The sequence below is a fragment of the Anomaloglossus baeobatrachus genome, chromosome 5 (assembly GCF_048569485.1).
Source record: "Anomaloglossus baeobatrachus isolate aAnoBae1 chromosome 5, aAnoBae1.hap1, whole genome shotgun sequence".
Lineage (NCBI taxonomy): Eukaryota > Metazoa > Chordata > Amphibia > Anura > Aromobatidae > Anomaloglossus > Anomaloglossus baeobatrachus.
In genome coordinates this window covers 571,752,033-572,021,230 of record NC_134357.1, presented here as the reverse complement: position 1 = coordinate 572,021,230, position 269,198 = coordinate 571,752,033, and the positions used below count along the sequence as shown (strand labels likewise).

The 269,198-nt window shown below is 46.0% G+C and overlaps 2 protein-coding genes across 3 annotated transcripts; both read right to left on the bottom strand.

Moving 5' to 3' along the window:
• Positions 1–88,307: 88,307 nt before the first annotated feature.
• Positions 88,308–250,288, bottom strand: LOC142312397 (uncharacterized). Its single transcript, XM_075351340.1, is given in 10 exon segments — positions 88,308–89,739; positions 141,996–142,001; positions 183,999–184,789; positions 236,906–237,754; positions 243,513–243,603; positions 243,999–244,162; positions 244,246–244,369; positions 244,452–244,631; positions 244,761–244,911; positions 250,152–250,288. Coding segments are annotated over 9 exon segments (3,225 nt in total). The 5' UTR covers positions 244,839–244,911; positions 250,152–250,288; the 3' UTR covers positions 88,308–88,797.
• On the bottom strand, positions 90,135–143,110 carry LOC142312385 (oocyte zinc finger protein XlCOF8.4-like). 2 transcript variants are annotated; one of them, XM_075351327.1, is made up of 7 exons: positions 143,063–143,110; positions 122,034–122,152; positions 92,827–92,971; positions 92,518–92,697; positions 92,312–92,435; positions 92,010–92,228; positions 90,135–91,896 (listed from the first exon to the last, which is right to left on the bottom strand). In XM_075351327.1, the coding sequence occupies exons 3-7, from the start codon at positions 92,902–92,904 to the stop codon at positions 91,877–91,879; spliced, it is 621 nt and encodes a 206-aa protein (XP_075207442.1). In that variant the 5' UTR covers positions 92,905–92,971; positions 122,034–122,152; positions 143,063–143,110; the 3' UTR covers positions 90,135–91,876. The 2 variants fall into 2 exon arrangements, with proteins under 2 accessions (XP_075207442.1, XP_075207441.1); XM_075351326.1 differs by having other exon boundaries at positions 90,135–92,228.
• Positions 250,289–269,198: the final 18,910 nt, after the last annotated feature.

Below are 269,198 nucleotides of genomic sequence, written 5' to 3'. Positions count from 1 at the left end.
ACTGAGAGCAATCACACAGAGACAGCAGCAGCTCTACACAGCCAGGGGAAGAAAGTGTGTGTGCGCGTATATACAGTGTATGTGTATGTGTGCGCGTATATACAGTGTATGTGTATATACAGTGTGTGTGCGTATATACAGTGTGTGTGTATATATACAGTGTGTGTGTGAGTGTGTATGTGTGTGTGTATGTCATACTCACCTGTCTGCAGGGTCCCGGTGCCATGCCTGCTTCCAGCCCCTGTCTCGGTACCGCCGCTCTGGCTGTGTGCAGTCTCCCCGGGGCACGTACGAAGCTTGCAGGACCTGGCGGTGGATCACCTGATGCAGTCACCTGACGCATCAGCTGATCGATTCTCGTGGTGTCGCCGGCTTTTTCGCGCCCGGCCGGCTATCAGCTGATCCTGCCGTCAGGGGACTTCATCAGCTGATTACCGGCAGCTCCTGCAGTGATGGGCCAGGATCAGACTCCCCTGCAGGAGCTGCCGGTAATCGGCACAGACGTGAGTATTTATTTTTTTTTTTTTTTTTTCTACTGATGCATCAGCTGATTGTATAATCGGCTTTTATACAATCAGCTGATGTATGATGTGATTCACATCCTTTAACCTGACACATCATCTGATCGCTTTGCCTTCCAGCAAACCGATCAGATGATATTGGATCCGGATTGGACGGCGCGGGACCCTAACCCAGGATTACTGCGGAGGGGGGTTTATTTCAATAAAGATGGAGTCACTAATTGTGTTGTGTTTTATTTCTAATAAAAATATTTTTCTGGGTGTTGTGTTTTTTTTTTTATCATTACTAGAAATTCATGGTGGCCATGTCTAATATTGGCGTGACACCATGAATTTCGGGCTTAGGGCTAGCTGATAATATACAGATAGCCCTAACTCCATTATTACCCAGCTAGCCACCCGGCATCAGGGCAGCAGGAAGAGTTGGATACAGCGCCAGAAGATGGCGCTTCTATGAAAGCGCCATTTTCTGGGGTGGCTGCGGACTGCAATTCGCAGTGGGGGTGCCCAGAAAGCTTGGGCACCCTTCACTGTGGATTCCAATCCCCAGCTGCCTAGTTGTACCTGGCTGGACACCAAAATTAGGCGAAGCTTACGTCATTTTCTTTTTAAATTATTTCATGAAATTCATGAAATAATTAAAAAAAAGGGCTTCTCTATATTTTTGGTTCCCAGCCGGGTACAAATAGGCAGCTGGGGGTTGGGGGCAGCCCGTACCTGCCTGCTGTACCCGGCTAGCATACAAAAATATGGCGAAGCCCATGTCATTTTTTTTTCTTTTTGGGTAAAAAACTGCATACAGTCCTGGATGGAGGATGCTGAGCCTTGTAGTTCTGCAGCTGCTGTCTGCTCTCCTGCATACACTAGTTAATGGAGGATGCTGAGCCTTGTAGTTCTGCAGCTGCTGTCTGCTCTCCTGCATACACTAGTGAATGGAGGATGCTGAGCCTTGTAGTTCTGCAGCTGCTGTCTGCTCTCCTGCATATAATGAACATTTTGAATAAGGAAATGACATCAGACCTTTTTTTTTTTTTTCATCAACAATCTTTAATGGCATTGTGCACTGATTAAAAACGCAGTGAGCAAAAACGCAGCAAAAAATGCACCAAATCGCGGCAAAAACGTGACATGCAGCACCGCAGGTGACAGAGCAGAGCAAGTTGGTGACATGCTCTGCTCTGACACATAGTGTGCTGCATGTCACTGTCTCCACTCTGGGACTTGTTGTGCAGGTGACCGGATGATACATGTCACTAACTTGCTCCACTCTGTGACTTCTGCTGCATTGTTCCAACTGTATACACTCTCACCTGAACAAGTCTCAGAGTGGGGCAGTTAGTGACATGTATCATCCGGTCACCTGCACAACAGGTCCCAGAGTGGTGAAAGATAGTGACATGCAGCACACTATGTGTCAGAGCAGAGCATGTCACTGTCTCCACTCTGGGACTTGTTGTGCAGGTGACCGGATGATACATGTCACTAACTGCCCCACTCTGTGATTTCTGCTGCATAGTACCAACTGTATACACTCTCACAAGCACAACAAGTCCCATAGTGGAGACAGTTAGTGACATGTAGCATCCGGTCACCTGCACAACAAGTACCAGAGTGGAGAAAGATAGTGACATGCAGCACACTATGTGTCAGAGCAGAGCATGTCACTGACTCCACTCCGCTGACCTCACAGCCCGTACATGCTGCGATGGATGCAGGGGGACACAGAACAAGTAATCGGCCGACACTGGAGTCATCTGATTACTTGGCATGAATGAGAAGTAAAATGCTCTGGTGCTCGATGGGTGAAGCCCATGCCGATTTTTTTTTTTTAAAAAATTCATTAAAAATAAAAAAACAAAAAAATCACATTGTTTGTGGGCTCCCGCTGCATTTTCTATTGCTAAGGGTAACCAAAGCAGCTACTGGCTGCTAGCCCCCGCTGCTTGGTGTTACTTTCACTGGCAATAGAAATGCAGGGAAGCATTTACGTTTTTAAGAAAATGACGTGGGCTTCGCCATATTTTTGTATGCTAGCCAGGTACAGCAGGCAGCTACGGGCTACCCCCAACCCCCAGCTGCCTAGTTGTACCCGGCTGGGAACCAAAAATATAGAGAAGCCCTTTTTTTCATGAATTTCATGAAATAATTAAAAAAAAAAATGATGTGGGCTTCGCCAAATTTTTGAGTCCAGCCAGGTACAACTAGGCAGCTGGGGATTGGAATCCACAGTGCAGGGTGCCCAAACTTTCTGGGCCCCTCACTGCGAATTGCAGTCCACAGCTGCCCCAGAAAATGGCGCTTTCATAGAAGCGCCATCTTCAGGCGCTGTATCCAACTCTTCCAGTGGCCCTGGTGGCAGGTGGCACGCTGGCTAATAAGGGGTTAATACCAGCTATGTTTTACCAGCTGGTATAAAGCCCGAGATTCTTAATGTCAGGCCAAGTTTAACCTGGCCATTAAGAATCTCCAACAAAGGGTTTAAAAAAAAAAAAAAAGACATCACACAGAGAAAAATACTTTATTAGAAATAAATACACAGACACAGTAGGGACTCCATGTTTATTACTCCCTCTCACCCCTCCACGATGGAGAGATTTCTGTACTGACCATGCCAGGAGAGAGCGAGGAAAAAGAGCGAGCGGGGGGGAGGAAAAGAGAGCGAGCGGGGGGGAGGAAAAGAGAGCGAGCGGTGGGGCAAAGAGAGCGAGCGGTGGGGGAAAGAGAGCGAGCGGGGGGGAAAGAGAGCGAGCGGGGGGAAAGAGAGCGAGCGGGGGGGGGGAATTGAGCGAGCGGGGGGGAGAAGAGAGCGAGCGGGGGAGGAGAGAGCGAGCGGGGGAGAAGAGAGCGAGGGGGGGGAGAAGAGAGAGGGGGGGAGAAGAGAGAGGGGGGGTAGAAACAGAGAGAGGGGGGGAGAGGAGAGAGAGGGGGGAGAAGAGATAGAGGGGGGGAGAAGAGAGAGAGGGTGGAGAGAGAGGGGGAGAGAGAGGGGCGAGAAGAGAGGGGGGGAAGAGAGAGGGGGGAGAAGAGAGAGAGGGGGGAGAAGAGAGAGAGGGGGGGAGAAGAGAGGGGGGGAGAAGAGAGGGGGGGAGAAGAGAGAGAGGGGGGGAGAAGAGAGAGGGGGGAAGAGAGAGAGGGGGGAGAAGAGAGGTGAGGAGAAGAGAGAGAGGGGGGGAGAGAGAGGGGGGAGAAGAGAGGGGGGGGAGAAGAGTGGGGGGAGAGAAGAGAGTGGGGAAAGAAGAGGGGGGGGGCAGAGGTGCTCTGTCACCAACTGTCTCCACTCTGTGATCTGTGGTGCAGGTGACAGAATGCAGACAGTTGGTCCCATGCAGCAGGACAGATGGCAGAGCACAGCGGTGACATGCCTGTCAGTGTCTTGCTGCTGGGAGGAGCAGATGATCACACTGCCCGACACCGGCCGCTCTCCTGACATCGCAGCAGAGCGGGCAGGTGGAGAGTGTGAGCACATACGTACGTGCAGGGGGGATTCAGCTGAAGAACCCCCCCTGTACTGCACACTGGCGCCCCGTGCCTCACCATCTGCAGGACGCTTAGCCGGCTCCACACTGACGTCCTCCGGATCCTCCCCTCGATGCTGAGCTGTGACGTGCGGTAGTCACCGCCCACAGCCCTGTCACTCAATCTGAGTGGTGCCAGCCTCCTGTGATGTACCCGACCAGTTTGAGAGCCCGGAAATGCCGGGACGTCAGAGGATGCTGGCGGCCACAGCTCCAGGGGGTCATGTGACAGGCACTGAGCGTGCAGCATAGCGCCGCTCAGTGCCAGAAATGGAAATACAAGCCAATGGAGAAAATACCTAGAATTGTAAGTAGAACTTCTACAGAAAATAAAAAAAATGGGTGAACCACCCCTTTAAGTCCTTGTCCTGTTCTGTAGTCCCTGGTTTAGTTCCATTTAATGTATATGCAGCAATAGGATTGTCAAGGTCAGAATGACGATGATGATGAGACTCAAAGGATCTCTCGATATCCGGCTGCTGTTTCTAATTAAAAATGTCATGTGTGCACACGAGAATAAATTACTGCACAGCAAGTCAGTTATATCTATCTCCATGACTGGCTCTTGACCAAGTGTGTTTTTTATTGTTTGAAAGAAACTCTAGACCGAGCAGTAAGGGGGTGTAAACAAAAGTTTTAGCCCAATCAAATATCGCAGGGCAGGGCTTCATGACGTAGAGAGATCTACACATCCTTCTTGGATTGGTCAGTCCAGGCTCCAGGAATTTCTTTTGTCCATCTGTCTTGGGTGTAGAACAGGAAATAGCAGCCATCTTTACAATTACATGTGCTAGTATATACTGTGTCTAAGGAAAATACACTGAATATGCAATATACATATATACATGTTAGTAAGAAACAAAAGCATTCACAAATATGTGTGTTAGTTCACATCTACTGAACTATATAACTGAGTCTATGAAATGGCTGAATTAAGTATTTTTGGATACTCAATTCTTTATCCTCAACAGGATTACTCCGTCCTAGGTAAATTACTTTTACAAAAACTGACACGTTAATAATGACCTTTTGGTTGGGATTGATAGTAAAGAGATTAAAAAGAATCGGTGCTAGCACAGATCCCTGAGGTACCCCACCGCTGACTATTGACCAATTAGAGAATATACCATTTATGACTACTCTTTCCTTCCTATCTTTTAACCAATTCCTTACCCATCTGATTATAGTTTCCCCTAGTCCTTGCTTCTGGAGCTTCAGTATAAGGATATTATGTGGTACAGTATCAAATGCCTTTGAAAAGTCCAAATAACTCACATCAGCTGCATTACCAATATCCAGATTTGCACTTACCTCCTCATAGAACCCGAACTGTCTGTCAGTTATATTATTTTCTGCAATATATTTTTGCATGTCATCCCTTAAAATGTCCTCAAAAATTTTGAACACTTCTAATGTTAGACTTACTGGCCGGTAGTTGCCTGGATCCACCTTCTTACCTTTCTTAAATATCGATACCATATCAGCAATCCTTCAATCCTGAGGCACTAGCCCTGCTACAAGAGAGTCTAAGAAGATTAAATACAGTGGTCTGTCAATTACTGATCTCAATTCCCTCAATATCCATGTATAAATGACATCTGGCCCAGGGGATTTGTCAGTGTTTAATTTACTCAGACGCAGGTATACTTCTTGTGTAAATTAATGATGTCAGTTGGTGAACTTTGAGTTTTGACTTGTTGAATGATCCCTGGAACAGTTAGTTCATTGGTGAACACGAATGAAAAGTGCCTGTTTAATATCTCAGCCTTTACTTTGTCCTCTATAATTAACTTATTATATTTTTCTCTTTACCAACTCTGAGTTAAGCCAAATTTGTGAGACTTTTCGAAGCTTATGTGACAATATTTTGGCATAAAAGCTTTGATGAATTGGGACCAGAGTGTCTTAACTTCCACATATCTAGGTGCCACAGCTGACAATCATGTGGTTTCTTGACATCGATGGTCACAGCGTCAGGCTGTGCAGAATGCTCCCTCACTTTCCATTGTTCCTGCTGTCAGTATTCATTGGTATAGGTAACTTTCCTGCTGGATTCATCTCTCTCCCTTTTGGACCCAGCAGTAGCTCGACTTTCACCCAGCTGTTGATTATCAGTATTCCCTTGGTGATTAAATACCCCTTCCTTCCTTTGGATTGTGCTGGTGATATTTCCCGTTCCTTCAAGCCGAGGTTGCAAGCAGGTGGTTTGTTCTCCTCTGTGGTATTGTTGCTTAAAACTCTGCTGCACGCCTTCCTGAATCATCTAATGATAGGTAGTTTATGCTTTTTCCCATGTCCCCCTTGTGTCTTTTATAGTTGTTTAGTAGGGTTGACAAAGAGCTCATCCCATCTGTTTCCTCTTTAGGGCAGTGCATTAGGGATATCTAGGGTCAGGTATCTGGCTCGGCGCATAGGTGTATAACCTATCTAGGGTTTTGAGGAATCCTAGCAGTATGTTCGGTCAGAGGTCACCATCTTCCTAGACACATGGTTCCCCTTCCATTCCCTTTCGCCATGCGCTTGGTACTTCCACATACCTAGCGTGACATTAGGATGCAGTGTGATTCAATTCTCCCCTCACTATTTTTGTGCGACATGCCTACACTTCTGCCTCAACTCGAGGTTCTGACTGAGGCAAAAACATCACATCTAGACAATAGCAAAATATAGGCATGAAGAATATCTATTTTACAAGCATTTATTAACAAAACAATAAGTTTTGAAATGCAATTATATACAGTACAATGTGATATATTTAAGGGTTCCTATCTCCAATCTGGGGCTGCACTTTTTATTAAATAAAGCAGTGGGCACCCTAAGATTAGTGAATTCTCTAAGTATAATCCAGTATAAAAACCTTTCACAAATGTTCATAAAACCTCTAGAAATGCCCAATTTACTAGCAGAGTTGAGCCCGAATTTCCATTTTGTGGGATCTCAGTGTACAGAGCGGGATCCCACAGATCTCTGCGGCTCCTCAAAGCACAAGATACTGCTCTCTCAACTAATCCAGCGCGGTCACATACTTTTTTTTTTATAATATATTTTTATTAGTCTTCAATACTGTAATAAAACATTACATAGAAAAACATATAAATATAAAGACAGCAGTAGGTTGGATAAATCTCTATCCATTACTAACTTTAGACAGAAGTGTCTGTGACTTGACATCATCAATACAGTTTATAGTTTGCAGTCAGTTCCCCGAACGGCACATGCTTCATCTAAAGATATACATATGGACTAGCCCATAGTCCTCATGCTGAGTCAAGCTATTGCCCCCCTCTGTTCTCTCACCTACAAGCCTCCCAAGGTGCCACATAATTTTTCCCATTATGGTATCAAACTGTGTCCATAAATGGTCTCATTATTCTTGCTATTTCATCTGGACTATAATAGGCTACATTCCTATTTGGGTTTAGCCCCTACAGAACTAGTAGATGCTTGACCTGGGCCATAATATCATATAACGTGGGGATGGTGGGAATGAGCCAATTTCTAAGCAACGCCTTTTTAGTTGCCAGCAGAATAACGTGTAGTAATGTAGGTGGACATTTCCTCTTGCCCTCCTCGTCATTCCTCTGTTCCCAAGTATGAAACAAGACCAGGGTGGGTCTCAGGCGAATTTTCAGCTTCCAGATCTCAAACACATATTTTGTGATTTGAGTCCAAAGGGGATGGAGGCACGGGAAGGTCCATAAGCCATGGAACAGGTCATTTGCTTTGCCTTTGCACCTAGGGCAGTAAGTTATTCTGTCTAGTTTCAATATTGTTCGGCGCAGGTTAAACGCATATATTGCCCTATGTATAATTTCAAATGAGTTACCCTCCATTGTTTATTCAAAATTCCTTTGTGGAGCTGGGCCCACCCCACCCTGATCTTCCTACCCAAACCCATGTTGTTCATTTGCTTTTCCCACGACTTAACGAAGACCTCCGGATGCTGTCCCAATAACCGATCGCACACCTCCCCATACAACCACGATATAGAGGACGATGTGGCCGAGTTTTTCACCAGGCAGTCAAATGTGTAGCAGATCACCTCCTAGGACACATCTTCTAGATTATTTAGGACGTTATGCTTCAACTGATCAAATTTAATTATTTGGTTAGGTTAGAGTTGATATCTGTATCTTAATTCGTCCTTATTTAGCCATCTCAGCTCCCTAGGGTGCAGAAGATGGAAAATATTCCGGATAACTTTTAATTCTCCACTCCTCAAACAGTTTGTTTTTAACTCCTTGTGGAAATTCTGGATTGTTCAATACATAGAATTTTAAAATTTTTACCTATGAGCGTTTGTAATATTTCCTTACTATCTTCCACATCACTGTCGTGTCTCTAAACAAGGACGTGTGTCTGGGGTTGAGGGATAATTTAGCCTGCAGTGAATGCAACAGTGCCGTAAGGTCCCATGGTAGAGCATAGTCCTTTTCTAGGCCTATTGCCGCATATGGACCATAGCTATGAATTTAGACCATTAAGTATGTAGTCAAGCAAGCTATATTATATCCCCTAACATTCGGGAGGTTTAGGCCTCCATTATTTTTAGTTGCCATCACTTTCTTTAAGCCAATACGCGGCCGTTTCCCTCTCCAGATAAAATGTGAGAATTTTTTGTTTAGAAATGCGACGTCCTTGTGTTTTAAGAGGAGGGGTAGAGTTTGGATGTGGTACATTAATTTGGAAACGGACATCATCTTGATTAGATGCACTCTGCCCGTCCGATTTTAACTCCTAGGTAGGTTATGAATGATTTGGCTATTAAGATGCCCTCAAAAGCATGGGTTTGATGCTGGTGTGGGTGTAATTTCCCCAGATAAAGCAGCTCACACTTAGTTGTGTTAATTTTATAACCCGAATACTCCCCAAATGCACGTAGGCTATTTAAGATCAACGAGATTTGATTTATTAGGTCAGAGAGGGAAAGCAAGATATCAACCGCGAAGAAGGTTTTTTGGAGTCGTTTTAGAACTTACTTTTTAAATATTTTACTGAACTGCTTAAGAAGGATGCTGCAGAGCTGGGTTCGTAGAGCTCACTCTTTCACTGTGAGAGTGATCACCGAGGGTTGTGGGATCTCACAACCTGGAAGTTTCATTGGGAGGACATTAGGGACATTTCCAAAAGTTTTGGCACTGGATTATATTTAGAAAATTCACTAATATGCGGCTCTCCGCTGCTTTAGTAAATAAAAAAGGCAGCCACAGATTTGTGATAAGCACTATTTAAAGGGAAAGTCATCAAACACGTTGCGCAAGAAAGTATTGTGTAAAAGTCACAAATTTTAGTTGTTCAAACATTTTGTGACTTTTCAAAATTTTTTGTTCTGAAAAGTAAGAGAGCTAGGGATGGGCGAACCCTAACTGTAAAGGTTGGGGTCCGTACCCAACACATGGTGTTCGTGCACACGACCCCAAACACGAGCTTTCTGGGATGTTCGTGTTACAATTCAGGTCCAGGGGCTGTTAAAAAAAAATAAATAAAAAAAAAAAAGCACATATAAACATTTTGATCATACTTACAGGTCCCGCGACGCGTCCTGCAGATTCTGTCTCCCAGCGCTTCTGCTTCCGCGTCCGTCTGATCATTGCTGTTCCCCCCTGTAAGCACCTCTGGCTAACAGGACCTGTCGTGACTGTGACGTCATACCCATGTGACCAGTCACGTGTGAATGTTGTAATACCTCATTGGCTACAGACTGGTCACGTGAGTATGACATCATCAAGGTCCTGGTGCGCCGGGATATGAGTGTCATCGCATCATGGCGCACAATCTCCCGACGGCTACGGGTCAGCTGCATGTATTTCCATGCAGCTGAGGCGCTCCTGTCCTGAGAGTGGTGTGATGCAATACGAGACTCAAGTGCAATCATCCCCTCACTGTCAGCTCTGCTACATCACTCTGTCCAGAGCGATGTAGCAGATCTGACATGGCTCTCTGTGCTTCTCACTGTGTATAGACACTGTCTGTGCACAGTGATTAAGCAGTGTTGACTTTGTTTCTCACTGTGTGTAGACTGTATCTATTCACAGTGATGAAGCAGAGTTGACATTGCGCTTTGCTTCTCACTTTGTAGACTGTCTGTGCACAGTGATGAAGCAGAGCTGACATTGCTGTCCCAGTGAATTACGTCGTACTAAGGATTTTTTTATAATAAAGATGGAGTCTCTAAATGTTTTTTTTGTTTCTAATAAAAAAATTTTCTCTGTGTTGTGTTTTAAAAATTCATGGTGGCCATGTCTAATTTGGTGTGACACCATGAATTTTGGGGCTGTAAAATGATTGAAATTAATACATCAAGTTATCAAATATTTCATAGTAAGACATATACGTTCATAGTTCTGTTCATGTTGGAGGGCATAGGTTATTAATAAAGTTTATAAGGGATAAATATGCCCATATGGAATATACTTGAGTGATGAGCATGGAGGGATATATTTGAATCCTTCCCGAAGCTTTCCGAAGTTTCCAGAAGGTTACGTAATATGGAACTATATTCAACTGTGTTACACTAGAATGCCCTATATGGTCTGAACAGCTGGTATATAATGCACGATGGAGGGGGCTACTGGTCGCTCCCCACATTGCCTGCTGTGAGAAGACTCGAGGCTGCAAAGATGAAGACACACTAAGAGATGACATCCCCAGCATTGCCGTTCAGGAACCAAAGAAAGATGGGTAAAGACTTCCCATTGATCAGTATGGACTAAATGAACTCTTATTTTTGCGTAAGCTATCAAAGTATATTATTTTTCCTTTCTGTAACTGAATCTTGGCAACCATTTTTAAATAGATAAAATACATTTATTTTTTACATCTTTGGAAGTTCTTTCTTTCATGCGGCTTTACGTATTTGAAGAAAAATATATTTAAGAGTAAGCTGCTATTAATCCCTTTATTACCCAGTGAGCCACCGCCATCACGGCCGCTGGATGAGCCGGGTATAGCGCCTGGACATGGTGCTAAGAAACAATGTGCCATTTCCAGGGGCAGCTGTGTGCTGCCAAGAATCCCAGCCCCCAGCTGTCTGGCTTTACCTGACTGGTGATCAAAATATGGCGGGAGCCCACGCAATTTTTTTTTAAACAAAAAAAAAAATTAATGAGCTTTCCTGTATTTTGATTGCCAGCCAAGGTGCATCAGGCAGATGGGGGTGGCAGCCCCTAGCTGTCTGCTTTATCTGTGCTGTGAATCAAAAATACCGTGAAGTGTAACGTCATATTTTTTAATGATTTATTTTTACAGTACTGTGATGTCAGGCAATCAAAAAACAGGGAAGCCCATTTATTTTTTTTTAGTTATTTAAATAAATAATTAAAAAATATGTGTGGGCTCCCACTGCATTTTCTATTGCTAGCTTAGGGTAATCCAAGCAGCTACTGGCTGCTAACCCCCACTGCTTGGTGTTACCTTTACTGGCAATGGAAAATCCAGGGAAGCCTTTTTTTTTTTTTTTTTTTTAAAGTTTTTTGACAAAACTAAAAGAAAAATGACGTGGGCTTCGCCATATTTTTGTATGCTAGCCAGGTACAGTAGGCAGGTACAGGCTGCTGCCAACCCGCAGCTGCCTATTTGTACCCAGCTGGGAACCAAAAATATAGGGAAGCCCTTTTTTTAGTTATTTCATGAAATAAGTTAAAAAAAAACGACATGGGCTTCTCCCAATTTTTGTGTCCAGCCAGGTGCAACTGGGCAGCTGGGGATTGGAATCTGCAGCGCAGGTTGGCCCAAGCTTTCTGGGCCCCCCCCGCAGCGAATTGCAGTCCGCAGCCGCCCCAGAAAATGGCGCTTTCATAGAAGCGCCATCTTCTGGCGCTGTATCCAACTCTTCCAGTGACCCTGGGTAATAAGGGGTTAATACCAGCTTTGTTTTACTAGCTAGTATTAACACTAGAAGTCCCAGAGAGGGGTCATTTAACATATCTACTTTGGAACCCAGAGACGGGTCGAATGACCTGAAGGATTTTAGCTAACATCCTATAATCACTGTCTTTTGTTCTGTAATTAAGGCCATTACTGTCGCACCACAGGAGGTTGTTGTTTTCCATTGAGTTTAGCCATCTAGTTTCTAGTTAGTTCTATTCAATTTGGACTAAGGGTCATTTGACCCTCTTTCGGGACTTCAGGGGGGAGCTCAAAATTTAGGGGACTTCTAGTGTTAAGCCAGAGATTCCTAATGTCAGGCCAAGTTTTACCCGGCCATTAAAAATCTCAATTAAAGGGTTACAAAAAAAAAAAAAAAAAAAAAAGACACCACACAGGGAAAAAATACTTTATTAGAAATAAAATACACAGACTTAGGTGCTCCATGTTTATTACTCCCTCTCACCCCCTCCACGATTCTGGTCTTCTGTCTTCTTTCTCCTTCAACCCATGCAGCTCTGCTATATCAGACAGCACAGGTGAGGAAGAACGCTGCTGCTCCCCCATGCTGTGTAATCAATGAGTGAGCAGAATCTGCGGGTTGGTAAGCAGTGACGTCACCGCTGCCACTGTTGCCATACTAACCTGACGGGTGGGTTACTATAGCATGATGATCTTCGATCGCCTGATTCCCAGCGCCGCTATTCATCACCGGCTGTGGCAGCCAATCCCTGAATGTGGGCTGACTCTGTAAAAAGCGCCGACATGCAGGGACGAGGAGCCGACCATGTGCCCGAGCATCTCACCAGTACACAGCACTCGCCGAGTATACCGAGTACTGAGATGCTTGGGCGAGCATCGCGTAACGGCGAGATGAACAGACAGGACCTAGCATGACGTCATAGCCATGTGACCAGTCTGTAGCCAATGAGATAATACAACATTCACATGTGAATGGTCACATGCTATGACGTCACGGAAGGTCCTTTGTTTACTGGGCAGCACAGCGATGATTGGACTCTCATGTGGAGAAGCGGCGTGAGACAAAGTCTGCAGGACGCGTCGCGGGACCTGTAAGTATAATGACAATGTTTATTATTCACTGTATTCTTTACTTTACAGGCCCCGCACCCCCATCACATAACTGTAAAGTCCAAATTCGGTGTTTGGACGCAAGTTCGTGTTATGTCAGAACGCAAACTTTACAAAACAATCGGGCGAGTCTCCCGAACACCGAACATCGGGGGGTTCGCCCATCACTAGAGAGAAGTTTAGTGAAAGAGGGTGGTGCCTAAAACGTTCAGACAGATTCATAATAATTTGTGCCCTTTTATGATTTGTGATTTTGACTATTGTACTTTTTTTACTTTTACTATTTGTTAACCAATTACCGGATTTTTCGGACTTTCAGACACATTATCCCCACCCCCCCCAAAAAAAAAATGTGTAGGAAGGGGGGGGGGTGTTCTCTCAGTCAGAATGCTCCTGACTGACTGGAGGGGCAGCAGTGCAGGAGTTGGTCACAGGAGGCAGGAACCAGCGCCGGGGCTAAAAATGTGCCTGCTAATAACAAAACTGAATATTCACTACTGCTCACTCCCATAATTCCGTCTACCGCTAGGCACTGAAGCCGGCATTGAGGGGTGGGTGGATTTATAGGCATGGTGAGTAGTAACTATTCATTCTCTTTAATAGCGGGCACACATTATCATCTAGTCGCCAACTTAACGCTGCGGCTGAGTTATCACGTGTGCCTGATATTAGAGAATGATTATTCACTGCTCACCAATCCCATAATCCTGGGTGTGGGGAGCAGTGAATATTCCGGCAGCTGATGTATGTGTGTAACTGCAGGTGCATGGCAGTGACGTCATACGATGCGCCGCCTACACACTGAATTCACTTGCTGGCATCAAAGACAACACTGCACACTGGGGGAGCAGAGGGATGGTCAGTATAATCATTTTTTTTATGTCTGCAGTGTGATGAGAGACATATATACTAGGATGATGGCAGGGGTAGACATATCATTGGTGCAACCTGCAGCCCATGAGGTAAGGGGGCCCATTTTCACCTGTAAATACCAAGATGGGAATTATATATCCCAGGATAAGGTAAATATATTCCAGAATGGGCCCAGGATTGGGCTCATATATACCAGGATGAGTCCAGGATGAGGGCCATATATACCAGGATGAGTTCCATATATACCAGGATGAGCGCCTTATATACCTGGATGAGAGCCATGTATACCAGGATGAGGATCATATATACCAGGATGGGGATCATATATACCAGGATGGGACAAAGATGTGGAACATATATACCAGGATGAGAGACACATGTAACTGGAAGGGGCCCAGGTTGGGGGACATTAGAACAGAATTGGGGGATATTACCCCAATAACAGTGTCAGCAGCAGATTTCTCCCATAACAGTGCATCATGACTACCTTTCTTGCTTCAATTTTTTTTCCTATTTTCCTCCTCTAAAACCTAGGTGCGTCTTATGGTCATAATAATACAGTAAGTTTATTAAGAAAGAAAATTGTGCTTTCCCTGACCAATTCTTACTTGAGCAATTGATTTTAGGGTAAAACCATTTGACTCACGGTACATCATGATGGCTTCTCCTGTGTGACTCATCTGACAACAGGACCTGATTAATGATAAAAACAGTTGCCAAATTTCAAATGCAAGAATGGCTCTTCTACTGTGTGGGTTTTCTCATGGTTGACAAGAATTGATTTACCATTTAAACATTTCATATATTCACATGAAAAAGGTTCCTTCCCTGTGCGGCTTCTTCAGATGTTTAACAGGATCTGATTTCTGAGAATAACAATTTCCACATTCAGATCATAAAAATGGTTTATCCCGAGTGTGAAGTTTTCCATGGTCAACAAGAGTTGATTTCCTAGTGAAACATTTACCACATTCCAGGCATGAAAATGGCTTCTCACCTGTATGAGATCTTTGATGCAAAACAAGAAGTGATTTCTGAATAAAACATTGCCCACATTCTGAACATGAAAATGGCTTCTCCCCGATGTGAGATATTTGATGCACAACAAGAACTGATTTCTCAATAAAACATTTCCCACATTCTGACCAGTCCCCAGAGACTTGGAGGGTGCAGCAGCACTGCGATTTACTGACAGAAGAAGCATTGCTCCAAGCTCCCTCCTGCCCCACTGCCTGCAGGGACTGAGGGAGAAGGCCAGAAGAGAGAGGGCTTGCTAGATGTATGGGAGCAGCTGCCATTAGAATCCAGCAGAGAGGCACAGCACCTGCACCACTCCGACCTCCCTCGATTCTTCATTTCTCTTGGCTGGAGCTAGAGAGAGGGGCTCTGGAGGAGAGGAGGCCTGCGCCCAAGGATAAATATCACCTAATTGCTCCTGGATTGGGTTGCCACCTGAGAGAGTGGGGGCCCAAGTTCCTCCTGCACCACCATTTGTAACGCTGTGAGGAGAGGGAAAGAGACTGCTGATAGCAGAGCACAGCAGATAGCTACACCATCAATCAGCAGAGGTACCTGGAAAACAGGAACAGAGACACTGGCCTGGGATCCACTCCTGTACTGGGGTTTACAGAGAGGAGGGGAAGGCTCAGGGAGAGGAGACAGAACTGTAAGGGGTTAAGTTCCTAGGACAGCTCCAAGACCAGAGCAGCCTGGTTCCCTCCCCCCGTCCTCATCTGGACAATAAAAGACCAACACAGGGGAAATTTAACTCATCCCAAGCTGCCTGTTGCTGGATCGCAGATGCTGCTCACCCCATGTTAATGCAGCAAAACTTAAGTGGCTGGACATAAAACCCCTCTAGGTTATACATTGATATATAAAAAGTACAGCTAGAGCTGACAATTCTAAGCATACAACAAACAGAAGCTCCAGTATAAGGTGCAAGAACAATGTGCAACAGTGGTGAACAGTGACATCTAGTGGTCAAGATAAGAAAAGGGCTGCAGCAGCTGAGATATAGAAAGTTAAATAGGGAAAGGAAAAAAAAAGAGGACAAGCTTACTCCAAATGTGTTAACCCAACCTACTTTCTCCCAGCAAAGTTGTATTAAGACCAGGTCTAGGAAATGGGGAAAAACTACAAATTACAATTTGACGAGCCAAACAAAACCCTGAAAACTCCAAAGAAGAACCATGAAGGGGATAAATCTAAAAAACAACACACCCAAGAGATGTCAGCACAAAAATCCAGACAAGCACCAACCACCAACTTCACACTGTCAGACAGTGATGAGGATGAAGAGACACTAAGCGGAAATGCCAATATCATGGAACACATCAAAGCCCTTCCTACAGCAAACTGCATCAGAAACCTATTTAAGGAATTCATGTAGACCATAAAAGAAGAGATGGCTGAACTTAAAAGCAACATAAAACAGATCTATACAAGAGTTCATACCCTTGAAAACGACTTTGACCAAATTACAACGCACTCAGAGAGAGTGACAGAAATCCTGATCGACAAACAAAAAGAGATCTTCTTGCAAAAACTTCACATAGATGATCTCGAGAACAGGTCCAGAAGGAATAACCTTCGAATTCGAGGATTACCAGAATCAGTAGAAGACAAAGACATTCACACAGCCCTTACACAGATATTTAATACTCTACTTGGCAAAGAAGAAACCATTGACATAGGGTTGGAAAGAGCCCACACAGTTTACAAACCCAAAACAGCAAACAGAGATAAACCAAGGGATGTTCTATGTTGTTTACAAAGCTTTAAAATAAAGGAACAAATCTACCAAAAAGCGAGATACACCCGCAAGATTGAATATGAAGAGACAGAAATACAAATCTATCAGGACCTTTCAAAGCTCACTTTAGATCTAAGAAGACAATTACAGCCCTTAACAAAAACACTGAGAGAAAAAAATATAATCTACAGATGGATGTTTCCTTTTGGTTTAGCCATCTCCTTTGACAACAAAAATCTAATAATCAGAACTCCAGACGATCTTCCTTTTGTCCTCAATAAGTTGGACTTGCATATAAAGATACCAGATTGGACCTCCGCTGAAGATTTCCTTCACTTGCCTGCACTACCTAAACGTGACAAATGGACCACAACATCAAAACCCAGAGCAAGTAAAGTGAGAAAACTGAATCAGGGGCCAAAGAAGACTCCAAGAAAAAGACAAGGGGAACAAGATGAAAATGGATGATTACTCTCCAATACCTTTTATATACCTGACCTCATCATTCAAGTTTAAGAAATACCCTGATGAGAAACGGAAAAGAAAAGATATTCATATAAAAAAAAAAATCCTTTTTTTTTCCTCTCTCTCTCTCCCTCCTCTTCCTCTGTTAACCTTCTACCCAACGTTTCTGTTCGGGGGAGGAGGAGAGAATTGGAGAGAAGTCGTAGTTAGACATCGGGACTTAATCCTCTTTCTATCTGCCTGTGATTTGTGCATATCGTTCAATCAAATCACAATTCTACAAAGAACTCTCTTGGACGCTCATGACCTCTATCCTCATCGTTCAAGCAACAGAACCGAAGACCATTGGTTGTAATTATACAAATATGGAATGTTTGCTTTAATTGGTTATTATTTATCATTTATAACTGACTTGTTATCTCACCCTCTTACATTACATTTACTGTTAAGACTTAGCTGGGAGATAGTGCCCCCTAGTTCACTTCACTGAAAGTGTCAAGTACATATACTGTCTAAAAGTACTACATCCTAGGTCCACACCCCCACGGACCGGAAAATCCACTATTGCAGATTACACTGGAAGGGATTGGCCTGGCTTACCCTATCCCTTCCAGCTGCAAATTTTCTTTGTTTTTTCATTTCTCAATTTGAGAAATCCACAACGTCTCAAGGCTATAGCTAAGAGACTCAAATATCTCACACTCTATCCTATACTAAATCTTTTTCACCCTACCCAGATACCTACCCAAATGTCAAAGATAAATTATCAATTATTTCATGGTAACTATGGCTAATCTTAACTTTATAACGTTCAATGTTAAAGGCATGAACATCCCCCAAAAAAGATCACAAATACTGAGCTATCTTAACAAACACCAAATAGATATCGCTCTTCTCCAGGATGCTCACTTCAAGAAGACGTACACACCAGTAACAAAAATAAGGTCTACACCAGATGGTTTAATGCCAATTCCCCAATCAAGAAAAATAAAGGGGTCTCGATTATTATCCATAAAAAGATACCCTTTAACCTCAAAGACGTCATTTATGATCCAGACGGCAGGTTCATCTTTTTGAAATGCCAACTATACAACTCCTTATACACAATCATAAACATCTACGCCCCAAATACTAACCAGCTGCCCTTCTTTAAGAAAATATTCAACACTCTGCATCTTTTTTCAGAAGGGAATATAATATTAGGAGGTGACTTCAATATCCCCCTACACCCTCCATCAGACACCTCAGATGGACATTCAACAATCCCAATTAAAACAGTAAATTTCATTAAAAAATCCCTCACAGAATTACTTCTGGTCGACAGCTGGAGGATCTCACACCCCTCAACCAAAGATTACTCTTATTACTCACAAGTCCATAAGAAATACTCCAGAATAGATTATCTATTCATACCCCATCAACTTCTAAGCAATGTTGAAAAAATACATTATGATATAATATTACTTTCTGATCATGCCCCCCTACTTTTAAACATAAAGCTTTCACAAGGCAGAAGACGCCCACTCAATTGGAAACTCAACAATAGTTTAATAAAAAACAAAACTTCTCAAGACTACATAAGAACGTCCATCCAAAACTACTTTAGAGAAAATTACTTCAATAACATATGTGACCCTAACGTTTGGGAAGCCCACAAAGCAGTTCTACGAGGTACTTTAATAGAACTCGGCACTAGAACCAAAAGAGAAAAAACAACAATTTCCCTTCTAGACCAAATAAAAAACTTAGAAGGACAACATAAAACAAATCAAAACCCTTCATTACAGAAGGACTTATTCAAGCTAAGATCTGAGCTCAGAGCTCTTTTAAATCAAAAAAGCGAAAAATACCTTAACTATGCAAGGTTTCGATCCTACCTTTACTCCAACAAAAGTGGACGTAATTTAGCAAACATGATTAAAAAACAAATAAATACAACATATATCACAAAAATTAAAAATACGAATGACAAAGTACCGTACATCACAAAACTGAAGACATTGCTAATATTTTCTCTTCATACTACTCCAACTTATACAACCTCACAACAGCACAAGAGTCTCAAGAGGGGAAAACAAAACTCATAAAAACTTTCCTAAAAGACCTGAAATTACCTAAACTCACAACCCAACAAGCACAAAATCTAACGATCCCAATATCCTCCCAAGAAGTAGAATCATCCATAAACTCAACTCCGGGAGGGAAAAGTCCAGGCCCGGATGGTTTTTCAATTGAGTACTACAAAATTTTTAAAACAGAACTAGTTCCACATATGACAAACTATTTTAACTATATAAACAAGAATAACCCATTCAATAAAGAAGCCCTAACAGCTCACATAACTCTAATCCCAAAAGAAGGAAAAGATCCATCCCTTTGCGGAAGCTATAGACCAATTTTGCTGATTAACAATGACGTAAAACTGTATGCCAAAATCATAGCAAAAAGAATGCAAAACATAATACCTGATCTTTTAAACCTAGAACAAGTGGGATTTACAAAAGAGAGAGAAGCAAAAGATAATGTAATTAAAACACTAAATGCCATTCAATATGCAAAACATAATATTGAAACTGCAATCATCACATCAGATGCAGAAAAAGCTTTCGACCGCGTCAACTGGCTATTTATCGAACAAACTTTAAAAAAATTTGGCTTCCCACCCTTATTCATTGACAAAATCCTGGCACTTTATACCACCCCAACCGCAAAGCTAAAAATAAATAATGAACTCTCCTCTAGTTTTAACATAAAAAATGGAACCAGACAGGGCTGTCCCCTTTCACCACTTCTATTTATTCTAACAATAGAAACCTTTCTCCAGAAAATAAGACAAAATCCCAAGATCTCAGGCCTGAAATGCAACCAAATAGAATACAAATCTGCGGCATTTGCAGATGACATACTTTTCATTTTAACGAACCCTTCAAATTCAATTAAGGCCCTTACCGCAGATTTAAAGTTATATAGTGAAGTCTCCAACTTCAAAATAAATTTTTCAAAATCCCATTTATTAAACATTAACATTCCCCCCAAAATATGGAAAGATGTATCAGAATCATGCCCTTTCAGTATTAGCAATTCCATCACCCACCTAGGCGTAAGAATTAGCAACTCCCTGTCTCAACTATACGATCTGAATCTCAAGCCACTTTTTCACAAAATAGAAGCCGACATTTCCGCTTGGAGCAGTTTACCAATCTCGTGGTTTGGGAGAACCAATTTAATCAAGATGATCATTCTGCCAAAAATCTTATATCTTCTACAAGTAATCCCTACAGATATCCCACAACATTTCTTCAGCAAATTGAAAAACATGATCTCAAATTTTATATGGCTTAAAAAGAGCCATAGACTAAAGTACACTATACTAACTGCTCCTAAATCTAAAGGAGGTACAGGACTCCCAGATTTTGAACGCTATTGGCTAGCCACACACATAGCCAGACTCATGGAGATGAGGACAAACCCCCCTAGAAAACTGTGGACTACCTTGGAAATCAGCAACTTAAAAGGAGACCTATCACATTTTCTATGGCCAACTCCTCACAACAGATTCAAATATAAAGACATACTGAACCCTTTTACCAAAGTAACACTTAAGCTTTGGCACAAATTTAATAAAAAACTAGATCTAATTCCGAACATTTGCAGAGCCACCCCCATTTTACATGTAATCCCGCAAAAATTTAGACTCCTAAAAAACAAAATTAGGACATCAAAAAATCTCTGCAACATAACACTATCAGAGATAATCCATAACCATGAACCATTAACTATACAAGAGCTAAAATCCATCTTTAATCCAATAGATTTAAAAGATAAAGACCTAGCCATCATTAGAGACCTAGCTTCATATCACATCCCAGATATTTCCCCTTCAAACCCGTCCCCCCAACAAGAATTTCTACTACATGCTCAAGGGAAGAATAGGCTAATCTCAAAAATATACAAGCTACTATTTAACACTTCGGAAAAACCTTCTTACATTAACAGATGGGAAATGAAACTAAACACCACCTTCAACCCTAGTGAAATTCAAATGTTCTTCATCAACGCCCACAACCTATCAACCTCATCTAGATATCAAGAACTCAACTATAAAATTATCTCACGGTGGTATAAAACCCCAGACATTCTCTACGAAATTGACAACTCCTTGTCGCCACACTGCTGGAGATGTAATCAAATGACTGGCACTCCTTCACACATTTGGTATCATTGCCCAAAAATAGCAAAATATTGGGATTCCATTAAAATTCACATAGAAAATGCTCTCAAGACCAAACTCCCTTTCAACCCAAACTTTATTATCCTCAATCTAGATCCACAAAAGGAACACCTAAACAAACTCTCAATAATACCTCATCTCATGAATGCAGCAAAACTTCTAATAGCCAGACACTGGAAAGAAGGTGATGCACCGAGTCTAACCGAGTGGTTCAATGAATCAAATCTTATAAGCATACATGAAAAAGCCCGATTGCATTACACTAGGAAAAATGCGAAGCTTTTAGAATCTTGGGACAAATGGGACAGATACCAAAAGCTAACTAAAATCTCTTGACAAATTTGCTCATCCAAAGATAACACATTAGCTCAGAAACCGAATAGACAGTTAAGCAAAACAAACACGTTGCTCATACACACCTCTGAAAACAAAGCCTTTTCATACTTTCATATATATATATATATATATCCTAGTAACCAGACACCTTCTTAGAAATAGGTGGGAATCTCACCTTTTTCCCCTTCCCCTACCCCCTCTACATTCCCAACCCCTTGTCCTCTCTTTACTTTATACCAACCTCACGTCCCCATCTCTCCCTCTTTCCTTTCCTTTTCTCTTTCCTTTCATCTGAAAAATACATGTTTATGCTTATTTGTTGTTGCTATTTCATTTCTGTAATATTAAGAAACATCTTAAATAAAGAATTTACAAAAAAAAAACATTTCCCACATTCTGAACATGAAAATGGCTTCTCCCTTGTGTGAATTTTATGATGTCTAACAAGATTTGATTTACTAGTAAAACATTGCCCACATTTTGAACATGAAAATGGCTTTTCCCCTGTGTGAGATCTTTGATGCACAACAAGTTTTGATTTCCGAATAAAACATTTCCCACATTCTGAACATGAAAATGGTTTCTCCCCTGTGTGAAGTTTCTGATGTCTAACAAAGTCTGATTTCCGAATAAAATATTTAGTTGTGATTTCCAATTAAAACATTTCTCACACTCTGAACATGAAAATGGCTTCTTCCCTGTGTGATTTTGGTGATGCGAAACAAAATGTGATTTCTGAATAAAACATTTCCCACATTCTGAACATGAAAATGGCTTCTCCCCTGTGTGAATTCTTTGTTGCTCAACAACATCTGACTTTTGAATAAAACATTTCACACATTCCAAGCATGAAAATGGCTTCTCCCCTGTGTGAGATCTTTGATGCACAACAAATTCTGATTTCCGAGTAAAACATTTCTCACATTGGGGGCATGAAAATGGCTTTTCCCCTGTGTGAACTTTTTGATGGTCAACAAGACTTGATTTCCTGGTAAAACATTTCCCACAATTTGAACATGAAAATGGTTTCTCCCTTGTAGGAGCAGTTTCATGTTCCACATCCTTTCTGTAAATTTTATTTTGCTTACTATTCTGTGATAAATCGTAATTTTGGACTTGTTTGAAAAGATGAGATGATAAAGCTTTCCGAGGAAGGACTGGAGGTATATCTGGGACTAGGACAAGAGCATGCTCTTCATATATTAGATTTCCAGCTGAACTCCCAATACAGTCATCTGCTAAAAATAAACACAATTTTATTATTTTTTAATGATGTTATCTTGAAAGTACAGTTAGGTCCAGAAATATTTGGACAGTGACACAATTTTCGCGAGTTGGGCTCTGCATGCCACCACATTGGATTTGAAATGAAACCTCTACAACAGAATTCAAGTGCAGATTGTAACGTTTAATTTGAAGGTTTGAACAAAAATATCTGATAGAAATTGTAGGAATTGTACACATTTCTTTACAAACATTCCACATTTTAGGAGGTCAAAAGTAATTGGACAAATAAACCAAACCCAAACAAAATATTTTTATTTTCAATATTTTGTTCCGAATCCTTTGGAGGCAATCACTGCCTTAAGTCTAGAACCCATGGACATCACCAAACGCTGGGTTTCCTCCTTCTTAATGCTTTGCCAGGCCTTTACAGCCGCAGCCTTCAGGTCTTGCTTGTTTGTGGGTCTTTCCGTCTTAAGTCTGGATTTGAGCAAGTGAAATGCATGCTCAATTGGGTTAAGATCTGGTGATTGACTTGGCCATTGCAGAATGTTCCACTTTTTTGCACTCATGAACTCCTGGGTAGCTTTGGCTGTATGCTTGGGGTCATTGTCCATCTGTACTATGAAGCGCCGTCCGATCAACTTTGCGGCATTTGGCTGAATCTGGGCTGAAAGTATATCCCGGTACACTTCAGAATTCATCCGGCTACTCTTGTCTGCTGTTATGTCATCAATAAACACAAGTGACCCAGTGCCATTGAAAGCCATGCATGCCCATGCCATCACGTTGCCTCCACCATGTTTTACAGAGGATGTGGTGTGCCTTGGATCATGTGCCGTTCCCTTTCTTCTCCAAACTTTTTTCTTCCCATCATTCTGGTACAGGTTGATCTTTGTCTCATCTGTCCATAGAATACTTTTCCAGAACTGAGCTGGCTTCATGAGGTGTTTTTCAGCAAATTTAACTCTGGCCTGTCTATTTTTGGAATTGATGAATTATTTGCATCTAGATGTGAACCCTTTGTATTTACTTTCATGGAGTCTTCTCTTTACTGTTGACTTAGAGACAGATACACCTACTTCACTGAGAGTGTTCTGGACTTCAGTTGATGTTGTGAATGGGTTCTTCTTCACCAAAGAAAGTATGCGGCGATCATCCACCACTGTTGTCATCCGTGGACGCCCAGGCCTTTTTGAGTTCCCAAGCTCACCAGTCAATTCCTTTTTTCTCAGAATGTACCCGACTGTTGATTTTGCTACTCCAAGCATGTCTGCTATCTCTCTGATGGATTTTTTCTTTTTTTTCAGCCTCAGGATGTTCTGCTTCACCTCAATTGAGTGTTCCTTAGACCGCATGTTGTCTGGTCACAGCAACAGCTTCCAAATGCAAAACCACACACCTGTAATCAACCCCAGACCTTTTAACTACTTCATTGATTACAGGTTAACGAGGGAGACGCCTTCAGAGTTAATTGCAGCCCTTAGAGTCCCTTGTCCAATTACTTTTGGTCCCTTGAAAAAGAGGAGGCTATGCATTACAGAGCTATGATTCCTAAACCCTTTCTCCGATTTGGATGTGAAAACTCTCATATTGCAGCTGGGAGTGTGCACTTTCAGCCCATATTATATATATAATTGTATTTCTGAACATGTTTTTGTAAACAGCTAAAATAACAAAACTTGTGTCACTGTCCAAATATTTCTGGCCCCGACTGTACATTTATTTATGTTTAAACCATAACATCAGAAATGAAATTAGGAAAAAAATGTATTCTCAATCTGTTGTCCAATTTCGACATCTAAAGCCTGCTTTACATGTTACGATTCTGCATACGATATCGTATGCGTTTGTAATCGCCCCCATCGTATGTGCGGCACGTTCAATTTGTTGAATGTGCCGCACAAACGATTAACCCCCGTCACACGTACTTACCTTCCATACGACCTCAATGTGGGCGGCGAACGTCCACTTCCTGGAGTGGGAGGGTCGTGCGGCGTCACATTGACGTCACGCGGCAGCCGGCCAATAGAAGCGGAGGGGCGGAGATGAGCAGGACGTAAACATCCCGCCCACCTCCTTCCTTCCGCATTGCTGGCTGGGAGCCGCAGGACGCAGGTAAGATCTGTTCATCGTTCCCGGGGTGTCACACACTGCGATGTGTGCTACCCCGGATACGATGAACAATCTGACGTTCAATTCATGAGAAATGAGCGACGTGTGTGCGATGAACGTTTTAACGTTCAATCACAATCGCACGTACCTGTCACACACCACAATGTACCTTACGATGCCGGATGTGCGTCACTTACGACGTGACCCCGCCGACACATTGTAAGATATATTGTAGTGTGTAAAGCGGGCTTTAAGGCCCCATTGCACGCAACGACGTATCTAACGATTTATCGCCGGGATCACGGATTTCGTGACGCACATCCGGCATTGTTAGTGACGTTGCTGCGTGTGACACCAATGAGCGGCCGTTAACGATGAAAAATACTCACCAAATCGTCCATCGTTGACACGTCGTTCATTTTCAAAAAAATCATTTTTTATTGAGGACGCAGGTTGTTCGTCGTTCCCGAGGCAGCACACATCGCTATGTGTGACACTTCGGGAACGACGAACTACAGCGTACCTGTGTCCTCAATGAGCACCGAGGTGGGAGTGACGGAGATGCGCCTGCTCTCCGCCCCTCCACTTTTATTGGCGGCCCGCTCTGTGACGTCGATGTGACGCCGAACGAACCTCCCCCTTTCAGGGGAGGTTGTTCACCGCCCACAGTGACGTCGTTAGGGAGAGCTGTACGTGTGACACGGACAAGCAAGATTGTGCGCCACGGGCGGCGATTTATCCGTGACGCACAAACGACAGGGGCGAGTGCCATCGCTAGCGATGCCGCTCCGTGTAAAGCCCCCTTAAGAGTTACATCTTCAATAATTCGGATATCCCATTCCAAGCACCAGTTCTCTAGAATGTGCTACAGTAAATAATCTGATTGATTGTCACAATGTAACTGCAGGATAATGAGGGACAGGGACTCCTATACTGTCCCTCACGCTAGGGGACTTTAAGCTATTCCAAACCTCTGGATTAGCCCTGAAGATGGAGATGACGGAGTCCCGTGCCTTACTATTCTCCTGACCAGATCTAATCTGTAATCTCTTATTATACTTAATTTCCAGTACATTTTATGGTAAAATTAAAAAATATGAGTCATTTAAAAAAAAAACAAAAAAAAACAAAAATCCAAAACCGATCCTTCATACAGCAAAAATAAAAGAGACGCGCAGTTACACACAATCATGTAGCATCAGGAGTGGAAATCCGTCCGTCTCTATGTAAAGCCTGCTTTACACGTTGCAATTTCGCATACGATATCGTATGCGATTTGCAACGCCCCCATCGTATGTGCGGCACCTTCAATTTGTTGAACGTGCCGCACAAACGATTAACCCCCGTCACACGTACTTACCTTCCATACGACCTCGATGTGGGCGGCAAACGTCCACTTCCTGGAGTGGGAGGGACGTTCGGCGTCACATCGACGTCACGCGGCAGCCGGCCAATAGAAGCGGAGGGGCGGAGCTGAGCGGGACGTAAACATCCCGCCCACCTCCTTCCTTCCGCATTGTGGGCCGGGAGCCGCAGGACGCAGATAAGATCTGTTCATCGTTCCCGGGGTGTCACACACTGCGATGTGCGCTACCCCGGGAACGTTGAACAATCTGACGTTCAATTCTAGAGAAATGAACGATGTGCATGCGAGGAACGTTTTAACGTTCAATTGCAATCGCACGTACCTGTCACACACTGCAATGTAACTTACAATGCCGGATGTGCATCACTTACGACTAGAGTTGAGCGCGGTTCTAGGTTCGTGGTTCTCCAGTTCGAGGCTCGAGTGATTTTGGGGGCTGTTCTAGATCGAACTAGAACTTGAGCTTTTTTGCAAAAGCTCGATAGTTCTAGATACGTTCGAGAACGGTTCTAGCAGCAAAAAAAACAGCTAATTCCTAGCTGGCTTTCCGCTGTAATAGTGTAAGTCACTCTGTGACTCACACTATTATGAAATTTCAGTGTATAGTGTGCGGGAACAGCGCCTTCAGATCACTGCTGTATGGATAATGGCGATCGCCATTTTTTTTTTTTTTCCTTGTCTTCCTTCCCTAAGCGCGCGCGTGTAGTGGGGAGGGCCAGCATGTCAGCCAATCCCAGACACACACACAGCTAAGTGGACTTTTAGCCAGAGAAGCAACGGCATGTGTGATAGGATGTCCATGTCACATGTCCCTGCATTATAAAACCGGACATTTTCCTCCAGCACGCCATTATCTGCCTTCTGCGTCCTTGGTGTCAGACATCACTGGCGCAGCTCCGTCCTGAGTCCTATTGCCGATACTGCTGTATGCGCTCCATACACAGCGCTGGACAGCTTAGGGAGAGCACTTTCTATCAGTCCTTTTAAGGGCTCGTACCGGCAGGGTCAGAGCCATAGGTGACAGGTCCTGAAAACAGAGTTTGACAGCTACACAAGATGACAGCGTCTGTGTAGCTAAGGTCAGGGATTTCCTCGCTGCATTTCCCCATTAGGATGGAATAGAAAGGCAGGCTTCCATTCCTCTACCCAGAGCCCCACAACCCTGGCACTGTACCCTCCTGTCCTCTGCACACTCCAACTCATTATAACTAAGCCATTATACTAGCAAACACTGAGTGAACTTAGTGGCATCCTAAACGTGGCTGTTGGACTTCTGTATAGTTCCACTAGTGCACAGATATTTGCAGCACATCTGCCTGCATTGCACACTGAAACTCATTATAACTAAGCCATTATACTAGCAAACACTGAGTGAACTTAGTGTCATCCTAAACGTGGCTATTGGACTTCTGTATAGTCCCACTAGTGCAAAGATATTTGCAGCACGTCTGCCTGCATTGCACACTCAAACTCATTGTTACTAAGCCATTATACTAGCAAACACTCAGTGAACCTAGTGGCATCCTAAACGTGGCTGTTGGACTTCTGTATAGTCCCAGTAGTGCACAGATATTTGCAGCACGTCTGCCTGCATTGCACACTCAAACTCATTGTTACTAAGCCATTATACTAGCAAACACTCAGTGAACCTAGTGGCATCCTAAACGTGGCTGTTGGACTTCTGTATCATCCCACAAGTGCAAAGATATTTGCAGCACGTCTGCCTGCATTGCACACTCAAACTCATTCTTACTAAGCCATTATACTAGCAAACACTGAGTGAACTTAGTGGCATCCTAAACGTGGCTGTTGGACTTCTGTATAGTCCCACTAGTGCACAGATATTTGCAGCACGTCTGCCTGCATTGCACACTCAAACTCATTGTTACTAAGCCATTATACTAGCAAACACTCAGTGGACCTAGTGGCATCCTAAATGTGGCTGTTGGACTTCTGTATAGTCCCAGTAGTGCACAGATATTTGCAGCACGTCTGCCTGCATTGCACACTCAAACTCATTGTTACTAAGCCATTATACTAGCAAACACTGAGTGAACTTAGTGTCATCCTAAACGTGGCTATTGGACTTCTGTATAGTCCCAGTAGTGCACAGATATTTGCAGCACGTCTGCCTGCATTGCACACTCAAACTCATTGTTACTTACTAAGACATTATAATACCAAAAATTGAGTAAACTTAGTGGCATACAAGAAGTGGCTGTTGTACTCCATTAGTGCCCCACTGGTGCAAATCTATGTGCAGCACCTCTGCATGACACCCTCCTGCTCTGTTTTTAATAAGCTATAATGATAGCAAAAAAATACTGCCATTTAGTGGCATCATAGAACTGGCTGTTGTATTCCTTTATTGTGCCACTTATGCCAAGCAATCTCAAGCACCTCTGCATTCTACCCTCATGCACATTTAGCTATGCTAATTTTATAGCAAACTCAGGGAATTCCTTGCTGCATTTGATCATTAGGTGGGATAGAAAGTGAGGCTTCTTTTACTGTCCTGGTACCCACAGAACATGGCCCCTGTACCCATCTGTCCACTTTTGCCACGCTATTTAATTTGCCCAAAGAGCTGACTCTTTTTCTGCCATCCTAAAATTGTCTGGAATACTAAGTTAGTGTTCCTTTGCTGCCAAGCAAGGTACAACACATGTGCATTCTACACTCCTTTCCATTTCTGGAATGCAATTATTAACTGCAGGTAGTCCAGCCAATCTGTGACGAAGGTGCAGGCGTGGATATAATGTAGCCTGCATCCAATGATGGTTCTCTCGATGTCTGACAGCTCAACAATACCTTCTGTTTCCACTTCCAAAACAAGTGATGACCTGCCAGTCACACTCCCTGTTGCGGGTAAAGGAGTGGAAGTTCAGTGTGAAAAACCATGTGTGACTGCTGTCCCCACAGTCACAGAGGATGAAGAGCACGCAGATGCACTTGATGGGGCAGGCGGTGGTTGCACAGGCACGCTAGGCCGCATTCTAGCACAGTGAAATTCACATTGCGACTTATGCTTCATTTTAAGTCGTGTACAGGGTGGGCTCCCCAGTATGCAGCAAAACCAGGCAACAGGAAAAGGACTCTAGGCAGTTGGGTTGATAAATGATTGTTTAACTTTACCAAAACAAACAATAAGAACCATGCATACAATTTAAATAATTGAACAATCTATTCTGTTGCCTACTACCTGCTAATCCCTCTGTGTAGCAGTAATTGTGTGTTTGTGCGTGTGTGTGTGTGTGTGTGTGTGCGAACACGACTTACCAGTGGCGCATCACAAGAGCTTCCAAGTTACCTACCTAAACATAGACAAAACACATTACCCCCCCTGAATACCCTTGTTAGCTGAAGCCTCACAGATAATGCAGATGATAACAGTGTGAATGCAAACCACACAGCTCTGCAACACAGTCATGGAAATCTTGAAAAGCAACAGTCAATGCAAACATGTGTTGCTGTCCCTCTATGATTTAAACTGTACGTGACAATTTGACAGTGCAGAGGCAGCAAGTCTTATTGTCTATAAATAGTTGGCCTACCCAGAACAGATATGTGTTTTGCTAATAAAACAAAGTGTTGCGTGCCCGCATTATTGTCTGGGCACAGCCTACCGTACCCGGGTACTCTGATGTCCAGTTGCCAGAAATACAGACTTTACGCTCCTCTCACGGTAAACAGTATAGACAGCACTGTAAGAATGTTGGTCTGTGGCACAGGATGCTGCTCACTGGCATTACGGGGCTCATCATCAAAGTACAACATGACTCCCCTCACAATTGAACAAAGTGTTTCCGCGGTGGCTCCTTGTTGTAACACACACCTTTAGCTTTTCCTTCTGTTCATAGACAGCATCTCCAAGTCCACACCCGAAGAGCAATTTGATATTGCTATAGTGACCAAACAAAGGCAGATCCAAAATAACAGCAGCCCCTTGTGTGTAGTCTGCAACAATGCATGCAATAGCAAATTAGCATGTTGCATTGACAGTGGCTAAAGCTGAGCAATACACCTTCACGCTATCAATTCATATCCATGTGACACTTCATGGAGGAACTACTCAAAGGTGTGAGTTTTTGCCTTCTACTTACAGATTGTTGACAAATCTTACAGATTCCATGACTTGGGTGATCCTTTGCGATGTCCAAAAATTCACAGGCTAGGCAAGGCTTACAGCCCATGCGACCTGCATAGCCAACACGACTTCTGCTCAGAGTCAAAGTTGTGGTCCAGGATTCAGTTGTTGACGTGCTTCCAGTACTTTTTCTCTGGCCAGGAAGATGCAACGTAACCTCGTCGTCAGTAGCATCCTCCTCCACCTCCTCTGCTGACCTCATCGACTGGCTGACTTTGGTTTGACAGTAAGTGTGGTCTCCAACCTCATCAATAACCCTGTGTGTTTTCATTCCCCTCGTCCTGAGTCCTCCGAGACAACCTCTTCCTGCCCTGACCGAATAGTAAAGTTGTCATTCCAATCAGGTATCTGTGCTCCTCATCATGTTCCCCATTGTCTCCACCAGGAGGATTTACTTTTTGGAAATGAGGGTGTAGATTAGGCTCAGCACCTTCTTCATCGGGGCCTGGATCCCACTCACAAAGCTTCTGGCCATCTGCGCAGATCATTTCCCCTGTCTCATGGAACTCGCTACCTCAACACGTCAGATTATCTGCTACACCCGCAAGCTTCAAACTGAATCTGAAAACTCATCTGTTCAGAAATGACTATAACCTTCAATGACACCACCACCATACGTACTTGACACTCAACCTAAACCACTCCTACTGTCTCCTCCCAAAAATCCTTTAGAATGTAATCCCGCAAGGGCAGGGCCCTCTTCCCTCTGTACCAGTCTGTCTATAGTTACTTGTATATGTATTCTGTATGTAACCCCCTTCTCATGTACAGCACCATGGAATCAATGGTGCTCTATAAATCAATAATAATAAAAATAATAATAACTTCCTTGTCTGTACTCATTGCAGCTTTGGAGCAGACCTCTGATTCCCAGGCTATAGTGCGACTGAACAGCTATGCAAACTCAACCATCTCTGTTACCCCATACTCAGCAGGGCTGGTGGAAACTTGAGAGCTGTTAGGAAGCAAGTGCGATTGGATTGACACCACAGAGGAATGGAGTATTTGGGATCTTGAAATTGGGGTAGAGGAGAGGCCACTTTATGGAGCACTTGAGATCCATTGAAGCAGCTGCTGTTTTGGCCTCATCTACATTTGTTAGCGATGGTTGTGTCCGTGAAAAAAAGGATCATATCAGATTATCCATGGGAAGAAGTACACCTGTTCTTTTGGATGGTATTTGTTGTTACAAAACCTGTAACCTGAAGCCTGCTGCGGTTTCATTTGCGCCCAGGCGTCAGCTGCCATTTAGGGCTTTGACTTGGGTTGTCCAGCTGGTTACTTTCTCCTCCACGTCTAAGTGTGGAGAGGCAGCTAGTGCACATGCGTGTGCCGATTTACCCCAGCCGCAGCCAAACTACAGTGTTTCGCCTAGTGAGTATGCTCAGCCTGACTGTGCCATTGCTGAGGCCAAGTCTTCATTTCGGGATACAGCGCATGCTCCCACACTTAGTGCGAAAAGCCTCTTTGCACAGGTACTTGCACTCCGTGCCGGGTCTAGGTCCTGTGTTGTGCCTAGACACCATAAAGCTGATAGTCTTTTTTCAGACACTGTATTTCATGCTACTGAGCATGCTCAGGCACTTACTGCATCAGAGACTATGTCCGGTAATGAACCCTTTGGCCCTGCCCCTGATGTGGGGGTCCCATATAGACCACAGGGCATCAGGTGTCCTGATGATGTGGCCAGGCCACTCCCAAATGGCTTGCAGAGGCCCGCCCCTATGACTTGTCACCACATTATTGATGGTCAGACGATGACTGGTGAGGTGTTTGGGTCATGGCAGCCATGAGGTCATCATTGAAGTTGTGGTTCCAAATAGGACGCTAGTTATGCCACTCATGACGTGTCACTCTGCTTTTGTCTCCAGGAGGTGCATTGTGGTTCACCCTGGTTTGGGGCGGACCCAGGTTATAAAAGGCGCTAGAGCCAACAAGGAGGTGCGCAGTCTTCTATTATGCTCCGAAACAGCACACCTCCATGTGTTGAACCCATTGCGGCTTTAGGCCAGAGGTAGGCAGGGATAGGGTGTCGATGCAGGCCACCACCACAGTTGGTAACGCAGAACGGTTAAGACCAGCTCCTGTCCAACCAGTCCTGCTTTGTGCAGCCCAGTGGCATTAACAGGCCTGCTGCTGCTGATGCGCCTGCTTTCCACAGGTGTGGCCCCTACGCACACGGTCAGCGTACTCAATGGCCCCTGTGTTGTTAACAGGGAGTTCCTGGGCTGGGTGGGCATGTGGACCCTGTGACGCTAACAGGGCTCCCAGTCTCCAGATCCGAATGGCGTCTAACTCGGTTCAGGCTACTATTAGTTTCATAGCCACACAGCTCTGTATCCTCCACCAAACCTTCCAGTTGCCAACCTCTCCTTTTCCATCTGGGAGCACGGTGGACACTGACTGCTGATGGGGATATATACCTTTCTCTTTCTTTTCTTATTAATTTTCGTTATATAGCGGTAACATAGTATATACCACCTTATCCAAATCTGCCAGTCCCACTGTAACAGATGGTGTTTCTTCAGCAAATGTTACTGTTGCTTAACCACCAAATCCACGGACCAAAACTTTTTTCCCCTTTCCAACACACCTGTTCCCCTTTCCACCAGCATCTGTCCTTTTTCAACTCATTTTGGTATATGACCAAAAGTGCAACTCTGCAGGGATACCGTACTCAACGCCATCTCAGCACAGCAGCCAGCCCTCGGTCCCTCAGATGTGGACAAGTAAAAGACCATTTCCTCCTATCCATGACAAAGCGTTGAGATTCACTCTGTGCAGCACTGGTGTTTAGTGGAAAAGCAGATCTAAGATTGCGTACCACCTTCTGCAGATACTCCTGTATACATGCGTCCATTTCTATGGCAGGAATTATTTCGCCAAATTTTGTCTTGTACCGGGGATCTAACAGTGTGGCAACCCAGTAGTCAGGATTACTTCGAATTCGTACAATCCGAGGGTCATGTTGTAGGTAGTGCAGCAAGAAGGCGCTCATGTGTCTTGTGCTTCCAGGAGGACCAAGTCCTTGGTGTGTTGGTGGCAGAGAGGTGAGAATCGTGCCACCTTCCTCTGCCCTCTCCCCACAACCTCGCACAACCGAAATGTGAGCAAGCTCTCACTCATCTGCTGAGTCTTCCATGCCCATCGCCAGTTCGTCCTCCATTTCTTCATGGGCTCCTGCACCTTCCTCAACAATTTTTGCTGATACTATGCGCCCTTGTTAATCCCTCTCCCCCACCGTCCCTTGACTTCCGCCTAGGTGCCGCTCACCGTCTGGACCTTGTAGATCTTATTATCCCTTCTGCATATGACTCCTCCTGTACTTCCTCCCCTTCCTCTTGGACCAACACCTGACTCCGAATAATGCATACAATGTGTTCCATTTTGTAGATGACCAGAATTGTCACGCTGAGAATGGCATCGCCAGTGCTAAAGGTCTTCGTCGACATTTGTAAACTGTGTAGAAGGGTGCATAGGTCCTTGATCTGACACCACTCCAGCAGCGTGATTTGCATCACCTCTGGATCAAGTTATCCCAGGCTATATGTCATAACGTATTGCAGCAGGGTTCGGCGGTGCTGCCACAAACGCTGCAACATGTGCAGATTCAAATTCCTGCGTGTCGGCACATCGCATTTCAGGCGTTTAACCACCAGACCTAAAGACTTCTGTAGCGACGAAAGTTGTTGAGCTGCTGTGTGCGCACGATGGAAGTGAGCACATAGCGAGCGTGCCCGCTGCACAAGGCCATGTAGGCCGGGATGGTGTTTTAAAAATTGCTGGAGAATTATGTTCAACACGTGAGCCATACAAGGCACGTCTGTCACATTGCCCTGACGATGGCCCGCAGCCAGGTTTGCATCATTGCCGCACACGGCTGTTAAGTCACCAACGGAGTCCGCTCCGTCAATTTGTACTCCGGTCGCCAGGTGACAACGTGTTCCTTTCATGCATAGTGCTGATGATGGGAGAGGAGTCGATGCCAGCGGCGCAGGTGGACGCAGGTTATGCTCACCCACTGGGCTGCATTACCTTGACAGATGCAGAATCTCTGGCTGAATGTAGCTGGTGGGTATCTCACAGATGAAGTACCATCATTCAGCTACAACCAATGGGAAGACACCACACCCTTTTTTATGCCCATCCTGTCTGCAGACCACTGCCAGACATAGCTATGAACCTCTGGTTACTTTTACCCCCAGTTCAGTTTTATGATTTTGTGTGCTTGTTACCTGACTACTTTTCCTGCTTGCTGTTTATGTACCTTGTTGGCCGATCCGCATTTCACCTCTGCTTGTTTTCTGATTAAGTCCTGGCCGTCCCATTCTGTTCCTGTTCCTCAATTAATGTTTTGACCCTGCCTAACTACTATTCTCTGGAACTGCAGCCTTCCACAGGTATTGATCACCTTGGGCCCTGTGTAATTCCTAATCCCTGTATAGGGGTTAAAGGGTTTCAGGTTTCTAGGGGTCCTGCTTGGTGAGTGGCTTCCCTCTAGCCTATCATTTACAGCCCATCTGAGTGTGTGGATCAAGGAAGGCGTTACACCGTGCTCTTTGCAGAAGGCCATGTGGGCCAGGATAGTGCTTTAAAAATTGCTGGACAACCAGGTTCAACACGTGAGCCACACAAGGCACGTGTGTCACATTGTCACAGCGAAGGGCCGCACCCATGTTTGCATCATTGTCGCACCCGGCCTTCCCTGGCTGCTGGTTGAGTGTAGACAACCATTGATGAAACTCGGTCTCACTCTCCAGAGCTAACCATCCACAATTCCTTAGCGGTGTCTCACATTTCCCCTACACTTCAAAGTAAACATTTGACCGCCTGATGGCCTTGAGCTCTGCTGCCAGCAGAGTAAGGAGGTGTGTGGTATTCCTTGTGCGCAGTTACAAGGAAGGGTGGCCTGACCACACAGGGTTTGGGCCAAGGTGGAGGACCCACACGAGGTTGAAGAGGCAGAAGCAGTGTATTAACTTCTACATACAGAAGAAGGATTGACACAACTCGTGGGGACGGCAAGACTTGTACAGCAGACCCTTCTCCATCTCTCCCCACAGTAACCCATTGCCCAGTCAGCGACATGTAACGCCCCTCTCCATGCTTACTGGGCCAATTATCTGTGGTGAAATGCACCCTGTCACACAGAGTTTCTCAAGGAATCAGTGATGTTTAGTGCGACATGCTGGTGTAGCGTGTGCACGCCTTTGTTGGAGAAGGAGTGGCGCCTGGGCATCGGCTCTTGGGGCACTGCGATGGGCATAAGGTCTCGAAAATCCTCGGTTAAAAAGGTTGGAAAGGCAGCATTTTGGTAGCCAACAGTTTGCAGATGCTGAAAGTCAACCTCCAAGCCATGTCATGCCCTTCTAAAAGCATGTAAAACACAGCGAGGGGACTCCAACCACAGTCTCCCTCGTTTCCACTAACTGGGCCACACACACCCCACTTGACTGGCATCAGTTGACCCCCCTTCTGAAAAAGAAAAAGATGCTTTGCATGAAGCACTCTCAAAAATACGCGTGCCTTTCCCGTCCCCTGGCTGACCCAGGGGAAGAAAAGTCCTCTGAGAGCCATGACTTGTTCATCTTGGTTCTTTTAGAAACACAGCGAGGGGACTCCAACCACAGTCTTCCTCGTTTCCACTAACTGGGCCACACACACCCCACTTGACTGGCATCAGTTGACCCCCCTTTTGAAAAAGAAAAAGATGCTTTGCATGAAGCACTCTCAAAAATACGTGTGCCTTTCCCGTTCCCTGGCTGACCCAGGGGAAGGAAAGTCCTCTGAGAGCCATGACTTGTTCATCTTGGTTCTTTTTTCAAAAGCGAGGGGACTCCAACCACAGTCTCCCTCGTTTCCACTAATTGGGCCATACACACCCCACTTGACTGGCATCACTTGATCCCCCTTTTCAAAATGACACAGATGCTTTGCATGAAGCACTCTCAAAAATACGCTTGCCTTTCCCGTCCCCTGGCTGACCCAGGGGAAGAAAAGTCCTCTGAGAGCCATGACTTGTTCATCTTGGTTCTTTTTTCAAAAGCGAGGGGACTCCAACCACAGTCTCCCTTGTTTCCACTAATTGGGCCATACACACCCCACTTGACTGGCATCACTTGATCCCCCTTTTCAAAATGAAACAGATGCTTTGCATGAAGCACTCTCAAAAATACGCGTGCCTTTCCCGTCCCCTGGCTGACCCAGGGGAAGAAAAGTCCTCTGAGAGCCATGTCCACATTGTCAGTGGACAGACACGTGTGCTTATCTGCCAGCAGACCCCCAGCAGCACTGAAGACAGGTTCCGAGAGAACGCTGGCTGCAGGACACGACAAGATCCCCAAGACATACGTGGCAAGCTCAGGCAATTTATCCAGATTGGAAGCCTAAAATGAGCAGGGCTCAAGTTGCACAGTAATGGCATCGATGTTTCCTTGCAAATACTCATATATCTGTGTGTCCTCCTCTTTTTCCTTGTCCAGCTCTTTTGTTTTCGCATGAGTATATGTCCTTGTCACTTTCCCATGTGTTTGTGTTGTGTTGTGAGTTGTTTATCACCTTTTGGACACCTTTGAGGGTGTTTTCTAGGTGTTTTTATGTGTTTGTGATTACCTGCCATTGTTTCCTATGCAGTTCGAGTTCGGTTCGTCGAACGTTCGACGAACCGAACTCGAACGGGAGCTCCGATTGGCGAACCGACCTCGAGCCGAACTGCGACCGGTTCGCTCATCTCTACTTACGACGTGACCCCGCCGACACATTGTAAGATACATTGCAGCGTGCAAAGCAGGCTTTAGGCACAGACATTGTATTGCTGCTTCTGCCTTCTCTTTCACTGTATACACAGCTCTGCAATGCAGGTGGAATGGTGAGGGACCTGACAGTGACACAGAGCTCTGTGTGAGAGCCCATTCACCATCGGTAGTTGCCAACTGTAATTTTCTTGGGCTCTGGTGAGTGCAATTTTTTTTTCGGGGGGGTATTTGCTTTCTTTTGAGGGTCTCCACTTTCTTTTGGGGGTGTCTGCTTTCTTTGATAAAAGTCCTGCTGTATTCTTTAACTTTTTTAGATACTTGGACATTTCCTTATCGAACCGCAACTAGGGTTTGTTTTTGGAGTAGGGCTTAAATTTTAACTGTACTCAATAAAAAAAAACCAAAATCCTACTAGGGATTATTTTCTGGGTAGGACTTAATTTTGAGGAAACAAAGAGTAGAAAGAGCTGACTGTGCTTCCTCCCCCATACACAGAGGTCATGTGGTCACTGTTGAGTCATTAGGTCAGCCACACTTACAAGGGAAGTAAGTAGAGATGAGCGAGTACCGTAATATTCGTAATCGCTATACTCGTAATGAGTACTTTGGAATACTTGTGCATTCATTCCAAATAACGAGTATAATGCAAGTCAATGAGAAATGCGAGTCATTGTCTGCTGGACTCAACAAAGAGGTCTGGGGGCCTGAGGAAAAGGATGAAATGGACGGGAAAGTGATGAAACTCAATGGGGAGAGCTTGGAGAATATGCCTGCATGCATTTCTGACTCACATATGGTTTCTGGCAATGAGTATGTCACAGTTTTATGCCACTTTAACGGGTGCACAAGAACACCTACCAACCTAACCTAAATTGCACTTTACAGGCAAAAAGGTTAAGAAACAGTTTTTCCTGCATAATCACTTGTATATGAGGCTAAATAAACCGGAGGGGAAAAAAATAAATACATATTCCTTTTAGCGTTTGTTCACACGTAGTGTTTTGGCTTTTTTTTTTACTTTTACAATTTAGAGAGTTCTGACTTATTCACATTGCAGGTCCCACTGTCATACATAATTTCTAGTTAGCTTTCCCAGCACTTTACAAGGCCAGCTAGAACATGCCCGTTGGTATGTTGATCTTTGACCTGAGGGGCATCAAATGGTCCTGTAACATATACATTTTGGAGAGACTGCTGTTACTTATGAATTTGGGTGGTCCCTCCCTCATTGAGACTCAGGTAGGAGAATACATATTCCATAGCAGTTTACAATGTGACCATTGTGGCGGTGGGTTTTACCCTCCTCCTCCACCTCAATGTCATTCTGAGACTCTAAATTCAAGTTTTCACAGGGCCTGAAGGTGTCAGGAAACCTGACTTTGGTGAGGGCTCAGAGGTGGCGCAGTAAGATATGTTTGGGAGGGCCCTCATCTACACATTTGAGTCGTCCTAACGTTATGAGACTCAGATAGTGGAATATATATTCCACAGCAGTTTACTATGCACCCATTGTAGCGTTGGGCTTTACCTTCCACCTCCTCCATGTCATTCTGCGGTCCTAAATTCAATTTTTTAGAGGGTCTGCAATAGTCAGGAAACCGGAGTTTGGGGAAAGCCCTGAGGTAGCCCAGTAACAAACAATTGGGAGGGACTGCTCTTACTTATACATTTGGGCGTTCTCTCCCTCATTGAGACTCAGATAGTGGAATACATATTCCATAGCAGTTTACAATGCGCCCATTGTAGCATTGGGCTCTACACTCCTCCTCCTCAAATTTCCCAGTCTGGAACGTAAACTTGTGTATAAGCCAGAAGAGCGAGCGAAGATTCTGTCTTGGATGGCAGACAACAAAGCCTCTTTGCATTTCTCAAGCAGCAAAAATTTTCAACAACCACACAGTCTACTGTGAATACACAGAAGACTGGCCCATCTAATTCTCAACCTGGTCCTCCTTCCTCCCCCCATCATCAGTCACAGGAGACATATGACCCCAAGCTGGGCCACTCTGAGGATCTGTTTTGTACGTATCCTTTGGTTGGCTCTCTCCTCTCACCGTGCAGCATTGAAGAGGGACATGAGGAGATGGCGTGAGTTGATGCGCAAATATTTGAGGACCTACGGCCAGAAGAAAGCCAGTTTGAGGAACCTGATTTTATGTCTCCAGAGGTGGAGGCTGATGATGTGACACAGCTGCCATCAGGTCAGCCTACAATCTCAACTGGAAAGGAGGATGAGATGGAAGACAAGGTGGTCGATGAGTCAACTGATCCAACCTGGACCGTTGACATGCATAGCCAGCACAGCAACACAGAGGAAGATGGATATGTATCATCAACACAAGCACCAAGGGGTAGTGGTTTGCCCAGAGTGAGAACTGGGTCAACTGTTCCGAAGACCACCCCCCCTGTGGCCCACGTCAGGGTAAGGGGGCGTTCAGCCGCTGTCTGGAAGTTTTTTTTCTGAAAGTCCGTCAGAGAAAAACATTGTAGTCTCTAGCATCTACTATACCAAGTTGAGCAGAGGCCCGGGCAAAGTTAACCTAACCACCACCGGTATTAGGAACCACATGGCAGCCAAGCACCCCAGTAATTATTATTATCTTTATGCCTATAGCACAAACCTATTCCGCAGTGCTTTACAATTCAGAGGTTCATATACAAGCAAGTAACAGTTATAGACAATACAATAATTATGGCAAAAAAGACAACCCTGATCATGAGAGCTTACATCTACAATGAGGTGGTGGAGAGACAAGGTACAGATGCACTGCTCATTTCCAATGACAATCGAGCTATCTCAAAGAAATGGGGGATAGATAAATGCTGCCTGAACCAGTCAGCCAATCTTTGAGATGCTTTTGGGTGTGGTAGAGTTTGATGGAGAGTTATGTTGTGAGAAGTCGTGGATGGACTATGTGAATTTAATTTGATTAGGGAGTATGATAGGCCACCCTAAAAAGATGTGTTTATAAGAGAACGTCTGAAGCTTAGTAAGGTGTGGTTCATCCTGGTTTCTTGAGTCAAAACATTCCAGAGGATTGGTGCAGCTCAGAGAAGTCTTGGATCCTCGAGTGGGAGGTTTGGATTATTGTCGATGTTAGTCGAAAGTCATTTGCAGAGCGTAAATAACGGGTTGGGTTATAGACAGAGATGAGGGAGGATGTGGGGGGGGGGTGCTGCACTGAGGAGAACTTTGTGGGTGAGAAAAAGCAATTTGAATTGGATACTGTGATATATGGGCAGCCAGTGCAATGACTGGCACAGAGCAGAAGCTTCCCAGTAACGATTAGCCAGATAGGTGACCCTGGCTGCAGCATTAAGGATGGACTGTAAAGGAGAGAGTCTAGTTAGGGGGAGACCAATTAATAGAGAATTGCAGTAGTCAAGGCTGGAGTGGATCAGGGCCACAGTGAAGGCTTTTGTAGTTTCCATGGAAAGAAAGGAGCGGAATCTAGAGATGTTCTTGAGGTGCAAGTGATAGAAGCGGGCAAGAGATTGTATATAGGAAGTGAAGGAGAGATCGATGTCGAGCATAACCCCCAAACAGTGAACCTGAGTTACACACAGAGACAGAGATGTCAGGTTTAGGGAGGTTAGTAGATGGAGGGAATAGAGGTAGTTCAGTTTTGGAAAGGTTAAGTTTCAAATAGAGTGCAGACATGATGTTGGAAACTGCAGGCAGACAGTAGCTGAGTAGGGCTCAGCGGATCCAGACTGTAAAAGTCCGCATCCACGCGTTTTAAACAATATTTGGGTGCCGGACCCAGGCCCGATATTCCGGGTGCACGATCCGGATTCGGCAATTAAAGTAAACATAAACAAAAGAAGAAATAAGTGAGAGTTTCATATTTACCAAGACTCTGTGTCATGGCGGCACACTGCTTCCGGGTTGTGCATTCACTCCCTGTACTGTGCATGCTTACACACAGCTTTCCGTGTTTTCCCCGCCCACCAGCCATCCTCTCGTCTGTGATTGGTTGCAGGCAGACGCGCCCCCAAGCATGTGACAGTCTCTGCTGTAGTCCTCGCTTATCATGGCTCAGAAATAGGCTACACTCAGAGCTGGCAGTCTTCTCTATGGCTGCTAGCTGTGACATGTAGCAGAGCTGGATGTATAATCGTGAGACCTCGTGTGGATTACGCCGGAGCTGCAGGGTGTTGGGGTCAATAAATTGGTGAAGGAGGGTGTGTTTTATAGTTTATTCCAAATAAAGGATTTTTCTCTGTGTGTGTTTATTTACAGTCGTCTACAGGTTTTGATGCAGGTATCTGATAGACAACTGTGCCATCACAAACTTAGGGTTTAGTAGCAAATGTGCGCTGCTATTAACCCCTTATTACCCCGATTGGCACCGCATCAGGCCACCGGGAAGAGCCGGTATCACACCGGGATTGTCACATCTAATAGATGAGGCAATAACGGGCGGCTGCAGGCTGAGAATACCAGCCCACAGCCGGCGTTATCATGGTTGGGGATTAAAAATTGGGGGGGCGCACATCGGGGTTTTTTTTAAATTATTTAATAAAATTAAAAAAAAAGCCGCATGCGTTTTTCCTTAGGCTGCAATCACACCTGTTAGGGACTCCCGTGAGTCTGACATCGTAGCACAGCGCACACTTCTGACAGGATCGTGCATGTGTTTCTAGGTACATGCACGCTCATGTTCAGACAGCGGCAGACTGTGTCGGTTGATGTCATGTCAGACTTGTAATAGTCTGACAGCGCATCACTGGCATGGCCACACACTTCTGACAGGAGCGTGCATGTGTTTCTAGGTACATGCACGCTCATGCTCAGACAGCGAGAGGACGTGCCGGGTGATGTCATGTCAGGCCCGCACGAGTCTGACATTGCATCACCCGCACAGCCGCGCACACTTCTGACAGGAGAGTGCATGTGTTTCTGTGTACAAGCACGCTCACCATACTGACCCACACACACTTGCACTGCTTTCCCCGCCCACCGGCTGTCCTCTCGTCTGAGATTGGTTACAGGCTAACGTGCCGCCCAGCCTGTGACAGTGTCTGCTGCAGTCATCGCTCATCGCGGCTCAGTAATAGGCTACACGCATAGCTGGCAGTCTTATGGCAGCTAGCTGTGACATGTAGCAGAGCTGGATGTGTCGTCGTGGTACCTTGTGTGGATTAGGCCAGACCTGCGTTAGGGGTTAATAAAGTAGTGAAGGAAGGTGCATTTTGTACTTTATTCCAAATAAAGGATTTTTGTGTGTGTGTGTCTTTACAGTCACTTACAGGTTTGTGATGCAGGTATCTCATAGACGCCTGTGCCATCACAAACCTAGGGCTTAGTAGCAGCTGTGCGCTGCTATTAACCCCTTATTACCCTGATTTGCACAGCATCAGGCCACCGGCAAGGGCCGGTAATGCACCGGGATTGTCACATCTAATAGATTCGGCAATACAGGGCGGCTGCGGGCTGAAACTACCAGCCCCCAGCCGGTGTTATGGCAGGGGATGAAAATTAGGAGGGACCACATGTCGTTTTTTTTTTTTAAATAATTTATTTAAATAGTAAAAGAAAAAAAAAAGCTGGAGTCACACCCGCCCACTGGCCATCCTGCCACCTGTCATTGGTTGCAGTCAGCTGACACGCTGCCACTCAGGTTAGGGGCGCATTTAACTGCAACCAATTACACGCTCTGGTAGGCAGGCAAAGTAGTGAGTATTGAATTGTCGGCTCCGGAAGGTAAAAGCGTGACCCGGAAGGAGTGTGCCACCATGACACAGCCTCTGTGAGTATGCCGCACTCACTCCTACCCCACTATACCCTCCACAAACGTTTTTAATCTCCGGATTCCGGTCCCCATTGACTTATATGGGCACCCGATACCGAAGTGGATAGGGCTCTTTTTAAAATCTGGCTGTGATCCGTAAAGGAATCGTAAATACCCAGCTACGCACCCACAGGCACAGAATCTAAACTTGCACATTGCCAAATTGCTAGCCGTGGAGATGTTGCCGTTTAGGCTTGTGGGAACACAGTGATTCCATGATCTCTTGGCTGTGGCTGCCCCATGATACAGTGTTCCCAAGCGCCACTATTTTTCCCAGTGTGCCATCCTCGCATTACAAAAGCATGTGTTAAACAATCTCAACCGTGCTCTGACCAAGCCGTAACCGGGAAGGATCACCTAACAACAGACACGTGGACAAGTTGTTGTGGACAGAGACGATACATATCTGTCACAGCACAGTGGGTGAACCTGGTGGAGGCTTTCTGCCTCATCATATGCCAATTCCTGTCTCCCCTCCTCCTGATCATCTGCTGAATTACTCTCCCCATCACTGCCAAGCAGGGAGCTGTGCAGGAGTGCATCGGCAAAGCGGCAACACGCTCTGCTGAAGCTGATTTGTTTAGGTCAGAAACTACACACTGCAGCAGAATTGTGGCAAGGTATAAAAGAACAGACCGATCAGTGGCTCTCCCTGTTGTACCTCCAACCCGGTCTGGTCATCTGTAATAATGGACGTAAGCTATTGGTGGTTTTAAAGGTCGGTAAGCTGATACACGTGCCATGCATGGCTCACGAGCTGAACCTAGTTGTTCATAAATTTCTCAAAACATATGTGAAGCCCCACAGGTGTTGTATCGGTGCATACCTTCAGGGACTCCACGTAGCTGGTGCTGGTCACAGGTAGGGAATCTTCGGTTTTGATCGTGACGCCACTCTCAGTATTGCGGCCAGTAGGGACCGCCACTGCAGGTTGAGGGTCGCCTGGGGCTGATGGTGTGTGCAGTTAGTTGGAATAGCCTCCTGAGAGTGAGGCAAGCCCCAGGGCCCGGTGTAGGTTTGTAGTACCACAAGTCGCAGAATGACCACACAGGCAGGATGTCTTTCAGGGTTTTTACTCACTTCAGATGGCAGGGTGAGTAACCCGGGCGTAGCTGAGATGAACCAGGTGGGAACCAGGTATCCTTCAGGCTGACTTTATGAGGGTGACTACTGACTCGCCTTCCTTAGCCCTTGGTGGTTTGGGGTGACCCCGACTTTGAGTCCCTATGGGGGTCACCCAGGGAAGATGCTGCAGCCTCTCTCCCCTTGTTGTTTGCCGTGTGCTTGTTCCCCGGACCAGGCCACTCCAGCCTCTTGCCTTCTATGACCTATGGGCCCTAACTGCGGTTACGTGGCTGCGGCTTTTGTGGTGATGTGGTGTGGGCTTTGAGAGCCCCACACCGGCAGGTTTAGCAGAAGAAAGCTGGATCTATCTTCGCTTCGGGATCTGCCGCCCGGTTGGGCCTGGTGCTCTCTAGCAGTCTCCTTACTTCCCACTCCGTGCTTTCTCTCTAGCTGAAGCTGGCTTTCAGGTAGCACTCCTAGTTGACCGTTCTCCCCCGTCAGTAGCCACTGCGCGGGCGCTGTTAGACAGCAACAACCCCACAGGTCTGCTCCTCACTGAGCCCTCTGGAGTTCTCTGCTCTAACTGACTCACTGCTCCTCCTCTCCTGTTCTTGCCTACGCCACCTAGCAACCTGGTGGTTTCAGGGTATACCTGGCCTGGTGGATCCGCGCCGTCAGCCTCTTCTGGCAGGATGTAGAGGCGGCCTCCACAGTTGGTGCTGACCAGGTACCCTCTTTGTGGTGGTGAGCCAAGGCCCCATAAACAGGCGTGCTCTCTGGTCGCAGGTGAGCCAAGGCCCTTTTCTACGGACGGGCCCCCCTGGTTGCAGACGAGCCAAGCCCCTAAACAGGCTGGCCCTGGTGGTGGTGCCACTGGTGTAACTATTTACACTGCGAGAGTTTGTGGCTATAGCAAGTTCATAGCCTTAAGGTTTATGGTTTTCTCACAATAGTTTTTGTGGGCGCATTTCTTAAACGTTGCAAACAAAACTTGTCAAAACTTCAACTGGTAACTTGCTGTATTTCTTTACTTCTCTCTACTCTACTCCTCCGTTTCACCAGGGCGTGGGCATGTAGGGCACCGGCACCTGTGACTTTCTTGCTCTCCGTCGTCGTCCGTGGTTGTTTCATCTGTAGGATCTTTGTCTTTCCTTTCTTGATCTTCGTCTGTTTCTACATCTGGTTCTTTATCTCTGTCTTTTCTTTCCTGTCTGGGACATGGTGCTACGTCTAAGGCATAGTAGCCCCTTTCTCCTTGATGCAAGGTGAACTGTACTAAGTCCCCAATTTTCAAATTTCTGCCTGAATGTCCTCTGGGCAGGTGGGCTTGAACATCTCTCCGATTTACAAATATGCCCTCTTTTATTCCTTTTACTACAATAAAGCCGTATCCGCTTTTCAAGTTGAAGTCCTCTACTATCCCTCTGTAAAGGGGTCCTCTAGCCTGGGCTTTGGACCTTCTTAGGCACCTTTTCTCCTCCAGGTCTCTGGCTGTGACCTCTCTCTGCTCTGGAGACTGTGGTGTTGGAGGATACTTTGTTCTGCTGCGCCGTGTCTTGCGGGCTGGGTTCATGCTTGCAGGCTCCCAGGTGAGGTCTTTGGGCTGATCTTCGTCTGCAGACGGTGTCAAATCTTCCTCATCCCAGCGTGAATAAGGCAGCATCTCTGGCTCTGGGTATGGGTCCACTGCTGGTGGCACTGGAGTCGGAGTCAGCCCTTCTGCTTCCTGGTCCCCTCTCCCCCTTAGTTCTTCCTGGCACTCCTTGGGTAGCAGTGCTGGGGATGGACTTCTTTCTGCCGGCCCAGGTGGGGAACTCTTTGCCGTGGTTGCTGCGGGAGCTGTCGGGATACTCTTTGGGGTGTGCGGAGGGAGCATGTACCGCTCCACCATCTCCCGTGGGAACTTAGCTTCCAGGTCGGCTTTTAGCTGCCAGTATGCGGAGTCCTCACCTACCAGGGATTGTCTAGCAGGGACTTCCTGAACCTGGGGAGCCTTGTCTGCTCTGGCCTTGCAGGCCGGGGAAAATAGTGATGCAATCTCTTGGCGGGCCGCGCCCTGTATGGCGGCGGCCTGGTCTTGGCGGGCCGCGCCTGGCATGGCGGCGGCCTGGTCTTGGCGGGCCGCGCCTGGCATGGCGGCGGCCTGGTCTTGGCGGGCCGCGCCCGGCATGGCGGCGGCCTGGTCTTGGCGGGCCGCGCCCTGTATGGCGGCGGCCTGAATTGGCGTTTCTGTCGCGGCCGGTTCCTGGCGGGCCGGACTGGACACTGCAGCCGCGGTCTCACTTGGCGTCGCAGCCTCGATGGGGTCCGTGCAGGCTGAGTCGGGCGTCGCGGCAGTGATCGGAGCTTGGCGGGCCGCACCCGGCGGGGCTGCGGCCTGGTTCAGCATATCACTTGCGGCGCGGACGAGCGTCGCTGCTGCGTTGGGGTCTTGGCGGACCGGGTTCAGCAGGGTGGCAGCCTGGGTCAGCGTCACACCTGCAGCACGGATGAGCACTGCCGTGGTGGTCGGAGCCCTGCGGGACAGGCGGGGCATCGCTGCAGCGGCCTGGGCTTGGCGGGCCGCATCTAGCGTGGCTGCGGCCTGGTTCGGTGGCGCCGCGCCGGGCGCCTCTTCCGGGACCGCGGGCGTGGCAGCAGGGGTCGGGGCACTTGTGCTGGCCGGGGCATCACTCGACTCACCCATCTGTGGCTGCATCGGGGTCTGCGTCGTCGCCGCTCGGTCTGACATGCGTCGCGCGGCTCCCTCCTCGTAGGTCCGCACCGCCGCAGCCATCTCCAGGAGCTCCGTGCGTTCTTCCCTAAGCTGTCGCACAATCCCGGCCTCCAGCCGGTCGCAGAAGATGGCAAGCTCCCGGCACCACCAGGCAGCAGAGCCTGGCTCTGGGTATCCGCGTCTGGACTCCATTTCCTCTAGCACGCTACTGGCTTCTCTTCTGCTCCGCCGTCTCTGGACGCTTCCGCTTTCTTCATCAGCGAGGTCAGGACTCTGCAGGGGATCTCTGGGTAGCCACACCTCTTCGTGGGCGGTAACTTCTTCCAGCGCGGGCTGCTGTTGTTTTTCAGCGCGCTTTTCATGGTGGCAATATGGCGGCGCTTCCAATTTTTCAAGCGGACCGCCCAGGCACATGGTCACCTGTCTGAACAGGTCTAGTCCTTATCCTGTTCGTGACGCCAGATGTGAAGCCCCACAGGTGTTGTATCGGTGCATACCTTCAGGGACTCCACGTAGCTGGTGCTGGTCACAGGTAGGGAATCTTCGGTTTTGATCGTGACGCCACTCTCAGTATTGCGGCCAGTAGGGACCGCCACTGCAGGTTGAGGGTCGCCTGGGGCTGATGGTGTGTGCAGTTAGTTGGAATAGCCTCCTGAGAGTGAGGCAAGCCCCAGGGCCCGGTGTAGGTTTGTAGTACCACAAGTCGCAGAATGACCACACAGGCAGGATGTCTTTCAGGGTTTTTACTCACTTCAGATGGCAGGGTGAGTAACCCGGGCGTAGCTGAGATGAACCAGGTGGGAACCAGGTATCCTTCAGGCTGACTTTATGAGGGTGACTACTGACTCGCCTTCCTTAGCCCTTGGTGGTTTGGGGTGACCCCGACTTTTAGTCCCTATGGGGGTCACCCAGGGAAGATGCTGCAGCCTCTCTCCCCTTGTTGTTTGCCGTGTGCTTGTTCCCCGGACCAGGCCACTCCAGCCTCTTGCCTTCTATGACCTATGGGCCCTAACTGCGGTTACGTGGCTGCGGCTTTTGTGGTGATGTGGTGTGGGCTTTGAGAGCCCCACACCGGCAGGTTTAGCAGAAGAAAGCTGGATCTATCTTCGCTTCGGGATCTGCCGCCCGGTTGGGCCTGGTGCTCTCTAGCAGTCTCCTTACTTCCCACTCCGTGCTTTCTCTCTAGCTGAAGCTGGCTTTCAGGTAGCACTCCTAGTTGACCGTTCTCCCCCGTCAGTAGCCACTGCGCGGGCGCTGTTAGACAGCAACAACCCCACAGGTCTGCTCCTCACTGAGCCCTCTGGAGTTCTCTGCTCTAACTGACTCACTGCTCCTCCTCTCCTGTTCTTGCCTACGCCACCTAGCAACCAGACTCTCCACCACACCCCTTGAGAGGAGATGGAGGCTCTACCCCCTCCACTATTCCAGTGAAGGTGAAGGCTTGCCCCCTCCTGGGATCCCCAGGGGTCCTCTCATGGGTACATGTGTGAGACCTGATCACTATGCGCCTGTGTTCCACACCCCGGTCAGCCTTCTGGATTACCTGTGTTGTACTGTCCCCAGTATGGGTGCAGTACTCAGTGGTGCCTGACCAGGTCAGGGGCGCCACACATACCCTGACTTGCCATACCTACTTCAGAAGGTAAAAAAAAAATCAAACAAAAAAGTGAGCCGGAGCATGAGTACATGCAACTAGTAAACTTATTTTCACTTGAGAAGGTGCGCGGTATTAGCACCGATTTCCGCCATTCCTCTACCACTTTTGCTGGTCCAACAGTGCTGCAGAAGCGCTTGAATTTTCCAAGTCATCAAATAATGTACGACATGCCCATGTGGTGGAATTTCTACATGTCATATGTAGGCGAGGATTAGTGAGCAGCAGAGGGCAGTAGCTTAATACCAGCTTCAACATTCCCGTCAGACCAAGAGTCAGCCACCACACAACAACTGTTGAGTGTAGTGGATCACTGACATTTGTGAGGTTCTTGAGATCTTTGAGTACTGCACTAAGCTCGTGAGAGGTGATCAGGCTATTATCAGCTTATCCATCCCGCTGCTGTGTCTGTTGAAACAATCACTGCATAATCTTAAAGAGGAAGCTTTTAGTGCCCAGCATGTGGCTACGGAGCCAGATTTCCCAATGGCTGATACTACCCAGCCCTGCCAATATTCTGAGGCAACATTGGGTGATGAGGAGGAGGATGAGGAGGGAGAGGACTTGTTTTTCTGTACTACCGAGGCGATTCCCAATACTACTCAGGGAACTCTCAACCCCTGCTTAATATCTGTCCAGCATCCAGCATGGATGGGCTGGAGAGGAAGAGGTGGAGGAGGCCAGTCAATGTGAGGAGAGGATGGGTATTGTTGCTCCTGGTTAGGACACAGAACCTTTGCCTGTTTGCAGCTTCGCCCACATGGCACAGTTCATGTATAAGTGTCTGTGGCAAGACCCACACGTGATACACATTTTATCCTACAACCTATACTGGTTGGCCAACATTCTGGACCAAAGGTACAAGCAGAAATTTCCTTCTCCCTTTTGGGGTCACCAAAGGGATGCACAATGGAAGCCTTCAAGGAGGTCATTGTAGATCAGTTGCTGAAAACATCACCCTCAGACAAAGCTGGCGCAGAGTTACCGAGTTCTTCAACAACAAGGATTAATGGGGAGAGACACAAGCACCAGTTCCATCAGAGGTGGGGGGAATAATGTGCGCAAACTGGGCCATTTTCAATAAACCAGCACATCAGCAAGAGCTATCTGTGCCTGTAATAATGCCAAGGAGGGAGAAGCACGACATGGTCAAGGGGTACTTAACCTCTTCACGACACATGACGTACTGGGTACGTCATAGATCGTGTGAGTTTAATCCAGCTGCCTGCCGTGAGTCGTCTGCGGCGATCCGCGCACATATCAGCTGATTTCAACAGCTGATATGTGCCTGTCAGGAGCAAGTGGAATCACATTCCACCTGCGCCTATTAACCCCTTACATCTAGCTGTCAAATTCTAACAGCGAGATGTAACAGCGTGCCGACATAAGCATAACTTACCCAGCACCATCGGAAGTCATGCGACGTGATCACATGACTACTGCTTTTAACGTCTGCCCCTTCCCATATAAAGCAGTTTCCTTCCTGCGTCAACTATGACTAATTTTTGTAAACACTATGCACATTGTGCAGTGGTGGACAAACCAGGACATTACTCCAACTCTAGCCTAACTACTATTTGCATAGGAGGCCCTTGTGATGGGGACTCCCTGCGTTAACCATGACTCAGACCATAAGGCTAATTTTTTTTAAACAATGCTCATTGTGCACTGGACAAACCAGGACAGTTGTCCTACCAAACTAATTGTCATTGGAGACCCTTGTCACAGCTTAAGATAAGATAAGGGGTGTGGAGACATGGGGCTCAGTGGGTGCTCTCGTCCACTAAAACCCGCCGCCTTTAGAAAGACAGCGTGGCTCAGGGCTCATCCCAACTGAACGCTGGCCTCCTTAACCGTGGGCGTAACACTACTCAGACAACACAGGGTGAGGGAACCACAATAATTAGACTTTATTGGATCCCCAAACAATCAACGGCACATATCACATAACCAGCAAAACACACAAATGTAACAGGCAACAGAGTCTCACCCTTCCGCTGGCTCACCAGGGATTTAGAATGTCCATGCCTCACAGGTTCCAAGCTGTCTGAGGTCTGCAAAGTCTGTAACAGGTGACTGAACTGTCCCAACCTGAGTGTCCTCCTTAGGTAGTCCTGGTTTGATGTTAAAATCCTGGCAGCCGGAGTCGAAATCCCTAGGCTGTGGATATGGTCTCCAACCGGGTCCGGAGTCCCCAGATTAAAGCCATAAGATATCCTGATCCTCTAGTCAGCTCCAAAGAGCTTAGACTGGATCCATCAACCTTCATCAACCCTGGTGGCTTAAAGAAGTCCCTTTTATAGCCATAACCTTCCCTTAGGATACACTGCGTCCTCATCGATTGGTTGGATAAGATTGCTTCTCCCATTGGATGAATTTCAAGCTGCATGGATAATGTTCATTTAAATGATGTGCATAGAAAGACTCAGTATATCTACATGGAGTCGGCAAGTCACAGACTCAACAATGGCTACTAAGGTAATCACATTAGCAATACACAACTACAATACAATGGTTACTGGAAAAGTCTGGAAAACAATACGTCTAGCTTTCAGTGGCCAACACAATTACATTGAGTCAACAAGAGTCTTGTAAAAACAATGAGGGACTTCTCCCCCATCTATAGACAATCTATCATGCTGTCTGGCTGGATTTTAAGAAACTTTAACCCATGAGAGTCCATGTCGTCACATTCCTCCCCCTTCTTAATATTAGCCAGACATGATAGGCTTCCGATCATCCTTCTCCTCTTGACGGCATTGTCCTTTTTAATGGTGAGGTCAGCAACAGAGGCTTGCATCTATACACCTCCCCCTGATTACCTCCCCCAAGTTGAGCAGCCATATTGTGGACAAGCACTAAGTGGGGTCCATGAGTTGGGCCTGCACAAATCTACCACTATCAATCCTCCCCCAGTCAATAGCCACAGTGTGGTTAGGCTTACTCACGGTTCTTGGCTCAGAAGTGGATGATGGAGACCGGGAATGCAAACCATCCCTGGAAAAGATGTTAGAAAGATCCACATCAGGGTCCTGCTTGGCTTGGAGGTGGGTGATGGCTGCTTCAAACTGACTGGATAGTCCTTGTCCTAGGTCATTCTCCAAAATGACTGGTGTGAGCAGGTAATTCACAAGCCCCACTTTCACTTCCCTTTGAGTGGTATCCGAAACAACAGGCTTGGTAGGGCCATCTATGAACCCCACTTCAACTTCCTCCTGGCTCATCCCTGAAACAACAGGTGTGGGGAGGCTGTCCATAAACTCCATATGGACCTCTTCCTGGTCAGACCCCAAAGTAACTGGTGTGGGGACGGTGTCCATAAGCTCCACATCAGCCTTGCTCTGATTAGTCTCCACAATGACAGGTGTGGGTAGGCTGTTCACAAGTCCCACATCAACCTCTCCCTGGTCCTTTCCCGAAATAACTGGTATGGGGACGGTGTCCATAAGCTCCACATCAGCCTTGCTCTGGTCAGTCTCCACAATGACAGGTGTGGGGAGGCTGTTCACAGGTCTCACATCAACCTCTCCCTGGTCCTTTCCCGAAATAACTGGTGTGGGGACAGTGTCCATAAGCTCCACATCAGCCTTGCTCTGGTCAGTCTCCACAATGACAGGTATGGGGAGGCTGTTCACAAGCTCCACATCAGCCTTGCTCTGGTCAGTCTCCACAATGACAGGTATGGGGAGGCTGTTCTTCACAATCCCCACATCGATCACTTCCTGGTTGGTCCCCAAAATACCAGGTGTGGGGAGGCTGTCCACAAGCTCCACCTCGACCTCTCCCTGGTCGGTCCTTAGGTCCAACTGCACACATGCCAGAGGGACGTCTGAGCGCTGGCCCTCAGCCAGGGAGATGGATAATTGGGAATCTGGTACAGGGTCTTCTGGGGAAACAATAACTGGGCTTACCAGAGTGATGGAAGATCCAATGTCTCGAAGTCCCTGAGCCTGTATATCACCGACCTTGACCGTCTGGATGTGGGGATGGAGGTTGGCTGGTGTACGGTGTCCGGCCTGCCGTAGGGTGTGGACTGGATAAACCACTTCCTCAGCTATTGGTGTTTCTTGGGAGTAGCATTCCTCAGGTCTCGTTGGTTCATCTCGGCATATGTTGACTGGTTGGAGTGGCAGACGGGCTCGAAGCATGCGGCCTCGGTTTTGGAGACAATCTTTATCTATATGTCCATGGCGCCCACATGTATAACAGCGCCATAGATTGGACGAGTCACAGGCCCTGTTTGTAGTCCTTTGTTTTGGCGCAGATTCTGCTGGGTAGCGGGACCATCCTTCTCGACCGGCTGGTGTTAGCAGTACTGCAGCTGGAATCCCATAAACATATTCCAGAACATAAGCCCTCTCGTCTCTTGAGGATCTAGGCCCCAATGCATCCAACAACGCTGTGGCTTGGGCCATTTTGGACAAAGTTGATTCCCGATTGTCACTAGATCCATGATGTGGCACATAGTTTAAATCCTCTGGGTCAATATCGGCGGGATCCTCATCGTCCTCTGCATCATTCTGGGCATCCCAACGGACTAATTTCTGGATCAAGACTGACCGAGTCTCAGCGTTCCAGTACATAATCTTTCGCCTCTGGCACAGGTCCTGTAGCATCCATTTACTGCAGCGGTCGTAACTCCTCTCTTGTCCTTGTCCCATGGCTGAGCTGATGGGGTTGGACATGGCAGCGTCCGAAACCTGAATGCCTCCCCTATGGCCTGCTGGGTATGCTTATGTGCCTCCCTGGTTGTTGAGCCCTGGACGGTGTCCGAAAACACCAGTCCACTGCAGCTCCCCTGGGTAAACCAGGCTGAGTAGTATCCCACTGCTGCCACCAATTGTGGAGACACGGGGCTCAGTGGGTGCTCTCGTCCACTAAAACCCGCCGCCTTTAGAAAGACAGCGTGGCTCAGGGCTCATCCCAACTGAACGCCGGCCTCCTTAACCGTGGGCGTAACACTACTCAGACAACACAGGGTGAGGGAACCACAATAATTAGACTTTATTGGATCCCCAAACAATCAACGGCACATATCACATAACCAGCAAAACACACAAATGTAACAGGCAACAGAGTCTCACCCTTCCGCTGGCTCACCAGGGATTTAGAATGTCCATGCCTCACAGGTTCCAAGCTGTCTGAGGTCTGCAAAGTCTGTAACAGGTGACTGAACTGTCCCAACCTGAGTGTCCTCCTTAGGTAGTCCTGGTTTGATGTTAAAATCCTGGCAGCCGGAGTCGAAATCCCTAGGCTGTGGATATGGTCTCCAATCGGGTCCGGAGTCCCTAGATTGAAGCCATAAGATATCCTGATCCTCTAGTCATAGTATCATAGTATCATAGTTTTTAAGGTTGAAGGGAGACTCTAAGTCCATCTAGTTCAACCTGTAGCCTAACATGTTGATCCAGAGGAAGGCAAAAAAACCCCAATGTGGCAAACAAGTTCCAATGGGGAAAAAATTTCCTTCCTGACTCCACATCCGGCAATCAGACTAGTTCCCTGGATCAATACCCTGTCATAAAATCTAATATACATAACTGGTAATATTAAATTTTTCAAGAAAGGCGTCCAGGCTCTGCTTAAATGTTAGTAGTGAATCACTCATTACAACATCATGCGACAGAGAGTTCCACAGTCTCACTGCTCGCACAGTAAAGAATCCTCGTCTGTGATTATGATTAAACCTTCTTTCCTCAAGACGTAGCGGATGCCCCCGTGTTCCAGTCGCAGGCCTAGGTGTAAAAAGATCTTTGGAAAGGTCTCTGTACTGTCCCCTCATATATTTATACATTGTGATTAGATCCCCCCTAAGCCTTCGTTTTTGCAGACTAAATAACCCCAAGTTTAATAACCTGTCTTGGTATTGCAGCCCACCCATTCCTCTAATAATCTTGGTCGCTCTTCTCTGCACCCTCTCCAGTTCAGCTATGTCCTTCTTATATATCGGTGACCAGAATTGTACACAGTATTCTAAGTGCGGTCGCACTAGTGACTTGTACAGAGGTAGAACTATATTTTTTTCATGAACACTTATACCTCTTTTAATACATCCCATTATTTTATTAGCCCTGGCAGCAGTTGCCTGACACTGTCCACTAAAGTGAAGTTTACCATCCACCCATACACCCAAGTCTTTTTCTGTGTCTGTTTTACCCAGTGTTCTACAATTAAGTACATAATCATAAATGTTATTTCCTCTACCCAAGTGCATGACCTTACATTTATCTACATTAAACTTCAATTGCCACTTCTGAGCCCAATCCTCCAAATTACATAAATCTCCCTGTAATATAAAATTATCCTCCTCTGTATTGATTACCCTGCAGAGTTTAGTATCATCTGCAAATATTGAAATTCTACTCCGCATGCCCCCAACAAGGTCATTTATAAATATGTTGAAAAGAAGCGGGCCCAATACTGACCCCTGTGGTACCCCACTATGAACTGAGACCCAGTCCGAGTACGTACCATTAATAACCACCCTTTGTTTCCTATCACTGAGCCAGTTTTTAACCCAGTTACACATATTTTCCCCTATCCCCATTATTCTCATTTTATGTACCAACCTTTTGTTGTCAGCTCCAAAGAGCTTAGACTGGATCCATCAACCTTCATCAACCCTGGTGGCTTAAAGAAGTCCCTTTTATAGCCATAACCTTCCCTTAGGATACACTGCGTCCTCATCGATTGGTTGGACAAGATTGCTTCTCCCATTGGATGAATTTCAAGCTGCATGGATAATGTTCATTTAAATGATGTGCATAGAAAGACTCAGTATATCTACATGGAGTCGGCAAGTCACAGACTCAACAATGGCTACTAAGGTAATCACATTAGCAATACACAACTACAATACAATGGTTACTGGAAAAGTCTGGAAAACAATACGTCTAGCTTTCAGTGGCCAACACAATTACATTGAGTCAACAAGAGTCTTGTAAAAACAATGAGGGACTTCTCCCCCATCTATAGACAATCTATCATGCTGTCTGGCTGGATTTTAAGAAACTTTAACCCATGAGAGTCCATGTCGTCACATTCCTCCCCCTTCTTAATATTAGCCAGACATGATAGGCTTCCGATCATCTTTCTCCTCTTGACGGCATTGTCCTTTTTAATGGTGAGGTCAGCAACAGAGGCTTGCATCTATACACCTCCCCCTGATTACCTCCCCCAAGTTGAGCAGCCATATTGTGGACAAGCACTAAGTGGGGTCCATGAGTTGGGCCTGCACAAATCTACCACTATCAATCCTCCCCCAGTCAATAGCCACAGTGTGGTTAGGCTTACTCACGGTTCTTGGCTCAGAAGTGGATGATGGAGACCGGGAATGCAAACCATCCCTGGAAAAGATGTTAGAAAGATCCACATCAGGGTCCTGCTTGGCTTGGAGGTGGGTGATGGCTGCTTGAAACTGACTGGATAGTCCTTGTCCTAGGTCATTCTCCAAAATGACTGGTGTGAGCAGGTAATTCACAAGCCCCACTTTCACTTCCCTTTGAGTGGTATCCGAAACAACAGGCTTGGTGGGGCCATCTATGAACCCCACTTCAACTTCCTCCTGGCTCATCCCTGAAACAACAAGTGTGGGGAGGCTGTCCATAAACTCCATATGGACCTCTTCCTGGTCAGACCCCAAAGTAACTGGTGTGGGGACGGTGTCCATAAGCTCCACATCAGCCTTGCTCTGATTAGTCTCCACAATGACAGGTGTGGGTAGGCTGTTCACAAGTCCCACATCAACCTCTCCCTGGTCCTTTCCCGAAATAACTGGTATGGGGACGGTGTCCATAAGCTCCACATCAGCCTTGCTCTGGTCAGTCTCCACAATGACAGGTGTGGGGAGGCTGTTCACAGGTCTCACATCAACCTCTCCCTGGTCCTTTCCCGAAATAACTGGTGTGGGGACAGTGTCCATAAGCTCCACATCAGCCTTGCTCTGGTCAGTCTCCACAATGACAGGTATGGGGAGGCTGTTCACAAGCTCCACATCAGCCTTGCTCTGGTCAGTCTCCACAATGACAGGTATGGGGAGGCTGTTCTTCACAATCCCCACATCGATCACTTCCTGGTTGGTCCCCAAAATACCAGGTGTGGGGAGGCTGTCCACAAGCTCCACCTCGACCTCTCCCTGGTCGGTCCTTAGGTCCAACTGCACACATGCCAGAGGGACGTCTGAGCGCTGGCCCTCAGCCAGGGAGATGGATAATTGGGAATCTGGTACAGGGTCTTCTGGGGAAACAATAACTGGGCTTACCAGAGTGATGGAAGATCCAATGTCTCGAAGTCCCTGAGCCTGTATATCACCGACCTTGACCGTCTGGATGTGGGGATGGAGGTTGGCTGGTGTACGGTGTCCGGCCTGCCGTAGGGTGTAAACTGGATAAACCACTTCCTCAGCTATTGGTGTTTCTTGGGAGTAGCATTCCTCAGGTCTCGTTGGTTCATCTCGGCATATGTTGACTGGTTGGAGTGGCAGACGGGCTCGAAGCATGCGGCCTCGGTTTTGGAGACAATCTTTATCTATATGTCCATGGCGCCCACATGTATAACAGCGCCATAGATTGGACGAGTCACAGGCCCTGTTTGTAGTCCTTTGTTTTGGCGCAGATTCTGCTGGGTAGCGGGACCATCCTTCTCGACCGGCTGGTGTTAGCAGTACTGCAGCTGGAATCCCATAAACATATTCCAGAACATAAGCCCTCTCGTCTCTTGAGGATCTAGGCCCCAATGCATCCAACAACGCTGTGGCTTGGGCCATTTTGGACAAAGTTGATTCCCGATTGTCACTAGATCCATGATGTGGCACATAGTTTAAATCCTCTGGGTCAATATCGGCGGGATCCTCATCGTCCTCTGCATCATTCTGGGCATCCCAACGGACTAATTTCTGGATCAAGACTGACCGAGTCTCAGCGTTCCAGTACATAATCTTTCGCCTCTGGCACAGGTCCTGTAGCATCCATTTACTGCAGCGGTCGTAACTCCTCTCTTGTCCTTGTCCCATGGCTGAGCTGGTGGGGTTGGACATGGCAGCATCCGAAACCTGAATGCCTCCCCTATGGCCTGCTGGGTATGCTTATGTGCCTCCCTGGTTGTTGAGCCCTGGACGGTGTCCGAAAACACCAGTCCACTGCAGCTCCCCTGGGTAAACCAGGCTGAGTAGTATCCCACTGCTGCCACCAATTGTGGAGACACGGGGCTCAGTGGGTGCTCTCGTCCACTAAAACCCGCCGCCTTTAGAAAGACAGCGCGGCTCAGGGCTCATCCCAACTGAACGCCGGCCTCCTTAAACGTGGGCGTAACACTACTCAGACAACACAGGGTGAGGGAACCACAATAATTAGACTTTATTGGATCCCCAAACAATCAACGGCACATATCACATAACCAGCAAAACACACAAATGTAACAGGCAACAGAGTCTCACCCTTCCGCTGGCTCACCAGGGATTTAGAATGTCCATGCCTCACAGGTTCCAAGCTGTCTGAGGTCTGCAAAGTCTGTAACAGGTGACTGAACTGTCCCAACCTGAGTGTCCTCCTTAGGTAGTCCTGGTTTGATGTTAAAATCCTGGCAGCCGGAGTCGAAATCCCTAGGCTGTGGATATGGTCTCCAACCGGGTCCGGAGTCCCCAGATTGAAGCCATAAGATATCCTGATCCTCTAGTCAGCTCCAAAGAGCTTAGACTGGATCCATCAACCTTCATCAACCCTGGTGGCTTAAAGAAGTCCCTTTTATAGCCATAACCTTCCCTTAGGATACACTGCGTCCTCATCGATTGGTTGGATAAGATTGCTTCTCCCATTGGATGAATTTCAAGCTGCATGGATAATGTTCATTTAAATGATGTGCATAGAAAGACTCAGTATATCTACATGGAGTCGGCAAGTCACAGACTCAACAATGGCTACTAAGGTAATCACATTAGCAATACACAACTACAATACAATGGTTACTGGAAAAGTCTGGAAAACAATACGTCTAGCTTTCAGTGGCCAACACAATTACATTGAGTCAACAAGAGTCTTGTAAAAACAATGAGGGACTTCTCCCCCATCTATAGACAATCTATCATGCTGTCTGGCTGGATTTTAAGAAACTTTAACCCATGAGAGTCCATGTCGTCACAAGTCACAACTGATGGCCCTCTGAAAACTTAAATTGAGGGCTGCAGAATAACATGGAGGAGGAGAGTAAAGCCCAACACTACAATGGGCACATTGTAAACTGATATGGAATATGTATTCCATCATCTGAGTCTCAATGCGGGAGGGACCGCTCAAATGTATAAATAACAGGAGTCCCTACAAAACATATGTTACAGGACCACTTGAGGCCTCTCAAGTGAATAATCAAGATACCAATGGGCGTGCTCTAGCTAGCCTTGTAAAGTACTGGGGAATATCTAACTGGAAATTATGTATGACAGAGGGACTTACAAAATAAATAACTCAGACCCCTCTCAATTTTAAAAGTAAAAAAAAAAAGTCAAAAACACTACATGTAAACAAAAGCTAAAAGGGATATTTTTTCTCTGGTTTATTTAGCCTATATACAAGTGATTATGCAGGAAAAACTTTCTGGCCTGTAAAATGCAAGTTAGGTTAGGTGTGGTAGATGTTCTTGTGCATCTGTAAAGGTTGCGTAATACTGTGACATCCTTGTTCCCAGAAACCATATGTGAGTCAGAAATGCATGTAGGCATATCCTCCAGGCTCTCCCCAAAGGTTTCATCACTTTCCCGTCCATTTCAGCATTTTCCCCAGGCCCACAGACCTCTTTGTTGGGTCCAGCAGAAAATTACTCGCATTTCCCATTTACTTACATTGTACTCGCTATTCGGAACGAATACACGAATATTACAAAGTACTTGTTACGAGTATAGAGATTACGAATATTACGGTGGTACTCGCTCATTTCTAGTTGTAATTAATTTTATATTTTCAGCAATTTACAATTACTATTGATGAACAACTGATGGTCCTCTGAAAACTTAAATTGAGGGCTGCAGAATAACATGGAAGAGGAGGGTAAAGCCCAACGCTACAATGGCCACATTGTAAACTGCTATGGAATATGTATTCCACTATCTGAATCTCAATGACAGAGGGATCACCCAAATGTACAAGTAAGAGCAGCCCCTCACAAATGTATGTTACTGGGCCACATCTGGCCCAGCTGGAAACACACTCTGAAATCACACTAGCAGATGGGCAGGCCAGCACCTCCAAGGTATGTAAGGAAAAGTGTGTTTAGTATATCAGGCAGCACAAAATGCTAGTATTTGTATTTATAACTGCTTTGTATTTGGCAAGACGTCTAGCAGCGTAGTAATGTGGCTAATATGGATTGCACAAGCCAGGCTGTACCCCCTAAATATTGTGGAAACAGGACTGGTGCGTTTAGTGTGTCAGGCAGAACGAAATGGTAGAGTCCTGCTATGTATTTGCAATTGCCACTAGCAACGTATTAATGTGGCTGATGTGGACGGATGGCACAAGTCAAGCTGTGAACCCCTAAATATTGTGGAAACACGACTGGTGCGTTTAGTGTGTCAGGCAGCACTAAATGCTAGACTACTGCTTTGTATTTGCAAAGGCCATTAGCAACATATTAATGTGGCTAATGTGGACTAGCAACGTATTAATGTGGCTGATGTGGACATCACGGGCCAGGCTATAAACCTCAAAATATTGTGGAAATAGGTCCTGATTCCCTACCTAATCCACAATCTCTCTCTTCCTGTTGTGACCTTATTCAGTGGTTACAGCTTTTAAAAGAGCTATTGTATTCTGGACGGAATTATGGAGGTAGTGACACATTCCTTTAAACTCCGTCCCTGCTCGAAAATCTGTCCCTCCATACACAACACTGACCTATACACTGCAGGTAGCCCTGAAAGGGGCTTTTTGTGTTATTATTAGGCCTACAGTCTCCCTAGCAGCTGCTTGCTCTATCCCTATACTCATACAACACTGGCTTCGGAAGCAATGTGCGCAAAATGGGGCCAGAAGGGCTTTTATAGACCCTATGATGCTGCGCGGTCAGCCAATCACAGTTATGACACAACCAAGATGGCTGCGGCATTACTGTGATTGGTTAAGAAGCCCAGCATGTTTAGTAACTGCACATTAGGCGCTAAAATCGCTTGGCGGGACATACGAATATAGTGAGGCGAATACACTAAAACGCGCAATATGATGAGTATCTCTGTTCGTGGAAGTAGCGAATAGTAAGAATTACTTCTAGCGATTGTGCGAGTGTAAGATGAAAATAAAAAAAAGAAAAAAATCTTAAATACTGAACTGACACCCCCTCTTTCCGAATGTGTGAAATATAGGAAAATACCACTGTCAATCCAAATCGCTGTTATTAGATGAAAAAAAAAACCAGCCATATATACAAAATAACAATTGTTAGAAAATAGCTAAGAAATACAGTATTAACAGGTGGTCATAAACAAATACAGGTGCATCTCAATAAATTAGAATATCATCAAAAAGTTAATTTATTTCAGTAATTCAATACGAAAAGTGAAACGAATAAATTATTTAGAGTCATTACACAAAGAGCAAGCAAGCCCTTTTGACAAACACTGAATTGTTATCTTGCATAGCGTTGGTTCAAAATTCCTTGCACCGTTCCGAGTCGGTGAAAGTCGTCTTCTGTCACAGCCATAACAACTGCTAGCAGATTACTGAGCCAATTTCACACATCTGCTGCTGCCTGTCCACCTACTTTGGACGGACCACCCCTGTAGTATTCTACACTCCGCCTGTTTGACATTTAGTTATTCTATAGAATGACTAGGAAATGTATGAAAATCTGATGTATTTCATACTTTGACGACCCATTTCCGGCACTGTATACATTGCCTAAGTATTCTATAGAATGCCTGTCTTTACACATTGCCGGTAACACCTACAGTGCCCACAAGTAGTATTCAACCCCCTGCAGATTTAGCAGGTTTACACATTCGGAATGAACTTGGCATTGTGACATTTGGACTGTAGATCAGCCTGGAAGTGTGAAATGCACTGCAGCAAAAAAGAATGTTATTTCTTATTTTTTTTTTTTTTTTAAATTGTGAAAAGTTTATTCAGAGGGTCATTTATTATTCAACCCCTCAAACCACCAGAATTCTGTTTGGTTCCCCTAAAGCAGGGGTGGGGAACCTCCGGCCCGCGGGCCGCATGCGGTCCGCCATGACCTTTTATGTGGCCCCCGGGCAGATTCCCGGGGGAGGCAGTGCTCGTGCTGTCACCGCGGTCTTGCTGCCGCCGGCCCTTTAAATCCACACATTGCTGTTTGTGCTGCAATGTGTTCTCCCGTCGGCCAGTGCCAATTGTGGGCGGGTCCACAGCAGCCTCACAGCTTCCAGCCTTGTGTGTCCGCCCCCTGCCCTCCGGAGATCAGTGCCTGCCTTCTCCTTCTGATGCAGTGTGTCCGGCTCTTGCACTCCGGTGATGTGAGTGCAATGCTGCTGTGAGTCCAGCGCTGACCCTCTGCTGCTATGTGCCCTGCCCAATGCTTTGTGCCTCCCCACACCAGTTCTGTAAACCTTCTCCCCCAGAGTTGCATGAAACTCAGCGCAGTGTGCCCCCCAATGTCCTGTGTGCAACCCTCCCCCAGTCCTGTGTGCAGCCCCCCAATGTCCTGTGTGCACCCCTCCCCCAGTCCTGTGTGCAGCCCCCCAATGTCCTGTGTGCACCCCTCCCCCAGTCCTGTGTGCAGCCCCCCAATGTCCTGTGTGCACCCCTCCCCCAGTCCTGTGTGCAGCCCATCACCCAGTAGTCCTGTTTGCACCCCCCCAATCCTGTGTGCACCCCTCCCCCAGTCCTGTGTGCAGCCCCCCAATGTCCTGTGTGCACCCCCACACAATCCTATGTGCAGCCCATCACCCAGTCCTGTGTGCACCCCCCAGTCCTGTGTGCACCCCCCCAGTCCTGTGTGCACCCCCCAGTCCTGTGTGCACCCCCCCAGTCCTGTGTGTACCCCCCCAGTCCTGTGTGCACCCCCCCAGTCCTGTGTGCACCCCCCAGTCCTGTGTGCACCCCCCCAGTCCTGTGTGCACCCCCAAAGTCCTGTGTGCACCCCCCCAGTCCTGTGTGCACCCCCCCAGTCCTGTGTGCACTCCCCCAGTCCTGTGTGCACCCCCCAGTCCTGTGTGCACCCCCCCAAGTCTTGTGTGCAGCCCCCCAGTGTTGTGTGCAGCCCCCCCTAGTCTTGTGTGCAGCCCCCCCTAGTCTTGTGTGCAGCCCCCCCCAGTCCTGTGTGCAGCCCCCCCAGTGATGTCTGTGCCTCCCCCCAGTGATGTCTGTGCCTCCCCCCAGTGATGTCTGTGCCTCCCCCCAGTGATGTCTGTGGCTCCCCCCAGTGATGTCTGTGCCTCCCCCCAGTGGTGTCTGTGCCTCCCCCCAGTGGTGTCTGTGTCTCCCCCCAGTGGTGTCTGTGCTCCCAGCCCCTCCAGTGGTGTCTGTGCCCCCAGCCCCTCCAGTGGTGTCTGTGCCCCCAGCCCCTCCAGTGGTGTCTGTGCCCCCAGCCCCTCCAGTGGTGTCTGTGCCCCCAGCCCCTCCAGTGGTGTCTGTGCCCCCAGCCCCGCGTGTGGTGTCTGTTCCCCCAGCCCCGCGTGTGGTGTCTGTGCCCCCAGCCCCATGTGTGGTGTCTGTGATCCCAGCCCCGCGTGTGGTGTCTGTGCCCCCAGCCCCGCGTGTGGTGTCTGTGCCCCCAGCCCCGCATGTGGTGTCTGTGCCCCCAGCCCCATGCCCCCAGTTAATTAATTGCTTCACCCAATATAGCAGGGTCATTTAAACATTGATAATTTAGTGCGGCCCCCGAAGGTTGGTAGAAATTTCCAAATGGCCCCCGACAGAAAAAAGGTTCCCCACCCCTGCCCTAAAGTATTAAGAAGTATTTCAGGCACAAAGAACAATGAGCTTCACATGTTTGGATTAATTATCTCTTTTTCCAGCCTTTTCTGACTAATTAAGACCCTCCCCAAACTTGTGAACAGCACTCATACTTGGTCAAAATGGGAAAGACAAAGGAGCATTCCAAGGCCATCAGAGACAAGATCGTGGAGGGTCACAAGGCTGGCAAGGGGCACAAAACCCTTTCCAAGGAGTTGGGCCTACCTGTCTCCACTGTTGGGAGCATCATCCGGAAGTGGAAGGCTTATGGAACTACTGTTAGCCTTCCACGGCCTGGACAGCCTTTGAAAGTTTCCACCCGTGCCGAGGCCAGGTTTGTCCGAAGAGTCAAGGCTAACCCAAAGACAACAAGGAAGGAGCTCCGGGAAGATCTCATGGCAGTGGGGAAATTGGTTTCAGTCAATACCATAAGTAACGTACTCCACCGCAATGGTCTCCGTTCCAGACGAGCCCGTAAGGTACCTTTACTTTCAAAGCGTCATGTCAAGGCTCGTCTACAGTTTGCTCATGATCACTTGGAGGACTCTGAGACAGACTGGTTCAAGGTTCTCTGGTCTGATGAGACCAAGATCGAGATCTTTGGTGCCAACCACACACGTGACGTTTGGAGACTGGATGGCACTGCATACGACCCCAAGAATACCATCCCTACAGTCAAGCATGGTGGTGGCAACATCATGCTGTGGGGCTGTTTCTCAGCCAAGGGGCCTGGGCATCTGCTCCGCATCCATGGGAAGATGGATAGCACGGCCTACCTGGAGATTTTGGCCAAGAACCTCCGCTCCTCCATCAAGGATCTTAAGATGGGTCGTCATTTCATCTTCCAACAAGACAACGACCCAAAGCACACAGCCAAGAAAACCAAGGCCTGGTTCAAGAGGGAAAAAATCAAGGTGTTGCAGTGGCCTAGTCAGTCTCCTGACCTTAACCCAATTGAAAACTTGTGGAAGGAGCTCAAGATTAAAGTGCACATGAGACACCCAAAGAACCTAGATAACTTGGAGAAGATCTGCATGGAGGAGTGAGCCAAGATAACTCCAGAGACCTGTGCCGGCCTGATCAGGTCTTATAAAAGACTATTATTAGCTGTAATTGCAAACAAGGGTTATTCCACAAAATATTAAACCTAGGGGTTGAATAATAATTGACCCACACTTTTATGTTGAAAATTTATTAAAATTTAACTGAGCAACATAACTTGTTGGTTTGTAAGATTTATGCATCTGTTAATAAATCCTGCTCTTGTTTGAAGTTTGCAGGCTCTAACTTATTTGCATCTTATCAAACCTGCTAAATCTGCAGGGGGTTGAATACTACTTGTAGGCACTGTAAATATTATATAGAGTCATTACACACAGAGGGATCTATTCCTATATACAGTGGAACCTTGCTTAATGAAAACAATCCGTTCTGGGACTGTGCTTGTTAATCAAGGTACTCGTTCAGCAGAGCAAGGTTTCCTATAGGAAATCATTGCAATGCTGACGATCCATTCCACAACTTCTAAAATGTCCCATCCTGGTCCCCTATTCTGTCATTCCACACATGCACAAACATGCACAACCACACACACAAACACACACAAACACACACAAACACACATGCACACACTCATATTATATGCTCACCTCACCTTCCGTTCCATCGCCGGTCTGCTGGGACTTGCTGTTCTCTGGTACGGGGCCGGGCTGTGTATCGCGTTACCATAACGACGAAGCAGGAACTTCCCAGCCAGAGCGCTGACGTCAAAGGTAGAGCCGCTTGCCTCTGATTGGCCAGTGCTCTGCCTTTCATTAGCGGTGACAGGAAGTTCCTCCCTCGTCGCTATGGATGCAGATACACAGCGTGGACTGGAGCGCAGCGGTGAACTACAGCACCCAGGAGGCCGGCGATGAAATGAAAGGTAAACATATTATGTTATATTATATGCTCACCTTACCTTCCGTTCCATCGCAAGCCTCCTGGGTCTTGTAGTTCGCTGCGAGGACGTCGCAATGTACCCGGGAACTACAAAAACCATGAGACCGGCGGTGGAATGGAAGGTAAGGTGAGCATAATACTGTATGTGCGTTCGTGCGTGTGTGTTTGTGCGTACATGTGTGTGTTTGTGTGGACTACAAGTGCGGGTCAGAGTGTGGTGGATGGACGAAACCGGAATTGTGTGCGGTGAGGATTTCGCTCGTACAGCAAAGCTTTCTCATAAAGCGGGTTACAAATTTACAGAAAGCTTTGCTTGTTAAGCGAAATTCTCGTTAAGTGGGTTACTCGTTAAGCGAGGTACCACTGTATTATATAAACTGGGTGCAGACTTATTAGGCAAGTTGTATTTTAGCAGATTTTTTTTATTATTGATCAACAACTATGTTCTCAATCAACCTAAAAGACTCATAAATATCAAAGTTTAATATTTTTGGAAGTTCAAGTGTTTTTTTTTTTTTAGATTTGGCTATCTTAGGAGGATATCTGTTTGTGCAGGTAACTATTACTAAGCAGAATTATTAGGTAACTTAATAAAAACCAAATATATTCCCATCTCACTTGTTTATTTTCACCAGGTAAACCAATATAACTGCACAAAATTTCTGACATGCAAAAACAAAACCCCAAAAAATTAGTGACCAATATAGCCACCTTTCTTTATGATGACACTCAACAGCCTACCATCCATAGATTCTGTCAGTTGCTTGATATGTTTACGATCATTGCGTGCAGCAGCCACCACAGCCTCCAGACACTGTTACGAGAGGTGTACCGTTTTCCCTCCCTGTAGACCTTACATTTTATGAGGGACCACAGGTTCTCTATGGTGTTCAGATCAGGTCTACAAGGGGCCATGTCATTATTTTTTCATCTTTTAGACCTTTACTGGCCAGCCACGCAGTGGAGTAGTTGGATGCATGTGATGGAGCATTGTCCTGCATGAAAATCATGTTTTGTTTGAACGATACTGACTTCTTCCTGTACCATTGCTTGAAGAAGTTGTCTTCCAGAAGCTAGCAGTAGGTCTGGGAGTTGAGCTTCACTCCATCCTCAACCCATAAAGGTCCCACAAGTTCATCTTTGATGATACCAGCCCATACCAGTACCCCACCTCCACCTTGCTGGCATCTGAGTCGGAGTGGAGCTCTCTGCCCTTTACTGATCCAGCATCTGGCCCATCCATCTGGCCCATCAAGAGTCACTCATTTCATCAGTTCATAAAACCTTTGAAAAATCATTCTTAAGATATTTCTTGGCCCAGTCTTGACATTTTTTCTTATGGTTCTTGTTCAAAGGTGGTCGTTTTTCAGCCTTCCTTACCTTGGCCATGTCACCGAGTATGGCATCCCTTGTGCTTTTTGATACTCCAGTAACGTTGCAGCTCTGAAATATGGCCAGACTGGTGGCAAATGGCATCTTGGCAGCTTCATGCTTAATTTTCCTCAATTCATGGGCAGTTATTTTGCGCCTTTTTTGCCCAACACGCTTCTTGCGACCCTGTTGACTATTTTCCATGAAACGCTTGATTGTTCGGTGATCACGCTTCAAAGTTTGGCAATTTCAAGACTGCTGCATCCCTCTGCAAGACATCCCACAATTTTGGACTTTTCAGAGCCCGTCAAATCTCTCTTCTGACCCATTTTGCCAAAGGAAAGGAAGTTGCCAAATAAGTATGTACCCCTTATATAGGGTGTTGATGTCATTACACCACACCCCTCCCCATTACAGTGATGCACATCACCTGATTTACTTAATTGGTAGTTGGCTCTCAAGCCTATACAGCTTGGAGTAGGACAGCATTTATAAAAATTATCATGTGATCAAAATACTATATATTATATAGTCATTACACACAGAGGCATCTATTTCATGTGTTTATTATATAGAGTCAATACACATAGAGTAATCTATTCCTATATATTATATAGAGTCATTACAGAAGTGTACTGTGGATAAAGAAGCTCAGATAAGACCCTATCTGATGGGATTTGACAAGACAAAACCACGTAAGGTACTCACCTGTAGAAGTCGTGCCAGTCACAACTCCTACAAAGGCATAAAATGGCGTCTGCTGCAGCCCTGGAGTGACGTGTTACAGATGTAAAGAAAGGAAACCGGGATATGCAGAAGAATTGCGGCATATCCCGGTTTCCTTTTTTCACATATGTAATAGAGTCATTACATACAGAGGGATCTATTCCTATATATTAGATAGGGTCATTACATTTGTAGCCTGTGAGCCCTCACGGGCAGGGACCTCTATCCTCCTGTACCTATCTGTGTCTTGTTTTGTTTATGATTATTGTACTTGTCCCTATTATGTACACCCCTTTCACATGTAAAGTGCCATGGAATTGATGGCGTTATAATAATAAATAATAATAATAATAATAATGGAGAGGGATCTATTTCACGTTTTTATTATAGAGTCATTACACACAGAGGGATCTATTTCAAATGTTTATTTCTCTTAATGTTGATGATTATGGCTTACAGCCAATGAAAACCCAAAAGTCATTATCTCAGAAAATTAGAATTACCACAAAATATTCACAAAGGCTTCCTAAGCGTTTAAAATGGTCCTTTATTAGTCTGCTTCAGTAGGCTACACATTCATGGGGAAGACTGCTTTTTTGACAGATATTCAGAAGGCAGTCATTGACACACTCCACAAGGAGGATAAGCAACAAAAAGTTATTGCTGAAGAAGTTGGTTGTTCACAGAGTGCTGTATCCAAGCATATTAATGAAAAGTTGAGGGGAAGGAAAAAGAGTGGAAGGAAAAGGTGCACAAGCAACCGGGATAACCACAGCCTTGATAGGGTTGTTAAGAAAAGGCCATTAAAAAATTTGGCTGAGATTCACAATGAGTGGACTACTGCTGGAGTCAGTGCTTCAAGAGTCACCACACACAGACGTATCCAGGACATGGGCTACAAGTGTCGCCTTCCTTGTGTCAGGCCAGTCATGACCAATAGACAATGCTACCTGTGTTATACCAACGCCCAGTTTTCAGTCATAGGGGTGGAACCGATGCGGTTTTAGTCATTGCACTCTCGGCACTGACTTCTAATGCTCAGCTGCAGTCAGTCAGTGGCGGGATATATATGTGGTAAAAACAGACATTTATTTCCCTTTTTTCCCCACCAGTATCGCTCTACATCAGCAATAAAAACACGATACTGAAGTTGGTTTCTTTTCAATCAGAATAATAAAGTACAATAGAGTGCGGAGCCCGGATGTGAATACACTTGAAAGCAGCAAAAAAAGAAAAAAAAAAGAAAGTATAAAACCAGCACAAAATGACCATGAAAATGGCACCAAAAGGCGTTTTTGAAAGGGTTAAATGGCTTTGGCAACTGATCTCACACCACCATTATATAGTGATGTCTCGCATCTAACTCAGGTCACTCCAGCCCGGCCCAAATGGGTTCTGGGCATCGGAACTGGCAGCAAGGTGAACAAATATGTAAATCTGGGAAATTTGGCTAATTAACTGTTTTTTTTTAAGGGGTTAAATGACTTTCGGCCATTAATTTCACACCAATAATACACACATAGTGATGCCCCACATCAAACTCAGGTCACTCCAGCCCGGCCAAAATGGGTTTGGAGCATGAAAACTGGCATCAAAGTGAGCAAATAGCCAATTCACCCAGATTTACATAAGTAACTGGTGTTTTATAAAGTTCACTTCCGGCTGATGTAAATGGGTTTCTGGCATTAATTTGTTATCATAAAGGGAAAGCCGCCATTGTTCTCTCATTTCAGTCTATTCTCACATTATTATGGCTTTACCTATATAGATCAGTGGCCCAAGGCCATTTAACCCTTTCCATAACGCCCTTCGGTGCCACTTTGATGCCCATTTTTGTGTCAGTTTTATCACTTTTGTTTGTGCTTTTAAGTGTATTCACAATCGGGCTCCGCACTGCAGGGGATTATATTGTTGTAATATTTTTGTTGCTGAAAACCGTTAAAAACAAATAAAAAAAAATTGCCGAATAAGAAACCGACTGCAACATCATCATGAAAGCAAAGAAACAATAAAGATGATGACAATAACATGAAAATGAAGCTGAGCAAATCACGATAAAAAGACAAAAATTACTTGAATATCCAAACAAGGAAAAATATTTTCACAGATCTTTAACCCCTTTTTGACAACTTTACGGATTAAAACAGTGGCAGAAAAGGGTACTTATTCTGATCTGCTGTTTTAAAACGACGGCAAGAAAAAAAGTGTATAGCGTCGGAAAATCTCCGGGGTTTCAGCTATCGGGGGTAGATGACACCCTGGAGATCACGCTTTGGGCCGTGACAGACAGGGTCTTTGATTCCAATGATGTGTCATTTACTGGGCTGCTTGCTGTGGTTTTGATAAAATCACAGTATTTTTCCTATCGCCACGACAGCACCCACTGAGAGAGGGATCCGCCCCTTCAGGACAGGAAACCTACAAATAAAAAGGGCAGTCCCTCTCCCTCAACAGTTGGTTTCCTCTCCTGATGGATCTGAACCTGTTGCAATACCTGGGCTTCAGTAGCGCCCATGTGGTGTCTGAGGTAACGGCCGAGCTCTGGGCCTAGAAGCACGGTTGGTGGAGTTCCCTTGTAGGCTCCATCCTCCAGATTCCTGCGTGGTTTGCTCTGGGTTAAGTAAGGCCGCCAGGGAAACCACGCCTGCGGGAGGGTAACCACTGCTTCCCTCATGGCTGCCTGACGTGCATGCTGTGCCCCGGGGTTGGTTCGCGGTCAGGTAGGTGCTCTCCCTGCTGCACTGCATGATGGGTGTGGCACTAACGGGTCATGTGTGCCGCGCGAGAAGGGTGTCGGGATATGTCTGACCATGCATGTGCAGTGACTGGCCACCGAAGCAATGCCCCAGAAATTCACAGGAGCACTTCCGGGGTGACGGATCCGGAGGAGGCAACGCTGGAGGGGGCTGTGGCAGTCCTCCACCCTTAAAAAGTGGAGTCGACCCCGAGAGAGTGGTGCTTGCTCTGGCCCTCTCCAGCGATGAACAGCCCACAGTCACCCTGATCAGGGGAGCCTTCTGAGAAGCCATCCCAGGATCATAATTCCAGGAATAGCAGCAGTGCAGATAGTCGCTCCAGGAGTAACACTGCAATTCAGAATAGGAAGGAGGATCATGCCAGATCCAAACCCTCTAAAGTCCGCCAGACGACCACTTCGCCTCCGCCTCTAGATCCGGTATCCGTCTTTCTCTGGCTATGGGTGAGTGATCTTCATGAATGTACTCCAATAGCTAATGCTCCCCTTCTTGTCTATAATTGTGTTTAAGTCCATAGGAAATGTCCGGCGAAACAGAAAAATAAGGAATGCCCTTTGTGCGCCCAAGCATTACCGCGCTCATACCAAAAACGACTGTGTAAATCCTGTATTCAACAGACTGTACGGGAAAAAGCCCCTACGTTCTATATTCCAGAGACAGACCTTAGGGAACTAATCCATACTAAGGTTCAATCTTCCTTAAAATCCTTAAGGACGTCAAAAAAGCGTAGAAAAGAAGTTGCGCGTCCTGATTCCTCTTCACCCTTTAGTTCGAAAGTCGGGTCGGACGTCTCTTCTTCTGACAGCTCTTCCTCATCAAATGAGGCAGGGAGATTATGCTTTCCTCTGGAGGGGATGGATGGTCTTGTCAGGGCTGTCCGCTCCACCATGGGGATTCAAGATACATAACCTACTAAATCGGCTGAAAATGCGATGTTCGCAGGCTTATCCCGAAAAAAACATAAATTCTCTCCGTTTATTGATACCATTAAGACCCTGATCAGGAAGGAATGGCAGAGAGAGGATAATTGAGGGTTTCTTCCATCCTTCTCTAAGTAGAGATATCCCTTGGATGATGATGACCTTTCTCAGTGGTGTAGAGTGCCTAAGGTAGATGTAGCAGTGGCAAAGTCTTTAAAAAAATCTGCACTCCCATTTGAAGATATGGCATTCTTGAAGAATCCCCCGGAAAGAAAGACAGATACCTACTTGAAAAGAACTTGGGCGCTTCGGTGGGTGCGCTGAAACTTGCTATATCGGCAACCTGTACTGCAAGGTCACTATCAGTGTGGGTGGACCAGTTAGAGAAACAGATTAAATCTGGTTCTTCAAGAGACAAATTGCTTACGTCTCTCCCACTACTTAAAGACGCAGCTGCCTACCTGGCTGACACCTCTGCGGACTCTGTACGTTTGGCAGCTCAATCGGCGGGCTTATCTAATGCTGCTCGACGGGCACTGTGGCTGAAGTCATGGAAGGGGGACACATTAAAAAAGCCAAATTGTGCACAGTCCCTTGCCAGGGTGAGTTTCTCTTTGGGCCTGAGTTAGACGATATTCTAACTAAGGCTGGGGATAATAAGAAGGGTTTCCCTAACACCTACATTCCTGCCTTTAGGAAACCCTACAAAAAGCAACATTTCCAGGCTAAGGCCGGTTTCACACATCCGGCTTTTCGCCGGATTCGGCGCATGCCAGTACAGTGTATACAGTACAATGGCAGCGCCGCAACTTCCAGGTCACATGCTCCGGTCACATGACAGCATGTGACCGGCGCTTGTCGCGCTGCCACTGTACTGTATACAGTGTGCTGGCGTGCGCCGAATCTGGCAATTTGGCGAAAAGCCGGATGTGTGAAACTGGCCTAACAGGTCAGAACGCCGGGAAAAATATGACCATCGCGCCTCAGGTTCCAAAGTCTCCCTGTTTGGTGGTACATCATTCAGGGGAAGACCACAGAACCATCTGGAGTACTATTACCTCGAGTTCTTTATTTTACAAATCATCTGACAGTCTTCAGTTAGAGTTTACCTCTCTGCCTCCGCAATCCTTTGTTTTAACCCCTACTAGGAAAGCGTCGGATCAACACAATGCTTTAGTGACTGAAGCCCTCACTCTAGTACAGAAGCGGGTCCTAGTAGAGGTCCCTGCCAACCAAAGGGGCTAAGGGTTCTACTCTCCTCTCTTTCTGGTTACTAAACCAGATGGCTCCTACAAAATGATAATTGAACTGAAAAAGCTAAACCCCTTTCTCAAATATCGCTCATTCAAAATAGAGTCAATCCAGTCAGCCATAACACTTCTCTTCCCCAAGTGTTACATGACAGTCTTGGACTTAAAAGATGCATACTACCACATTTCTATCCACTCGCATCATCAAAAGTATTTAAGAGTAACTGTCATGATAAATGACACAATCCAGCACTTTCGGAGTTTCACTTGCCCCTCGTACAAAGGTCATGGCGGAGGTCACAGCACACTTACGGGAACATCAGACCTTAATAGTTCCTTACTTGGCCGATCTCCTGATTGTGGTGAAAACAGCAGATGAATGTGCAGCTCGCCTCAATCATACTATGTCTACCCTTCAGTGACTGGGATGGATTTTGAATTTACAAAAATCTAGGCTAACCCCGATCACTTTTCAGTTTTTGCTAGGGATTCTCCTGAACTCTCCTCAACAGCGATGTTTTCTTCCAGACGGAAAGATCACAAAAATTCAAGAAAAGATACAACGCGTGCAGGTCCACCCGTCACTAGCCTTAAGAGACACTATGTCCCTGTTAGGCTCCCTAACCACCTGTATTCCGGCAGTTCCGGGGGCACAACTCCACGCCAGGACTCTACAATGGGAGGTCTTGTCAGCAGAAAAAGCGCTCCATGGCTGTCTCGAAGCCAAGGTGACACTTTCCAGAGCAGCTCAGGATTCCCTGACCTGGTGGATGATGGAGGCCAACCTAAATACAGACAAATGGTGGCATATTCATCCTACCAATATGGTGACAACAGACACCAGCCCTTGGGGGTGGGGAGCTCATTTGGGGGACACTATAGCACAGGGTCTCTGGTCCAGCCAGGAAATAGACACTTCCTCCAACCTCAAGGAGCTTCTGGCGGTCGAACAGGCACTAGTGGCCTTCCTTCCTTTCCTTCAGCAGACCCATGTTCAAATCCTTTCCGACAATCAGACAGTGGTTTCCTATATAAACCACCAAGGGGGAATGAGGTCTTGTTCTCTCATGGCGATGAGTGCCTGGATGTTGGATCTCGCCGAGCAACATCTTCTTTCCCTCTCAGACCTTCATATTTGAGGGGTGGACAACGACAGGGCAGATTTCCTCAGCCACCACACTCTACATCAAGGGGAATAGAAACTGAACCCAGAAGTGTTTCTTCAGATTGTTCGCTGGTGGGGCTGGCCAGTGATCGATTTGTTTGCCACCAAGGAGAACAAACAAGTGGAACAATTCAGTTCTCTGAACAGAGCAGACATCCCGACAGTTCTGGATGCCCTTCGAATTCCCTAGTCCTTCAGCCTGGCTTACGCCTTTCCCCCGATGATTCTGCTTCCGACAGTTCTCAGAAAAATTAGACAAGAAAGGGTGAGGGTCATTTTGATATCACCCTTTTCGGCCCAGACGCCCCTGGTTCTCCCTTCTCATGGGCATGTCAATTACAGACTCTTGGGTTCTTCCGTCCAGACCCGATCTGCTGTCCCAAGGGCCTTTCCATCATCCACACATCAAGGGCTTCAACTTGACGGCATGGAATTTGAAAGAGAGCTGTTAGCTGCTCATAGGATTTCACAACAGTTGATTGATACCCTTCTTCATAGTAGGAAGCCAGTGATGACCAAGCAGTATGCTCGAATCTGGAAAAAGTTCCTAGAATTTTCCCCTAACTCTTCTCCAGTGATAGTTCCCATATCATCTATTCTGGAGTTCCTCCCAACTGGTCTCGACATGGGTCTTTCTCTAAACATGCTCAAGGTCCATATCAGCCTTAGGGGCTCTTTATAATTCTAATATAGCTAGTAATCGCTGGATCATGTGCTTTAAGTCGAGTGAATGCAGCCAACTGGGTCATATTCCTAATCTTCCCCCCTTGGGATCTCAATTTAGTGCTAGACGCCCTGACTGACGCTCCCTTCTAACCATTACAGTCAGCCTCTGATAAATTGGTTTAATTAAAAACCTGTCTGCTTGTAGTCTTAACCTCTGCTCGTCGCATTAGCGACATCCATGCTCTATCTATAGACCCGCAGTATACGCAGGTCTTCCCGGACAAGATTATTCTTAAAACGGACCCTGCTTACTTGCCTAAAGTAGCCTCCCATTTTCACAGGAGCCAGGGGATTATTTTGCCTTCCTTTTTTTCCCAATCCAGTCACACCTGAGTAAGGTAGATACCATACTTTAGATGTACCGGATGTTTTGCTTCAATACATTACTAGAACAGCCTCCTGGAGACACTATATGTCTTTATTTGTATCCTTTCAAGGGGCTAGAAAGGGACGCCAGGTGTCAAAAAGCACACTAGCTAGATGGGTGAGGAAGGCAATTTCTATGGCATATACAGCTAAAGAAGAGCCACTACCACAGAACATATGGTTCTATTCCACTCAAGCAATGGCATCATCCTGGGCAAAGAAGGCGGATGTCTCCATCGCTCACATATGTAAGGCTGCTACTTGGTCCTCGTCTTCCACATTCTATAATCACTATAGATTTGATGTCTCTTCTGCTTCAGACCTTACTTTCGGGAGAATGGTGTTGCAGGCGGTGGTCGCTCTCTAGTAGTAGTTCTCTGAAAGTCTCTCAGTGGGTGCTGTCATGGTGATAGGAAAAGACTAAATTACTTACTAGTAATGGGATTTTCCAGAGTCCATGACAGCACCCGTATACCCCACCCTTATGAAATTTTTCAATTCTTTGGTTGATGTGGCATCTCTTTCTGGAACTCTTGCTTATCTGGTGTCATGCTAATCCATTGCGGTTCCTCTCCAATACTCTGAAATACAACTGATGAGGGAGAGGGACCACCCTTTTTATCTGTAGGTTTCCTGTCCTGAAGGGGCGGATCCCTCTCTCAGTGGGTGCTGTCATGGACTCCGGTAAATCCCATTACCGGTAAGTAGTCTATTGTTAGGGGATTATCACTAGAAAACTAGTAAACCTGTAGCCATGTATCCTCCATCTATAAGCTCTGTATAACCCCGCCCCCACCCCTGATTGGCAACTTAGTGTTTATGCTCATTGTACAGAACTGCCAATCAGTGGTGTGGGTGGGGTTATACACAGAGTAGCATTTAGAGAACTGGTAGATCTTAAGCAGATAAAACTTTATCAAAACCTCAGCAAGCAGCCAAGTAAGTGACACTTCACTGGAATCAGGGTCTCTGCTTATACAGGTCGATTGGACACACGTTACAGGTAGCTTTGTTCCTCCTAATCTATAAACCACATTCCAAAGTCATACGCTATTACTGTAAATGTTATATATTTAATGTGAAAAGTAGGCAGTGTTTATAAAAATATACAACAGATATTACAAAGGGGAACAAAACCATACAGTATATACAATTGCATTAAATAAAAAGGAATAACAAAAGGGAAATTACTGAACCTGGGTCACAGAAATTACTTCTGATTTCTGGAGGGAATAACACCAATGGAAAGTAGAGCAATATTGGCAATGGCAATATTCCTTTCATTGAACGAGGATTATAATTGCCATTAGTTTTTACTTACCACAAGTTACACACACATAGTTCCCCTCTAGTGACTCATAACAGGGCTGGACTTCAGATAACTATAGGATGTGTCTAAAGGCACCTTTACACACTGCAATATCGGTACCGATATCGCCATCGTGCGTACCCACCCCCATCAGTTGTGCGACACGGGCAAATCTCTGCCCGTGTCGCACAACATCGCCCGGACCCGTCACACTACTTACCTTCCCTGCGACGTCGCTGTGACCGGCGAACCGCCTCCTTTCTAAGGGGGGCGGTTCGTTCAGCGTCACAGCGACGTCACAGCAGCGTCACTGAACCGCCGCCCAATAGAAGTGGAGGGGTGGAGATGAGCGGGACGAACATCCCGCCCACCCTCTTCCTTCCGCATTGTGGCCGGGAGGCAGGTAAGGAGAGCTTCCTCGTTCCTGCGGTATCACACGGAGCGATGTGTGCTGCCGCAGGAACGAGGAACAACTTTGTTACTGCTGCAGTAACGATATTTGAGAATGGACCCCCATGTCACCGATGAGCGATTTTGCACGTTTTTGCGACGATGCAAAATCGCTCATAGGTGTCACACGCAACGGCATCGCTAAAGCGACCGGATGTGCGTCACAAATTCCGTGACCCCAACGAGATCACTTGAGCGATGTCGTAGCGTATAAAGCCCGCTTAAGTCTTAGAAAATGATAAGATTTCCAACTTTTATGATATCTTCACCCCTGGAGGTCCCAGGCAGGAGATATCCATTTTGTGGGACCCCGGCCATCAGCCAATGATGTAGAACAATGCTTTGCATTCTCCGCTTTATCACAAATTCGGCAATGACTTTCCTATCTATTATATTAATGCAGTTCATAAAACCTCAATTCATATTTTCTATAATGGAAAGAAAAAGATTTGAATTAACCTGCAATTTTTCTGTTCAACTGTTGCTCTTATCTCTACCGGTCATAAATCTGTCCTTTTCTGCATTCTTGTGCATTCAAGTTGAGATTGGCCTCATATCTGCTAGAGGATTCTCTTTACTTACCTTTTTCCAAAGAAGGGGGGGTCAGCTGTTGAGTCATTATGGATTTTATCATTTCTATATGACACAGAACTACATACTGATGTTTTTCCAAAATCGAGCTTTTATCCCCTTCAAAGCCATGGTCATATTTTTGGACATTTCCTCGACTTGGTGCTTGAAGAGTTCAATAAAAACAGAAATCTTACACTCCCATCTACACAAAATAACGTAAATAAAAGAGAAAAGGTTTCCCTAAAATCATTATGCAATGATTCAAATATAGTAGCTATTAACCAACAGGGGGGATGGACTAGTCATCAAAAACAGAGGTAACTGTATAAGGCAATGCGCACACGTTGCATCGTTGCGGTGACCACAAAGATGCACATTTTTTGCCCCAAAAAATGCACCATCTGAAGCTCACAGCGAGTGCCATGGAACATGACTGCCCGCTGTGTGCTCCATGCATGAGTGAAGTGAGCCGCGCGGTCAGTAGTGACGTCACTCAGGTTACCCGCAGCCACACCAATTTTTTCATGTATTTTACTGTACGATATAGATCCGCCCACCGGCTTCTGTGATTGGAATTTTCAGACACGCTGTCACTCAGCGTTGGGGTTCGACTGACTGCAACCAATAACAGACGCCGGTCGCTGGGGAAGCGGTGAATATGTATGAGATTATTTAGTGGCCCGGGAAGAAGAATGAGAAGCCATGGGAGCAGTGTGACAGCCGCGCCAGTGATCAGTGAATATGAAGCGCTTGCTCCTACCCCCTTTGCGGTTGCTCCTACCCCCCTGGCCAGATACCAGGGATCAATCCCCCGCCAACTCAGAGTCAGCGGGAAATTGATCCGCCAGTCCTCCGAAACACAGGGACAAAACGCAAAAAGAAATTGACATGCTGCCTCTTTGTGGTCACCCCAAACATGCAGCCAGAAAAAAACCTGCAACGTGTAAAGAGGGAAATGCGTAAAAAAAACGCAGAATGCGCACAAGACCTAAGGAAGCTCAGAATATTCCCCCAACCTCATACACTAAAGGGTACGTTACACACAACGATATCGTTAACGATATATCGTCGGGGTCACGGTGTTCGTGACGCACATCCGGCGCCGTTAGTGATATCGTTGTGTGTGACTAAAAGGAGCGACGATCAACGATCGCAAAAATGTCAAAAATCGTTGATCGCTGACACGTCGCTCCTTTTCATAATATCGTTGGTGATGCATGCCGCTGGTTGTTCGTCGTTCCTGCGGCATCACGCATCGCTATGACACAGCAGGAACGACGAACATCTCTTTACCTGCGTCCACCGGCAATGAGGAAGGAAGGAGGTGGGCGGCATGTTCCGGCCGCTCATCTCCGCCCCTCCTCTGCTATTGGGCAGCCGCTTAGTGACGCCGAATGAACCACACATAAACTTCCCCTCATCCAGCATCATGACAACCAGCACAGCAGAGTCCAGCATACACTGAGGAGCTGATCATGTGGCCCCTGACTCCTCCCCTCCATGTGCAGTATAGTGCCACAGTGATTAACCCTTACACCCCCAGCTGTATACAGATCAAGGGGCTGTATACCCTTGGGGGGGAAACTACAAAAAGGGGGGGAACCAGCACTGCTTGAGAATAGCATGCAAACAATTAAAAGTGAAATTTTTAATTAAAATCACTTTTAATTATTTGCATGCTATTCTCAAGCAGTGCTGGCTACTCCCTTTTCTGTTCCTTGGGGGAACTGTATACCCTTTGGGGGGGGGAAGGACAGCTGTATACCATTGGGGGAGGAGAGCTGTATACCCTTGGGGGGAGAGCTGTATACCCTTGAGGGGGAGAGCTGTATACCCTTGAGGAGGACAGTTGTATACCTTTGGGGGAGGGGAGCTTTATACCCTTGGGGGGTAGAGAGCTGTATACCCTTGGGGGGAAAGCTGTATGCCCTTGGAGGGAGGAGACCTGTATACCCTCGGGGGAGGGGAGCTGTATACCCTTGGGGGAATAGCTGTATACCCTTGGAGGGAGGGGAGCTGTATACCCTTGAAGGGACAGCTGTATACCCTTTGGGAGAGGACAGCTGTATACTTTTGGGGGGAGCTATATATATAAGGGAGGTGAGCTGTATACCCTTGAGGAGAAAGTTGTATACCCTTGGGGGGTTGGGAGCTGTATACCCTTGGGGGAAATCTGTATACCCTTCGGGAGAGGGGAGCTATATACTCTTGGGGGGAGAGCTGTATACCCTTGTGGGGAGAGTTGTATACCTTTTTAGGGAAGGACAGCTGTATACTCTTGGGGGGGAGCTATATAACAGGCAGGTGATCTGTAAACTCTTTGGGGGAGGATAGCTGTATACCCTTGAGGGGGACAGCTGTATACCTTTGGGGGAGAGCTATATACTAGGGAGGTGAGCTGTAAACCTTTGAGGGGGAGAAGAGCTGTATACCCTTGGGGGAAAGTTTTATACCCTTGGGGGGGAGACCTGTATACCCACAGCAAAGTCCTGCATACACTGAGGCGCTGATCATAATGGGCGTGCTGAGCGTTAACTGGCTGGGAACAGCTAGTTTTTTATATAAAGAGTCATCCAATAGCACTATACATCCCACTTTGTCTGACTTACGTATAACCAAATAGTGGATATTTTATAGTTCACAATCGGCATTAGATTGATTCTACAGTCTCTTGTCTGCGTACAGCATCCATTACCTCACACGGCTCTGCTCCGTACACATCACACACACAGCTCCGCTCCGTACACCTCGTACACACTCGGCTCCGCACACCTCGTACACACACTGCTCTGCTCCGTACATCTCGTACACACACGGCTCCGCTCCGTACACCTCGTACACACACGGCTCCGCTCCGTACACCTCGTACACACACGGCTCCGCTCCGTACACCTCGTTCACACACGGCTCTGCTCCTTACACCTCGTACACACACGGCTTCGCTCCTTATACCTCGTACACACACGGCTCCGCTCTGTACACCTCGTACACACACGGCCTCGCTCTGTACACCTTGTACACACACGGCTCCGCTCCGTACACCTCGTACATACACGGCTCCGCTCCGTACACCTCGTACACACACGGCTCCGCTCCGTACACCTCATACACACATGGCTCTGCTACATCCACACTGTAAACCCCTCTTGACCCCACACATAAACCCCCCTCATCCATTAATCATCTGTAATTCCCCTTGGGTTTAAATAGTCTCATTTTACCTGGACTTTTGCTGGTGATGTTCAGTTCCTTCACAAGCTCTGGATGGAAGCATGTGGCTTGCACGCATCAGTAGGATCGTTGCTGCTCTTTACTCAACTTCTTACCGAGTCATCTAGAGATAAGTTGTATGTTTTTGTGACGCCCCTGACCTATTCAGGGTGTCACAGGGAACTGCACCCCTTTCCTTATGGTGCAGAACTCGCCCTCCATGGTTCTGGGATCCTAACTTTTGGTATTGCTTCCATCAGCACCCAAATTGTAGCCACCTCACACCACACCCTGTCAGGCACACCAGTGGGTGGTCTAGCTGGAAAAGGGCCACCCGCCTAGGGGCCAGGCAGACTGGTGGGTGGGAGGAAGTGGAGAGCAGAGCTTAGAGTCAGTTGAGAGGTAGCCCTCAGAGTGAGGAGCTGAGGGAGTTATAGCTTCCTGGGAGACGTTGGCTAGGTCGCAGACGGTGGTCTGGGACCGGAGGAGTCGGAGACCCAGTCGCAGGGTATTGGAGAAGGGTGCCCAGACTTAGTTTTGCAGAACGGTTGGCACCGGAGTATCCAGTAACCGAACCGGTACCGATCACGGCGGGGTACTGGACCCTAGATCAGGGAGTAGCTTCACGCAACCTGATAAAGAGACTATCCTCCACAGGTGAATTATGAACTTTCCCCAAGAGCTCAGAGATTGAAGGCACCAACACAACGAGGGGGATAGGGCTTTCCAGCTTATGCGACCCACTGAAATCCCAAGTGTCAGCCATCGAGAGCACAGCTCCCCTATTTAATTATATGGAGCGGAACCCCGACAGCTTCAGGCCAAGGGGTCACTCAGAACATCTAAATACTAGTGCATGGAGGCAGGTTTCAGATCATCAGCAATACTAACGGAAGCGGACTCCCGGACGAGATCCCCTGAAGTGGCAGCGGCACCCAGAGACTTGATTTACTCCTGTGTCAGTCTGCTTAATGGTCGCATCAACACCAACATGGCCTGAGTGAGTACGCTGCCCTCCCCTGTGTCCGGCCTGCCTGCATAGCCTGTACCACGCTCCCCTACACCTCTACCATCCAGAGTCCTGGGGCCTCCCCTACCCATGGAGGGAACGTCATCTGGCTGCCCCACTCCATCTCCCCTTGGTACTCCCATCGGCAGCGGCGGTACTCCCCTTACCGCGAACCACAGTTGGCATCACGAACTCTTATCCCCTGTAAATAGTCCCTCCTTTATTTTCGAGTGGCCGCAAGCCCCCGAGTCCGGAAACCCTCGAGCCACAGGAACCCCGGAGCCGAGCAGTCCCACTGCTGCAGGAGTGGTACATTTCCACTTGTTTGTTATCCCTGTGTGTCCTTTAGTGCCTAGTGGGGTTGACAACGACCTCATCCCATCCGCTCTCTACCTAGGGCCCAGATCAAGGTCAGCCTAGGGTCAGATATCCGGCTCAGCGCATAGACGTGGAACCTATCTAAGGCGGTGAGGGAACACAGGGCCCAGCGATAGGCTTGGTTACAGGTCACCATCTCCCCCTTTGCTACACACAGGGTTTCCCTTTCTCCGGTCACTTGGTACTTCCCCGTACCTAATGTGACACTGTCTTTATATTATTCTGCTTTTTAATTAAGGTATAAACACTTAGTGACAGAATCCCATTAAATTCACAAAACCCCAGCATAGGTATCAGAAATATTACTTACTTTTCACAAAGAGATAGACCCAATTTAGTTCTGGTATCTTCTACACCCATAATCTAAACTGTAATAAAGGTTTGTGGGCAGAGATGAGCGAACATGAATAGTAAAGTTGGGTGTTTGTTCCAAATACAGACTTTATAATAATAAAAAAAAAAATCAGTGTTTGAATTTGGAGATTGGGTTCATTACGTATCCTAACTACTCGATTTAGTATCGCTGTGCTCGGATACACTCAGTGCTTAGCACAGTGCGAGCTGCTTGCAGTGTTTGAATGGATTTCATGGGGGTAAAACCATCATTATAGGATGTATTGTGTACAAAAAAACTCCGCCTTCCCTCCCCTGGAAATGCTCTGTTTATGGCCGGTTGCATGTGGGCGGAGATCTGAGCTGCCCAATCAGTGACTTCCAATGGGATTCTGGTCAAGTCTGGTTCCCGAACTGAGCTTTATCTAAAGTCCAGCTGAAAAAAGCCGAACCCAAACGTCAATGGGTCCGCTCATCTCTACTTGTGGTTAGCCCTATTAAAAAATAACCACTTGGATATCGGACATATCCTTTCCTTTTTTTTATTACAACAATTATGTAACGGGGTGCCAGGGGCGCCTCGGGGCTTGTAGTCGTGGCCCTTGCTATCAGGCTTACCCCTGGCTCCGCCGTCACTTTGGGGACAGGAGATGTCATGGTGGGGCAGAGTGTGGTGGTACAACGGTTGTCCGACGTAGAAAAACACTCTTCAGACGTGTTCCAGTGAAAACAGAAAGCAGCTTTATTGTTCACAGCTTCTTCACACAACCGGCAGACATGCAGATATAGATGGCTGTACACTGCTTTAGCTGGGGGAAACCTGCCCTTGACGTCCTCTCCAGTGGGGATGTGCCCGGCTACTCTACTTCACCCGGCTCCCACTATGGCTACCCACAAACCGGACCCACACCGGTCTGCTTCGCGCTTGAGATTCTGCCCGCTCCTTTACTCTCCGGCTTCTCCTTTATCCAGCTCCCACACTCTGCCCCTGCTCTCCTTCTTCTCTCCCGTCCCACAACCAACTGCTCACTTCTCTCACCCTTTCCTCAACAACAACTTCTTGTCCCTCCCCTTGCTTCTGCCGGCTCCTCCTCTCCACTGTGGTGACAGCCGTCCCACCCGGCCACTAGGGGGAACCCTAACCCAATATACATACAATAAAACATTTTTTTATTCAACAGTATCAACATTCCGGGCTCCTTTGTAAGGGGTCTGCCCACCCCCTACATACCTCCCCTCTTAAAGCCTGAGCCTCCCGGCAAGGCATGCATCCAAAACCACACATAAAAACAACATCTTTTCCATAAAAACACAACCAAGTTCACCTTTGGGCAACCGCAAGGGGCGCACCAGTCCGGCGCCCGGAGTTCCTCCTGGAAGCTCCCGGTCTTAGTCGTGCCCGGAGGCCGTCGGCTGGCACTCCCGGTCTTAGTGGAGTTTCTGCCCGGAGGCTTTTGCAGCACTCCCGGTCTTCGATGATAAACGGCAGGAATACAACTCAGCACAAACTTCCTCTTAACGACGCGGAGGTGCCCCTGGCTCAGTCCAGCAGCAGGCTCTCTCCGGGCTCAGCAGCTTAAACGGTAATAAACAATAAAAACTTCTTCCGGTCTTCAAACAACGCCGGTCTTCAAACAAGCCGAACAGGCCACTTCACTCCGGGTGTAAAGCCCGTTTCAATTCCGCTCATTGGGCCCTCACATAGTCCGACAAGGACTGGCCGGGCAGCCGGCGCAGTCTCTGGAAGGGCTCATACCCGACGGTGGGCTCCGGTGCCTTGGCCTCCTCAACCCCCGATGGGGGTGCCGGGGTCGCTGCACGAGGGGGCGGAGGTATGTCCATGACAATAACCGGATGTGTGTTGATGTTCTGGTTAATGGCTAGCACAGCCGGGGTTCCTTTCTCCGGGTCAGCGGCTGGTCCGGGCTTCACTTCAGGAGTTGCGGCCAAGGTGCGTCTCGGGTGAGAGGTTTCAGCTAGCACCGGTCTTGGCTGCGACCGCCGCCGGTACTGGCATTCCTCCCACTCCAGCTCTTGCTGCCATTGAGCAGCCACTTGTGGAGTAGGCATCTGGGTTACGCCGACTGCGAAGAGGCCTCGGCAGCCCACGTCTCGCATAAACCGGACCTTTTCCCCCGGATACAACGTGTGCAGGCGCTGGGGTAAGCCTTCAACGTCCAGATGCACCCGGTTATAAAAATAGCCATCGCCGGTCTCTTCGTCTTTAATGAAGCCGTATCCCTCCTTTTGATTGAACTTCACCACAACTCCTGTGGAGCACTGCTGCTCAAACTCTTCACTCCGGGAACCGGCCATCATTTCCCGGGCCACGGTCTCGGCAAGAAGTCGCTCCTGCACCGGGTCCGGTTCTGGGGACGGGGACTTCCGTTGAGGTAGGGGTGACGGCTGTATTGGGTCCCAAAAGAAGCCCCAGTTGTCTCTTTCCAGCTTCCGGGCGTGTTCTTCTTCCGGAGCCGGGACTGGACCGGGTGTCGAGGGTCTCTCCGCGACGGGCGGGGGTGTCTCCAGGTATGGGGTTCCCAAGAGCCGGTTTCCTGACGGCAGCTGAGCGGTGTATGTCGCTCTGACCTCAGTCGTGGTCTCTCCGGTCACCGCGTCCCACGTTGTAACCCAGGTCACTTTTGTGGCCCGTCCCGGTCCTCCGGGTACAGCCGACAAGTGAGCGGGAAATCCCTCCGCAGACGCAGCCGCAATCTGCTTCTGGTAGTTTCTCTCCAGGCCAGGTGCAACCAATGCATCGTGTTGTCCCTCAGGATTCTCCATTTTGCCTGTAGCACAAGTCACAAGTAAGGGCGTCAGGGTCGGTGGAGATGCTGGAGGAAGTGGAGGCGGGCCTGTTTTTCCAGCTCTTGGGTATACTCCACCCCCAGTCTCACACATTCGGTCGACCCCTCCGCGGCGGTTCTTCTTTTTCTCTGAAACACCGCCCACTTCACATGTCTTCATCCGTGCCCTGGGACCGGCACCTCCCCTCTTTGGGCTGAGTACTCCGAACTTCTTTTTCGGCACCGGCCAGCCCCAGGCTCTTCTTTTGGCGCCAACTTTTCACGCGCTTTCCATGTCCTTGAAGACGGCGGCCATCTTGCCGCCATCTTGTGCCCGGTCCAACGCTGCAGGCACCGCTTCTTCTTCCCATCATGGGATCGGGAATCTTCTCCAAAAATCCGGATCCTGTGCCTTAGGCACCACTTGGTCTCCATCTTCTTGGGTTGGGGCCCCTTGCATACAATCCGGATCCTGCCGACTACGCCACATGTAATGGGGTGCCAGGGGCGCCTCGGGGCTTGTAGTCGTGGCCCTTGCTATCAGGCTTACCCCTGGCTCCGCCGTCACTTTGGGGACAGGAGATGTCATGGTGGGGCAGAGTGTGGTGGTGCAACGGTTGTCCGACGTAGAAAAACACTCTTCAGACGTGTTCCAGTGAAAACAGAAAGCAGCTTTATTGTTCACAGCTTCTTCACACAACCGGCAGACATGCAGATATAGATGGCTGTACACTGCTTTAGCTGGGGGAAACCTGCCCTTGACGTCCTCTCCAGTGGGGATGTGCCCGGCTACTCTACTTCACCCGGCTCCCACTATGGCTACCCACAAACCGGACCCACACCGGTCTGCTTCGCGCTTGAGATTCTGCCCGCTCCTTTACTCTCCGGCTTCTCCTTTATCCAGCTCCCACACTCTGCCCCTGCTCTCCTTCTTCTCTCCCGTCCCACAACCAACTGCTTACTTCTCTCACCCTTTCCTCAACAACAACTTCTTGTCCCTCCCCTTGCTTCTGCCGGCTCCTCCTCTCCACTGTGGTGACAGCCATCCCACCCGGCCACTAGGGGGAACCCTAACCCAATATACATACAATAAAACATTTTTTTATTCAACAGTATCAACATTCCGGGCTCCTTTGTAAGGGGTCTGCCCACCCCCTACAATTAGCTTTTGTAAAATGACCGGAGTGAGATTTCTGGTATAGGGAATATCATAGCGCATCATGAATTAAAGAACTTGAGGTGTTACGCCCTTTTCCCACTCAAACTCTGCCAATTTTGGAGTCAAAATGACAAAAGCCGACAAATGTTGGCACCACATTCCAAATTTTTGAGACTTTTTAGAGTTTGTGTGACAATTTTTTTTGCCACAAAAGCTTTGATGATTTGGGACCAGAGCGTCTTAACAAGTTCCACATATCTAGGATGTATAATCTGATTAAATTTTCCCCTCACTATATTTGTGAGATATGTCTAATGGTCTGCGCCAACTCCAGAGGTTCTGAGGCAAAATCATCACATCTAAACAACAGAGAAAGCTAGGCATGAGGAATATATATTTACAAGCATTTATTAACAAAACAAGTTTTGAAATGCAATTATATACAATGTTATATACTTCAGAGTTCCTATCTCTAATATAGGGCTGCACTTTTTAGTAAATAAAGCAGTGGGAAACCCGAGATTAGTGAATTATCTAAATATAATCCAGTATCAAAACATTTCACAAATAATCCTAAAGGCTGTCAAAAGGGCTAACAGTGTGCCAGCTAAAAAAGAAAATGAATATTCACTGCTCCCCACGCCATAATCCCGACCACCTCTAGGCAATGAGGTGAGTGCCAACAAAGAGGTGGGCGGTATTATTAGCATTGGGAGCAGTGAATATTCAATCTCTTTAATATTGGGAACACATGATCACCCAGCTGTCGGCTTACTGCTGTGGCTGGGCGATCACTTGTGTCTAATATTAGAGAATGAATATTCACTGCTCCCCAAGCCCATAATCCCGGGTGTGGGGAGCATTGAATATTCCGGTAGCTAACGTCCGCATGTAACTGGGGGCACATGGCAGTAATGTCATGCGCTGCGCCGCTTACATGCTGAAGTCACTTGCCAAAGTCAGAAAAGAACACCGTGCTTCGGGAGACATTAGTACAGAATTCGGTCCTTTTATCCCCGTAACAGTGTCAGCAGCAGCTCCCCCCCATAACAGTGCTTCATGACCACATTTTTGCATCAATCTTTTTCCCTATATTCCTACTTCAAAATCTAGGTGTGTATTATGGTCCAAAAGAGACAATACGTTTAAAAAGAAAGAAAATGGTTATTTCCCTCACCAATTCTTACTTGAGCAATTGTAATCGATTTTCTGATAAAACTCTTTGAATTATGATACATCATGATGCCTTCTTTGATGTGACTCATCTGACAACAGGACCTAATTAGTCTTAAAAACATTTGGCAAATTCTGGAAGCGAGAATAGCTGCTCCGCTCTGATAGGTTTCTGATGTCGGCAAGACTTTATTTACCATTTAAACATTTCAAATATTCACAACATGAAAAAGGTTCCTTCAATGTGCAGCTTCTTCACATGTTTAACAAGATCTGATTTCTCAGAATAACATTTTCCACATTCAGAACATAAAAATAGCTTATTTTGTGTGATATTTTTGATGGTCAACAAGACTTAATTTCATAGTGAAACATTTACCGCATTCTGTGAATGAAAATGGCTTCTCCTGTTATCATCTGGTCACCGTGGATGATCACAAAAATCCCATCAGCAGAAAAAACACAAGAGTAGTTGGAACCTGAGCTGACCGCAATCCCCTATCTTTCAGACTACAGTAGAAGTAGCCGTGGAGCATTCCTAAACACACCTAGACGCCTCGTCACAGCCGGAGAAACTTACTACACCTCACAGATAGAAATGAGGAAACCTATCTTGCCTTAAGCTGGTGTCACACATAACGACGACGACAACGACGTCGCTGCTACGTCACCATTTTCTGTGACGTTGCAGCGACGTCCCGTCGCTGTCGCTGTGTGTGACATCCAGCAACGACCTGGCCCCTGCTGTGAGGTCGCCGGTCGTTGCTGAATGTCCAGCTTCATTTTTTGGTCGTCACTCTCCCGCTGTGACACACACATCGCTGTGTGTGACAGCGAGAGAGCGACGAAATGAAGCGATCAGGAGCCGGCACTGGCAGCTGCGGTAAGCTGTAACCAGCGTAAACATCGGGTAACCAAGGGAAGTCCTTTCCCTGGTTACCCGATGTTTACGCTGGTTACCAGCCTCCGCTCTTGCTGCCAGTGCCGGCTCCTGCACTGTGACATGTGGCTGCAGTATGCATCGGGTAATTAACCCGATGTATACTGTAGCAAGGAGAGCAAGGAGCCAGCGCTAAGCAGTGCGCGCGGCTCCCTGCTCTCTGCACTGTGACATGTAGCTGCAGCACACATCGGGTTAATTAACCCGATGTGTACTGTACCTAGGAGAGCAAGGAGCCAGCGCTAAGCGCGGCTCCCTGCTCTCTGCACATGTAGCACAGCGACGTTATGATCGCTGCTTCTGCTGTGTTTGACAGCTAAGCAGCGATCATAACAGCGACTTACAAGGTCGCTGTTACGTCACCGAAAATGGTGACGTAACAGCGACGTCGTTGTCGCTGTCGCTTAGTGTGACACCAGCTTTAGAGTAATCCCCAAAGGAATAGCAAGCGTCCAACATATAAAGCCAACGGTGATGTAAGAAAACACAATACAAAGATAGGAGATATAGTGCAAATAATCAAATACAACAGGAGAATCTCCCTTTTCTTGCAGTGGGGCCTTCAGAGGGGGAATCCCCATGCTCATCAAAACAGAACACAGACTTTAAGCAAAATCAAAAGAAACACAACCACACTTAGGTCTAGATCAGGCAATAAAGAAAAGAACTTGCAACTTATCTGGAATAGTACAGGCACAGGATAAATGGAGGAAAAAATCCAAGCCAATTCAGAGACAGAGGATAAACATCTACCACCGGCCCCAGCCAGCAAACACTACTCTACTATATAGCCCTGGCTGATCTGCAATTGGGCTTCCCAAACTCCCAATTAACTCCCACACCTGTTGAGTCAGTCAGCTTCACCCCCAGTCCTGACCACCAGAGGGAGCTCCAAACCATCACCCTCTCGGATGACATTCACAACATTCTCCCCTGTATGAGATCTTCGATGCCTAACAAGATCTGATTTCTGAATAAAACATTTCCCACATTCTGAACATGAAAATGGCTTCTCCCCTGTGTGACATCTTTGATGTCCAACAAGATCTGATTTCCGAATAAAACATTTCCCACACTCTGAACATGAAAATGGCTTCTCCCCTGTGTGAGATCTCTGATGCACAACAAGTTCCGATTTCCAATTAAAAAATTTCCCACACTCTGAACATGAAACTGGCTTCTCCCCTGTGTGATTTGTCTGATGTCTAACAAGATGTGATCTCTGAATAAAACATTTCCCACACTCTGAACAAGAAAACGGCTTCTCCCCTGTGTGAATTCTTTGATGCTCAACAAGATCCGATTTCCGAATAAAACATTTCCCACACTCTGAACATGAAAATGGCTTTTCCCCTGTGTGATTTGTCTGATGTCTAACAAGATGTGATCTCTGAATAAAACATTTCCCACACTCTGAACATGAAAACGGCTTCTCCCCTGTGTGAATTCTTTGATGCTCAACAAGATCCGATTTCCGAATAAAACATTTCCCACATTCTGAACATGAAAAAGGCTTCTCCCCTGTGTGAATTCTTTGATGCTCAACAAAATCCGATTTCCAATTAAAACATTTCCCACACTCTGAACATGAAAATGGCTTCTCCCCTCTGTGAATTGTCTGATGTGTAACAAGATGTGATTTCTGAATAAAACATTTCCCACATTCTGAACATGAAAATGGCTTGTCCCCTGTGTGTTTTTTCTGATGTGTAACAAGATGTGATTTCTGAATAAAACATTTCCCACAATCTGGACATGAAAATGGCCTTTCCCCTGTGTGAATTCTTTGATGCTCAACAAGATCTGATTTCCTAATAAAACATTTCCCACACTCTGAACATGAAAATGGCTTAACCCTTGTGTGACATCTTTGATGCTCAACAAGTTCTGATTTCCGAATAAAACATTTCCCACACTCTGAACATGAAAATGGTTTCTCCCCTGTGTGAATTTTCTGATGTCTATTAAGGTTTGATTTCTGAATAAAACATTTCCCACATTCTGCACATGAAAATGCCTTCTCCCTTGTAGGAGCAGTTTCATAACCCAAATCCCTTCTGTAACTTTTATTTTGCTTAAAAATCTGTGATAAATCTGAATTTTGGACTAGTTTGAAAAGATCAGATGATAGAGCTTTCCGAGGAGGGACTGGAGGTATATCTGGGATAACAGCATGCTCTTCATATGTATCATGTGTGATACTTTGATCGTCTATTTTAAATTCTGAAGATATTAGATTTTCATCTGAATTCCCAATACAGTCATCTGCTAAAAATAAAACACAATGTTATTAGTTGTTAATGTTAGTGATATTATCTTGAAAGTACATTTATTTTTTTAAACCATAACATCAGAAATTAAATGAAGAAAAAATGTATTCTGAATATGTTTTCCAGTTTTGACTTCTAACAGTTACATCTTCGTTAATTCGGATTTCCCATTCCTAGCACCAGTTTTCTGGAATGTGCTAGAGTAAATAATCTGATTGATTGTCACAATGTGACTGCAGGATAATGAGAGTCAGGGGGCTCCTATACTGTCCCTCACACTAGGGGACCCCAAGCTATTCCTAACCTATGGATTACCCTTGAACATGGAGATGCCGATTCGCGTGCCTTACTAGTCTCCTGACTAGATTTCATCTGTGATCCCCAAGGGAAGGAAGGGGCAAGTGTATGATGGAAATACAGATTAAGGCAGACGGGACATATTGCAAATTCACAGAAATAAACAGTGAGAGACTAAGAAGAAAAGCAAGAGCATAAAGGCAGCAACAAAAACACAAAAAGGGTTAACACCACAACAGCTCACTGTAATAATGCACAACAACCACCGGTAAGTCTGGATCACAACACCTCACCAGACCAGTATAGGCAAACTATAGCTGGCATTAATGAAATAGTCTAACCAGCATATACAGAATGGGAGCGAACGATACTTTCTCTCTACAGCATGTGATCAAAGACATTAACAAGCTGCCCAGCAGAGAATAACTCTTGCTAGCCTGACCAAGCCTGTGGTTCGACGCCTGTGTCTCCCTGCGCTGTTCAAAGACATCAGAGAAGTTAACATGCAAAGTACCAGAATCTATAATTTCCACAGATCCTGATGCCACCATGACAGTTGGCAAAACCTGCAAATCTTGTAACATTGATCCACAACATAGACAATTTCACACAGGGTTTTTTTTAAGACTAAAATAAAGACATATACTGGAAATTTAACGGGGTTGTCTGGGACTGTAATGCTGAAGACCCATCCTTAGGCTTTATAACCAAAGCAGGTAGCAGGGTCTTGTGATCTGTGCAGATAAACATTAGGGCTCAAATTCATCAAGACCGGCAATGTACACTGAAAAATGAAGTCAAGGACTGGAGTGAGATTTCTGGCATAGGGAACGTTGCAGTTTGTTATGAATTAGAGAAACGGTGGCATCACACCCTTCTTCTGGCCAAGCTCTAGCCATTTTGGCAAAGCTGGTTAAAATTGGCGTGAACACACACACACTTCAGCTTTAGACTCCTGCACTTGAAACCTTTGGTCATATGCCGTGATGTCAAAATGGTTCTTAAGCAGACCTAGAATTTGCATATAAACACTGGGGCCCCTAGGAGTAAGGAGGCCTGTGCAATTGCCCAGTTTGCTCTTAAGAGACCTTTCGTTACATCATGTCACATGACTTTGAAGTCATCAAAGCTCCTTAAACAATCAACTTCAGAATACAACTGATGTGGTCCCAAAGAGAGTGGGGTCTTGAGAATTTGCACAGTTTGGCTCCTCCCAACACTGGCACTGACTGTAACTAGGGCTTATATTTCAAGCATTCTTCAAAAATCCCATAAAATCATGCTAGGTCTTATTTTTTAACTAGGTTTAATTTTCAGGGAAACAGGGTATTCATGAACCCTCTGCAGGTCTTTTAGTTGCTTTCATAATGACAGAGAAGGCACTAGAAACAAACAGAAGGAAAGACAATACAGTTGGGGAAAAAAAAAAGGTCAGAAAGCCTAAAAATGTAAATACAAAATTAGTGCAGAAAGTACATAAGTAGATATCTCTTACTGGATAGAACTAGAGTTAACACATCCTGAGGAACATCAGGATCTTCTTGTTTACAGTCCTGTGGGAGAAGAGGACGGGGACATCTCTCTGGTGTTGTCCTCTTACTGGATAGAAATGGAGGAAACACATCCTGAAGAACATCGGGATCTTCTTGTTTACAGTCCTGTGGGAGAAGAGGACGGGGACATCTCTCTGGTGTTGTCCTCTTACTGGATAGAACTGGAGGAGACACATACAGGGACTGAATTCATTCCTCACATACAGATAATTATAGGCCGTGTGTATTTAGTCCTGTCTATTACCTGGTGATGTGAGGGGCTGGGGAACCTCCATCATGACGTCCTTGTAAAGATCTTTGTGTCCTTCTAAATACTCCCACTCCTCCATGGAGAAATAGACGGTGACGTCCTGACACCTTATAGGAACCTGACACATACAACGATACCGTCAACCCCCGATCCCTGCATACGGTTACTGTATAATGTCCCAGCATTCCCAGCAGTGTCACCTCTCCAGTGAGCAGCTCAATCATCTTGTAGGTGAGTTCTAGGATCTTTTGGTCATTGATGTCCTCATGTATCGGGGGGTGAGGTGGAGGCCCCGTGATTGGGCTCAGGGGTCTTCCCCATCCCTCAGACACAGTGGCCTGACAGCGATCACTAGAGGTCTTCTTCACTACTGTGTAATCCTGGTTATGGAGAGACACAGTAATAAATCTCACTACAGACATTTCCATAGTCGTCACCTCTCCAGTTCTGTCCATCTGTTATTCCCATAGATAAGAATGATGTAATGTGACATTATCAGAATCTCTCACCTCTCCAGTAAGCCGGAAGAGGATCTCTAGGGTGAGGTGTAATATCCTCTCCGCCATCTTGTCCCTGTCCATATCCATCCTTCACGGGGCAATCAGGAGTATTATCCTATATAGAAAATGTCCACTCAGAATCCAATATAAGGACCTGAATGGGAAAAAGATGAGCCAATATGTAAAATACTGCAGATAATAAGGGAGGTAAGATATCACTTGTGTAGGAAAAAAAATTTCAACATGAAATGTGCTATGTAAAGGCCCCTTTACACACTGAGACTTTGTAGCGATCCCGGCCAGGTTGGGATCGCTGGTGGGATCGCTAGAAAGTCTCTGGTGAGTCGCTGTGAGCTTTCAAACAGGCAGACCTGGCCAACGACGCAACAGCGATCCGGACCTGCAGAACGACCTAGCTAGTCATTGGGGACGTTGTAAAGCAGCTTTTTGAAAGGGAAGTCGCTGTAAAGTCCCCTTTACACACTGAGACTTTCTAGCGATCATGCTGCACAGCGGGAAACAAAGGACCAAAGAATGGTCCTGAACGATTTGTAGCGATCAGCAACTTCACAGCAGGGGCCAGGTCGCTGATGTGTTTCACACACTGCAATGTCGCTGGGGAGGTCGCTATAACGTCACAAAACCGATAACGTTACAGCGATGTTGTTTGCGATGTTGCAGTGTGTAAAGCCACCTTAGGTAGTAAAACCGACTGATAAAAGTAGGACATTATTTTTATAGCAATAAAAATACAATGAAAAGTGATGAATTATCCATATTGCACCTAGAATGGTATCAATGAAAATGTCGGTTCATCAAGCAAAAAACAAGTCCTCACTCAACTCAAAAAGAATAATGTTACCGGTGTCAGAAAATGGCGACACAAACTGATATTTTTTTTTACAAAAGTGATTTTTATTCACCACTAGAGATGAGTGAATCTGAAGTTCAGTGTTCGGTACAAACTCAGACTTTTCCAAGAAGGTGCGGAGGTCAGATGCTTTACGTATGTAAACCACTCTCATGAGCATCGCTGTGCTCGGGTACGCTCGGTGCTCAGCCCGGTGCGAGCCGCCTGCAGTGTTTGATCGTCTCACACTGGGGGTAACAACAGCATGATCGGATGTAGTGTGCACCAAGAATTATTATACACATGCTGATTGTACATATCTCATTGTTCCTAGTTTCACCAAACACATTTAGCAACGTTTAATAAAACAGGCAACAGCCTCCTTATTAACCTATGGTGGATAAAGGTTTAGCTGCCTGTCAAGCTTCACATGCCTCAGGGCTCGTGTAGGGAGGACAGAACAAGGGCTTATATTTTAATTATAAATTCCCCAAAAATCCTACTAGGACTTATTTTTCAGGTAGGTCTTATTTTCGAGGAAACAGGGTAGAAAGAACTGACAGTGCCTTCTCCCCCATACACACAGGTTATGTGATCACTGCTAAGTCTTTATATCAGCACCAGTTACAAGGGAAGTAAGATGAAAGTAACAAATACTTAAATACGGAACTAACCCCCTCCCCCCGAACGTGTGAAATATAGGAAAATACCACTGTCAATTCAAATCTTATTAGCTCCAATCAGGTAAAAAACAGCCATATATACAAATAATATGTAAATTATTAAAAATTATTTTTATTTCAAATATCATTATGTATGTTAATATGTGTATTTTTTCATTCACTAAGCACATTGTATTAATCACTGTCTAATACACCATATCCTTCACTATTATAATCATTGTTCAATACACCATAACTATTCACGATTATATTCTTGAATACCTTATTAACATAATAGAATTATTTATATGTTACACTTGGATCATCCTTTCTATACTTTCATCACTTTTATCATGCATAGATACAATGCACACTCTATATATACACTAGAGCAGTCATGGCGAACCTTTTACAGGCAGAGTGCCCAATCTGTAGCCCTAAACCCAATTTTTTTTCCGAAGTGCCAACCAATCCTATTATGTAAATAATTAATTGTAACCTTACCTTTGCCGTCTTCTCTTCTCTTCAGCAGGGGGCATCACGCTCATGCTTACCACACATTGAAGCTGAGCCCCTGCCCTTTCCAGACACAGCAGTTGGATTGATCTTTCTGGAAAAAATTGCAGCATATTAGATAGAGATTTTAGCATGGAATGCAGTCAGATGTCACCCTGTAATCAACATCTACATTTCAAAGTCTGAACATCTTGAAATCCCATAAAGACGTACGAGTGGCTCCCCTCCCCATCATTGTGTAGTTCTGTCCCCTTCCTCGGCCACTTCCTGGTAAACATGTCCCCCATCCTGATATATATTTCCTACATTCTGGTATATTTGTCCCTATCACGGCCCCATCCTGGTAAATGTCCTCCATCCTGGTAAATGTTACCCATTCTGGCATGTTCCCCCATGCTGGTAAATGTACCCCATCCTGACATATTGCCCATCCTTGTAAATGTTCCCCCATCATGGCATATACCCCATTCCTGGTAAATGTCCTCCATCCTGGTAAATGTTCCCAATCCTGGTTAATTTACCCCCATCCAGGTAAATGTACCCCTTCCTGGTAAATGTAACCTATCGTGGCATGTTTCCTCCATCCTGGCATGCATGTTTCCTCCATCCTGGCATGCATGTTTCCAACATCCTGACATGCATGTTTCCTCCATCCTGGCATGCATGTTTCCTCCATCCTGATATGCATGTTTGCCCAATCCTGGCATGCATGTTTCCTCCATCCTGACAGGCATGTTTCCTCCATCCTGGCATGCATGTTTCCTCCATCCTGACATGCATGTTTCCTCCATCCTGGCATGCATGTTTCCCTTATCCTGGCATGCATGTTTCCTCAATCCTGGCATGCATGTTTCCTCCATCCTGCCATGCATGTTTCCTCCATCCTGCCATGTATGTTTTCTCCATCCTGGCATGCATGTTTCCTCCATCCTGGCATGTATGTTTCCTCCATCCTGGCATGCATGTTTCCTCCATCCTGGCATGCATGTTTCCTCCATCCTGGCATGTATGTTTCCTCCATCCTGGCATGCATGTTTCCTCCATCCTGGCATGCATGTTTCCTCCATCCTGGCATGCATGTTTCCCAACCTGGCATGTATGTTTCCTCCATCCTCACATGCATGTTTCCTCCATCCTGGCATGCATGTTTCCTCCATCCTGGCATGCATGTTTCCTCCATCCTGGCATGTATGTTTCCTCCATCCTGGCATGCATGTTTCCTCCATCCTGGCATGCATGTTTCCCCATCCTGGCATGTATGTTTCCTCCATCCTCACATGCATGTTTCCTCCATCCTGGCGTGCATGTTTCCTCCATCCTGGCATGTATGTTTCCTCCATCCTGGCATGCATGTTTTCCCCATCCTGGCGTGCATGTTTCCTCCATCCTGGCATGTATGTTTCCTCCATCCTGGCATGCATGTTTTCCCCATCCTGGCATGCATGTTTTCCCCATCCTGGCATGCATGTTTCCTCCATCCTGGCATGCATGTTTCCTCCATCCTGGCATGCATTGTTCCCCATCCTGGCATGTGACATCTGTTATCATTATAATGGACATGCTGTCCCGTTCCAGTCTGCCATCCATCTGCTTTTCAGAGTGTATATTTTCTGGATCTACTCAAGTATAAAATTCATATGTGGTGCGTATTGATTAGACAGTGGTCATCGGATGATATTAAGAGTCCAATTTTGGATGTTAATGTTGTGATAGAGATTGAAAATATTGAATGCATCTGATCTGGACCCTGGTCTTTGATACCAGTTATTGAGAGATTGCACCCCATGTGAAGTTGCTCCTCCCATGTCGTCATTTTTCTGTGCATGTTTTTATCTTGCATTTTATATATATTCTTCAATAAAGATATCTTAATATTAAATGTTGTAGTTCTTTATAGGATTTGTTCTGTTCACTGTGAACTACATTAGTGTTTTGATCACATAGGCTTTTTTTGAGTGGTGATCAAGCTTTTGAGGTTTATCCTACAGAAACTCATAGCTTCTATTGTATGTAATGAAGATGGGATGCATATGTCTAGGTCCGATTCTCTGACACCAAAAGATGCCTGCCTTCTCAAAGCCGCCCCACTCCTCTTCAAGTCACCCTGTCACTATCCTTGTCTCACATGATCTCAAGGCTATTCTCGAACAAAGGCATCAGAAGAATATCTCCTCACAAAGGCATACAAGACTCCAGTGCGCCTTGCTCCTGCCCGCCAGCATTACGCCCCAGTGCTGTACTACTCTCAATCCATTGACTCTGCTTCCTCTTTCAAGGGGGGAATACTTCTCTACATGGGTACCCTCTCCTGGCCTATGGACATTGACTATGAAGACCAAAACACCCAGGAACATAATTACTTTGAACTTATGCGATCTGAGTGCTCCCACCTGCCCACAGCTACAGAATTGCCAGATGCTGATCTGACTTTCTTCGTCTCATGTTATGCAGATGAGACAGGACGGTTTCACACAAGTTAGGCTGGGTTCACGACGACGTCGCTGTTACGTCACCATTTTCTGTGACGCAACAGCGACCTTGTATGTCACTGTTATGATCGCTGCTTAGCTGTCAAACACAGCGACGCAACAGCGATCATAACGTCGCTACATGTGCAGAGAGCAGGGAGCCACGCACACTGCTTAGCGCTGGCTCCCTGCTCTCCTAGCTACAGTACACATCAGGTTAATTACCCGATGTGTACTGCAGCTACATGTGCAGGGAGCAGCGCACACTGCTTAGCACTGGCTCCCTGCTCTCCTAGCTACAGTACATATCCGGGTTAATTAACCCGATGTGTACTGCAGCTACATGTGCAGAGAGCAGGAGCTGGCACTGGCAGCGTGAGAGCGGCGTAGGCTGGTAACGAAGGTAAATATCGGGTAACCACCTTGGTTACCCGATGTTTACCCTGGTTACAGCTTACCGTAGCTGCCAGATGCCGGCTCCTGCTCTCTGCTCGCTTCATTTCGTTGCTCTCTCGCTGTCACACACAGCGATGTGTGCTTCACAGCGGGAGAGCAACAATAAAAAAACGAACCAGGGCTGTGTGTAACGAGCAGCGATCTCACAGCAGGGGCCAGATCGCTGCCCAGTGTCACACACAGCGAGATCGCTAATGAGGTCACTGCTGCGTCGCAAAAACCGTGACTCAGCAGCGATCTCAGCAGTGATCTCGCTGTGTGTGAAGCACCCCTTACTCTGTTGTGGCACCTCCGGATATCATTATTGTGAAACAATTGCCTCCACACAAGTCAGCACAAAAACCCAAACTGGTGGCCCTCAGTAAGGCCTGCAAACTGGCCAAAGAAAAACGCCCAATATCTACAGGTGTTGAGAAGAGCCATTAGATCAAATACTTAATAAACCTCTGGACATAGAGCACTGTGAGAAGTGTGTTCAATGAAATCGATTCTCTATACATAAGCCAGTCTTCAGAGGAACACTAGATAGCCCCCGATGACATCACAGACCGGCCCATCAGCATCCCAAGATGGCCCCAGATGACATAGACCCGCCTATGATGACGCTCATCAATCAGCTCATGGACTAACACATTGTTCAACCCACTGACCAATGAACACATCCAGACATAACATTGGAAAGGGGCATGTTTCAGTTGAAATAAAGCAGTTCCGACCTTGGTCGAGGAACATCAGACTGTGTGTCTGATCTCATTTTTCAAGCATGCACTTGATCCACACCAATTAGAATCAGGCAGTAGGCAACACGAGTGAACCCCGGTTAAGTGTTCACCCTAACAAATTGGTGCCCAATGTGGGGCCATCAGACGTAGACGCCCGAAAACCCTTGGAATCGGCAATTGGAACGGCAGGATGAGCTGCACACCTTGAGACAGGAGTTTGATCACCTCCTAACCCGGAACACGGTAAGTCTGCTGATTTTCATAATCTGTAGTCTTCCCTATGTGATCTCGGGGTGTGTCGCACTGATTGCCTGACCGTGTCCGGTTTTCAGGTATCTGTGACGGCATTCGGGTCTCACGGCTGGTGGCCATTTTAATCTCGGAAGAACCGTCACATGTTTAGTTGCCTGCTGCATATTGTGTGTTGTCTAGAGGGGAGATTGACTGGTAGTTAAGAGAGCAAGTGGGTTTGTGAGTAGTGTCTGGAAAACGTGTAAAGTATATGGTTTGTGGTCGCCTGTGATACGGTTTGTGGTTCTGGTGTAAGCTAGGCTGAGTACAGAGCCATATGCAGTGCCCAGCTCAGCTAGATTGAGTGCAGAGCCTTGCTTTATACATAAATTTAACCTTTTTAAAGTGTTTTCTTGGACGTGAATCAACTGGTATATACACGTGTTTTTGTAAATTACGGAATGCAGAAATCAGACAGGGACCATGTTGCAGAATAAGAAAGGATTTAAAAGTGTGTGCTACAAACTAGAAGTTTTCTTTAGTGTTTCTGTTGAGAGTCATCTCCCCTATCTTTTTCGTTTAATATTTCTTTATTGTTTCAAAAATTTACACAAAAAGGAATGTAGATACATTATATTGCCCAACTTTCAGAATATGGAGAGGTTATATTTCCGATCTGGGCATTCAAATCTTATGCAACATATATCAAAATGGAATCAATCATAAGTCTTATAAAAATCTGTGTAACATCTTAACTCAAATATGAAATCTTTTATCTTTTTGTTTTGCCTAATACATAAACGGTAACATCTTTCTGTATAAGTTGGCTATATAGACAGATAACACTACGAAAACTAGTTAGGATAAGAGAGAATGGAAGAAGAGAAAAGAGAAGAAGGAGAGGGGAAAAAAAAAGGGGGGGAGGGTGGTTCCTGTGACGTCGCACCACACCACCCCCTTGTCGGGAGAACCATTCCGCCTCGTCAAATGATTTATTGTAATAACGTGCCCGCGTGTAACCAGGATTGGAATTGTTGTGTCTCTCTGAATTGAAGCCACGGATACCAGGTAGCAAAACATATTGAGTCTTTCTTTTCATAAAAAGCTCTCATCTCCTCCAAACGTCGCAAAGCATCCACAGCCTCCACCCAGTCTACTCTTTTCAATGCATAGGTGGACCTCCAATGCTTCGGTATGATCTGCCTCATCAAAATCATAAAATACGAGAGCAGACTTCTCTTAGCCTTGGAAATTACGCCTGCGTACATTGACAAGAGTGCTATTTCTGGTGAGGGTTCCACCTCTGTATGATGTAAATGATTATAGAGAGCAAAGACATCTTCCTATAGTCCCCGGATCCCTGGGCAGGCCCATCAAACATGTAACATTGTGCCTACCTCCAGCAAGTGTCTGAAACATCTGGAAACATTTTGTGAAGTTTGGCGGGTGTTCTATACGATCACAAGAGGATTTTATAGTTAAGTTCCTGCATTCTACATGAAATGGTTGTTTTGTGTGTTAATTTAAATAACTTGAGCCACTGTTCTTTAGAGAAAGTCCATCTCAATTCTGACTGCTATTGCCCTATGTAGTCAGGTAGGACCCCTCCTGTCTCCCCGGACACAATTATATTGTAGATTACCGAGACTGTGTGAGCAGGTGTTTCTTGAAGGAAACATAACCTTTGAAAGGGAGTCAAATCTCTATCTCAAATCCCAGAGCCAGAGAGTCCACGAAGCTACGCAATTGTAACTATTGAAACCAATAACTTGGTTCTTTTGGCCGGTCACCAAGCAAGGACACCAAAGATCTGCAGCCCTGTTGAGTAATTACATCTCTAGATTAATACAGCCACTGGTATGGTATTTTGAAAGTACAGTAGATACTAAATCAGCAAAAATACCTAAAATATAACCTTTATTGGTTTCTCTTAAAAAGGAAAGAATTACCTTACCTCATAAAAATTAAAAAACAATGTCTGCTGCAGAGACTAAGATGCTGCAACACCCTTCAGTCATTTCAAGGGATTAATACACTCTGCCACATGACATGTCGGTGTTATGAATGGTATAAACAGGTATGGCATCCGACCATATAGGTACACACTGGTTCTGCACGATTGGCAGTGTAAATGGATAATAAACAGTTGTTCCCACCAGTCACACTGCCTATACAACAATGCACCCACCCATTAAAGGGATGAATGAGTATTTAACATACAGATATCCACACCACCAGCCTGGTGTTAGGGTAGCAAACAAATTATGTACTCAGGGTTCAGATGAAACATGACAATGCTTCTGAGATAACCATATGCAAGGATCCCAGAATGTAGCAATGTCCAGAAATGTGGAAAAGGAACAATCTCACCCGTTCCGGTGTGGCCTATTCCCACAAGGGCAGCTTGTCCTCATTAACAGCGTCTCCACGACCCCTCATATACTGGGCCTAGGATCCCTTCAGAGCACTCGCTGTCCCATCCCAAATTCTCCTCCTCCCGACGCGTTTCCTACTTATTATTCATCAGGGGAGCTTGAAGAGATACAAAGGTTCCTAAAGTGGAAACCTCTCATGGGTTAACTAGAAAGAGAAAAAAACGGGACAATGAACAGGGGTTCCATAAACAAAGATCCCCTACAAACCTTTCCCTTAACTTAAGAAACCGGGAGCAGCCAACTTACCAGACGGTGACAGCATGAATCCTCTCTGCTGTACACCGCTGTCAGTAATTGCCATGTTTAAATAATCGCCGCTCTCCCGCCGGCGTCTGACGTCACATCCGTAACAACGCTCCCCACTTCCGCCTATCGTGGTGGAACGCATACGTGGACCGCACGTCCCTCAGGATGTGACGCCAGCATCATCCGGCACGGTCATGACACCACTAACCTGAGGCACATGACCAGGACGCATTGGCGTCCACAACGTCCGCCCCTCCACAGAAAGGAAACAGCGCCCTGCATATAACTTCAAAGCGCATGCGCTGAAACCTTAAAAGGGCAATTCCTTCTGTGCATACAATAACCGCTTCTGTCCAATAAAGCGTAAAGGTAGCGGAACAATTGGTTACCAGATAATATGTGCAGATCTACAATAGCCCAGGGATTGCACAAATCTAAAAACTGAATCTTATGGAGATTTCCAGAGGGAAAAGCCCACCAAATAAGATAACCAAGGACGCAAATGCATTTATACAATCAATACAATATTGAGAGGGATACCAGAGAGACAAATTCGCCACTAAATGGCAGAGGGAAATCCAAAAGGAGACCCCATCTACAGCCAGAATACAAACCAAAATATACCCTAGAGGATGGGGGGGGGAGGGTTTCGAAAAAAGGCCTATCAACTCCACCACCATCTACACTAACTAAATGAACCTTTCCCTACCTGATTGCGGAGGTTGGCACCCTAAGTCACGGTGATTGGCGCCCCCGCTCACCGGCGGCTTTCCCTTCTAGCTGTTCTAATCCTTCACCTACAAAAAGGGTGCAAAGGACAGGGATTCATTCAGGCCCAGTGGGTAAACCGTCTTGAGTCGAAAAATCCATCTACATTCTTTCTGGAGGATCTTCTTATCCCAGTCACCCCCTCGTTTAAGTGGTGGAACAACATCTATACCCTGAAACGAAACATGACCAATGTTCCCCCCATGGATAGAATTCATATGTTTTGCCAATGGGGTATCATTTCCAAGTCTGATGTCCCTTAGATGTTCACCTATTCTCCTTCTGAACTCTCTCTTAGTTTTGCCTATATATTCCAGCCCGCACGAGCAAGTGGCTTTGTAAATAACCCCTTTTGTCCGACAATTGACAAAACACCAGATATCATACTCTTTCCCTGTGTTATTGCCCCAGAACTTCTTCCCTACCTTCAACACACTACAGGCCAGACAACCACTACAATGAAAACATCCTTTCAGGTTGCTCTTAAGCCAGTCACATCCTGTTCTCCTACCATCCACAAAGTGACTATGTGTCAACCTATCCTGTAGTGATCTAGCCTTCCTGAAGGTGATCTGGGGCTTCACAGGGACAAATTTGCCAATGTCTAGATCCATCTTGAGAATGGGCCAATGTCTCTCCAGTATCTCTCTCATGGCCTTCGAGCCATTATTAAATGTTGTGATGAAACGGACCAATTCAACCGTATCCTTCTCTCTCGGTTGAGGGCAGAGTAGGGCAGGCCTTCCTATGCCATTGATCTCCTCTCGTGCCTTTTTGATGACCCTATTCGGATACCCTCTTTCACGAAACCTGTTCTCAAGGTCGTTAAACTGTAGCAGACACTTCTCTTCATTGGAACAATTTCTCTTGATTCTGGAGAACTGACCTTTCGGAATGCCCTTTTTTAGAGCAAATGGATGTCCACTCTCCCATCTTAATAATGAGTTCGTTGCAGTCTCCTTACGATGGGTACTTGTGACAATATTCCCCTCATTTGACTTCTCAATGAGGACGTCAAGAAAAGGCAATTTAGAGCTGTTAACTTCAAATGTGAAGAACAAACCAAGATCATTCCTGTTCAATTCTCCCACCATTTGAGACAACTCCAACTCTGAGCCCTTCCACAAAATAAAGATGTCATCAATAAACCTGCACCACAGCAAAATTTTGTCTGTGGGCAGGGCAGAATCGTCGCCAAACACCAATGTCTCCTCCCACCAGCCCAGGAGCAGATTTGCATACGAGGGCGCACAAGGGCTGCCCATCGCGGTGCTGCCCCTGAGCTGGTGGTAAAGCTGGTTCCCAAAAGTGAAGACATTGTGTGTAAGGCAAAATTCCAAAATTTCCAGTAGGAAGGCATTATGTTCACCAAATTGCCTCCCCCGTCCGTTCAAGAAGTGTGCCACAGCCTTGAGTCCTACATCATGTTTAATTGAGGAATACAGTGACTCGACATCAATACTGGCTAGTATCACATCTTTCTCAACATTGTGCCTACCTCCAGCAAGTGTCTGAAACATCTGGAAACATTTTGTGAAGTTTGGCGGGTGTTCTATACGATCACAAGAGGATTTTATAGTTAAGTTCCTGCTTTCTACATGAAATGGTTGTTTTGTGTGTTAATTTAAATGACTTGAGCCACTGTTCTTTAGAGAAAGTCCGTCTCAATTCTGACTGCTATTGCCCTACGTAGTCAGGTAGGAGCCCTCCTGTCTCCCCGGACACAATTATATTGTAGATTACCGAGACTGTGTGAGCAGGTGTTTCTTGAAGGAAACATAACCTTTGAAAGGGAGTCAAATCTCTATCTCAAATCCCAGAGCCAGAGAGTCCACGAAGCTACGCAATTGTAACTATTGAACCCAATAACTTGGTTCTTTTGGCCGGTCACCAAGCAAGGACACCAAAGATCTGCAGCCCTGTTGAGTAATTACATCTCTAACCCGTGGGATCACTCCCGACGGCATTGAAATCAAGCTGGGGTGGGGTTCGTGTAGCCAACACTGGAACCTAGGGTTGCCCACCCGTGGTGTCATAGGCCCCGGCTCCGTCAGCCTATATCGCCTATTGGCGCTCCTCCACGCGGCAGCCAGGGACAAAAGAATCGGGGAAATTCCCAAGGTCTCTAAGCTGACTCTAGATGACAGCCAAAAGATTCCTTATGTCATGCTCGGGTACAAATCACATTCGATCTCCATCCACAATTTTTTATCTTTGTTATGTAGGAGATCTAGTATGCAGTTGCCCACAGCTGCCGCGTGATACGCTTTGACGTCAGGTAGCCCCGCCCCTCCATCCCAGCATGACTTACTCAACATGGAATATTTCATACGAGGTTTAGTACCACGCCATACAAAATTTCTCACCATGTTTTTTAGTTTGAGAAAAAAGTTCTCTCCTATATTTAGTGGGATGGTCTGAAACATGTATTGTATTTTGGGTAAAACATCCATTTTAATTGTATTGACTCTACCAAACCACGAGATGGGGAGGTTATGCCAAGTTGTAAGGTCTTTTTGTATGTTATTTAAGAGGTCTGGAAAATTGTAGTTATAGATTTTGGCGATTTGAAGGAATCTTAATCCCCAGGTATTTAATGTAATTGCTACTCCATTTAAAAGGGAACACGGGTTTAAGGGTAGCCTCCTCCAGAGATGGTAGCGACACATTCAAGATCTCGGTTTTTTGTAGGTTGACTTTAAAGTTGGAAAGTTTACCAAAAGTCTCAAACTCCTGCAAAATGGCGGGTAAGCTAATCCTTGGTTGTGTCACATACATGAGGAGGTCGTCTGCAAAAAGTGCCAGTTTATGAGACGCTGGTCCTATCTGCATCCCCTTTACTGAAAGATTTTTCCTAAGCGCGGTTGCCAGGGATTCCATTACTAAGATGTACAGATATGAAGATAGGGGGCACCCCGTCAGGTGCCATTTCTGATATTGAATGGGGCTGACAGGTGTCCGATTATGCCCACTTGTGCAGTTGGATCATGATATAGGGCCTTCACCCATTGTATTAAGCGTGGGCGAATACCAATTGCCTGAAGAGAGGCTTCTAAAAAAAAAACAATGGACCCTATCAAATGCTTTTTCAGCATCGACTGTCAAGAGCCACATTGGGGTTTGGCGCTGTCGAGCCTGGGTTACCAACGACAGAGTTCTGATGGTATTATCACGCGCCTCCCTGCCTGGGACAAACCCCACCTGATCTTTGTATATCAACTTCGGAATAAAAGGGCCTAATCTTAATGCTATCATTTTAGAGTATAGTTTAATATCTACATTTATTAATAAGATAGCTCTATAGTTTGAACCCGGTAGTGGCTCCCTACCGGGTTTAGGAATAACAGTTATTCGGGCTTGGAGTGTCTATTTAGGGAACTGGCATGTGCTAGATATAGAGGCTTTCAATATTATAGGGCCACAGGCCTCTCCACAGGCTTTGTAGAACCGAGGGGTAAACCCATCAGGCGAGGACTTTTTCCTATTTTAAGGTCTTTTTTTTTTTTTATAACTGAATGTTTTATTAAGTTTTTAGAACAGATACAAAAAAAATACATGGATGCATGGATATGTCTCACAAGCTTGTTAATAACTGTAAACCAGAAATCAGTATCCATATTATCCACTAATACACTGAAAACAGGGAATATGACAAGACGAACAATACAATACTAGACAGGGAAACATAAGGGAGTGGGGGGATGGATTGGGGAAGGTAAGCATATCAGGCTTCCATCAAGGCCGTACTTCACTGTTATTCTTTGTTGGCCCAATAAGTATCCCAAAGTGACCAAACACTCTCAAAAAGATCTACTGTGTTATTTGACAGGGCAGATAAATACTCCATCCTTCTCACATCTTGGATCCGAGATTGGAGATCTGTAAGTGAGGGTGGATGGGCCAACCTCCAGTTACGGGCAATTAGACATCTAGCTGCTGTGGTCATGTGTAATAGTAACCGCTTCACTCTTTTCCCCAGCTGAGCAAGTGGTATATTTAATAAATAGAATTTAGGATCCAGGGGAATCTGAAGGTTAGTTACTTTATAAATAAGAGATTGCACCAACCTCCAGAAACACTGGATATTGGGGCATACCCAGAATATGTGCGGTATATCTCCTCCTGTGGCTCCACACCTCCAACAATTGTCAGGTATAGCTGGGTTTAGTTTATGTAGTAGTGATGGGGTGTGATACCAATACATAAGTAATTTATACTGATTTTCCTTATAGACATAGCATGAAGATGTCTTAGAGGCCGTATCCCAGATCCGCTTCCACATACACAAGGGAATGGACTCACCGAGGAAATCTTCCCATTTCCTCATATATGTATGCTTTGGCTTGTCTTCTGGGCACGGAGCCATTAAAATACGATATATATCGGAGATGAGGCCTTTAGTAGAGGCCCCAGCTCTGCACAATCTCTCAAAAAGTGTAGGGATAGAGACTTCTAATGAGGTAAAAAGGGAATGCATCAGGTGTCTAACTTGTAAATACCGATATTGGGAATTGCCTGGGAGATTAAATTTAGCAGCTATGGTGGCGTATGGGAGAAGGACTCTGGAGTGTGCGTCTACTATGTCAGCAAAGCAAAAGAGTTTCCTGTCAAACCACGTTTTAGTCGCTGTACCCTGCATACCGTCCGGCATTCTGGGATTAAAAAGAAAAGAAGTCAATGGAGAGTGTTCAGATTTAAGTGGAAACTTCTTGACACAACAGTCCCATATCCTCTTCGTAAAGGCTATAGGGCCCAGAGTATTTGGGTCAGGCTTATTAGATGAGGTGCCCCAAAGGTAAGAGTTAGGGTGTATTGGGGCAAGCCATAACTTCTCTATTTCCATCCATCTAGAGAAGGCACTGCGATTAGACCATGCAGGGATGTGACGTAAGTGTGCTGCCCAATAGTACCTAGTAATATCAGGGACCCCCAGGCCTCCTCTCAGTTTACTGTCAAATAATGTTGTTTTCTTGATTCTATGTCTCTTATGGGCCCAAACAAATTGAAGTATACTAGACTGAATGTTGCGCAATTCTTTGTATGGTACACACACCGGAAGGGTCTCAAACCGGTAAAGGAGCTTTGGCAGAACAGACATTTTGACTGCAGAGATTCTTCCAAACAGAGACAATGGGAGCTTGTTCCAATTGAGCAGGAGCCTTTTTATCTCAGTAAATAAACTAGGATAGTTCTGCTGATACAAAAGCTTATACTTAGATGTTAATTGTATCCCAAGTTATGTCAAGGATATGTTTTTCCATTTATAGTTGTAGTTTCCCTGTAAGGAGGAGACCCGCACCTGTGGAATATTAATTTTAAGGTCTTTAATGGCATTGTTAGGGGTACTTTGCACATTACGACATCGCAGGTGCGATGTCGGTGGGCTCAATCGAAAGTGACGCACATCCGGCGTCGCTGTCGTAGTGTGTAAATCCTTTTACATACGATTAACGAGCGCAAAAGTGTCGTTATTGTATGATCGGTGTAGGGTCCGACATTTCCATAATTTAGCAGCAGCGACGGTACGATCTTGTTCCTTGTTCCTGCAGGGAGCACACATGTGAGTGAAGCCGTAGGAGCGAGGAACATCACCTCACCTGCGTCCCGACTGCAATGCGGAAGGAAGGAGGTGGGCGGGATGTTTACATCGCACTCATCTCCGCCCCTCCGCTTCTATTGGCCGCCTGCCGTGTGACGTCGCTGTGACGCCGCACGACCCGTCCCCTTAGGAAGGAGGTGGTTCGCCGGCCAGAGCGACGTCGCAGGGTAGGTGAGTGCATGTGAAGCTGCCGTAGCGATAATGTTCGCTACGGCAGCAATCACAAGATATCGCTGCTGCGACGGGGGCGGGTACTATCACACTCGGCATCGCAAGCATCGGCTTGCGATGTCGTAGTGTGCAAAGTACCCCTTAAGCTCTCTGAGAAATCCTCATCTAGGCCCTCTGCCTCAGTATCCTTAACCCCTTCATCCTCCAGCCTGTTTTCACCTTAAAGACCCGGCCATTTTTTGCAATTTTGACTAGTGTCACTTTATGAGGTTATAACTCTGGAACGCTTCAACGGATCCTGGCGATTCTGACATTGTTTTTTCGTGACATATTGTACTTCAGGTCAGTGGTAAATTTAGGCAGATATGTTTTGCGTTTATTTGTGAAAATTTCGGAAATTTGGCAAAAATTTCGCAATTTTCAAAATTTTAAATTTTATGCCCTTAAATCTGAGAGATATGTCACACAAAATAGTTACTAAATAACATTTCACACATGTCTACTTTACACCAGCGCAATTTTCGAAACAATTTTTTTTTGTTAGAAGGGTTCAAAGTTCATCAGCAATTTCTCATTTTTCCAACAAAATTTACAAAAAAAAAGTTTTTAGGTATCACATCACATTTGGAGTGATTTGAGAAACTTATGTGACAGAAAAGACCCAAAAGTGACCCCATTCTAAAATCTGCACCCCTCACTCTGCTCAAAACCACATCCAAGAAGTTTATTAACATTTTAGGAGCTTCACAGCAATCAAAGCAATGTAAATTTTACTTTTTTACACAAAAATGTTACTTTAGCCATAAAATTTAGCATTTTCACAAGGGTATCAGGAAAAATTACACCATAAAATTTATTGTGCAATTTCTCCTGAGTACACAGATACCTCATATGTGGTGGAAAGTAATTGTTTGGGTGCACGGCGGGGCTCAGAAGAGAAGGAGCGCCATTTCACAGCAAAATTGGTTGGAATTATTAGCGGACGTCATGTTGCGTTTGGAGATCCCCCTGAGGTGCCTAAACAATGGAGCTCCCCCACAAGTGAATCCATTTTGGAAACTAGACCCCTCATGGAATTTATATAGCTGTTTAGTGAGCACTTTGAACCCCTGAAGGCTTCACAAAAGTTTATAATGTTCAGCCGTGAAAATATATATATATTTTTTTTTTACCACGAAATTGTTATTTCAACCAGGTAGCTTTTTTTCACAAGGGTATCAGGAACAAAATGCACCATAAAATGTATTGTGCAATTTCTCCTGAGTACACAGATACCTCATATGTGGTGGAAATCAATTGTTTGGGCGCACGGCAGGGCTCAGAAGAGAAGGAGCGCCATTTCACAGCAAAATTGGTTGGAATGATTAGCAGACGCCATGTTGCGTTTGGAGACCCCCTGAGGTGCCTAAACAATGGAGCTCCCCCAAATGTGACCCCATTTTGGAAACTAGACCTCTCCCCCATACAAAAAAAATAGTTTGGCAAAATAAAAAATACGGACGTCAGTAAAAAAAAAAATAATAATATGAGCGCCTGCAACTGACATTAAAGCCTGCTTTACACATTGCAATTTCGCATACGATATCGTATGTGATTTGCAACGCCCCCATCGTATGTGTGGCACGTTCAATTTGTTGAACGTGCCGCACAAACGATTAACCCCCGTCACACGTACTTACCTTCTATACGACCTCGATGTGGGCGGCGAACATCCACTTCCTGGAGTGGGAGGGACGTTCGGCGTCACATCGACGTCACGCAGCAGCCGGCCAATACAAGCGGAGGGTAAACATCTTGCCCACCTCCTTCCTTCCGTATTGTGGGCCGGGAGCCGCAGGACACAGGTAAGATCTGTTCATCGTTCCCGGGGTGTCACACACTGCGATGTGTGCTACCCCGGGAACGTTGAACAATCTGACGTTCAATTCTAGAGAAATGAACGATGTGCATGCGATGAACGTTTTAACGTTCAATCGCAATCGCACGTACCTGTCACACACTGCAATGTAACTTACAATGCCGGATGTGCGTCACTTACGACGTGACCCCGCCGACACATTGTAAGATACATTGCACTGTGGAAAGCGGGCTTAAGGCAAGTGCCACGTGTGAGAGCGATGCACGAATCTCGCATCGCATCACCTGGCACAGCCGCACACTCCTGTCTGGAAGACAACGACCGTGCCGGATGATGCGATGTGAGACTCGTGCAACGCTCTCATGTGTGGCACTGGGCTGACCCTTACAATATTCAGTAAAAAATACTGTAGTTGACGATTACTACAGTATAATTTTACTGGCCCTAAACAAAGTTTATTTGTATTTCTTTCTCAGTTTACAGAAAAAAAAGTAGGATGCACGCATGGATGTGCTGCAAAAAAGGGGGGGACTAGGTGGGAAGTAAAAAAAGATGGATGGAGGATGGGAGAGTGCGCGGCGGATGGAGGCGCGGCGAAGGATGGGAGAGTGCGGCAGAGGATGGGAGAGTGCGGCAGAGGATGGGAGAGGGCGGCAGAGGATGGGAGAGGGCGGCAGAGGATGGGAGAGGGCGGCAGAGGATGGGAGAGGGCGGCAGAGGATGGGAGAGGGCGGCAGAGGATGGGAGAGGGCGGCAGAGGATGGGAGAGGGCGGCAGAGGATGGGAGAGGGCGGCAGAGGATGGGAGAGGGCGGCAGAGGATGGGAGAGGGCGGCAGAGGATGGGAGAGGGCGGCAGAGGATGGGAGAGGGCGGCAGAGGATGGGAGAGGGCGGCAGAGGATGGGAGAGGGAGGCATAGGATGGGAGAGGGCGGCAGAGGATGGGAGAGAGCGGCAGAGGATGGGAGAGGGCGGCAGAGGATGGGAGAGGGCAGCAGAGGATGGGAGAGGGCGGCAGAGGATGGAGGAGCGGTGGAGGATGGGAGGGTGGGCAGCAGATCAGGGTAAGAGGTGGTGGAAAGGGCAGCAGATCGGGGAGGGTGAGAGGGGATGGAGGGGACAGCAGATCGGGGGGTGGAGCAGGCAGCAGATCAGGGAGGGTGGGAGGTGGGGGAGAGGGCAGCAGATGAGGATGGGAGAGGGCGGCAGAGGATGGGAGAGGGCGGCAGAGGATGGGAGAGGGCAGCAGAGGATGGGAGAGGGCGGCAGAGGATGGGAGAGGGCGCAGTGGATGGAGGAGCGGTGGAGGATGGGAGGGTGGGCAGCAGATCAGGGTAAGAGGTGGTGGAAAGGGCAGCAGATCGGGGAGGGTGAGAGGGGATGGAGGGGACAGCAGATCGGGGGGTGGAGCAGGCAGCAGATCAGGGAGGGTGGGAGGTGGGGGAGAGGGCAGCAGATGAAGAGGATGGGAGAGAGCAGGCAGCAGATCAGGGAGGGTGAGAGATGGGAGAGAGCGGAAAGCAGATCGGGGGGGGTGAGAGATGGTGGAGGGGACAGCAGATCGGGGAGGGTGAGAGATTCGGGAAGGAGGGAACTTCTGCCTGACCTCAGGAGGGGTGGTGCCTCCTCCCCGAGTCTACAGAGGCTGTGATTGGCTGACGAACGCCGCTCAGCCAATCACAGCCACTGTAATGTTTCGGCCATTGAAAATGGCTGAAACATTGAAATCCAGCCATGATCAGTGCAGCTATAGCACTGATCATTAACCCCTTCCCAACGCTTGACGCACCATATGTGTCATGAAAGTTTGTGCCTTCCCGACCTTTGACACACCGTATGCGTCATGGCGGGCTTCCGTTCCTGCAGCGCTGGTGACAGGGTTCACTGAAATCTCACCAGCGCTGCAGGTACATAAGGACTTGTAGTTGAGCCCAGGGGGGTGGCTTTGCCCCCCCGTGGCTACGATCGCTCTGATTGGCTGTTGAAAGTGTCACTTTCACATTCAATCAGAACGATTGTAATATTTCACCAATGAAACTTGGTGAAATATTACAATGCAGCCATGGCTGATGATGTAATATCTGCCATTGGATGGAGCAGGGAGACCTCTGTGTCACCCCCCCTCCCCGATCTGATTGGAGCTAGCGTCCATGTGATGCTATCCCTCCAATCAGCTGTGGAGTGGCGGTGTGACCAGTGGGTGCCCTCCCCCTTCAGCTTCATCCTGGCCGTGAAAGGTGAAGAGGGAGGTCCCCTGCTGCCGTCGCCATCGTGATCACCGCGCTGCCAGGATCTGCCGCCACTGATCACCGCACTGCCAGTTAAGAAAAGCTCCCTTCTGCTGTCCTCCACTCCCCCTGCCATCCAATTCCAACCCCGCACTCCCACCCCGATCTTCGCCCCCCCCCCCCGATCTTTGCTCCCTCCCGTTGTCCGATTGCACTCCCCACTCCGACCTCGGCTCCCCCCTGCCCTGTGATCCCTCACTGCTCTGCTTCTGACAGCCTGCTGCCAGCGTGCTTACTGTGAGGACCCCTGCCCCTGCCAGTAATCTGCCCCTCCCGCCACAGTAATCACCTCCCCGCCCCAGTAATCACCCTCCCGCCCCAGTAATCACCCCCCTAGCTCTATTATCACCCCCCAGCTCTATTATCACCCCCCAGCTCTATTATCACCCCCCCAGCTCTATTATCACCCCCCCAGCTCTATTATCACCCCCCCAGCTCTGTGATCACCCCCCCTGCCCCAGTGATCTTACCTCCCCTGCCCCAGTGATCTCACCCCCCCTGCCCCAGTGATCTCACCCCCCCTGCCCCAGTGATCTCAGCCCGCCTGCCCCAGTGATCTCACCCCCCCTGCCCCAGTGATCTCACCCCCCCTGCCCCAGTGATCTCACCCCCCCTGCCCCAGTGATCTCACCCCCCCTGTCCCAGTGATCTCACCCCCCTGTCCCAGTGATCTCACCCCCCTGTCCCAGTGATCTCACCCCCCCTGTCCCAGTGATCTCACCCCCCCTGTCCCAGTGATCTCACCCCCCCTGCCCCAGTAATCTCACCCCCCTGCTGCTGCTGCCTCCTGCATCTCCTCAGCCCCGCGCCTGACAGCTCCTCGCGCCTGACAGCCCCCTCCTGCAGTAAAAAGTTTTGCCAAACACTCGCACATACAAACGCACACTAGAATAAAGTTTAGGGGATTTTTTACACATGCACACAGCACACAAAATGTCCCGCTCATCCCAGTTACAAAGGGTGTACTGAGATGACGAGGCATATACCTCCCAAGCTGATATTGAGGGAGAGCACCCTACTTTTCTCTATTTCTCCCACTCTTCCTCTCCAGTGACACAGACTCAACATTGCAGGACAAGAAATCGTCTGGAGGCTGGGAGGAGAAGAGTCGGAGGCTGGGAGGAGAAGAGTCGGAGGCCATGGAGGAAGACCCACAGTAAAGTGAGTAACCCCCAACCTAGTGCTAGTGCACTAAACCACACACACCAAACTGACGTACATTACACCACACTAACCTGAAATACACTACGTCAGGTTGGTATGTGGTGTGGTATAGTGTACGTCAGGTTGGTGTGTGTTGTAGTGTACATCAGGTAGTGTGTGTGTGTGTGTGTTGTATACTACACCACACATCAACCTGACACACAACAACCTGATGTACACTATCTTATACCACACTGCACACCAATCTGACTTAGTGTACGTTAGGTTGGTGTTTGGTGTATGTCAGGATAGTGTGTGTGGTGTATACTACACCACACATACCAACCTGACATACACTACACCACACACATATCAACCTGACCTACACTAAGTCAGGTTGGTGTGTGTGGTGTAGTGTATGTTAGTTTGGTGTGGGTTGTAGTGTACGTCAGGTTGATGTCTGTGTGGTAAACGTCACACACACCAACCTGACGTATACTACACTACACACACACACACCAACCTGACATACACTACATACTCTCCATACGCCACATGATGTCCGTAAATAATTGGAGCTAATTTTCCATTCAAATTGTTAGCAAGACACCATGTCGCGTATGGAGAGCCCCTGTGTGCCTAAACATTGGTGCTCCCCCACAAGTGACCCCATTTTGTAAACTAGACCTCCCAAGGAACTTATCTAGATGCATAGTGAGTACTTTGAACCTCCAGGTGCTTCACAAAATTGATCTGAAAAATGAAAGTACTTTTTTTTTTTTCACAAATTTTCTTTTAGCCTCATTTTTTTTTTTCATTTTCACATGGGCAACAGGATAAAATGTATCCTAACATTTATTGGGCAATTTCTCCTGAGTACACAGATACCTCATATGTGGTCATAAACCACTGTTTGGGTGCACGGCAGGTCTCGGAAGGGAAGGAGTGCCATTTGACTTTTTGAATAGAAAATTAGCTCCAAAAGTCAAATGACGCTCTTTGCCTTCCGAGCCCTGTTGTGCACCCAAACACTTGATTTCCACCACATATGAGGTATCGGTGTACTCAGGAGAAATTGCATAATAAATTTTATGGTGTAATTTTTCCTGATACACTTGTGAAAAAAAAGCTACCTGGTTGATTTAACAATTTTGTGGTAAAAAAATATATATTTTCACGGCTCAACGTTATAAACTTCTGTGAAGACCCCAGGGGTTCAAAGGGCTCACTAAACATCAAAAAAAATTCCACGAGGTGTCTAGTTTCCAAAATGGGGTCACTTGTGGGGGAGCTCCATTGTTTAGGCACCTCAGGGGATCTCCAAACGCAACATGGCATCTGCTAACTATTCCAGACAATTTTGCGTTTGAAAAGTTAAATGGCGCTTCTTGCCTTCCGAGCCCTGTCGTGCACCCAAACAAGTGATTTCCACCACATATGAGGTATCGGTGTACTCAGGAGAAATTGCACAAATTTTATTGTGTAATTTTTCCTGATTCCCTTGTGAAAATGCTAAATTTTATGGCTAAAGTAACATTTTTGTGTAAAAAAGTAAATTTTCATTTTTTCCTTCCACATTGCTTTGATTCTTGTGAAGCATCTAAAGGGTTAATAAACTTCCTGGATATGGTTTTGAGTAGCCTGAGGGGTGCAGTTTTTAGAATGGGGTTACTTTTGGGTATTTCCTTTCACCTAGGCCTCTCAAAGTCACTTCAAATGTGATGCGGTCCCTAAAAAAAGTTTTTAGTAAATTTTGTTGGAAAAATGAGAAATTGCTGATGAACTTTGACCCCTTCTAACTTCCTGACAAAAAAAATTTTGTTTGAAAATTGCTCTGGTGTAAAGTAGACACATGGGAAATGTTACTTATTAACTATTTTGTGACATAACTCTCAAATTTATGGGCATAAAATTTCAAAAATTGCGCAATTTTCAAAATTTTTGAGAAATTTCCGAAGTTTTCAAAAATGAACACAAAAAAATATCGGCCTAAATTTACCACTTTCATGAAGTACAATATGTCACAAAAAAAACAATGTCATAATCGCTAGGATCCGTTGAAGTGTTCCAGAGTTATAACCTCATAAAGGGACACTGGTCAGATTTGCGCAAAATGGCGAGGTCAGTAAGGTCAAAATAGGCTGGGGGCTGAAGAGGTTAAGGATATCGCTGGATCTGGACTTATTTATCATTTCTTTATGAACCAGCTGCAGCAGCAGTTCTTTTAGTTCCCTTGCACTTTCTTTTTTAATCCTGGATCCATGAGATATGCAAACCCCCCGAATCATGCATTTTAACGCTTCCCACTTAAATCGGGTCAGGTGTAGGGTCCGTCGCATAAGCTATTTTGAAGTTTGTAATAGTTTTGTGGATATCCTCTAGACCAGGGGTCTCAAACTCAGCTGGGTGTATGGGCAGGACAAACTGATATTTTTAAGGAATTCATGTTTTTTTTTTGTATACGCCTTTTGGATCCCTTTTTTGAACATTTTTTGCTTGTTTATTATAACAAACCTGCACTTTTTTGTTTAGTTAAGTCTCTAAATAAAAAAGGATTTTTAATGGCAAAAAAAATCATGCTTTATTTTGAATTTTATCACCTTCTTGTAATATTGTTTTAAAATTAGCAGCATCATATAGTAATCGTAGCCAACATCTTTGTAGTAATGTCCCCATCTGTGTGCCCTGTAGTAAGGTGCTCATCCTTGTAGCATTGTGCCCAGTAGTATTATGCTCATCCTTGTGCTATTGTGTCCAGTAGGATTGTTCTCATCCTTGTAGTATTGTGCCCTGTAGTATTGTGCCCATCCTTGTAGTATTGTGCCCATCCTTGTGCCATGCAGTATTGTGTCCTTTGGTACTGTGCTCATCCTTGTAGTATTGTGCCCATCCTTGTAGTATTATGCCCATCCTTGTGTCTTGCAGTATTGTGTCCTGTGGTACTGTGCTCATCCCTGTGGTATTGTGTCCTGTAGTATTGTGTCATGCAGTATTGTGCCCATCCTTATAGTATTGTGCGCATCCTTGTAGTATTGTGCCCTGCAGTATTAGTATTGTGGCTATCCTTTAGTAATGTGCAAAAAAAAAAAATTCTCCTCACCTTTCCTCCGTGCCCACGATCAGTATTTGCGGTGTTTTGGATGCAGCATGTTTCAGCTGCGTCCAAAACGCTGTGATGTACTGTACAGAGTGGACGGGATTTCTAAAAATCCCATGTCCACTGTGCTTGTGCGTCCCGCAGTGAAAACTGACCTGCGGTGCGGCTGGCAGAGGCCGCAGCATGTGAATTTATTTATGCTACGGACTCTGAGTCGCGTGCACTTCCTAGGGAGAACACAGCGAGGAGACCACAGCACCCCGAACCCTGATCGCGAGCAGCTGCGGTTTCCTACAGAGGAGACTTGCGGCCCCGCAGGTCAGGACTCACTGCATCCAGGACGTGGGGGTCCTGATCGTGAGCACGTACCTGCAGGGCCGGCTCCAGGTTTTTGTGGGGCCCGGGCAAAAGAGTCTCAGTGGGCCCCATCTTCACGTAGAGACGTACATACACAGATACATACACATACAGGCATACATGCACATACATATTTGAAGACAAATTCACAAACACACATATAAATAGACATAAATCTATACACAGTCATATACACTGACATACATAGATATATACATCATGCATGCACACAGACACATTACAGATATTTTTAATATGGGGAAGCCAGCAGCCTCACTCACCTCCCCTCTTGTCTCCCATCAGCTCATTTTGGGCATGTGACTACGTAATGGCGGTCACATTAAAAAACATGGCCACGCACAGTGCACAATGACACTGCTGTATACCGTATTTTTCGCTTTATAAGACGCACTTCTGTTCCCCCAAATGTTGGGGGAAAGAAGGGGGTGCGTCTTATAAGCCGAATATACGGGGGTGTGTATATATATATATATATATATATATATATATATATATATATATATATATATATATATATATATATATATATATATATATATATATATATATATATATATATATATATATATATATATATATATATATTTTGTGAGGTAGCGGCGTTGCTTGGGCAAAAACGTGAGGCAGCAGCGTGTTCACTGCTGGTAAGCATTAGCCTGTTGCGGTTGTGCACTGGTTTGTGCAAAAGCCTGCTGTAGTTGAGCACTAGACTGGGCCAGCTGCTTTACAAGATCCTCCATGGTGACTGCTGAGTTAAACTGTAACTTTGCAGGCTTGATCATAAACATGTGGAAACTGGGTTGTTGCCCCTAGCAACCAGGCTGCAATGCCTGCAAGCTTCGTGGACCCGCCGATCCCATTTTTTTTCTTCTTTTCCAGGGAAGTACATCTTAGGCCATTGCCCTTAGCAACCAGGCTGCCATGCCCGCATTCTCCACCATAATGTGAGGTAGCGGCGTTGCTTGGGCAAAAACGTGAGGCAGCAGCATGTTCACACCAACAGTCTATTTATTGTTGCAGCATAAATAGATCCAATTTCCAACAATCAAAGTCTCTTCCGGATCACAGCTGGTGCATATAGACAAAACTTTGGTATAAAAAGTCTTGTTACCTTAGGACCCCGTTAACCGCAGGGGTCTTGTTAAGGTTCTCCTAGGCTCACACTCTTGGCCTGTGTTCACTCCACAAAGAGCCAGCTCAGCTCACACAGCATGTGGTAGCTTCATCAACCCTGGCTCTCAAATGAGACACACCCTGATGTGTTTTGCCAGATTTAAATGAAAATGCTGGACATGAGGATTGCTACAAAACCTGGACTGGGAGGAGGGATCTGTCTCCCTGTTACCCTTTGTGCTATACTCCCCGTAATAGCTATAGCAAACTCAGAGGGTTTCCAGACACATTCTGGGGGACACATAGCGGTCTTCAAATATTACCCCTGTCACTGCCTCACAATTTTATATCAATATATATATATATATATATATATATATATATATATATATATATATATATATATATATATATATATATATATATATATATATATATATATATATATATAGTCAGGGCCAGAAATATTTGGACAGTGACACAAGTTATGTTATTTTAGCTGTTTACAAAAACATGTTCAGAAATACAGTTATATATATAATATGGGCTGAAAGTGCACACTCCCAGCTGCAATATGAGAGTTTTCACATCCAAATCGGAGAAAGGGTTTAGGAATCATAGCTCTGTAATGCATAGCCTCCTCTTTTTAAAGGGACCAAAAGTAATTGGACAAGGGACTCTAAGGGATGCAATTAACTCTGAAGGCGTCTCCCTCGTTAACCTGTAATCAATGAAGTAGTTAAAAGGTCTGGGGTTGATTACAGGTGTGTGGTTTTGCATTTGGAAGCTGTTGCTGTGACCAGACAACATGCGGTCTAAGGAACTCTCAATTGAGGTGAAGCAGAACATCCTGAGGCTGAAAAAAAAGAAAAAATCCATCAGAGAGATAGCAGACATGCTTGGAGTAGCAAAATCAACAGTCGGGTACATTCTGAGAAAAAATGAATTGACTGGTGAGCTTGGGAACTCAAAAAGGCCTGAGCGTCCACGGATGACAACAGTGGTGGATGATCACCGCATACTTTCTTTGGTGAAGAAGAACCCGTTCACAACATCAACTGAAGTCCAGAACACTCTCAGTGAAGTAGGTGTATCTGTCTCTAAGTCAACAGTAAAGAGAAGACTCCATGAAAGTAAATACAAAGGGTTCACATCTAGATGCAAACCATTCATCAATTCCAAAAATAGACAGGCCAGAGTTAAATTTGCTGAAAAACACCTCATGAAGCCAGCTCAGTTCTGGAAAAGTATTCTATGGACAGATGAGACAAAGATCAACCTGTACCAGAATGATGGGAAGAAAAAAGTTTGGAGAAGAAAGGGAACGGCACATGATCCAAGGCACACCACATCCTCTGTAAAACATGGTGGAGGCAACGTGATGGCATGGGCATGCATGGCTTTCAATGGCACTGGGTCACTTGTGTTTATTGATGACATAACAGCAGACAAGAGTAGCCGGATGAATTCTGAAGTGTACCGGGATATACTTTCAGCCCAGATTCAGCCAAATGCCGCAAAGTTGATCGGACGGCGCTTCATAGTACAGATGGACAATGACCCCAAGCATACAGCCAAAGCTACCCAGAAGTTCATGAGTGCAAAAAAGTGGAACATTCTGCAATGGCCAAGTCAATCACCAGATCTTAACCCAATTGAGCATGCATTTCACTTGCTCAAATCCAGACTTAAGACGGAAAGACCCACAAACAAGCAAGACCTGAAGGCTGCGGCTGTAAAGGCCTGGCAAAGCATTAAGAAGGAGGAAACCCAGCGTTTGGTGATGTCCATGGGTTCCAGACTTAAGGCAGTGATTGCCTCCAAAGGATTCGCAACAAAATATTGAAAATAAAAATATTTTGTTTGGGTTTGGTTTATTTGTCCAATTACTTTTGACCTCCTAAAATGTGGAGTGTTTGTAAAGAAATGTGTACAATTCCTACAATTTCTATCAGATATTTTTGTTCAAACCTTCAAATTAAACGTTACAATCTGCACTTGAATTCTGTTGTAGAGGTTTCATTTCAAATCCAATGTGGTGGCATGCAGAGCCCAACTCGCGAAAATTGTGTCACTGTCCAAATATTTCTGGACATAACTGTAAAATATATATATATATATATATATATATATATATATATATATATATATATATATATATACACATACATACACACACTGCAGGGTCCAGGGGAGGTGGGGCAGCTCTGGAGCGCTGCTGGGGGCAGGTGAACGCTGCGGGCGGCAGTGTTAGATCTCCTGCTCCCGCTCATATAATATGCACAGCTGCTGTCCATCTCCGTGGTGCTGAAACCGCACCCCCTGTGTTAGATATGGCCCCCATGCTGCTGCTCATTCTAAAATAAAAAAGCTTTACTTACCTCCTCCAGCATTTCTCCCCGGTGTCCCTGCTTCCACTGTGATCAGGCACGCAGAGATGATCTCACTCTGCTGTACCGATCACATGACCGCCACCAAGGACCAGGAGGTGGAGGAACAGAAGCACGGAGGGAGACAGGAGGGAGATCAGCGCTGGAGGAGGTAAGGAAAGAGTGTTTTATTTTACTATGGGCAGCAGCATAGGGCGATCTCTAACACAGGGGGACTTGTTCAATCCATAGTGGGCCATAGGCAGCACAGGGGGACTTGTTCAATCCATAGTGGGCCATAGGCAGCACAGGGGAATGTATGCAATCCATAGGGGGCCATAGGCAGCACAGGGAACGTGTTCAATCCATACGGGGCCATAGGCAGCACAGGGGAACGTGTGCCATCACAAGGGGGCTATATTCAATATAAGGGGGCCATATCCAGATTAAGGGGGCTAATTTTAGGATGGGGGCTATGAGGGACATATACCCTATATGATTTGTTAGACGGACACTGGCATTATAAGATGGATCCCATTTAACAAAAAAAAAAAAAATTATCTTTTCCTTCACCAAATTTGGGGGTGCATCTTATATTCAGGTGCGTCTTATAAAGCGAAAAATACGGTATACATCACAGGGGAGGCTGGGGGCAAAGACATTACGGGGGGAATACATGTTAATGGAGGGGCATAGAGGTTACTGGGGGCATACAGTACTGAGGGCTCACACTGGTCTACACAGGGTCTATACAGTACTGGGGGCTCACACATCTGCAGGCACATACTGTACTGGGGATAAACACAGGTCTTCACAGGGGGGCATACAATACAGGGCGCTCACACAGGTCTGCACACGGGCCATGCAGTACTGGGGACTCACACAGGCCTGCAGGGGGCATACAGTACTGGGGGCTCACACAGGTCTGAAGGGGGGCATACAGTACTGGGGTCTCACAGGTTTGCAGGGGGGCATACAGTACTGGGGTCTCACACAGGTCTGCATGGGGGCATACAGTACTGGGGGCTCACACAAGTTTGCAAGGGGCCATACAGTACTGGGGGCTCACACAGGTCTCCAGGGGACATACAGTACGGGAGGCTCACACTGGTCTACAGGGGGCATACAGTACTGGGGTCTCACTCAGGTCAGCAGGGGGCATACAGAACTGGGGGCTCACACAGGTCTGCAGGGGGCCATACATTTACAGGGGGCTCACATACTTCTGTGGGACGCTGACTGCAGTGCTGTGGCTTGTCTCGTCTCTCTTCAGCTGTGGGACGAGAAGCTGACTCCGCCCACAGATTAACTTCCTCCTGCACGCTGCTGAGCTGCCACTGTGTGGGCTTAAAGAGCCGGCAGCCAGCAAAATGCGGCTAACAGCTGAGCACCGCGCGGTCCCTGGAAATCGGCCCGAGTGCTGCAGAATAGACGGAAAGTGTCCCCCCACCATCTCCCCCCGTCACGGGGTCTGTGGGCCGCAACAAGCAGCCTCAGGGGCCGCATGCGGCCCGCGTGTTTGAGACCTCTGCTCTACACACTGCTGAGCAGATTGTCGTTGAGTCTCCCAGTGTGTCCCACTCCCCCTCTATCTCTTACCCCAACTTCCCCATATACTGGCGCATGATCCGACCAAAGGAAGACATCCATCGAGCAGCCCGGGGATTTGTCTAGTAAGTCATGGGATATGAAAATGTGGTCCAGTCTGGTATAGCTGCTATGTACTGTTGAATGAAAGCTGTAGTCTCTGACTCCGGGATGTAAGACCCTCCAAAGGTCCACTAATCTAAGGGATGTCAGTTCTCTTTTTAATCTACGTAGTGCAGAGAAGGGGATTGCGGACCTACCAGAGGACGAATCCAGGGCTGGATCCAAGATGAGGTTGAAATCTCCTCCCAAGATGATATGGGTGCCACCCGCAAACTGCTAGCTTCTCCAAGATCTCCAGTCCAAACGTTACCTGGCCCTGATTGGGGAAATAGACATTAGCAATAGTGTAAGTGCTGTTCAAAAAAGATATTTTAAGAAATAGCCAGTGTCCCTCCGGCCCAATGAGCGTGTCGAGAATTAACGGTTGAAATGTTTTGTGGAAGGCAATGGATACCCCACATACCTTCCGGCTGGAGTGTGGGCTATGGCACCACGTCGGGAAATGTTTGGTTTTACATTTAGGTGTGTTAGAGGCTATGAAGTGTGTCTCTTTGAAGAGTGCTATTTTAACTCCCTTCCTGTGGACGTGATATAAAATCTGACTTCTCTTTTCAGGCTTATGCATATCTTTAGTATTGTAGGTACAAAAGTTTAAGTGCGGCATCACAGAAAGGGGCACGAGAGAGTGAAAAAAAAAAAAAAAAAAAAGAGAGAGAAAAGGTAGGGTAGCTAAAAAGGAGAAGAGGTAGGTAAATTGAGTAGGACAAGCAAGCCTACTGCTCCTATGTATTTAATAGACTATTGTCTAATGTGGCACTTTGACACATCCCTAAGAGAGGTACGGGGAAGCTTTTGGCACTTCAAGAGCTCCCCTGCATCTGCAACACATCCCCACATGTAATATGGGCTATACCCCGCACATGCGGTCCAGTGTTGGTCGGTAACTTTTTTCTCAGACCTTTAAACATTTGATACATATAAAGTATGAGACACAAGACATCCAACTTATAAAATGTAATCAAACCAGAGTTCAATATCAAATCAAAACTGGAAGAGAGGAGAGGGGGAGAGAACAATGGAAGGATAGAGATAGCATAAGACAAAGGGGCGAGATTAAGGTAGAGAGCTAGGTAAGGTTAAGATGATAGGGGGCGCAAAATGTATATAGAGATGTGAAAGAAAAGGACGTATAGAAAAAGAGAGGTAGGGAAAGGTTGGAGGGTTAAATGGTGAGGTGAAGGGGGTATGTGTAGGGGTATGGGTCGTGGCCAAGAGGTGAGGGGGGGCAAGTGAATTGGGGTGAGGTGCGTAGTATATACATTTGTGTAGGGAAGGGAGAGGTAATAAAGGGGGTATAGGGAAGTGGGGGAAATACAGAGCAAGGGGAAATATGGAGAGAAGGGGAAAAAGAGAAAGAGAAAATATAAGGGGGGGGGGGGAGGCAGAGAGGTATTGAGGGGTAAGGAGAGGTGGGAAGGGAAGGGAAAGAATGCTATAGTTACGCTCTATAAACTGATAAACAATCAAGAATAATCAACATGCGTCTCATCTCCGGGCTATTCCAGCAAATCTTCTCCATTTCTCCAGATGGTCAGCGACGATCAACGGTGTACATCTCGAGGGGATCCCCCAGCTCGCCTGTTCTGGACTTGTCACCATTGCTCTCTTAGTGGTAAAGGTGTGGGACCTCCCGGAGTCGGTCAGTCTGGCAGGCTGATCAATTCAAAAGTCCCTAAGAAGTTGGGAAGATCTCTCAGAGACCGGAACACTGCCAACTTCCCATTTTAATTTGCTATGAGTTGAAAAGGATATCCCCATCGATATGGGACATCATTATCCTTGAGGGACTGGAGTAGTGGTCTTAAAGCCTTGCGTAGTTGCAGTGTCCTCCGTGTCAGGTCTGGTAGAACAATCAGGGGTGTCTCTATGTATGTGCCCGCTCCTTTGTCTCTGCAGCTTTGTAATATGGCTTCCTTTTCTTTATAGAAGTAGATCCGACATATCACATCTCTTGGTCTAGCCAGGTCAGGTGATTTAGGGCCAAGGGCTTTTTATATACGGTCCAGTTCTATGCGTTGTTCTGGATCGCGTTGGAGGAGACTTATGAAACATTTTTGCGCCCAGTTTTCTAACTGTGATGGTTCCACCGCTTCAGTAAGGCCTCTGATACGTAGGTTATTACGTCGGTGACGGTTCTCGATGTCATCCAAGTGAGTCAGGATGTCTTGTATCTGTACAATATCTTCTGATAAAACTTGTTGATGCGATTCTATAATGAGAGAATATCTGTTCCTGTACCTCCTCTGTTGCTGCTACCCGCTGGTCAATTTGCTTGATCTCTGACTGTATGGAGGCCATATCTTGTTTGTGGGACTCCCTCAGTTTCCCCAATAGAGAATCCATTTCCTGCCTGGTTGGAGTTGATCTAATGTGTGCTTTCCAATCCCAGTCCTCCTCCTGCTCCTGTGTTTGGTCTGGTTTATTCTTTTCTCCCTTGTTTCTGCGGGAGGTATTAGCTGAATTGGGGGGGGGGGTCTCTGCTTTCTGGGTGATGGATGCTGCTATAGTGGTGTTGTGGGCTCCTCCCCGGGTGCAACAGATCTGTTCCCTGTGGCCGCGGTGGTCTGAGGTGCAAGGGAACTGAAGCCTTGTTCTGCCTGTAGCCCATCCATGGAGCGTTGCTGTGGCTGGTGTAAGGGATCCTCACTATCCCCCCTCTTGGAGCTCTGCTGGGCTGTATTAGAGCTGGAGTCTGACCTGTCCGTTCCCGTTTGTGAGTGCTGCGAGGTCGCTCCGCTGCAGGGCTGGTGAGCGCTCCCCTCCTACCTCAGTGTCTGCCGGCGCCATCTTAGAAACTGAGGTGGTGTCCAACGGCGCCGCTGTGGTCCCGAAAAAACGGGCTATGTCGGCTCCTTCTCCCTCCGGGGGTCTGCGTGCTCATCGCCCGATCCCTTCTGCAGACCATTCCACCAATCTAGGACCCGGTGAGTGCCTTGTATTCGGGGTCCTGCCGCAGGTTTGCTGGAGCTCCATCTTTCTAATTCTTATCCCACCATCGGATAGCTCCGTCGCATCTCCCCTATCTTTTTGTTTGTTTGTGCTTAGTAATGTGGAATGGCAGAAGGGGGGAGGTTACAGTGTGGAAGAAATTGTTTTGAAGGAAAAAGGTGTTTTAGAGACAATGAATTGTTATCTGCTGCTTGTGCATGGGGAAGGGTTTCTGAAAGTTTATATAGTGTCTATATAGAGAGAATTAAGTAGAAGGGGAAAGGAAAAAGAAAGACAGAGTTTCAAGTTATGTATATTACAAAAATGTACTCTGTGAGCTGCCACCACCATAAAGAGGCGATGGTGTGGTATGGGCCTGCTCTAGTTATGACCGAAAAAATCCAGATGAGAGTAAACTTTGTTGTGGATGTGGGGACTCTAGGCCGCAATACTGTGATAAACCATGTTCTGTTCCTGGTGGCAGCCATTTTTAGACAGGAGCATGTGTTTGTATTCACACCCAAGATGGTGGCCAGCGACAAAGATAGGAATGAGTGTGGGGGGGGGGGGGGGGGGGGATGTGTGAATTAACCGGAAGACTATGTGCTGTAGGAATGTTTGAACGACAGACTGGGTGAACTACTATATACTTAGACAGTAAAATAAGTGCTTTTTATAGATAATTAGACTAAGATCATGGACTTATATATGGTGGACGAAGCACATGGTGCCGAGGCATGGTTGAGAGAAAGACAGTTTCCCCTTCCCCGACATGCTGCTACAATCCCAACAAAGAAAAGGAAATCACATGCTGTGGGGGCCATTTTTCTATAGGAATCAGTGAAGCTGACAAAACTGCACCCACTGCGTAACACATGAAGTATTAGTAAAAGTTTAAAATACTAAAATTTTGAATACTGAATGATTGGGTAGTTGTGCTGGAGGTGGCTGTGGAAGATGGGTCCAGTGTGCATGTTGGATTGAGGTGAAGTAGGCAATTGGATGAAATGAGTATTTGCAGTGTAAGACTTAGGGATCAATATGTTAAAGTTCATTACAATATTAAATCTGAAAGATTAAGAAAGCATTAAGATAACAAAATTTAAATAACGTACCTTTGCGGTAGATGTCATGATAAATAAGTAAATAATACATATTCCAGTTATGAATGGGGAGAATAAATCCTCAGAGTTGCATGTTTTAGAAGAAAAAAAAAAAAACATCCAACGGAAGAAGGGAGATTTTACTTGTGTCCTGCAGCTGAAGAAGCTGTTTGCTTCTGGTTTAGGGGAGAGGAGCAACCATTTTTAAAAACAAAAAAAAAACAACAAAACTTGTGGAGCAGGATTTTTGTCTCACCTTGCAGTGGGATCTATTGTGGGCCAGCTGTGAAAGAGCAGGCCAAACATGTTTTTTTTTTCCCCACATTTAAAGGGAACCTGTCATCAGAAATTTGGCTTTCAGCCTAAATGTTTCCCCCTCTGCAGCTCGTGGGCTGCATTCTAGTAAGGTTTCTATACTTTTTGTGCCCCCTTTTAAACCAACCAAAATAAATACTTTATAAAACTGTACCTTTCGGTTTGAAAATCTTGTAAATTATCCATGGGGGCGGGCCGTGTGGCGTCCGTTGCTGTATCTTACGCCGTCCCCCATGCTCCAAATCATCCCTCAGAACGCCGCCCACTGCGCCCGAGGTCCCGTGCACACCGGGACGCCTGGTGACGTGGTCGCAGGCACGAGAGTATGGGCGGCGCTGTGATTGCATCGCAAGTGCCCGCCCATAATCTCGTGCCCGCCCTTTCCCCACTGCCTCCAGCGTTCTGCGCCGGCCCGACGTCACCTCCTTCCCATTGTATATTGGAGCATAGAAGTCTGTTAGTCAGATAATTTTCTATGGCAAATCAGCATTTTATGGTGATTAACAATATGGCCAGCATTTATTTGTTCTAGTTCTTTCTTTCTCCCTTCATGGACATAAATAAATTATAGTATATATGGACAAAATTATCACAGAGATGCCGACAATTTGCTGATAATATCCTCAATTTTACAAATATGTTGTGTTGCGTTAGTTACAATCTGTATTAATACTCTAATTTATTAATAATTATAATAATTTGGTTTAAGGTATGTGGATGATTTATGGTATCCTGTGTTTATGATATTTAATGTCTTGAATCAGGTTTTCTTTTTGTAGAAAGAAAGATTGTAATGCAGATTCCTTTGGTCCAAGTGAAGGTTAAAAAGCCATTGAAATGGTTTTCCATTATAAGGTTACACATAACGCGATATTTATGGTGATCCCGGTTAGGTACAATCTACACAATGTGACTTTTATGCCTAAATGTAGAGCTCTGGGGCCACACACTTTTTGAATCTAACTATGTTTTGGATAACAGATTAAAAAAAGAGGGGAAAGATGATGTGGAAAGTCACACCCATTTTTCAGTTTTTAATTTGTTCATCGATTGAATTTTTAAGTTTTTTTTTTATCTGTAACGGAGGATACATTAGAGATACATACAGTACAGACCAAAAGTTTGGACACACGTTCTCAAAGAGTTTTCTTTATTTTCATGACTCTGAAAATTGTAGATTCACATTGAAGGTATCAAAACTATGAATTAACACATGTGGAATGAAATACTTAAAAAAGTGTGAAACAACTGAAAATATGTCTTATATTCTAGGTTCTTCAAAGTAGCCACCTTTTGCTTTGATTACTGCTTTGCACACTCTTGGCATTCTCTTGATGAGCTTCAAGAGGTAGTCACTGGAAATGGTCTTCCTACAGTGTTGAAGGAGTTCCCAGAGATGCTTACCACTTGTTCGCCGTTTTGCCTTCACTCTGCGGTCCAGCTCACCCCAAACCATATTGATTGGGTTCAGGTCTGGTAACTGTAACAGGTCATCTGACGTAGCACCACATCACACTCCTTCTTAGTCAAATAGCCCTTACACAGCCTGGAGGTGTGTTTGGGGTCATTGTCCTGTTGAAAAATAAATGATGGTCCAACTAAATGCGCACCGGATGGAATAGCATGCCGCTGCAAGATGCTGTGGTAGCCATGCTGGTTCAGTATGCCTTCAATTTTGAATAAAACCCCAACAGTGTCAACAGCAAAGCACCTCCACACCATCACACCTCCTCCTCCATGCTTCACGGTGGGAACCAGGCATGTAGAGTCCATCTGTTCACCTTTTCTGTGTCGCAGAACATGACATGATTATATCGCAGATGAGCCCATTGCTAATGCAGATTTGGAGTTTTTCCGTAGATGGATCCAGATACCAAGATGCTGGTTGATTCTACACTGGATATGCTGAGGCTACGCAACATGAGGTAATAAAAATCGAACCACTCCCTCCTCTACCATCGGAATAGGAGAACGAGATGAAGATTTGCGATCACTGTGATTCATAGAGTGGAAAGGGGTAAGATAGTCAAATGTGGATATAGGCAGCAGATCTTTTCTAGTGAACGTGATAAACCTATAAAGAACATAGAGTGCTCATGAACCCAGACGGAGGCTCTCCTGTTATCAAAGGAGCCGGTGACTGATGGAGCCGGAGGAGATGCTCGCATAGGTGCAGACAACAAAGAAGCAGTGAACAGGCCTAGGAGTTGAGAGTCCTTTACCAATGCAGACCAGTACCATACCTTGGTGGCACCTGTCACGTCCGTGACACTTGTCACTCCTCGCATTCTTAAATCCCTACAGGAACAAGTGATTTTATATTATATATATTATATATATAATAGATAGATAGAGAGAGTTTTGTGCATGTTCTGTGAATTTCATTCAAGGCCTGCTCTGAAACATATCCAGTACAGATAACATTACTGCTGAAAAACTCATGATGGTGGTATGTAAAAAAAAAAAAAAAAATGGAGTTCCTAAAAAGTAGTAAAAGTACATATTCTATAGCAGAGGTGATTATAGAGATCTTACAGTGTCTGGGGATTAGCAGCTATTTTGAACAAGCTAGGAAACTGGCTACACTAGCGGTCCTCACCTGTGGATGCCCCTGATGAACCCATGTCTGCCATTGTGAAGAGGGGAAAAACATGGGTGTATGTTGTTTGTAATTTTAATGATTATAATAAAATTGTGCTTTAAAGGGTTTTTCTGGTTTAGCATAATTGATACCTATAATATATATTTATCCTTAGTTTCTGATGCAGCTTTCCACACTCCTCACCCTCCACAGAGCTGTGGGAATTTGGAAAGGCTGAATAAACATAAAAATTTAACGATCCACAAAATAATGGTGGACGCTTGAAAATCATAACAAATGCTTGTTTACCTTTTCCTTAATTAGATCTTTATAAAAGATATTTTTGGTTTAGCACCTACAACGTAATTATATTTCTCAAAGATACTTCAGATACAGTATGATATCCTGACTAGTGATGTAGGAGCCTTATACAACTGCCTATATAGTGTGTTAAACATGTGTATCCTCCAATTCCCGATCCTAAATCAGTGTCAGGGTATGTGCGCACGTTGCTTTTTACCTGCTTTTTTGCTGCTTTTTCTTCTGCGCTGTTTAATGCCAAAATGGATGTGTTCTTCTATTCAAGCAAAGTCTATGGGAATTTGGGTTTCTTGTTCACACTATGTTGTTCAAAATGCTGCCTTTTTGTGGCAGAACTTTGGTCAAAAACTCAGCTTTGCAGTGCAAAACCCAAATGGCAAAAACAATTGACATGTTGCTTCTTTGAAAAGATGAGTTTTTGACCAAAGTTCTGCCACAAAAAGGCAGCATTTTGAACAACATAGTGTGAACAAGAAACCCAAATTCCCATAGACTTTGCTTGAATAGAAGAACACATCCATTTTGGCATTAAACAGCGCAGAAGAAAAAGCAGCAAAAAAGCAGGTAAAAAGCAACGTGCGCACATACCCTAAGGCTGTGTGCACACGTTGCGTTTTTTACCGCGGAAACGCTGCGTTTAGAACCGCAGCGTTTCAGTGGCAAATTGCATGCGTTCAGCTTTCCCAGCAAAGTGTATGGGAAAGCTGAAAAATCAGTGCACATGCTGCGTTTCTAAACGCAGCGTTTTGGATGCCAAAAATCGGTGCGGAAAGAAAAGCAGCATGTCACTTCTTTTGTGCGTTGTGGCTGCGTTCTCTCCCCCATTGAATCAATGATGTGGGTCAGAACGCAGCTACACCGCAGTGAGCTGCTTTTTTGTTGCAGTCCGCGGCCTTTGTCGGCACAGAGAACGCAGGCATTTACCTGGAAGTGAGGTCAAGAGGTTTCCTGTTGACCTCACTTCCTGGCAAAGTCCAGGAAAGCCCCCAGTGTCTCCAAAGTGCCCGCCCCGACCCCGACCCCCCTCCCGAAAATCCAACATGGCCGCGCGCACAGTAGCGCACCGGCCGCCCCGCTCCTATGATTTCTGTCGCATGTGCAATAACACATGCGACAGAAAAATGCCCCCCAGGCCCTGCCCGGTCACCCCTTATTCCCCCGGTATTCCCCCTCACCTGTCCGGTCGCAGCGCTGATCCCCCGCGGCCCCCTCCTCCTTCACAGTGCACACTGGCCGGTCACATGTGCAGAGCAGCTGACAGCCAGCACTGTGTTCAGAGAGCTGTGCTGGCTGCTCGCACTCTGCAGCTGTGACCCGGGGAGAGTGGGTGCAGATTTTTGGCACCCACTCTCCTCAAATGGAGGGTCTGCCCTCCTAGAAAATGGGGGATACGTTCCCTGAACGTGCCCCCATATTCTAGAAGGTCCAGAGCCGACGTGGGACGTCCATATGGATTTCTGCGGACCCATTTTTTTTCAAATTTTGTGATTAAATTGGAGAACAAGGGAACGATTTGAGGAGTGTTTTTTCTACTAAAAATTTTTTTGTCATTTTTTTTTGCCTTTGTTAACTGTCAATTAGTTATGTCGGGTATCTGATAGATGCCGTGACATCACTAATTGCTGGGCTTGATGCCAGGTGACATTACACATCTGGTATCAACCCCATTTATTACCCCGTTTGCCAACGCACCAGGGCGCGGGATGAGTTGGGGCGAAGCGCCAGGATTGGCGCATCTAATGGATGCGCCACTTCTGGGGCGGCTGCGGCCTGCTATTTTTAGGCTGGGAAGAGTCCAATAACCATGGCTCTTCCCACCCTGAGAATACCAGACCCCAGCTGTCAGCTTCACCTTGGCTGGTGATCTAATTTGGGGGGACCCCACGTTATTTTTTTTTTAATTCTTTATTTATAAATAAAAAAAAAAAAGCCTGGGGAGCCCTCCAAATTGATCACCAGCCAAGATGAAGCTGCCAGCTGTGGTTTGCAGGCTACAGCTGTCTGCTTTACCCTGACTGGCTATCAAAAATAGGGGGGACCCCACGCCATTTTTTTTTTTTTTTTTTATTGGATAAATACTAAGCTAGGCACCCTTTAGTGCCACATGAAAGGTACTAAAGGTGCCAGCTTAGAATATGCAGGCGGGGGTGGGACGTTATATATATTTGACATCCATTCATCCATTGACGCTTTTTAGACTGTGTGCCCACAATCAGGGTTTGCAGCGTTATGGGCGCTGAGTGTTTTCCCTGCGTCCATAACGCTGCGTTGTGCAGTAGAAGCACAGTGGAAGGATTTTTGGAGATCCCATGCCCACTGTGCTTCTTTTCTCCGCAGCATAAACTGACCGGTGGCGCAGCTTCCCGAGCCTCAGCAGGTCAATTTATGCTGCGGAGACGAGAGTGCTCTCTGCAGGTAGCATAGAGCTCCACAGCAGCCTGAACCCAAATCGTGGGCATAAGCAGCTGCAGGTAGGCTGGCACTGTGGACTAGATGCAGTGTCGCTGGATCATGGCCACATAGCCTTAGGCCTCTTTCACACGTTAGTGATTCTGGTACATTTGTGCTTTTTTTTTAAACGTACCAGAATCACTGACATACGCAGACCCATTATAATGAATGGGTCTGCTCACACGTCAGTGATTTTTCACTGCACGTGTCTCCGTGCGGCGTACCCGCGTGTGCGTGATTGCCGCACGGAGACATGTCCATTTTTTTCTGGCATCACTGATGTTCCACGGACCACGCAGTGGTGTGGTCCGTGAAACACGTGCCAGAAAAAAAACGTGCTTTTAAAATAAAAATCATTTTAACTCACCCGGCGTCCAGCGATGTCCTCTGCAGCCCGTTCTCCCTGCTGCTTCTGAGCCGGCTCATTATTGTCGCGCATATTCATGATGCACGACACAGCCGACCCGGAAGCAGCTGCTGTGGGGGTCAGCGCCGGCCGGATGCTGCACCGCGGGAGCGATCAGCACCATGGAGAGCGGGAGCGGGCGCAGGTGAGTTAATCTCTAATTGCAATCACGGGCCACGGAGAACGGAGCCCGGATTGCACTTAGACAACCCATGTGTGCCGTGATTCACGGCACACGGAGGGACATGTGCGTGTTTTACACGCCAGTGAAAAACGTCACTGTTTTTCACTGACGTGTGAAACGGGCCTAAAAGTGAGAATATTGTTGCTACAGCAACATTTTGGGTGAAGTAGCTGTGGATTCAAAATGCTTAATATACTCCTGAATAAAATCCTTGAGGGGTGCAGATTCCAAAATGGGGTCACTTGTGGGGGTTTTCTGACGTATAGGTACCTAAGGGGCTTGGTGCGCGAAGTTTATTTCAACTTTTCCAAAATTCAAATGGTGCTCCTTCCATTCCAAGCCCTCCCATTTATCCAAACAGAATGTGGAGAAGGAAATGACATCACAGGTTTTTTTTTCCAAAGGTCTGTGTTCAACCAACTTTATTAACACTGACAAGTCTTAAAAAACGCACCTAAAAAAACGCATGAAAAACGCATGAAAAACGCATGAAAAACGCATGCGTTTTCGATGCCTTTTTCTCAAAAAGCATTGTTTACAATTCTCCCCTCTGCCAGAGGGTGCGTTTTTTTCCGCGCTGAAAAAAAAGCAACGTGTGCAGCCTAAGGACAAGTCAGAATGAGCCATGAGTCAAAATCAGATGGACCGATCCAGCTTTTCCCAACCACAGCAATTTCCATGAAGCTTGGGAGAAAACCCATATGGAGTCAACAGCTGCTGTAAAGAGTCCATCATACCAGTAGAATAAGGGTCACAACACACAGTGCTGGATTATCTCACATAGAACCTTATGGATAATTTCTAGATTGGGGGTGATACATGGGAAATAGCCATGATAAGGGAACAATGGGTACAAGAACATTACACAAAAAAGGGCTTATGGTGGGAAAAACATTATCTGACCTGAACCAACCAATTAGTTTAAGGGTTTAAGTGACTTTTTAAGGATAACATAAACTTGTAGGTAACTGGTATTGTCTTATTTGTTGGTATTTGAAGCCATAAAAGTGCTACTCTGTGTTACTGAAGGTAATTGGATCCATGTGTAAGGGAAACTTGTTAAAGGCCTCCTGGTGGTAGATTATGGACCCAAGACAAGAAGAGATCTATTAGTGTTGTGATACAATCAGGTGTATTCAGGTAGTAAAGTCTCGAAGACGCAGAAAGCACTCAGATGTTGACTGAGAATCAGTCTTTCAGAAACAGTAATGCTAAAAGCTGCAGCATAACGGTATTCTTACAATTGCCTTACTCTTTCTAATCGAATAATCTCAAAATCTGGGTGAGCTCTTCGTCATTAAATAGTCTCTTCTAAGGACTGGGACATTACCTATGCCACTGTGAACTGTGTGTGCGGGATGTGATCAGTAAGTTTGAAAAAAATATTATTGTTTGTTGTGTCTTTCCCTGCGTATGGAAAATGATTGAGAAAGGAGTAGAAACGTCAGTTCCCATTTTCCTAGCTCAGGAGGTTAGTTATTCTGTAGATATAGAAAAGCTGTGTACCCTTCAGTCTTTCACAGTCCCCAGCTAGGCAGTCAGAGTAGGGCGAGTACATCAGACTCTCTGATCAAAAGTCTGTACCAAGGGAGGCAAAGGCACAGCAGATAGAAAAATGAAAAGAGTTGTAGTTAAAGCATTAGAGCTGATGTTTTAGACGACCACGGTAGGGTTAGAAGGTTAATAAAGTATTTAGGGGGGGGGACTGTTGAAGAGAGCCATTAGATCAAATACTTAATTAACCTCTGGACAGAGCACTTTGAGAAGTGTGTTCAATGAAATTGATTCTCTATACATAAGCCAGCCAATCTTCGGAGGAACTCAAGATGGCCCTCGATGACATTATAGACCCGCCCATCAGCATCACCAAGATGGCCTCAGGTGACATAGACCCGACTACGATGACGCCCACCAATGAGCTCATGGACTAACACATTGTTAAACCCACTGACCAATGAACACATCCAGACATGCCCCTTTCCAAGGTTATATCAAGGCATGTTTCAGTTGAAATAAAGCAGTTCCGGGCTGACCTTGGTCGAGGAAAGATGAATATCCGACTGCGTGTCTGATCTCATTTTTCAAGCATGCACTCGATCCACACCAATTAGAATCAGGCAGTAGGCAACACGAGTGAACCCTGGTTAAGTGTACACCCTAACACAGGGACTCCAGTTATCTATACAGACTCCAGATACACGTTTCTGTGGGCACTACGAGGCTACAAAACAGTCAGTGGAGCACCCATAAAGAACTCTGAGAGCTATGATCAATGATTCATTAGCTTCACACGGGAAACTAAACTCAGAAGGAGCTAAAGGGAATCAACTACCAGATCAAGTAGCCAAACAAGCAGCCATTTGTGACATTCAAGAGGAAGCAGGATTCTATGTCATGACAAGACAGGAAAAGAAAGATGAACAGAATAAACAAGATGTCTGAGGAATACACCAATTCAAGGTCTTCCAAGACAAGGCTTTACCTGAAGAAAAAGTCAATGGAAAGAGAACGGTGCAAAGCAAGACACATATGGTATTTGGAGAAAAGGGAAGAAAGTCTGCCAACCAAGGAGACTGTATCATGCGGTATTACAGTGAGATTACCCAGCGAGGAAGACGCCAAACACTATTGATGACCACAGGTCTCAAAACCCCCAAAAAACAGGAAAAATAAGAAACTGACTTCAGCGCTGTTATAAAAAGTAACAAAAGACGACAACAGAAACATGAAAATGAAGGAGAACAAAATAATAGAGACCCTGCACCTACCTCCACCTGCAGAGCCGCACACTAGATATATAATACCCTGCACCTACCTCCACCTGCAGAGCCGCACACTAGATATATAATACCCTGCACCTACCTCCACCTGCAGAGCCGCACACTAGATATATAATACCCTGCACCTACCTCCACCTGCAGAGCCGCACACTAGATATATAATACCCTGCACCTACCTCCACCTGCAGAGCCGCACACTAGATATATAATACCCTGCACCTACCTCCACCTGCAGAGCCGCACACTAGATATATAATACCCTGCACCTACCTCCACCTGCAGAGCCGCACACTAGATATATAATACCCTGCACCTACCTCCACCTGCAGAGCCGCACACTAGATATATAATACCCTGCACCTACCTCCACCTGCAGAGCCGCACACTAGATATATAATACCCTGCACCTACCTCCACCTGCAGAGCCGCACACTAGATATATAATACCCTGCACCTACCTCCACCTGCAGAGCCGCACACTAGATATATAATAACCTGCACCTACCTCCACCTGCAGAGCCGCACACTAGATATATAATACCCTGCACCTACCTCCACCTGCAGAGCCGCACACTAGATATATAATACCCTGCACCTACCTCCACCTGCAGAGCCGCACACTAGATATATAATACCCTGCACCTACCTCCACCTGCAGAGCCGCACACTAGATATATAATACCCTGCACCTACCTCCACCTGCAGAGCCGCACACAGATATATAATACCCTGCACCTACCTCCACCTGCAGAGCCGCACACTAGATATATAATACCCTGCACCTACCTCCACCTGCAGAGCCGCACACTAGATATATAATACCCTGCACCTACCTCCACCTGCAGAGCCGCACACTAGATATATAATACCCTGCACCTACCTCCACCTGCAGAGCCGCACACTAGATATATAATACCCTGCACCTACCTCCACCTGCAGAGCCGCACACTAGATATATAATACCCTGCACCTACCTCCACCTGCAGAGCCGCACACTAGATATATAATACCCTGCACCTACCTCCACCTGCAGAGCCGCACACTAGATATATAATACCCTGCACCTACCTCCTCCTGCAGAGCCGCACACTAGATATATAATACCCTGCACCTACCTCCACCTGCAGAGCCGCACACTAGATATATAATACCCTGCACCTACCTCCACCTGCAGAGCCGCACACTAGATATATAATACCCTGCACCTACCTCCACCTGCAGAGCCGCACACTAGATATATAATACCCTGCACCTACCTCCTCCTGCAGAGCCGCACACTAGATATATAATACCCTGCACCTACCTCCACCTGCAGAGCCGCGCACTAGATATATAATACCCTGCACCTACCTCCACCTGCAGAGCCGCACACTAGATATATAATACCCTGCACCTACCTCCACCTGCAGAGCCGCACACTAGATATATAATACCCTGCACCTACCTCCACCTGCAGAGCCGCACACTAGATATATAATACCCTGCACCTACCTCCACCTGCAGAGCCGCACACTAGATATATAATACCCTGCACCTACCTCCACCTGCAGAGCCGCACACTAGATATATAATACCCTGCACCTACCTCCACCTGCAGAGCCGCACACTAGATATATAATACCCTGCACCTACCTCCTCCTGCAGAGCCGCACACTAGATATATAATACCCTGCACCTACCTCCACCTGCAGAGCCGCACACTAGATATATAATACCCTGCACCTACCTCCTCCTGCAGAGCCGCACACTAGATATATAATACCCTGCACCTACCTCCTCCTGCAGAGCCGCACACTAGATATATAATACCCTGCACCTACCTCCTCCTGCAGAGCCGCACACTAGATATATAATACCCTGCACCTACCTCCACCTGCAGAGCCGCACACTAGATATATAATACCCTGCACCTACCTCCACCTGCAGAGCCGCACACTAGATATATAATACCCTGCACCTACCTCCACCTGCAGAGCCGCACACTAGATATATAATACCCTGCACCTACCTCCACCTGCAGAGCCGCACACTAGATATATAATACCCTGCACCTACCTCCACCTGCAGAGCCGCACACTAGATATATAATACCCTGCACCTACCTCCACCTGCAGAGCCGCACACTAGATATATGGCTGCTCTGTGCTTCCAGGACCTGTGATGATGTCACATGGAGGGGAGGAGTCAGGGTCACATGATCAGCTCCTCAGTGTATGCAGGACTCTGCTGTGCTGGTTGTCATGGTGCTGGATGAGGGGAAGTTTATGTGTGGGGTCAGGAGGGATTTACAGTGTGGATGTAGCAGAGCCGAGTGTGTACGAGGTGTACGGAGCAGAGCCGAGTGTATACGGAGTAGAGCCGTGTGTACAACGTCTACGTGTGTATATGGAGTGGAACCATGTGTGCGAGGTATGCAGAGTTGGGCCGTGTAGGAACAGAGGAGGTTATCCTGTTGTGTGGTCATCTGATAGTACAAGGAGAGTCTCTGGGAGAATCTCCCTAAACCCGACCAGACCACCAATTTCCAGTTGTGGGAGATCCTCTTATGCCGGTTCCAGGCTGGTTGCCATTTCTCTCTAGTATATAAACCTACAGCTTCCCTTAAAGGGAGGGTCTCAATGAAAACAACAAACCAAAAAATATCCCAGTGGTCAAAAGCACCAATAAATGAGATGAGAGGAAGACCACTGGTAAAAAGAAGAGACCAAGGACAAGTACTTAGTGAAATACAAAATCCATTTTAATGAGGTGCACGTGACATAAGGACAGACAGTAGTGACGAATAGATCTAAAAATTGTCAGACACACAAAGTTGCACAGACACCACCAGCAGGTATAATGAGGCTGCTAGAAACAAGGGGTTATTGTCAGAAACCGGATAGCCAGACAAATAGGGAAAACATGTAATGGAGAGTAAACTAGTTATAGTCACCAGTGTGATTCTCTCCCTGTGTAACCGCTAAGGTAACATGTCACTTAAATGTACAGTTAAGGGAAATTACCATGAGACATGTTGGAAGGTGCTAGCAGACAGGCTGGTGGCGGTGGGCGGGGCCTCAACAAACCAAAAAAGATCCCAGTGGTCAAAAGCACCAATAAATGAGATGAGAGGAAGACCACTGGTAAAAAGAAGAGACAACAAACCAAAAAAGATCCCAGTGGTCAAAAGCAACAAACCAAAAAAGATCCCAGTGGTCAAAAGCACCACTAAATGAGATGAGAGGAAGACCACTGGTAAAAAGAAGAGACAGCAAAGCAAAAAAGATCCCAGTGGTTAAAAGCAACAAACCAAAAAAGATCCCAGTGGTCAAAAGCAACAAACCAAAAAAGATCCCAGTGGTCAAAAGCAACAAACCAAAAAAGATTCCAGTGGTCAAAAGCGGAGGTCTGTTGTCCTAATAACATTTTTTGTGATCTAATACTCCTGGTCCACCCTGGCCTTTCCTGATCCATTGTTATGTGGTCTATTTTTAACAACTACTAATATACACATATAAAAAAATTTTTCTTAGTGTTTCTGCCTTCTTTGATAATTCTTCCTATGGATTCGTCCTGGTTTTTAAATCTTTTTGCTGCCCGTTTGCAATTTTTGTAGAGCCATCTACCTATCTGGGTGCCTGTAACAGGCGTTACAGCTGCTCGTATGGCCCATCTGTCATTTTGGATGGGCCATTGTCAATATATTGGCCGTATCATTACCGCTGATTTGCGAGACTAATCGTGGCCATTTTGTTGTAGTCATACTACCTTGAGGCATAGGAGCACATGACTAAATTATACGCCCCTTCTATGACGTTCAGACCGCGGTCGCGATCAGGTGACCCGGAAGTGAGCTCACCGCTACACGCGGATGTGACGTCACACGCTACTCCTAATGAGCGGTTTATTTAAACCAGGCGGCAATGTACGATAGACGCGATCTGCCCAGGAAACTCCTGGATGTGATGGATGTAAGTTATACCCGCTTTGTTACACGGACCGTCTGCTTTTGTTATTATGCTCGGATCTTTGATTGACGTGGTTTATGTATATTTTTCAACAGTAACTTATGCCATATTGTGTAGGTCATTTGTGACCGGAATTTAGGATGTTTATGCTCCCCTGATGATATAAGAAACGCGTTGGGAGAATTATGCACAACGGCTGGACGCATGTTTGGAACCAGTGGGGATCCTGAGTCATCCAGATAAAGGACCAGGTTTTCTCTCTGTTATGGTGGTTACCAAGACTATCCAGTATCCAGTGCCTTTATAAGTAGGGAAAGGTGTATACGGCAGATTTGGTAAGACCGTTCCCTTTTTACTCTCTACCATTTGTTTCACTACCATCCAGTTATGGCAGGTGACTATGTGGCGGTATAATATGCAGCACTCACTCTATCAATAATGCTGCGGATTTTTCCGGTTATGTACAGTAACTGGTTACATGAATGATAAATTCCACATTATCTAACTGGCCAATTTCTGCCTCTGCAGGTGTTGAGTACATTGGCAGTTTTATTTTGATTTTTTAGGTCCTATATGGATTTTTACTAATAATTATATTAAAAGTTATATTTTAGGTCTTCTATTATTCACTGTGCTATTTCCTGACCATTATTGTGAATTGATACCCAGTAGCTAATTCATCAAAAGCAACAAACCAAAAAAGATTCCAGTGGTCAAAAGCAACAAACCAAAAAAGATCCCAGTGGCCAAAAGCACCAATAAATGAGATGAGAGGAAGACCACTGATAAAAAGAAGAGACAACAAAGCAAAAAAGATCCCAGTGGTTAAAAGCAACAAACCAAAAAAGATCCCAGTGGTCAAAAGCAAACCAATGGTTGCCATTTCTCTCTAGTCGGCATAGATGGAGGGCTGCCGGAAGCTGGACAATCTGGTATGATAATAATCATAGGGAGTTCAAAAGTCCCCAAAAACTTTGAGAGATGTCCTAAGGAACAAAAGATCACAGACTTCCCATTTTCCTGGCCAACAGCTGAAAGGGTTAACCTCATCTGTACAGTATACATTTTTCCCTAAGGATGCTCAGAAGCTGTTTCAGGGCTTTACATACCTGTAATGTTCTGTGTGCACGATCAGGGACGATGGAAAGAGGAGCTCCTTGGTAGGAGCCGGCTCCTTTCTCTGCAGCATCTCAGGATTGTTTCTATTTCTTTAGAAAAATGAATCCTACAGATGACATCCTTAGGGGGAGACAGGTCTGTCAGTTTGGGGCTCAGTCCATCTCTATATGATCTCGAGATTGTAGGAAGTCTCCACATAACTTCTGGGTCCATGATTCAAGTTGTGGCGTTTCCGCTGTCTCACTTAGTCCCCGAATACGTAGGTTATTGCACCTGTGTCTATTTTTAATGTCATCCAGATGGGTCAGGATGTGAGTTATCTGTAGAGAGTGTTACTGCAGGACCCGTTGGCGTACGTCTAAGTGATTATATATTTGCTCCTGAGTATTTTCAACATCTACTATAGGCAGCCCAACTTGCTGAATCTCCATCTTTGGGGCAGACATGTCCTGTTTGTGTGAATAGCAGAGTGTCCATGTCTTGCTTAGTCGGAATAGCCTTAATGTGAGCCCTCCAGTCCCAATCCTCCTCTGCTGGATGCAGGGGTGAGAGTCAAATTTTTAACAATAAGTTCTCTGTAAACCCCGCCCATTTGAAAACCACACTCATTATGTAACCACACCCATTTTGTTAGCCACACCCATTTTCACACACTTTCCTCAACCAAAAAATACAAGTAATTTAAAGTAAAATCTCCTTCCCCGCCTCTATCTTCACTCCACTGTCCGGTACCAGTTGTTCCAGTCACTGTCAGGCATATTGTATTACAAGGTTTTTCTACAATTTTTAAATATTATTACTAAAGGAGCCCTGCTAAAATTGGAACGGACGACCTTCCCCATACAGATCCCATCCCATGTGGCTGCTTTTCCAGTGCATATCCCATCCAATGTGGCTCCTTTCCCCTGCAGATCCCGTCCCATTATGGCCTCTTTCCCCTGCAGATCCCATCCCATTATGGCCTCTTTCCCCTGCAGATCCCATCCCATTATGGCCTCTTTCCCCTGCAGATCCCATCCCATTATGGCCTCTTTCCCCTGCAGATCCCATCCCATTATGGCCTCTTTCCCCTGCAGATCCCATCCCATTATGGCCTCTTTCCCCTGCAGATCCCATCCCATTATGGCCTCTTTCCCCTGCAGATCCCATCCCATTATGGCCTCTTTCCCCTGCAGATTCCATCCCATTATGGCCTCTTTCCCCTGCAGATCCCATCCCATTATGGCCTCTTTCCCCTGCAGATCCCATCCCATTATGGCCTCTTTCCCCTGCAGATCCCATCATGGTCTCTTTCCCCAGCATATTTCATCCCATGTGCCCCTTTTCCCCTGCAGATCCTGTCCCATATGGCTCCTTTCCCCATATACAGTCATATGAAAAAGTTTGGGCACCCCTATTAATGTTAACCTTTTTTTCTTTATAACAATTTGGGTTTTTGCAACAGCTATTTCAGTTTCATATATCTAATAACTGATGGGCTGAGTAATATTTCTGGATTGAAATGAGATTTATTGTACTAACAGAAAATGTGCAATCCGCATTTAAACTAAATTTGACCGGTGCAAAAGTATGGGCACCCTTATCAATTTCTTGATTTGAACACTCCTAACTACTTTTTGCTGACTTAATAAACCACTAAATTGGTTTTGTAACCTCACTGAGCTTTGCACTTTATAGGCAGGTGTATCCAATAAGGTGGCCACTTGCAAGTTGTTCTCCTATTTGAATCTCCTATGAAGAGTGGCATCATGGGCTCCTCAAAACAACTCTCAAATGCTGGCACCGGGAATCTTGTTAAAGTTGAGGGTCGCATGGATTCAACTCAGTATCAGCAGATTCTTGACAATAATGTGCAAGAATCAGTGACGAAGTTGAAGTTACGCAGGGGATGGATATTTCAGCAAGACAATGATCCAAAACACTGCTCCAAACCTACTCAGGCATTCATGCAGAGGAACAATTACAATGTTCTGGAATTGCCATCTCAGTCCCCAGACCTGAATATCATTGAACATCTGTGGGATGATTTGAAGCGTGCTGTCCATGCTCGGTGACCATCAAACTTAACTGAACTGGAATTGTTTTGTAAACAGGAATGGTCAAATATACCTTCATCCAGGATCCAGGAACTCATTAAAAGCTACAGGAAGCGACTAGAGGCTGTGATTTTTGCAAAAGGAGGATCTACAAAATATTAATGTCACTTTTATGTTGAGGTGCCCATACTTTTGCACCGGTCAAATTTTGTTCAAATGCGGATTGCACATTTTCTGTTAGTACAATAAACCTCATTTCAATCCAGAAATATTACTCAGTCCATCAGTTATTAGATATATGAAACTGAAATAGCTGTTGCAAAAACCCAAATTGTTATAAAGAAAAAAGGTTAACATTAATAGGGGTGCCCAAACTTTTTCATATGACTGTAGTTCCCATCTTATGTGGCCTCCTCTCCCCATATAGTTCCCATCTATGCAGGCTCCTCTTCCCTGTACAGATATATGTATCTGTGTTAGACATGGATGATGATATGCGGATATCGGGGACCTCCTCCGCACCGCTGCTATTACCTTCATACTTATATAACTGCGCATTACATGTAATTATTCAGTGTCACTTACCTCACACAGCGGCTTCATTCCATCATTACTGCCCCTGAGGAGGAAATAACCCGAAATGTGCGGGAAACTACAAAATCTCACAAAGTAGAGCGGCTACAAAAAAATGGCCGATAGATTCTGACCCAGAGGACGGAATAGACCGAAATCAGCCCCAATACGGGCGGAACCAGACATAATGAGGAAGGCAAGGTACAAACCTCCGATACATCCAGGACCGGACGACAGAGGCCAGAAGAGAAGGAGGGGGCCGAGCAGGGGGGATTCAGGGGAAAGGGTGGGAGGAATCAGGGGGGGAGAGCAGGGGGGGGGATTCAGGTAGGAAGAGAGGGGGGAATTAAGGGGGGAGAGCAGGGGGAATTAAGGAGAGAGGGTGAAACGGGAAAAGAGAATAATGGAGTCTCTGCACCTACCTCCACCTGCAGAGCAGCACACTAGATATATGGCTGCTCTGTGCTTCCAGGACCTGTGATGATGTCACATGGAGGGGAGGAGTCAGGGGTCACATGATCAGCTCCTCAGTGTATGCAGTAGTGATGGGAAATCTAGTTCATTTTGGTGATTAGTTCATTTAGTTCAGTATTTCTCTGACCCTATCCTGTGAGGAGCTGACAGGAAATGCATCATGTGACCTGTGAACTAAATGTATTGAGAATGAATCAACGACGGCCTAGTTCAGTCTGATGCATCTCCCTGAGCCCAGCAGCGCCCCCTGTGGTAGTGTAGAGTACTGACCCATAATGAATGTGTATGAGGAGCCCAGCAGCGCCCCCTGTGGTAGTGTAGAGTACTGACTCATAATGAATGTGTATGATGGAGCCCAGCAGCGCCCCCTGTGGTAGTGTAGAGTACTGACCCATAATGAATGTGTATGAGGGAGCCCAGCAGCGCCCCCTGTGGTAGTGTAGAGTACTGACCCATAATGAATGTGTATGAGGGAGCCCAGCAGCGCCCCCTGTGGTAGTGTAGATTACTGACTCATAATGAATGTGTATGAGGGAGCCCAGCAGCGCCCCCTGTGGTAGTGTAGAGTACTGACTCATAATGAATGTGTATGAGGGAGCCCAGCAGCGCCCCCTGTGGTAGTGTAGAGTACTGACCCATAATGAATGTGTATGAGGGAGCCCAGCAGCGCCCCCTGTGGTAGTGTAGATTACTGACTCATAATGAATGTGTATGAGGGAGCCCAGCAGCGCCCCCTGTGGTAGTGTAGAGTACTGACCCATAATGAATGTGTATGAGGGAGCCCAGCAGCGCCACCTGTGGTAGTGTAGAGTACTGACCCATAATGAATGTGTATGAGGGAGCCCAGCAGCGCCCCCTGTGGTAGTGTAGATTACTGACTCATAATGAATGTGTATGAGGGAGCCCAGCAGCGCCCCCTGTGGTAGTGTAGAGTACTGACTCATAATGAATGTGTATGAGGGAGCCCAGCAGCGCCCCCTGTGGTAGTGTAGAGTACTGACTCATAATGAATGTGTATGAGGGAGCCCAGCAGCGCCCCCTGTGGTAGTGTAGAGTACTGACCCATAATGAATGTGTATGAGGGAGCCCAGCAGCGCCCCCTGTGGTAGTGTAGAGTACTGACCCATAATGAATGTGTATGAGGGAGCCCAGCAGCGCCCCCTGTGGTAGTGTAGAATACTGACCCATAATGAATGTGTATGAGGGAGCCCAGCAGCGCCCCCTGTCGTAGTGTAGAGTACTGACCCATAATGAATGTGTATGAGGGAGCCCAGCAGCGCCCCCTGTGGTAGTGTAGAGTACTGACCCATAATGAATGTGTATGAGGGAGCCCAGCAGCGCCCCCTGTGGTAGTGTAGATTACTGACTCATAATGAATGTGTATGAGGGAGCCCAGCAGCGCCCCCTGTGGTAGTGTAGAGTACTGACTCATAATGAATGTGTATGAGGGAGCCCAGCAGCGCCCCCTGTGGTAGTGTAGAGTACTGACTCATAATGAATGTGTATGAGGGAGCCCAGCAGCGCCCCCTGTGGTAGTGTAGAGTACTGACCCATAATGAATGTGTATGAGGGAGCCCAGCAGCGCCCCCTGTGGTAGTGTAGAGTACTGACCCATAATGAATGTGTATGAGGGAGCCCAGCAGCGCCCCCTGTGGTAGTGTAGAATACTGACCCATAATGAATGTGTATGAGGGAGCCCAGCAGCGCCCCCTGTCGTAGTGTAGAGTACTGACCCATAATGAATGTGTATGAGGGAGCCCAGCAGCGCCCCCTGTGGTAGTGTAGAGTACTGACCCATAATGAATGTGTATGAGGGAGCCCAGCAGCGCCCCCTGTGGTAGTGTAGAGTACTGACTCATAATGAATGTGTATGATGGAGCCCAGCAGCGCCCCCTGTGGTAGTGTAGAGTACTGACTCATAATGAATGTGTATGAGGGAGCCCAGCAGTGCCCCCTGTGGTAGTGTAGAGTACTGACTCATAATGAATGTGTATGAGGGAGCCCAGCAGCGCCCCCTGTGGTAGTGTAGAGTACTGACTCATAATGAATGTGTATGAGGGAGCCCAGCAGCGCCCCCTGTGGTAGTGTAGAGTACTGACTCATAATGAATGTGTATGAGGGAGCCCAGCAGCGCCCCCTGTGGTAGTGTAGAGTACTGACCCATAATGAATGTGTATGAGGGAGCCCAGCAGCGCCCCCTGTGGTAGTGTAGATTACTGACTCATAATGAATGTGTATGAGGGAGCCCAGCAGCGCCCCCTGTGGTAGTGTAGAGTACTGACTCATAATGAATGTGTATGAGGGAGCCCAGCAGCGCCCCCTGTGGTAGTGTAGAGTACTGACTCATAATGAATGTGTATGAGGGAGCCCAGCAGCGCCCCCTGTGGTAGTGTAGAGTACTGACCCATAATGAATGTGTATGAGGGAGCCCAGCAGCGCCCCCTGTGGTAGTGTAGAGTACTGACCCATAATGAATGTGTATGAGGGAGCCCAGCAGCGCCCCCTGTGGTAGTGTAGAATACTGACCCATAATGAATGTGTATGAGGGAGCCCAGCAGCGCCCCCTGTGGTAGTGTAGAGTACTGACCCATAATGAATGTGTATGAGGGAGCCCAGCAGCGCCCCCTGTGGTAGTGTAGATTACTGACTCATAATGAATGTGTATGAGGGAGCCCAGCAGCGCCCCCTGTGGTAGTGTAGAGTACTGACCCATAATGAATGTGTATGAGGGAGCCCAGCAGCGCCACCTGTGGTAGTGTAGAGTACTGACCCATAATGAATGTGTATGAGGGAGCCCAGCAGCGCCCCCTGTGGTAGTGTAGATTACTGACTCATAATGAATGTGTATGAGGGAGCCCAGCAGCGCCCCCTGTGGTAGTGTAGAGTACTGACTCATAATGAATGTGTATGAGGGAGCCCAGCAGCGCCCCCTGTGGTAGTGTAGAGTACTGACTCATAATGAATGTGTATGAGGGAGCCCAGCAGCGCCCCCTGTGGTAGTGTAGAGTACTGACCCATAATAAATGTGTATGAGGGAGCCCAGCAGCGCCCCCTGTGGTAGTGTAGAGTACTGACCCATAATGAATGTGTATGAGGGAGCCCAGCAGCGCCCCCTGTGGTAGTGTAGAATACTGACCCATAATGAATGTGTATGAGGGAGCCCAGCAGCGCCCCCTGTCGTAGTGTAGAGTACTGACCCATAATGAATGTGTATGAGGGAGCCCAGCAGCGCCCCCTGTGGTAGTGTAGAGTACTGACCCATAATGAATGTGTATGAGGGAGCCCAGCAGCGCCCCCTGTGGTAGTGTAGATTACTGACTCATAATGAATGTGTATGAGGGAGCCCAGCAGCGCCCCCTGTGGTAGTGTAGAGTACTGACTCATAATGAATGTGTATGAGGGAGCCCAGCAGCGCCCCCTGTGGTAGTGTAGAGTACTGACTCATAATGAATGTGTATGAGGGAGCCCAGCAGCGCCCCCTGTGGTAGTGTAGAGTACTGACCCATAATGAATGTGTATGAGGGAGCCCAGCAGCGCCCCCTGTGGTAGTGTAGAGTACTGACCCATAATGAATGTGTATGAGGGAGCCCAGCAGCGCCCCCTGTGGTAGTGTAGAATACTGACCCATAATGAATGTGTATGAGGGAGCCCAGCAGCGCCCCCTGTCGTAGTGTAGAGTACTGACCCATAATGAATGTGTATGAGGGAGCCCAGCAGCGCCCCCTGTGGTAGTGTAGAGTACTGACCCATAATGAATGTGTATGAGGGAGCCCAGCAGCGCCCCCTGTGGTAGTGTAGAGTACTGACTCATAATGAATGTGTATGATGGAGCCCAGCAGCGCCCCCTGTGGTAGTGTAGAGTACTGACTCATAATGAATGTGTATGAGGGAGCCCAGCAGTGCCCCCTGTGGTAGTGTAGAGTACTGACTCATAATGAATGTGTATGAGGGAGCCCAGCAGCGCCCCCTGTGGTAGTGTAGAGTACTGACTCATAATGAATGTGTATGAGGGAGCCCAGCAGCGCCCCCTGTGGTAGTGTAGAGTACTGACTCATAATGAATGTGTATGAGGGAGCCCAGCAGCGCCCCCTGTGGTAGTGTAGAGTACTGACCCATAATGAATGTGTATGAGGGAGCCCAGCAGCGCCCCCTGTGGTAGTGTAGATTACTGACTCATAATGAATGTGTATGAGGGAGCCCAGCAGCGCCCCCTGTGGTAGTGTAGAGTACTGACTCATAATGAATGTGTATGAGGGAGCCCAGCAGCGCCCCCTGTGGTAGTGTAGAGTACTGACTCATAATGAATGTGTATGAGGGAGCCCAGCAGCGCCCCCTGTGGTAGTGTAGAGTACTGACCCATAATGAATGTGTATGAGGGAGCCCAGCAGCGCCCCCTGTGGTAGTGTAGAGTACTGACCCATAATGAATGTGTATGAGGGAGCCCAGCAGCGCCCCCTGTGGTAGTGTAGAATACTGACCCATAATGAATGTGTATGAGGGAGCCCAGCAGCGCCCCCTGTCGTAGTGTAGAGTACTGACCCATAATGAATGTGTATGAGGGAGCCCAGCAGCGCCCCCTGTGGTAGTGTAGAGTACTGACCCATAATGAATGTGTATGAGGGAGCCCAGCAGCGCCCCCTGTGGTAGTGTAGATTACTGACTCATAATGAATGTGTATGAGGGAGCCCAGCAGCGCCCCCTGTGGTAGTGTAGAGTACTGACTCATAATGAATGTGTATGAGGGAGCCCAGCAGCGCCCCCTGTGGTAGTGTAGAGTACTGACTCATAATGAATGTGTATGAGGGAGCCCAGCAGCGCCCCCTGTGGTAGTGTAGAGTACTGACCCATAATGAATGTGTATGAGGGAGCCCAGCAGCGCCCCCTGTGGTAGTGTAGAGTACTGACCCATAATGAATGTGTATGAGGGAGCCCAGCAGCGCCCCCTGTGGTAGTGTAGAATACTGACCCATAATGAATGTGTATGAGGGAGCCCAGCAGCGCCCCCTGTCGTAGTGTAGAGTACTGACCCATAATGAATGTGTATGAGGGAGCCCAGCAGCGCCCCCTGTGGTAGTGTAGAGTACTGACCCATAATGAATGTGTATGAGGGAGCCCAGCAGCGCCCCCTGTGGTAGTGTAGAGTACTGACTCATAATGAATGTGTATGATGGAGCCCAGCAGCGCCCCCTGTGGTAGTGTAGAGTACTGACTCATAATGAATGTGTATGAGGGAGCCCAGCAGTGCCCCCTGTGGTAGTGTAGAGTACTGACTCATAATGAATGTGTATGAGGGAGCCCAGCAGCGCCCCCTGTGGTAGTGTAGAGTACTGACTCATAATGAATGTGTATGAGGGAGCCCAGCAGCGCCCCCTGTGGTAGTGTAGAGTACTGACTCATAATGAATGTGTATGAGGGAGCCCAGCAGCGCCACCTGTGGTAGTGTAGAGTACTGGCTCATAATGAATGTGTATGAGGGAGCCCAGCAGCGCCCCCTGTGGTAGTGTAGAGTACTGGCTCATAATGAATGTGTATGAGGGAGCCCAGCAGCGCCCCCTGTGGTAGTGTAGAGTACTGACTCATAATGAATGTGTATGAGGGAGCCCAGCAGCGCCCCCTGTGGTACTGTAGAGTACTGACTCATAATGAATGTGTATGAGGGAGCCCAGCAGCGCCCCCTGTGGTAGTGTAGAATACTGACCCATAATGAATGTGTATGAGGGAGCCCAGCAGCGCTCCCTGTGGTAGTGTAGAGTACTGACTCATAATGAATGTGTATGAGGGAGCCCAGCAGCGCCCCCTGTGGTAGTGTAGAGTACTGACCCATAATGAATGTGTATGAGGGAGCCCAGCAGCGCCCCCTGTGGTAGTGTAGATTACTGACTCATAATGAATGTGTATGAGGGAGCCCAGCAGCGCCCCCTGTGGTAGTGTAGAGTACTGACTCATAATGAATGTGTATGAGGGAGCCCAGCAGCGCCCCCTGTGGTAGTGTAGAGTACTGACTCATAATGAATGTGTATGAGGGAGCCCAGCAGCGCCCCCTGTGGTAGTGTAGAGTACTGACTCATAATGAATGTGTATGAGGGAGCCCAGCAGCGCCCCCTGTGGTAGTGTAGAGTACTGACCCATAATGAATGTGTATGAGGGAGCCCAGCAGCGCCCCCTGTGGTATTGTAGAATACTGACCCATAATGAATGTGTATGAGGGAGCCCAGCAGCGCCCCCTGTGGTAGTGTAGAGTACTGACCCATAATGAATGTGTATGAGGGAGCCCAGCAGCGCCCCCTGTGGTAGTGTAGAGTACTGACCCATAATGAATGTGTATGAGGGAGCCCAGCAGCGCCCCCTGTGGTAGTGTAGAGTACTGACTCATAATGAATGTGTATGATGGAGTCCAGCAGCGCCCCCTGTGGTAGTGTAGAGTACTGACTCATAATGAATGTGTATGAGGGAGCCCAGCAGTGCCCCCTGTGGTAGTGTAGAGTACTGACTCATAATGAATGTGTATGAGGGAGCCCAGCAGCGCCCCCTGTGGTAGTGTAGAGTACTGACTCATAATGAATGTGTATGAGGGAGCCCAGCAGCGCCCCCTGTGGTAGTGTAGAGTACTGGCTCATAATGAATGTGTATGAGGGAGCCCAGCAGCGCCCCCTGTGGTAGTGTAGAGTACTGACTCATAATGAATGTGTATGAGGGAGCCCAGCAGCGCCCCCTGTGGTACTGTAGAGTACTGACTCATAATGAATGTGTATGAGGGAGCCCAGCAGCGCCCCCTGTGGTAGTGTAGAATACTGACCCATAATGAATGTGTATGAGGGAGCCCAGCAGCGCTCCCTGTGGTAGTGTAGAGTACTGACTCATAATGAATGTGTATGAGGGAGCCCAGCAGCGCCCCCTGTGGTAGTGTAGAGTACTGACCCATAATGAATGTGTATGAGGGAGCCCAGCAGCGCCCCCTGTGGTAGTGTAGAATACTGACTCATAATGAATGTGTATGAGGGAGCCCAGCAGCGCCCCCTGTGGTAGTGTAGAGTACTGACTCATAATGAATGTGTATGAGGGAGCCCAGCAGCGCCCCCTGTGGTAGTGTAGAGTACTGACTCATAATGAATGTGTATGAGGGAGCCCAGCAGCGCCCCCTGTGGTAGTGTAGAGTACTGACTCATAATGAATGTGTATGAGGGAGCCCAGCAGCGCCCCCTGTGGTAGTGTAGAGTACTGACCCATAATGAATGTGTATGAGGGAGCCCAGCAGCGCCCCCTGTGGTAGTGTAGAGTACTGACTCATAATGAATGTGTATGAGGGAGCCCAGCAGCGCCCCCTGTGGTAGTGTAGAGTACTGACCCATAATGAATGTGTATGAGGGAGCCCAGCAGCGCCTTCTGTGGTAGTGTAGAGTACTGACTCATAATGAATGTGTATGAGGGAGCCCAGCAGCGCCCCCTGTGGTAGTGTAGATTACTGACTCATAATGAATGTGTATGAGGGAGCCCAGCAGCGCCCCCTGTGGTAGTGTAGAGTACTGACCCATAATGAATGTGTATGAGGGAGCCCAGCAGCGCCCCCTGTGGTAGTGTAGAGTACTGACTCATAATGAATGTGTATGAGGGAGCCCAGCAGCGCCCCCTGTGGTAGTGTAGAGTACTGACTCATAATGAATGTGTATGAGGGAGCACAGCAGCGCCACCTGTGGTAGTGTAGAGCACTGACTCATAATGAATGTGTATGAGGGAGCCCAGCAGCGCCCCCTGTGGTAGTGTAGAGTACTGACTCATAATGAATGTGTATGAGGGAGCCCAGCAGCGCCCCCTGTGGTAGTGTAGAGTACTGACTCATAATGAATGTGTATGAGGGAGCCCAGCAGCGCCCCCTGTGGTAGCGTAGAGTACTGACTCATAATGAATTTGTATGAGGGAGCTGAGAAGCAGTTCAGCAGCCACCATTTTGAGAACAGAACAGGAGCCAGTGGTAAAGATTTTAGCAAGACTGATCCTCTAGACTACAGGAGGCTGATCCTCTACAGAAGGCCGATCCTCTACAGGAGGCTGATCCTATCACACAGACAGGTGAGGGGCATGAACCACACATGGAAAAACTCTCTCATACACACATATGAGCTGTGTCCGTCTATTGTGCAATTTCAGCTTTTATTAATATTATTATATTTGATGTGTGGTCTAGTGTTTTACTACCTCCTTTTCCAGCATCGGGAGCTATAAAGACCCAGTGTGAGAGCAGGAGCCTCCTGGAGCTGGGATCACTGTCTGTCTCCACACACTTGCTGTTTAGTTCATAATGAACTAATCTCTGTCAGGATGGTGACTACATGAACTAGTTCACTCTGAGGAGTAGTTCATTTTTAACTACTCACTCACGAACTACCCATCACTAGTATGCAGGACTCTGCTGTGCTGGTTGTCATGGTGCTGGATGAGGGGAAGTTTATGTGTGGGATCAGGAGGGGTTTACAGTGTGGATGTAGCAGAGCCGTGTGTGTACGAGGTGTACGGAGCAGAGCCGTGTGTGTACGAGGTGTACGGAGCGGAGCCGGGGGTGTACGAGGTGTATGGAGCGGAGCCGTGTGTGTACGAGGTGTACGGAGCGGTGCCGTGTGTGTACGAGGTGTACGGAGCAGAGCCGTGTGTGTACGAGGTGTACGAAGCGGGGCCGTGTGTGTGTATGAGGTGTACGGAGCGGAGCCGTGTGTGTGTACGAGGTGTACGGAGAGGAGCCGTGTGTGTACAAGGTGTACGGAGCGGAGCCGGGGGTTACGAGGTGTACGGAGCGGAGCCGTGTGTGTACGAGGTGTATGGAGCGGTGCCGTGTGTGTACGAGGTGTACGGAGCGGTGCCGTGTGTGTACGAGGTGTATGGAGCGGGGCCGTAGGTGTACGGAGCGGAGCCGTGTGTGTACGATGTGTACAGAGCCGTGTGTGTACGAGGTTTGCGGAGCTGAGTCGTGTAGGGACTCTCCCAAAAGAGTTCATAACTGCCCCATTGAGAACCATGGTCTTGGATTCTGTCATTGGCTCACAAAGTGAGGTAATGGAGGCTGTAGGGAGACAGGAGACTGAAAGCAGTGGACGGACATGGAGCAGATATCCTGGAAAACCTGGGACGAGCAGCAGAGGCACTACCAGTCACAGGCATACAGCAGACGTCCTGAAGACTGCAGACAGGCTGCAGAGGTACTGACACCCACAGGCAGACAGGTAACTGAGGTATTGGAAGCCGCAGACGTCCTGGAGACCTCAGACAGGTGCAGATACTGGAAGCCACAGGCAGATTGGTAGCTGAGGTGCTGGAGGCCACAGATAGTCTGGAGATGTTCTGGAGACTGCAGACAGGTCGCTGTGCACACACTAATAGTCCTAATACCAGGACACAGGGGTGTATCTTGGTAGCCTTAGGTTATGTGCCCACATAGCGTATTTTTATGCAGTTACGCTGCGATCTGCACCGCAGCGTAACTGCATGCGTCCCCAGCACAATCTATGAAGATTGTGCCTAATCCATGCCCACGTGGCGTATTAGAACGCAGCGCTTCGCCTACTGCCGAAGCGCTGCATTCTAAGGAGTTACATGTCACTTCTTTTGTGAGCTCTGCATGCAGCCCCCGCTCTGTCTATGGGAGGGGCTGCATTCAGAGCGCATGAAATCGGCTTTTCATTACGGACTATTTCTGCAGCGATTTGAAGCGCACGTGTGCTGTTCAAATCGCTGCAGAAATTTCTGCAGGGACAGAACGCAACGTAGGCACATAGCCTAATATAGGCCAGTTAAGCTCAGCACATGGAGCGTGTCCGGCTACTTACAAAGCCCAACTTGGAGCACAGGAAAGTTTAGCAGAGCGGGGAAAGGAGCAGATCCCAGACACGGGACAGGCATGTAACAAGTGTATGTTGTTATGTTCGCCGGACGAGCAGAGATGTTAGTGAACCCACTGGGCAGCAGCACACACAAATCCTAGAGGGGCTTGACTCCGGACCTGAGTCTGGTCTTCTCCAGCCCCTAAAGGTGAGGGTGTTACGCTGCAGGTATGAGTCCGGGTGCCACTCGGGAAGACTGGTGCTGTGTCGGCCGGCCCCAGGGGTACAGCAGCAACAGTCTCTGACAATAGGTTGCGACAGTAGTTGGTGTGGAGATTACATCCGGGATGGATGGTACAGCAGCAGCATTCGGCGTGGATACTTCAACGGAAAGGTATCTTGTAGGCCGACCGGCGTGGATACTTGTGGCTGCAGGGGATGATACTTTGTGGCAGCGGGTATCCTGGTAGGCAGCTGAGGTAACGGCTCGCAGCAGCAGGTTCGGATACAGCAGCAGCACACTGTAATGCAAACAGGTATAAGCAACAGAACTAGCACAATAAGACAGCAGCAAGAGCACAGTACTGGGGAACCGGACTACAGAAATGAATGCAACTCAAACTCATTGCAACAGCAACTCTCAAAGGGCAGAGGTGCCTTAAATACCTACAGCCTGCCAGCTCACCTGGGAGGCACTTCCGGGTTAGGGCGACGCTGGCTCTTTAAGAAAGGGTGCGTGGCTGTGGGTGTACCCTACGCGCAGAGGCCTGGGCCTATCAGGAGTACAGACGCTCTGTGAAGCTGCAGCTTGGGACGGAGAGACGGATGGGACCACCGCTGCAGGGCTCCTGGACAGGTGAGGGAACCAACGTCCTCACTGGTGGAGGGGAGCAGGAGAGTGTGAGGACGCCGGCCGGCATGGACATTACAGCTGTCTTCCAATTATCCAACAATGATCGAAAAAATTGTGACAATTCTCAATTTTTCTTCCCCTTAAATCTATTGATTAATTCTCTATTGATCTCTTCTCCCCTTTATCAGTGAATACCATTTATTTTTATCTTTTATCAAGTAAAATAATAATTGCAGATAGTGAAAGTCATTCTTCTGTTACCCAAATCTCTGCTGAACATTACACAATGCACATATTACATTCCTCTAAAAAATGGGGACAATCTAGTTATACCTTTATCAATCCATTCTGTGACATTCCCAAAGTGCTCACAATTCCTGTTCTTCCAGATCAGAGCACAACATAAGTAATAATCTATACTAAAATGGATTTTATTTCTCTCCAACACTGATCACACATTTTCCCACTCCAAATGTGTCCCCTGTTTGTCCCAGGAGTCCCACTTCTAGGGGGGAGATCGATTCCCGCCTTTCTCTGCACCATGATAGACATTTGGCTAATAGCACAATGTCGGGCAAACACCTTCTTTCACAAAAGTAAATCTTAAATAAAATCCCTCACAATAACTATTGCATGGACATTGCAAAAATCTACAGATCTGGAATCTTCAGACTGTAATCCTGAGAATTTAAGTGATTAGAAAATGTTCATTCTAATACGTCATTCAGAGAATTCCGGAATTCAGAAAATGAAGAGGAGGAAGGAGAACCAATAAGTAGGATATGCAAAGATATCCAATATGGAACAGAAAAAAATGAACTTGAATATGAATGAATTTATGGATAATGTGTCATGAGTGTGTCCCGCTCTTGGGAGACTTCTGGCGAGTCTGGGATCAGAAGGTCACAGCACCTTATTGTTCACAGGTCTACAACTTGATTTGATTGAATCTTTCTTTTAGTGCTGTAGGGGTTATGGACTCTTTCCTATCTGGCTATCCTTTTATAGCCTTAATCTCAGGTGCATCTATTTTGTGACCACTCCCCTTCATTATAAACAGTCACATATTTTACCATCTGACGCCAGTTACAGATTCTCCTTCTATACTGACCTCTTTGGAAGGAGCCTGTCTCTGGAAGAAGCTGAGGAGTCATGACAATTGCAGCTGTGGTGTTTAGCTAAATTGGAAGAGCTTGAAGTGTTTTTCCTTCTTGTGTCTATTTTCCCTCGCTGTGTCTCCTTTACCTTGTGCTGTATTATTGCAGTGGGAAGACTCCTGCTCTCGCCGGCCTTCTCACTACCAAGGGTGAGTTCAGGGTGAGCGAGAGCCTAGGCACGTGATAACGGGGGGGAGGGACCCATATAGTGGAAAAAAAACACAGTTTGAGTCAGCTCACCCTTGTACGCTCTTGCATTCCATTCCTGCTTCAGCTCGGAGGTACGCGCTGTGTGGCGCGTGGCAACAGGAAAAACTAACAAAGTTTTGTTCCTCCGGCGATGCACCCTGGACTTGAGGACTATTTCAAAATTGCGCTTTTATTAAATAACAATCATTCCATCGGACAACAGTAAAAAACTCACTCCACGCAGGGAAGGTGACACGTGATACCTGTTTCAATCACCCATATATGGACATTTATTATGAGGAGAGCATATTTAGTTTTACAGTGGGCATGGAAAGTATTCAGACCCCTTTAATGTTTCACTCTTTGTTTCATTGCAGCCATTTGGAAAATTCAAGAAAGTTCGTTTTTTACCTCATCAATGTACACTCTGCAACCCATCTTGACAGAAAAAAAAATTGAAAATATAAAAAGAAATTTTTGCCAATTTTTTTTAAAAAACAAAAACAACCTGAAATATCACATAGTCATAAGTATTCAGACCCTTTGCTCAGTATTGAGTAGAAGCACCCTTTTGAGCTAGTACAGCCATAAGTCTTCTTGGGAATGATGCAACAAGTTTCACACACCTGGATTTGGGGATTCTCTGCCATTCTTCTTTGCAGATCCTCTCCAGTTCCGTAAGATTGGAGGGTGAATGTTGGTGGACAGCCATTTTCAGGTCTCTCCAGAGATGCTCAATTGGATTTACGTCAGGGCTCTGGCTGGGTCGGTCACGAATGGTCACAGAGTTGTTCTGAAGCCACTCCTTTGTTATTTTAGCTGTGTGCTTAGGATCATTGTCTTGTTGAAAGGTGAACCTTCGGCCAAGTCTGAGGTCAAGAGCCCTATGAAAAAAGTTTTCTACCAGGATATCTCTGTACTTGGCCGTATTCATCTTTCTTTCAATTGCAACCAGTCACCCTGTCCCTGCAGCTGAAAAACACCCCCATGGCATGATACTGCCACCACCATGTTTCACTGTTGGGATTGCATTGGGCAGGTGATGAGCAGTGCCTGGTTTTCTCCACACATACCACTTAGAATTATCACCAAAAAGTTCTTTCTTCATCTCATCAGACCAGAGAATCTTATTTCTCATAGTCTGGGAGTCCTTCATGTGTTTTTTTTTGCAAACTCTACATGAGCTTTCATATGTCTTGCACTGAGGAGATTCTTCCATTGGGCCACTCTGCCATAAGGCCTGACTGGTGAAGGGCTGCAGTGATAGTTGACTTTCTGCAACTTTATCCGATCTCCCTACTACATCTCTGGAGCTCAGCCACAGTGATCTTGGGGTTCTTCTCTCTCATCAAGACTCTTCTCTCACGATTGCTCAGTTTGGCTGGATGGCCAGGTCTAGGATTAATCTTGGTGGTACCAAACTTCTTCCATTTATGGAGGCCACTGTGCTCTTAGGAACCTTGAGTACTGCAGAAATTCTTTTGTAACCTTGGCCAGATCTGTGCCTTTAACCTCATGATTCTCATTTGGTCTGACATGCACTGTGAGCTTTGAGATCTTATATAGACAGGTGTGTGTGTCGCCCTGGGCAAGCCAGGGGACACGAGTAACAACACCACCACACCCCACACTCCAGGTAGGCACACCTGCTAACCAGAAATCCTTGTTGCCTTCCTCCAGAGGTTGATGATGCACACCAGGGGGTGGGCCAGGCGGTTGGCTCCGCCCACCAAGGAGCTCACAACTCTGGAGGCGGGAAGTGACCAGGCAGTCTAGTCAGGGAGGAGGAAGTGGAAGGAGTGAGGAGTAGCCCAGGCAGGGGCTAGAGTAAACAACCAGAAGTGAAAGTGAAGGAAAGGAAAGTGGAAAAGGAGGAAAGCAAGAAGTGGAGACAGCGCAGAGAGTGTGAAAAGCCTGAGAGCCCAGCTTTGTGTAGGGCTAGAACAGCAAGGTCAGCGACGGCGGTGACTGTCCGGAGTGGGACAGTTCGGAAGTTCCTGGAAGGACCCCGTTGGCTGTGTGCCCGGTGGTCTGGAGCAGTGTTCCGAAGGACAGTCAGCACCAGGGCAGGGGCCTCTCGGACCCCGGCAAGGCTAGGAGTCGCCCAATTTGCCGAATCCGTCAGTGACGGGAACGCAGATCCCCCAACAACAAAGTCCCGATTGACGGCAACAGCCCGACCATTAACGGGGAGACACCGCCACCGCCAAGGCACCAGTTTCCCCAGGGCCAGCGCCTGCGGGCAAAGTGTAGAGCTCCTCCGGCCCAGATTGCAGTCGGGGAGCGGGTAACCGGAGGGAATCCACCGATACCATCAGACCACACAGGTGCAAGGAAGAGAGAAGTCACCGTCACCTACCGGGAGTGCAGGTGCAGCCGTCTGTGGGACCGTCCTATCAGCCGTTGGTTTACCGTACAAACTGTGTCCGTGTCAGGCTGAGTGAGTACCATAGTGCCGCAAGGCACAGCGCTGCCCCCGCGTCCCTGCACCCTCCAGGCCCTACACTTCACATCTATTCACCGGGCCCCAGGATCACCAACCCCTACCCACGGAGGGGCAACACAACACCTGGCTGCTCCCATCACCATCCCCGGGACCCCCACACCGAGCAGCGGTGGTGCAATCACCACAACCGTGGGTGGCGTCATGAACTATAACCCCAACAAACACCCCCCCTTTCACTCACGGGCGAGGAGTGCCGCTCGAGACACCCCGGGATCCGGCCCGCAGCTCGAGCCACCAGGAGCAACTGCCGGACCCGAGCAGAAGGGGTGAGCGCGGTGTGCTGACACCCTCCTCCCCGCCCGCGACAACTTGGCGTCACGAACAGGATCTTACCGCTCTGCCGTCAGGTAGAGGTGCGCCTTGTTACCGCCGGAGGCATCCGGCAGAAAAATTTCAGAAGCCGCCATCTTTGGCGCGAAAAGTTCCCGCTCGAGCGTCTTCTCGAGCAGTAGAAGCGCGAAGGCCAAAACTCCGCCCCGAGAGAGGAGGGGCCGGAAAGAGCTAAGGGGGACGCGATGGCGGCTGGCGGCATGTAGTCGCCGCTATAAAAGCAAGGACGCCAGGACCTTGCCAGAATACCGTTCCTGGAACCAAACAGTGGAGATACCATGTGGATGCCGTCCCGAAACACCGTGGCCCCCGCACCGGGAACCGCAGCGTGGGTGGAAATCCGGACCGCGCAGCTCCACCTAAGGCTGCAGGTCAAGATGCAGCTCCTCATGGAGGAGTGGGAGACCGACATGGCGGACGTTGTGGCAGCCGTGCGGAGACGCGAGGAGGAAGCGGAGGAAGGGAGGGTGAGTGACCCACGCCCCTATGTCCCGGAGGGACCGGTCGCTGCGGCTGAGGGACCCGGTCCAAGCCCTCTCCCCCCGTTGCCTCCTTCGCCACCCGTCCCGGAGGCCGTGACCCCGCCACTAGGCCCGCTACCACCGCAACCGGTAGCGATACCCAGCCCGTCCGCCCCAGCGGACCGACCTGTAGCCGGAGCCCGAAGCCAGTCGGAGGCATTGCCATGGAAGGCCCCGAAGATTGTGCCAGAGACAGTCCCCGAGCAGTTCCCCGAGCCGGAGCCGATGACCCGCTCCGAGCCGAAGGCCCAACTGCGGAAAGCCCCTGTGCCCATCCCCCACACCTCGGCTGAGGTGGCGCCGGGTTGTTGCTGCAAGGCAGCGCCCAAGGCCATGACACCGCGGGATACGCCACCCACCTTCCTGACAGTGGGTAACGTACTGGATGTCCCGCGGGGCTCAACCCGTGCGCCGGAGCCATACTGGGACAGGGAGCCGACCAAGCTGGGCCTGGAAATCGCGGAGAGGGAGCGAAGAAAAGCCGAGCTGGTAGCCCGAGCCATCCGGGAAAAGGAGAACCTGCGGCAAGCGACCTTCCGTGTCCGGGGCCCGTTCTACGAGGGGCAGGTGCGGCGCTTCGATATCCGCCGGGGCTACGGGTTCATATACGAACCGGGCCTGGAGGCCGAGGTGTTTGTAGCCCGGCGGGATGTGCATGCCCATCTGCCCGAGGAGCATCCTGGCCGCAACCTAATACCAGGGGACATGGTGCGTTACACTCGGCACTGCGGAGAGAGGGGGTGGTTTGCCCTGGACGTAAAGCTGAAGGGCAGCCCGGAGAGCAAGGTGAGCTCTGCACCCCCTCCCTCGGAGGAAGCAGCAGCAGGACCGGAGTAGGGCAGCGGATGCCCGTCGCACCGTCCCCCGTTGGGACCACCACTGAGTTGTTTGTTGTTTGAAAGTTTTGAAAAATGAAAAATGATTTACCGAAGTTTACCTGATTGTCTGCAGTGATTTGCAACCGGCAGGAGCCGGCACCGTTGTCCCCGTGGGGACCGTTTAAGTTTAAAAATGCATGGGAACTATCCATGGACAAGCCCGTGAACTCTGCAGGGCAACCACAAACGTTAGTGGCATGTAAATATGTTGGGTACCGTTACCGTTTCCGCAATGCCGCCTCCGGAGAGGCAGGTTGGAGGGAGGGCCCTGTGCAGAGCAGGCCAGGGCCCAGCCACCAAAGGGACCGGTGGCTACCCTCTGGAGGAAAGGACAGATCCCGCTCGGGTGACTTGTGCTGGACTGTGGGTCAAGGGGTGCTGCCTGGGTTTTAGGGGCAGCATCAGGGCCAGGTTGCTTGGGTGGGAGAGAGCGGAAACCGTGACCGTACACCGTTGAAACGTTAAAAGTAAAATGTGCCTCCCGTCTTGGGAAGAGTTATTGAAATGTATATATGTTTGATTAACCCTTGTTACCCCTTTTTACAGAAAAATAAAACCGGTGTAGGACGGCAGCCCGCGGACGGTCTGCATTTTGCTAAGGGGGAATGTGTCGCCCTGGGCAAGCCAGGGGACACGAGTAACAACACCACCACACCCCACACTCCAGGTAGGCACACCTGCTAACCAGAAATCCCTGTTGCCTTCCTCCAGAGGTTGATGATGCACACCAGGGGGTGGGCCAGGCGGTTGGCTCCGCCCACCAAGGAGCTCACAACTCTGGAGGCGGGAAGTGACCAGGCAGTCTAGTCAGGGAGGAGGAAGTGGAAGGAGTGAGGAGTAGCCCAGGCAGGGGCTAGAGTAAACAACCAGAAGTGAAAGTGAAGGAAAGGAAAGTGGAAAAGGAGGAAAGCAAGAAGTGGAGACAGCGCAGAGAGTGTGAAAAGCCTGAGAGCCCAGCTTTGTGTAGGGCTAGAACAGCAAGGTCAGCGACGGCGGTGACTGTCCGGAGTGGGACAGTTCGGAAGTTCCTGGAAGGACCCCGTTGGCTGTGTGCCCGGTGGTCTGGAGCAGTGTTCCGAAGGACAGTCAGCACCAGGGCAGGGGCCTCTCGGACCCCGGCAAGGCTAGGAGTCGCCCAATTTGCCGAATCCGTCAGTGACGGGGACGCAGATCCCCCAACAACAAAGTCCCGATTGACGGCAACAGCCCGACCATTAACGGGGAGACACCGCCACCGCCAAGGCACCAGTTTCCCCAGGGCCAGCGCCTGCGGGCAAAGTGTAGAGCTCCTCCGGCCCAGATTGCAGTCGGGGAGCGGGTAACCGGAGGGAATCCACCGATACCATCAGACCACACAGGTGCAAGGAAGAGAGAAGTCACCGTCACCTACCGGGAGTGCAGGTGCAGCCGTCTGTGGGACCGTCCTACCAGCCGTTGGTTTACCGTACAAACTGTGTCCGTGTCAGGCTGAGTGAGTACCATAGTGCCGCAAGGCACAGCGCTGCCCCCGCGTCCCTGCACCCTCCAGGCCCTACACTTCACATCTATTCACCGGGCCCCAGGATCACCAACCCCTACCCACGGAGGGGCAACACAACACCTGGCTGCTCCCATCACCATCCCCGGGACCCCCACACCGAGCAGCGGTGGTGCAATCACCACAACCGTGGGTGGCGTCACGAACTATAACCCCAACAAACACCCCCCCTTTCACTCACGGGCGAGGAGTGCCGCTCGAGACACCCCGGGATCCGGCCCGCAGCTCGAGCCACCAGGAGCAACTGCCGGACCCGAGCAGAAGGGGTGAGCGCGGTGTGCTGACACCCTCCTCCCCGCCCGCGACATGTGCGCCTTTCCAAATCAAGTCCTATCAGTTTAATTAAACACAGCTCGACTCCAATGAGGGAGTAGAACCATCTCAAGGAGGATCACAAGAAAATGGACAGCATGTGCCTTAAATACAGTGCTGGCCAAAAGTATTGGCACCCCTGCAGTTCTGTCAGATAATACTCAGTTTCTTCTTGAAAATTATTGCGATCACAAATTCTTTGGTATTATTATCTTCATTTATTTTGCTTGCAATGAAAAAAACACAAAAGAGAATGAAACAAAAATCAAATCATTGATCATTTCACACAAAACTCCAAAAATGGGCCAGACAAAAGTATTGGCACCTTTAGCCTAATACTTGGTTGCACAACCTTTAGCCAAAATAACTGCGAACAACCGCGTCCTCTAACCATTAATAAGTTTCTTACAATGCTCTGCAGGAATTTTAGACCATTCTTCTTTGGCAAACTGCTCCAGGTCCCTCAGATTTGAAGGGTGCCTTCTCCAAACTGCTATTTTGAGATCTCTCCACAGGTGTTCTATGGGGTTCGGGTCTGGACTCATTGCTGGCCCCTTTAGTAGTCTCCAGTGCTTTCTCTCAAACCATTTTCTAGTGCTTTTTGAAGTGTGTTTTGGGTCATTGTCCTGCTGGAAGACCCATGACCTCTGAGGGAGACCCAGCTTTCTCACACTGGGCCCTACATTATGCTGCAAAATTTGTTGGTAGTCTTCAGACTTCATAATGCCATGCACAGAGTCAAGCACTCAGTCCCTTTTCATTCAGACGCTGACGGATAGTACGGGTTGACACTGTTGTACCCTCGTACTGCAGTGCAGCTTGAACTTGTTTGGATGTTAGTCGAGGTTCTTTATCCACCATCCGCACAATCTTGCGTTGAAATCTCTCGTCGATTTTACTTTTCCTCGTCATCTAGGGAGGTTAGCCACAGTGCCATGGGCTTTTAACTTCTTGATGACACTGCGCACCGTAGACACAGGAACTTCAGGTCTTTGGAGATGGACTTGTAGCCTTGAGATTGCTCATGCTTCCTCACAATTTGGATTCTCAAGTCCTCAGACAGTTCTTTGGTCTTCTTTCTTTTCTCCATGCTCAATGTGGTACACACAAGGACACAGGACAGAGGTTAAGTCAACTTTAATCCATGTCAACTGGCTGCAAGTGTGATTTAGTTATTGCCAACACCTGTTATGTGCCACAGGTAAGTTACAGGTGCTGTTAATTACACAAATTAGAGACGCATCACATGATTTTTCAAACAGTGCCAATACTTTTGTCCACCCTCTTTTTATGTTTGGTGTGGAATTATATCCAATTTGGCTTTTTGACAACTTTTTTTTTTCATTGAAGACAAATTAAATGAAGATAATAATACCAAAGAATTTATGATTGCAATCATTTTCAAGAAGAAACTGAGTATTATCTGACAGAATTGCAGGGGTGCCAATACTTTTTTCCAGCACTGCATGAGTGTCTGAGCAAAGGAACTGAATACTTATGACCATGTGATATTTCAGTTTTTCTTGTTTAAAATATTTTCAAAAATTTCTACATTTCTGGGTTTTCTTCCTGTCAAGATGGGGGATGGGGTGCAGAGTGTACAGTAATGAGAAAAAATGAACGTTTTTGAATTTACAAAATGGCTGCAATGAAACAAAGAGTGAAACATTTAAAGGGGTCTGAATACTTTCCATACCCACTGTAAATGTAGAAAAAGGATCAATAGTTGTAATTCCTTAGTGTATGCGGTTGGAGAGAATATTCTGAGCTTCCTTTTATAGTCACTGTAGCGCCCGTTGCTGGTCCCAGCACGGCACCCACATGCCCCCGCTCCCAGGCCCTGGCAAGGTCCCTGCTCTCCTCACCTGCTCAGCGGTTCCATGTGCCTCTTTCCTACCCCAAGGTCTGTCGCAGCCTCCTCCTGGTTGCAGGCTACGTGCAACCCTTCTGTGAGTGCCCATAGGGAGCACGTGCGGCCACACCCCTTTCTTAAACGAACGGCGTCTTTATTATCCAGAATTGATTCCTGAGGTCACCCATTACCTTAAAGGTATTTAAATCTGCTTCCCCTTTGGGGAGGCGCCTGAGCAACATTGCCTATTAGTTAGTGTGTTGCTAGTTCTCAGGCTCCATTATGTTACTGTGTCTAGCTCAGCCTGCTGTGTCCTAGTTCCAGTTCTGTTTCTAACCTGTTTTGTCCTAGAGCCTGCTTACTACCGCCATCTCCATGCTGCCACATCTGAATTACCATCTCCGAGCTGCCACATCTAAGCTACTACCTCTGTGCCTGCCACATCTGAGCTACCACCTCTGTGCCTGCCACATCTGAGCTACCACCTCTGTGCCTGTCACGTCTGAGCTACCACGTTTGAGCTACCACCTCCGTGCCGCCAAGTCCGAGCTATCACCTTTGTTTTGCCACACCTGTACACATCAACACCAGAGATTGAGAGACTTATTCAGTCCATAAGAGCCAACCTACACTGGTCCTGGCAGTCGTGCATTTAGGCCCCCTGGGCCTGTGCCTGGCAATCCCTGTACAGGGGTTCCTTACAGGTTAGCTCCTCTAGGGGAGTCCGGTGTACGGCACAGTGGGTCCACTCTCGGATGCCCACCATCCCTTGGCGACCGTAACAGTCATCCCTGTTTTGGATGACTGTTCCATCCCCCTTGGCGGTTGATAGTATATCTAAATAATTGCATAATGATTTTAGGGCAACCGTTTCTTTTCTATTTAGCTTATTTTGTGTAGATGGGAGTGTAATATTTTTGATTTTATTGAACTCTTCAAGCACCAAGTAGAGGAAAGTGCTCAAAGAATGACCTTGGCTTTCAAAAGGATAAAAGCTTGATTTTGGTAAAAACAGCAAAATATAGTCCTGTGTCATATAGAAATTATAAAATCCATAAAGACTCTACAAGACCCCTATGCAGCTAAACCTCCTCCTTTGGAAATGGGTAACTAAAGAAAATCCTCTAGCAGATGTGAGGTCAACCTCAACGTGAATGCACAAGAATACAGAAAAGGACAGATGTATGACCGGTAGAGATAACAGCAGCAGTTGAACAGAAAACTAGCAAAGAAATTCAAAACTTTTGTTTCTCCTTATAGAAAATATGAACTGATGTTTTATGAACTGCAGCAATACAATAGATAGGAAAGTCATTTTTTCAAATCTGAGTTAAAGTAGAGAACGCAAAGCATCATTCCGCATCATTGAGTGACAGCCTGGGTCCCACCCAATTGATATCGACAAGATAGGAGACATTGCATAGATATTTTCATCTATCTATGAACAGATAAAATTATGATAGGAAAGATGACCGGAATATCTCCCGCCTGGGACCTCTAGGGGCAAAGATATCGTAAAAGTTGGGAATCTCATAATTTTCTAAGACTTAGACACATCCTATAGTTATCTGAAGTTCAGCCCTGTTATAAGTCACCAGAGGGGAAATATGTGGGTGTAACTTAAATCCAGGGATTGGAGCACCAGGAAGCTAATCTGCATATTCCCAGTGCAATCTGGGAAACAAGAAGAGTCGCCTTAAACTGAACAATTGCTGGGATTAACAGAGTCTCGCTGCTGTGAGGACATCACAAAACCAGGAATTGGGGCACCAGGAAGCTAATCTGCATATTCCCAGTGCATTCCCTCATACACTGTTACACTGAAAAAACACAGGTAATGTTAAAAAAAACACACACAGGAATTTTTGCTCCCCTTCTTCCGAGAGCCGTAAATTTTTTATTTTTCTGTCAATCCTGCCATATGAGGGCTTGTTTTTGGCGGGACGAGTTGTACTTTTAAATGAAACCATAGGTTTTACCATATAGTGTACTGGAAAACAGCAAAGAAATTCTAAGTGTGGAAAAACTGCAAAAAAGTATGATCGCACAATAGTTTTTGGGATATTTTATTCACCATGTTCACTATATGGTAAAACCGATGTGTCGGTGTGATGCCGGTCGGTGCCAGTTTGTAGACACCAAACATGTATAGGTTTACTTGTATCTAAGGGGTTAAAAAAAATTCACAAGCATGTCCAAAAAAAGTGGCGCACGTTTTGCGCCATTTTCCGAAACCCGTAGTATTCTCATTTTTCGGGACTATGGCTCAGTGACAGCTTATTTTTTGCGTCTCGAGCTGACGTTTTTAATGGAACAATTTTTGCGCAGATGCTACGTTTTGATCTCCTGTTATTGCATTTTGCGCAAAACTTGCGGTGACCAAAAAACGTAATTTTGTCATTTGGATTTTTTTTGCTTCTATGTCGTTTACCAATCAGATTAATTGATTTTATATTTTGATAGATCGGACATTTCTGAACGCGGCGATACCAAATATGTGTATATTTTTTATTTTTTTAACCCTTTAATTTTCAATGGGGCGAAAGGAGGGTGATTTGAACTTTTAGGTTTTTTTAATTATTTATTTTTTAAAACTTTTTTTTTAACTTTTTTTATTTTACTAGTTCCCCTAGGGGGCTGTATTGATCAACACTCCGATCGCTCTGTCATATCTGTAGATCTCAGCTACAGAGCCGAGATCTGCAGATATGCTGCTTTACTCTCAGTGCTGGCACTATGCCGACATTGAGAGAAAGTGACTCATGTTAGCTACAGGCGTCATCACATGACCCTGTGCTACCATGGCAACCACCGGAAGTCACGTGATCACGCATGTGACTTTCGGTGTGGGTGGCGGTAAGTAAAAGTAATGGCCGCGCGCATATACATCTCCCTGCCAGATTTTGGCAGCGGGATGTAAGGGGTTAAAAGTTGCGGGTGGAATGCGATTCCACTCGGAACTTGCAGGCACACATGTCAGCTGTTGAAATCAGCTGATATGTGTGCGGATCGCCGCAGCGATGATAGTGACACGATCCATGACGTACCCAATACGACATGGGTCGTTAAGGGGTTTACAGAGATATGGAAGAGGTGAAAACCCATATGGTGAGATGCAACACTTGCTACATGTTCACGGATCTACCGGACAAAAAGGACAACTTCATCTGCCACAAATTCAAACTAGTGACCCTTTTAGAAGAAAAGGTACAGCGACATTGAAGCTAATTAAAAAAGATGAAGATTTCTTGGATAAAGCAGAAGCGACATGGAGATGGAGAAAAGATTCGGAGCACCTACAGAGACAGAAAAATGGATACATGTGACCAAAAGGAGCCAGCGGATCACAAAGCTGTCACCACACACACATCTTTGGAACCGTTTTGAAACGCTCATGCAAAATGACAAAAGTGACACAAATGAAGAAGTGACAATTCCAACAAAAGAAGAAAGAAAAGCCACCCAGAAACACTCGAGCATCAAAAAATACTGTTCCTGGGAAGAAAAGAAGAGGGGTAGTTGTGGGAGACTCACTACTGAGAGGCACAGAGGCAGCTGTCTGCAGGCCGGACTTATCCACAAAAGAAGTATGCTGCCTCTCAGGAGCAAAAATTAATAATGTGGCCGACAGGATACCAAACCTCCTAAATTCCCGGGATGACCACCCATTCCTATTGATACATGTAGGCACAAATGACACCGCAAAAAATCACCTACCAACTGTCTGGAAAGACTTTGAAAATCTGGGGAAGAAAATGAAGTAGCTGGATGTGCAGGTAGTGTTCTCATCAATCCTATCAGTCGATAGTCATGGCATCAGGAGATGGAATATGATCCTAGAAGTGAACAAATGGCTAAAATGGTGTTGCAGACAGCAAGGATTCTAATTTTTTTTACCATGGTGTGAATTACCACTACGGTAGACTCCTTCGTAGAGACGGGTTACACCTCACAAAACCTGGAAAAGGCCCTGTGCGCACTAGGAAATTTGATTTTCTTAAGAAAAATACGCACCCTCTGGCAGAATTCTGCACCCGTGGCAAACAAAATGCTGCAAAACGCACCCAAAAACCACATGCGTTTACCGCAGTTTGGTGCAGTTTTGGTGCGGTTTTTCCGCGGGTTGGTCCCTCCGTTTTTTTTCCTTTATCTATGGCAAAAAAACGCACGTACTTGCGGAAAAGAAGTGACATGCCCATTCTTTTTTTATTCAGAAATTCTGCAGCAAAACCTATAGGAAAAAAACGCAGTGTGCGCACAGCTTTTTAGATTTACCATAGATTTTGCTGGGGAAGAACTGCAGAAAGGTTATGAACAAAAATCGCAACTTTTCTGCTGCAAAAACCGCAGCAAAAAAAACAGTGTGCACACAGGGGCAAACGCACATTTGCCAGAAGACTTGTCACGCTTATCAGGAGGGCTTTAAACTAGAAGAGAAAGGGATGGGAAGAAAAATGCCAGGCAAATACATATAGCTAAAGGATGAACTAACCAAGGATACGACATGTGGTGAAGAGGAATGAGGACAGGAGACTCAGAGAGAATCTATGAAAAGGGGAGCAAAAGAGCACTAACTAAAATGTTTTTACACAAATGCACAGAGCATGGGAAACAAACACGGAGAACTAGAACTAGTAATACAGGAGAATGATGGCGTCATCAGCCTCACAGAAACCTGGTGGAGTGACAAGCACGATTGGAACATACATATGGAAGTATGCAACTTTTTCAAAAAGAATAAAACTAAAAAGGAGGAGGAGGAGGAGTTGCATTGCATGTAAAAAAAAAGAACACATCTCCACAGAAATAAAAGTTTCAGAGAATGAGAATCTATTAGAAAATATTTGGCTAAGAATTCAAGGCGTAAACAACCAGAAGGACATAATAATAGGTGTTTATTATAGATCACCGGGTCAAACAGAGGATACGGATTGCATTTTTTCACATCAATTGGCCACATTCTCAAAAAAATAGTGATCATGGAAGATTGCAACTACCCAGACATTCATTGGGAAACCCTAACTGGTATGAGTAAAGGCTCCATCCAATTTTTATCATTTCATGCAAACAACTTCATCTCTCAGCTGGTAGAAGAAAATACAAGGGGAACAGCCATCTTGAACCTAGTCCTAACAAACAACGAGGATATGGTTAAGGGACTAAGGGTAGCAGGACACTGGGAATGATCATGCTTTCCTTGAATTTACGGTAGCAAGAGGGGGAACACCTGAGAAGACATAGACTTCAAGGCTTAACTTTAGCAGAGCGGACTTCAAGGGCCTAAAGGCGGATTGGTAGAATTCCATGGCACATAATTCTAAAGCAAAAAACTGCACTCGAAGGATGGGAAATCTTCCGTAAGGAAATTCTTAATGCACAAGAACTAACAATACCTAAAAGGAAGAAAAATGGGAAAGTCCTAAAGAAACCAGATGGATGACCAAAAAATTACCTCACCAGTTTAAAAAGAAAATGCATCAAGTGGAAGATGGAGGTTATACCTAGGGAAGAATACATGGCAGGGGGCGGGCAGGCCCTGGACATGATGGAGTGAAGACGTGCAGCTTCAGAGCTCCCGTGCACGCTATAATATCTTCTTCCTTTCACTGACTACGCTGCTCAGATATGTCCCCTAAGCCCATCTTGGTGACTGCTCCGGTGAGGTCTCCTGTGACTGGAAGACCTTCGGGAGGGCTGGCTCACTTTCTCTCCTCCTTGGCCTCGGGCGCTTCAGCAGCCAGCAAAAAGCAAGATCGTGGCGGCGGGAGCCGAGCGCACGACAGAGGGAAAGTCCCTGGAGGCATCGCGTCAGAGGAAGTCAGGAGCAGGGTCCGGGAGCATGCCGGAGATGGTGGAACCTGCAGCGCAAGCATGACCGATGGCTTTGGTGAAGGGTGAGGTGCGGTGTGCAGCCTGGGAGCCTGGACATAATGACACGCAAGATTTGGGGATAACTGCGGCATTCCGGCTCTCTGGGGTCCCCAATTCATGGGAGGGAACACAGGAAGGCTCAGCATCCCCTGCAGCACATCCCCGTGACATACAGGACTGGCTCTTAAGGAGTTAAACTTGGCCCTCCCCAGCAAACGTGATTTAGAGGAGTTAGCATCCAGAATAGAGCAGTCCCAGCTTAATGCCCTGGCATTTGTGAGAGAGGATATGGGAGTGATGGAGGACAGGATTGAGGCCACAGAGCAGGTCCAGGAGTCACTGGAGTTACGAATGGACACGCTGGAGAGACACTGTACGGCTTCTCTACACAGTAGTGGGTCTCTTGGAAGAAAGCTACCTGTATGCGGATGTTCCATAGCACGTTCAGCAGAACTGAGCGCTTCTCGGGGCTGTGCAGACCCTTCATATTCAAAGAGCCAATATGCACCTCTGTTCTTGTCTGCTGCATCCTGGATTGTCATGAAAACCCCCCGGAGGACCTAGCGTGATAAAAAAAAAAGGTGGGGGGAGAAAGAGAGGAGAGAGACAAGAAGGACTAGATGAGAACGGAAGAGGAAGAAGGAGAAGAGAGGCACAAGAAGGGAAGAGGGATAAAAGGAACAAGTGAAGGTCCCACTCGCTACGAGAAGAGAGGAACAAAGAAGTGTAGGAGGAGAAGAAAGCTCACAAGAAGCACACAGATCTAGGGACCAACCCACAGGTCCGCTAGGGTGAAGAAAAAGATAGGGACAAGCACAGGCCTGCGGAGGAAAGCAAGCCCCGGCCCGCCCACGTATATATCAGCATATTCCACAATCAAATACGGGGAGGTTAAATACTATACATCCACCCACCGACCACATATAACTCTAGAAATAGAAAAGGCATATACATTTCCCCACTAACTTAAAGCAAACGGCATATTGACGAGAAAAATATACTCAAACTAATTATGGGCAGCCGTGCCATCAGGACAGTGACGACAGCCCGGCCCACCAGGGAATGACCCTGCAATGGCACCAGGCCGGCCTCTGAATGGAACCAGGCTGGCATCCGTCCCACCAGGCCCAAAGAAAGACCAAATAGAGACTCCAGCATAAAGAGGGACATTCTGCCCTACTCGCTAGCCATAGCGGAGATGTCTTCTCCTCTCCTCTTCTCTCTCCACGTAGTAGATCCCATCGAATCCCAGACGAGCCAATCTGGAAGTGACATTGCAGAAGTCCCCAAATAGGTAACCAGGCCCGGCAAGTCCGAGGGCTGCTTTAACTGGTATACGACATCGCGGTAACGGATAATGAGGTGAAAGGGGTGGCCCCAGAGGTAGGAGGCGCCAGCCTCATTGATCCAAAGCAGGAGAGGATATAATAGCTAACTCATGAAGAGAGTATGACTGTAAACATCCGGGAACAGCGACACCATGACCCCGTCCAGCTCCACAGGACCGTGTACCCAGGTCCCCTGGAGGATATGCTCTCTGTTCCAATAATAGTGGAGCTGGCACAGAACGTCTCTCGAGAAGGAGGGCGCCCGTGAATTGGGTCTAGCCACCCTATGGATCCTATGGAATAGAAAGGTGGCATCCAGGGGTCTGCTCGTGACCATATTGAAAATGACCAGGACATTAGTGTGGAGGAGATCTAGGGACCAATCTTCAGGGATGCCTTTTAGCCTTATGTTATTTCTCCTGCTCCTGTTCTCTTGGTCGTTTAGGAGAAGGGCTAAATACGCTCATGTGAAGGTTATGAGATGCGCAGGTTGTCAGACAGACGATATCCGACTGTGTACCATTCCCCCTCTCCAAACCCTAGATTCTGGGGGACTTGCATTCTGTTAGCTAACTCCCCAGAATGGGAGCTATTGGAGTCAAGATCAGATGATGAGGGTAGAATCTCCATGATTAAGGGTCGTGTTGCTTTTCAAGTTTTTACCTTTGTGGCAATTTATCTTACAAACTCTGGGCAATACCCGGCTCTCCTGCGATATCTTGACTTGGTGGATGAATTCTCGGAGGGCACCCTGGTTTTCAGCGGGGACCTCAATTTTACCTTAGATCCACAGATGGATTGCTCCAAAGGGGTATCATACCTGTCACAGTGTGCATTGCGTCGGATTAAGCGGGGTCTTCATGATTTTCAGTTGAAAGATGCATGGCGGTTGCTGCACCCACCAGAGAAAAATTACTCGTACTATTTGGTGGCTCATGATAGCTATTCCCGCTTGGACCACACTGCGATCTTCACTCTTTGGTGGCTGCTTCGATCGAATGCATCTATTTTTCTGATCATGTGCTGATAACTTTAACACTTGCCCTCCGCAGTTCGACTGATAGGCAGAGTCAGTGAATCTTGAACAGTTCGCTGTTGGAAGATCCGACGGTGATGGAGGAGGTTAGCGCGGCGTTGGCGGAGTATTTGGAGGACAATGCGTCAGGGGAGGTGTCCCCTAACATAGTATGGGAGGCACACAAATGTGTGGTTTGGGGGCTATTTATCAAGCAATAACAATTAACAATGTTGCCCTTTCCTCTGTGCCACCGGAGCGTAGTGATGCGTTGGTGGCAAATATAGTGGTAATTCCCAAAGAAGGCAAGGACCCATCCCAGTGCGCCAGTTACCGTCCCATTTCTCTCAATACAGATCTGAAACTGTTTGCAAAAATCCTGGCAGACAGGCTGTCCCCATTGCTGGGGGAGATCATTCACCCTGACCAAGTTTGCATTTAGGGGGGCAGGGGGGCGAGAGACAACACGACCAAGGTCCTGAATTTTATTTATAAGGCCCGCTTGGAGTAGTTGCCTTTGATGCTACTCTCCACAAATGCCAAAAAGGCCTTTGACAGGGCCAATTGGACGTTCATGACAGAGGTGCTGCGGGAGGTGGGGTTGGGCGGCTCAATGTTGAGATGGATAGGCTCCCTGTATAGTGTTCCCTCTGCGGCGGTTAGGGTGAATGGTCTCCTGTCTAATAGATTTCCTATTGTCAATGGGACTAGACAGGGGTGACCCCTTTCCCCTTTGATATTTGTGCTGACTTTGGAACCCTTTTTGTGTCACATCAGGGGAACTGGGGACATCTCAAGACTTCGTGTCAAAAAGACTGAATTTAAAGTTGCAGCCTACGTGAACAACCTCCTTATTCTTCCTCACTAACCCTAGGGTCTCACTGCCTAATCTACTGCGGGAATTTGAAAAGTATTCTGCCCTGTCTAACTTTAAAATAAACATGTCTAAATCTGAAGCTCTGAACCAGACCATCCCTCCTGAAGTAGTCTCCTCACTCCGGTCCTCCTTCAGTTTTAAATGGGCCGCACAGTACCTGAGGTACCTGGGGATTCACTTGGCGGTCGATGCCAATCTTCTTTAGTGGCTGAACTTCCTCCCCGTTCTTCAGGCCATACGAGAGGACTGTGCAAGATGGACCAAAGGTCTGTTTACGTGCTTTGGAGATGTGATATCTTTAGGATGAATGTCCTTCCTCGCATTTTATACCTACTTCAGGCTCTCCCCATATGGATTCTTAACTCCTTTTTTAGTGACCTGACTTCTCTCCAAACTAAATTCATATGGGCCAACAGGCCGGCTCGGCTCTCCCTGTCCTTGTTGGGCAGGCCTAAGAGGAGGGGAGGATTGGGAATCCCAGATTTGAAGATCTATTACTGGGCCTCCAACGTGGTGAGGGTTATTGATTGCTCTAGAAGCACCCAGGGCTTCACAAGGGAGTGCCGACATCAAAGTTTTGTTGAGGTCCCTCTTCTGGCGGCCCCTTGGATATCGCACCTGCCCTTTCCTAGTTTGAGGCACCACCCAACTCTGGAGGCTACACTGGAGTGCTGCTCCGTACACATGGTCTGATGGCTGTTGCTTCCTTTGCCCTCTCTTCTCTCACCTGTGATTGGTTCCTTGGACTTCCGCCCTGGTCTGTCAGATCCAGTCTTTTGGCAGTGGATACAGGGGGGAGATTTCATGCCTGTCATATGTGGGTGAAGGGAGATTGGCCTTCGATGAGGATCATTGAGGATAGTGTGGTGCTGTGTCCTTTGGGAAGCTGGAGATCTAGTCAACTTAGGCATTTCCTCAGCTCCCTACCCAACTATGCTCAATTCACCAACAGCCCCACTGGAGTTTGAAAACTTGTGCCTGGGGGAGGGGGTGCTGCGGCACTCCCTCTCTCTGGTATACAAAAAGCTGGTTGATCCGGCGGGCGCCTTCCCTCCGGGATATCTTTTGCAGTGGGAATGCGACCTGGGTCTCTCCCTGTCGGACGGGTAGAGGAGCGATGTCCTGATGTTGGCTCACAAAACCTCGATAAGCTTTATACTCCAGGAGTCTAACTTTAAACTACTGGTGAGGTGGTAGAGGGTTCCCTCCAAACTGCACAGGATGTTTCCCAGGGTGGACCCTAGTTGTTGGAGGTGTGGAGCAGGCACGGGATACTTTGTTCCTGTATTCTGGGCCTGTTTGGCTTTGAGACGGTTTTGGTACGGAGTGGGTGAGGTGATCAGATATGTGACTGGGTCAACTCGGGCTATGGGCCCTTGTCAGAACAACCTGATTTCCTTCTATAACAAAGTCACTGAATGGTTGGATCGGGGGAATGCTGTGGTTATAGTATATACCTTGTCTTCAGTAAGGCAGTCGATAAAGTATCACATGATACTTGGTGTCCCCCAAGGCTCAGTTCTTGGACCCCTGCTGTTCTCCATCTACACCTTCGGCCTGGGACAGCTCATAGAGTCCCACTGCTTCCAGTATCATCTCTATGCCGATGACACACAGATCTACCTCTCTGGACCTGACATTACCTCTCTACTAACCAAAATTCCACAATGTCTGTCCACAATAATCATAATAGAAGTGATGGTCAGGAGGAGTCCAAGTTGACAATAAGCAAAGATTTGATTTTAGAACACTTAACCAAGTTAAAGGAAACCAAGTCCCCAGGTCCAGACGATTTACACCCTAGAGTCTTGAAAGAGATAGCTGAGGAAATAATAGTACCTCTTGCAATAATCTTCAATAAGTTATGGGGAACAGGAGAGGTCCCCCTAGATAGGAACCACGTTTGCCCTTTTCCAATCTACAAGAAGGGGGAAAAGGAGGATTCAGGGAATCACAGGCCAGTAAACCTGACCTCTATAACAGGAAAATTCTTCGAGCAAATTGTCAAAGAACATTTACTTTGGTACCTGGATGAGAAGCCATTAATCAACCAAAGCCAGCAAGGCTTTATGACCAATAAATCTTGTCAGAACAACCTGATTTCCTTCTATAACAAAGTCACTGAATGGTTGGATCAGGGGAATGCTGTGGTTATAGTATATACCTTGTCTATAGTAAGGCAGTCGATAAAGTATCACATGATACTTGGTGTCCCCCAAGGCTCAATTCTTGGACCCCTGCTGTTCTCCATCTACACCTTCGGCCTGGGACAGCTCATAGAGTCCCACGGCTTCCAGTATCATCTCTATGCCGATGACACACAGATCTACCTCTCTGGACCTGACATTACCTCTCTACTAACCAAAATTCCACAATGTCTGTCTGCTATTTCATCCTTCTTCTCTGCACGATTCCTAAAACTTAACATGGACAAAACAGAGCTCATTGTCTTTCCTCCTCCTCACTCATCTCCTCCAACAAGCCTTTCCATCAAACTTGATGGTTGCTCACTCACCCCAGTCTCACAAGCTCATTGCCTTGGAGTAACCCTCGACTCTGCTCTATCCTTCAAGCCACACATCCAAGCCCTCTTCAACTCATGCCGATTACAACTCAAAAATATCTCCCGGATCCGTGCTTTCCTTAACCAAGAATCTGCAAAAACATTACTGCATGCCCTCATCATCTCCCGCCTCGACTACTGCAACCTCCTGCTCTCTGGCCTCCCTTCCAACACTCTTGCACCCCTCCAATCTATCCTAAACTCTGCGGCCCGCTTAATCCACCTCTCCCCTCACTACTCCCCAGCCTCGCCACTCTGCCAATCCCTTCACTGGCTTCCCATCGCCCAACGACTCCAGTTCAAAACATTAACCATGACATACAAAGCCATGCACAACCTGTCTCCTCCCTACATCTGTGACCTAGTCTCCCGGTACCTACCTGCACGCAACCTCAGATCCTCACAAGATCTCCTTCTCTGCTCCTCTCTTATCTCCTCTTCCCACAATCGCGTACAAGATTTCTCCCGTGCATCCCCCATACTCTGGAATGCTCTACCTCAGCACATCAGACTCTCCACTACCGTGGAAAACTTCAAGAGGAACCTCAAGACCCACCTCTTCCAACAAGCCTACAACCTACAATAGCCCTCAGTCCAGTAGACCACTGCGCAACCAGCTCTGTCCTCACCTATTGTACCATCACCCATTCCCTGTAGACTGTGAGCCCTCGCGGGCAGGGTCCTCTCTCCTCCTATACCAGTCTGTCTTGTACTGTTAATGATTGTTGTACGTATACCCTCTCTCACTTGTAAAGCGCCATGGAATAAATGGCGCTATAATAATAAATAATAATAATAATAATGACATCCTCATTGAAAAAAGATCAATTATGGAATCGACAAAAACTCAGTTCGATGGATTTACAACTGGCTTAATGATCGGGCACAATGAGTAATACTAAATGGATACACATCAACCTGGAAGAAAGTCAAAGGCGGGTGCCGCAAGGCTCTGTCCTGGGGCCAGTACTGTTTAATATCTTTATAAATGATCTGGATAACGGAATTACTGGGGAACTCATAAAATTCACAGATGATACTAAGATAGGAGTAGCCATCACTACAAAGGAAAGAGAGCTTATTCAGAAGGATCTAGACACACTTGAACAATGGGCTGAGGAGAACAGAATTGTTTTTAACACGGACAAATGCAAAGTCCTACACGTGGGTAAAAGAAATGTAAAACCACATATAGCATGAGAGGAATAGAACTAGGTAATAGCACAGGGGAAAAGGACTTGGGCATAATAGTGGATCCCAGGTTCAACATGAGCCAACAGTGCGGTGCTGCAGCTAAAAAGGCTAACAAAATTCTGAGATGTATCAAGACAAGCATTGAATCTACTGTAGATCAAGAGAGGTAATTATTCCCCTATACTCTGCCCTGGCCAGACCACACCTGGAATACTGTGTACAGTTCTGAGTGTCCCAATTCAAGAAAGACATCGATATATTGGAGCAAGTCCAGAGAAGAGCTACCAAGAAGGTCTACAGACCATGTCATATGAAGAACGGCTAAAAGAACTAGGAATGTTTAGTTTGAAAAAGAGAAGGCTGAGAGGAGAATTAATAATGGTCTACAAATATCTGAAAGGTAGTCACTTTGCAAAGGGAACTACCCTATTTTCATTAGCACAAGGAAGTACAAGAAACAATGGGATGAAACTAAAAGGAAGGAGATTCAGATTAGACATTAGGAAAAACTTTCTGACAGTGAGGGCAGTCAGAGTGGAACAGGCGACCACGGGAGGTGGTGAGCTCTCCATCAATGGAAATCTTCAAGCGGAAACTAGATAAACATATAGCTGGGATGATTTAGGAAAACCTGCACTCGCAGGGGGTTGGACCCGATGGCCCTTATGGCCCTTGAGGTCCCTTCCAACTTTTACCATTCTTTGATGACTTGTGTTAATAAAAAGCTACAGTGGAACCTTGGTTAACGAGAACAATCCGTTCTGGGTGTGTGCTTGTTAAGCAAGTTACTCGTTGAGCAAAGTAAGATTTCCCATAGGAAATCATTGCAATGCAGATAATTTGTTCCACAACTTGTTAAATGTCCCATCCTGGTCCCCTATTGTGCCATTCCACACATTCACAAACACACACAAACTCACACAAAACACACACAAGCACGCACGCACATATTATGCTCACCTTACCTTCCGTTCCATCGCCGGTCTCCTGGGACTTGCTGTTCGCTAGTACGGGCTGTGTATCGGGTTACCATCACGACGAGGGAGGAACTTCCGCTGCCAGAGCGCTAACGTCAAAGGCAGGAGTCGCTTGCCTCTGATTAGTCAGAGCGCTGCCTTTGAGTAGTGGTGACAGAGAAAGTTCCTGCTTCGTCGCTATGGTTGTCGATGCACAGCCTATACCGGCGAACTACAGGACCCAGGAGACCGGCGATGGAACGGAAGGTACACATATTATGCTCACCTTACCTTCCGTTCCATCACCGGCCTCCTGGATCTTGTAGTTCGCCGTGAGGATTCCTCCCTCGTCGAGATGTACCGGGGAACTACAAGAACCATGAGGCCGGCGATGGAACGCAAGGTAAGGTGAGCATAATACTGTATGTGTGCGTGCGTGTTTGTGCGGACTGCAAAAATGGGTTAGAGCGCAGTGGATGTACGGAACCGGAAGTTTGTGCGGTGAGTATTTTGCTCGTACAGCAAAGCTTTCTCGTAAACAGAGTTACAAATTTACAGAAAGCTTTGCTTGTTAAGCAAAATTCTCATTAACTGGGTTACTCGTTAAGCGAGGTTCCACTATAATGCCAATTATGATCCTTGTTCAATGAAAGGAACATTGCTGTGTAGGATTGCTCTACGTTCCATTGGAGTTCTTTCTTCCATAAATCTGAAGCCATTTCTGTGGCCCAGGTTCAATAATTTTCTTTTGTTATTCCCTTTTATTTTATGTAATTGTATATACTGTATTGTTTTTTTTCCCCCTTGTAATATCTGTTGTATATTTTTATAAACACTGCCTACTTTTCAGATTAAATATATAAAATTTAATTGCGTATGGCTTTGGGATGCGATTTATAGATGAAGAGCAACAAAGCTACTTATAACCTATGTCCAATCAAGCTATTGGTGATGGCAGCTAGTAGTAGTTCCTTTCATTATTGTGGAGCTTGCAGTGACTGTACTGAGGTATAGATATACTGTATTCCATGAGATAGAAACGATCGTGTATATATACTGTACCTTCACTGTGAGCTTTTCAATAATCGGCCTACTAGTGGAAACAGACATGGCTTCGTCCATTAATTGTTGGTCAATTGCGTAAATGTCCTGACAATTGGGGGCAGCAGAGCACTGCTTGTGACATCCTGTATCAAATGTTTCTGTGTTGGCGAGATTATCCTTTTAATTAATTTACATATGATTGTGTGAAGGTCCATGAACAAGGAGAATTTATCCATTATATTTGTGGGTCAAATCGAGAGTATTTTAGCACAATCGACTACATTTCCAGTGATGTGTCACTTACTTGGCTGATTGTTGAAGTGTTTGATAAAAATTAGTTTTATCTGCTGAAGATCTACCAGTTCTAGAAATGCTACTGTGTATAACCCCACCCACACCACTGATTGGCAGCTAGCTGTGTATAATGAGCATAGACAGAAAGTTGCCAATCAGGGGTGGGGTTATACAGAGCTTATGGGGATAGAGGACACATGGCAGCAGGTTTACTAGTTCTTTAGTAATAAAATCCCCTAGCGATAATAGTGATTATCAAAACTACAGCAAGCAGCCCAGTAAGTGATACATTATTGGAATTAGAGTCCCTTTATATTCTGATTTTTAAATAAGTGGTAAACACTTAGAGACAAATTCCCAATACATTTACAAAGCCACAGCATAGGTATCATAAATGTTACTTGCAAAAGATTTATCAATAATTCATAAGACAATAGACATACAGGGAGAATGAGTATATTAGGATACGGGAAGTCAAAAGAAGTGGGAATTCTGACCTATAATTTATAAGTGGTTGTATGGTAATAGCACAAAGATAATTTGAAGAATTCCAAGAAATTTAGTAATGTAACAATTTCTGGATGTTATCCCGGCATTGAGAAAATGATGTTTATGTATTGCAATTGCACAAATGATATGTTTGTATGTTGACATCAGTTTCATCAATAAAACAGATTTGAAATAAATGTTACTTGCTCTTCACCAAGAGATACACCCTTTTTAGTTCTGATCTATTCGACACCCATAGTCTAAATGTAATAAGTTTGTGGGCAGAGATGAGTGAACCCGAACAGTAAAGTTTGTACTGAACATAGACTTTATAAAACCAAAAAAAAAATCAGTGTTAGAGTTCAGAGTTCGGGTGCTTTATGTATCCTAACCACTCGATCTATCATTGGTGTGTTCGGGTATGCAGGATGCTCAGTAAGGTGCAGTGTCTGAATGGCTTTCATGGTGGGGTAAAAAACATTGTTATAGGATATATTGTGTACAAGAAAAAAAACCCGCCTTCCCTTCCCCGAAATGCTCTATTTATGTAAGGTTGCATGTGGGTGGAGACCCAAACTGCCCAAGTGAATTCCACTGGGGTTCAGTTCAAGTCCGGTTCCCGAACTGAACTTTATCTAAAGTCTGGCTGAAAAAGCCGAACTCAAACTTCAACGGGTCCGCTTATCTCTATTTGTGGGTAGCCCCATAAAAAAAAAACACATTTGGATATCAGACATATAAAATCCTTATGTTTTTTATAACAACAATTATCCATTGTAAAGGGATCGTTTTTAGAACATAAAGGGCACAATTTATGCGGGGGCCACTCCTGATTCATGAAATGGTGCATGCCTCTTCTTGAATCTGGAGCTTTTGACGAGTGGCATGAGCCTCCTTGTGCCATGCTACAAATATTACTCCCTTCAGGGACTGGAGGGAGATTTCTGGCATAGGGAACGCCACAGCTCGTCATGAATTAAAGGAGCTGTGGTGTCACGCCCCTGTCCCACACAAGCTCTGCCAATTGTGGAGTAAAATGACAAAAGCCGCCAAACTTTGGCACAACTATGAATTGATCCAAATTTCTGTGACTATTCAAAGCTTTTGTGCCATTTTTTTTGGCATAAAAGCTTTGATAAATTGGGATCAGAGTGTCTTAACAACTTCCACATATCTAGGATGAGAGAGAGGGGAGCCAGCATGATCTGAAATTGGCATGCATAATATAAAAAGTGAAAATTCACACATTTATTCCAACTGTACTACAATAAAAAAAAAAAAATGAGATTTTTAGCAAATAATTGATCAATTTTTTGAGCCACCCCTGCCAACGTCACGGCAAATCTCAATAGGGGGGTCCTACTCTACATTCTGTATTTCATTGACCGTAGTTATGCTACAAATCTGGTGCCTGACCAACACCATACCATGCACGCCTGATTTTGGCTTGCAATATATTCCTCCTGTTGGTAGCTGTTCAGACTCAGTTACCTCACCCCTTTCCACAGGCAATGCTAATTAAGCACCATTCTTGGATCTGGTCCGCCTTTATCAATGGTTGCTGTTTGACACTGGGAGGATCAGTTCTGATATAGTCCTGGTATGTGTAGGGCTTGCTCCACATGCTGGGACCTGGGCTGGTCTCTATCCACAAGTGCCTTTTTTGCAACATGGAAGCGGCTATATACAGGTTGCAGGTATGTGTGCTCCATTATGGTTCAGCTTTTAACTTTATCTAGGAGGCCGCATGGCACATGAAATACAGAATGTAGAGTAGGACCCCCCTATTGAGATTTGCCGTGACGTTGGCAGGGGTGGCTCAAAAAATTGATCAATTATTTGCTAAAAATCTCATTTTTTTATTATAGTACAGTTGGAATAAATTTGTGAATTTTCACTTTTTATATGATGCATGCCAATTTCAGATCATGCTGGTTCCCTTTTTTTCTTTTTTTTTCTTTTTTTTTTTCACATATCTAGGATGCATAGTGTGAGTCAATTCTCCCCTGTCCTGGCCGGGTATGAAGCTATACTGGCCGTATAGTACAACACAAAGGGAAGGGTAAAGGAATGCCCTATCACTAAGGAAAGAGGGAAGTGGTGACCCCTGACAATATATTGCAGCTCACCCTCACTGTCCTCAGCAATCCTATACAGGTTCTGCACCTGTCGCCAAGCAGGAATACCTCACCCTAGGCAAACCCTGATCCCGGCCTTAAGTAAGGATGTCAGGTATGGGCTTTTCATCAAAATCACTAATACTAAGGGAGGCAAAAGAAAACAATACAGGGGAAACACAAATGCTACCACCTGAGCCCAGGTACATAGCAAAAGTCAAACACTTATCTTAGGATCAGTTTCCACATAAGCATCTAGAACAACAAGAGGAGACGACCGCTGCAGACCACAGCCAGGAACAACTATAAACCGCCCTCAAGGGTGAGGTTTATAAAGAAAGTCAGAGGCTGGCAAATGAGAGGAAAAACTGACAGTTTTCTGGGGTCATAGAGTCCGCTCCTGCGGAAACAGAGAACTGTCAGATAACAACATGCGTTGCCAATCACTGAGATTACTAACACTCGCTGCCACTGGATTGTCAGCCGGTCATGACACCTCTGTGACATCCCCTCACTATTTTTGTGTGAAATGCCTCAACTCTAGAGGTTCTGGGACAAATTCATCACATCTACACAATAGAGAAAGACATGAATAGTATATATTCTACAAACATTTATTAACAAAACAACAAGTTTTGAAATGCAATTATATACAATATGATATACTTCAAACTTCCTATCTCCAATCTGGGGCTGCGCTTTTTAGTAAATAAAGCAGTGGGCAACCTGAGATTAGTGAATTATTTAAATATAATCCAGTATCAATACCTTTCACAAATGGTCCTAAAGGCTCTCGAAAGAGCCCAACTTAAGGGTGCTTTACGCACTGCGACATAGCTAGTGATCTCGTTAGCGATGTGGCACGCCAGATCGCAGATGCGATCTGCCGAGATCGCACATAGATCGTTTTATAGCGCTGGTCACATGTGCGATCTCGGAAGATCGCATCTGCGATCTGGCGTGTCACATCGCTAACGAGATCGCTAGCGATGTCGCAGCGTGTAAAGCACCCCATACTAGCAAAGTTAAGCCCGAATTTCCATTTTCTGGGAATCTCTGCAGCTGCTCTAAGCACGAGACACTGCTCTCTCAACTAATCCAGCGCGGTCACATACTTTTTTTAAGGTTTTACTGAACTCCTTAAGAAGGATGCCACAGAGCTGGGGTCATAGAGCTCACTCTTTCACTATGAGACTTGTCCGCTTAGGGTTGTGGGATCTCGCAACCTTGCAGCTCCTTTTGGGCGACATTAGGGACACCTGCAAAAGTTTTGGTACTGGATTATATTCACTAATCTGCGGCTCTCCACTGCTTTAGTAAATAAAAACGGCAGCCGTAGATTTCTGACAAGCACTATTTAAGGGGAAATTCATCAAACACATTGTGCTACAAACTTTTGTGTAAGTCACACATTTTGTGCAACACACCTTAGTTGTTCAAACATTGTGACTTTTGAAACTTTTTATTCTGAAATATAAGAGAAGTTTAGTGAAAGAGGGAGGTGCCTGAAACGATCAGCCAGGTTCTCAATAATTATGTGATTTTGACTATATTATATTTTTTCTGTTGCCATTTGATAACCTATTGCTGTATTTTTCGGACTTTAAGATACACTTTCCCTCCCCTCAAAAAATGTGTAGGAAAGGGTGTGTTTGTCTTATAGTCTGGATGCTCCTGACTGTGGCTGGAGGGGAGCGGCAGTGGAGGAGTGGGTCACAGGAGGCAGAACAGAAACCGTCGCTGGGGTTAAGTGTGTCTGCTAATAACGAAAGTGAATATTCACTGCTACCCACGGCCATAATCCTGTCTACCTCTACTCACTGAAGCCACATCGAGAGATGGGAAAAATTATGAGCTTAGGCAGCAGTGAATATTCATTCTCTTTAATAGCGGGCACACATGAACACCCAGCCACCAGCTTACTGCTGCGGCTGGGTGATCACGAGTGTCTGTTAGTAAAGAATGAATATTCACTGCTCCCCAAGCCCATAATCCCGGGTGTGGGGAGCAGTGACTTCCAGTGGGCAGCTGACGATTGTGTGTAACTGCAGGTGCATGGCAGTGACGTCATGCGATGTGCCGCTTACACACTGAAGTCACTTGTCGGCATCAAAGACAACACTGCACACTGGGGGAGCAGAGGGATGGTGACTATAATAATTTTTTTTTATGTCTGCAACGTGATGGACATATATACCAGGATGATAGCAAGGGCAGACATATCATTGGTCCAAACTGCAGCCCAAGAGGTAAGGGGGGCCATTTCCATCTGTAAAGCAAGTATATTTGTGCATTATGATGAGCTATTGAACTTCAAAAGGGTGCAATTACTGTTCTTGCACAGGGGCCCTCTTCTGTATGTGTCCAAAAGTGGATGAAAGACATATATATAACAGGATAGATTCATATATTCCAGGATGGGGATCAAATATACCAGGATGATGGACATATACTCCAGAATGGGCCCATGGTGAGATCATATATACCAGGATGGGCCCAGTATGAGGGCCATAGATACAAGGATGGGGCCAAATATACCAGGATGAGCGCCATATATACCACAATGGGGATCATGTATACCAGGATGGGATAAAGATGTGGAACATATATACCAGGATGAGAGACACATATAACTGGAAGGGGTCCAGAATGGGGGACATTAGTACTGAATTGGGGGATATAACCCCCATAATAGTGTTAGCAGTAGATTCACCCCCATAACAATGCATCATGACTTCATTTTTTGCTTCAATTTTTATACCTGTTTTCCTCCTCTAAAACCTAGGTGCATCTTATGGTCATAATAATACAGTACGTTTAAAAAGAAAGAAAATGGTGCTTTCCCTGACCAATTCTTACTTGAGCAATTGATTTTTGGATAAAACTCTTTGACTCACGGTACATCATGATGCTTTCTCCCATGTAACTCATCTGACAACAGGATCTGATTAATGATAAAAATATTTGTCAAATTCTCAATGCAAGAATGGCTCCTCTACTGTGTGGGTTTTCTCATGGTTGACATGAATTGATTTACCAGTTAAACATTTAGAATATTCACAACATGAAAAAGGTTCCTTCCCTGTGCGGCTTCTTCAGATGTTTAACGAGATCTGATTTCTGAGAATAACATTTTCCACATTCAGAACATAAAAATGGTTTATCGCCTGTGTGAAGTTTTCGATGGTCAACAAGAGTTGATTTCCTAGTAAAACATTTACCACATTCCAGGCATGAAAATGGCTTCTCCCCTGTATGAGATCTTTGATGTCTAACAAGATCTGACTTCTGGTTGAAACATTTTCCACATTCAGAACATAAAAATGGCTTCTCCCCTGTATGGGATTTATGATGGTCAACAAGATCTGATTTCTGAATAAAACATTTCCCACATTCTGAACATGAAAATGGCTTCTCCCCTGTGTGAATTTTCTGATGTCTAACAAGATCTGATTTCTGAATAAAATATTTCCCACATTCTGAACATGAAAATGGATTCTCCCCAGAGTGAATTTTTTGATGGTTAGCAAGGGTTATTTTCCGAGTAAAACATTTTCCACATTCTGGGCATGAAAATGGCTTCTCCCCTGTGTGAGTTTTTTCATGGATATTAAGATGTGATTTCTGAGTAAAACATTTCCCACATCCAGAACATGAATATGGCTTCTCACCTGTGTGAGTTTTTTGGTGTTCAATAAGATTTGATTTCTGAATAAAACATTTGTCACATTCTGGGCAAGAAAATGGTTTCTCCCCTGTATGAATTCTCTTGTGTGTAACAAGTCGTGAGATATGGCTAAAACATTTCCCACATTCTAAGCATGAATACGGCTTCTTCCCTGTGTGAGTTCTCTGATGTTTATAAAGATCTGATTTCTGAACAAAGCATTTCCCACATTCAGAACATAAATATGGCTTCTCCCCTGTGTGAATTCTGTAATGTATAACTAGATCTGATTTCTGAATAAAACACTTACTGCATTCTGAACATGAATGTGGCTTCTCCCCAGTGTGAGTTTTTTGATGATCAATAAGGTTTGATTTTCGAGCAAAACATTTCTCACATTGGGTGCATGAAAACGGCTTCTGATGGGTGTGAACTTTTTGATGGTCAACAAGATTTGATTTCCTGGTAAAACACTTCCCACATTCTGAACATGAAAATGGTTTCTCACTTGTAGGAGCCGTTTCATGTTCATTGTCACTTCTGTAACTATTATTTAGCTTAAAATTCTGTGATAAAGCGGAATTTTGGACTCGTTTAAAAAGATCATATGTTAGATCTTGCCTATGAAGGCCTGGCGGTATATCTGGGACAACAGCATGCTCTTCATATGTATCATGGGTGATACTTTCATCATCTGTTTTAACATCTGAACATATGAAGTGTCGATCTGAACTCCTGGTACAGTTATCTGCAAAATTAAACAATGTTATTATTTTTTTTTTTTTAATAACACCTTGAAAATAAACCATAAAATCAGAAGTAAAATTAGGAAAAAAAATATACCAAATCTGTTTTCCAATATCAAGATCTAAAAGTTACATCTTTGATAATTTGAACCTTCCATTCCTAACTCCAAAATATTTCTAGAGTAGCACCAATTTTCTGGAATGTGCTAAAGTAAATAATTTAATATTCTACAACATTCTACAATATTGAAAATTTTAAAGAGTTTTTTTTTTTTTTTGTTTTTTTTTTAAGGAAAAACAATATTTAAAGCAGCATAAAGTAAAAATGTATAGAATGTATTAACCCCTTCACCACCCAGCCTGTTTTCACCTTTATGACCAAGCCAAAATTTTTAATTCTGACCAGTGTCACTTTATGTGGTAATAACTTCTATTACCTGGTGATGTGAGTGGCTGGTGAACCTCCATCATGATGTCCTCGTACAGATCTTTGTGTTCTTCTAAATACTCCCACTCCTCCATGGAGAAATAGACGGTGACGTCCTGACACCTTATAGGAACCTGACACATACAATGATACCGTCATCCCCCGATCCCTTCATAGCGTTACTGTATAATGGCCCAGCATTCCCAGCAGTGTCACCTCTCTAGTCAGCAGCTCAATCATCTTGTAGGTGAGCTCTAGTATCTCCTGGTCATTCATGTCCTCATGTATCGGGGGGTGAGGCCCCGTGATTGGGCTCAGGGGTCTTCCCCATCCCTCAGACACAGGGGCCTGACAGCGCTCACTAGAGGTCTTCTTCACTACTGTGTAATCCTGGTTATGGAAAGACACATTAATAAATCTCACTACAGACATTTCCAGAGTCCTCACCTCTCCAGTTCTGTCCATCTGTTATTCTCATAGATAAGAATGATGTAATGTGATGTCATCAGAATCTCTCACCTCTCCAGTAAGCCGGAAGAGGATCTCTAGGGTGAGGTGTAATATCCTCTCCGCCATCTTGTCCCTGTCCATATCCATCTTGGATGGGTCAATCAGGAAAATTCTCCAGGAGAAGATCGGATATTCATGTACTTGCATGAGGAGAATAGGAGCAGATGTAAGTTCATTACAGAATCCCATGTCACAATTAAATGACTGAAAAATAATAAGATACGTAAAATGGCAGATTCCACACCTACCCATATTTTGCTTTGCACTGAGGAGGGGTAAACTCCCTAAAACTTGTGTCTGCAAATCGAGTTTCTGGTTTGAATTTTTTTATCCCAAGTTCTGTGGAAAAACTCGTTAAAGAGTTGATATTCGTTTTTAGGATTACTACAGCCAATAAGTAGCACTAGAGTTCAAGTCCTCTCCAATCTGAAGAGGCTATCTCCATATAGTCTAGTAAAGGCCCAGTCACACACAACGACTTACCAGCGATCCCGACAACGATTCCACCTGATAAGGATCGCTGGGAAGTCGCTGGTGAGATGTCAAACAGTCAGACCTTACCAACGATGCAGTAACGATACAGGCCGCGACCTGTATAACGATCTCGGCAGTCACTGGGACCCTGTCACACAGCGCCAAGCACAGCGATGCGTCCTGCCCAGCAGGACATCACCTTTGAAGAATATGGTTCGGACCGTACAGCAGCGACTAGCGATCTCACAGCAGGGGCCTAATCGCTGGTAGGTGTCACACATAACGAGATTGCTAACGGGATCGTTACTGCACCACAGAAACTGTGACTCGGCAACGATCTCGTTAGCGATCTCATTGTGTGTGACGGGGCCTTAAAACATTTAGTGGGGAGGGATGTGTTGGCAAATGATAGTTAGGTGACCAGATAATTCACTGGGGAACAAGACAATTGGTGCCCAAGATACTTACCTGTCTTTAGGTCAGTTTTTGCCACTGATTCTAAATCTGCTAAAAATGTTCTTCTATCGGCTTTAGTGAATGAGATTTCATGTACCTGTAGAAGGATGGCGAATAACGCCCTCTCCTACGAAATGGTGTAAATATGTATTGCAGGTATATGGTCTATTGTGATGTATATGGAGAATGTAGCAGAGCCGAATGGACGCACCGTTCTGCTCCACCTGGCAGTCACTGCTGGTTGTGTAATAGGAAAGAAGTATATGTCTATGTATTGTAAATACTGTGTATAACATGTACTGGTCCCTCGTGCTGTGTTCGGTAGAGGATATAGTACAGGCCCAGGTATAGGTGTAAGTGTAGTGCCCCTGAGAACCTCAGGGCACTACAAGGAACTGCATCCTCTACGGGATGCAGGACCTACCCCCTGGGACCTGGGGTACCAGTGCCGATTCCACCAACACACACCTAAAATCCTAGTTCTCCTCTCCACACTGGGCATAAAGGGTTAACAATGTAATGGGATGGTCGCCATGGGAATGAGTCCCTGGGTATAGCCAGCCTGGTGGGAGGGGTCAGTCAGTCTGTAGTGAGGAGGGAAGATGGGAGCACACAGGAGAGGTGTGCGGACGTGTCTGTGCTGGGTCCGTGTAACGGTGACCCCAGGGCACAGGAGAGAGATCGCCAGGACAGGTACCGAGATATCGCTGGGACCAGAGCACGAACGGGGCACAGGGCTCTAAGTCAAATGTCAAGTTTCAAACGGTTTGATAAATACCTGCCCGGTGAGGACACCTTCATGGACTTCATCGAACCAAATAATCCGGGGGCATCAGCAGTAAACTAGGATCGGGGTTCGGATACTTAGCTCCCCGCAGGGTCCGCACTACCCGCCGTACGGAGGAGACTGTATCCCAAAAGGGACAGTCGGGGTTCCAAAACACTCCACGCTACGGGAGACTCAATCTACAGAGAGGGCCAGGGACAGAGCAACCTCGGTCACTACATCGGCACTGATACTTTTGGGACCGGAACCAGCAGGCCGAGGGTCCATGTGAGTAGAGACTGTTAAAGTTAACCTGGTGTGGTCTCCATCATTATACACCATATATCTCCCAGGCACAGCCCTACCTGCGGAGGGCCTACCACCATAGCTGCCACTACCACCATCCCTGGGAGTACCCACGTTGAGCAGCGGCGGTTCTCCATTCTTAACCGCAACCCGCAGGTGGAGTCACAAACATTAACTCTATTATCCCCTGTGAATACTCCCTTTTTATTACGCGTCCCCAGGGCACGGGACCGGGCAACGGCCACCAGAGTGACACTGCTGTTTGTAACCGCCCGGGACTGAGTACCACCTTCCCTGGGCGACACATAAGATTAGGTATAATATTAGTAATAGATAGATAGACTTAGGGGTACTTCTCACATAGCGAGATCGCTGCTGAGTCACAGGTTTTGTGACATACCAGTGACCTCATCAGCGATCTCGCTGTGTGTGACACTAAGCAGCGACCTGCCCCCTGCTGTGAAATCGATGATCGTTACACACTGTTCTGGTTCATTTTTTGCTCGTTAGTCTCCCGGTGGGCAGCACACATTGGCGTGTTTGATGGCGGGAGACCAATGAGCACAGACTCTGTGTAAGCGGTGTACGCTGGTAACCAGGGTAAATATCGGGTAACTAAGCAAAGCACTTTGCTTGGTTACCCGATATTTACCTTGGTTACCAGCGTACACCGCTTAGCGCTGGCTCCCTGCACACGTAACCAGGGTACACATCGGGTTACTAAGCAAAGCGCTTTGCTTGGTTACCTAATATTTACCTTGGTTACCAAGCGCAGAGTCGCTGGTGGCTGGTCGCTGGTGAGATCTGCCTGATTGACAGCTCACCAGCGACTATGTAGCGACGCACCAGCGATCCTGACCAGGTCATATCGTGGTCGGAATCACTGGTACGTCGTTTAGTGAAACGGTACCCTTAGTGGGAACTAGGGAACAAGCAGCAGGTGGTGGAGAATGGAGTAGATAAGGCAGCTAGACAGTTAATAGGATTTAGTAGGAATACAGGAAGCAAGCAGTAGAATAGTTACTAGGGAAATGGAGACAAAAGGGAGGAGAGAATGCAGGGGGTTTCAGAATGTGCATAGGAAAGGAATTAGTTGCGGTAGGAGCTGAAGCTGACAGGCAGGACTCAGAGCAAGGGGTCTACGTGGATAGGGAGGAATCTTCCCGTGTACCGAGATCTCACCCAGCGGACTGACAGTGGGGTGTTTTGAGACCGGTGGGACGTCTGGGTACAGAGACCGCCGGCGCGACCCTAAATTGGTCGGGAGTAACCACGCATCCGAGGGCTCGAGTGAGGTACAGCAGCCGCACGGAAGGGTTACCGGGGGGAGCAAGGTCATATAGTAGGACTCAGCTGCTGAAGGACAGTGCCCAGGGTGAGTACCAGGAACAGAGAAGTTTCCCCCGAGGTAGAACGGACATAGCACGAGTGGTCTAAGGCAGAGGTCCCCAACTCCAGTCCTCAAGGCCCACCAACAGTGCATGTTTTTGGGATTTCCTTAGTATTGCACAGGTGTTAATGTAATTACCTGCCCAGGTGCTGGTTCCAACAGCAGTGCAATGCTAAGGAAATCCTGAAAACATGCACTGTTGGTGGGCCTTGAGGACTGGAGTTGGGGAACCCTGGTCTAAGGGGCCTGAAGCGTGAGAAGGAAAGTGATCTGCAATAAAGAAGGTTCCTGTTTTGTTTATCAGAATCTGTGTGTACTTTATGTCGCCATCCCTGTCTAAAACGAGGGCCCAGCAAATCGAGACAAATGTAAAAGAGACTGTGACAACTAATGCCTCAGGCTCCAATGGGAGCCCAGCACAGACATTGACATTTTCTGAAGCAGAAGAACGAACCGTCGGCCTTCACTTGACTCCCCTCTTCATACCTTATGTATATGCATACGACGGATCGAACACAATGACTGATGACTACTAAATATTATTATTTTTACCTTTTTGGTTGTGAAAACAAATTCATACATGTAGATTTATTTTATTTATGAAAAATTTAAATTACAGAATAAGAATTAAACATGCATAAAAAGTTATTGATACACTGTTTATTTACTGAGATACCTCACAAAAGCAGGGCTTTACAGATTTCTTGTGGTGAGTTGCGTGAGGGCAATGTCACAGGTGTGTCCGGCTATAGAAAGTCACAGCATTTGGCTGCACAAACTGCTCCCTGATCTAAATATTTCTGCTTGTTTTTCATCCCTTTCCCTATAGAAACCTGAAAAATTAGTCAGCCTTTCAGCTGCTTTTCATCAGCACTTCCCTTGATGTCTTTATATACCTTCACTTCCTCATTACTCGGTGCTGGTGATAGGTCTTATACCCTTTACAAGTCTTCAGTGCAAGCAGTCGGCTTGCATACATCTGGAGAATCTTTGTGGTTGTAGCCGTTCCTCTTCCTGAGTCATCTGAAGATAAGTTGTTCGTTTACTTTCCCAGTTTGTCATCTCTGTCTTTTTTAGTGCTTGGTGGGGTTGACTAAGCGCTCATCCCATTGGCTCCCCACATAGGCCTACTTCAGGGTCAGGTGTCCGGCACAGTGCAAAGGTGCAGAACCTATCTAGGGTGGTGAGGGAAGCCAGGGCACAGCAGTAGGCTTGGTCAGGGGTCAGCATCTCCACCTTCCCTAGACACAGGGTTTCCCTTCACTTCTGCCATTCGCTCGGTACTTTCTCGTGCCTGTCATGCTAGGTAATCACTCTGAAAAGACCAGCAGTTATCTGCCATGATGGGGGTATTCCAGTGATTTTAGTATCTTTCTACTATAGTTGTTAAATCCTAGTGGAATCGCTCACCCTGCTCTTCACTAAGGTCACCAAGGTTTTATGGAAAACGATCGAAGTGGCTGTGGAGATAATGCGCTTTGATACTCATTCAGCCAGGGTGACAGAAAGAAGATGGCATTTCTTCTACTCATTAAGTGTAATTATCTGCTTTATAATTCCCCCAAAAAAATCTGTACAACCATAGTGAAAGAAAACCATGCATCTGCCTCATGTACAACCATATAGTGAAAGACTATCATGTATCTGTCTCAGCATCGTTTAATGAATCTTCGAAGTGCGGAACTTTCATGAGTCCTCTAATTTACCTTCTCCATGGTTAGTTTGCTGCAGATGTAGTTGACACATCTTCCCTCTTTGTTTAGAGCCTCTACAAACTCCTTCATTATACCCAATTTGATGTGCAGTAGTTGGTAAAATAATCTTACTCCTGTCAACCAATGGTTTTACAATTCCATTCTTTTCACCTACTGTACTAACATGTGTTCTCTCTGAGGCCACAGTTTTCTCACCCATTGCTCATTGTTTGATCTACTGTCCCAGAGAGAGATAAAACAGGGACACTTAACGGTGCTTTACACGCTGCAACATCGCTAATGATATATCATCGGTGTCACGTCGTTAGTGATGCACATCCGGCGCCGTTAGCAACATCACAGCGTGTGACACCAAGAAGCGACGATCAACGAGCGCAAAAACGTGAAAAATCGTTGCTCGTTGACACCTCGTTCCTTTTCCAAATATCGTTGCTGCTGCAGGTACGATGTTGTTCGTCGTTCCTGCGGCAGCACACATCGCTATGTGTGACACCGCAGGAACGACGAACATCTCCTTACCTGCATCCACCGGCAATGAGGAAGGAAGGAGGTGGGCGGCATGTTCTGGCCGCTCATCTCCGCCCCTCCTCAGCTATTGGACAGCTGCCGGGTGACATCGCTGTGACGCCGCATAAACTGCCCCCTTGAAAGGAGGCGGATCGCCGGCCAGAGCGACGTCGCAGGGAAGGTAAGTCCGTGTGACGAGTGTTAGCGATGTTGTGCGCCACGTGCCGCGATTTGCCCGTGACGCACAACTGACGGGGGCGGGTACGCTCACTAGCGATATCGGTACCGATATCACAGCGTGTAAAGTACCTTATAGTGTATCCACTCGGCTGTTTAGATCACACAGATTGGCCACTGGCGATCGTGGTATGACATTTTTTGTAGGACCAGACGCCAACAATTATTCTGATTTCTTTGGGAAATTTAGCTGTTTAAAGAGGTCATTGAGCTCCAGCTGATTAAAAACTTGTGGCACTGATGAGGTTCCTTCAAAATCACTGGAAAATGAATATGTCTGGCTCACTGTGTGTATCGTAGGTGCTCAGAAAAAAATGATAGTCAATTCAATAGAAATAGCTCTGGCACACTAGAGTGATTGATAACATGAGAAAAAATTCTTTGAATGTTGAATATTCTTTATTTGTGCAAAAGGATAAGTGATAATTCATCCAACGTTTCGACCATATTAATTTAGGTCTTTATCAAGGATAAAGTTATCTATATGAACAACAGGATAATGTGCGTTCTATTGTATAAGGTCATCACCATTAGAAGACAAATGGAAACCTTGAAATCCTAATGCACTTGTCAATATTAGTAAGTAGATGATGGAGGCCTATTCCAGAACTGGAGGCGTTACATAATTGTGGATGATTCTGAATTGCTATATGGTAGCCACTGGTAGGTATTTTTGGAGGTTTAGAGGGAATAATGCGATTCCTTCACTGAATGGTTCTCAGTTGCCTCAGGATCACAAAAATGCTGAATTGCTATGTAGTAAACCTCCAAAAATACCTAAAAGAAAGAATTTTTTCTCATGTTATCAATCACTCTAGTGTGCCAGAGCTCCTTCAAAATCACTGTCACGGTGACTTATATTTGTAGGTGAACAACAGGATTCATCATCAGGGAGCTCTTCTTGCTTACTGAATGGTGGGACTAGTATTTCATCAGACTGTAAAGCAGGTCGTTTTGCCAAGACTTGGTCAGGATACATCCATTTACTCCATTAACACCTTTTATGTTAACCACACAGAAGTAATAATCATCATTGTGATTCCTCTGTTCTCTCCAGACTACAGGTATGATAAACTTCAAACATTTGGTAATTCCATTTATCCACTGCTGAAGGTGCTCAATACAGGTTTTATACACAATATGTGTACTTTACCTTAATGTAGAGCTCCTACAAAAAATTGAATGACGTTCTCATTCAGAGGACTGAATTACCAGTGCTTGGTAGTGATGGGCAAGCACTACCATGCTCAAGTGCTTGGTCCAACAGTTGGCCGCTTGGATGGGCATGACTCGAGTACGGAGTATAATAGAAGTCAATGGGGTACTCAAGCATCTTCAGGAAAAATTCTCGCGTTTCCCATTGACTTCATTATACTTGGGTACTCGAGTCACGCCCAATCTGAGCATTAACTGCTCGTTACGAGTACTGATCATCTGAGCATGGTAGTGCTCACTCATCACTAGTGCTTTGTGCTTCATAGCACGGCTAATCAGTAAAAAACACCATCTCACCTACTTATGTTTCCTCTATCCCTTCCCTTTCTTCTTTGATTGATAGCACAGGCTTCATTGAGCCAGAGAAGGGTAGAGATAACTGGAAAACAAGTGGGAGCTTCCATTTAAATGAGTGGCCCTGCTATAAAGCACGGAGTGCTTGTACTTGGTTAACGACAGTCACCTGTGCCGACAGAGGCCCTTAACGCCTTCATGCTGCCAATTTCCATTTTCGTTTTTTTCCTCACCTTCTTCCCACATGCACACCCATAACTTTTTTATATTTTTCTGTCCACATACGACATATGAGGGCCTGTTTTATTTGCGGTACGAGTTTTACTTTTCAATAATACCATTAATTTTACTACACTGTACTGGAAATCGGGAACAAAATTCCAAGTGTGGTGAAATTGTTAACCCCCCAAAATTTTGACATTGTTTTTTAGGAATTGTTTTTACGACGTACACTATGTGGTAAAAATTACCTCGCAATATACCGTATTTTTCGGACTGTAAGACGCACTCAGGTTTTAAAAGTGTAAAATAGGAAAAAAAAATTTGAAGCAAAAAGCAGACCCCCCTTCCCAGGGTCATCATACTTACCAGCTCCAGTCATCTGTGTGGCTCCCAGATCTCCCTGTGATCTTTGGCGTGCGCTCCATGAAGGTGTGCTGCATACCAACCTCCCCTGCGTCTGGCCGACACATATACATCAGAACACACACTCACACATCAGATAGCATACACTCATATAGACAGACACACACACACACACACACACACATCAGATTCCACATCATTCCTCCCTGGGATCACTGTGCTGCACGCCGCCCTCCCCTGCATCTGGCCAACACACATATATCAGAACACACTCACACATCAGATAGCATACACGCACACATCAGATCACACACTCAGACACACATTCAGACACACACACTCAGACACACACACACACAATCAGATTCCACATTATTCCTCCCTGTGATCTCTGTGCTGCACACTGTCCTCCCCTGCGTCTAGCCGACTCACACATCAGAACACACATCAGAACACACACATCAGAACACACACACTCACAAAATCGCACATACCAGTACAATCGCGCGTGCACACTCATCACATCCAGTGATACCACGTGCTTCCGGCCATGTGATGAAGGCCAGATCCTGGAAGCTCAACGCACAGTGCACAGCGTCGCAGGTCCTTATGTACACCGAGACGCAAGCAATATCGCTGGATGTGGCGAGTGTGTGGATGCGATCTGTAGTGTGATTATGTGTGTGTGTGTGTGTGTGCGCGTGCGTGCACAACACGAACAGGTGAGCAGCCTGAGGCTATGCACACACGTTGCGTTTTTTCATGCGTTTATGCAGCGTTTTAAACTGCAGTGTAAATGCATGTGTTCTGCGTCCCCAGCAAAGTCTATGAGAATTTAGCAAATCCATCCGCACGTTGCGTTTTAAAACACAGCGTTTTACATGACAAATTTTTGACAAAAATCGATGCTTTCTAAAAAGAAACATATCACTTCTTTTGTGCGTTTTGGATGCTTTTCCCACTCTGTCTATGGCAGAGCAAGCATCCAGAACGCATCAATTCTGCATCCATTCTGCACTCAAAATACATCCAAAACGCAGCTTTTCGGCTGCGTTTTGAAACGCACATGCAGATACAAAACGCTGCAGAATATTTGTCACGGCAGAACGCAACGTGCGAACATACCCTTAGGCAGGCTTTACATGTTGCGACATCGGTAACTATATATCGTCGGGGTCACGTCGTTAGTGTCGCACATCCGGCGCCGTTACCGACATCGCAGCGTGTAAACCCTAGGAACGACGATCGCAAAAACGTGAAAAATCGTTGATCGGTGACACGTCGCTCCATTCCATAATGTCGTTGTGCTGCCGGTACGATGTTGTCATTCCTGCAGCAGCACACATCGCTGTGTGTGAAGCCGCAGGAACGACAAATATCTCCTACCTGCGTCCCGACGGCAATGCGGAAGGAAGGAGGTGGGCGGGATGTTACATCCCGCTCATCTCCACCTCTCCGCTTCTATTGGCCGACCGCTTAGTGATGTCGCGGTGACACCGAACGCACCTCCCCCTTGAAGGAGGGATTGTTCGGCAGTCACCGCGATGTCGCCGACCAGGTATGTGTGTGTGAAGCTGCCGTAGTGATAATGTTCGGTACGGCAGCTATCACCGCATATCGCATGTGCGACGGGGGCAGGTGCTATCGCGCTCGACTTCGCTAGCAATGTCGCAGCGTGTAAAGTACCCCTAAGAGGTACTTTGCACACTACGACATCGCAGTTGCGATGTCGGTGGGGTCATGTCGAAAGTGACAAACTTCCTGCGTCGCTCTCGACATCGTAATGTGTAAATCATAGATGATACGATTAACAAGCGCAAAAGCGTCGTAATCGTATCATCGGTGTAGCGTCGGCATAGTGTGCAAAGTACCCCTTAGTCTCCACCACCAGACTTTAAGACGCACCCCCCACTTTCCTCCAAAATTTGGAGGAAAAAAAGTGCGTCTTATACTCTGAAAAATACGGTAATTCTCCTCATCAGTACGATTACAGCAATAGCAAACATGCCCAGGTTTTTATTATTTTAGTAATGGAAAAAAATTAGAAGTGTTTAGAAGTGTATAAAACAAATTGCTTATTGGGTTGTGTTACCATTTTCTGAGACCCGTAACATTTTCATTTTTCAGTTGATGGACCTGTCTGGGGACTTACTTTTGGGGGTCAAGACAACATTTTTATTGATATTCTGTAATAGATATGACGCTTTTTTGCTGTATTACAGAAATAAACAAAATTTGATCCAGCTCACCTCCATCTGACATCCAAATGTTGAGCACGGAAACTGGTCCTGCCACGGCCGTTTAAACATCCAAAGAGAAAATATATTCCGGCTCCAAACAGTGGATAATATTTATTTTTCTTATAAAGTGCAATACAGACACAAAGGCAGTGATACCAGCGAGGTCAACTAGTTTCTGGCTAAACGCCCTTAATCATGACACTGGAGTCCATGTCTCTATCCCTCTTTTTAACCCCCTAATACACCCATGTGTGAGGTAATGGGCCAATTAAAGGGATAGAAACATGTGCAGAGCGAGGCCTCCTTTACACGACCGTGTCTCCGGCACGTGTTTGGTCCGTTTCCTCATGTGCCGGAGACACGGGCACACGTAGACCCATTAAAATCAATGGGTCAGCGCTCACATGCGTGTTTTGCCATGGACCGTGTGTGCGTGTGGAGCATACGTGTGCCCGTGTGCTCCACGGGTAGACATGTCCGTTTTTCTCCGGCATCACACGGACAGCACGGATGTGATCCATGTGACACGCACCGGAGGAAACACACGTGTCTGTGAATTTAAAGGAATTTCTATACTCGCCTTCTCCAGCCCTGCTGTCTCTGCCGCTGCTGTCACTTTTTTCCGACCCCCACTCATTATGCTCATTGTATATTCACTCCACTGTGGGCCGGAAGCAGCAGCAGCAGCGGGGAGTGGGCAGGGCCGGCGACCATAGATCAGCACCATGGACAGCAACGCCAGGGACAGGTGAGCAGAAAGTTCCCGTTCTCCGTGTGTTATCACGGATACCACACAGAGAACACACGTGTGCCATAAACACGGCACACAGAGGGTAATACGCACCTTTGACACGTCCATGAAAAACATGCATGATTTTCACAGATGTGTGAAAGAGGGCTGAAACAAAGTGCAGACATAAACTTTGACAATACATTTAAAACCACTTAATATTTCAAATACAAACTATTTTAAAATGGAATGATTCGGCATACCCCTAGTGCAATCTCCATCATTTTTAACTTAATTTCTGATTTTATATACAAGATCTTACTGAGATGATGTATCATTATAAAAATATATGCTATGGATTGCACTATAGGGACAATCATTCGAAATTACAAAAAAAGACAAATGGGAATTATTAAATTAATTTAATTTACGAAATTCTAGTGACTTTGAAATGTTATATACTTTTCCATTTATTATAATAAAAGGGTTAAGGATAGTAGTAAAAGCGGACACATGAAAATATATGATTTAAGTTATGCAAATTAAATTAAATTAATTTACAAATGAAATTAAATTAAAATAATGCAAATTAAAACCTTTATAAGAGTTTAATGAAACTTTGATGAATGACACAAGGGGGGTCATGGTGTTGTATACTTAATAATGTAGCATAACAACTCTTCTGAGATGTAACCCATGTGGTGCACAGGTATTTAATTGAAACATCCACTATGCTCCCTGTGTCTGAGAAAATTAATGTTAAAACCTTCTCTTACTTTTTTCTATCGCATATAGCCCTACAAACCTTCTGTTTTTCCTTCATGTTTAGATAAAAAACATCTCACAAGGGGGGCGGAGCCGGACATGGCTGAATGAGGAAGCTGCTTCCCTGAGCTCCTCTCTGCAAAATCCCATAACACTGGCCCAAGACATCAAAATGGGCAAAATAACGGGCAAAAAGACTACAGCCCGAACCCCAAAGAAGCCCTCCACGTCTCAAAGCAAAATTGGGACATTTCTAACCCATCCACAGGGCTCTGGCGTCCTGTCCCAGTCTGAGCTGAAAGTGCAGCCGGAATTGCGGCCTGCTGATCCCGTGGCTGATCCCAAGATATCGGTGGAGTTGCGGGGGACGTCGGTGGAATCACGGGGGTCCGGGGGAGTCGCGGTGACCACCCACAGCAGTGATGGATACGGACCCGGGAATATGCAGAGGAACGGCCGACAACAGGACCCAGAGATGCCATTCCAAGATGGCCGCCACATACCTCCGGGCCGGGCCCTGCAGCGATAGCCGGATGATCCCTCAGCAGCCGCCTCACCATTAGCTGCCCCGTCTTCTGCACCCACGCTGGGAGCGGAGTCCCCCGGCAGCCAGCGGAGGATCGTCCCACCTGCGGTCACCCTCCGGAGCTTGCTGCCTTTTCAGCTGGCAGCACACGTGCAGACAGGCTTCGGAGCGGCGCCCGGGAAACATCCACCACTGCAGTGCTCCCAGAATGAAAGTCCCCGCGGCCACCAGTCTCCCGCGCTGTCATCACCGCTGGGGGTAAGATAATGAACCCAGACACCCCCGCCTCACTGCATACCGATACTCTCAGCCCGCTGGCAATAGCAGGAACAACGTGGGGGGAGGGGGCACAATCATGGTTAGTGATAGCAACCCCCCAACAGCTGCAAAAGGCACAATTATATACCAGACATCCCCCCCTGCAACACCGCCATCCCCGGTCACTAATAGGGAGAGGAGGGAATCCTATGGTATCCCAGAGTCCCATGAACAGACCTGGGAAATCCTCCAGGGGCACTCTCCCTCTACACCCTCAGCGAGGTGGTCCACGGGCTCTTCATGGGAAAATAGCCCGACGGGCCCGGGAGGCAGCTTGGTGGAAGCCACTAAAGTTCAGTGGAACGAGGGGCCCAGGGCACTGGGGTCCCCCCCACAACAGATTACCACAGTAGCACACTTGGGAGGAGGTGCAAGTATCTCTAGAAGTCCACAAATACTATACGATCCAGCTCTACAGGACTCTATCTGTTCTTTTTCCATAACATCTTTCTCTACTAATGTGATAAACGAGGATCGCCCAGCATCCTTTTTTTAAATCAGATACTTTTTTATTAAAACAGAATACATACAACAGAATAACAAATCGGCATCCAAATTAAATTTATCACATCTATTACCCCTTTAACTCCCCCTCCCGCCCCCTCCCCCACCCCGGCAGCAACACTACTCCCCGATACTACATCCCATATAGTACACACTTATAATACCCTCCAACTGTAGTATAGCAACCATCCCGTTGTGCAGGAGGAACAACTAGTAACACCAATAAAACAAAACACACACATCAGAGGTCTCAGACGGCCATCCCGGTCCCAGACCAGTTTTTGGTCCATCACTCGTCTTATTCGCATTGCAGCTAAGGAGACCATAGCTTCTCAAACATTTTAACATTCCCCCTTCTTTCATACACTCCCTGTTCCAGCTGAAGAATACATTTCACCCTTTTAATGTACTCTCCCCTGGTCGGGGGGTCTTTTTTAATCCAGGACCTGGCGATTAGCTTTCTTGCCGCATACAGCAGCCTAGCAATGACAATTTTCATAGTATTTTCCACCCCAAGCTCCTCGACATATCCCAATAGGCATATCACTGGTTCCCTGGGGAGGACACACCCATATGTTCTTCCTATCTTGTGGATAACCTTAGTCCAAAAGGAGACCAGTCTCGGACAAGACCACATCATGTGAAAAATACCTGCGTCAGATCCCTGACACCTTGGACACTCCGAATTTCTTTTCAACCCCATTTTAAACATCAGTAAAGGAGACCTATATACCCGGTGAATCACGTATAGGTGAGATAGTCTGGCCGGTTCGCTCATGGAAAGTTTAGGGACATACTCTAAGATACTCTCCCACACCTCCTCCGTTATCGGCCCAACTTCCTCCTCCCATTTAGATTTAGTTTTAATTGGGTAGTCTAAAAGAAAGGTATGTAATATATCTTTATACGTGCCAGAAATGATCCCTTTAGTGCTTCCTCCGCCCTTACACACATACTCCAGTACCAGGTCAGTCTGTATGGCCACACTTTGTTTAGCCGCTTGGGCTGCAATCGCATGTTTTAATTGACTGTAGTGGAGCCAGCCGGACGCCGGTAACTGAAACTCACTCTGTAACTGCGGGAACGATTTCACAATTCCTCCGTCCAATATCTGATGCATGTTTATTACACCCTTGCGTCTCCACTCCTCAATATTCCCCATTTTCTGAATCTCCGGGAGATTACTGTTATCCCAGATAGGTGTAAACTTAGTTAACCGGGTCACCCCTCTCACCCTTTTCAGCCTATTCCAGGTCTTATTTATAAGTGCCATTGTAGGAGATGTTCTACCCAGGAGCCCCACCGCACCATCCTCTAGTCCCATTACCAATGGACTTCTACCCACTATGTATTCCAGTACTTCTTTAATGCCCCCATCTTTCTCTCGATCAGACCAACCCCTGAGGTGTTGGGGGCTACTTCCCCATCCACTTTAAAGAGGCTCGATTTAGACCAATTAATGGTCAGTCCCGAAACTTCTCCAAATTTCTCTATTATCTGCATGGCATGATCCAATGAGGCTGATGGATCCCCCAAGAAAAGTAATAAATCGTCAGCATAAAGAGCTATTTTCTCCTCTAAATGCCCATACTTAACCCCTTAAGGACGAAGCCAGATTTGTACTTAATGCCCAGGCCATTTTTTGCAATTTTGACCAGTGTCACTTTATAAGGGTATAACTCTGGAACGCTTCAATGGATCCCGGTGATTCTGAGATTGTTTTTTCGTGACATATTGGGCTTCATGTTAGAGGTAAATTTAGGATGATATTTTTTTATTTTATTTGTGAAAAAATCTGAAATTTGACAAAAAAATTAAAAATTTTGCAAGTTTCAAACTTTTAATTTTTATGCCCATAAACCGGAGAGTTATGTCACACAAAATAGTTAATAAATAACATTTCCCACTTGTCTACTTTAGATCAGCGCAATTTTTGAAACAACATTTTTTGGAGTTAGGAAGTTAGAAGGGTTCAAAGTTCATCAGCAATTTCCCATTTTTTCAACAAAATTTACAAAACCATTTTTTTAGGGACCACATCCCATTTGATGTGACTTTGAGAGGCCTGGGTGACAGAAAATACCCAAAAGTGACACCATTCTAAAACCTGCACCCCTCAAGGTACTCAAAACCACATTCAAGAAATTTATTAACCCTTCAGGTGCTTCACAGGAACTAAAGTAATATGGAATGAAAAAAAATAAAAATTAACATTTTACCTAAAAATGTTACTTTAGCACTAATTTTCTTACTTTTTCAAGAGGTAACACCAAAAATTGGACCTCACACTTTGTTACCCACTTTCTTATGAGCGCGCCGATACCCCACATGTGGTCAGAAACCTTTGTTTGGGTAAATGGGAGGGCTTGGAATAAAAGGAGCAATATTTGAATTTTGGAAAGCAAAGTTGGCTGAAACAGATTGCGGGCACTATGTTGCTTTTACAGATCCCCTAAGGTACCTAAACAGCAGGAACCCCCCTCAAGTGACCCCATTTTGGAAACTAGACCCCTTAAGGCTTCTATCGAGGGGTATACTGAGCATTTTGGACCCACAGGTACTTCACAGATTTTGATAACGTTACTTTGTCATATTGAAAATTGTAATTTTTTTCTCAAAAATGTTGCTTTAGCATCAATTCTCTCACTTTTTCAAGAGGTAATTCCAAAAATTTGACCCACATGTTTGTTACCCACTTTTTTATGAGCGCGGTGATACCTCACATGTGGTCTGAAACCTTTGTTTGGACAAATGGGAGGGCTTGGAACGAAAGGAGCAATATTTGAATTTTGGAAAGGAAATTTGGCTGAAAAAGATTGCGGGCACCATGTTGCATTTGGAGGACCCCTAAGGTACGTAAACAGCAAAAAACCACCACAAGTGACCCCATATTGGAAACTAGGCCTCTCAAGGAATTTATCTAGATGTTTGGTGAGTACCCTGAACCCCCAGGTGCTTCACAGAAGTTTATAACGTTGAGCCATGAAAATAAAAAAATAAAATTTTACCACAAAATTGTTACTTCAACCAGGTAGCTTTTTTTTCACAAGGGTAACAGGAAAAAAATCACCATGAAATGTATTCTGCAATTTCTCCTGAGTTTGGTGATATCTTATATGTGGTGGAAATCAACTGTTTGGGCACACGGCAGGTCTTGGAAGGGAAGGAGTGCAATTTGACTGAACATTTGGCTGGAATAATTAGTGGACGCTATGTCGCATTTGGAAAGCCCCTAAAGTGCCTAAACAGTGGAGGCCCCCCACAAGTGACCCCATTCTGGAATCAAGAAACCTCAAGGCTTTTATCTAGGTGTATATTGTGCATTTTGAATCCACGAATACTTCACAGAATTTGATAAGCTTAGGTTGCCATATTGAAAATTTTCATTTTTTTCACAAAAATGTTTCTTTAGCATCACATTTCTCACTTTTTCAAGAGGCAACAACAAAACGTGGACCCCACAGGTTGTTATCCAATTTCTTGTGAGCGCAGGGATACCCCATATGTGGCCAAAAACCTCTGTTTGGATATATGGGAGGGCTTGGAATGGAAGGAGCACCATTTGAATTTTGGAAAAGTTGAAATAAATTGTGCGCACCATGTCACATTAGCAGGGCCTCTTGGGTACCTATACATTAGAAACCCCCCACAAGTGACTTCATTTTGGAAACTGGACCCCTCAAGGATTTTATTCAGAAGTATAGTAAGCATTTTGAATCCACAGGTACTTCACAAAAATGTTGCTGTAGCAACAAATGTCTCACTTTTAGGCTATGTGGCCATGATCCAGCGACACGGCGTCTAGTACACAGTGTCAGCCTTCCTGCAGAGATGTGAGTGTTGTCCACGGGAGAACACAGCTGCCCATGCCCACGATTTGGGTTCAGGCTGCTGTGGAGCTCTATGCTACCTGCAGAGCACACTCATCTCCGCAGCATAAATTGACATGCTGAGGCTTGGGAAGCTGCGCCACAGGTCGGTTTATGCTGCGGAGAAAAGAAGCACAGTGGGCATGGGATCTACAAAAATCCTTCCACTGTGCTTCTACTGCACAACGCAGCGTTATGGACGCAGGGAAAACACTCTGCGCCCAAAACGCTGCAAACCCTGATTGTGGGCACATAGCCTAAAATGCTACAATGGATGAATGGATAGATGTCAAACATATATAACGTCCCACCCCCCTGCATATTCTAAGCTGGCGCCCTTTAGTGCCTTTCATGTGGCACTAAAGGGTGCCTAGCCTTGTATTTAGCCCAAAAAGAAAAAAAAATAATTAAAATAAATGACGTGGGGTCCCCCCTATTTTTGATAGCCAGCTAGGGTAAAGTAGACAGCTGTAGCCTGCAAACCACAGCTGACAGCTTCACCTTGGCTGGTGATCAATTTGGAGGGCTCCCCAAGCTGTTTTTTTTTTTTTAATTATTTATAAATAAATAATTAAAAAAAACAAACAAACGTGGGGTCCCCCCAAATTAGATCACCAGCCAAGGTGAAGCTGACAGCTGGGGTCTGGTATTCTCAGGATGGGAAGAGCCATGGTTATTGGACTCTTCCCAGCCTAAAAATAGCAGGCCGCAGCCGCCCCAGAAGTGGCGCATCCATTAGATGCGCCAATCCTGGCGCTTCGCCCCAGCTCATCCCGCGCCCTGGTGCGTTGGCAAACGGGGTAATAAATGGGGTTGATACCAGGTGTGTAATGTTACCTGGCATCAAGCCCAGCAATTAGTTATGTCACGGCGTCTATCAGACACCCGACATAACTAATTGACAGTAATAAAAAAAAAAAATTGACAACAAAAAAAAATTTATTTGAAAAAACACTCCCCAAAACATTCCCTGATTAGCCAATTTATTGAAAAGAAAAAAAAATCCGCTGTAATCCATTTGGACGTCCCACGTCGACTCTGGACCTTCTAGAATATGGGGGACACGTTCAGGGAACGTATCCCCCATTTTCTAGGTGTGAGGACCCTCCATTTGAGGAGAGTGGGTGCAATGAATCTGCACCCACCCTCCCTGGGTCACAACTGCAAAGTGCCGAGCAGCAGCAGCAGCCAGCGTCCTGAACACAGGAAGCTGTCAGCTGCTCTGCACATGTGACCGGCGTCTGCTGTGAAGGAGGCGGAGGAGGGGGCCGCGGGGGATCAGCGCTCCGACAGGTACGTATGACACCGGGGAACACCGGGGGCGATAGGGTGGGATAGGGGGGGGACCCGGCAGGGCCTGGGGAGCAGGTTTCTGTCGCATGTGTTATGGCACATGCGACAGAAACCATAGGAAAGGGGGAAATGCGGCCGGCGCGCTGCTGTGATCGCCGGTGCGCGCGGCCATCTTGGATTTTCGGGAGGGGGTTGGGGGTCGGGGGGGGCACTTTGGGGATACCGGGGGACCGGAGGGAACCGGGAAAAAGATTTATCTCCCATCTGACATGTTTGATCATGCCAGATGGGAGATAAATCATTTTTTACCGGCGCGGTCATTTACTGTAACCTGATCATCGGTATACGGTGTATACCGGTCATCAGGTGAGCGGGGACCGGAAAAACCGGCCAGAATCATGATGTCCAGGGTCTCAGCTACCCCCGGCAGCTGAGACCCCGGAAATTTTCTGACTCTGGGGGGCGCTAGACCCTTTTTTCCGACCGCCGTTAAAAAGCGGCGGTTTGGAAGACGTACCCTAATTTGTCGCCGTTAAAAGGCGTATCGGCGGTCGTTAAGGGGTTAAATCCATGGATCTCCTTTGTTTTCCTAATGGCCGCCGCCAGAGGCTCTATTGCAATAGCAAATAGGAGCGGCGATAGTGGGCAGCCCTGCCTCGTTCCCCGGTGCAACTCAAACGCTGAGGAGGTCATACCGTTAACTCTAACTTTAGCAGTAGGCCTATTATACAACAGCTGCACCCACTTTACAAACCGTGGGCCAAAACCCATATGCTGCAACACTTTCCACAGATACCCCCACTCAACACTATCGAACGCTTTCTGGGCATCTAGCGAAGCGATCACCCTCCGGCCAGGGTTGTCAGGCGGCAACTGTAGATTAAGATATAATCTCCTGATATTAGCAGCTGTCGACCTATTGGCCATGAACCCTGATTGGTCCATATGGATTAGGTTAGATATAACTCCAGTCAGCCGGTTTGAAAACACCTTAGCCAGAAGCTTCACGTCCGCTGTTAATAACGAGATGGGTCTATATGAGTCTGGAGGCCTCGGATTTTTATCCTCCTTAGGAATTACCACTATTATTGCTTCTCTCATAGATTCAGGCAATACACCTTCCCCCTCCGCCACCTCAAAGACTTTCAATAGTTTGGGTAATAGGATTTCTTCTAACTGTTTATAAATTTCAACTGGTAGCCCGTCTGCTCCCGGTGCCTTGTCATTGCTCATGCCATGCAGAGCGCCCTCCAGTTCATCAATAGTAATAGGTGACTCCAGTTTATCTCTATCCGCCACAGACAACACCGGAAGCTCACCTCGCTCAAGAAATGAGTCCACCTCTTCCACCCTCATCTCTCCAATAGAAGAATATAGTGTGCGATAGAAATCTTTAAAGACCCCAAGGATCTCCTCAACCTCAGTGACCTGTGTCCCCTCCACCGTGTCCATACCATCCACAAATGAACTACTCCTTTGAGCTGCAGCTATGACCGATAATAGATGACCAACTTTTTCCCCCTCCTCATAAAAATGCAATTTTTGGAATGCCTGCTTCCTTACCGCCTTCTCCAAAAGCATCTTATTAACCTGTTCATGCGCCTGCCTAAGATTTTGCTTCGCGTCCGTAGTAGTACTCCGGATTGCTTCCAGCTCTGCCTTATCTAAGGCCTCCAAGCTATCTTTCTCATCCTGCCTCGTCTGTGTTTTACGTTTACAGATATCCCTGAACAGGAGCCCCCTGAGGTATGCCTTCATCGCATCCCATACCATCATGGGACCAGTGCTACCCTCGTTGTGGATAAAGAAATCCCCAAGATCCCATTCTATATTCCCCATATTAATATGACGGATCCATGCTGGATGAAGCTTCCACTCTCCCCTCCTTCCCCCTGTCAGGGTCCCCCGTCGTATTGACACTAGAATTGGGCTATGATCTGAAATCACTCTTGTCAGATATTGCACGTCGCTTATCATTGCATCCATCAGATCACTAGCTAGAGCCATGTCAATGCGGGACAGAGTGTTATGCGAAGCCGAATAACAAGAGAAGCAGGATACCCTCCCATTCCTCACTCGCCAGGCATCCACCATTCCAAGTTCCCCAATAAGAGTGCCAAACGAAGTCATACAACTAGCCTGAATACCTGGAGGTCTATTACTCCTATCCCAGTACAGGTCTATCACATTATTGAAGTCCCCCACCAGTAAAAAAGGGATTACTCCCCCCTTCTCAGAGAACTCCCTCATCTCCCTTAGTTTGGTGCACTTATATGGAGGTGGTATATATATTGCAGCTATACACATGAGTCTGCCAAATATTTTACACTTGACGGCCACACACTGTCCCTCTTTATCCACATACACTTCTATCTCTTCATATTGCACAGAGTTATGGATCAGCAGTGATACACCCCTTGCATAGTTGGAAAAGGTGGAGTGATAGGCCTTCTGCACCCATCTCCTATTTAAAACATGTGTTGTCTCCTTTGTTAGATGCGTTTCTAGTAGACATATTACTGACGGGTTCTGGTCTTGAACATATTTAATTATTGCCGCTCTCCTAGACCTATCTGATAACCCTCTAATATTCCAACTCAACACCTTAATTCTATCCCCCATTATCCCACCCAGTAAAACCATCAAACCTTGTAGTATCTCCCCATGCTGCCTCTACCCTACCCCTTTCCCCCCTCCCCCCCTGCTCCCCTCCCCTCCTACTCCCCACCACTTCCTGTTTTCGAGTACTCCCGTGAAGCATCGGGTTTTCCAAACCTGGTCCATAATCCCTACTAAATTCCCCCCTACCTCCCTCGCCTTCCCCTCTTAGACGCATTTTAAAACTCGTCCCTTTTCCAACAATTCTCCACTCCCCCCCTTTCTATGTATAATCATATTCCACTCAACCAATATAACAGTAAAATGGCGAACAGTAATTAAACTGGAATCTCAAATTGTAAATACCACCACCGCGCCTAATTCGGCAGTCCCCATGTCCTGCGAAGCTCACATCAAACCCTTCACATTCCCCCTGCATACTACCTCAATCCCAAAGAGAAGGAGGAAAAAAAAAAAAAAAAAAGGGGAGAAAAAAAAAGAAAAAACAAGAAGGGTCCCCTGTAAGCTCCTAAGGATGTCGTAGAGCCTCAGCCGGCCTTCTCCAACACACTGCAGATTCAGACAGTCAGCTCATTCCTTCAAACGGATCCGCTTTTCGTTTGCGTCCAACCACTGCATGGCTTCCGCCGGAGTTGTAAAAAAGTGCACCCGCTCCAACGCCATCACTCTTAGCTTTGCCGGGAACATCATTGAGTATTGCACCCCCATCTCTCGCAGGCGCCTCTTTACTCCTGTAAAAGTCATACGTAATTTTTGAACAGAAATGGAGTAGTCCGGGTATATGGAAATTCTCTGGCCGTCAATCATAAGATCCTCCATGTCTCTTGCCTTTCGCAGTATAGTGTCCCTGTCCCTGTAGTTGAGGAGCTTGGCTAGCATAGTGCGAGGGCCCCTGCCTGCTGGTTGTGGCTGCGTCGGGACTCTGTGTGCACGTTCCACGGCATAGAGCTTGGATAAGACATTAGCACCCATTTTCCCCCTGAGCCAGTCTTCTACATATTCAGTGGGGTTTCTTCCTTCCGCTTTCTCAGGGATGCTGACAATTCGGATGTTATTTCTTCTAGAGCGGTTCTCTAAATCATCATTTTTTGCCATGATTTCAGCTATCTGCTGTGCAAATGTTTTTTCAGACTTTTGTAGTTTTGTAATATGATTCTCTGTTATCCCCACTCTCTCCTCTACAGCCGCTGTTCTCAGATCTGCTTTCTTGAGGTCTTTCTTAATGTCAGCAACCTCTGCCTGTAATCCCTTAACTTGCTTTGTCAGGGTAGTCAGAGCTTTTTTACAAAAAGACACCACTGCAAAAACGTCCTTTAAAGTGGGGTTTTCTGGAGCCTCTGCACTATGTGCTTTCTCCACTTCTCCTGTCTTATCTTGCTGCTTTTCACCATCCCCCATATCATCAGAGCTGGCATTATCTTCTCCCTCCTCTCCTATCTCACCTCTGTTATCTATATGCTGATGTGATTTCTCTGAAGTCCAGGCAAATTTCTCCAGCCTTGCAGCGATCTGCATCCTCTCCTGACAGGCTGCATTAACTTTCTCAGCTTCCTGCCTTATTATGGCACCATCTTGAGAGCTGGGGACTTTCCCGCCTCCATTATCTTTTCGCCTGCAACGGACCATGGCACTCTGCATCCACCAGACTCACCCCAGACAAGTCCTCACCACCTTATCTTCCTGACAGCCGGCTGAGGCAGTGATAACAGCGATATTCAGGGATTTATCAAGGGTGTTTGCAGGAGAGCTCCACAAACACGTCTCTTCACATTGCCGTCCAGGCCACGCCCCCCTCGCCCAGCATCCTTAGCAGACCTGCGTTCCCTTTTACAATCAATTCCTACCAAAAATGACATAGCTGCTCTGGCCAACCAGGTAGTGGCAGAATGTAAGCAAGAATTTGCTCAGCTACGGATGGACCTCTCCTCACTCACCCACAGGGTGGACGACCTTACAGACCAACAATCAACAGCTCAGGTCAACATCCAATCTGTCCAAACCACATTACAGGACCAATCCAAACAGCTAATTACTCTTCAACAGCATGTGGACGACCTAGAGAATAGAAATCGAAGAAATAATCTGCGTATCAGGGGTCTGCTGGAGTCAATTGCTCCTCCTGACAAACCTTCAGTCCTTATTTCAATCTTCAATAATCTGTTAAAGAGACCACCTGGGGCCCCTCTGGAACTCGACAGAGCTCATAGGGCATTGCGCCCCCCAGATCCGGAGGACCCCCGCCCAAGAGATATCGTATGCAGGGTACACTATTTTGCAGCAAAAGAAGCTATCCTTCAAGCAGCTCGGAAGAAACAGTCCCTAACGTATAATGGATCTACCATACGCATTATGCCTGATCTTTCGAGACACACCTTGGCTCAAAGGGCTGTTCTCAAACCCTTGTTGGATGTCATCAGAGAAAGGGGTCTCCCGTTCCGTTGGGGTTTCCCCTTTTCTCTGTCGGTACAGAAAAACTCAAGATGGTGGGTAATGCGGTCCCCAGAGGACCTCCCATCTTTTACCTCAAACCTGGGTCTACCCCCAATCAACATCTCTCAATGGCCCACCACCTTGCTCCAACCATGGGTCCCAAGGGGACGCCCAGTTCATCCCCATGCAAATCCATCTCCCGTCCATGCATGGGGCCTACCCCCGAGAGAGACTCGCGGCCGTAGACTGGGCCATCCGAGATAAATGACACAAATAGCTGCAGAAGATATGTGGGACTATCCAATGTATCATAAACTTTAGCCAACTAAGTCTAATGACTTTCACATGCGAACCTACGGGTTGCCCAAGGCCCTTATTACTCAAACTTTCGGTTATCTGTGTTTATGGTAATTTCTAATGTTTACAGTATACTAAGGAGCTATAAACGGTTATGTCTGACCTTTTTCTCCCCCAAGTAGGTTGGGATCCTCTGTCTTGCCCTGGTGAGGCGGACAAGCTCCCCTGGAACGATTGTTCTCAGCTAGTGTTTTGTGCAGGGGCTATACCCCTGCTGTTTTTTCTGCTTCAACTTCTATTTTTCCTATGCCTTCTACAGATCACACTTCCCTCCTCCTCCCCCCAATGGTGGCCGGGACAGGCGAGTCCGTCCTTATATTTCATGTACCTGTAACACTTCATTCTTTTACAGATGGCTAACCTGACAATTGCTTCCTTCAATGCCAAGGGTCTTAACGTGCCGGAGAAGAGAGCACAGATTCTCTACCATTTCCACAAGCATAAGGTGAAAATAGTATGTTTCCAAGAAACACATTTCAAACAGGGACACGCCCCTATCTTAAAGAACAAATACTATCAAACCTGGTTATTTTCAGATAACCCGGAATCCCGCTCAAAGGGAGTGGCGATCGCCATTCACAGGTCTCTCCCCCATCAAATTATAAAGTGCACATCAGACGGTATGGGACGATATATTATCCTTTCACTGATAGCTGGAGACCAAGCCTTCACAATCATAAATGCTTACGCTCCAAACCAGAAACAAGACGACTTTATAGCTAGCCTTATCGACACTGCGACTCCCCTAATTAGAGGTACAGCAATTCTCTGTAGTGACCTTAATGTTACTCTTGATCCCATATTAGACAACTCCAAAGGGAAATCCAGCATTTCATATACCACCATCAAACGAATCAAAAAAGCCCTGTTAAGTATCCAGCTGTTTGACACTTGGAGAATAACACACCCGTCCAATAGAGACTATAGTTTCTACTCGCACTCACAAGATTCCTACAGTCGTATAGACTACATCTTTATACAGCACAATGCCCTCCCTTGCGTCCGACATGCTAGAATGGGTAGCATACTGTGGTCAGACCACGCTCCAGTGTACTGCGAGGTGGTGGTCCCTCCCCTCCCAGCTCCTACGGGATCATGGCGGCTTAATGAATCCTTGCTTCTGGACGAGCTCTGTGTTTCTGATGTGCAGACCACGATCACTCGATTTTCAGAGGATCATTTGGCGGACGACACAGCTCCCACGTATAAGTGGGAGGCACTGAAGTGCGTCTTGAGGGGCACCTTCATTAAACACGGTGCCCGCATTAAAAAAGAAAAGGCCCAGAACTTAGCAGAAGCCCTCCGCAAGGTCTCAGGGCTGGAGCTTGCCCATAAGCGAGCTTTGTCAGCCGCTACCTTACAGGCCCTCCTGCAGGCCAAGAAATTATTAGACTTGTCATACCAGTGCCTGTTGCAAGTGGGAAGGGGAAAATTTTATGAATTTGGGGATAAGCCAGGCAGATTATTGGCCAATGCACTGAAAGAAGGGAGAGCCCACACTCTAATTCCCTGCATTAAAAATTCACGAGATGAAATGCTATATGCTACTCCTGATATTTCTACTGCCTTCCACGCTTACTACTCCAAATTATACAATCTGACCCCTGGGCCTCCTGAGGCAGACTGTGAGCCCCCTACAATGTCCTCTCCCTTTAAACCTCTCAATAAGACCACGATTGAGGACCTTGAGAGACCATTTCTACTGGAGGACATCCTGACAGTAATCCGTGATACACCCGGTAACAAGAGCCCCGGTCCAGACGGATTTCCAGCCAAATTTTATAAGGCATTTGCAGAACAGTTAGCGCCTCTAATGCTCCTTTCTTTTAACGCCATATCAGGGTCCTAGACCTCTTGCATAACTCTGGATCGAAGCTTTGGGTCCGTCTAGCACATGACTTGTGCCCCTTATCAATCCCAACCCTGCCGTGGAACTGGCCACTTCTCATCAAACATAAGATAGTAATGTCCTACAGTACCAAACACTGCAATCAGTACACTCAATGCCTTGGAGTAAACGCCTGCTTCAGCCTCGGGGACCTCTTATGCCACTGACGGATAACCCTGACTTTTTGCCAGGGGCATCGTCCAATAATTTTCTTGGAAGCTCAAAACAGAGCCCCCTGAGACTGGGGCAGGTGGCACCAGATGTGGTTCTTCTCCCACTTTCGGAAATTGTGGGGCAGAGAGACTTTAGGATGCGGTTCTATTTTGAATATGCCCAACTTAAACACTTGATAACCTCGCAGGGGCAAGATCTGGCTCTTCCCCAACCTCCTACCCCTTTTGAACTTATCTGTACCGGGATACCTGACTCTAGACATGCAATATCAAGGATTTATGGGATTTTGACAGAAGCAGCAGAGGTACCACTTCCTCGCTTCTGCGCTGCATGGGAGGCAGAGCTCAACCAGACATTCTCCAGAGACCAATGGGAACGGTGATTCCGCTTGACCCATAAGTCCGTGGTTGCCTCGAGAATGCAGGAGACCTGTTACAAAATTCTTTCCAGGTGGTACAGGGTCCCGTCATCCCTTCATATGTGTTGTCCCTAAGTTCCCGACACATGTTGGCGCTGCGGAGCACAGGGCGGTACCATGGCCCATATCTGGTGGTTTTGCCCGAGCTTGACGGCCTTCTGGAGCAAGGTGCTAGTGAGCATCCAAGAGGTTACGGGGACCATAGTCCCTAGTCGCCCTGAGGCAGCCCTATTGTTTATGCTTAAAATACCAGAAAAGAAGTATAAAAAATCCCTCACTGGACATCTCCTCCAGGCCGCCATGACAGTAATCCCACGACGTTGGAAAGACCCCTCCCCCCGACCATAGAGGAATGGGTGACAGAAGTGAATGTAGTACACCGTATGGAGATGGTAATGGCCCAATCGCGGGGTCAGCTAGTGCAAACCTCCTCTAAATGGTTTCAGTGGGAGTCCTTTCTCTCTGACCCAAGGTTCCTAGGCCTCGTCAACCCCCAGTAAACAGGATCCTTGGCTTGCTGCACCCTCAATATTTACCTACTTCCCTTTCAGGTCTAAGCTCAATGGATGAGGGATCAGTCCCGGTCACCACACCCCTATCCGTGTCTTGCTCCCTATTGATCTCCCTCCCTTGCTTCCCCCCTCATTTCTAATCTGTTCTCTTCCTTGTTCACTTTTCTTTACTTTTGTTATGCCTTTATTCTCAGAAAGACTCGTCCAAATATTTTTATTTACAGATGTAAAGTTGTTGAGCCTGTGGCTTCGTTACGCCGTGAAGGCCCTTTGTTTATCAATATTTTATATGATGGACTGTGATATTGTTTGTATTCTCTTCTTTTGAAAACTAATAAAACTTTAAATTGGAAAAAAAACAAAACATCTCACAAGCGTTCAAACATTTTCTAAGGGTTTATGATTAACAATATCATTTAAGTGTTCTTTAAGCCTAGTGCAGACCGTGCGTTTAGTACTTCCCACGTATTTTTTGTTACATAGTAAGCAGTCAATGATGTAGGTTACCCATGTGGAGTTACAATTCAGAAAACTTTTGATTTTGTAAGATCTCTTTTCCGTCGTATCCATAAAGGAATTACATTTTTTACAATAGTGCACATTCTGCATCAGTGTAACCCACACTTATAAAATCCTTTTAGATGTAACCAGATATTTTTAGGTTCTATTTGTTTTACCAAACTAAGTGACAGAATGTTCCCCAAAGTCACACGTCGCCTAGATACAATTCTGTAGTGATTTTGCAAAATGTCCCTTAAGTTTTCATCTTGTTTTAGTATTGCAATATTTTTATTGAAGATTTTTTTGATTTGATGGAATTGTTTACTGTATCGAAGAACCAGTGTGAGTGGTGCCTTATCATGATTGGAAGAATAGAACAATGAATTGTTCGATTCCGTCAAAAAATGTGCTGGTTTTTGGTTTTTATTTTTCTGTTTTTTATTACAACCCACCTCATTATTTTGATTTCTACACATAATTGAAGCATGTGCGTGACCTGACACTATATTCCTTGCTTTGTCAATGATGTTTTGGTTATACCCTTTATTTTAAAGTCAGGTCTCTATATTTCTAACTTCAATTTTAAATGATTTTTCTGTATTACAGTTCCTCCTTGTCCTAGTTAGCTCTCCAACTGGTATAGCCCTCAGAGTATGAGGGGGATGATGACTTCTGGCACGAAATAGAGTATTACATGCAGATGGTTTTCTAAATGTTGATGTCAATATTTTAGAGAAAGGTGTGCCCTCTAGTGTCAGATCCAAGAATTGTGTCTTAGTAACATTGTAGGAGAGTTTGAATGCCAAGTTAAAGACATTGTTATTTAAATAAGAAGAGAAGAGAATGCAGGGACGGCAGATTCATTGCCCGACCAGATGATTAAAATACCATCTATGAATCTGCCGTACCAGCAAAAATGGATTACTGGAATCATAGATGTAAAGTGATTCCCACCAGCTCATCATTATCAAATTTGCGGTTGTTGGTGAAAACATAGCCCCCATACACACGCCTGTGCCCTGGAAAAAGAATTCACCATTGAAGAGGAAATAATTGTTGGTCATTAAAAAATGAACCACATCCTTGATATAATCAATTTGTTTCTCCGAAAAATCAGAAAAAGATTGCCAGCATTCTGTTCTTATTTGAATAACAATGTCTTTAAAGGGAACCTGTCACCACTTTTTTGGCCTACAAGCTGCAGCCACCACCACCGGGCTCTTATATACAGCGTTCTAACGTGCTGTATATAAGAGCCCAGGCCGGGGGTATAACATAAAAAACACTTTATAATACTTACCTAACAGTCGCGCTGTGGGCCTTATGGGCATCTCCGTTGTCTGTTGTCCGGCGCCTCCTCTTTTGGCCATCTTCGTCCTCTTTCTGAAGCCTGGGTGCATGACGCGGCTATGTTATACACACTTGCTGGTCCTGTGCAGGCGCACTACAATACTTTGATTTGCCCTGCTCAGGGCAGATCAAAGTGCGCCTGCTAAGGACCTGAATGCCAGCCAGTGTGTATGACGTCGGACCCGTCATGCACCGCGGCTAGAGAAGAAGGAAAACAAAGAGATGATGGGCAGGAGGATGCATACATATGAAATGAGTGGGCCCACGTGGTCATGGTAGGCGCTGCTAAAGCCTACTCGTGCCGCCGATGACCCGCTCCACCGCATCAACCTCATTCCCCACAGTCATGCATGCCCTACATTCAGACTATAAGACACACCCCCCACTTTCCCCCAACATTTTGACCCCACTGTGTCATTCATCAAAGTTTCATTAAAATCTTATAAAGGTTTTAATTTGAATATGCTTTTATACCGTAACATAACTTTAATCAGATATATTCTCATGTGTCCGCTTTTACTACTATCCTTTTATAATAAATGGAAATTTGTAAATAAAATTAATAATGCCCATTTGTCATTATTTGTAATTTGGAATGATTGTCTCTATAGTGCAATCCATAGCATATATTTTTATAATGATACATTATCTCATTAACACTAGAAGTCCCAGGAATTTCGAGCTCCATAGGGTTCCAATAGTAGAAATGATAAATGACCCCTCTCTGGGACTTCTAGTGTTAAGACATTGTATATAAAATCAGAAATTAAGTTAAAAATGATGGAGATTGCACTAGGGCTATACCGATTCATTCCATTTTAAAATATTTTGTATTTGAAATTTTAAGTGGTTTTTAATGTATTGTCAAAGTTTACATCTGCACTTTGTTTCACTCTGCACATGTTTCTATCCCAGTAATTGGCCCATTACCTCACACATGGGTGTATTAGGGGGTTAAAAAGGAGGGACAGAGACATGGACGCCAGTGTCATGATTAAGGGTGTTTAGCCAGAAACTAGTTGACCTCGCTGGTATCACTGCCTTTGTGTCTGTATTGTACTTCAAAATAAAAATAAATATTATCCACTGTTTGGAGCCGTAATATATTTTCTCATTACAGAAATAAACTTAATTTTGACATTCGTGAATTTTTCATTCATTTACGGTGTTTATTGATCAGGTTAATTCTTTTCATAGCTTGATAGATTGGACTTTTCTGAAAGCTGTGAAGCGATGTGCATTTTTTTCTTATCTTTATTGCTAGTGAGGGAAAAAGGTGGAGATTTGAACTTATATGGGATTTTCTTTCAGATTTTAACTTTTTTTTTCATGGTGTTTGTTAGTCCCTGTGACGGGGTATGCGACAGAGCAGTAAGGGACGCCAAGCCAAGGAACAATCGAAAGGGCTTTGTTGGAACCAAAAAGATGAAGCACCAAACATAAATATAAATCCTTAAAGTCAGCAAGGAGTCCACAACAAAACAACAGGTCCGGGGGGCGCCTCCCGGTATTCCGACGACAGGGAAAATATGGCAATGGTCCTTATTAGGGATGACCGAATACCACAAATATTCAGCTTCGCGAATATCCAACGAATAGGTCGCCGCTATGTGAATATTCAATGCGCACTGTAAGTCTATGGGAAACCCGAATAGTTGTTATTCGGGTTTACCATAGACTTACATTGCACATCAAATATTCACGAATAGTCGAATAGCGGTGACCTATTCGGCGAATATTCGCAAAGCCGAATATTTGTGGTATTCGATCATCCCTGGTCCTTATATGAGTTCCATGAGTCCAACAGGGTGAACAACAAAACACAATCCCACATGGTCACTGATTTCCAATCTGTAACAGTCCATACACAGTCACTAGGATCTAGCCTTAGCTATAGATCCTAGTCCTTCTTCAGCTGAGATCCCACTACTGACTGACTTGGGTCTCATTGTTCTCTTCTCCTGGGATCAGCCTCTTAGGTGGGCAGAAGGGCCTACCTCTCCCTGGACATTTGATACATGAAAGGATTTTAGACGTCCTGGCTCTGTTCTGTCTACCAGCTTGTGGATTGGATGAGTCCCATGCTGAGAAAAACAAACAAATAATCTCCCACCAGAAGTAGTACATACAGGACAGTCAAGGAGAGACAGACTATTACACCATGAGCACAGGTGGAGGGGAGGGACACGCTGTTACAGTCCCCTTAGAGACACCTAACAAACTCGGACTGGCCCACAGAAAAGCAGGAGAATCCTCTGGTGGACCCCTTTATCACCACCCAAAACATGATACGTAGTTGGCACAATACACTTGTTTCACTATGTCCAGACAAAGGAAGCAACTCATCATTCATTTTACAAACTACCCAGTATATTTGTTATTCCCCTTAGAGGAGTATAACCTGCAATCGTCTGATCATCTGTGCATTGCTGAATACAGACTCGGACTGACCCACGGGAGAGTCCTCCGGTGGGCTCCTTTGTCACTTACCCCCTAATATATGATCATGAGTTAGCACAATATACTTGTTTCATTATGTCCAGACAAATGAAGCATCTCAGCATTCATTTTCCAAACTACCCAGTATATTTATGTTAGTCCCCTTAGAGGACTATAACCTTTGATCGTCTGATTACCTCTGCATTGCTGTATACAGGCTTGGACTGGCCCACAGGAGAATCCTCCGGTGGGCCCCTTTGTCACTTACCCCCAATATATGATCAGTAGTTAGCACAATACACTTGTTTCATTATGTACAGACAAATGAAGCAACTCATCATTCATTTTACACACTACCCAGTATATTATAATATAGAAGCATCGACAAATGAAATATTTGCAGGTAGTTGATCGGTGGACTCCCCAAAATCAATCTTACTGGTGGGGCCCTTTGTCATCTGTCATGGGATTTTCTTGGGTAAATAAAGGTTGTTGATTGGCTGCAATAATCATGTGACATAACTCCGGGGCACATTACTGTGATCGTAACAATGACGAGAGTCCAGGAGGCGAGTATCCAATGTTTATATATGTGATGGACAGTGGACAACCCTTTTAACTATATTACACCCCTCCCCCATTCCACCCCCAATTTAATTACTTATGCCCAGGTATCTACACACCTTCACCCGTCCTCCAACCCTTTAGCCAATATTTCCCCCAGGACATCTGCACCCTCCCCACTGAGGTGCAGCCTATCCTCCCAGCACTCCTAAGCTTGAAAAATGACAACAGATAAAACAAAGATAAATACAGAAGGGGTTAATGTGACCAGCGCCCAATAACGGGGACTCCGCACCTACCTCCACCTGCAGAGCCGCTCACTGGATATATGGCTGCTCTGTGCTTACAGGACCTGTGATGATGTCACATGGAGGGGAGGAGTCAGGGGTCACATGGTCAGCTCCGCAGTGTATGCAGGACTCTGCTGTGCTGGTTGTCATGGTGCTGGATGAGGGGAAGTTTGTGTGGGGTCAGGAGGGATTTACAGTGTGTATAGAGCGGAGCCGTGTGTGTACGAGGTGTACGGAGCGGGGCTGTGTGTGTACGATGTGTACAGAGCAGAGCCGCGTGTGTACGACGTGTACGGAGCAGAGCCGTGTGTGTACGAGGCGTACAGAGCGGGGCTGTGTGTGTACGATGTGTATGGAGCAGAGCCGTGTGTGTACGAGGTGTAGAGCTGTGTGCGTATGTGGCACCCCTGAGGCTTCAGTCGCCACAGAGGTACTGCACCTCAACCAGAGGTGTGGTATTCCATCCTGGGTAAGGAAGAGGTCATCCACTGGTATGCAAACAAAACACACAAAACTCTCAGTTTGCAGCTCCTACCGTCAGGATTGAGGCTTGGTGCCATCAGGTTATGGGTGATGACACCCCCCCTAATCCGATGGACCTGGGCTGGAGTCTAGTGAGTGAGGGAAGTCTGTACTAGAGAGAGAGAGAAGGAGCAGTGGAGGAGTGAAGACCTGTGGTCTGGAGCTGGAGGAGCTCGGCCCAGGCACAAGACAGAAGGGGTCCCAGGGACCACGGGCAGCGCACCATACTCTCGTGGCCCTGTTCCACATACAGCAACCGAGTGGAAGACTTGGCCGCAAATCGGGTACTGGGTCCCTAGGCTAGAGGAGAAGAACCTACGTACTCCGCTAGTAAAACCAGAGACCAAGGTGACTGCAAGCACCGAGGCCACATCCGCACACTTATTCGCTCGAAGGTGACCCAGAAGGGCCAAGGAATACAGCTTCAAGCCGCCCAAAAAATTCCACGGGCACCGCCTCAGGGTTCTGTGTGTGAGGGCGCAAGGCAGGAGGGAGAAGCCAGCGCAGGAAGATGACCAGGGAAGGGACACATAAGAAAGGTGCACCGGACTCTACCTCCGAACTAACATTTCACAGTGAAACCCCAGCACTCCAAAAGCGGTCACTGGTATGTTGTGTTACCTTGGAACCTGCTACAGTGAGTAAACATCTTGAGACTGCATCCCTTTATCGCTCTGTTATTCGTCTGCACCCGAGCCCTGCATCCCCGCCATCATAGACTAATACCCCCATCCGCCCTGGGGCACAGCTCTACCTGATGGGAGCTGCACCATCTGACCTCTGTCACTATCTGCCCCAGAAGCCCCCCATCCCGAAGCGGCGGCACCTAACTTGCCGCATATCACAGGTGGCGTCATGAATAAACTGTCATAATCCCCTTCCTATTTCTTAAACGATACCGCCAGGGTCACAGAATCGGGCCCTGCCGCTGTGACATCCCCAAGAAGCCAAGGCTCGGTAACGAGTAACCCTTATGGCCCATGCGGGCGGGTCACGTACAATATGTGCGGAGCAAAGCCGTGTGTGTACGACATGTGCAGAGCAAAGCCATGTGTGTACGACGTGTGTGAAGCAAAGCCGTGTGTGTACGTGTGCGGAGCAAAACTGTGTGTGTACGACGTTTACGGAGCAGAGCTCTGTGTGTATAATGTGTATGGAGCAGAGCCATATATGTACGGAGGTGAGCCGTGTGTGTGCGGAGCTGAGCCGTGTGTGTATGACGTGTGTGGAACAGAGCTACGTGCCAATCGGAGCCGTCTGCAGGACGTGTGCGGAGTGGAGCTGTGTGTGTGCGATCTGAGCAGAGCCATGTCTGTACGACGTGTACGGGGTTGAGTCGTGTCTAAGAGGTGTGCCAAGTGGAGCCGCGTGTGTATGAGGTGTATGGACCCGTGTGTGTAAGATGTGAATGGAGTGGAGCTGTGTTGTGTACGAGGTGAGCGGAGTGGCGTGTGTACGTTGTGTACAGAGTGGAGATTTGTGTGTTTTTGTGACATATGACATGTATAGAGCAGAGCTGTGCGTGTAACGCTGTGGTTGTTTACACTCCCTGGGCTTGTATCTTGTATTGATATCATTTAGACGATTTATAGATCTTTGATAATTTTGGGTTTTGTATATGGTTGTTATTCATTATTATACTTTACTTCTTATTTGTGTTGCCGTATTTTAGTTTATATTTATTTTATATCTCAGACAGTCTTAATCCTTATTTAAACCTTTTCCGCAGAGTCTATTGTTTATATGTTCTTGTTGTGACACCTATATGCTTTTGAATAAGGACTGAGCCATCCCATTCTTCTGTGGATGTAACAAATATGTGTGCCTTGTCAAGTGAAGTCAGACAAGGCTGATACACTGCCACATACTGGCTGTCTGTGTTCTCGTCTCCAATGCATCGCTATTAATTGAACCTTCAATGGCAGATCTGGAGATCCCTTGTATCTCAACCAAAAATGAGCTCTCCCAGAAAAGGGGTTTCCATAACAGAACATGGTGCCGAAACCCGGGATGGTTGACTGGACCTCTCTGTGAACTGACTACAAGGACCTTCCCAGGAACCACTGAACAAAAATCTACGGTGAGTAACCCTTTGTGTTACAAAAAGATTCACTGTTTTCTGGTGGTCCAAGAAAGGTATGTAGTGGTCCTACAAGACCATTCTTATCAAACCATTGCCAATATTTGGATTTTGTGTGTGTGATTGAAATAATAAAGTTACAAGATAATTTGTGGTCTATTATATGTACCAATGTGTCTTTAGATGTATAACTGATAATTGAATGACGATTGAATGAAAATTGAATCAAGTGACAAGTAACAAACCTTGCCCAACATTTTAGGATAGGCGCCTGCATTTCTACCTGTATATTTCAGGAGTCAGAGGATTGTTATATGTTGTCTATATGACTGTTTTATCTGGAATGATACGGTTGTAAGCTATGAGGATCCTTGAATTGATTGATCTTTGACTGACCAATAAGGGACAAGGGTCTCTAATTGATAAGGAATCCCATTAGGTGTGTTCCTTCACATGTGGTGAATGATAACTTGGTCTTTATTAGGATCAGGGACCTGTGATTGTCCATAACAGAGGAATCTTTCATGGTAAGGTAGTATGCTAAGAGTATTAAATATCTCCTGTAAATTGATAAGGATACCCTCTTTGAAAGGGGTGTACCCAAACCATCACTGATTGTGGAAACTTCACATTAGACCTCAAGCAGCTTGGATTGTGGCCTCTCCACTCTTCCTCCAGACTCTGGGACCTTGATTTCCATATGAAATGCAACATTTACTATAATCTGAAAACAACAACTTAAACCACTGAGCAACAGTCCAGTACTTTTTCTCCTTGGGGCAAGTAAAACGCTTCTGGCATTGTCTATTGGTCATGAGTGGCTTAACACAAGGAAGCGGCACTTGTATCCCATGTACTGGATACATCTGTGTGGTGGCTCTTGAAGCACTGACTCCAGCAGCAGTCCACTCCTTGTGAATGTCCCCAAACTTTTTGAATGGTCTTTTCTTAACAATCCTATCAAGGCTGTGGTTATCCCAGTTGCTTGTGCATCTTTTTCTACCATACTTTTTCCTTCCACTCAACATTCCATTGGATACAGCACTCTGAACGCCAGCTTCTTTAGCAATGACCTTTTATAGCTTACCGTCCTTGTTGAGTGTGTCAGTGTCTGTCTTCTGGACATCTGTCAAGTCAGCAGTCTTCCCCATGATTGTGCAGTCTACTGAACCAGACTATAGGGCACTTTACACACTGCGATATCGCTAGCGAGTGTACCCGCCCCCATCGGTTGTGCGTCACGGGCAAATCGCTGCCCGTGGCGCACAACATCGCTTACACCCGTCACATGGACTTACCTTCTCTGCGACGTCGCTGTGGCCGGCGAACCGCCTCCTTTCTAAGGGGGCGGTTTGTGCAGCGTCACAGCGACGTCACACAGCAGCCGTTCAATAGAAGCGGAGGGGCGGACATGAGCGGGCGGAATATCCCGCCCACCTCCTTCCTTCCTCATTGTCGGTGGACGCAGGTAAGGAGATGTTCGTCGTTCCTGCGGTGTCACACATAGCGATGTGTGATGCCACAGGAACGACAAACAACCAGCGGCATGCACCACCAACGATATTATGAAAAGGAGCGACGTGTCAACAATTTTTGACGTTTTTGCGATTGTTGATGGTCGCTCCTAGCTGTCACACGCTGCGATGTCACTAACGACGCCGGATGTGCGTCACAAACACCGTGACCCCGACGATGTATCGTTAGCGATGTCGCAGCGTGTAAACCACCCTTTAGGGGCCATTTTAAATGCTTAGGAAGCCTTTGCTGGTGTTTTGTGGTAATTATGCTAATTTTCTGAGATAATGACTTTTGGGTTTTCATTGGCTGTAAGCCATAATCATCAACATTAACAGAAATAAACACGTGAATCGCTCTGTGTGTAATGGCTCTATCTAACATGTGTTTCCCTTTTTGTATTGAATTACCTAAATAAAATACTGTATTTTTCGCTTTACAAGACGCACTTTTGTTCCCCCAAATTTTGGGGGAAAGTAGGGGGTGCGTCTTATAATCCAAACATACGGGGGGAGGTGTATAATTATATATATATATATATATATATATATATATATATATATATATATATATACATATATATACATATATATATATATATATATATATATATATACACACACACTGCAGGGTCCAGGGGAGGTGGGGGCAGCTCTGGAGCGGTGCTGGGCGCTTGAGAAAGCTGCAGGAGGGAGCCTTTGATCTCCTGCTCCCGCTCATATAATATGCACTGCCGCTGTCCATCACCGTGGTGCTGAAACGGCACCGCAGCGATGGGCTGGGGCAGCGGCGCATATTATATCTGCCTGCGCCCTCCTTTGATCACACATGATCCCCCTGTGTTAGATATGGCCCCCATACTGGTGCCCATAGTAAAATAAAAAAAGCTTTACATACCTCCAGCGCTGATCTCCCGGTGTCTCTGCTGCTGCTGTCTGTGATCAGGCATGCAGAGATGATATTACTCTGCTGTGCTGATCACATGACCGGTACTGAGAACCAGGAAGTGGAGGAGGAGCAGCAGCACGGAGGGAGACACGAGGAGGGACAGCGCTGAGAATGTAAGGAAAGAGTGTTTTATTTAACTATGGGCAGCAGCATGGGGGCCATATCTAACACAGGAGAGGTGTGCCATCTATAGGGGCCATGCGCAGCACACATGGGGGCCATATCAAACAAAGGGGAGGTGTGCCATCTATAGGGGCCATGGGCAGCACAGTGGGACGTGTGCAATCCATAGGGGGCCATGGGCAGCACAGGGGAACATGTGCCATAAATAGGGGACATGTGCCAGCAATAGGGGATGTGTGTCATCAATGGGGGACATGTGGCATCACTGGGGGACGTGTCCCAGCACAAGGGGGCTATATTCAATATAAGGGGGCCATATCCAGATAAAGGGGGGCTAATTTTAGGATGAAGGCTATGAGGGACATATACCCTATATGATTTGTTAGACGGACACTGGCATTATAAGATGGATCCATTTAACATTAAAAAAAAAATTGTCTTTTCCCTTCACCAAATTTGGGGGTGCGTCTTATAATCAGGTGCGTCTTATAAAACGAAAAATACGGTAACTTTTTGGTGATATTCTAAATCATTAAGATGCACTAGATTCAGTAGAAACCAGGCACAGAACTGTGTATTCAAATCTATGACCGTATGAAAAGCCCAGAGAAACTTGCAGTCCCTATAATTGATGTAAATCCTCAATCCTCCCCCCCCCCTTTTTTTTGCCTTATGGAGGACTAACATCGAACCTAACTTCAACTTAAAAAACATTTTATATATATATATATATATATATATATATATATATATATATATATATATATATATATATATATATATATATATATATATATATATATACACAGTACTGTATATAAAGTACAATAGCAGTTAGATAGTTTAGGAAGAAAATGATAGTTTTTTTTTATTACAAATATATTAGAAAATAGCTTAAATTATAGCATCAAATGGGGATATAAAATGAAAATTCTGCCTTCAAACGATATATATTTATTTATTTATATATTTTTTATAATTGACTGATGACAATCCGTTTGAGAATCCCAGTGTATACTGGGATACTGAAACGAAGTGTCACCAGGGGGCAGAGTCTGTGGCAGTGACCGCAGCCTCTATACAGTCCCTAAAACAAAGCGTTATCATGATGCTTGTTTCAGGGGTTGGTCTATCCCACTGTGGCCCAGCTGCAGGGTCTGTCCGCTGCATTCTTCGTCCTGACCCCACCTCTAGCATGTCTGGACAACTCTCTTTAGGACAGTCAACCTCCTCAAGGGAACCACTTGGAGCCTCAATTTCTGGTGGAACATCTAAGGTCCAGCTTCCACTTCCATCCTGCTACAATGGGGACCCCAAGAAGACTTGAGGCTTCATTAATCAATGTCAGATTCATGTCATACTCCACGCTTACCTCTTCCCTTCAGACGGGACCAAGATAAAGTCTATGGTCTCTCTGATGTTTTGGATCTGAAGCAGATCTTGGACACCATGGACCAGTATGCCTTGTGCTTCCGTACCTTGATGGCAGAGCTCACTTGGTATGAAGAACCTCTGGTAGCGCCTGTGGAGACACGGGGGTCAGTGGGTGCTCTCCTTTAGAAAGACAGCATGACCCAGGGCTCATCCCAACTGAACACCCGACCTCCTTAACCGTGGGCGGAACACTACTCAGACAACACAGGGTGAGGGAATCACAATATTAAGACTTTATTGGATCCCCAAACAATTATTGACATATGACACATAACCAGCAAAACCACAGAATATGACCGGCAACAGTTTCTCACCCTTCCGCTGGCTCACCAGGGATCAGAATGTCCGTGCCTAAGAGCTTCCAGGGCTACTTACTCCAAACCAGCAGCACCCCGCTTTCGGCGGGCACCCACCAAGAATGGAATAACGCCAGATTTAGGAAGCTGGCTGAGGTCCGCAAAGTCTGTAGTCCGGTGACTGTATTGTCCCAAGCTGGATTCCTTCCCTAGGTAGTCCATGTAGTGTTATAATCCAGGTTCGGTTATGGCTTGCCAATCGGATCCGCAGGTCCTAGATTGGTATCATGTAGCAAGAGTCTACCCGGGCAATGGACAGTCCTTCTTATACCCCTGAGCTCTCCATTCAGGCCATTGGGGTCTTCACGATTGGTGGATAAGACTGGGCTCTTATTGGCTAGATCTCAAGCCGTATATAAAATATCTCTATTAGTAATGGTCTCTGACAGTAACAAGGGAGACAGCCCAGCAACAGCGCATCCAACAATACAATGGAGGTTCACACAATTGATTTGTCTGGGTATCTGATCCTCTCTGGTCAAGGTAATTACATGAATCAACAAGAACTTTAACACCAGACTTAACAATGAGAGGCTTATCCCCCGTTTATAAACAAAATATCTTCATGTCCAGCTGAATGTTAAGAAACTTTAACCCTTGCTAGGCACTGACAAAGTCCATGTTATCACAGCGCCCTTTTAGTAAGGCTTGTCCAGACGTATCAAGGATGAATTGGCTAACAAAGATCTACCTTCCTCGATTGACGCCCTGACTCACCTGGCCATCAGGATTGATCTCTGCTTCCATGAACAAGCCCTGGAACCAGCTTCTGGGTCTCCTCATGCCAGAAGACATGACAGACTGGCCCCTAACTTCCAGTTCCCTTTGCTTCCACAAGTCACCCCAGCAGCCACTGAGCGAATGCAGGTTGAGCGGGCCATGCTTTCTGTGCATGAGTGAAAGCGTAGGTACAGAGAGAACATATGCTTGTACATTGGAGACAAGAGACATTTTGTTTGCCAATGACCATTGGGCTTCGTGCGTAACTTTATCTGATCTGGTCCATTGACTTCAGCTTCCTACATAATGGCTGGATCATACCCTAATTATTGCCTCCATTAATTGGCAACCCCTGGCGCATTCTTTCTGATTCCTCAGGCTGTCGTACAGGATGCAAATTGGAGTGCATTATACAGAAAAATCTCATTATTTGGGATGCCCAGATTTGTGAATTCTGTTCTCTTTGCTCTTCCAATTACCAGTCAGGTGCTTGACTTGGGACTGTGCTGCCAACTGCCTAATCAAGGTCTTGCCCAAGATTCCTTCTCCATATCTTCAAACCTTGCTTCCCTTCCTGGTCATTATTGGACCTTTGCTGATGTTTTCTGTGAAAACAAGGATGATGTCTTTCCACCCCACAGACCTTTTGATTGTCCCATCGATCTTGTACCTGGTACATACCCGAGGATTGGTTTATCCGCTATCTTTGCCCTAGACCACAGCCATGTCCAAATACATTCAGAAAAACTTGGCCAAGGGATTCATCTGTAAATCCTCTGGCTGGAGCCGACTTTGTGACACTTTCTAGGCCCCTGCAGCGATTACCGGGGTCTTAACAAAATCACTAACTAGAACAAGTACCTTCGGCCATGGATCTCTGAGTTATTTGACAGTATTAATGGGGCAAAGATCTTCACTAAATTGGATCTAATATGTGTACAAAATGTGATCAAAATCCGCAAAGGTGACAAATGATGATTACTAGGAGTATCTTGTCATGCTTTTTTACCTATGCGACGTGCCTGCTCTTTTTCAGGATTTTTTTAACATTTTCCAGAACCTTCACTGTTTCCATAGTCATATATTTGGACGACGTCTTGATATTCTCCCCTAATTTGCCTACCCACAAAAGGCGCATGCGTCAAGCTCCGCAGCATCTATGAAAGAACAATTAGCCAGTAGATATTTAGCCATGCATGTTGTTTTGGCCAGTGGGTCCACACCCACCAGTGTTATATCATGGTCCAAATCTACACACGATTGGCTGGCCTTTTGGATTCAGTAATTGATACAGTTCAGAACAGTAAAAAATTAATAGTATGACATATCTATTTTTTGTATATGTTATCTTTTATTAAAGCACCACTCAAGTAAGTGTTTTTTTTTAATTGCATCACTGGAGTGGTGCTTTTTAAGTCTCTTACCCTTGTCTTATACTCACCCTCCGATGGATATATCTTTTATCACCACTGCTCCTGTCTATCTCCTGTTGGTAGCTCCAGTGTTTGCTGGAGTGTGCCGGAGGTAACAAATCAATAGAACCCTAAATGGCACCACGGGACTGGAGGAGCGCCAAATAATCTTGAAATGCCGGAAGGTAAATATAAGACTGGAACCAGGGGGTTTACTTTTAAATTGTCACTCCATCCCTGAAAATAAAACCCCCTAGAGTGATGCTTTAACTCTGTAGAATCTACTTCTTTAGATATTAAAAAAAATAAACACCAAAAAACTGAGCTGTAACAGAAAAAACAGTAAACATGCAACATTACAAGCATGTAAATGGCAGCCTCTAGACAAGAAAAAAACAAGGAGAAAAATTGTATGATAAATACCCTGAATAATAATGAATATAATGCAAGTGCTTAATAACAGGGTACTTAGTATATACATTTTTGCAAAAACGTAAGAAGCCATCCCACCTCGTCACGGTGTACCCATCTGGGACGGTCCCTAACCAACTAAAGTTAAAACCATTAGATACAACTGACTTGTGTCTATCAAAACTCCAATGTGAATGGTAACAAGTGGTCAGCTGGGTCCCAGACTAACTACACAGCAAAGTGGGAAGCAATTAGTTGTTCAGCCTCAGTATAAGGAGGGCTGCACCCCCAACTTGCAATAAAGCAAGATAGCAGACAAAAAACACCAAAAGAAACTGAGCTGTAACAGAAAAAACAGTAAACATGCAACATTACAAGCATGTAAATGGCAGCCTCTAGACAAGAAAAAAACAAGGAGAAAAATTGTAGGAAAAATACCCTGAATAATAATGAATATAATGCAAGTGGTTAATAACAGAGTACTTAGTATATACATTTTTGCATTTTGCATACAATTGTTCTCCTTGGTTTTTTCTTCTTTAGATATTAGTCACCACATCATTGCTAAAATTCTAAATTGCCTACAGAAAGGTCTTGAGAAATAATTAACCTGCTACTGCTGCTTTATACGTCCAACTTTCAGCTGTGAGCTTTTTTTTTGTTACAAAAAACTGTCATCCTTAGATTATTAGATTTAATAAATATATTAATAGTCTTTCTCCTCTTAAAACCTTTAAAGATCCACTTTTGGATTTATCTTGTTTTTAAATGTACTCAGTAAAGATCCATTTAAGCTTATTGGGTTAATACTAGAGATGAGCAAACCTGTGGTTTGAAGTTCGAGTTCAGAAACCGACTACCAAAAAAATAAAGTTCGGGTTTGAAGTTCAAGTGAGTTACAAGTGCAAACAAGGAAGATCTCCTAAAACCTAACCAATAAACTGAAGTAAGGTTCAGGTAAGACAAAAGAGATAGATCAGAACAAATTCAGATAGCTCTCTGTTTAACAGGTAATCCTGAGCAGTGGGGCTGATACTCCTTAGGAGAATCCACAACGAATGAATATAACCAGCAATGAACGGCTGGAAAAGGAAAGTATATATAGCAACATCCAAAAGGTGATTGGGCAGAGACAATGAGCAATAGAATAAAGCTGATTACCGAACATCATAGGAAAGAAATGTGAAGAGAAAATAAAAATTTAGCACTTGAACAGGAACTGACCAAGCTGTGGATGAACAGGGAGGGAATCGGACCACAGAGCAGGAGATCACCAGTTCAAACCTCAAGTCACAATACTCAGCCAGGGGCGACTAGTGAGCTATCCTACTTGTTTTTAAATCTGAGATCCAGGATGGTTGTACAATATAGGAACCAGATGTCGTTTGCCTCCTGAAGGTAGCTTCTCGCTAAAATCTATCTGTTCAATTTTTCAGCTTGAATAAAAAGAGTTAGCAAAGACTCCATTACTATGTGGATTACACAGACTACGGAATTGGCCTACATAGTATGTATTTACGTCTTGAGTTCCTCTGAGACTCAAACCTTCATTTCTCGGGCTCTACTTCTTGAGTTGAACTTGGGGAAGCTTCTGTTGATTCCACTGTAGGGCAACTACTTTGTTCTCTCGTAGTATCTTCTTCCAGCACTGTTCGTTAGATGCGTCTACATCCTTTAATTTTTCCTTTGAACATGGACATATTCTGTCCATGGTTGCTTTCTAAACTATTATTTTCTCTGGGATTCTCTCCAGTGGTACTGATATCCATGCTTGATCCATGTATACTGCCATTCTTTTTTATGATCACAAAGTGATTTACCGTATTTTTCGGACTATAAGACGCACCGGACTATAAGACGCACCCTGGTTTTAGAGGAGGAAAATGGGAAAATAAAACTTTAAGCAAAAAATGTGGTCATGACACACTGTTATAGGGCGAGGATCTGCTGCTGACACTGTTATGGGGGTAATGTCCCCAAATTCTTTACTAAGGTACCCCATCCTGGTAATGATCCTCCTGCCTTGTATATGATCCTGCTATAAACCCCCATCCATCCTGTTCACATACCCCCCCCCCCATCCAGCCTGTTCACATGCCCCCCCATCCAGCCTGTTCACATGCCCCCCCCATCCAGCCTGTTCACATGCCCCCCCCATCCAGCCTGTTCACATGCCCCCCCCATCCAGCCTGTTCACATGCCCCCCCCATCCAGCCTGTTCACATGCCCCCCCATCCAGCCTGTTCACATGCCCCCTCCATCCAGCCTGTTCACATGCCCCCCCCATCCAGCCTGTTCACATGCCCCCCCATCCAGCCTGTTCACATGCCCCCCATCCAGCCTGTTCACATGCCCCCCCATCCAGTCTGTTCACATGCCCCCCCATCCAGCCTGTTCACATGCCCCCCCCATCCAGCCTGTTCACATGCCCCCCCCATCCAGCCTGTTCACATACCCCCCCATCCAGCCTGTTGACATGCCCCCCCATCCAGCCTGTTTCAGCCTGTTTACATGCCCCCCCATCCAGCCTGTTTACATGCCCCCCCATCCAGCCTGTTCACATGCCCCCCCATCCAGCCTGTTCACATGCCCCCCCATCCAGCCTGTTCACATGCCCCCCCATCCAGCCTGTTCACATACCCCCCCATCCAGCCTGTTCACATACCCCCCCATCCTGCCTGCTCATATACTCCCATCGTGCTCATATACCATCCTAGTATATGGCCTGTATCCTATAGCACAGAGAAAAAAATAAACGTTTATACTCACCTTTTCCTCACTCCCTGCAGCACCGATCATCTTCCTCTCTGGCACGCTGATCTGTGTGTGTGGAGCCGTTCCCCTGCAACATCGCGATGTCTTCCTGTCTGTGCCGATCAGCTGACCAGCCCGGCACAGATCAGCTGACCGGCACAGATCAGCTGACCGGCACAGATCAGCTGACCGGCACAGATCAGCTGACCGGCACAGACAGGAAGTCATCGCGTGCAGCAGGGGGGCGGCTCCACACACGGGGACGGGTGAGTATACTGATTCACTGCACCCCGCGCTGGTAATGACGCGCGGGGGGCAGTGAATACAGCCGCACATGATCACTCCAGGCTGTAATTGCCAGGGGTGATCATGCCGGCTCTTTACTATGCGCGCGTCCCCGCTCATCCTTCCGCCCACCTGTCAGTGCCGGCTTCAGCGCTGAGAGATGGGCGGGAGGATGGGCGTGCATATGTAATGAGCGGGCCCACGTGGTCACGAGCAGGCGCTGCTGCTGCCTGCTCGTGCCCCCGATGACCCGCAGCACCCTCATTCCCAGCCGCAGCCCTATAGTCAGACCATAAGACGCACCCCCAACTTTCCCCCAACATTTGGGGGAAAAAAAGTGCGTCTTATGGTCCGAAAAATACGGTAAGATATATGTTTTCACACAGTGTAACATGTCCAAGGATATCTATCTATACACTGTATATGATTTCAATACAGGTTTACCTTCTGGCATTATATATATACACATACACACACACACACACACACATACACAGTGCCTTGCAAAAGAATTCGGCCCCCTACAATTTTTCAACCTTTTCCTACATTTCAGGCTTCAAACATAAAGATAAAAATTTTAATGTTATGGTAAAGAATCAACAAGTAGGTCACAATTGTGAAGTTAAACGAAATTTATTGTTTATTTTAAACTTTTATAAAAAAATAAATAACTGAAAAGTGGTGCGTGCAATATTATTCGGCCCCTTTACTTTCAGTGCAGCAAACTCACTCCAGAAGTTCATTGAGGATCTCTGAATGATCTAATGTTGTCCTAAATGACTGATGATGATAAATATAATCCACCTGTGTATAATCAAGTCTCCGTATAAATGCACCTGCTCTGTGATAGTCTCAGTGTTCTGTTTAAAGCGCAGAAAGCATCATGAAGACCAAGGAACACAACAGGCAGGTCTGTTATACTGTTGTGGAAAAGTTTAAAGCCGAATTTGGTTACAAAAAGATTTCCAAAACTTTAATCATCCCAAGGAGTATTGCGCAAGCAATCATATTGAAATGGAAGGAATATCATACCACTGCAAATCTAACAAAACCCAGCCTGTCCATCCTAACTTTTATCTCAGACAAGGAGAAGACTGATCAGAGATGCAGCCAAGAGGCCCATGATCACTCTGGATGAACTGCAGAGATCTACAGCTGAGGTGGGAGAGTCTGTCCATAGGACAACAATCAGTCGTACACTGCACAAATCGGCCTTTATGGAAGAGTGGCAAGGAGAAACCCATTTCTCAAAGATATTAATAAAAAAAACAAGCCACCTGGGAGACACACCAAACATGTGGAAGAAGGTGCTCTGGTCAGATAAAACCAAAATCGAACTATTTGGGCACAATGCCAAACGGTCTGTTTGGCGTAAAAGCAACACAGCTCATCATCCTGAACACACCATCCCCACTGTCAAACATAGTGGTGGCAGCATCATGGTTTGGGCCTGCTTTTCTTCAGCAGGGACAGGGAAGATAGTTAAAATTGATGGGAAGATGGAAGGAGCCAAATACAGGACCATTCATGAAGAAAACCAGTTGGAGTCTGCAAAAGACCTGAGACTGGGACAGAGATTTGTCTTCCAACAAGACAATGATCCCAAACATAAAGAAAAATCTACAATGGAATGGTTCACAAATAAACATATCTAAGTGTTGGACTGGCCAAGTCACAGTCCAGACCTGAATCCAATCGAGAATCTGTGGAAAGAGCTGAAAACTGCCATTCACAAACGTTCTCCATCCAACCTCATTCAGCTCGAGCTACTTGCAAAGGAAGCATGGGCAAGAATTTCAGTCTCTTGATGTGCAAAACTGATAAGCACATACCCCAAGCGACTTGCAGCTGTAATCACAGCAAAAGGTGGTGCTACAATGTATTAACTTAAACGGGCCGAATAATATTGCACGCCCCACTTTCCAGTTATTTTTTTTTTTTAAAAAAAAGGTTAAAATGAGCAATAAATTTCGTTCAACTTCACAATTGTGTCCCACCTGTTGTTGATTCTTCACCACAACATTAAAATTTGTATCTTTAGGTTTGAAGCCTGAAATGTGGGAAAAGGTTGAAAAATTCAATGGGGCTGAATAGTTTCACAAGGCACTGTGTATATTTATAGATATATATATATATATATATATATATATATATATATATAAAAATGTATACACACAGTACAGACCAAACGTTTGGACACACCTTCTCATTCAAAGAGTTTTCTTTATTTTCCTGACTCTAAAAATTGTACATTCACATTGAAGGCATCAAAACTATGAATTAAAACATGTGCAATGAAATACTTAAAAAAGTGTGAAACAACTGAAAATATGTCTTATAGTCTAGGTTCTTCAAAGTAGCCACCCTTTCCTTTGATTACTGTTTTGCACACTCTTGGCATTCGTTTGATGAGCTTCAAGAAGTAGTCACTGGAAATGGTCTTCCAACAGTCTTGAAGGAATTCCCAGAGATGCTTAACACTTGTTCGCCCTTTTGCCTTCACTATGTGGTCCAGCTCACCCCAAACCATCTCGATTGGGTTCAGTCTGGCGACCGTGGAGGCCAGGTCAGCTGGCGTAGCACCCCATCACTCTCCTTCTTGGTCAAATAGCCCTTACATAGCCTGGAGGTGTGTTTGGGGTCATTGTCCTGTTGAAAAATAAATGGTGGTCCAACTAAACGCAAACCAGATGGAATAGCACGCCGCTGCAAGATGCAGTGGTAGCCATGCTGGTTTAGTATGCCTTCAATTTTGAATAAATCCCCAACAGTGTCACCAGCAAAGCACCCCGACACCATCACACCTCCTCCTCCATGCTTCACAGTAACAACCAGCCATGGATAGTCCATCCGTTCACCTTTTCTACAAAGACACGGTGGTTGGATACAAAGATCTCAAATTTAGACGCATCAGACCAAAGCACAGATTTCCAATGGTCTAATGTCCATTCCTTGTGTTCTTTAGCCCAAACAAGTCTCTTCTGCTTGTTGCCTGTCCTTAGCGGTGGTTTCCTAGCAGCTATTTTACCATGAAGGCCTGCTGCACAAAGTCTCCTCTTAATAGTTGTTCTAGAGATGAGAAGGTGTGTCCAAACGTTTTGTCTGTAATATATATATATATATATATATATATATATATATATACATACATACATATATATATTATACACACATCTAGAATAATCACTGTGGCTTTCTTTCCGTCTCAGAAATTCACTGTGGTGCACAAGGTTGAGCTTCCTTTAGTTTCTAAACATTTTCCCTAATTTTAGTAACTTTAGGGTGAATTTTACAAAATCAGAGGCCATGCATTTTACCCTATCTGGGGAAGAGCTAGCTCGCACCACTGTGAATTTCCCTTTCAGATGGCAGCCTATGGTACTCAAATACCTGGTGGTAGTCATTCCAAGGGACCCCAAAAAAAAAAATCATACAGTTCAATTTCTTGCCCCTGTTGGAGCGGACAGTCAGGGATCTGAAAAAGTATGATAAGAGTAGATTATCTTGGCTCGGGCGTATAAATGCCATCAAAATGGACGTTGTCCCTAGGTTTCTATTTTTGTTCCAGACAGTACCTACTCAGTTGCCCGGGTCATTTTTTATGAGACTCCAGACGGCCTTATCGAGGTTTGACTGGGGCAACAGAAAGCCTAGGATTGGTATAAAGATTTTTACGAGACACAAAAAGGCAGGAGGAGCGGGACTTCCCAATTTCCAACTTTACTATAGGGCAGCTGTGCTACTCAGACTGTTTGACTGGCAGTTCCACAGGGGCTTGAAACAGTGGGTTGAGATTGAGCAAGAGGGGTTGGAGACTCCCTTACATTACCTCCCATGGATGGATAGAGGGGGTAGGGCATAGTTTGGTAACTAAGTAGACCTGCTGATGACAGCGCTGAGGGTATGGGATCAGGAAGTCAGAAGGGGCTCTCTCTCTCAAGGCAAAGGCCTGCTTACCCCCCCTTTTCGGAAATACAGAGTTTCCCCCAGGGTTACATTCTAGGAAATCCATGAGGTATAGGCAGGTAGAGGAACCCCATTTTTTCCACGTCCTTCAGGGAAACATATTGACACCCTACACTGTCCTTTCGGCGACTCGTCCCGACATACCCTGGATAGAATACATACAGCTGAAATCCTTTTTATCCCGGCACAACAGGGAAAAGGAGTTCTAATGGCAGAGTTGAATGGGTCCACTGAAAAATTTATCAGGGTATGGGGTTCATGGATCATGTTCTTGGAATCCTCAGAATTCAGAGATTGATGGGAACACTTGAGTGGGCGGACTGGCTCCCCCCTCCTCCCCACCCCCAGTCCCCCTCATCTCTTTCTACTCTTTCCTTCTTCCCCCTATTACTTCTCTCTTTTATTTACTTGTTGTGTCTCTTTCTTCTTTAGACTGATTTGCGCTTTCTGTAGTGTTGTTGTGTGAGAGTTGCTACTTGCATACCAATAGCTGGTAGGTGACCTGAGGAGATGTCACTCTCTTTGGACGACCGGATCGCCGTTGACCAGCCCTAAAACCTACGACGTTTCAGTATCATATGTGCCAGTTTGAAAATGTATGTTATGCTTCTTCTGTGTTAAAAAAAAAATAATCAAAATAGATTTGACACTAAAGCTTTTCCATTCCTGGTGGAGCAGTCATAGTTCGAGGAACGAAAATTTATGGTAGATTTTACTCATCTTCTCGAAAGCTATTAAGTATTGACATGTACAGTAAGTTGAAACTTTACTGATTTAAAATAGTGGAAGGATATCAGAGATCACAGCTCAGACGTAGAGATAGGAAGAGAAAGGGCTAAAGCAGGAGAGGGAAACCTCCAGCCCCTGTGCATATTTCCAACCGCAGTGTTTGGGCAGCAGCTGCCAGAATGCCAGCCCTTTAATGGGTCCTTGCACTGTGAACATGTGCACGCAGTGGTCACTTTCAAATGCTGCAGTCGTGCAATGAAGTATTACGTGCTGACACTGGCTGGTGCCTGCCTCAGGATTTACTTTGTGGGCAGATGAAAAATGATTTGCAGCACTATTTTCCTGTACTTGATAAAGACCTAATAGGTTGAATGTGTTGATACATTGGTATCTTTTTCATGGCAGAATAAACTTTTGGATTTTTACCCTGGATTTGGACCCTGTCATTTTCACCTAGTGTACTTTGTGGGCTGCAGCCCCAGCCTCTCCTGTCATGTAAATGCCACCAGCATCTCGTGTGATGTATATGCCCCAGCGTCTCCTGTGATGTATGTGCCCTCAGTTTTTGCTGTGATCTATATGCCTTCAGTTTCTTCAGGGATGTATATGCCCCTAGCATCTCCTGTGATGTATATGCCCCAGTGTATTCTGTAATTTAATCGTATGTAACGATTCTTGAGCCATGTAGACTTTTCAGAAACTGTTCAAAAGATTTTAGAGAAATACATGCTAAACTCTGTGACAGAGGGATTGCGAATTTCAAAAAACATTATTTGATAAGTGCTACAAAAAAACTTAAATCTAATCATAAAACTTTTATTAAAATGATAATCATTACAAAAACATAAGTGAAATATCAACAAATGTAACTTTCGTAACTACTTGTAATAAACAGTTTACACACATAAAACAAACAGTAAATAAGTATCCTACCAGAATAAATTACAGATTTTAGTTATTTTAATAGCTTTGTTTTCAAAAGACTCCAACAATAGGAAAAACTTTGTCACCAAGTTCATACATCTATAGCATAAGTGAAAATACGCAATTTTTTAATACATCTTATCAGTGAAATATGCTTCATTCTACATTACGATTGAGGATTCATTTTCAAAATTCTCAATTTACAGGTAAAATCTGTATTCACTGAAGACAATTGTTACATTACTGAGATAAGAGAAGACAGTTGCTACTTATAAGATTCTATGTAGAAGGGAAAGAAATGGAGTGGAGAGGAGCTCTTATTCTAGCGCCTCCTTCCTCTTCCCCTCTACATAGAATTTAAAAAAAAAAACAACTCTCCTTTATCAGTAATGTAATAATCGGTTTTCACTGAATACATATTTTACCTTTAAAATTATACATTTTTGAAAATAAATGATTTGTCCTAAGGGAGAAAGAAGCAGATTTATTCAAAAATATAAATTACAAAGTGGCTTATTTTCACTTGTACTAATGACGAATATCCTTTAAAGCCTTTTTTTAGGGGCTGTTTGACAGCTCTAACATCTGATTGGCGAGAAGAAAGACGCATTGGACAACTCCTTTAAGTTATTGAAATATTAGTTATATATGAATTCCTTGATGTCTAAGAACAAGGGATTATCCACATTCTCGTCATTATAATTGTTTTCAGTGTGAGAACTTTGATGTTCAACTAGATCTGAGTATTGATTGAAGCCCTTTCCACATCCACTGCATAAAAACGTATTTTTCCCTCTGTGACTCTTCTGATGTTTAAAAAGATCTGATTTTTGAGAACAAAATTTCCCACATTCAGAACATGAATATGGCTTCTCCCCTGTATGAATTCTTTGATGTGTTACCAAATTCGATTTCTGGCTAAAACATTTTCCACACTCTGAGCATGAATACGGCTTTTCTCCGGTGTGACTCCGCTGATGCGTAACCAACACTGATTTCTGGTTAAAACGCTTCCCACATTCTGAACATGAAAATGGCTTCTCTCCTGTGTGAAGCCTCTGATGTGTAGCAAGATGTGATTTTTTGGTAAAATGTTTTCCACATTCTGAGCATGAAAATGGCTTCTCTCCTGTGTGACTTCTTTCATGTGCAACTAAAACGGATTTCTGTTTAAAGAATTTGCCACATTGTAAACATGAAAATGGCTTCTCTCCCGTGTGAACCCTCTGATGCTTAACGAGAGTTGATTTCTGGCTAAAACATTTTTCACATACTGAACATGAAAATGGCTTCTCCCCAGTATGAGTTCTTTTATGTTTAACAAGATCTGATTTATGATTGAAACATTTCCCACATTCTGAGCACGAGTATGGCTTCTCCCCGGTGTGTATTCTCTCATGTGTAACAAGATCTGATTTATGGTTGAAACCTTTTCCACATTCTGAACATGAATATGGCTTGGTTCCTGTCTGAGCTTTTTGATTTTGCTTAGTCTGTGATGAATCAGAAGATAGAACCTGTTGACAAGGATCAGATGACAGCCCTTCATAGCAAAAATCTGAGTGTATATCTGGGATAATGACATTCTCTTCATATTCTTCATAAATATCCTGTGTTATTCCATGATCATCTGTTTCAAAAACTGAAGATGTTTGAGGGCCTTCAGCGGTCCAAGAATAGTCATCTGCTAAAAATAAATACCTTTTTTTATGTTTGAATTATATTTAAAATATTTTTTAAATTAAACTTTTTATAATATTTCTAAGTCATATAGTAAATTATCTGACTCAGGCAGTCATAAAATATCACAATCTAAAAGTAGATGAAGATGTCTCTGCCTTCTGTGTCAATGTGTGTTTCACACATTTACAGTCACCTGTATTTTTGCACAAAGCAGAGGGGGAATATTTCATGTCCAATTTCACATGCATACAGTATGTTATTGCATATTATTTTTTTTTATCCACAGTTAATGTATATTTTGGCTGAACGAGTGAAAAGATGTAATTATTTACCGTTAATGGGATTTTCCAGAACCCATGACAGCACCATGAAGAGTGAGTATTCGCCCTTCAAGGACACGTACATGTTATGTACAACATTAAATACCAATAACTAATTTGCTTCCCCAAGCAATAAGTGAAACCAACACCAAGAAAGAAACAAGTATTCACCCATTACCAGTGATGGGAAGGGTGAATACTGAATATGAGGGTGCTGCCATATTGTCACGTGTGTGTCACGGGTGACACAGTCCTGTGGTGTCCGGCAATAGAAGGTCACAGTGTTTGGCTGCACAAAATGCTTCTTGACATTCTATTATTTCTGCTGTCAGTATTCAGTGTACTATGCATCTCCTCTGCTGGGTTTTCATCCTTTTCCCTTTAGAACCCAGGGGAGCTCCTCCTGTGCTGGTGATATACAGTTCTTTCACAAGCTCTGGATGCAAGCAGGCGGCTTGAACTCATCAGCAGGATCATTGCTGCTCTTTACTGAACTTACTTAGTCGTCTAGAGATAAATTCTTTGTTGTTTTCCCTTGTTTATTATCCCTGTGGGTCCTTTAGTGCCAAGTGGTGTTGACGAAGAGCTCTCCCCAAAAATTCCCTACCTAGGGCCCAGATCAGGGTCAGGTTTACGGCTCGGCGCATAGATGCGGAACCTATCTATGGTGGTGAGGGAACCCATGGCCCAGCGGTAGGCTTGGGCAGGGGTCAGCATCTCCCTCTTACTCAGACAAAGCGTTTCCATTTCCTTTTGCTTGCTACTTTTGTGTACCTAGCGTGCCACATAGGTTCTGGAAAATCCAATTACCGGTAGGAAATTACATCTTTTACTTTCACCCATGACAGCACAATGGAGAAATTCAACTTTAGGGCGGGACCTAGATCAGCAGAAGATTTCAAATCAAACCTATAATGCTTGTAGAAGGTAGAAGGAGAGGACCAGGTTGCTGCTTTACATATCTGCTCAATGGAAATGTCTGTTTTCTCCGCCCAGGAGGCTGAAATAGTCTTTGTAGAATTAGACTTCAGATCCCCTGGAACTATCTTATTACTTGTGGAATATGCTAACCTGAAAGTCTCTCTAATCCATCTAGATAGACCTTTCCTAGAGCCCTGGAAGAGAATGAACAGTAAAATATCTTCTCTTGGAGTCTGTGGCCGAGATATCTACTGACATCCAGAGTATGGAATTTTTCTTCTTCGGAATTCTTACAGTTAGTACAAAAGGAAGGGAGAACAATATCCTGGCTCCTAATGAACCTATAGGCCACCTTGGGAAGGTAGGCTGGGTTTGGTTTAAAGATCTCTTTATGTGACGCCCTGGACTAGCCAGGTAGTCACAGACAGGCCCTTGCACAAACACCCGTCCCCCTAAAAAGGTAACAGCAGCCAACCACAAAACTTTGGTCACCCCTTTCGGGTCTTGACGTTCATACCAGGGGGCGGAGCCAGGTGGTTGGCCACGCCCACCGAGGAGTTCCGATAGCCTGAGGCTGGAAAGACAGAGGCAGATGAGTTTAGGAGGTGAAAGGGAGAGGAGTAGACGTCTGACAGGGGTCTGGGTCATAGCCTGGAAACCCTTTGGCCAAAAGGCAGACGGTGGTCACCGCCTGCAAGAGCCGGGAAGACGGCCTGGTGGAACCGTAAGGGACCGGGACAGGGTAGTGGCCCGCCGGTACCGAACCGGGGAACCGACTGGAAACCGGAGCACACAGGGGGGGTACTCAGACCATGAAACGAGGTCAAGAATCTACCGGACTAAGTTAATTCACTGATTGAGGTCTGGACCTTAGGTCCTTTCCCAACCAAGTCCCGACTGAAGACAACAGCCCAACGAGGGGGATAGAAAGCCACCGCTCAGGCAGAGCGATCCCACGAGCCAACGTCTGCGGGCAAACAAGCTCTCCCGACAGACACACAGCCGGGGAGCGGACTCCCGTCGCTGAAGCGCAGGCAGTCCACAGCTACAAAACAAGGTGCAGGAGAAAGGCGGGGACCACCAAACCGGGTGGGGGACCAAACGCAGCCGGCTGCGGGCACCGACCACCATCTTTTCGTTTACCAGAGACTCCGGTGTATCTGTCAGAGTGAGTACAACTGTGCCTTCGGGCCGTGTACCGCCCCGCACCACACCAATCCGCCCGCACCCTCACCACCGGGCCCCGGGACCATCACCCCCTACCCAAGGAGGGGTCAACACCTGGCTGCGCAACACCATCCCCGGGGGCCTAGTAAACAACACCGGTAGTGTCTACATTCACCACAGCCCATTGGTGGTGTCACAACTTAACCCAAACCACGGCCCCGGCCGTAAACCTACCTACCAACGCCCTACGTAGCGCCAGCATCCTTTCAGAGCGACGTGACCCCGGGTCCGGAGGAGCTCGAGCCACCCACCAACGAGTCCGGATCCGAGCGGCTCGGCTGCAGCGGTACATTTATCCTCCAGAACTTGCGTCAATGGGGGATTAACGAACAATGCCTAACTATCGCTAATCCTATGTCCTGAAGTCAATGCCAACAGGATGATAGTTAGAAACTTACTTTAGGTCCTGCCATAAATTTTAGCCATTACTGCCTTTTAACTCTGCAGGAAGGTGTGACCAGGTTCAGTGAGAATCCTCAATCCTCCAAAACTTACAGGATCACAGCGGCATCAAAAAAGCATGAAAATGCAGGAGGCTGAGAGTAATACAGTGAACAGAGGGCTTACATTTAAAGTACCACTACAACTCTGAAAATGAAGCCAAAACACAGATTTTGCTGCTTTAATGCACACACTTGTTTGCTGAAAATTTCTAGATGTTCTTAAAGGGAATCAATCACCAGGATTTTCGTATATAAGCTAAAGCCAGTGCTCTACTGGCGCTATCAGGCTGATTTTCTACATACCTTTAGTGGTCAGCTTGGATGTTTAGGTTTTCAAATCCAAGAAGTGAAGTTTATAAAATCAGCAACTACTTGATTGGCATTTGTTATGGATTCCCGCCCCCCATCTGTTGTTCCTCCCTCTCTCTGTTCTCTATGCTAATTTTACTATTCACTAGGTTGGCGTCGGAGTTGGCGCCTGTGCATAGCGCTTATCTCCAGCGCCATCTTTGTGAAGAAAGTGTTATCCCCTGCTATTCTATACTTCCAGCTGAGAGGGTGGCGCATGCGCCCTCACATCTTTTGATCTCGTTGTGACCGTGGGAGCGCACACGGTCACAACAGAAGTGGAGAACAGCTGATCGGAGGACACGATTAGCTCCAGAAGAGAACACTGTGCCAGCACAGCGGCACTGACGTCACAGAGTTAACTGAGTCCATTGTGAACTTACCTCATCTGACCCCGTGCCATGCGATCAGCTGCCGATGTCACTGGCACGCTGCTGTCGGATTGTTTCTCCTGTTGTGTCTTTCGATCAGCTGTTTCAGGGGGCGGTCTCCACTTCTGTTGTCACCGCGCGTGCTCCCGCAGTCACAAGAAAGCAAAAGATGCGAGGGCGCATGCTCCGCCCTCTAATTCGGGCGTCACAAGGTACGATTTATCGTGCGATCGCACGAGCGCTCGTACCCGCCCTCGTCGTTTGTGCGTCACGGGCAAATCGCTGCCCGTGTCGCACAAAGTCATTAAACCTCCGTCACACGTACTTACCTGCTGAGCAACCTCGCTGTGGGCGGCGAACATCCTCTTCCTGAAGGGGGAGGGACGTTCGGCGTCACAGCGACGTCACACAGCCGCCGGCCAATAGAAGCGGAGGGGCGGAGATGAGCGGGACGTAAACATCCCGCCCACCTCCTTCCTTCCGCATAGCCGACGGGTGCCGCGGGACGCAGGTAAGCTGTGTTCATCGTTCCCGGGGTCTCACACGGAGCGATGTGTGCTGCCCCGGGTACGATGAACAGCCAGCGCCATGAAAAATAAATGATTTTTTAAAAATAAGCGAAGTGTACACGACTCACAATTTATGACCGATTCAGCGTCGCTCGGAGGCGTCACATGAAACGACGTCGCAAACGTTGCCGGATGTGCGTCACGAAAACCGTATCCCCGATGATGCATCACACGATAGCTCGTCTCGTGTGACACCCGCATAAGATGGAAGAACAGCACAGCAGTCAGCAGATACATCCGCATTATGCGACCAGTATTCGCACACCAGTCAGATTACCCCTGGGGAACTGCTGTGGTGTTTCCAAGACCCTTACTCCAGTCACAGCAGTACAACTGTCATGAGCGTGTCACGGGTGACAGATAGTCATGTGGGTTTTTTTTGCCATCGAGAGTCACAGCGTATGGCTGTGCAGAATGCTCCCTGACTTTCCATTGTTCCTGCTTTCAGTATTCAATGGTATAGGTATCTTTCCTGCTTGATTCATCTCTCCCCTCCTGGACCCAGCAGGAGCTCGCCTTCCACCCAGCTGCTGATCATCCATATTCTCTTGATGCTTATATAACTCTTCCTTTCTGGGATGGTGATATTTTTCAGTTCCTTCAAGCCATGGTTGCATGCAGGTGGCTCCTCTGAGGTATCGTTACCAGAAACTTTGCTGAACTCCTTCCCAAGTTGCCTGTGAATAAATAGTTCATGCTTCTCCCCCTGTGAGTCCTCCTTGTGTCTTCTTTAGTGCTTAGCGGGATTGACAAAGAGCTCATCCCACCCGTTCCCTATTTAGGGCCCAGCATTAGGGATACCTAGGGTCAGGTATCCGGCTTGGCACATAGGTGCGGAACCTATCTAGAATGGTGAGGGACCCCAGAGACCAGCAGTAGGTTCAGTCAGAGGTCACCATCTTCCCTTTCCATAGACACTGCGTTTCCCTTCCCTTTCGCTTAGTACTTCCCCGTACCTAGCATGACAACAATGCTGCTACCTGAGTGACCGGGCCATGGCATGGGTAAGACGGTATCTTCTTTTTCTTTTCTTTCCATAGACGGACACTCTGGATATAGGATTCCCACTCAAGGACAGGAAACCAACAGGCGTGGGAGAGACTACACCCTTTTATTCAGACTGTTCCCTCTCTCTGTGGTGTTATCATGGATGAAAGGAAAATATAACTGAAATAGCTTACAAAACCTTGAAAAGAATAACATTTTAAAAAAATGAACAGCATCCTGTGACTGAGAAGAATCTGTATGGGGAGATAAGGTATGCACACCAGTGACTATGTAAGGGGAATACATGAAATAGCAGAAACTGCTGTGTGAATACTGACTTGAAAAATCCAATAGCTATATGTAAGAGTGAAAATGTGAAAAATGGAACCTGCATTACTGCCATGAACATATGAATCAAGAGAAATTTAGCTACTGAATTGATCAATGCAATAGAGCCCCAACACTACGCCAAAGTAGGTTTTTGCACCCAGTTCAGACTTAGAATGGTGTTCCAAACGTTATTCGTTATTGTGAGAAGAATCTGTGGCTTCTCTGTATTTAGCGGCCACTACTCACCTGGGCGGTTATCTGTAGGGATCTCCTCTTTACACCTCTCATTATCCCTCGCATATGTCTCTGTACTATTAATATGGGGCAGATCTTCATCCTGAAATTTAAAAAGAACAAAATAACAATAAATATTCCAATGTTTGTGGCATGAATCAGAACCTAGTTACAGGATTGCAGTCAGAAGGGAGAGACCTGTCAATCACTTAGACCGACTTTTTTCCGCACCACTCTAAGGAGGCACCAGATTAATCTCTAGATCTTTAAAGCCAAAACATACCCATGTGCACTTTTTCAGTCAGGCTCAGATTCATGTTGTCTGTGGTTTGGGCAGCATGAATCGACTGACATGTTCTGGTTAACTTTATTTTTTTGGGTCTGGATGATTACAGTGATACCAAATTTATTTAGTAGTTTTTATCATCAATTCCTAGAATCTTCCAATCTTCTAAGGCTAGTACAATACAGTAAAATAGAATTACAAAAATGGCAAACCTGGGGGCAATTAATAGGCTTGTAGTTGCCACGATCATTTATCTGGAACTCCTGATCACTATCGACCTGATGATCCTGAGGAACATCGGGATCTTCTTGTTTACAGTCCTGTGGGAGAAGAGGACGGGGACATCTCTCTGGTGTTGTCCTCTTACTGGATAGAACTGAAGGAGACACATACAGGGACTGAATTCATTCCTTATATACAGATAATTATAGGCAGTGTGTATTTAGTCCTGTCTATTACCTGGTGATGTGAGGGACTGGGGAACCTCCATCATGACGTCCTTGTACAGATCTTTGTGTCCTTCTAAATACTCCCACTCCTCCATGGAAAAATAGACGGTGACGTCCTGACACCTTATAGGAACCTGACACATACAATGATACCGTCACCCCCCGATCCCTTCATAACGTTACTGTATAATGTCCCAGCATTCCCAGCAGTGTCACCTCTCCAGTCAGCAGCTCCATCATCTTGTAGGTGAGGTCTAGGATCTTCTGGTCATTGATGTCCTCATGTATCGGGGGGTGAGGTGGAGGCCCCGTGATTGGGCTCAGGGGTCTTCCCCATCCCTCAGACATAGAGGCCTGACAGCGCTCACTAGAGGTCTTCTTCACTACTGTGTAATCCTGGTTATGGAGAGACACAGTAATAAATCTCACTCCAGACATTTCCAGAGTCCTCACCTCTCCTGTTCTGTCCATCTGTTATTCCCATAGATAAGAATGATGTAATGTGACGTCATCAGAATCTCTCACCTCTCCAGTAAGCCGGAAGAGGATCTCTAGGGTGAGGTGTAATATCCTCTCCGCCATCTTGTCCCTGTCCATATCCATCCTTGGATGGGTCAATCAGGAGAATTCTCTTATATAGAAGATCTCCACTGAAAGGACCCGATATTGTAGGGACCTGAATGGGGAGAAGATGACAATGTAACATCAAAAAGAATCCGGTGTAATAATACAATTACTGGAGATAATAAAGGAGAAAAGACAGGGTTAGTCTTCCTCCAGTCCAGTTTTGAACCCCTTACTCCACAAGCACATGTATTGTATGTTAGGAACATCTTGATGGTGTTATTTAAGGCTAAGTTCACATTTCTATACATTCTCTCCATTCTGTTTAGAGGAACAAATGGAGTTCATGTGCAAAAGTATCCATTTGTATCAATTATATGGAAATAAAAGCTTATTGTTCTAATAATTAATTGGGCCACTTTCTTTCCATTTGCATATGACTGTACATTGGAAACTTTTGCACATGAATTCCATTGGTTTCTCTAAATGGAGCAGATAGAATTTATGGAAATGTGAAGTCTTCAATCTGAAGAAGGGTAAATAACTGCCGATTAGCTACACAGGCTGTAAGTGTGGGGACTTCTGCATGTGGTGCGCTTCCTCAATACTGAAGTAAGATCAAGATATTGATAAAAGAAGTGTTCATAGAACAGTGTAAAGTCAGCCTGACTGGAGAAGCTGAGGTGTTGTTTCTGTTGTAGCTGAGAAGTTTTCTGCTTAAGTAGCTGTGGAAAACTATTTGTTATGTCTTTCCCCTGTTTGTCTTACCTTTCTCGTGTTGTTTTATTGTAGTGGCGAGACTAGCGTCTCACTGGCCTTAGCACTAGTTAAGGCAAGCTCAGGACCAGAGAGGGTCTAGGCACGTGAGGGCGCACAGGTGGGGATCTACCCATGTAGGGATGATAATGAGTGCAGGGTTCAGTCTCAGGTGTTAGGAGGTGACCCCCTCTCCCTAGTGCCAAAACCATCTGTTGCATTGTGGTTTTTTTTTTTTATAAACCATCTTTATTGAAAATAAATCGTTATACATGTACAATGTGTAAAATCAGATGCAATTTCAGATATATCAAGTACAACTTTGATTATGCAAATTATAAGACAGTGTTTTCTTAACTAACCTAACAAATCTAGAACTCCCACGATCTCTTCCCCCCCTTCCCCTTTTCCCAGGCACAAGACATATTTGTAGTATCCTCTTAGATAAGCCTAACCGGGGTGGTACCTGCTATGAGTTGTCTCATATACCAGTCGGTAAATTGGAAGCATTTGTGTATCGATTGGCGTACCGAGAGTGGTTGTGTATTGATATAGTGTGACCATGTGAAAAAGAAAAGTTCTGTTCTTTTGTCTTTGTGTAATAAGAGATTCAATCCACTCCATTTGAAATAAGTAATTAATCTATCTGGATATAAAAGTTAAAGTGGGGACCGTATCTTGTGCCCATAAATGGAGGATGCTTTTTCGGGAAGCTGCGGCCCAGATAATTAAAATATGTCGTTGTCGAGCAGCAGGTCCGCTGAGCTGGTTTTGTGGCAATATATTAAATATTGCCCATTCAGGTGACAGTGTAAAAGGAATATTAAACGTAGTATTAAGGTAATCATGAAGATGTTCCCAGAACTCTCGGATTTTTGGCCAGTCCCGTAGACAGTGGTATATATCTGCTGGAGAGCAAGAGCATTTGGGACATGAGGGGTCCCCCCCGGAGGACATCCTGGGCTTAACTTCGGGTGATATGTAGGCTCTATGGAAGATCATAAGAGCCATTGTAGTGTAGCTATCATATGGTAGTATGGAATTTAGGCGTAGTGTGGCGTTTAGTATGTCTGCTAATGTATAGCTAGGGAGTTGCAATGTCCATTTGCCCGGCCCCGGAGATGCGTCTGACCAAGAAATGTAGAGTTTAATAGATTTATAAATATGGCTTAATGAGTATGTCCCTGTGCGTGAGGCAAAAGACATCTGGTCTAAGGGATTAGATCTGTCTCTATCTGGTATGCTATTTACAACTGAGGTAGTATAATGTTTGATCTGAGCTGCAATAAATATGTTACTAGCCAAAATTGGGTATTTGGAGATAATGTCCTCTTACCCTGGAGGGAGTTGAGTGTTTGTCAGGAGGTTACAAATCAACCTGCAACCAGACTCACCCAGTACTCGATACAGTGGAGGCGGCTTACCCTGTAGGAAGGAAGGGTTACCCATAAAGGGAAGAAAAATTGATCTGCAGGGGTCTAAGCCACTAATCTTTTTGGCGTGGCGCCATGCCAACACTACCGACCAAAGCAAGGCATTATCTTTTATTTCAATAGGAACGTTATGGGGTTGTGTGTGTAGTAAGGCAGGGAGACTGATGGGTCCAGACATGGTTTCATCAATTGGGGTATTAGTGAAATGATTAAAAGCCCATATCCAATCTAGTGCATGTCTAAAAATGGCTGCAATACTATATAGACGAAAATTTGGAAAATTAAGGACCTCCCAGTCACTTGATCTGTCGCAGTTTAAACATGCTGATCTTAGAGCTCCCCTCTGAGTTCCATATAAATTGTCAGGATATTTTGGTCAAAAGCCGATCATCATCTTCGGATAATAAAATGGGTAATGTTTGTAAAGGAACTAAAATTTTGGGGAAGAAGATCATTTTAATTAGGTATGCTCTGCCTGCAAAGGTCAGTTTAAATGACTTCCATGAATTAATTTCTTTGATAATTGTAGAGATTAGGGGTCTGGGGTTAAGTTGGTATAAACTATGTGGATTGGATGGCAAAAAAATACCTAAATATTTCAAGGAGGTTTGTCCTCACTGAAAGGGAAAAGGGTACGGCCACCATTGGGGAGCTTCAGGGAAGATCGCTAAAGCCTGCGATTTTGCAAAGTTAATACGGAACCCTGAGACCCTCCCAAATTCATGGAATGCATCCATTATCAGAGGAATGGAATTTTTGGGGTTAGTTATCATAAGGAGGATATCGTCTGCGAAAGCCAGGGTTTAAAGTGTATGGTGTCCGATCCCGATCAAAAGAAGGGATCATCTCCAGATATCTGAGCAGTGGGTCAAGGGTAATATTGAATAATAAAGGTGATAGGGGGCATCCCTGCCTCGTGCCACTATGAATTGAGAAAGGGGTTGACTGGACTCCAGAGACCCATATCGATGATTGGGAGTTGGTATAAAGCGTTCGGATGAGGTTAAAAAAGGAAATCCAAATAGTCTATACTTTAAAAATCGAATAAGATGGGACCATGACACTCGGTCAAATGCCTTGTTGGCATTTAAAATGACTAATATGTTTTGTTTGGCTTTAATTTGACGGCTATGTATAATTGCAGCTAGTGGTGTTATAATGTTATAAGTGATAGATCGTTTATGTACAAAGCCCGTTTGGGATGTGGTGAGAATGGAGGGGAGTATGGATTGTAAGTGAATTGCCATAATTTTGGTAAGTATTTTAAAATCCACATTTAAGAGGGAGATGGGACAATGTGAGGCAGGGAGTAATGGGTATTTTCCTGTTTTGAGAAATAATGAAAGGCATGCCTCATTGAAGCGGTCTGGAATAGAGCTGGATTCTATGATATGATTAAAGAGAGGAGTGAGGTGTGGTATAAGGAGTGGTTTCAATAGTTTGTAGAATTCTGCCGAATACCCATGCGGACCAGGAGCTTTGAGAAATTTAAGAGATTTAATAACAGAGCCCACTTCCTCCGTTGAGATTGGTTTGTTTAAAACATCTCTCTGAGTAGAGGATAATTTAGGTGGATCAATTTTCCTAATAAAGATATAGCCATCAGTTTCGGAATCAGTAGAGGGGCAATAGAGATCAGCATAAAAGTCTTTGAAAACTGTACATATCTGAGCTGGGTGTCTGAGGATGGAGCGGCAGGGTGTTTAATGTTGGGGATTTTTGTAGCGGTTCAAAATGGTTTCGTCAAGGATGCCAACAGACGTCGCAGTTTGATACCCCATCTGAAAAAACGTTGATATGCTAATTGGTTATGGGCTTGATCATGTAATAAGGTATCTAGAGTTCGTTTTCCAGTGAGATAAGCCTCTCTAGCAGAAGGAGTATTGTTGAGTTGAAGATTTCTGTAAGTTTGAGTTAGTTGATTTAGAAGAGGTTTCAAGGAAAGTGCCAATTTCTTTTTTTTGTAAGAGACATATGAAATGATATGTCCTCTGAGCACCGTTTTAGCTGTTGCCCAAAATAGGTTAGGATTGTCAAGGTGCTCTAGATTGTCTTCCATGTGTGTCTCCCACCAGCCCGTCAGACTTCTCTTAAAATCATCTGATGTAAGAAGGGAACCGCCAACGAATTGATACATTCCTGTTTGTAGGTAAATCTATGGTGAGTAATAGAGGAGAATGAGGAGAATGTGTTTATGTTTTTTTAATCATGATAATAAAGATTATTTGTATATATTTCTGAAATGGTCCCTGAAGTGATTTATATGGGTTCTTGATTGAATACACTCAGAGACCACTTAAGGCTATGTGCGCACAGTGCGTTTTTCGCGGCGTTTTTGCGCGTTTTTCGGGTGCGTTTTTGGCCTCAAAACTGCAGGACTTTGCTTCCCCAGCAAAGTCTATGAGTTTTCATTTTTGCTGTCCGCACACATCTGTTTTTTTTACCTGCGTTTTTGAGTTAAAAAAAAAAAAATGGACATGTCAGTTCTTTCCTGCGTTTTTCCCCCCATGCAATGCATTGGAAAAACGCAGAAAAACGCAAAGATCAAAAACACAGCAAAACGCAGCCAAAAACACACCAAATCGCGGCAAAAACGCATGCGTTTTTTCGACGCAGGTGCGTTTTTAGCGGCCAAAAACGCACAAAAACGCAGCGTCAAAAAGACGCAGTGTGCGAACCTAGCCTTATAGTTTTTCTGATAAGAGATTATCTCCTTGTGAGTAAATAGAGGAGAATGATTTGAAATGGCCCTAGGAAGGATTTGTGTTGTTTTTAATACGGGTAGTAAGGCAGAAGAAGAGAGCCAGTAATCAATACGTGAATGGGTGTCATGAACTCTAGAATAATAAGTGTATTCCCTATCCGTGGGGTGAAAACATCTCCAGGAGTCGATCAAGTCTAATTGATCCAGCATGATTGGGACTAAACCTGTAGCCGAGCGAGAGGTGGGTGATGGAGTAGATCTATCCAATATTATATCATGTAAGGTATTAAAGTCTCCTCCCATTAGAATATTTGTAGGATGCCAACCATGTTTCAGTTCTACTAATTTAGAAAAGAAAGAAGGACTGGGCGAATTGGGTGCATATATATTAATAAGACAGTATTCTTTCTGCTCGACAAGGACCCTAAGTAGCAAGTAGCGACCAGCTGCATCCCTTACCACGTCTTGAATGGAGTAGTTGAGATCTTTGTGAAATAAGACAGCCACCCCCAGTTTCTTCTTTGAGAAAGAGGCTTCAATGCATTCCGGATAATATTTGTTACGGAGTGTGGGATGTTTTCCACGAAGCCAGTGTGTTTCCTGTAAAAATATAATATGTGGACAAATGCGAGTAATATGATCCATTACTTTTCTGCGCTTAACTTGAGTATTGAGACCTTCTCCATTCCAGGAAAGCAAGTTAAGAGAATCAATATTAATATGGGAAACTGTAGTAGTAGAAGCAGCCATGTTATCCTACACCACATCTAGGCCATCCAAAAATTTCTATGAGTAAAAAATGATTGGGTCTGGATCTGTCCCAGCGAGCAAACCCAGAACTCCAAGGGTATGAGGAATTATTTGTGCCTGGGGAAGATGAACCCACACCCATAAACCATCCCAACAGTAACAGCAAATATAGAAAATATATCACTACATTATATCTCGAAAAGAGAACCCTCCATTGAAATCTTGGTGTTTTCAATGGGAAAAAAATAATATATATACAGTACAGACCAAAAGTTTGGACACACCTTCTCATTCAAAGAGTTTTCTTTATTATCATGACTCTAAAAATTGTAGATTCACATTGAAGACATCAAAACTATGAATTAAAACATGTGGAAAGAAATACTTAAAAAAGTGTGAAACAACTGAAAATATGTCTTATATTCTAGGTTCTTCAAAGTGGCCACCTTTTGCTTTGATTACTACTTTGCACACTCTTGGCATTCTCTTGATGAGCGTCAAGAGGTAGTCACTAGTGATGAGTGAGTACTAAAATGCTCAGGAGCTCGAGGCTCGGGCCGAGCATCTCAAAATACTCGTGTACTCGACCCGAGCACCGAGCCCAATGTTATCCTATGGGAGACCCGAGTATTATTCTGAAATGACCCCCGGCAGCATGTAGAAACCATAAAACTGTAAATTAAAAAAAAAAACGTGCGTGTGTGTGTAAGCGTGCATATATATATATACACGCGGAGTGGAGTGCAGGAGGGGCCGTAGCCGAGCGGGGAAGTGTCGGGCTAAAGGCACGGTCATGCTGTGCGGGCCGGCCAATCACTGCAATTCCACAAGTAACAGGGCTGTGGCATTGCAGTGGTCTGCCAGCCAATCCCTGCATAAGGGATGGCTGTAAAAAGAGCGCCAACATGAAAACCACGAGTACAGCACGAGTATCGCGAGATTACTCGGTCCCCGCCGAGTAGCCCGAGTACATTGATACTCGTGCGAGTACCGAGTAGTAACAAGCATACTCGCTCATCACTAGTAGTCACCAGAAATGGTCTTCCAACAGTCTTGAAGGAGTTCCCAGAGATGCTTAGCACTTGTTGGCCCTTTTGCCTTCACTCTGCGGTCCAGCTCACCCCAAACCATCTCGATTGGGCTCAGGTCTGGTGACTGTGGAGACCAGGTCATCTGGTGTAGCACCCCATCACTCTCCTTCTTAGTCAAATAGCCCTTACACAGCCTGGAGGTGTGTTTGGGGTCATTGTCTTGTTAAAAAATAAATATCCAACTAAACGCAAACCGGATGGAATAACACGCCGCTGCAAGATGCTGTGGTAGGCAGGTTGGTTCTGTATGCCTTCAATTTTGAATAAATCTCCAACAGTGTCACCAGCAAAGCACCCCCACACCATCACACCTCCTCCTCCATGCTTCACGGTGGGAACCAGGCATGTAGAGTCCATCCGTTCCCCTTTTCTACAAAAACACGGTGGTTGGATTAAAAAGAACTCAAATTTGGACTCATCTGACCAAAGCACATATTTCCACTGGTCTAATGTCCATTCCTTGTGTTCTTTAGCCCAAACAAGTCTCTTCTGCTTGTTGCCTGTCCTTAGCGGTGGTTTCCTAGCAGCTATTTTACCATGAAGGCCTGCTGCACAAAGTCTCCTCTTAATAGTTGTCCTAGAGATGAGAAGGTGTGTCCCAACTTTTGGTCTGTACTGTATATATATTCAAGTAGGAAAAACAACAGAAAAGCTCATCTATGAAAATAGTCAAGCTTGTATCACAACTATCAGTATAAAATAAACAGGAAAAACTGTGAAATATTGTCATAAAAACAAAAGTAGAAAGAGAGAATGTATCAGTTTGAATGTTCAGCAGGGGAGAGGTTAGTACGGCATCACATCTCAGCCTGAGAATCCTTTAATGGTTTCCAAACAATGAAAAGTCACATGATATAAATGGAAAACCTCAATCATGCAATAGGTCAGGTGGATCTGTGAAGAAGAGTATCTTCCCACGGATTTCTATTCTGAGGCGTGCTGGGTATAATAGAGCAAAACGTTTGTTCTTGTCGTGGAGAATCTTGCATACCGGGGCAAAGGCCCGACGTTTTGCAGCCACCATGAAAGAGAAATCCTGAAAGATAAGAAGAGAATGTCCTTCGAATTTCACCTCCTGTTGAGCCCGAAACTTGCGGAAGAGCGTCATTTTGTCTTGGTAGTTGGTCTTGGTAGCATTTTGAAGAATACTGAACGTGGGCCCGAGGTTGGCTCCAAGGATGGAGGTCCAAATCTATGGGCTCTCTCCACTACCATTGTGTCTGGTAGGTTAAGTGCTTTTGGGAGCCAGGTTGAGATAAACTGGAGCAAGTCCTTGACTGACTCAGGGACTTCAATGAGGCGCAAGTTATTGTGGCGGCTCCGATTTTCAAGATCATCAAGTTTTTCTTGGCATTGTTCTAGCATCCGGTCTTTGTCTTTAGCCTGAGCAATGTAATTTTGAACTGAATCTTCCAGATCTGAGATTCGTTTTTCAGCCGCTAATATTTTGTTAGAATGGTCCGACATTTGGGTGGTAATAGATTCCAGAGAAGACTGGAAAGATAACAGTCTGGCATCAATTTCAGGCATAAGTTCGTTGGTGATGGTGTCCGCAAGATTTAGTAGTGATTCCTTGGAGAGTGTGACCGTAGAGTCCGATGTTTCAGCAGTAGGTTTCGTAGTCTGGGCTCTGGTTTTGGCAGCTTTGGCGCTACCTGCATTAACAAATTTCTCCATTTGGATAGAGAGGGTGGATAAGATGTATGACACAATCTTCAGAGAATTAAGGAGGGGGTCCGGTCGAGATGGACAGTATATATTTTACATAGTTAAGTGAATAAGGAAAGCAGTTTGGGAGATAATTCTCCAGGTGTATTCATAGAGGACAAATTGATCAGAAAAAATGTTTATATCACCTAATCCCAGTACGGGTAGAAGCCAGCCACCACCAAAAGCTAGATAAAATCGGGTACTAAGTACCACCCAGTGGTGGCTATCAAAAGGTGGCCAACGGGAAAATGACATCAATATATTCTGGTGTGTATGTAATAGCCTTGCTTGTGATGGAGGCCGTTTAGTTCTGATCAGAAAATGCCAAAAAGAAGCACTAGATGGCAGACTTGTATTGATGTAGAAGTGCCTGTGCTTATTACAGGCAATGCAGCTCTTATTTCATTTCTTCGTTCTCCTTTCTAGATTTTCTGCTTTTCTGTGCTTTTATCTGTCTCTCAGCATGTCATTGCCAATCTGGTACACAATAAGGCTGAGGTGTCAAATCTCCTTTTTTAATGTGAAGTCACACAGGGGAGTAGGTGGAGGGGGGGGGGGATGCTGTGTAATCTGATGCTGGTCTTCAAGGGGATATCAAGGATTATCAACCCCTTTACTGCAGGAGGGAGAGATCTTGTGATTGATTAGATGCCTTGGTTATACCGGTGCCTTGGTTTCACCACTCCCGTCAGAGGGCCCCCCCCAGCATTCCACGTGCAGAATGTCAGTCAGGCCTCTCCTTCCCCCCACTCCCAGTCAGCGTCTACGGGGACCGCGACAACCCCCCCGCACCTCCGTCCGCCATCAGGACACCAGGGAGACCCCGTGCGGCACCACGAGAAGAGACAGGAGCAGGCGCACACCAAGGACCGGCAGCAACCCAGCAACGCGGGGACCGGGGTAAGTCAGCGACCGCTCTCACCTCCTTCTCCCTGCACCTGCTCCCGTCCCTCCCGTGCTCCTTTGTCCAGCGCCCGGCTGCCTGTGACCCGCAGCAGTCGGCAGGAGGTTTCTTTCTCTCTTCTCCTAGGCGCCGCTCTCCAAGATGGCCGCTTCTCCTCTAAGCTCAGGCTTCCCCTCTCCTCCTCCAGCGGAGCTCTTGTTGCTGTGGCTTGCCTCGGCTTGGTCTCTTCCACTCCAGAATCTGCCACCGGTCTCCCGCTGGCTCAGGCAACCATGCAGAACGGCTTTGAATGTTTTTTTCTTTTAAATTTCTTTAGATTTGCCTGCGTAGGGCAGAAGAGCTATGGAAATTTTTTTGGTGTACCCTTTGTGTTGCTTCTCTCGCCGGAGGTCCTCTTGTCCCCAGTGAGACAAAAAGATTTTATGGTATTCAGTTTTGTGTGGTCCACAACTGAGATGACAAAACACTGAGCTCAATAACAGATTTGTCATCTCGGTCACTGAATGTCACGATTCCTCCATTCAGTGTGGGTTTTTTTACGCAGTGAGTGACAGTTTTGCTGTACTATGGAATCGGGGCATGTTGAGCTGTCAGTTTGGTGAGGGACAGCTCAGTTGTCCAATCTGTTACTGGGTGCTGGGCTTCTTCCTCAGGTGTTCCCTCTTTTCTGTGATTGCATAGCTAATTAGCTGAGCAGTTAATTCCAGAACACTGCCAGTCATAGCATTCTGCTTGGTGGTGCTTGTTGGATCCATTCATCTGTGCTCTGATCTACTGCTGCCAGACCATCCACCTCATCTTACCTTTCATTCGCCAGGTCCCTTTGCTTTGATACGCTATCCTGCAGTTATTGTGACCCCAAACTGTGACCTGACTTCGCCTCTATCGACCTGACTTCGCCTCTATCTATTCCCTTAATCCTTTACATGATCTCCTGGTATCTGACACCGGAATGTTTGACTATTTTGCCTCACAACTTGTCTATATAGTGACTAGCATCAAGCTAAAATTGAAAAAAAAAAAAAACACAGCAGGATGACAAAATCATCTCCACTGTTTTATTATATATAGGTATTGCAGTTGGCAGCGATCTTTAACGCAGTATTACGAAGATGTGTATGCTTGGAAGGGTGATTGGGTGTGGAGATGGCTCAGTAGCCGAGCTGTCATGGGTGTGTCATGGGTGACAGACAGTCCAGTGATGTCTGGCAATAGAAGGTCACAGCGTTTGGCTGAGCAAAATTCTCCCTGCCTTCTATTTTTCCTGCTGTCAGTATTTCATCCTTTTCCCTTTAGGACCCAGGGGAGCTTCCCTTCAGCTGCTAATCACTTAAGTTTCCCCTTGGGTTTAAATACTCCTATTTTTCCTGAAGTTGTGATGGTGATATTCAGTTCCTTCATAAGCTCTGGATACAAGCAAGCACCTTGCACTCATCTATCAGTAGAATCGTTGCTGCTCTTTACTGAACTTCTCACTAAAGGGGGCTTTACACGCTACGATATTGTTAATGTTTTATCGTCGGGGTCACGTCGTTAGTGACGCACATCCGGCGTCATTAACGATATCGCAGCGATTGACACTTTTGTGCGACCTAAAACGATCGCAAAAGCGGCCAAAATCGTTTGCCGCGGAGAGGTCGTCCTAAAACAAAAAAGCGTTCTCTTCTAATTAACGATGTAGTTCCTCATTCCTGCGGCAGCACATATCGCTGTGTGTGACACCGCAGGAGCGAAGAACATCTCCTTACCTGCCTCCACCGGCAATACGAAAGGAAGGAGAGGTGGGCGGGATGTTTACGTCCCACTCATCTCCGCCCCTCTGCTTCTATTGGACGCCTACCGTATGACGTCGCTGTGATGCCGCACAACCCGCCCACCTAAAAAGGAGGCGGATCGCCGGCCAGAGCGACGTCGCAGGGAAGGTAAGTCAGTGTGAAATGGTGCGCGATTTTGTGCGCGACGGGCAGCGATTTGCCCGCACAAACGATGTGGGCGGGTACGCATGCTAGCAATATCGGTACCGATATCGCAGCGTGTAAAGCCCGCTTAAGTCATCTAGCGATAAATTGTTTGTTGTTTTCCCTTGTTTGTTATCCCTGTGTGTCCCTTAGTGTCATAGTGGGGTTGACGAAAAGCTCATCCCATCTTGTGCCCAGATCAGGGTCAAGTATCTGCTTGGCCCATAGATGCGGAACCTATCTGGAGCAGTAAGGGAACCCAGATCCAAGTGATAGGCTTTGTCAGGGGTCACTATCTTCCCCTTCCCTATAAACAGTGTTTTCCTTCCCTTTCACTTGGTACTTCCCCGTACCTACATGAGCTCCATCCATACTCGGCAGTTCCAACTATACTACAAAGTGAAGATATGTCTCTACCTATCTCTGGAAGCAACTTTTAAATATTGCACGCATCGACTTCCACCCGTGATGTGATCGTGGCCACCGATGAGTTACCATGACAGCCAAGGGCTTGCTAAAGTTTCTGGTCACGACTATCTTGATCCTCCTCTGAAGCTCAGCTATGTGCTGAGCTTCAGAGGAGACTGCGATTATCACATAACTGCAATATGTTATTGTAATAAACCACCATTGCTAGCTGGAGTAGGGCCACCCACCTAGGGGTCGGGCAGACTGGTGGGAGGGAGGAAGTAGAGAGCAGAGCAGTGAGAGCACTCGATGAGTGAGGAGCAGGGAGTAGTAGTTCCCGGGGAGCGAGACCAAAGTTGGATCACAGACGGTGGTCCGGGACCACAGGAGTCATGGACCGGTGGCAGTGATATTGGAAAGGCTGCGACAGACATAGAATAGGAGGACTGTTGACCTCAGAACCCCAAAAAGAACTGACTGGTACAGAGCACAGCGGGGTACAGGACCCTAGGTCAGGAGCAGGTTCATCCGTCCTGATAATTAACCTGGGAGGGAGAGTATCTTCACAAACTTCCCTAAGAGCTCAGAGATTGAAGGAATCAACACAACGCGGGGGATAGGGTTCAGCCCAACTGAAATCCCAAGTGCCAGCCATCAAGAGCACAGATGCCCTACACACAGGTAGCTGTGCATCAACAGCTTCATGCCAAGGGGCCACAACAGACAACTGAAATTGTGCACGGAGGTAAGGTCCGGACTATCAAGTGACACCGGTGGGAGTGGACACCTGGGTAGGCTCCCCTGTAGAGACTGTGATGCACATAGACTTTGGTTTATCTTCAGTGTGAGTGTCTGCTTTATAATCCTCATCCTGCACCACGATTACCCACAGTGAGTACTCTGTTCCCCTGCACCCTGCGCTCCCCAGCATCCACCAAAAACCCCAGAGTCCGGGGCCTTCCCTACCTGCGGGAGTGACACCTTGCTGCCCCATACCACCTGCCCCGGTACTCCTTCCAGCAGCAGTGGTATTCCCATTACCGCAACCCGCAGGTGGCATCATGAACTTCTCCCCTGTAAATATCCCCTTTTCAAGGACTGGAGTGAGTGCCGAGCCCGGGTCCGGACCCCTCGAGCCATGACCATCCCGGATCCGAGCACTCCGGTCTGAGTCGGTGCGGCACAGACCCAGCTTAGCGGAGGGGACCCTGAGTCTAATGTTCCTAGCGGACAACCACACCTTGTCCCCCAATCTGAAAGACCGGACCAAAAGGAGCACATCTTATCTGCATTGCCTTTTTGCTGACCTTGAGCCACACTAATATTGGTCTGTACCTCCCTCCAAACATCTCCCAGGTGCTGAATCACAGAATCAGCACCCAGAGTCTAACCTGGAGAACTCCCTAAATGAGGATGGAACCCATAATTAGAAAAATAGCTGGTGTCCCTGTGAATTGATTAACTTGACTATTAAAAGCAAACTCTGCAAGGGGTAAAGAGGAGCACCAGTTTTCCTGCTGGGTGGTAAGTAAGCACCACAGGATTTGTTCAAGGGATTGATTGGTCCTCTCGGTCTGTCCATTATGCGGGCTTTACACGAGTCGACCGATCGTGCGATTTCACGATCGATCGTACCCACCCCATCGTTTGTGCGTCACGGGCAAATCGCTGCCCGTGTCGCACAAAGTCGTTAAAGCACCGTCACACATACTTACCTGCTGTGTGATCTTGCTGTGGGCGGCGAACATCCTCTTCCTGAAGGGGGAGGGACGTTCGGTGTCACAGCGACGTCACACAGCCACCGGCCAATAGAAGCGGAGGGGCGGAGATGAGCGGGACGTAAACATTCCGCCCACCTCCTTCCTTGCGCATAGCCGGCGGGAGCCGTGGGACGCAGGTAAGCTGACTTAATCGTTCCCGGGGTGTCACACGGAGCGACATGTGCTACCCCGGGAACGATGAGCAACCTGCGCTATTTTAAATAATATTTTGAAACTGAGCGACGAGAACATGACTCACGATTTGTGAGTGATACTGAGATGACGTCGTGTACAATGCCGGATGTGCGTGACGAAAACCGTGACCCCGACGATGCATCGCTCGATAGCTCGTCTCGTGTAAAGCCCGCATTAGTCTCGGGTGGTAAGCCGAAAAGAAGACCAAAATCAATCCCCAACCTTTAGCAGAAAGCTCTCCAAAAATTTGGAAACGAACTGTACCCCTCTATCAGACACAATACCCTGAGGAACGCCATGCGACCTAACCACATGATCAATAAATAATCTGGAAAGTGTGTCAGCATTAGGCAATCCTGATAGAGGAACAAAATGAGCCTGCTTGCTAAATCTGTCGATTCAGGGAAAGGGAGTACGAGGTAGTGGGCAGGATCAAAGGAGCTAAGTTACCAGAGGCGCACGCTACAGAGCAGGAACCATCGGTGGCAGTGTGCGGAGAGAAGCCATTCCCAGATAAGGCAACGTGACCCCAGGACGAGGCTTGATGGAATAGGCTCCTCCCACAGGACCTAACCCTAGGGATAGCAGCCAGCAAAACAAAAACAACGGCTCTGCACCGCGGATCGTGACCGTTATATAACGATCTGGCAACCATAGCTTCAAAATTCATAAGGGTTTACGAATTCCTTAAAAAGGAAAACTAAAAATCTACGGCAGAAATGTGTGAGTTTTTTTGTTTTCAACATCTCATTGCATTTGGAATTTTTTCCCCATTTCCCAGTACATCGCACGTTATAATGAATTGTGTCATTCAACGCTACAACTCACCCTGGATAAAAAACAACCAACATGGCTAAGGGAAGGGGAGGAAAAAACGAAAGCGCAAAAACTGAAATTGGCTGCGGTGGCTAAGGGCGGCTTTGCACACTACGACATCGCAGGTGCGATGTCGGTGGGGTCAAATCGTAAGTGACGCACATCCGGCGTCACTTGCGATGTCGTAGTGTGTAAATCCTAGATGATACGATGAACGAGCGCAAAAGCGTCGTTATCGTATCATCGCTGCAGCTTCCGACATTTCCATAATGCCGGTGCAGCGACAGGTGCGATGTTGTTCCTCGCTCCTGCGGCAGCACACATCGCTGTGTATGAAGCCGCAGGAGCGAGGAACTTCACCTTACCTGCCGCCGGCTGCAATGAGAAGGACGGAGGTGGTCGGGGTGTTTACATCCTGCTCATCTCTGCCCCTCCACTTCAACTGGCCGCCTGCCGTGTGACGTCGCTGTGACGCCGCACGACCCGCCCCCTTAGGAAGGAGGCGGGTCGCCGGCCAGAGGGACGTCGCACGGCAGGTATGTGCGTGTGAAACTGCCGTAGCGATAATAATCGCTACGGCAGCTTTCACTAGATATCGAACGTGCGACGGGGGCGGGACTATCGCTGCAGCATCGGTAACACATTGTTACCGATGTCGCAGCGTGCAAAGCCCGCCTAAGGAGCTAATAATGTTTGCAACTGCTGGTGGGTTCGGGGCGTGTCAGCGCTCGGTGAGATTTCCTTGGGGGCCGGTCCTGCATCATGTCTACAGTGACGGTAGTAAAGGGGGAAAATATATATAATACTGGGCCCCCACACGGGTTCTCCTCCACAACCAAACCACTGATATATCAAGCCGAAAAGACCATAGAAAAACTAGACCAGAGAAAATGGAAACAAGGATGAAGGGGTTAATGTGTCCAGTAATAGAGCCCCTGCACCTACCTCCACCTGCAGAGCCGCACACTAGATATATGGCTGCTCTGTGCTTACAGGACCTGTGATGATGTCACATGGAGGGGAGGAGTCAGGGGTCACATGATCAGCTCCTCAGTGTATGCAGGACTCTGCTGTGCTGGGTGTCATGGTGCTGGATGAGGGGAAGTTTATGTGTGGGGTCAGGAGGGGTTTACAGTGTGGATGTAGCAGAGCTGTGTGTGTACGAGGTATACGGAGTGGAGCCGTGTGTGTACGAGGTGTACGGAGCGGAGCCGTGTGTGTACGAGGTGTACGGAGCGGAGCCGTGTGTGTACGAGGTGTACGGAGCGGAGCCATGTGTGTACGAGGTGTACGGAGCGGAGCCGTGTGTGTACGAGGTGTACGGAGCGGAGCCGTGTGTGTACGAGGAGTACGGAGCGGAGCCGAGTGTGTACGAGGTGTACGGAGCAGAGCCGTGTGTACGAGGTATACGGAGCGGAGCCGAGTGTGTACGACGTGTACGGAGCAGAGCCGTGTGTGTACGAGGTGTACGGAGCGGAGCAGTGTGTGTACAAGGTGCACGGAGAAGAGCCGTGTGTGTACGAGGTGCACGGAGCGGAGCAGTGTGTGTACGAGGTGCACGGAGCGGAGCAGTGTGTTTACGATGTGTACAGAGCAGAGCCGTGTGTGTATGAGATGTACGGAGCAGAACAGAGTTCAACACACCACACCGGGACAAAAGGGGATGATCGCGATGGAAAGGAATGAGTCCAGGGATTAGCCAGCCTGGTGGGAAGGGTCAAAAAGAAGAGGGGCACACAGAGACATGTGTGGACGTGCTCGAGCTAGGTCCATGTGACGGTGACCCGGGAGCACAGGAGAAAGGTTGCCAGGGCGGGTACGGACAAGTACCGCTGGGACCGGAGCACGCACGGGGCACAGGGCCCTAGATCAGGCGCCAGTTCTACACGGCTTGATAAATACCTGCCCGATGAGGACACCTTCATGGACTTCACCGAACCAAATAATCCGGGGGCATCAGCAGTAAACTAGGATCGGGGTTCGGACACTTACCTCCCCACAAGGTCCGCACTGCCTGCCGTACGGAGAATGAGACTGTACCCCAAAAGGGACAGTCGGGCCTCAAACGCTCTATGCTACGGGGACCCAACCAACAGAGAGTGCCGGGGACAGAGCAACCTGGGTCACTACATTGGCACTGATACTTCAGGAACCTCAACCAGTCATCCACGGGTCGGAGTAAGTAGAGACTGTTCATTACAACCGTGTGTGGTTTCATTGCCCTTCACATCTCCCAGGCACGGCTCTACCTGCGGAGGGCCCAACATCATTGCTGCACCACCATCCCTGGGAGTTCCCACATTCAGCAGTGGCGGTTCTACACCCTTAACCGCAACCTGCACATGGCTTCACGTACACAAACTTTCACCCCTACTTTAAATAATTCCCCTTTTACAAGAGAGCCCCAGGGCACGGGACCGGGCAACGGCCACCAGAGTGATATTCCCATTTGCAACCGCCCGGGACCTAGTACCCCCTTCCCTGAGCGACACATGTGTACAATGTGTACGGAGAGGAGCCATGTGTGTACGAGGTGTACGGAGCGGCGCTATGTGTGTACGGAGCGGAGCCGTGTGTGTTTGACGTGTACGGAGGAGAGCCATGTATGTACAACGTGTACAGAACAGAACCGTGTGTGTACGAGGTGTACGGAGCAGAGCCGTGTGTGTACGAGGTGTACGGAGCAGAGCCGTGTGTGTACGAGGTGTACGGAGCGGAGCCGTGTGTGTACGAGGTGTACGGAGCAGAGCCGTGTGTGTACGAGGTGTACGGAGCAGAGCCGTGTGTGTACGAGGTGTACGGAGCAGAGCCGTGTGTGTACGAGGTGTACGGAGCAGAGCCGTGTGTGTACGAGGTGTACGGAGCAGAGCCGTGTGTGTACGAGGTGTACGGAGCAGAGCCGTGTGTGTACGAGGTGTACGGAGCAGAGCCGTGTGTGTACGAGGTGTACGGAGCAGAGCCGTGTGTGTACGAGGTGTATTTGTGAGTAATTTGTAATGTGAGTTTGTCTCCTTCCTACCTGGAGAGACAATTTGAATATTTCCCAGAGGGGCATTGCAGCTATAAGTCCCCTCATTGACAGCCAGACTGGTTTGTCAGGTCTCCGCAAGGAGAATAGTCTTCCCCGTGGTCCTGTACAATGTGTATGGAACTGAGCCATGTGTGTACGAGGTGTATGGAGCGGAGCCGTGTCTGTACGAGGTGTATGGAGCGGAGCCGTGTGTGTATGACTTGTACGGAGCAGAGTCGTGTGTGTATGAGGTGTACGGAGCAGAGTCGTGTGTGTATGAGGTGTACGGAGCAGAGTCGTGTGTGTACGATGTGTATGGAGCGGAGCTGTGTGTATGACATGTACGGAGCGGAGCCATGTGTGTACGACGTGTACGGAGTGGAGCCGTGTGTGTACAACGTGTACGGAACAGAGCCGTGTGTGTACGATGTGTATGGAGCGGAGCCGTGTGCATGACATGTATGGAGCGGAGCCATGTGTGTATGACATGTACGGAGCAGAGCCGTGTGTGTACAACGTGTACGGAACAGAGCCGTGTGTGTACGATGTGAATGGAGCGGAGCTGTGTGCATGACATGTATGGAGCGGAGCCATGTGTGTATGACGTGTACGGAACAGAGCCGTGTGTGTACGACGTCTACAGCGCAGAGCTGTGTGTGTATAACGTGTGCGGAGCCGTGTATGTACGTAGGAGAGGCACATGTGAGCGACATGTACATATTGGAGCTGTGTGTTAGGCTGGAGTCACACTTGCGTAATACTTTCACGAGGGCAATGTGAGAAAATCTCGCATTGGTCTTGAACCAGTGTTAATCAATGAGGCAGCTTCGATCTGCTTTATTTTTCTCAGCTCCAATCAGACTGAAAAAAAAAAAACCCGCAGCATGCTGGGATTGCACAGGTATTTCGCGCGAGACCCGCCAATGCAAGTCTGTGGCTGCAAAAAAAAAAAAAACGGATATCATACGGACAGCACAGGGACCATCCTAGAGACATCAGTTTTTATGCATACAAGTCTATCATGTAGCAGAGAACACTGTAAATGGTCCTGTAAATGACTAATAGCTGCTGAGAAAAAAAACGGATTGCACACTGACAGCACATGGATGACAAGTGAGAAAAAAATCGTCCAACTCTCTGGCATGAGAATCGGACCGATTTTTCATACGCAAGTGTGACTCCAGCCTTTACGACATGTACGGAGCGGAACGCATTGCACAATTGCAGAGATTTCTGTTTTAGTTTATTGTGTTCATGGTTTTGTGTAAAATACAAATAAGACATTTGTAGACATCTCGGTAAGTACGGTATATGCTGTGTGCACTCTGCCGGGACTCTATAGTTCTTTCTCTCCCCCATACGGTGCACATGAGCGGCACCGCGGCCTCCCATATATACAATGGAGATCAGTATTAGAGAACAAAACACAATTTCCTAAATGTTAAAGGGAACCTGTCAGCAGAAATTTCGCCCAAAACCTAAAAGATTCCCCCTCTGCAGCTCCTGGGCTGCATTCTAGAAAGGTCCCTGTGATTATTGTGCCCCCTGTGAGACCAAAATAAAGACTTTATAAAGTGGTACCTTTTTGTATTCAAATGCTGTAAATGTGACACGGGGGCGGGCTTTCTGGCGTCCGTTATTCTGCCTCCTTGTCCTGTATGCCGCCCCCCATCGCTCCTTTCCATAGCTGATGCACCGCCCACCGCTACAGCCATCCCCGCGCATGCCCAGTGCCAGTCTCACGGGACTGAGCAGTGTGACCGCTGGTGACGTGTGCGCAGGCAAGTGATTATGGGCGGGGCTGTGATTATCAGCAAGTACCCGCCCATAATCTCGTGAGCGCGCAAACCTCACCAGCGGTCACACTGTGCTCAGGGTAGTGCTAGACTGTATGGGCTGCTTCCAGGGATGACGTCCCTTTTGTCACGTGATAGGGGCATGTTCAAAATACTATCACGTGACAAAAGGGACGTCATCCCTGGAAGCAGCCCATACAGTCTAGCACTACCCTGAGCACTGTAAAAACATTAAAATTAATACATCTAGTTATCAAATAGTTTATAGTAGGACATATAAGTTCATAGTTCTGTTTATGTTGGAGGGCATAGTTTATTAATAAAGTTTTTATAAGGAATAAGTATTAAAATGCCCATATTGAATATATATCTATATATATATATATATATATATATATATATATATATATATATACATATATGTGCTGAGCATGGAAGGATATATTTATATTCTTCCAGAAGCTTCTAGAAGATTATGTCATGGAACTGTGTTCAGTTAAAACACCCTATATGGTTTGGACAGTTGCCATATAACACACGATGGAGGGGGTTAGTGCTCGCTCCTGCTCATGTCAGCTGCCCAGAAGACTCCGCGCACTGCAAGATGAACACACACGCTGTCCGGCCTAAGAGATGACATCCCCTGCCTTGCCATTCAGGAACCAAAGAGAGATGGGTAAAGATTTCCCATTGATCAGTATGGACTAAATGAACTCTTTTTACATAAGCTGACAAAGTATATTATTTTTCCTTTCTGTAACTGAACCCTGGCAACCATTTTTAAATAGATAAAATACATTTATTTTTTACATTTTTTGAAGTTCTTTCTTTCATGCGCCTTTACGTATTGAAGAAAAATATATTTAAGAGTATATTTTTTAACATTTGGTGAGCCACCCATTCGTAATTTTTTTACATTTTTTGTTGTTCCTTCACTTTGCATACGGGGGGGTCAAAGTCAAGTATCTCCTGCAAAGGATCAGGAATCGACAATTTATAAAAATCACGCAGAACCTAGGAAATACGTATAAGTCAAGTTGCATGAATGTTTTTTTTTTTTAATGAACTTTAAAGTCTTTACTAAGCCGCAGAAGTTAACTTTTGACGTATTTTTTGAGTAAGAAAGATAAGAAGTATTGGACGTGCTGAACAAGGTGAATCAAGTCTTACAGGATCATCCATCAGATCATCTGATCATTTCAGGTAAGAAAATGGATTTTATCTCTTCATATGTTAAGCAAAGTAAACTTCAGTTCACTTATTTAGATATTTCTAATGTGGAAGAGATTTGGTTACGCTTTTATGGGGAGTGTGAACTTGAGAATTCACGTATAGAATGTGCAAGGTCTTTTAATAGAGAGAAACAGAAAATCAGAAATGTCTGTCATTTAGTCTATGATTTTCACAAGTTAATCGTAGAAAAATGTAAAAATGGTGGAAATAGACTGAATTGTCAGGAGAGTCAGTGATAGAGAAATCCAAAGACTGCTTAGAACTTGGAATGTCAGTCAGTGATATTGTGAATTCTGACTGTAATGTTGCAAATGATAAGTCAGATGATTTAGACTGTAATTCAAATCAGAATCTTGATAATGGCGGCAGACATGTGCTACCTAATCAAGGTGCCTTTCAAGATGCTGAGAAAGAAGCAGGAAATGACGTAGTGAAGCCAGAAGGGGGAGGAGCCAGAGTGGGACACGTGCAGAAAGGACACGTGGAGAGAGAAAATGGCGACGATCAGTTCCTAAAAATAGAACAGACAAATTTAGGAATTAAACTTAGAAAGAGTGTATTGGACATATGCAAATTAATTCCCGCATATAATCCTAAAATACATGTTTGCAGAAATTCAGAGATATTTGAAAGTTCCGTTGAGAAGTTAAATTTAACCTATAGTGAGACGAATCAGTTATTCCGTATGTGGATACCTCAGCATTTCTTTAGACATTTGGCATTAAAAAAGTCTTCTGACAATGAGACATTTGATTGTTCAAATGATAACGATATCATAAGGCTGAAAAGTCTCATCTTCTGTACAAGGAATGAACCTGATCCAAATTATGAGATGTTGAAGGAATTACAAATTGAACAGAATGAGAGTACGTTCTCATTTATGTCCGTTTTTGAACGTTTGTATAGGACGGTCATTCCAAATGTCAGATTGGATGGAATGATACGTTTATTCATCAAGAAATTTCATTTCCTTGATAATGCAGCCTGTACGGTGGCATTAAATAAAAAGTCCCTATTCGAATGTACGACATTTATCGATTTTGTTAGAAGTCGCCAAAGTCAATCAAAACAGAAATTAATTAATTCTGAAAAACCAACCGTGTCTCCCAGATCCAGATATTTTTGTGACAGGGTGTATGAAATTCGAAGGAAGATGCATATGTGTTACAAATCATACAATCCACCCCAATTTTTGTCATCTAAAAGTCTTTTTCCACAGGAAAAACCCTTGTCACCAGTGACGGGATCGGTCACTGGGATTGAGGATTCCAGACAAATTCTGAGTAAAAGTTTTGAAAGACAGAAACAGGTGTCTTCTACAGATTCTTTCCCTGGGTTAGGATTTGATAGTCCGCGACAGCTGGGTGGTCTTTCAGAGAGAGACATTCTCTCTCATTTAACAGAAAACCTTGAATTACATAAGTTCCGAGATTCCTATAAGTTCAAAGTGAATTTAATAAAGCGAATCTTTGAAGAAAAAATTAGGTTTGGTCTTCAGCAAGATAAAGTGGATTTCTGGGTAAATTAATTTTATTGTTTGATAAATATGTTTATTCATATACAGTGAATCTATGCATTTTTATATATATATATATATATATATATATTAAAGGTAGTGATAGTAAATGAAGGTCATATTTTCATTTAGTAAAATGATAGTTTAATGTTATAATTAATAAATTTGATCTCTGTATATGAATAATAATATTTAAAATAAAATAATAAGAGAAAGTAACGGATTTTAAGTGTTTCATTTTTATCATAAATATGATAATAATTTTATTCTTTTATTTCCCTCAGAATTTATCAGTAAAGCAGATTGATGAAGTATTAACTTTTTATTTATACATATGTTCTTGTCCTCAATCAGGTAACATATTTTATTGGGTAAGGTTAATCGCGGAAGCACGATTAAATAATAATTATTATTTTCTCAGGTACCAATTGCCAGAGTATTATTGCTTTAACGTTTCTTTAATGAATATATATCTTCTTTAGAGATATTAGAAATGTAATCTGAGCTTTGGAGTGTAGTAAAACTGCTTGCTGTTTTGTAATGGTGTTCTTTGCACGTACTAGAGCATGTGACTTGGTACTAAAGCTAATAATAAATGTTTGTTCCATGGTCATATGTACAGTATGTAATACATTGGAATTTGTTTTTTTTCGAGAAGTACTTCAAATTAGTAACATAATTTTTGAAATGCGCATAGAATATTGGAAAAAAAAGGGATATGTGTTTGTCAGTTTCTATGTAGAAGTATATGTTACAGACCCATGACAGTCTTGTGTGCATAGATGTGTCTATGAATGATTGATTGTCTGAGCAGCTGCTAAAGTCAAAGTACTTGGATCCAGAGAGAGAAAAAAAAGGGAATTTTTGTTTTAACTTCGAGGTTATAATACATGTATGTATACTATTAGATAATAAGTTATAGTACATAAGTATTAATGAAGGAATTTATACAGAATATATATCTTATTCTTAGACATATTTCTTTAATATAGAGATGTTAGGATCTTTTGTGTTAGTCACTTCTTTTACTGATACATAAATTGGTAATCATTTTTCTTTTCAAATATTGAAGTGATATTTATAATATGGTCTTGAAGATATACCACACAAATTTTAATTTAATTTAATCTAAACATATTAAATTTTTATAATATCATATTTCATAATATTGAAAGGGAGAGGTTTGGTCTCAATCACACACATTTATATTTGATAATATGTGTTTACAGGATACTTTAATAATTAATATTTCAAGTACAAAGGAAGAATTGGGAATAAAAAAATATATTTGAAGTATATCATAATGCATTTATATACTAAGAGGAGTGTATTATTTGCAAGGTTACATGACTTAATTATTTTTATAGGTTACTGATAGGTATGGTAATCCTATAAGATACTGGTAACATTAAGGTTCTGTATTATTAAAGACATAGGTGTTATATACATAGAAGGCCTTATTTTTATTTCAATTTTTATTTTTATTCCGATTTTCATTTTTTCTTTTGATTCCTATTTTTTTATATTAATTATTATTTAATATTCACATTTTTAATCAAAATCTTAATTCTACAATTTTTATTTTTTTTTCTTCAGATTTTAAATATCTCAATTGAGAAAACACTTCAATATTTAGTTCAGTAATATCTAATATAAGAATATTACTTTATTAAATATGAATCATATTAAAAGGGAAAAGTTCCATTTTTTGGAAGAAAAGATACTTCCTTCATCAATATATACAATTGTCTACTTCCTAGTAATACATTATTTTTATATTAGTATGTTAACACAATAAGGATGAAATATTACTTATAGTTACACATTTTCTTATAGTAGGTTATTTAATAAATAATAGACAAATCAAATGATTAAATTAGAGTAATAAAGATGGAAGATCGAGGTATATCTAGGTTTACCTTCCTATATTTACAAATAATATATATTATATTTTTAATCAATAATAATTTATAATGGGTATTATTGTGTTTTGATGGAATCCTCCAGTCGTTTCTAAAAGGTTATTTGCTTTGGTTTATAATTTTACAAATGATCTAACTAAATAAGCCACATTGTTGCCTTTCATATTTATAATATGATACATGTTATAGGTACACATTATATTATTTCATATTTTATATTATATTTTGGTTACATTCAACACATTGCCACCTATGGGTTTGGAAGGGTAATGCACCAATGACAAAAAAAAGGTCATTACAAGAAAATACTATTGTCTATACCATTATGCAGTATTTTATCATTCTGAGTATCAATTATATTAATACTTCTACGATAATAATAATGACATGGTATTATAGTATTAGAGTTATGATACGCTATGACATTTATTAGTGAT

What these genes read in the sequence shown, in the direction of transcription:
- LOC142312385 (XM_075351326.1), bottom strand. Translation starts at nt 92,904, where the DNA reads ATGGATATGGACAGGGACAAGATGGCGGAGAGGATATTACACCTCACC. An exon ending in TCTTCCGGCTTACTGGAGAG is followed by an intron (nt 92,698 to 92,826) that starts GTGAGAGATTCT and finishes CTCCATAACCAG; the next exon opens with GATTACACAGTAGTGAAGAA. An exon ending in CCAGCCCCTCACATCACCAG is followed by an intron (nt 92,229 to 92,311) that starts GTAATAGACAGG and finishes TGTCTCCTCCAG; the next exon opens with TTCTATCCAGTAAGAGGACA.